Here is a 288358-nt window from a genome sequence, read left to right on the forward strand (position 1 = left end):
TACAAAGCCTTACTCGGGCACATTAAATGAGAGACAGACAATGTAACAAGGTACAAAGCCTTACTCGGGCACATTAAATGAGAGACAGACAATGTAACAAGGTACAAAGCCTTACTTGGGCACATCAAATGAGAGACAGACAATGTCACAAGGTACAAAGCCTTACTTGGGCACATCAAATGAGAGACAGACAATGTAACAAGGTACAAAGCCTTACTCGGGCACATTTAATGAGAGACAGACAACGTAACAAGGTACAAAGCCTTACTTGGGCACATCAAATGAGAGACAGACAATGTAACAAGGTACAAAGCCTTACTTGGGCACATTTAATGAGAGACAGACAACGTAACAAGGTACAAAGCCTTACTTGGGTACATTTTATGAGAGACAGACAATGTAACAAGGTACAAAGCCTTACTCGGGCACATTAAATGAGAGACAGACAATGTCACAAGGTACAAAGCCTTACTTGGGCACATCAAATGAGAGACAGACAATGTTACAAGGTACAAAGCCTTACTCGGGCACATCAAATGAGAGACAGACAATGTTACAAGGTACAAAGCCTTACTCGGGCACATTAAATGAGAGACAGACAATGTCACAAGGTACAAAGCCTTACTTGGGCACATTTAATGAGAGACAGACAATGTAACAAGGTACAAAGCCTTACTTGGGCACATTTAATGAGAGACAGACAATGTCACAAGGTACAAAGCCTTACTCGGGCACATCAAATGAGAGACAGACAATGTAACAAGGTACAAAGCTTTACTGGGGCACATTTAATGAGAGACAGACAATGTAACAAGGTACAAAGCTTTACTGGGGTACATTTAATGAGAGACAGACAATGCCACAGGGAACAAAGCATTACTTGGGCAAATTTAATGAGAGACAGACAATGTCACAAGGTACAAAGCCTTACTTGGGTACATTTAATGAGAGACAGACAATGTAACAAGGTACAAAGCCTTCCTTGGGCACATTTAATGAGAGACAGACAACGTAACAAGGTACAAAGCCTTACTTGGGCACATCAAATGAGAGACAGACAATGTTACAAGGTACAAAGCCTTACTTGGGTACATTTAATGAGAGACAGACAATGTAACAAGGTACAAAGCCTTCCTTGGGCACATTTAATGAGAGACAGACAACGTAACAAGGTACAAAGCCTTACTTGGGCACATTTAATGAGAGACAGACAATGTAACAAGGTACAGAGCCTTACTTGGGCACATTTAATGAGAGACAGACAATGTAACAAGGTACAAAGCCTTACTTGGGCACATTTAATGAGAGACAGACAATGTAACAAGGTACAGAGCCTTACTTGGGCACATTTAATGAGAGACAGACAATGTAACAAGGTACAAAGCCTTACTTGGGCACATTCAATGAGAGACAGACAATGTAACAAGGTACAAAGCCTTACTTGGGCACATTTAATGAGAGACAGACAATGTAACAAGGTACAAAGCCTTACTTGGGCACATTAAATGAGAGACAGACAATGCCACAAGGAACAAAACCTGACATGCACACATCCCACGAGGGACAGAACATGTAATCCATGCAAAAATATAATGGTTTAATAACCAATATATACCTATAAATAATTTTGGTTTTAATATATAGAATGTTCATTTTTTGAATCCTAATGACGGAAGCAGTGTACTACAATAGGGTTAAAGGCTGAAAGGGTTAAATAACCATTTACATTTGAAATTTAAACCATGTATTTAAATCATTTAGTAATGCCCCCATTTTTATTCTTATTTTTTTATTAAATTAAATTAATATTACTAAAAGAAAGAGTAAAATGAGATTATTTCGTTACATGCAAAAACAACGAATAGAAATGAAATATTCATCTCATTATTTCGGTTTATTAACAAGTATTAATGTAGTAACCTGAACTATCGTAATAACGAGATAATTATCTAATACGACAATGCCCGCTTTTAAATTCCAGTTTGTAAACATATATTATGCAATATTCCTATAGGCACGGAACAGCGACGACGTCAGTTATTGCCGCTGTTAAAAACGACTTTTGTACGATAGGAGCAGCTTATGAATCAAAAATTGCAGGTACAGTAATTGATTGAACTTAATACTCGTAATTTGTTTGGATGATTGAAATGTTCTATATATCACAACATTGCATTATGGGCAAGTGTCATACTTCATGGTAAGCGTGTCAGAGTTCAGATGGCACACCAAAGCACCAATAGAAACAACAGGAGACTTCGTTCCTTACACTAACGTACAAGGCTATATCATTTAGACATAAGATATAATCTAATTCTTTTCTCCGGAAGTGGCTGAGTGATATTTTGTTGAGAAGTTCATCCGTAATGCAGACGGAAGTGACGGTACATACGAGCACAGCTTTTCTATGTTTCAGCCATTTGATTCTGTGAGATGATATTTATGGTGTTGTTTACAATGAATGCCCTCGATGTCAAGTAAAGAGATCTAGATCCTCATCTTCAACGAAATAAAGTCCTCTATAATTCAATTAAAAAGAGCTAAACTCTGATTAAACATACCATCAATTAAATTAGAGATGTCTAATAATTTCGAGAGCTCTACAATCAATTAAAGATATCTCTTATTCAACTGAATTGAAAGGCTCTTCAATTAAAGTAGATATTCAAAAACAATCAAAAACCTATTAAAACCATTAGAGATAGTTCCAATTTATTATAATGTTTAGCCATATTTATTATCTCAAGAATTGAATCAATGATGTTACTAATAGAATTACAGATATACATGTAACAAATCATTTATGAAGAAGTGAAGATTTCTTAGAACTGGAGTTATATAAATTTAAATTAAGATTTGGCTACCATCCAGTCAGAATCCTTATATTTTTATGTGCATTTATTTGTATCTTAGCCGTACTTTTTTCAAAACTTATAGCGCTGAAAGTGGTTGGTCCCGATCAAACGGATTTCATCACTGCTAGTGCTCTTCAACATGAAGTGAATAAAGTGGACATTTACAGTAACCAATGGGGATATGTCCGAGATGGCCGAGGGTATTTTCAATTTGGCGAAATAGTGCACGATGCAGTTCGCCAGGGCGCTTCTGTGGTATGTTTCTAAACGAGTATTTAACATGTTATACCAAAGTTAAAGCATCAATGTCATTTAGAATTGAATAATTAGAAAACATTTTAGAAGTGAGTATATAACTTTGATAGATTTTCATACAATCAGATAGTTCCCGAGGTCGACACGATGCTATATTAAAAAGAAATGAATTGTAAATACCAACGAAAATTCAAACTGGCCCACTGAGTTACTATATGCTAATGACGCAGATACATGGGCGGGCAATAACATCAATGGTGTTGAGTGTAAAACTCGCAGATAGGTAATCGTTCATTCTTTTGTGAAATGTATTTAATGTGTTAGCAAGAGGCGTAGCCAGGCTTAAATGAATGTTAAGCACGAAAGGGGAAGGGTGTGGTAGGGGAATATCACTGAAGCCGTGGGGGGTCGGGGGATAGGGGAGGGGGCCACCCCGGGGCAGAAAAAATGAAATGGAACGGACAAGTTGAGCGCTGATGTGTATTTGGCGGGATTAATAGGTGTGAGGCCGCCGTCTATGTAGTTACCAAGTGATTAATTTAGGCTCAATAAGCCGTATCTAGCACAGCGAAACAATGATTACTATAGCTTATATTCCACTTTTTGGTCATATTTATTTTTTTCATTTTTAAAATTGAAAAATACGCACGTACGTCACGCTAGCTACGCCCCTGTTAGCTAAAATAAAATGTGGCAAATCATTAAGAGTGTTCAAACTAAGATACCATAAGCTGTAACTTTTCAGCAATTGTATTTGAAGACCACAATGTAATGCTTTGTAAATGCATGATTGTTTGATCTACATTATCATGTAACGTTATTAATGTATGGTCAAGATGTCAAATACACAAGATGTATCGAAATCCTCCTGGTCTAGTGTTTCAAGTGATAATTATTCTGGGCGGTTTTCTTGATCTTACTAGTATGGTTCGCATCAAACTAAAACCAAAATGTGTTTTGTATCTGCATTTCGATATCATAAAGTAAATTAGTGATAAAATACGTATTTCATTTAAAGATGTATTACCGGAAAAACTATTCAACCAAAACGTCTTGGTTAAAAAATACAAATCAGTTTATATAATGCAACTTTGAATTTTAGGTATTCAGCAAGTCACGTGATATGCTAATTTCGCAATAACGTTAAGAGCGATAAATTTGGTTCGATTATATTTTCGGTTTTGTTGCATTTTGCAATTGCTTCTTTTATCATCAATAACTTGATTAATTCCTTTACTTTTCTAAAATTCAAGGGACGCAACGGCAAAGGTTCAGTATATGTTTTTGCGGTCGGTAATTCGAATGCAGATTTTGAAGATCCAAACACAGAAACCCTTGGACAGTTACCTGAATCTATTCTTGTCGGTGCTATCAGCGAGAGTGGGACTCCCACATCCTACACTCACCCTGGAGCCGGTGTAATGGTCGTTGGTTACAGCGGAGATATACATCCAATTACTATTAGCAATGTTGTGAGTCAATATCTTTAATTTGACAATCTTTTTTAACACTCTCATTCAAAATCAATACATAAACATGTTTAACAAACATAAATTTTGACTGAATTTGTACTTACTGAATAATGCATTTAAGGAAAATATGAACTACTGATAACAAGATTGTAACCGTGTATTTAATAGCAGAAAGTGCAAAAATATTAAATGATTGGTGAATGCTAAAAGATTAACTGTGGTCTATTATAGACTTATAAGGTAAAAATACCGTGTTTTATGTTCATTTCTTTCAAATTTAGCTCAATTTTCTTCATAAAAACCATTGTTTTTGACATGAATTAATCCTTTTTGAAATATTAAAACAAATTATTAATTGTTATAAATCTTGTTTGGGTGTAAGAGTGCATCTTTAAACGAGTTAAATTTTGAATGTACTTAACACTGTTAAGAGTTTACACATGATAGGCGATTGGTAGATCGGTAGCGTCAACAAAATCTTTCTTGATCATTTATTTTCCGATCCCCATAAATATCATTGTTGAAGGTATTTACTGTCTTTTGACCTTATAAACGTTGGACAACATGTCATGAAACATATCAAGGTTAATGGGGAAAATGTCTCAGACGAGGCTAACCGATTACCAAATTTACTTTCTTTTTGCGATTGTTCATTTGTATTTTAATTACCATCTTTGACATAAGGTAAATATTTGACAGGATAATATTGCCTCAGTTGTTTTAGTTGGAATCGTATCTGTTTGTGATTGTTTTTTTTTAAATTAAACATTTATGAATATCTTTACGATGCGAGAATAAGAAATGGATTTCTGTGGTTTGATTGGTGTTATTTTCCAGATTGTTGCATTTCTTAATGATGGTTGTCTGTCTGGATTTTGGGGAACATCCTTCTCCGCCCCTCTTGTAACTAGCGCCGTTGCTTTGACTCTTCAAGCGAAGTAAGTTTATGCAGTTTATTCACTTGTTGTATGAAAGAAACGTATTAAATGGTAAAATACTAAATTTTCTTCCTGAGAATAACGTGGATAAGACTGTTGTGTCAGTCTAAGATGCGCCTCAAAATCGAAATCCAATATTGAACTTATAGCCACCTCTGAGATGGATTTTCCTGTGGTAAAGTACCTTTATGATGCGAAAATTGAGCTAGTATGATTTCTTGTGTCGAATATCAAACTGACAGCTTGATATTCATTGCTAACTCTATAATTGCATTTTTAAAGGCGCCCTACCATTCAACATGACAAATGTCGATCTCAGAGGTATCTCTGACCTCGATATTGAATTTTGATCGTCCATCTTTGATGTTCGAGCTAAGTACACGTTCCTAGTGTGAGTAAAATATAATGACAAATTTAAGCTAATTCAGCATAAAACTTTGGAAAAAAATATTTGAGTAATACACTTGTTAATTCAGAAAGTTTGCATCATCTTGAAGGAGTTTCTAGGTTAGAAGTAAAGTATGCAAGATGCCCTTAACAAATTTTGTTAACTGGTGTAATAATCGTAAAGTCGTCTTTACATTAAAAACAATGTATTTCGGGTATAATTCTTTATTGATATTAATGAAAAACAAATTTTATCAGCTACATTATGGTTGCAGCCACTTTGAAATGGACTAGAAAATAAAATTGGACAGTCGAAACGAGTTAATAAGTTTCAATTAAACCCATCGTCGGCAACCACGTTACTTTATTTCGTTACATTTCATATACAGTGTGTGTAAACCACGTGATTAATTATGCCTTAAATGCTACCTTGGATGGCAATATTCAGCTTCAAATGAAGCCAACAAAGATAACTTATTTATTCACAATTTTAATTGAAACAGCGCAGTATACGCCGCTTTCATAGCGGGGTTCTTTAAGCGGCATGGACTGGCCTTTGTTTGATTAAAAATGGTGAAGTAAATGAAAAGTTATCTTTGTTATCATTTATGACGTATTCTTTCACATGGTATATACACACTAATACATACCGTGGGAAAATTGACCTACAAAATCTTGTTTCGATGAATCTATGAATCGATGGATATGGCAGGCAGTGTGTGTATACCACGTGATAAATGACGTCATACATGCTACGTCGGAAGGCAAAAATTTGCTTAAAATGAAGACTTAAATCAAAGATAACTTGTCATTTTCAACACCATTTTAAATGAAACAAAGGGCAGTCTATGCCGCTAAAGAGCCCCGCATTCTTTTTATAACCAAAATTTGATGAGGTCATTAATTTCATCAAACACTTCGACAAACCTGTTTCCAAAAACATGTTTTGACAGTGCTCCGTCAGACGGTCGTATTGTGAAAAGGTTTGTCGAAGTGTTTTAAGGAACTAAACTCTCGATCAAATTCTGGTAAAAGACAGAAGGTGGGGCTCCGTAAGCAGCGTAGACTGCGCTATGTTTCAATGTTTCATTTAAATTGGTGAAGTAATAGTGAAGTTATCTTTGTTTAAAGACTATTTTCAAATCAAAATATTGCCTTCCGACGTAGCATTTATGACGCAATTTATCACGTGGTATACACACACTGGCAGGGTAGTTAAATAAGTTAAACTTTAAAAACATTATATGGTCAGTTGTCTCAACGTGCGAGTGGTCTACGCTGCTGTTTAAAAATGTTGTAATAAGGCAGACCTAGTTAAAACCAAGGTTTCGCTAGATTACTGTTTTCTACGGGAAAACATGAGCATAGTTTCCTTGCGGAACCAATGAAACTGGCTCATGAATTATTCATGACTACGATTTTCGATCCGACGATGTTAAAGCTGCACTCTCACAGATATACCATTTGTACAACTTTTTTATGTTTTGTCTTAGAAAGAGCAAATTTTTGCGTAAATATCTGCAAAACAAAAAAAATCAGATCGTAAATTTTTATATTTTCGTTCGAAAATTAATGTTTTATGGCTTAAACCGTTACTAACGGTTTAAGAAAAATGCATAAAACATCAATTTTTGAACTTAAATATAAAAATATGCGATCTTATTTTTTGTCAGCATTCTTATATAACTGGTTTCCATAGATTTCCAAAAAAATGGCTCGTTGCAAGACAAAAAATAAAAAAGTTTTCAAAACGTTCAATCTGTGAGAGTGCAGCTTTAATGCTAAAGAAAGGGAATACCAGAAATATATGTTAAAAGTTTGAAAAGGACTTCGTGATACTAACTTCCGTTCGGAAGAACATGAGAGCATAGTTGATAAAGTTACTTTTCTTTTCAGCCCTAATCTGAACTGGAGAGATGTTCAACATATTTTGGTTGAAACAGCAAACATGGACAATATTATGCAATCGAAAGAAGAACCGATTTTTCGAAATGGAGCGGGTCACTTAGGTACATGAATGGTTGTGAAGCCTTTAATTGATCTCTATGTGTAGTTTGGAATTACCACGGTGTTGATCTAATTGAATAAAAAAAAACATTTGTAGTTGGGAACTACCACGAAGCTACCTTAGATGAATTAATTTGTTTGTATTTGTAGTTTGAAACCACCACGGTGTAAACCTATTTGAGTAACACATTTTTATTTTTAGTTTGGAGCTCCCACGGTTTTCCCTAGTTGATTTTAACGTTTTCTATTTTATCATTGGAAACTATCACGGTTTTTGCGTAGTTAACTTTGATTTCGGAAACTACCATGGTTTTAGCCTGGATGACATAAACGTACTTATTTCAATATCGGGAACTAGGACAGTTTATGCCTGGTTGATTTAAACGTTTCTATTTCAATATCGGGAATTAGGACAGTTTATGCCTGGTTGATTTAAACGTGTCTATTTCAATATCGGGAATTAGGACAGTTTATGCCTGGTTGATTTAAACGTTTCTATTTCAATATCGGGAATTAGGACAGTTTATGCCTGGTTGATTTAAACGTTTCTATTTCAATATCGGGAATTAGGACAGTTTATGCCTGGTTGATTTAAACGTGTCTATTTCAATATCGGGAATAAGGACAGTTTTAGCCTAGTTGATTTAAATGGTTCTTTATTGTTATCGTGTTCTACCACATTCTTAAGCTTATCGGTTAATTCACAATGTCAGAACCTACACAGGTTTCGCCCCTGTTTATAAAAGATTTTCTTTTTTAGTTGGAAACTATCTAGGCTTTGGTCTTGTCGATGCAGAAGCAATGGTGACCATAGCACAATCATGGGTACATGTTGGGGACCAGGTCACCTGTGACACAGGATATATAGACGTAAATGGGTTAGAAGCTTTGTTATGTTATTTTTTATCAGAGTTTCGAACAAACATTATAAATGAGCAGCAATGGATTTAGGTAAAACAACAACATAACAACATAACAATATAACAAATAAAAAAATATGTGTGTGTGTGTGTGTGTGTGTGTGTGTGTGTGTGTGTGTGTCTTAAAGCTGCACTCTCACAGGTTGAACGTTTTGACAACTTTTTTTATTTTTTGTCTTGGAACGAGCAGTTTTTTGTGAGAATCCATGGAAACCAGTTATATAAGACTGCTGACAAAAAATTAAATCACAGATTTAAGTTATTTTTTATGTTTTATTCCTTTTTACTTAAACCGTTAGTAACTGTTCAAGCCATAAAACATTAATTTTCGAACGGAAATACGAAATTCTATAATCTGATTTTTTGTTTTTGTCAGCAATCTTATAACATTGGTTTGCAGATATGTATGCGAAAATTTGCTCTTTCCAAGACAAAAATAAAAAAAGTTGTAAGAATGGTATATCTGTGAGAGTGCAGCTTTAATAGGTAGTTTAAAAACCGCTAAAGCTTAATACTGAATATTACTTTTAACATCATTGCACATGATAGCAATACAGTTATGAAACATAGCCTAATAAAAATAGAAGCCTATATACCCTACCACTTTTAGGACACACACTCGTTCTTTTTGCATGTGCAACGCACTGATCGTCTAAAAAGTATAGTTACTCACTAATTTACTAATATTTAGCAGGCAATTTACTTCAGTTATTGCATTTTTTTTCAGTTCTCCGACGACCGGCGATATAACCAGTTTGTTAACTCCGGCCGGATGCAACATAAAGCTTTTGGAACACGTGGTTGCCACAATTCAGTTCGAGGCAGCTGTGGTTGGGAACGTGGCCATATTTCTGGAGTCACCATCTGGGACTTCCAGCAGGTAAATTTACATTCGTTAATGGAACTTTGCTAAGACAAGCAGTGTTATGGCTCTAAATTTCCTTCCTATTCTAAATTTTGTCCATCTTTATTATTCCATGAAAATATAAATGAGGACCCTGCTTAAAGACAGCAAAAATGTCTTAATTCCAGGCAGTATCATGAATTTGTTTATATCAGAACAGAAAAGAAAACTTAGTATGAGTATGTGAACAATATTTGTTAAAATTTTACTAAATATTCGTGGCGACGATCTGTTCAAGGCAGGTAACCTCGACATTTATGTATACACTACATGTTAATATTTATGTAAACTGTGTTTGTTGTTACTATTTCTCTTGTTGGCTGTCTTTGTTGTTTATGTGTCTCTTGTTGGCTGTGTGATGTCTTGTTCATATGTCTCTTGATGGTTGTGTGTTCGGTTTGGGCATTTCGGTCCCTGGGCCTTGAAACGATATCACTAGATGATGGGTTTGTCCTTGAAGTTTCCATTGCATTTAAACTTAACTTTGCTGTCAATGTCCAGGTTGATGAGGTTTCAGCCACTGAACACAGGACCATCGACCATTTGGTTTGAATCTTGGACTTACAAAAGTGTCCAGTTCTGGAACGAAAATCCGTCTGGCACTTGGACTCTTACCATGAAAGATGCAGGACAAACAGGTATATATGTTCTTTGTATAAATTGTGTCGATATTTGGGTAATAACTCAACCAGAGAAAATCAGTGCACCAATCTACTCGTGTTTATGAAGTAATCATTTGAAAGGTGTTAACGTTAAACCAGAAAAGGCTTATCACCAAGACGTCCTTGGTTCGATTCACAGCCCGGGCATATGTGAGTTTGAGTTGTGAACATGAAACCGGACACATATTTTTCCCTGGTTCTCTGGATTAATCCGCAAAACAAGAAAGCGTTTCGAGCAATATTTTGCGAGAATAACTAAACTAAGTTAAAAAAAAACTTCTACAAAATTGTTCTAAAACGAATATAGTTTCAACAAAATTAATTCATAAGTTTATTCAACTATATTGGTTAATAGTTGTACACAATAATTGAATCATTTATCTATTTCGTGAAAAAGCGACCGGTGTGATGTACATTGAAAAGATGAAATGATTACCTTTACACTAGTATTGGATATATTCTAACATAACTAAATTTGGACCAAATATTCTGCTTCAACGTAGTCTGGCCTTAAATTAGACTGCGTTGAATTCTGGCCGAATATCCCGCGGCATTGAATTCTGGCCGATTATCCCGCGGCGTTGAATTATGTCCGAATATCCCGCGGCGTTGAACTCTGGCCGAATATTCTGCTGCGTTAAACTCTTCAAGCCGATCTTCAAGCCGAATATTCTGCTGCGTTGAACTCTTCAAGCCTAATATTCTTCTGCGTTGTACTCTTCAAGCCGAATATTCTGCTACGTTGAACTCTTCAAGCCGAATATTCTGCTGCGTTGTACTCTTCAAGCCGAATATTCTGCTGCGTTGTACTCTTCAAGCCGAATTTTCTGCTACGTTGTACTCTTCAAGCCGAATATAATGCTGCGTTGTACTCTTCAAGCCGAATATTCTGTTGCGTTGTACTCTTCAAGCCGAATATTCTGCTGATATTCCAATAAGCATCGAATAAATCGTTACCACCCTACCATTCTTTCTCTTTTCAGAAAAGAAACTTACAAAATGGAAAATTGTACTTTACGGAGTTGCGGACGTTACTCCAGGTAAGTATTTTCAAACGTAAATTTAGTCTTAAACTTGGATGGCTAGCTGACTATTTATATCGGTAAACATGTGAGACATTGATTATATATGTGTATCGAAAACATTGGTAAAACATCATACCTTGTGTAATAGTTCGTTTCGCGGATTAGTAACACGATTTTATACATTCCATCGATGTTTTAACGAGGTTTTTAGATGCTCTTTGTGTCTTTGTGATTAAAAAAAAACACGTTTATCTCTTCAAACAGGCACGTTTGGTGGTCCTTGTGACGGGACTGGGAACAACGAATGTTCCAAGGATCCACTAGCTACCTGTATGGGCGGCATGTGCATGTGCGGTCAAGGCTCTCACCAGGTCACCAGGGTATGCAGGGCAGGTTGGTTCGATCGTTTAATATTTTTAACTGTAACTGTTAGATGTTTTCTATATCATATAAGTTCAAGTGTAAGGTTATGTGCATGTTAAATAGTTAATTTGTTACACCCAAAGTGAACTCAAGTTCAAAAAGGGTCTTAATCTCAAGCTAGTGTGATGACTGTGAGGTCTTTCATTCAATGTCTTTTGGGCCCTCAGCTTGTGCATATAAACAGTTTTATTATTTTTTTACTACAGACTTTGTCCCTGTAGTTTCCATTGTATTTTCGAATACAAATATGATCATTGATAACAAACACAACACATTTATAAATAAGGTACTAAAAGAAATACTAAACTATAATTAAATATAATTGTTTATTTTTTATTATGCACTTTCGTTTTGCACTTCAATCTCGTAAAAGACCAACAATAAAAACCATTTATACTTATACTACTCCTGTTTCCTACTATATCAATATTTGAATTAAGCGTTTATGTTAGATATTTTCCTCATTCCGAGCCTTCATTTGTAGCACATAATTAAATTGACACGCACAAATATTCATAATAGTATTTTTATAGACCCTGCTTTTGGTAGCTGTTGGCGAGAAAGGATATATATAATGCTTGTTTTAAAGACAATGTGCAGGGTGGCTGGTGTCAGATAGGAACAATGTGATGAAATACTTGTTTTGTAGACACTGCTCTGGGTAGCTGTAGTGAGGAAGAATAAATATATTGAAATGCTTGTTTTGTAGATACTGCAAATAAAATGACACATTTGTTTTGTAGACATTGCACTGGTTGACTGGTGTAAGAAAGAATCAATAAAATAACATCCTTGTTTTGTAGACAAGGCGCCGACTAACTGATGTGATGAAGGGTTAATATATTAAAATGCTTGTTATGTAGATATTGCGTATTGCGCTGGATTGCTAGTGTGAGGAATTTATAATGTTATACATGTGGTGTGGACAGTTTTTTGGGTGGTTCTCAATGACTAAAGAAAGGAAGGGTCGTCATAATGAATTGTTTGTGTTGTGGACAGTGTGCTGGGTGGATCTGAATGTCTGGTTTGAGGAAGGGTAAACATAATGTAATGCTTGTGATTTGGAAATTTTGTTGACTGAATCTGGTTTGCTGGATTTCAGAAGGATCACCATAATAATATGCTTGTATTGTTGATAATGCTTTTGGTGGGGTCAAAATAATGATGCTTGTTTTGCAGACAATAAGCTGGGTGGCTGGTGTGAGCAAGGGACATCTCTGACAGATCCAAGCACCAAATGTCTGCAGGGCATTGTTCACTGTGCAACAGGGTATTCCGAAATGAACGGCGCATGCGTGAAAGGTAATGCATACTGTGAAATATCATATTGGCAATGTCTTTTCATAAATTCCGTAATGTTTACAACCTGCCGTAAAACAAAACGTAAAGGATCATTAGGACACAAAATAATAAATCCTCTTTACGTCTACCTATAATAACAATAAGATAATACTTTTTTTTAAATGTAAGGGAAATAAATAAAGTATATCACTTTGCATGTTACCATAATATTAGTTAACATGTTCATTGTATATATTTGACTAAGTTTCCCTCAATTGTTAACATCCTCAAAACAATATCACCAGACGGGGTTGTTGGAGGGAGGTGCTGTGTCACGGAAGGAACAGCCTGTGAGAAGGACCCGGGTGCGATCTGTGTGTGCGGCGTTTGCCAGTGCCCTACTGGAGTGCCGCAAGTCAATGGGTTCTGTAAAACAGCCTCAAGCTCGAGAGGTTTGAAACATTTTGATGTATGATTATGAAACCCCAGTTAACTTCCTGTTTTGCTGACCTCCGTTTAGCGTTTTCACATACAAAGAATTTGGCTAAAGTGTTTTTGATGATAAGATATGCAGTCAAATTCTTTATTGCTATCAAATTCATGAACAATGGCATATATCATCATTTTACAAACTCTGAGCCTGTATTTGCCTTTTTTTAATAAATAACATACTATTTTCTGTATTTAATTGCTTCATATCAGCCTCAAAGTATGCCATAGCATACATGTATCTTTCTAGCACAAGACAATTATCATTTTTTAAGCTATTAATACATGGCAAAGTTCCAAACTCATATAGATGTTTAAATCTCAAATTTGTATTTTTCATGTTTACAAACAATGTTTGAATGTTTTGTTTACGTATCTTATCTCGGAATTGATACTAATTAAAACCAAAACAAAAACAAATCTCTTTCTTTTGTCAGATGGAGAGATGGGAGGGAAGTGTGTGCAGGGACGTTGTAATGGGACAAAACTCCGATGTGAGGACAATGTCTGCGTGTTGTGCCCTGACAAAACCCAGGCTAGAGGACATACCAGACACCTTTAAATTGAAATATTATGACTAATCGAATAAAGCGAGAACTTGTAAAATCTCTTAACTAAAAAAATAAATTTGAATCAGAACTGTGTTTTGTTCATTATATACCATCGCCACCCACGCAACAATTTCACAAACTGCGGTTTGTTGTTATATATATTTCTCCATTCTGTAATTACATGTGTAAATCATTAAGAAACTAGTGTATGTAATGTTTTATTTTAACTTTGATGCAACATTATTCTTACTAAGTTTAAACGGTAAGTCATCACACAATAGAAGGAATACTTCATCTTCAATAAGTTCTTGATAAAAAAAGTTTAAAGCAAACCGAAGGGCATTTCATGTCAGCTAAATACAGCCATAATATGCATTCATTCGTGCTAAGGTCCTGTACAGAGTAATTTTTGCTGACTTTAAGGGCATATGGTTTTTTTTGGCGTTTGAATGAAGAATATTGAACTTCTTTTATTATTAACCATGCCTCGATCCTCCAGAAACCAAACAAAAAACAACATTTTGTATTGAAACAGATACATATCTGTTAAAATAAGCGGTATTTTGTGTGTTGTATGGTTTAATTAAGTCAACATTGATAAAGCATTACTGAAATGTGTAAAAGGAAAAAAAAAGTAATCTCTTGGTTTATCGAACAAAGATGTAAACAATTTAACATGCTTTTTCCTTACTAGCTATTTAAAAAGATATTTGTTATAATACAAGTATTGACTTGTGATTTATTGAATATGATCAAATAATAACTGGCGGAAAGTCATACTGACTGTTGTCTACTTAAATACTTGACAATTTTTTGAAGATGCCAAATCCACCATCCTTGTGTTTTATTTATTTATTTGTTGTTCGTTAGCTTCATAATCATCTAATAACATAACATTAATCGATAAATTACCTTGAATGACCTATAGAATTAATCTTAATTAATTTTGTTGACCAAAACAATTAGCTAAACAAAATAAAAATAAAACAATCCTTTTGTTTTTAGACTATATTTCACATCCAAAAGATAAACACAAAAATAAAACTTTATATTGAACTTATCAGATATACAAATATATATATTTTAATACAATGGCATTCTATATTAAGATCAGGATTCACAGTTGGTGTCGTCGATGGCTCTTTGGATTAATGAGAGACTGTCTATTTATAGATCATTGAATAATCAAATTTGGTGACGTTCCTAAACTGTTCAGCTCTCACATATATATATGTATATTTCCGTTCATTTTTCCAATGAAAAATGTATTTCCCTATGCCATTCATTCTACACAAGGTACATAAAGCTGACAAGAGCATATGTCTGTTTGGTTGCCATGCTTTCGCACGGTAGAATCCAATAAACTGCACATGAGTATTCATCTCAGCATCAGTCAGAGCAGAATAAGTATCCACGAAAACATTCTTTTGCTACTTGTACAAATCAGCATTTATTTAAACAAACACTATAGCACAGGTTTCGACCTCGGATACAAGAATATTTATACAATCAAATTTCAATAAATATGGCACATACATGCTTTAACAAATGCTTGCCCATTAATTATGTTTATGAATATAAATGCGACCTTTATATCACCTGTAATGGGTTCCATGTCTTCGAAGTTAGATGTTTAGTCTAATTAAAGACGCTTTAGCAAATAAGAGCTCGGACAAAAACGTAAAATCACACGCAAAATCTTGAGCATACTTTTAAACGATATATGTTGTAGTAGAGTATGACTTAGTCTCATTTAAATATGTTACTGACACTGAAATGTAAATGGTCTGTCGATTGCAATGAATATCCTATCATGAAACAACAGCTATTGAATGAATGGAGTGTTTCTAATGCCAACCACTTGATTATTGGAAAATCAATACTTAAATTGCTTCGACTAGTCTCCTTCAATTGTGAGTGGGTATTCATGTGAATCTGTTTTGTTGAATAATTAGGATATCGGAGTTGTTAATACGAATGCTTTAAGGTTGAAAGGGTCAGGAGGTCGGATGGGTAGTATGCTTTTGGAGATAAATATAGTTTGTTCACATACTACCCCTGTATGTACAGGGTGATGAAACAAGATGTACCACCACGAACTTTGAGGAGAAAAGATGTACTTAAGATAGTGTTGTTAAGGTCGCTGATGGTAGTTCACAACGTCCTGTGTATCTGGAGAATCACTGTGGCGACTCAGGAGCCGTTGTTTTGATGTATGTGTTTCACAGTTCCGTTACAGATAGCTGAAATGGTATACGCGCTGATGCGAGATCGAAGAATAAGGAAAAGGCAAGTATATTTAATATTCGAGTACTTTTCTATGTAATTTCTGTTCATTTCTTGCGTATTAATAGATTGTCAATCTTACGCAATGAGCGATTTGGAGCAAACTTCAACGCTCGTCTGGTTGCGTTTAAGTAAACCGGGGTATATTTTAACCTCTATTAAATCCAGAGTAACTAGTCTTGCTATTCACTTGTGTAATGTTTCTTGCAACATTTGTACCAGGTTTCTGTTAAAGTCTTGAACGGGAAATAAGTTAGAGTCAAGGTGAAGTAGACATCTCCGCAGGAAACAAAGCCACAAAGAATAAAATAATATAACTAACTCTATCTTCAAGAAACAGACATGCTGGGAATGCTCTGAATTATATTTATGTTTGTGTTTTATAATTATTCAATGTTCTTTCACATGTTTTTTCTTAGATTGGCTTTAGGATACTGCTGATAGTATGAAATACGATGATTTTGTGTTACAATGCTTTTGAATCATTTCACTGCCATCCCAATTGCAGTCTAATCGTGATTTTAGCTGCTAACTGGCATTGTTGTCTTTCGTATTACAGGTGGCGTCCCTGTTTTATAGTCTACCTTGTATGCGTTGTTCCATCGATTTGGATCTTGCAGTTTGACCAACATTTCAAAGCTCTAAATGCGGAAAATTGCACTTGTAATGAAACAGAAGAGGAGTATTCGAAAGTTTGGGTAATGTATCAGTGCCTTGCTCAAAACAAGCTGATACCATCGTAGTATTAAGAAATTTGGCAGTAAGCAGTGATATTTGTCGAACACGTAGGGCACGGAACACATGGTTATCAAAGGCATTACAATTCTTTGAAAATTGTTAGAAAACACAGTAGGCGGTATCATCGAGCCTGTCAATATCCTGAGAGAGATCCTTCAAAAGCATTAAAATAAAAAGTATGAAAATAACAATCTCGTTTTGATCGAGACTGTTCAATATCAGATGGTATCGCTGTCAACTCCCAAAGTTCCGGCATTAATGACATTCTGTGTTTAGGAATCAATATTTTTCTATTCGCATATTATGAAGTCGATTTATTATTTAACAAAGAAAAAAATATTCGTTGAATTTCGGTTCAAGATCAAAACTTATTCACAAATTCACTCGAATGTGAATGAAACGTTTGATACAGATTGTTTACATACAGTCAAAACGTTATAACAAATATGATAGCATCAATATTGCCAATTAAATATTGTTCACGGGTCATATTGAGAGTTTCACACAAAAAAAATGTAACAATTAATCAAAGTATTCGTCACAATATATGGATCACTAAACACTAAGAAATCGAAAAGCATGTTGTAAACACACAAAAAACTGTTAAAGGCTGAGATGGAAATCCAATAAATTAAACTAGTTCTGGTGCATTTTTATTGTAAACATCTCACGCTCGACAATCGTCATATCCCATCGGAAAAATACATTTTTTTCGGATGTGACTTTTCAATGTCACATGCCTTTTTTATTTACCATTTTTTCACATGACAGTGAATAAAAGCAACATTTTACCATCTCAGACCATTGGCTACTTTCTATCTTTTTAGATTTTAAACCCGAATGGTATGTGTTTTAAAAAACAGGCTGACCGGGGTAAACATGCTGGATCTACTTTTTTGGTTTACATTTTCATCGCATTATTCGTACTCCTACACCAGATGTGGTCTCTTTATTGAATACACGGTGGTTAAGATCAACCAGTTATATTTTCTAATAAAAAAACTTTTTTTCTTACGTTGTTTATTGTTAAGTACATTGTGGAACTTTTTTCCTATGTATGGCGTTGGGGATCATGAATCTCACTGTAATGTATCCGATGTAAAAAAATAAGCTTTTCGTTTAGTCATGCTATTAGCCGCAATGTTAAACTTGATGCCTGGTGGTTCCATATATTCAGGTAGTATTTGAAAATGATTTGCTTACTGAATACTTAAGACCAAAAATACACTACAGATGCAGTTATGGCTGTTTGTAATTTCAACTAAAATCGGACGTGAAATCATACGAGGTCAAAACAAAGTGTTTGGTGTATGTTTATCTGTATAATATTAATGTAATATGTATTTGTCGATGTTATCTTAAGTTACGTAAAACGAGTTTTCTATGTTAATCCATCTGTATTCAAATTCAATTAACTATTGACATCATGAGATAAAAAGGAAGTAAATATATATATATCTCTATATATATGTATACGTCTGAATATAAAGCGTTTGTTACCACTTATTAATACTACCACTCAATATAGTAGTTATATGAATCTTTCCCCTACGACCAATGTTAACACTCTTATCATCTTGTAATCAATGTACATAAACTTTTTGCTTTCATTAAATTATACATATAATATAATTTAATGAAGGTTAAAAGGTTTTTATTCGGTCATGCTATTAATGGCAATGCTACAGTTTGATGCCTGGTGGTCATATATGTTTAGGTAGCATTTAAAAATTTATATATATAAAATATAAATATGTGTGTGTATTTCGACGTTGTACTCTTGTATTAGTCGAATAAACTGTTCTGTTCTATAATATTAAAATATTAACACATTTTGCTTCTATTCATTAAACACTTTCAAATGAAATCTAACTTATACTTTGTCACCAGACATCAAAATGTCACATTGTTCTGAATTTCGATAAAGTAAAAATCGTTGTTAGCAACATATGTGTGTAACTTTTAAACACAACAATTACACACAAAGATTTGAATAAAACAAGAACATCTAAAATACGTATCCCAATATTTGTTTGAAGTACTGCAGGTCATAAGTGTGGCCATACAGCTGCCAAAGAAGAAATGTTAGTCAAGTTATATTGATGCCGTTAACAAGGTTGTTAACGTTAACAAAGTTTGAAACAAACGGCCATTTTTTGTGTACTTAGTACCTGAACATTATCTTTTTCAGGATGCTTTCCGAGCTCTAGAAGACTTAGAAGACACAACCTGGACAATCATTCTTCTAGAAATGCTTCTTTACATTCTTCTCATAGGTCGTCTGCTGCATGATACCATCACACAACATGTATTGACACAGCAAATGATAGGCTTCATTGGAAGCGCTTCAGACACGATGGACCTGTTTTCAATGTTTGAAGAGAGAAAAATAATAACAAACGATGGAATAGTGATGAACATTTTAGTCGCGTGGACATTCTCCTTAATCCAGTTTATTCCTATTTGGGGGAGCCATCTTCAAGAAAAGAGGGAGAAGCAACACAAGCGATTAATAGGCGATAATAAAGATGGAAAGAACTACTTCAGGCGGCAATGGTGCTCCACATTATCTTACACAGTGGATGACTCGATTCTCGAAAGTACGGAGCTATATGAATCGACATCAGCTTTCTTATTCCAGGACACCTATTTTCTGATGTTTAGAGTTTTTGTAATGGCTTATCTGAAAGTCTTTACAAGCAGTATGGTGTTTTTCGCCATCAAGAATGCTGTCATGATCATACTGTTTATGACCAGACTTCCTAAAAGGCAAACATTTCTTGTCCTCTTTTTCTCATTTGGCTTTCCATTTTTTCTGCTTATAAGATTCTCTGCGTAATATTGAGGCTGACGTCCTGTCTCCTTTTCGGACACTTGGTATGCAGTTATCTCGACACAAAGGGCTTTTCGCGGAAAGCAAGAAATAAGCAAGGAGAAAAGGTTCCACCCGCAATGTTTCATTTAAACCAATCAAATATTTAAGGGCTTGGGTATCAAAGTCATTAAGCATTTCATCTGTAACGTGTCCTCAAACTATGTATGCTTTTATTATTTGTATTCCACTCAAATGATAAATATCAGAAAGTGTCATATTTTTCCTAATTATATTGCAATAAAATGTGTAAAGGTGTGCAATTCAATTGATATATTCTCATATACCACACAGTGTTAATATATTATTGCAAAGATGGAAAGTCGAAAGTCTGCATTCCTTAAATTAAACGACATGTGTTTACAGTTTATGAAATTACTAATTGCCCTTTGTATACCCAGCGATTGCATTCTGTACCTTTTTTCTTTTGATGTTTGAATGATTATCTATTCCACAGGTGTAGTGTTTTTTAACGTTTATTAAACTTGTAAACATCGATTTGAGTTGTCTTCCCGGTGAACTAGTTTTTGACACAGAATGGTTCGACTACATTAAATTTAACTGCCACTGAGAGTTTTCGCCACCAGTATCTGAGGGGCAGTCACGAGGGGAACACTTCAAATACTTGGTCACCCTAAAAGAGACAGTTGATAGCGTCGACGGACCACGGAGCTAGGTCGTAACATATACCACAGTGCGTGAATTGATTATTGCCAAGGTGGAAAGCCTCTGAATTATACGACGCATGTTTATAGGATATGGAATTGTTTCAATACTAAATGATTACGTACTTTGACTGTATCATGTGTAATTGTCTTTTGTTTTGTATGATCTGAATTATGTGGAACGATTATTATTAAGAAAACGCATATGTAAAAAAAAAAACAGAAATATGCTATCAATATTTCAATAGCTTTGTTGTATTGTCTTCACATCAAACATGTGTTAAGAGATAGCACGAAACAGGAATTAGTTAATTCTGGAAACAATGGCCGTCCGATTTTTGCTCGCTTCTGTAACTATGTGCATTTTCCTCAATTCGCCGTGATGAATGACATGTGTTATTTATGTGCTTGTGTCGAAATAACGTTCTTGCTTTGAAATGTTACTATAGAGTAAAGCATTACATGATATTCTTTCCGTATTGCTGTAAAATTATAGGTGAGTCAAAATCCATTTTTGTTTTCGTGTTTTAGGCTGCAAGTCTTACGGAACGACTATCGTTGGCACAAAACATCATTAAACCATGTTTAAATATATTCGCCTCTCCAACTTCGTATTGTTTAAGACATTTTTTATGAACGCAGTGGAATTGAAATAATTTTAATTTGTTTGATTTTTTACTGACTTTCAGAGGCAAATTTTGATGAAAATTCAGGGTCCGTCGCGTGTACCGGCTACGACAATAAGGGGTAAAAATCCCAACCTGTTACCTACAGTGAAAAAATACTAGTAATAGTTTACTCGAACTTTGAAAAGATCCATTTTGGTATTCAAATATTCCATCATAAGAATAACCAAATATTCGCATATCAAATTTTCCATTCGTTTACAACCCCATGAAAAATTGAACAACAGTATTATAGTTTGTATTATTCCATGTTTACGTTTTCGTTATTAGTATTCATTTGTGCACTATTTCAAGTTTATAATCTCGTATAACTAAGTTTATACACAACAATGTTTTTTTAAGAATTTGCGAAGCCAAAAATGATCCTTCCTGAACTATCGCTTTTCTTTGGTCTAACACCGTTACAAGTTTATACAGATATTGGTTTGACCAAATTGGTTTTGCAAATTCTCTAAAAGTACCAGCGGGATTTTGATAAGACAAGTTTAAAAATACAATGAAATTTACAGGGACAGCCCCATCAGTCAAAATAGGAAGGCTCAATATAACGATATACTTGTTTTGTAGACACTGCTCAGGGTAGCTGGTGTAAGGAAATACACTTATATGAAATGATTGTTATGTAAACAATACGCTTGGTGACTGGTGTGAAAAAAGGATCAATATTAGGACATGCTTGTTTTGTAGACATTGCGCAGGGTGATCGGTGTGAGGAAGAATCAATACGATGACACGCTTGTTTTGTAGATAATGCGCCGGCAGGCTGATGTGATGAAAGGTCAATATATTAAAATGCTTATTACGTACAAATTGCGTATTGCGCTAGATTGCTGGTGTTATGAAGTGTTAACATTATGTACTGCATATGTTGTGGACATTTTGCTGGGTGCCTCTCAATGGCTAGAGTAAGGAAGGGTCGGCATAATGTAATAAATGTGGTGTGGACAGTTTGCTGGGTGGTTCTCGATGGCAAAAGGAAAGAAGGGTCGACATAATGAGTTGCTTGTGTTTTGGACAGTTTGCTTGGTGGCTCTAAATGTCTGATGTGAGGAAGTGTAAACATAATGTAATGCTTGTGTTTTGGAAATTTGGAGTGAATCTGGTTTGCTGGATTTAAGAAGGGTCACCATAATAATATGCTTGTATTGTTGACAATGCATTTGGTTGGGTCAACATTATGACATGTTGTTTTGCAGACAATAAGCTGGGTGGCTGGTGTGAACAAGGGACGGCGCATGTGTGAAAGGTAATGCATAGTGTGATATATCGTATTGGCAATGTGTTTTCTTAAGTTCCGTAATGTTTACAACCTGTCGTAAAACAAAACGTAAAGGATCAATTAGACACAAAATACTAAATTTTAAAAATTGATAAAGTATATCCCATTGCGTGTTTTCATTATTTTAGTTGACATGTTCATAGTATATGTTTGACCAAGTTTCCCTTAATTGTTAACATCCTCAAAACAATATCACCAGACGGGGTTGTTGGAGGGAGGTGCTGTGCCACGGAAGGAACAGCCTGTGAGAAGGACCGGGGCGGGGGGGGGGGGGGGTGCGATCTATGTGTGCGGCGTTTGCCCGTGCCCTACTGGAGTGCTGCAAGTCAATGGGTTCTGTAAAACAGCCTCAAGCTCGAGAGGTTTGAAACATTTTGATGTATGATAAGAAAACCCCAGTTAACTTCCTGTTTCGCTGACTTACGTTTAGCGTTTCACATACACAGAATGTGGGTTTTTTATGATAAGATATGCAGTCACATTCATTATTTCTATCAAATTCATGAAAATGGTATATATCGTCATCTAAACACTCTAAGCCTGTATTTGCCTTTTTTTAATAAATAACATACTATTTTGTGTATATTGTTGCCTCATATAAGCCTCATATTATGCCGTAACATACATGTATCTTTCTAGCACAGGAAAATTATCATTTTTTCTAAACTAGGCAAAGACACTAGCACATATTAATGATAATATCTTTAATTATTATTTTTCGTGATTTTAGACACTGTTTGAATGTTTCATTTACGTCTCTTATCTCGGAATTAATACTGATTTAAAGCAATACAAATACATCTCTTTCTTTCGATGGAGAGATGGGAGGGAAGTGTGTGCAGGGACCTTGTAATGGGAAAGAACTCCGATGTGAGAACAATGTCTGCGTGTTGTGCCCTGACAAAGTCCAAGCTAGAGGACATGCCAGACACATTTAAATTGAATTATTAAGTATAATCGAATAAGGCGAGAAATTATAAAATGTCTTGAATTAAAAAAAAATGATTTTGAATCAAAACTGTCTTTTGTTCATTATATACTATCGGCACCAATACGACAATTCCACAAACTGCGGCTTGCTGTTATATATTTTTATACATTCTGTTTTTACATATGTAAATCATTAAACAAGTGTATGTACTGTATTCTTTGAACTTTGATGCATCATTATTCTTACTAAGTTTGAACAGTAAGTCACCACTTCAGAACGGATACTTCTTCTTCAATAGGTCCTTCATAAAAGAAGGTTAAAAGAAACCGAAAGGCATTTCCTTTGAGCTAAATACAGCCAGAATATGTAAGCATTCGTACCAAGGTCTTGTACAGAGTATTATTTTGAGACTTTAAGTAGATATGTTTGTTTTCGTTTGAATGAAAAGTATCGAACTTCTTTTACTATTAAATATGCCTCGATACTCCAGAAACCAAAATACACATTTTGTATTGAGACAAATCCGAATCTGGTAAAATGGGCGGCATTTTATGCATTTTATGGTTGAAATTAGTCAACATAGATAAAGCATTACTTAAATGTGTAAAAGAAAAAGAAACAAGTAAACTCTTGGATTTTCCAACGAAAATGTGAACAATTTAGCATGTTTTTCCTTACTAGCTATTTAAAAAGATCTTTATTCGTTATAATAAATACAAGTATTGACTTGTGATTTATTGAATATGATCAAATAATAACTGGCGGAAAGTCATACTGACTGTTGTCTACTTAAATACTTGACAATGTTTTTGAAGATGCCAAATCCACCATCCTTGTGTTTTATCCCGTTTGCCTAAACCTGTTGTTCGTTAGCTTCATAATCATCAAATAACATTACATTAATCGATAAATTACCTTGAATGACCTATAGAATTAATCTTAATTAATTTTGTTGACCAAAACAATAAGCTAAACAAAATAAAAAAACAACATTCCTCTTGTTTTTAGACTATATTTCAAGTCCAAATGATCAACACAAAAAGAAAACTTTATATTGAACTTAGATATAATATATATATATTAATACAATGGCTTTCTATATTAAGATCAGGATTCACAGTTGGTGTCATCGATGGCTCTTTGGATTAATGAGAGACTGTCTATTTATAGATCATTGAATAATCAAATTTGGTGACGTTCCTAAACTGCTCAGCTATCATATATATATATATATATATATATATATATATATATATATATATATATATATATATATATATATATATATATATATATATATATTGATAACTGAAGCATTGTGGTATACATGCTCGTATATAATTCATTTGGTTAATTTCAGAAAGTACCAAAACCTATTATAATTCAATCTTGTTAGGAACCTTTTGGAAATAATCCCTTGAATTATATAAACGCTTTTTAAAACTCAAAAACTTTACTTTAGTATGTGAATAGACTGACTATACTTGATGATACCTTATGTTTTGAAATAGTGCTGTCTGATACTGTTGTTACTATAAAACAGTGTTTTTTTGTGTTTTTGAGATAACACCAAAGAGACCTTTACCAGTCTCTTGTAAAGCTTATTAATTATTTATTAGTTTATTACAGCTTTGTTAATCCGAAAAAGGAATAATAACTCAACAATGCTGACATAAGCATTTACAATGTTGATTAATCTACCAACAATGCTGACATAAGTATCAACAATGTTGATTAATCTACCAACAATGCTAATCAATCTACCAACAATGCTGACATAAATATCAACAATGCTTATTTATTTACCAACAATGCTGACATAAGTATCAACTATAGTGATTAATCTACCAACAATGCTGACATGAATATCTACAATGCTGATTATTCTAACAACAATGCTGACATAAGTATCTACAATGCTTATTAATCTACCAACAATGCTGACATAAATATCAACATTGGTGATTTATCTACCGACAATGCTGAAATTAGAATCTACAATGCTGATTAATCTACCAACAATGCTGACATAAGTATCTACAATACTGATAAATCTACCAAAATTGCTGACATGAATATCTATTATGCTGATTAATCTACCAACAATGCTGACATAAGTATCTACAATGCTGATAAATCTACCAACAATGCTGACATAAGTACCTACAATGCTGGTAAATCTACAAACAATGCTGACATATGTATCTACAATGCTGATTAACCTACCAAGAATGCTGACATTAGTATCGACAATGCTGATTAATCTTCCAACAATGCTGATTAACCTACCAGCGATGCTGATATAAGTATCAATAATTCTGATTAATCTACCAACAATGCTGACATAAGTATCTGCAATGGTAATTAATCTATCAAGAATGCTGATATTATCATCTACAATGCTGATCAATTTTCCAACAATGCTGATTAAGCTACCAACGATGCTGATATAAGTATCAACAATGCTGATTAATCTACCAACAATGCTGACATAAGTATCTGCAATGGTAATTTATCTACCAAGAATGTTGACATGAATATCTACAATGCTGACTAATATACCAACAATGCTAATATAAGTATATAAAATGCTAATTAATCTACCAACAATGCTGACATAAGTATCAACAAAGCTGATTAATCTACCAACTGTGCTGACATAAGTATCTACAATGCTGATTAATTTACCAATTATGCTGACATAAGTATATAAAATGCTAATTTATCTATCAACAATGCTGACATAAATATCTACAATGCTGATTAAACGACCAACAATGCTGACATAAGTATCAACAATGGTGATTTATCTACCAACAATGCTGACATAAGTATCAACAATTCTGATTAATTTACCAATAATGCTGACATAGGTATCAACAATGCTGACATATGTATTAACAATGCTGATTACATTACCAACAATGCTGACATAAGAATCAACAATGCTAATAAATCTACCAACGATGCTGACATAAGTATCTACAATAGTGATTAACCTACCAGCAATGCTGACATAAGTATCAACAATGCTGATTTATCTTCAAAAAATGTTAATAAATCTATCAACAATGCTGACATAAGCATCTACAATGTTGATTAATCTACCAACAGTGCTGACATAAGTATCAACAATGTTGATTAATCTACCAACAATGCAAATCAATCTACCAACAATGCTGACATAAATATCAACAATGCTGATTTATTTACCAACAATGCAGACTTAAGTATCAACTATGGTGATTAATCTATCAACAATGCTGACATGAATATCTACAATGCTGATTATTCTAACAACAATGCTGACATAAAAATCTACAATGCTTATTAATCTACCAACAATGCTGACATAAATATCAACAATGGTGATTAATCTACCGATAATGTTGACATAAGAATCTACACTGCTGATTAATCTACCAACAATGCTGACATAAGTATCTACCATACTGATAAATCTACCAAAATTGCTGACCTGAATATCTATAATGCTGATTAATCTACCAACAATGCTGACATAAGTATCTACAATGCTGATAAATCTACCAACAATGCTGACATAAGTATCTACAATGCTGTTTCTTCTTGCAACAATGCTGATTATTCAACCAACGATGCTGATATAAGTATCAACAATGCTGATTAATCTACCAACAATGCTGACATGAGTATCTGCAATGGTTATTAATCTACCAAGAATGCTGACAGGAATATCTACAATGATGATTAATATACCAACAATGCTGACACAAGTATATAAAATGCTAATTAATCTACCAACAATGCTGACATGAATATATACAGTGCTGATTATTCTACCTACAATGCTGACATAAGTATCTACAATGCTTATTAATCTACAAACAATGCTGACATAAATATCAACAATGGTCATTAATCTGCCGACAATGCTGACATTAGAATCTACACTGCTGATTAATCTACCAACAATGCTAACATAAGTATCTACCATACTGATTAATCTACCAAAATTGCTGACATGAACATCTATAGTACTGATTAATCTACCAACAATGCTGACATTAGTATCAACAATGCTGATTAATCTACGAACAATGCTGACATAAGTATCTACAAAGCTGATTAATCTACCAACAATGCTGACATAAGTATCAACAATGGTGATTAATCTGCCGACAATGCTGACATTAGAATCTACACTGCTGATTAATCTACCAACAATGCTAACATAAGTATCTACCATACTGATTAATCTACCAACATTGCTGACATGAACATCTATAGTACTGATTAATCTACCAACAATACTGACATTAGTATCAACAATGCTGATTAATCTACGAACAATGCTGACATAAGTATCTACAAAGCTGATTAATCTACCAACAATGCTGACATAAGTATCAACAATGGTGATTAATCTGCCGACAATGCTGACATTAGAATCTACACTGCTGATTAATCTAACAACAATGCTGACATAAGTATCTACAATGCTGATTAATCTACCAAAATTGCTGACATGAATATCTATAATGCTGATTAATCTACCAACAATGCTGACATAAGTATCAGCAATGCTGATTTATCTACCAACAATGCTGATTAATCTACCAACGATGCTGATATAAGAAACAACAATGCTAATTAATCTACGAACAATGCTGACATCAGTATCTACAATGCTAATCAATCAACCAACAATGCTGACATAAGAATCAACAATGTTGATAAATTTACCAACGATGCTGACATTAATATCTACAATTCTGATAATTCTAACAAAAATGTTGGCATAAGTATCAACTATGATGATTATTTTACCAACATTCCTGACATAAGTATCGACAATGCTAATTAATCTACCAACAATGCTGACATAAGTATCAACAATGATGAGTTAATCTACCAACAATTCCCTTTTTGTTTAGGTTTTTTAGGATTTAAAAAGTGTTTTTTTCCTAAGCCTTGGACCCTTCTGTGACATTTAACCATTGCTGGTTTTTCGTTGGACCAAAATACCGCTTATCAACTACTACTTTAATACTGACAAATTATGCCAGCATTGAGCACAGTGGATGCTCTTTTTGTATTAAATATGTGCTTAAGATTATTCCTAGTCCGGATAACAATGTGGATGTGACCTGAGACAATAAACATATGTATATGAAAGCATATTTCTCTGGCTTTGTTGTCAGTATTCCACTTTTTCGACTGAAAAAAACAAACGACAACAAACTATTGGTGGGATTCGCTCTGCAGCGCTTTTGTTTTAAATGAACTGCCATTACACTTTTCCGGCGAATTCACAAGGGCTGGTTTTCATAAAGCATCTTAGGTCACTTCGTAACTTAGTCACTTTCCCAATTTAAGTATATCACTTGTCATGTGATATAAAATCTTCATAATTTCCCCAATCAATTATTTTCATTGTCTTTAATGAAAATACATCCTTTTATGTTAAAACACTTCAATTTTTTTCTGTTTTAATTTGACAATGAACGTTTTAAGAAATCCATTTAAGTTAGGAAATGACTGAAGAATACCGGCCCTTAAAAAGATATAAATAATCATCTTTATTAAGGAAACACATAGATAATATTTAAAAATAAACTGAATAATTGCCTAAAGCCCAATATGTAGCAATTGAAGAGAAAAGTCCCACACATTGTATTTCTAGTATCTTCACATATTTATCCTGAAATTACAATTTGTCTGTGATGTCCCAATGAATTGTAAAAGATTGCTTATGAAGGATTTAACACTGCTAACTTTGTTGTTCTGTTTGTAACAATTATACCATAGAATCATATATACTTCACAGTGACTTTTAATAGTTAACTTGTTGTTAAATGTAATGAATGTATTCTGTTTAATGCAAGAATTCATTTTGTACTGTAGCAATTCTTTGAAATATTAAAAGTCTATAATTTTGTAAGTGTTGTTATTGTTTGTTTTCCTGTGTTGACATAGTCACTAGCAGATCCAGGGGGATATGTTTAGAATTTGACCATGCTAATAATTCTTTGCTCACGGGTAAAGATAAAACAAGTACCCGAATGGAACTTCTTTTTTATTGTAATCGCTCAACTACCGGCCTTGTTGAAGACCAGTGTCTGTAGCATAATGGAAACCTTGTCATGTGGTAATATTTAAAATCATTATTAATTATTTCTCGCTTCAAATGGCACCATAAAAAAGTTTTCACTCTCCCTTCAAGAAATAATGCTGCACTCTCCTCTGGACTATTTAAAACACGATTTGACTATTTATATATCTGAATCACTGCGCGCATATCCATGAAAACCACATTTTTCCACATAATTATACGCATTTATTTTCACTACGCACAAAAGAGTTCCAGCGAAAAAACATCATTTTTACTTTACTTCGTTTAACTGAGGTGGTAGAAAAAGCATAGCCACTCGTGTGAAATCCCAACCCTCGCACAGGGTGTTCTGCGGACACAACACTTGGTTCCTAAGCGCGGCTTCTTATTCACTGGCTGCCGCGCTGGACTAACGCGGCTAGGACTCCTAGTAGCGGAATCAATAGGCCGTGATCTGTGTTGGTTAAAACTTTGACGCCACTGCCTTTTGCTGATCTCCGGTGCTTTTCTGGTGCCTCTTTGCAGTTTGCTGCCTGGAACGGGAATGATCCCCGGAGGCTCGATGAGAACTATAACCGGGAGAATTACAACACAAAGAGCCTCTATTATATAGGAACGATGCTTCGTCTCGGGCTCTATAAGCGCTTTTTGCGTAGATTTCTCTTTTGGAGCAACCTCAGTGGTAACCTTCGGGACTTTTTTAGAGGTTCTCTGCGCGGACTACGGAGCGGAGATTGCGGCAACTGCTCCTGAGCTTCCTCTGACGGCTCAGCCGTCAACGCTTCCTCGTCTTCATCCGGCATCTATACTGCTGCACTGTCTGGCTCTAGTGTAGCCTCTGCAAAATTCACAAGGACCTGCTCAAGGGAATGATCCGTCTGAAAGACAAATGTCCCTTGAGGGGCCAGCAGGCATCTGGCTGATGGGATTCTGTTTGTGGGGGATTTTGCAGATATTCTCATCAACCCACTGTTCTGACTGAAACTGCAGATCACACAAGCTTCTGCAGCAACTGTCCTCAGCCACTGCCTCTGGTTTTGGCTCTTTGCAATGGCGACCTGCTGCAGCAACAGGGCCATTTGACGTTCCGCGCATACCCCGGAGAGACCAATTTCTCTTATTTAGGTTCCGACTAGCTACCAAGATCTTCTTCTTGATTGCTTGCACCAAACTTTCTCCGAAGATACCAATTGCTCTTTGACCCAAATTAAAGAATAAAAGGGAGCCATGGTTTAGCTGTTTCTGTTGCTGTTTCTGTTGATGTTATGTTTACAAAAGCACCATGAAACCACTCGTCACACTGGATCATGATTCGGCCTTGCCATGGTTGGCGGCGGATACAATATGGTATCTTCTGCTCTGTCACATGCTTCCACCTAAGGATTGGACTGCCATTGACCGGCCCAATCTGGCACGGATCGGCCACGGCAGGGCTTTATCCGGTCATGATTAACCACGACAAGTGATTATCGCAGTTTGACACGATAAAGGGGTGCTGAGATCTTCTTTATTATAACAGCCGGTCTTTTCCAAGGTGGAGATAGCTTTCGACATTTAACCTTGATGGATACAGTGTTTAAGAGATAAACTACGTCACCAACCTCATATGCCCACTGAAGAACGCAGACATCATAGTCTCGTTTCATACGTTTCAGTGACGTATTCAAAATGTTACGAGCGCCCTCAATATTCTTCATTAAGGTTGCCACATACTTGTCTGCTGGTACCCTAGCGGGTATTATATGTGGGAACATCAAATATGCAGGAGTGTTTACTTCTCGGCCAAGCATGAGCTTGTTTTCAGTGAACCCTGTACTACGGTTGACAGCACTACGTAGTGCACCTGCAACCTGTGGTAGATGGATGCCCCATTGGTCTTGCGAATCACCAATGTAACACCTTATTGCGTCCATCAGGGTACGATTGTACCGCTTTACCTGACCATTTGCAGAGGGGCGATAAGGTGTCGTTCTAGCCTTATGAACATCAAGGACCTCACAAAGTGAAGTAAAAAGCTCGGATTCTAAATTTATTTTCCTGATCAGAGAACACCTATAAAGGATATCCGACCCTAGAAAAGAACTGGTCAACCGCTCCTTTTGCTGTTACTGCTACTGTTTGTGATGGCAATGGAACACATTCTACCCATTTGGTAAATTGATCTACCATCATGAGCACATATTGGTTTCCCTTGGACGGCATTCGTAAAGGACCCATGCAATCCATATCAACTCTTTAAATTGGAGCCGCACGGAGATCACTCAAGGTAAATCCCCATATGACTGCACTCAGAAGGCAAACATTGACACTGACCACATCACCCTTCTTAAATATCTCAATAAAAACATCATGCCCTCCTGGAACCAATGTCCTGCTATCTGCTACACTAGGCACTGCCACAGAAACCATTGGATTAGACTGCACTGTTGTCGGAGAAGCCTTAGTATCAGGCTCAGCTGAAACCCCTACTTCAGAGACCGCTATTTGCGGTGAATCCCCTCGGTTTCACTCTCACTCTGCATTATTGAGCCCTCTGGCCACTACATAATATGAGCCCGTTGTGTACTACCCAATGCGGCTGTAGCCCCCACTCCCTGACAGACGCTCCCGAATGCTGGGTTCTCGGAGGCGCGACCTTCCCAAACCTCAGCCTTCTGTACAGCAATCGAAACAACATCTACCTCCGGGGAAAATGAAACCCATTGGTTGTCAGCCATCACACAATACTAACAACCAAGGAAGATCTTCAACTGCAACTCCTGCTACATATGAATTGTACTGACCAGGGTGTGGCATACAAGATACTAGTAGTGCATGCATCTGCATTCCCGTGCTTTTTCCCTGGTCTTTACTCCCAAGATCATGTTGAACTGAGCGAATTCCTTAATTCAACGTGAAAGCTGACCTTATGGTTCCTTGAAATTTATAAACCAAGTCAAACTTGTTTGGTCGGTCCGGACCTTGAAAGGTCTACCGAATAATGCCTTTACTACCGAGTTAATATTACAACTGCTAACAGCTCTTGTTTAGTGGTGCAGTACATTCGCTGCTCTTTTGTTAGAGCATTACTTCCGTATGTTCGGCACCGTTCTGCATTTGCAAAAGTTCTGCGCCAACAGCGATGTTTTATGCGTCATAATCTAGAGCCAACACTCCATTTTGTTTAGAGATAGCAAGGACTGGAGGTTCAACCAATGCTTGCTTAAGTAGATCAAACGCATTTCGCTGTTCTTCACCCCACTGTTACTCTGTAATGTTTTCCCACAACCGCATAAAGTGGTTCACCTAACATCAAGAAATTCTTGACAAAGCTCCGGTGATAGTAAACTAGACCCATAAAGCGCTCAGCGTCTTTTGAGCACTCTGTAACGGCCCAAATAGAAACTGCTTCAGTATCAGCAAAAGTCATAGCAAAGATACCGCCGCTAACCCTTCTGCCAATAAACTCCACTTCCTGTTGGAAGAACTTACATTTCTTTGGTTTAAGTTTCAGACCATGAAGACTGAAACGCTGCAATGTATCACTAAAATTTACTTAGTTATATCTTTTTAAGTTTTCATCACCACAAGGATGTCTAGGAATGCGAGGACGGTTTTCAAAGGCAACCCACACAAAACCAGGTTTAAAACCCTAGCATATGTGGCTGGAGCATTACAAAGGCCAGAACGCATTTCAACATGCTCAAACAATCCCCACTTTGTAAGAAAAGCGGATTATTTTTTGGTCCTCAGACTGGTTGGCACCTGTCCATAGGCCGATATAGCGTCTAGCTTTGAAAACCAAACATTTCCGGCAAGGGTGTCTAGAAAATCTTCAACAAGTGGGAGGGGAAAGACATCCTTGACTGTCACATTATTAACAGCCCGATAGCCAATGAACCACCTAACGCTGCCATCACGCTTGCGAATGAGCATCGGAGACGATGCCCAATCGGAAGCGGATTCTTCGATGACACCAGCTTGCCACATCTTCTTTAGATGCGCCTCCTCTTCTTCAGCAAATGCAGGTGGCGTTCTACGAAGACGCTGTTTTATAGGCTTGACATTACCAATGTCAATACCATGTTCGATGTCGGTAAATGAATCAAGATCGTATTCGTCTTTAGCAAACACGTTTTTATATGAGGTTAAGAGCTGCGCTAATGCAACTTGTTGTTCAGCTGTAAAGTGTACAATATATGCATCGAACATCTTCTGGAGGTGCTGTGGACTTTTTTTTATCAGATATTGACTGAGCACTCGTGCCTAACCAACCTCTCTTACTTTTCTAAGGGTTTGTACCTCGCTTGCATTGACAATACACAAAACCGGCCTAGTGCCAGCGTTGCGCACTATCCTATGACCAAAAACCTTATCATATTCACAAGGCTCCCGATAGTAGTCTGGCATCTCAGCACATATGACACAATCTACTTTTGCTACCGAGTAAGGAGGGATGACACGGCGCTTTGCAACTGTCACACTAGCAACAATAGGTGCATCATCTATTTTACCAGAGTTTAAAGTAATCTCATAGTTGAGCGTACCCTTAACCATGTTGATTATAGCATTACCTTGCTTCATGAGATCCACCCCAAAGTGCATGTCTTGCTCAATGGGGGCGACATAAATTGGACCGATATGGCGATGGTTGCCTATTAACAGCTTCACATTATCAGCAATAAAACCTTGCATGGACATTTTCCGACCGGCTGTGTCGAGCCTCACGTCACGAAGTTTATATGGGGGCTTTTTAAGATCAGCAAAACCCTGTCTGAAATAATCGTTACCTCAGCAGCGGAGTCGACTATGGCGTCTACCAATACATTACCCACACATATCGCAATCTCGTTGTTGCCTATTACTATACCAACAGCTTGCAGGGAACCTGGAGTCGAGCAAGGAGCAGATGTTTCGCCTTGTTCCTCTGGCTGAATGTCATTTGTGGTCTCATTCAATGAAAAAATGACTGCAGATAAGCCATCTGGTAGTGTATTGGATGGTATAGTCTCATTCGAAACAAGTTTGCTACTTACCTCCTTTCGCCCGGCTGGGCTTGATCCGGAGTCTTGCTGGGTCGAGGTTCGGCTCCCTGTCCCGACCCTGAGATTTGCTATAACATACATAACAACTTAAGGTACCTCGTGGTTTGTTGAACCGTTGGTTATTGCTACACCGCTGAGTGGTGGGCCTTGTTTCGCCAAGCCGCTTCACCCCTTCTCGTAGAATCTGTATTTCTTTCTGGAGAAGGCTCATGTATAACACAGGTCCAGGATGATGAACGGCGTAAACATTTGCTGCATCATCGCAATTATCTATTACTTTATGAACCGATTTACTCTTACCCATAGCACTCTTCCAATGCTGAAACAACTCAATGTTATTCATGTCCTCTTCGATTGTTATATTCTTACGCATGAAGGTGCTATGACCAGATTCACGATCTTGTAGGCCCTGACAGAAGCGGTCTATCGTCTGCTGGTTTGAGAAGTTCTCCGGAAGTGACCGGAACGCTTCAGCAGCTAGTTCCTGTACTCTATCTGCCACATGTTCCATACACTCACCCTTTTCCTATGAAGCGTCACCAAACTTGGCTTGCGCGGAGGCGGGAAACTCTGAATCAAACCGTTTCTTAAGTTTACTCAATAAAGAACAGTAGGGCATTTGTGGATTGCATTGAAGTAATCGAGCACATTTATCGAGTGCTTTTCCTGATAAACAATGTAATAAGCATAGTTTACAATCATCTGTACTCCAGCCAAATGGTAGTGCACATTGCTGAAATTTCATTTTGAATGATTGCCATGTTGATTTACCATCACATTCCAGGGATTTAGGTATAACCTTCAATGCATGTGTAACCCTGCACGGATTGGCCGTGAGGAGACGTCTTCACTTCCTTTTTGTGATATTCCGCATGCTTTTGCGAAATATGGTCCTTATCAGCTAAGGAGGAATGCAACTTGAATGACTTACCCTTTTTCATCTTTGGGGTATATCTAGCGTCGAACTCATCAGATGATTAAACAAGACGGTCTAGGGACAGGAGTTTGGAGTGAGGTAACCGACTGCTACTGTCGAGTACTGTATGAGCGAGGGATACCAGATGCTGACTGGACGTCCTCATCACTGTCGCGCACACGCAGTCTAACCATGTCCAACCTTTGTTGAACGGGGTACTTCAGCTGTTGCGGAGTTGGCATAGAGGTGGGCCAATGAAACAGGGGCATTTGTCTGATTGTAAAAATTGTGGGGCGTGGCGATAAATGTTCATGTTTATAACGCTGTGGGATACTAGGCAGCAATGATGTTAGCTGATCAATGCGGTCATTCAACTGCTTTTGTGCAAAGGCAACAAAGTCAAAGCCTTCCACCTGAGTCTCGATATTTGAAACAAGAGGGGTGTTTTGGGTTGTTTGGACACTTTGAAGAGGGGGACCGGTCTTGCCGGCCAAGTCTTAAATTGGGGTTAACTCCAACTCTTGCAGGACAGAGTCCGGTAGTTTATGCTAAAGCATTGTCTGCAAACTTTTTTCTGTGAGAATGACACGCAAATCTACAACTGTAGATGCTAATCTAGGGCCAATATTTAGAGTTGCCTTCGAGTCTTAACATACAAGAAGTTTACAAGCACTTAAGTACTGGCCATGGTTACAAATCAAATGCTCCTCAGTAGTAGAATAATTTGATTGAACAATCACCAACCTTGTTTGTCTTCTATCCGGCTAGTCTTTCCGTCCGAAAAGTGGCATTGAACACTGAATAGGCCTCAAAAACTAAAAGAATGGGCATAGTTAGCGGCAGTCCATGAAGACTATGACGTAGAATCAAAATATCAATTGGTAAGACCAGAAGAAATTGAACAATGGCCAAAAATTTACGAAAAATGTGGCTTCAAACGCGGAAAAAGTTTCGACGAAAATTTACCAACTAAAGTTGCAGAATTTCAGCAACAATTGTAATGGAACAGATTAATAAAACACCGCTTCAAACAATAAAGTATTCCCTAATATTTATTTGGACCCAACCCAGCTTACCATTTAATTCTAGGGATAAACAAATGAGTTCTTTATAAAGCAGTTATTTAGCACGTCTTGCTTCGCCAACAGCTGATATCGAACTCCCAGAGATCTGCGCGCGCACCAGTGACGTCAGCACTTCATGTGTTTTAATAATTTTAATATTATGCTACGTATCTTGGTTTCAGTATTTGATGATCGACATGTTCGAATTGAAACCATAGCATTATTTAAGTACCTCAATGCATTGTGTTTAAATGGTAAATCGCTAAAAACTCATTCGCATACAAAGAGAGTGTTTAAGTTTTCATGAATTAAAATTAATGAAAAATAAATAAGAGGCAAAACAGCGTTTCTATGACAAGTGCCGAATAGTTCTTAAGTAAGCTTAATGTAAAGTGCGTTTTGATTTGTCGAATATGACAGGAAAATTATCTATTTTTAGTTTTCAGTGAATCAGAGGTTAGATTTATCGTTATCAAACCCCTGATTAATTAGAATGATGGAGATCTAATAATAGAAAACAGTTGGAACTGAATTACTTTGGTAAGGGCTGAAATATCTTTTACTAAACTTTGTATTTAGAAATAGTTAATGGAGATCTTCCATAGAAGAGCGTTGGGCCGCCCGGGCCAAGGTCAAGGTCACTGCTACTAAAGTATGAGAACGGTTTAAACTGAATAACTTTAGTTATAACTTAAGTAGGCAGCGTCAAACGTACCTCTGGTATCAAATATACTTTAGTTATTCAGATATATAGTAACCAAACTCGGTTTATTAAAAGAGTACCTGGAGACTTTCCATGGGATTGCGTTTGAGGGCCTTAGGATCAAGGTCAAGGTCACTGTTCCGATAAAATAGAAAAAAGGTTGGTACTGAATAACTTAAGTTAGGATGGACATATTGTGATCAAACGTGCTATGTAGAAAGAGTTAATGAAGGACTTCCATGGGAATAAACTTGGAGTCCCTAGGGTCAATGTCTTGGTCACTGTTATTAAAAATAGTAAACAAAAACAGTTGAAACTGAACCTCACAACGAAGGCTGAAGTTCATATGTCAATCATTGAAAACTGGTGTCGTCGCAGTGCGGCGATTCTTGTTCTCTCTTTGTATAGCTGGTCACAGTGTATTCAATTCAATTCAACATTTTATTGTTGTAAAATGTATTGTATTTTTTATTGAATACACTGCGCATGCCCAGAACCTTACAGACAATCACTCCACTATAGTAACATTATGGCAGTTGTAATATAGTAAAGCAAAGTACAACACGTGTCGTGTGGACCCTTTCTATATTTATAACTCTTAACAGAACAGTTGGTGACACTCATTCTAACATATTAATATCCTTTCGGAACATACAATAATGATATTATTTGAATGAAACACAAGAACGCATAGGAAACGTATAATAGGTCATTAGAAAAGAGCTCATCTTACTATTCAAATATGGGTTTGATATTGTTTTCCATTTATTTATTTTTTGTAAAATTACCTGCCATTACCTTTTAAAAATGATATAAAATTTACATTCAGGTACTTCTTTCATCATTTTTAATTTCAACCAGTATATACGTAATAATTAAATTGCGCTTAAAATGATAGGCCCATAGACCGTTCGATCTTCAAATTAATTGTTGGGCTTAATATGAAGGTTGTATTTGGTTTCCAAATTACCCATATATGATAAGTTCAATACAGTCCCTATTTAAACCTAGCGATTAAAATGCTATAAAATGATTGGAGCGATCGTTGTTCAACGGAACGATCAAACTAAACATTTCTGGTTGTGATTCGTTTCCCAATCACTTGTCTAGCGACTAACATTAACATTTCTGATTTACCAAAATAACTGTTAGTCAATTCGGAAAATACCTGCCACCTCATTGGACAACATTATTGACGACTACTAAATTGGAATTTACTCTTGTCTATCCCTATGTTTAACATGCTTTTCAAATTGAGACCAAGTTTAAAAACTCAGCAAAATCTTATAAAATTGAAATGAATATTGAAAATTTTACAAAATAAATTTTCTTTCACATTATGCGAAACGCACTTTAATTGCTGCATTTGAATTTATTCATAATAACCTGAGCGTTTATCTATATTAAACCATTAAAATGATCTGGTGTGCAGTGTCGTTTGGAAGTATTATTGAACAAATGATCTGTTTAAACCATTTCAAAAATGTGTTATTAATAGTGATTTAACTATTCATGTGAATATTGTTATGTATAATTTCAACCATTAAAGAATTGTCTCCTGAAATTATGATTTTTCTGTGGCCAAAGTCATATTTCATAAACAATGGTTATTCTCCTAGCACAGCATATGAAAATAGTTTGTATAACATCATGGACACCTTTTCACCACCGATGAGATTAAAATGCTACCAACTTGTTGATACTTGGTTACTATATTTGACCGAAAATCATTTGCGTCATTAACTGAGTGCTAAAGAAAACAACCGCTTTTTAATAAAAAATATCTATCTAGTGATATCAAATACTATTAAAAAAAACATATTGAACGCATTTGTAAGCGAAACATAGCAGGAGACGTTTGCAAATTTGTAATTCAGACGCTTCTATCGAAATAGGTCGGTTAGCTCTCACGCAACCAAATGCAATCAATCCACATATTTGCAATTTCAATACAAAATTATTACCAAAAGTACCTCCTAGCAAACGCAAATACTCCGTTTGTTTGTTCTTTGGATACATACGGGGAGCATACACCAAAGTGTGCTTTGGGTGCTCTTGTCCCACAGAGAATATGAGAAGCACAATGCATCGATTTAGCCTGATCGATCCGCTTTTAGATTTCTCTTTCCAAGTATCAAACAACTACTGCGCTATACTATATTTTACTGCTTTATTCCTCAATAGGCAAATAGGGTGGGCCCTGTACACGTAATTACTGTCTGTGGTTTTAAATGCAAACATAACGACCTTGTATAATAAATATCATCTTTTGTGATATGAAGTGAAAATAGCTTTGTATTTATTAAAAAAGGATTGGACGGATCTCTGGGGCGTTCGCCAATATATGGCCCATACGCTTCTATGGAAATATGAAGGCCAACTACTTACGCAAACAAATGCATTTGTTTGATGAATTTACAATTTCAATAACCATATTCATATTAACAAGTGCATCGTCGAGCAAAGGGAATAGCTTTTTAAGTCAAATTAATGGTATTACTAAGCACTTATTAAAGCAAGTGTTTAGGGCCTTAACACACGTGTGCACAAAGTTTCATGTGATTGTTTTAATTAATAATTAAAGTATGATTTAGTAAAAGTATGCGCTTGATTTTATTTTAAATTATCTAGAGACGTTATTTGACGTTTTCTTAAGCTAGAATTGTGGACCTTGCTACATATGTGCATACGTTTACTCTTAACATGTGTACCAAGTTTAATTTGAATATATTCAGTATTGAATAACTTATGAGTTACTCATGGACAATGTAAAAATTGTCGAATGACGCCACCGAGCACGACGACACCGATGCTATAAACAGAAGAGCTAAACACAAAATCTGCTTTTAGAAATATTTATTGGATGTGAAATGTTTGATATAGTAAGCATACTTCATAAGTTGTATGGCTATCCACTTTTGTCCAATTTAGAAGGCACGTAGGGTAGGGAAGCGTTGGATTTATACTGGTGAATAATAATTGTTAATCTTAACAAATACCTTAGTTTTCTCAAACATACAAGAAATTAAATTACAAGGACAAACATAGGCCCTTATAATTGATCAAGATAATGTTTACAGGCACAGAGATCAAGTCCAAAATCTCACCAAACAAGAGACACGGCGCTACAAGACAAGTTGCATGGAAATCATTATTTGCATTTCTAGAAATGCCAAAGGCTCGCTTACTTATACATTATTAAATTAGTTGAACAGAACTGTGTATTATATGACGACTCGTGACAGATAATTTATTTTTATTTGTGTACATAACATGTTATTTGTGATTCGATTATGCTTCGTGCCCAATAGTGCAAATTGCAATTTCAAAATGGCAAATATATATCGATTTGGCAACCGGTTTATTAATAAAAAAATACGTTACAAGTATAAGTACAACGATGTTTTAATTGAATGTATCCATTGTTTTAACATACTTTTGTATGTATATGTTTTGTAAAGCAGATACCTCAGATAAATAACATACAAGGTACGATCGTCTGGAGACGCGCTGCGCATTATGCATCATATCGTGTGGCACTATTTGTGTATAATAGAGAGCGCCGCACAGGAGCGCTTTTGCATATTTACGCAATTAAAGTAATAGAAAACGCATTTATTTTTAAACCAACAAGCCACAAAACGCTGATGAAAGCGTATTGAATCAAGATAGAAACATACATGTATCGGTTTTAAAATATAATCTTGGATATCGGTTTTGGACAGGTTTATTCCCCTGAAAATTACCCGAAAACCTCAGTAAAACTCGGAAAAGACGCGGGGATGAGTCGTATTAAGGATGCAATTAAATGCTCATTCGGCGTAATATATCGAACCCAAATGTTTTAAATGAAATTATAATGTTTGATTTTATCCTATAATCAGTTCTTTGATGATTATAAATTATTCATTTGTATAGTGTCTATATTTAAAATTGCCTTACTTGACATATTATTTTTTACTAAATGCATGTTATACACTTTTACAAAGAAAAACAAAGCGTTGACAGGCTTTCGGCCTGCAGCGTCTAGTGAGTTTAGTTATGACATGCCGAATAGAGCGGAAAATGTGTGAAGATTTCAGTTCCGCTCAGGCCAGAGTTTTCTTGAGCAAGTTGCAAATACATATACCACTGATTTAAATCTGTTCATTTGGTCCCTAAGTGACAAACGTTGAGGACATTATTAAGATACATCAATACAAGGGGATCAATAATACGTATGCGATTCGATGGAAATGAATTTGGCGCGAGGATCATGTCATTCGAGAACGAGACATAAAAAAGAAACTTTATCAACAAGTCAAACTCATTGTGTTTGATGCATTTGGTTCAGCGGGCATACCCTGGTAGTAAATTCAATACGACTCATGTTTGAAGTGTAGATTAGATTTTACTAAAATGCTTTATCCGTGGCATGACATTGTTTATGAAATCAAAGTTCAGGTAAGGTTTTCTTTGCAATTGTGTATTACTAAATGCGTTTGTAAGTATTTTGGTATTCCACTTAACTAATGAGTGTTTCAAGTGACTGATGCTACATGGTTTTGATTTAGTTGAGTATCTGAATAACAACTCTAAAAGTATTTGCGATGGAGTTCATGAAAGACGGACACATAACAATAGTCAAATTAAGCCAAATTAATTAAAATCATCCGTAAACGCTTATTATTCAGGCTAATTATTTTGGATGCTTAACATGTCGCACTAGACTTTATAGTTGAAGTTTCACAGATAAAGCTGTGAACAGTAGATGCCATCATTACAGCAATTCCGTCCATATCCACGACCAGAGATGGGACCAGATGTCAGTTCTGAGTCTGCCCACGACAGAAAATATACTGAACTGGTTGGCCAGCCGAAAAGAGTTAATAAATTTATTCTTCAAAAATGCGGTAAAAAAGGAGATTGCAATCTTACAGCTTAAGGCTTAGTTTTTGTATACTGGAAATGCCTTTGAATACATTTTAAACAGAATATATATTTTTTTACATAATTATTTTGGGATTCAAAATACCGAATATTAAGCCGTCTTCACTATAGATTTTTGCGTAACAAAAAATAAAATGTTGATACACAAATATTCTTTATTACAAGAAATATTTTTCTGCATGCAATTCATGAACACAATCAGATCAAATAAACAAGAAATGAACAATTGAAAACGGCCTACTTTTTAACAACAGTGTAGAAGTAACTAAATGCTATACCTTTTTAGATTGATATTTATATTTCCCCTTATGGTTTCATTTGAAACAGTTTATTAGCATCATTGAAAGAGATTCGGTTATCTTAACATGGTCAACATTTTAAGCAATATGGTCTTTGGTATGTATAAGAAATAATAAAAACTCAAGGTCAAGAATTACACGATAATTAACATATACAGGGGCGGATCCAGGATGTTTACGTTAGAGGAGGGACGTCACTTAGGGGGCGTAATCTTTTGACTTGGGCCTCCGAACCTAAAGTTCATTGGATAAATGTGTTGCCAGGGAAATTTTGGGGAAATTAAAAACAATGATGCCGTTAACAAGGTTGTTAACGTTAACAAGGTTTGAAACAAAAAAATTGTGTACTTGGTATCTGAACATTATCTTTTTCAGGATGCTTTTCGAGCGCTAGAAGACTTAGAAGACACAACCTGGATAGTCATTGTTCTAGAAATGCTTCTTTACATTCTTCTTATAGGGCGTCTGCTGCATGATACCATTACACAACATGCATTGACATAGCAAATGATAGGCTTCATTGGAAGCGCTTCAGACACAATGGGTCTATTTTCAATGTTTGAAGAGAAAAGAATAATAACAAACGACGGAGTAGTCATGAGCATTTTATTCGCTTGGTCGTTCTCCTTTATCCAGTTTATTCCTATTCGGGGAAGCCACCTTCAAGGAAAGAGAGAGAAGCAACACAAGCGATTAATAGGCGATAATAAAGATGGAAAGAACTACTTCAGGCGGCAATGGTGCTCCACATTATCTTACACAGTGGATGACTCGATTCTCGAAAGTACGGAGCTATTTGAATCGATATCAGCTTTCTCATTCCAGGACACCTATTTTCTGATGTTAAGAGTTTTTGTAATGGCTTATCTGAAAGTCTTTACAAGCAGTAATTGCTTGTGTTGTAGACAATTTGCTGGGTGGCTCTGAATGTCTGGTGTGAGAAAGGGTAAGCATTATTTAAAGTAATGTACAGTGTGATATATGATATTGGCAAAGATTTTTCTTATATTCCATATAGTTAACAACCTGTTGTAAAACAAAACGTAGAGGATCCATTACACATATATCTTGACGTTTACCAATGATAACAATAAGATAACACTTTTTTTAAAAATGTAAGGGGAAATTGATAACGTATATCCCATTGCGTGTTACCATTATTTCAGTTAACATGTTCATAGTTTATGTTTGACTAAGTTTCCCTCAATTGTTAAAATCCTCAAAACAATATCACCAGACTGGGTTGTTGGAGGGAGGTGCTGTGTCACGGAAGGAACAGCCTGTGAGAAGGACCCGGGTGCGATCTGTGTGTGCGGCGTTTGCCAGTGCCCTACTGGAGTGCCGCAAGTCAATGGGTTCTGTAGAACAGCCTCAAGCTCGAGAGGTTTGAAACATTTTGATGTATCTAAAAAAATAGTTAACTTACTGTTTCACTGACCTACGTTTAGCGTTTCACAGAATGTGGTTTAATTTTTTCATGGTCAGATTCATCATTGCTATCAAATTAATGAAACAAAGCATTTATCGTCATTTTACACATTCTGAGCTTGTATTTCCCATTTTTTATAAATAACATACTATTTTGTGTATTTAATTGCCTCATATAAGCCTATTTTGCCATAACATTTGTATCTTTCAAGCACAGGACAATTATCAATTTCTCTTAGCTAATAATACTTATCAAAGTCGAAAGCTCATATAGATGGTTGTAACTTTTATTTGTAATTTTCATGCTTTCAGACAATGCAATTTTTGTTTATGTATCTTCTGTCGAAATTGATACTGATTAAAACCAAAACAAATAAATCTGTTTCTTTTGTCAGATGGACAGAAGGAAGGGAAGTGTGTGCAGTGACGTTGTAATGGGAAAGAACTACGATGTGAGAACAATGTCAACGTGCTCTGCCCTGACAAGATCCTTACTAGATGACATGCCAGGCATTTTAAATTCAAATACATGTGTATTAAGACGATCAATAAAAACTAGAACTTGTAAAATGTCTTAACTTATGAAATAAATTTAAAACACAACTGTCTGTTCATTTAATACCATCGGCACCCTTGCGGCAATTTCACAAACTTTGGCTTACTGCTATGTAAAGTTTCAATTATATTATTTTAACTTTGATGCATCATTATGCTTACTATGTTTTAACCGTAATTCATCACTAAAGAACGAATACTTCAACTTCTATAAGTCTTTGGTAAAAAAGTTTAATGTAAACCGAGAGGCATTTCATGTGAGCTAAATACAGCCATAATATGCATTTATTCGTGCTAAGGTACAGAGTATATTTTGCTGACTTTAAAAGAACTGTACTCCGTATGATGAAATAGCGAAAAAAAAGAGAAAATTGTCGAAAAGTGACATAATCTCGGTACCGATGTGTACAATGCATTGAAACTTACTAACTTAAGTACCACATTATTTTTCCATTGAAAAAGATTACTTGGTATGTCTACCTAGAAGATTTCAATCCTTATGCGTGATTGGCTAGTCGATGTTATCACGTGATATAAAAAATTAGGTGTATACCTTTATTATATCACCCGTTTAAAGTAAGCCTTCGTAGCTCAGTGGATTCGACGCTGGACTGCAATTTTGGAGACACCGGTCCGAACCCGGTCTTCGATAGAATTTCATTTTAATTTTGGTATTCCTTTTTACAATTATGATATCAACGAGCAAAACATTTTATGAAATAATTGTCCTGATATTCGTTACAAAACAAAATCTTGGTGCCAATCTGGTGTACAGTCCCTTAAAGTGCATATGTTTTTTTTTCGTTTGAATGAAGAATATTGAACTTCTTTTATTATTAAACATGCCTCGATCCTCCAGAAACAAAAAAAAAAAACAACAACACATTCTGTGTCGAATCAGATCCAAATATAATAAAATGGGCGGCATTTTGTGCGTTTTATGGTCGAATTTTGTCAACAAAGATAAAGCATTACTAAAATGTGTAAAGGGAAATAAAATAAGTAAACTCTTGGATTTTCCAACAAAAATGAGAACAATTTAGCATGCTTTTTCCTTACTCCCTTTAAAAGATCTTTATTCATTATTATTCAAGTATTGACTTGTGATTTATTGAGCACGATCTAATATTCACTGGCAGAAAGTCATACTGACCGAGGCGCAGATGTTTTGTCTACTTAAATTATGTGACATTTTTGAAGATGCCAAATCCACCATCCTTGTGTTTTATTCAATTTGCTTTAAACATACTGTTTGTAACGGCCCGTTATCGAATGCCTTTAAGAGCGACTGAAGACCACAATGTAGTTTGATCGTTTATTATGTACTACAATAGTCTACGTCGAACTGAAAGAAATAATTATAAAAAATACTTAAAACAACTTTAAATTTGATAACTTACATTATGATTATAAGAAATTACAAAAGTACGCGTAAAATAAGCGCTCTAAGAATTCAGCATTTGAATAAAAATAATTCAAGAATTAATACATAGTAAAATGTACCTCTTTTAGGAATTAAACTCCGTGAATCTAAGTTTCTTCTCACAGAACCAATCGAAATGTTCTGTGAGCGCATGAAACTAGAATTCTCGACAGAACTGAACGCAATGTTCTTCGAGCGCACAAAAATGACTGACTGCGTATTTCCCAAAAACCGCACCAAAGCTGCGAATGCCCAATGAAAGTAAACACAGTTAAGGCAAAACAAAATAATGTTAGCGGCTGCCGTCACACCGTTTGGTAGCTTCATAATCATATAATAGCATTATATTAATCGATGGATTACCTTGATGTATTGGATTTATCTAAATTAATTGTGTTTTTTACAAAAACAATAAGCTTAACACTTTAACTTTAACACTTAAAAAAATATTATTTAGCCTCAACATATTTTGCCTTTATTGATGCATTGTAGCACATCTTTGTACTCGGGAATAAGAATATCTACACTATCAAATTTAAATAAATTAAAACATGACCTTTATGTTAACCGTAATGGGTTCCACACATACGAAGGTAAATGTTTTGTCTACTTAAAGACGCTTCAGTAAATAGGAGATTTAACATAAACGCTGACATGCTTAGCCTGCCTTGAACATGCATTCCAATGATATATACTGCAGTAGAATATTACTTGGTCTCATATTAATATACAAGCCTATAATTACTGACACTGAAATTTCAATGGTCTGTCGATACCAATGAATATCTTGGTCGTATGCACACAAAACTGAACCTTATCTTGTTACAATAGCTATAGAAATAATCTTACCCAAAACCGCTTGATTATTGGCAACCCAATTCTTAAATTGCTTCAAATATTCTGCTTAGATTGTTCGTGGGTATGCATATATATCTGTTTTTCTTAAAATGAGTGGCTGTAAATAAGAACGATTTAAGATTGAAAAAGGACATAAGGTCGGATGTGCAGTTGGCTTTCGGAGATAAAAATAAATTCATTTACATACTACTGCTTTACGTTAGTGTTTAACCAGTGTGATTCAATATAAGGACAATAAAGCATAAAAAAGGAAAAGAAAATGAATAAGTCATCGCTTGTGGCACCACTTCCACCGTTAAATTATCGGCCTAGTCAGAATACCGAATCTGCTAAGCCTGGAGCACAAAGAGAAAACACAGGGTTGTCCCTTCAACATAACCGCCCTAATGAGCACATCACAAACGTTGTAAATACATCAACCCATAATTCAAATAAAGATGCAGAAGAAGAGAACAAGATATGCTACTTTTTGTCCTGCAAGTGCATCACAGAGCCTTGGAACAGGGTGATGAAACAAGATGTACCACCACGAACTTTGAGGAGAAAAGATGTACTTAAGATAGTGTTGTTAAGGTCGCTGATGGTCGTTCACAACGTCCTGTGTATCTGGAGAATCACTGTGGCGACTCAGGAGCCGTTGTTTTGGTGTATGTGTCTCACTATCCCGTTACAGATAGCTGAAATGGTATACGCACTGATGCGAGATCGAAGAATAAGGAAAAGGCAAGTATTTTTCATACTCGAGTACTTTTTATGTTAAAACCATCAGTTCACTTCCTCCGTTACCCTATTAAATCCAGAGATACTGGTCTTGCTAGTCATTTGTGTAAGCTTTCCGGCAACATTTGTATAAAGAATTCTATAACGGGTATTCAGTAAGGGTCATGGTAAAGAAGACATCCCAGCTGGAAACAAAGCCACATAGAATGAAATAATATAACTAACTTCACCTTCGAGAAACAGACGCGTTTGAAATGCTCCGAATTATATTTGTGTTTGTGTTTTATAATTATTCAATGATCTAATACATGTTTTTCATTACATTTAAGGATACTGCTTATAGTATGAAATACGATATTTTTGTGCAACATTGGTCTTGACTTATTTCGCCGCAATTCTGATGCAAACCAATCATGATTTGTAGCTGCTGACTAGTATTGTTTTCTTCGTATTACAGGTGGCGACCCTGTTTCATAGTCTACCTTGTATGCGTTGTCCCATCAATTTGGATTCTGCAGTATGACCAACATTACAAAGCTCTAAATGCGGGAAATTGCACGTGTAATGAAACAGGAGAAGAGTATTCGAAAGTTTGGGTAATGTATCAATGTCTTACCCAAAACAAGCTGCTACAATTATAGTTAAAAGAAAAGCTGCCTATAAACAGTGATATTTATCGCATTCGTTGGGCACGGAAGTGTTGCATGCGTAACAAATCCTTTGAAAATCGTGAGGCCAAGTCTATATCACAGTAGGCGGTATCATCGGGCCTGTCAATATCTCGAGAGAGATCCTTCGAAAGCATTAAAATAAAAAGTATGGAAATAGCAATCTCGTTTTGATCGAGACTGCTCAATATCAGATGGTATCGCTGTCAACTCCCAAAGTTCCGGCTTTAGTGACATTCGGTGTTAAAGATTTTTTTTTCTATCCGTATTAAATGACCTCGCTTTAACAAAGAGAGGATATTCGTTGAATTCCGTTGCAAGATCGAAATTTATTTACAATTTCATTCTTTAAATTTATATTTCCACGAGTGGTGCAAGTAAATTGTATTATTATTCTTTTACCTCGAATGAAATAAAGTGAAATAGATGTACTAACACCGAAATTCATCAAATTTGCTTCATCTTTTATACTTAAAAAATTATGTCAATTTAATAAGCGTTATTTAGAAATCACATAGTACAAAGACCACTGTGACGTTATTTTGGTGACACCTTTTCAAAGTGTTTCAATCCGGTGTACGTTACTTTTGTAAGACAAACAGGAAACAACATTTACTAAAATAAGTGAAAACTTAAAAAAGAAGTCATTTTTACTGCAGTGAGAAATTACAGCAGTTAAAAAGATGCTGACAAGCCATGACATTTTTTTCCACACAACGCAACAGGTCAACGATCACATAATCCAGTCCCAGTTTCTTAAAAGAGCTTTCCGCATAAATAGTAAGCTTAACAGGTCTCAGTTTAAATTTGAAGTATACAAGCTTAAACTTGAATTAATAAAGCAAAGAACATTGATCATGATTATTGAGATACTTCCATTTTATTTTGTGAAACTCATGTAGTTGATCATGGCATGCAATGTGAACTACAAACAATATTTAACTGGCTATATCGGTGCTTCATATTGGTTATAACGTTTGTTGACAAAACGACTGTACGTAAACCATATGTATGTTAACCTCTTTTTCACATTCGAGTGAGTGTACAAAGTATTAAAGTCGCTGATATACAAATAAGTTTTTCGAAAATAAATACATTATAAATACAGTTATGGCAGTTTGTAGTGTTGGTCTTTTTTCAATTAAAATGGACCTGAAAAATGATACCAAACTATAACTAGATCACCAAGTATCAAAATGTCACATTGTTCTGAATTTCAATAAAGTTAATAAGCGTTGTTAGCTGCATGTCTTTTTAACTTTTAAGATGAACATTTGCATGGTTTGCTGAAACATTTGAATGAAACAAGAACATCTAAAATACGTTTCTCAATATTTGTTTGAACTACTGCAGACCACAAGTGAGGCCATAGAGCTGCCAAAGAAGAAAATTTAGTCAAAGAGTTAAGTTAACAATGATGCCGTTAACACAGTTTGAAACAAACGGCCAATTTTTGTGCACTTGGTACCTTTACATTTTCCTTTTCAGGATGCTTTCCGAGCGCTAGAAGACTTAGAAGACAAAACATGGATAGTCATTCTTCTAGAAATGCTTCTTTACATCCTTCTTATAGGTCGTCTGCTGCATGATACCATTACACAACATGTATTGACACAGCAAAAGATAGGCTTCATTGGAAGCGCTTCAGATATAATGGACCTGTTTTCAATGTTTGAAGAGAGAAAAATAATAACAAACGAAGATATAGTGAAGATCATTTTATTAACTTGGTCACTCACCTTTATCCAGTTTATTCCTATTTGGGGGAGCCATCTTCAAGGAAAGAGACAGAAGGAACACAAGCGATTAATAGGCGATGATCAAGATGGAAAGAACTACTTCAGGCGACAATGTTGCTCCAGATTATCTCGCGTATTGGATGATTCGATTCTAGGAAAAACGGAGGAATTCGAATCGATGGCAGCTTTCATATTCCAGGACACCTATTTTCTGATAGTAAGAGTTTATGTAATGGCTTATCTGAAAGTTTTTACAAGGACTGTGGTGTTTTTCACCATCAAGAATGTTGTCATGATTATACTTTTCCTCACAAGACTTCCTAAAAGGCAAAAATTTATTTACCTCTTTTTATCATTGGGCATTCCCTTTTTGCTGTTTATTATATACTCTGCAGAATAAAGAGGCTGACGCCCTCGCCACTCTTCTAGTACGCGGTATGCAGTTGCTTTATAAGGTGTTATCTTAACTCAAAGGGGTGCTACGCGTTCGGCAGGAAATATGTAAAAAGATAAGGTTCGAGCCTCAATATTTCATTAAAATTCAGAAAATATTTAAGGACTTGGATATCAAAATCATTAAACATGTTATTATACTGTAACGTGTCCTCAGAGTATGTATGCTTTTCTTATATGTATTTTATTTAAATGTTGTATATCTTAAGTGTCATATTTTTCCTAATGATCTAACAATAAATTCGTGTAAAGGTGTGCAATTTGATTTATATGTTCACATATACCACAGAGCGTTAATATTGTATTGCCAAGTTGGAAAGTCGAAAGTCTGCATGCCTCTGAATTATACGACGCGTGTTTATAGTATATGAAATTGTTTCAAAACCATATGAAGAAATACTTTGACTGTGTTGTGTGAAATTGACTTTTGTTTCGTATGATCTGATTTATGTGGTATGATCATTAAGATTAAGCAAAATTTATAAGTTACATTGCAATTGCTTGCCTTTAATGGGTAGAGTAAAGTGTAAGTTGAGTTGTTTTCGTCGTTTTGTCTGTCTGCCTGCATGTCAAAAAAAATATCTGCACAAAGCTATTGGAGAGATTTTATGAAACTTCACAAGGATAATTATTACAAAGCTAGTTCTGCATTAAGCATGTTTTTCTCGGGTAATTTTTCAGAGAGTTATGATCTATTTATATTTTACATCTGTTCAACAGTTTTTTTACTGTCTTCACATGCTTGCTTCAGTTACATTACCGACAATCTTTCAGCTCTTTCAGCGTTTTGATTTAATATAGTGAAAGTGAATTCAGTGAGTTTTTACTAATCACCAGCTATTATCTCCACTGCTAAAGTTGACGAAAATTGACAAAATAAATGGCTTTATTAACATTGAGTGATAATTATTTACTAAAACTTAGGATTGCGGCTTTTCAATATTAATGGCGTCGAGCCCTTGTACTGTGTATGGCTCTATATAAAGTATTCCCGAACCACTCGTGATCGTTGAATAGTATATATGAATATTTTGTTACTGTTCTTTGTCTGCCACATGTTTCAACTGAGGATTGAGGTATTTGTCCAGGACATAATCAAAAAGAAATGTCCACTTACAGATGACGCCCTCCTCTTCGAAGTCTTCTATTTGATGATAAATTGTAGTCTTTATGAATTGTATAGATATGATCTCACTTTATAGCGTCAAACAAAGTCAATTGGATATGAAAAAAAATATTGATCAGGGCCATCCAGTAAGTACTTCTAATAGCCTAAATGGCAATTTTGTTCATCCATTTCTATAATAAAACCTCCAAAATTGCACAGCATACAGGATATTCAGATCAGAGGAGGGGGGGGGGGGGTCACTTATAAAAGATTAAACTAGGCCTTTAAGCTCATGCAATTCCTCCCCATAAAGTCACCGACACTCTTGAATCGCCGCATCGACACTATTTCGCCACGCCTCAATGCCCAATTAGCTATCAGAGGTTACAGTCGTACCTGTTCAACAGCAACGCTGTTTTGGGGCTGTTCGGAATTTGGGGTTTTCACTGTTGTTTAGCTTTTTTATATTATTCGTTTTACTTTATACGTTTGCTTTGGAAACTATGGGCGTAACTTCAGGTATCAATTGGCAATTTGGCACGCTGTTGGCGATAACTGTCTGTTCAGCTGGGAAAACCATAAGTCAGTACTTCGTCGTGTATCAAATAGATCCATTCATGCACTTACGTACTGCTTGACTTCATGCAATTCAAAAACTCACAGCGGTTGAAAACATAGACGATTGACATAAATCAAATTTCATTTATTTTCGGTACATTTAAATGACCATGCCATGATTTAAGGAATCGGCCATCACACCAGTGTGTTGTCTTGGCTGCCAATTAAGCTGTGCAATATTTCTCAAATCGCCATGATGAATGACATGTGCTATTTATGTGCTTGTGTCGAGATAACGTTCGTGCTTTAAAATGTAATTGAATAGTATAGCTTTTAAGAACATACTTGCTGTATTGTTGTACAATTATAGATGAGTCAATATCCACGTTTGTTTTCGTGTTATTATGTTTAGTAAAGGTCAATCCCAGAATGAGGCTGAAAGTCCTACGGAACGACTCCGTTGGCGCAAAACATTATTAAACCTGGGGAAATGGGGAAATTCAGAGGCTAATTTTTTTTTTGGAGGGGGGGGGGGCAATCAGGGTCTGTCGCGTGTACCGGCTACGAAAATGGGGTAAAAAGTCCCCGGCTATTAATTTAGTGAATGATACAAGTTAACTACAACTTTCAAAAAATCATTTTGATAATCGAACATTCGATCGAAAGAATTACCACATATCCAATATCACTTTTTGCCATTCGTTTGCATCCCTATGCAAAATCGAACAATAATATTATAGTTTGCATTATTTCAGGTCCCCAATTTCGTTAATGGTATTCATTTTTGCATTATTTCGAGTCATCTCGTATAACTAAGTGTTAACACAACAATATATTTTTGAGAATTTGCGAAGCCAAAAATAAGCCTTTATGAACTACCCCTTTTCCCCTGGTCTAATAACGTTATAACTCAACGTAGATATAAGTTTGACCTTGCAAAATCTCAAAAATACTAGCCTCGCGGGATTTCGATGAGACTAGTTTCGATGATACAATGAAAAGTATACGGACAAGCCCAGGAACCAAAAATATAAAAAAGCACCCCATAAAAGCTATAAGGCAAGGCCCAAGCCAACTATGAGTTAAAGACACAAACATATTAACAACACATAAATGCCTAGTTGTGCCTTAGCATTGGCTTGTTCTGCCTGGTATTTTTTTTAGAGTATTTGGCCTTTTGTTTTATACATGTAGGGCATGTTAAGACTTGTTTGTCCGCGCGAAATCTCCAAAACTGCTGGGGTGTTTTGGAATGATAGGTACACAGCATAGTTGTGCATTGATAACGGCATGTTCTGCATGAATATTTGCAGCGTGACACAGAATCTTCAATATAGCGTGTTTGTTTCACAGATCGAATTTAGTGTGTGTATACCACGTGATGAATTACGTCATACATGCTTGTCGGAAGGCAATATTTTGCTTCGAACGAAGACTTTAAACAAAGATAACTTCACTATTTCTTCAACAATTTAAATGAAACATAGCGCAGTCTACGCCGCTTACAGAGCCCCACCTTCGGTCTTTTACCAAAATTTGATTGAGAGTTTAGTTTCTTAAAACACTTGGACAAACCTTTTCACAATACGGCCGTCTGACGGAGCACTGTCAAAATTATTTTGGAAACAGGTTTGTCGAAGTGTTTGATGAAACGAATGACCTCATCAATTTTCGGTAATACAACAAATGTGGGACTCTTTAAGCGGCATAGACTGCCCTTTGTTTCATTTAAAATGGTGTTGTAAATGAAAAGTTATCGTTGATTTATGTCTTCATTTTAAGCAAAATGTAGCCTTCCGACGTAGTGTATTTGACGAAATTTATCACGTGGTATGCACACACTGATTTAAGTCATTTGTCGAAACTGGCCCTTGCGATGCAGCTTTATCGAGGCTTTAAGGTACTACAGGGGAGAGGACTCAGATATACAGTATTATAAATTCAATGCGATTTTCGCCCTTCTGTACAGCTCTAGCAGTGAAAATAGCTTAATGGTAAGTGAATGTATGAGTGCGTATTGCGGGAGCGCGTGCAAGCGAGTATCCAATAGAAGGAATCGTCGTTCAAGCTTTCAGCACTGCTTTTATTTGTAACTTGTATACGGACCTTTCACAAGCCCAAGGAAGGTGCGGAATGGGTATAAAGGTTAACATCTTATCGTACGGAAAACTCTCAAAAAAGCATATACGACATGCATTGAGACAGGTCTTAAAATAAAATAAAACAAAAACTGAACAATATAAATTCTAAGAAAGTTCCTTCTTAGGGAGAGGCATTAACAGAGTAAGTACGCTGCCATAGCAGCTCCTAACCATCCCAGTTATTTTTATTGATTTGTTTAAGACACATTTGATTGTGGTTTCAAAAGGCTGTCATTGGACAAACTCATGTGATTTTTTTCTATATAGCTTAGTTTTGGGACACAGGTGGTGATAAATTCTTCGATTTTAATCTTTCTTTTTTCATGTATAAGATGCGACGCTTGCTTTGCGTATGGATTTTATTTATGAGAAATTCAAAAAACAACATTCTAACATATTCATACCAAGCATTCCTCGTGAATGAAAGAAATGATACGTGAAAGAATGGCGGAGATTGAGCAGATGTAACCCAAGAAACGTTGAAACGTGATATGAACACATTTCCCTTTCAACTGAAATCTTCCAAGAACTGTCAAACAAATCAATGTCCCTCTATATAAGCTTGAGATAAACCTGTAATATAGAAATTGTTCGATATCTCCGACAGATAATGGTTACCTGATTGTACAGAATATTGCGACGACCGCAGCAAATGCTTCCATTTTAAATAGAGATACGGTTTCATGAAAATTTAATATAAAGGTAAGCTTTTTTAGAAATAATAATAATAATAATAATAATAATAATAATAATAATAATAATAATAATAATAATAATAGTAATAATTATAATAATAATAATAATAATAATAATAATAAAATAATGATAATAAAGATATATTTTCCTATTTTCCTACATTTGTAAGCAGACTCTTAAACAATTTTTTCACAGCTTTAGTTATAAACAATCATTAGTGTTATAAAATCTTAATCTTTGATTATTTTCTTCTATGCCTTATGCTAATCACGTTATAAAATTAATTTTTATTCATACCGTATATAAACATATGCAATGGTAATAGTATACATTGAAGGTTCATGAATATTAGATTTTAAAATTAGAGTTCAATATAAAACTTTCACGTGAAGTCATCTGATTTTTTGTGTGTGTGTTTTTTTGTTGTTGTTGTTGCTGTTGTTGTTGTTGTTGTTGTTGTTGTTTTTGTTTTGTTTTTGTTTTTTGGGGGGAGTGGGGGGGGGGGGGTTAATGAAAACATGAAAGGTGTTTATCAGTGTAATCAACTAGGTTTAGCTTTTGTTCATTAATTCTAACTATAAAGGTTCCACTACATGACGTTACATTAATACTATTAGAACAGTTAACAGGAACCGTGCTATCAACAACCTATTTGACTTTATTGGTTCGATGCTTTTTATCATCCGTTAAATTCTTGACTGACAGTTACTTAATGGTTGATTAATTTTGTGTCATATTTTCAAGTTTTATTCTGTAAGCTCATGGCATCATCATATTCTTCATATCATTGCATTGAAAATTGAACTTTAAGCACCAATTATTGTTGATATTATAATAAAAGAGGAGTACATTATATTGTGAAGTTAACTTTGCCACCAATTTATTTCATGAATTCACATAACTTTAAAACATAGTACATTCTGGGTTAAATGACAATATATTTGGTGTGCTATAATTATCAATGAATGGTCTTCTTTCGATATTTACAAAGATGGCATTGTCTGTCATCTAGGTATATGTTCCGCCAATTACCTTCTTCGACTGCTAAATGGTTGTTCAACCGTTTGGGCGGTGTTTTTACAAGGTAGTTTTCAAATCGTTATTTAAATAATCTTTAGTTTACACATTTTCTTGAAAAGCTAACAGTAGTGTACCATTCGTTCAAAAGCAAATCAAATCACACACATTTTGTAACCAAACATTAACATAGTGTATATACAACGTGATAAATTACGTCATATATGCTACGTCGGGAGGCAACATTTTTCCTAAAAAAATAAAACAAAGATAACTTTTAAATGAAACAAAGGGTAGTCTATGCCGCTTGAAGAGCCCCGCCTTGTTTCTTCACCGGAGTTTGATTAGGTGATAAATTTCCTTAAACACTCCAATAAACCTGTTTCCATACTAATGTTTTGACAGTGCTCCATGAGGCGGTGGTTTTGTGAAGAAAGTAAGTTGAAGTGTTTTCAGAAACTGAACTCTGTAATCTGTAAGCCGCGCAGACTGTGTTATGGTTCATTTAAAATCCTGAAGAAATAGTAAATTTATCCTAGTTTAAAGTCTTCGTTCAAAGCAAAATAATGACCTCCGACGTAGCATTTATGACGCAATATATCACGTGGTATACACACAGTAAGTCCACATTTTTACCCAAAATGTTCTTAACATGTTTAATTTATTTGAAACTCTTACAAGTCCTTCTAAGTTGCTTGAAAAACACGCTTGTGACTCTCGTCTGTTGTACATTTCATAGAGCTCTCGTCCCAAGGTTTCGTTTAATATTTTTAATTGCATTTTGTTCCGATTTAGCCATAGTGATTACTGAATCTTGACTTTACGAAGCACCATTTTCAATATGGTAAATAATATAAACCAAGGAACTTGCCTGATAGCCAAAACTTCAACAACACACGGATATCAGCCACGATTATGATCGAAGTTGAGGTTCCGAGCCTCCTTTGGCACGTTAAAACCATAGTAAGGCCACGAGCATATGTCAAATAATCGCAGGGTACAGATTGTAATCAGCTCCTGTAACAAAGGGCCAATGACAGTGGTGATGACCTAAACCTAGCATTGTTAGAAAACTAGAATACACCAATCAATCACCTGTGCAATTGCTTATGTACATAAAAACTCTGTATACAACAACATTCACATGACTTCTATCTAAAAATGTTAACCCGAAATTGCTTAGGTCAGCCAATCATAGAATTAATGGAAGTAGGAGACAACGACATGGACACAAAAACACATTCAATGCTTCAGGATGATGAAAATTGACTGGTAAAAAGGTTGGGAATTATAGAAACCAAATTAAGTAATTAGCATGCACAGTTACCTCCATTATGTAATTCAAACCCCTGATGGGAGTAGTTAGAGGAAAATTTGTTAAAGAATAATGAGCGACTCACAGAGATTTCTGATTTCATACCCAATGTATTGACCGGATATCAGTAGGTAGCAAGCAGTGCAAACTTATTTCCCTGCAGATATACATCAAAATTCCCTTAACCTTAGACAACTAGAAAAGAACAACCAAGTCAATGATGAATTGAATTGGTTTAATGTAGTGTCTGTTATCAATTATAAATAAAACATTCTAAAAACTCACAATACTTTATATCCTTATTCTCTTGCACAGATGAGTATTAGTCAGGTGATATTGTGAAAAAGTGCATATTGAATTAAAATTTTAAAACTTGGTACACTTGCAGAAAATATGAATAAAATTGAGAATAGCTCAGGATCCACTCTGGATTCATCCAATATGGCCACCAAACCATTGCCATATTTTTTTAAATATATAGTTGTGGTATTTACTTTTACCTTAATATCAAGATGTTGAAAGTAGCCTATTTCAAATTGCATACATTATTTCCTCGAAAACAAGATGTATGTTGCCCTGGCAATCATAATTTCCCTGCAAAATTTTAATATATCGATTTCAACCCTATATTCTCATAAGTTGATGCTAAATACGAAACATTTAATGAATTGGAAAATTGCAGATGTTTCATTATGTATAACCTATGTTTAATGAGGACCAAGAAATCGCAAATCACATTAATGAAAGGCGCCATAAAGATCTAATTATTATCTCTAAATATGTCACACATTTAAATAAATAGAAAAGCGTATTTTAATGTATATTCCCCATTTTCTCAATGTACTATAGTTTAACATGATGCATTGACTACCTCAAAGACAATGACATTTCAAGGTAATAGTACGAAAATGCCACAACATTTGTGATTTCTTGTAAAATTTTCTTTTGTTATGCTTATAAAAAAACTGTCACTAAACCGGGTTTATGTTTAAACTTTTTGCTACTGAGCTTGTTTCTGTAGCTTTTTGCATATATATTGGCTGTAAATGGGGTTAATCATTGCTGCCAACATGTGGTGAATGAAGCATTGATCTTGTTTGGTTTAAAATGCGCAAAATGGTTGCCAAAATGAGCTCAATCTAGCACTTTATAAGCTTCATTAGAGCTACATATGCTTCCTTTAGCTCTGAATGTGTTGTATTGAAGTCATACTACAAATGCAAGAGAACTGGAGACTGTTGTCAGGGAATTGTTAGATCCTGATAGTTTTTGTGTTGAAGCCTTCTTTGGCTAAGAATGCCGATTGTTATACTGCTTTTGTACTTGTATGTAGCTGCATTTGTGATTTTTTTAACTGAGTTGAATGCAGAAAAGCCCAATATGTTTAACACTAGATGAACTTCATTGCAGCACAATTTGGATTGACAGGGCACTGAATCGATTTGATTTCTTTACACTAATTGGTTTCAAGTATAACACAACTATTGTCAATTGGGTACTTTATAGAGCTCATAGAACCCCTTTATTGTTTGGCACGAAAAAAAATTGAACATAGATTGAACAATCCGTCTGTGGTGACTTTATAACAGATATGGGTTAATAGATGTCACAATGAGATTGAATGAGCCCTGACTTTACTTTTGTAAAGCCCGTCTAGGGCTTGACAGGGCTAGACTTAACCACATTAAGGATACAGTTGGTTTCTAAGGACCTATTGCGTTAAAAAGAGACAATTTAAACTGCGCCCTTATGGAATTTGAGGAATTCAGCAACACGTTTTGGCTTTCTGAATACTGTTTCGACCTGGGGAAAGTGTATTGGGTTGTTTGATACTAGGATATAGACATATTAGGTACGAACAACAAATGATACATATTAGTCCATATAAACAGCCGCTTCAGAGTCTTTGTCGATTTTTGATTTGGCGACTCCATACGCGTCCATATCCCACTTGTTGTTTTCCTAGCCAAGAATGACAGATCCCAGCGCTAAGTATATTGCGCGGGTAGATAACGGGCACCTGCTAGATGGTTTTATAATGGCGATGATTTATTGACAGAAGTCGATCTAAATTAAACTAATTATTAGTGTTTCATTAAGCACTTAAGTGTAATAAGTAAACGATATTGGACTAAATAATTAAAGTGTAACTTTTGTGTTTTTATTTAACAATGAAGTGTTTAGTATTGTGGAGTAACAGTTGAAGAATATATTTTACATTGTTATGGATCAGTCGACTTGTGGCGTTTAGAGAACAAAATAAATATCCAAATGTTAAAACAGTTCCCTAAAAGCGCATTATTGTGGCTAGATACATAAATGATATAAATATTTCATTTAAAACATAAATAAAACTGTTTTGTGATATTATAAATGTCATGACTTTTTCAAATTAAACAAAGGAATGGCAAAAATGGTGGAAAATGGCAAAAAGCTTATTATACAGTTAAGGTATTTGATTTTTATAGGGTTTTCTTTTTGCGAGAAGAGTTAACAAAATGTAAATGTATTTACTGAGGTTATATATAAAGGCAAATTTCTTGTTTCAGTGTAAGGTCGTAATTTATTTTACCGAGTAAGCACCAATAGTATATTACACAAGTTACTTAGCCACAAGTGACATATTTACTTATGGTGTTCTTGAAGTGAAATATATTGCGATTGTAACAAAGCAACAATTTTCCTTTTCACAATATACCTTAAAGAATATATTACGACATTTAATTCTTGTTATTCAGAAAAGCGCCATAATTTGTCATAATAAGACTGGACCAATTTCTTGGTAAGGCTCTTTGTTTATATTGCTTAACGTAGCTTATAATGTAACATTGATTAGCGTAGCTTAAAATGAAGTCTACATTCGTACATGTTGATCACTAGAACAAAAAGGAAAAAGGTCGGCCCCTTTATAGCCGGGGCTATATCCTCTTTTTCTTCCATCTCTGTTGTTTAAAAAGATATACAAAAATGAGCTTCAAGGGCAAAATGCATATTTGTCATTCATTTACTTTTTTGATGGCTAACTTATTTGTTTGACTTTAATATTTATGCGAAAAGCTACAGAAATAAGCTCAGTGTCAAAAAAATTAAACATAAACCCGGTTTAATTGCACTGGATAAACGTCAAAGACATAGAACATAAAATCACAAACAAGAAACATGAAAGAACAGCATAAAACGTGCAGACAGACCTTAAGACAAATACATCTCTTTCTCCTCATAACAGACACTCAGTTCAACAAAACGGACACTCAGCTCAACAAAATAACTTCAGTGCAAAAAAAACGGACACCACACTCAGCTCAACAAAACGGACACTCAGCTCAACAAAACGGACACTCAGCTCAACAAAACGGACACTCAGCTCAACAAAATAACTTCAGCGCAAAAAAAACGGACACCACACTCATCTCAACAAAACGGACACTCAGCTCAACAAAACGGACACTCAGCTCAACAAAACGGACACTCAGCTCAACAAAATAACTTCAGCGCAAAAAAAAACGGACACCACACTCAGCTCAACAAAATAAACACTCAGCTCAACAAAGTAGACACCCAGTTCAACAAAACGGACACCCAGCTCAACAAAATAAACACTCAGCTCAACAAAGCAGACACCCAGCTCAACCAAACGGACACTCAGCTCAACAAGACGGACACTCAGCTCAACAAAACGGACACCCAACTCAACAAAACGGAAACTCAGCTCAATAAAACGGAAACTCAGCTCAACAAAACGGACACCCAACTCAACAAAACAGAAATTCAGCTCAACAAAACAGAAACTCAGCTCAACGAAATGAACGCTCAGCTCAACAAAACGGACACTCAGCTCAACAAACCGGACACCCAGCTCAACAAAACAGAAACCCAGCTCAATAAAACGGACACTCAGCTCAACAAAACGGACACTCAGCTCAACAAAACGGACACCCAGCTCAACAAAACGGAAACTCAGCTCAATAAAACGGAAACTCAGCTCAACAAAACGGACACTCAGCTCAACAAAACAGACACGCAACTCGACAAAAAAACTCAGCTCAACAAAACATAATCCCAGCTAAAAAAGACACACATCTCGATAACAGAAACACCTGCCGCGTAAAAACAACATTTGTTTTATAAATAATGTTGTAACGGTTTTGGAATTGTGGAAGCAATTGAATCGGTAATTATGACCATTTTGTTTAAATAAAAAAAATACAAACCGAAGGCTTGAAGCGGCATATCTTGGTCTCAGTCACACAAAATCGTATACTAGTCGCCCGACTTTCACAATTTAGCTACTGCAACACCTTGTTACATTACCATTCGTGAACGACATGTTGTTGTCAAGTCCCGGAATAAAACGTGAAAGAAGCCTGAAGGCCGCATAACTTGACGCGGTTCACGTCATGAACAGACGTATAAAGCACCGACGGTCATCGGCGGTCATTTATTGTCAAAATACTGATTTAACGACCTTGTTAGTCACGACCACTGAAGGTGGCAGATCGAAACCCTTGAGTCTAACATTAACAAAAAAATTGACCCAACTATTTTTGGCCGCAGAACTATTAGATTTATTTCGATTCGTCTCAATACAAGACTTGATATCGTTCCACTAACTGTAACGAGGTGATGATACCAACATTCATTGATAAAGCTACGAGGCACGTCTGCTTTGTTTGTGTTGTTTGTGGTGTGTGTACGTTTATTTCTCTCGCTCAGGTTCCTCTTAAAAGGGTTTTACTTACATTTTTGAATACTGCGTTTGTCCCTGTAGCTGTTTACTGTATCATTGCTATCACTTGCGAATCTCCAGATAATCCTGCCATAGCGAGGGATAGTAACTAGAGCATTATGAACTAAAGGGTCTTTTTTATACTTGTTCAATTTAAGTTATTGAGTTTTATTTTTATTTTTTATTTTAAACAAAAGCCGTGAAAGTGGTCGCATTAAACCCTGATTTTTATTCGTACATACGAACAATCTTTAACCGATAATTATATGATACATAAATTGTGTTTCAGATTTCATTCCATTAAAACGTTGCTACTTATAGATTCATCAGTGCTGCGATATTCGCTTCTTGTAATCAGTCATTAAGTCACAGGAAATTAAGGTCATTATAAGGTCGGAGTATCTTTCAACATTTATATAACTGTAAAAAGACACGACATTGCGAAGACATGTCAGACAATAAATCATATAGAGAAAACTAATGAAAGGGGCTTTTAATTCCAAGATTCTTCGGGAGTGTTTTTGACATAATATAAGTGGTTTATATTTTCATTTTGTCACGGACACCAGAATAAAACGAAGCCATTTTGGGTTTTATCGATATTTCGTTTTGTCGCGGGGGCAAGATGTATGGCGTGAGACCACAGTTATTTTTACTATATGTTTCATATAGACACTAACCTGGCTTTTGACTTTATACACACCCCAATTGAAAAACAAGGACATGGCATCTCTAGAACAATTCAAGACACAAAATATAATCACAAGAAAACACCATGTTAACCATTGACCCGACTGTCAAAATTGAGTTCAAATACATAACCCTTCCGCCAGGGAGTCAATCGGCTACAAACAACTAATTTTCAGACTTCCACAAGCTATGATTTTTCCAATATTTACATTGAAAACTATCAATTTCTGCAATAGAGTGTCAACTTCAGTCAAGTTCTCTGCAAAAAGAACATTTTTTGCTTCTTTTTCATTCAATTTTAATAAAATATTGATACTTGAACACAAGCACTCTTTGTTTCTGTATTCACATCCGGATCTTGGTCAACGGGGGGCAGATAACTGTGGTCTTGAGCCGTATCAAGCACTTATAACGACTTGTTAAATCGTCGTGCTTCATTCAGGTACCCTTTATGTACCGTTTGCGTAGATGAAAACGCGGCCATGTTTGTTAGAGGTAATTACTGAAATCTGAATGTAGCTGCGGTAAATGCAGACGACGGAAAAAAAAACATTTGACATGTTGCTCCTTTTTTTTGGTTTCGGCGTTTTGTCGCTGGCATCAGAACGAGAAGTCGACAATAAGCGATTTTTCGTTCTGTCGTGATATTTTCGTCCGCCAGTACATGGCTCATATTCACTGAGTTATATACTCAAAATAGTTCAAGTATTTTATTGTAAAATGATACTTTTGAAGCTTTGCTTGTGACTTCTGTTTATGTAACAAATCGCCGGTTGTACAATTATTCACACATTTTTAAACGCTTTTGATACCCAATACATGTAAAAAAAAAGTTTTTAAATCTTAAAATAAATCTCCAGACATACCCTTAATAATCTGTGTTTACTAACCTTAGCAGGGCGGTACTAAATGTTTATTTTAGACGGATATGTGCATCCGGAATTACTCAGTGCTTTTTCTAAATGTTTAACCATAACTTAGGATATAACTCCCCCCCCCTTAAACCACAAAACAGTCTATGAAAAGCGTACATCGATGAGATACTTGTATAATCTTCTGATCAGAGTTTCTCTAATATATTAAGTAGTTACTTAGTTATTTTTGAACTCATTGAACATCTTTTCATGTTAGAATCATATTCTTTTATAAATTAAACTGCCAAAGATGTTTGGTAAAAATGTTTGAAAAAATGCTTTGAGTAATTTCTTTATTTTTATGATACTCAATTTTTTCAGCATTAAGTTACCTTATACGAGGATTTTCCACACAAACTGTGGTTTAAATATGACGATTTACACAAGCATCAAATTATAAAAAAGCCTGAACGTATTTGCGTTATATTTACAATATGCATTGCCTTGGGTTTTTTTCTGGTCATGAGATTGAAGTATTTGTTATTATGGAGGTAACAACAATTAATTTACTGGGATATGCCTAGTTATTCCCCTGATTAGGCCGTTTCGCGTGTCCTTAGAAATGTTTAAAAAGTACGAAAAAGGTGCAGAATTACGTCATTAATATCTCATAATAACATGATTAACCTCGAAAAACAATAATTACGATCATTTGATAATGATCAAAAATCATTAGGAAGAAAGCATTTTAAGAGTAAATTATAATGCGTCAAACAGAACTGTTATAAATGACGTCTTTTTATGAATTCATTTTTCTATCGATAATTGTAGGATTTGTTTTGAGAAAACATCAATTACCATTTGAACAACCGTTTAGTATGTGCAGTTCTGTAAAACTATCCTTGAAAAAAAACACCAACTGGTACTCAAGTTAAGAGTCAATGTTCTAGAAACGTACATTAGCATCTACACTAAATTGAAAAGAAAATGATAGGCTTTGCAAGCAACAGAGTTTAATTAGAAAATATTTTGTAATTTCAAGGACTAAAACGCTGAGATTTATCCGAGATATATTCCTATACACAATGTTTTGTAGTCGAAAGACACACATTACTATATTGAGAGAGCAATTCTAACCAGTTATGTTCTTTTTTTACAATCAGATTGCTGTAAATTCACAATGGCTGCTCAAAACGATATGTCCAGTTGTGAAGTTTTCAGAAGATATAACAGCTTTATCTTTTTTAATAATAGTTTATGATAATGGGCTAAACAATGACATGCTAAAGTAAGAGTTTGGCCCAAATCCTTCGCTCCAATTTTGATCATTAAGGACTGCAACTCCGTAGTGACAAAAGTGAGATTGTTGGTTTTCGATCTTGTCCGAGGCATTATGTAAACAATATAACCAAAGTCGATGACAATCAGCTAAAAGTTGCTTGATTAATGAGTAAGATTGATTTAAAATTGTTCATATTTTGACAATTGAAGGGCAATAATTCACTCTGGGTTTACTGGGGGGATCTGTATGACGCCAATCTCGCGCAATTAAGTATACGACGCCCTCCCACACTAACGTTAGGAGTATTGTTTCGCTGCCCGCCCGCCAAGAATGATCCAGTTATTCGTCAAATGATGTGTATTAAAAGTTAATAAATTGGTTTATGTCATGGGCATACTTTTGGAAATGATGGTACCTGCAGTGAATGTTTCCTAAAGCATATGTTTAATTGAAAATAAGAAGAAAATATTAATTGAATTTTAAACACTGCCCTGACTATGAAACGTTGTATTTTGCAGGAACAACCTTATTGGATAAACTTTACACATGGATGACATACCAGAATATCGTCATACGGTCAACATTTGGAAGACCATTCCTCCGATATTGTTGACGTTTGGGACCTTGGGCAACCTTCTGGTAATACTCGTCCTAAGCCGGAAACGAAGTCGCTACTCGTCCACGGCCACATATCTTGTAGCCCTAGCCGTGTCGGACCTGCTGGTGTTGTATTCTGGGCTGTTGCGTCAGTGGATCATTTACAAATTCGACATAGATGTAAGGGAGTTGAGCATTGCTGGTTGCAAGATAAACATTTTTCTCGTTTACTTTAGCACTCAATGCTCGTCTTGGTTATTGGTCGCCGTCACCTGTGAGAGGTTTATAGGTGTCTGGTTGCCACATCGCGTCAAGCAAGGATGTACCCAGAAAACAGCGCTGCTGTTCGTTAGCATAATAGTTGTTTGCTTAATGGCGCTCAACGCTCATTGGTTTTATGGTATGGGGAAATACACGATTGTATATAACAACAGAACATATGTGTTTCTGTGTGATTCAATATTTGACGATTATTACGACTTTCTTGGTTTAACCTGGCCTTGGATAGATTTATCCGTCTTTTGTCTGGTTCCGTTTACAATTCTCCTTATTGGCAACGTGTCTATTATAATTCGAGTTATGATAAGCAAGTATAAAACGCGAGTTCAGATTGCGCCATCTAATTTAACTAGCAAGAGAAAGGCGGATGACAAAACGTCGCAGTTAACGGCAATGTTATTAACGTTAAACGCCGTGTTCTTCGTTTGCGCGACCCCAATATCGATTTACTTACTTGGACAACGTTTCTGGATCAAAAACATTGAAACGTATGAGGACCTAGCTGTAATGAGATTGTGGTGGGCCGTCGTGAATTGCTTCATGTATCTAAACAATACGTTGAATTTTGTCTTATACTTTTTGAGTGGGTCCCGTTTCCGAGATGAAGTGAAGGCATTATTCCGTGGTGGACAAGGCAGGTCAGTTTTTGGGGGATGGACTACCAGAATTGGGCCTGGTTCATCCATGGGCTCAAAGATGGGGCCTGTTAAGACAACCCCAACAGGAGAAACGACCATATCGCACGTCGTGGACCTAGAAGGAAAGGAAGTAAAAGGGCCAAATTGTTCAACCGAGGCTTGATGGTTGTCTCATGTGCATTTGCTGTTATACTTATGGTCAGTCTGCCATTTAAGGATCACAGTACGTTAGGAACTGCAGGGCGGGTCGTTTTAGTTCTCAATGATAACTCTGAGCACATAGATATCATTATCTGCACTAGCATGCATAAATTGATAAATGCATATTCAGGCATTATGAACATTATTTCTGTTAGAAACATGTGCCATTTGTCATTGTTGTAATGTTGTTTTTGTTGATTGAATAAGTTGATTGTATCGCAGTATCTGTTTATCATTACCCATTACTCGTAATCATTTGTTCGCACATTAATATATTAATAAAATTGAATGTATAGAAAACACTGATGTATTCGTATATTGTTGCTTATGAAACGTAGGAACTTTCTTTTCATGTTAAAGTAAGTCAACAGAAGAATGAATTATATTTTTTGCCCAAAACACAGTCTAAGATATTTGGAAAGTAATAACTGTTTACCAACAAAGCTGGATTTTTTATATTTATTTCAATACAGTAAAGGGGGAATGGTTATGCTGTTAATGACTTTAGAGGTACATGAGTAACGCTTAAAATCTATTGAAATAAATTCTAAATTCGTTTCTATATTACTTGAAACTCGATTGCGAAAATGAACTATAATGTAAGCCTATTCAGAGTTTGTCATATGATTTTAGAGGCAAAAGTACTACAGTTGTTTGTATTTTTGTATTGTTATCTACTATAAACAAGTTATACACAACGATAACCTAAGTTGTACAGGGCTTTATTGACTTTGATAAGGCATTCGACATTGTATATAAATATGGTATATGTTACGAATAATAGCAATATATGATGCTTTTACAAAACTTGCATCAATTTTTAAAAATAGATATGAAGAGGAAATGTCATGTGTACATGTTAGATCGTAGTTTAGTGGTTATTTTGAAAATATAATTGGTGTCAAATACAGGCAACCATTTGACTATTGTTATTTCTTTTTATGGATACATATTTTAAGTGATATGTCAGAGTATCTAAAAAAATATTTAATTGATTTGGTAACTTTTGAATAAATTTGATAATTCATATGATACTGTATTATTTTCATACAGATGAAATGGACAATAATTACTTCACATATTTCACGACAATTGTTATTGTTGAAGTGAGTTATATCTGTAAATATAGACAAAAGCTTCGTTATGGTTTGTAAAATAGGAATCATAATTGAATTTTTTTTGCTTTACTTTGGTCAAAATAGAATTTTGTTAAACTAATATACCTATCTACATTTTATGTGTAACTCATAATGGCACCTTTTAACAAACGCAATAAGAATACTCGGAGCTGATAAGCTTCAATTGATTCATTGTTTTAATTATATGTTACGAGTAGTTGTCGTTCGTTCTTTTCTCTTTACCATATATGTTGTAGATATGATTCCGTATATATTTCATATTAATATTTCACTCAATTTATGTTGTCATTAAAGGCCACCTTCCATGTTCCTAGTGGGTATTGGCAATGTTCTAATTGAATATGTTTATTAAACTTTTCCTTGACTTGACTTGGTTAGAAGCATCAGTGATCTTTGTAATGTTGCCGTTTTTGATGAAAGTTGTCTTGATCGATGTGTTTCTATGTAACTAACTGTAGGTTTTGTCTTCTTGCATGACTGTTTCTGTACATCATAGTAAATATATGGTCTGTACGTCTGGGTTTCCTTTATAAGAATTTCGCGTAGTTTGAAGACTGAATGGAGTTGAGTTGATTAGCTTATACTTTTACAGCTGGAGTGCGTTGTCCTTGTTTATATGTATCAACATCGAAGATTGAGATATACACTTCTATCGAGTTTGAATTGGATATCCAATTTTAGACCCATGAAAAACTAAAGTCACTATCGCAAGCGTTAACAGGCCGGGGAATGCCAACGTGATTTCGCTGAAAGGTCTAACAGGGTAGACGACACTACCTAACAATTTATTTGCTAAAAGACAAAATAATGGAAAATGATATACAAATGTTTGAAGAACTGTTGGACATTACCATCCACCAACATAGAAAAACAACAAGTAGGAAACAAATGACCTTGCGACAGTCAACAGTTTCAGTTCCATTGTACAAAACCATTTTAACACTGGTACAATTTGCTGTCATATAAACTACTTAATTATGTTCGTTTATAAGGGGTCTAAATCTTCGAAGATTACATAGTTGGACAGCACTGACTATGTCAGACGACACTTTTTATTTGGAAAACAAGCAACGAAATAAATAAATGGCAAGTTATGTATTACTGCTGTTGGGCTTAAGTCAACCCAAAGAGTCGGATCGATGACGGAAGCGTATTTAGTAGCATGAAATCCCGGAAGGCCGCAAGCTATATTAGTTTAAACTTATTTATTTCTACAACGATTGTGAAACAACTTATTTCAACTTATATTAATCACTCTCGTTGGCACGGTGTTGCGCGAGAGTGTGGTCTTGTGGTGTGGGGGAAACCGGACTACCCGGAGAAAACCAACTTGAAAACCGGCAAGGTGACCACAAACCAAACTCACATGCGTATCGAACCCGGGTCGCCTCGCTGAGAAGGGAGTGCACTAACCACTGCAGTAACCGGACAACATATAGTTAAGCTATATTCGCTATCATTGTACTAAAAGAATCGTTGGAAGTTTTGTCTGAATTGAGTCCATGTGCAACCATGTGTGTATTGACAAAGACAACTAGGTGAACTATTTCCATTTATAACATCTGCAAATTAAATACAAGTTAAATTTCACACGATATTTCCTTGAGAATGGCTTCAGTTACCCTGACAACTGAAATCAACACCATTGCTTTCTCCGCCATTCCTGTTATATTAGTTTTTAAATTGTTATCAAGGTGATCATTACAACGAGTTTATATCTCAAATAAATATTGTAAATGAAGTGGTTGTACTTGAAATCCCGCATAACTATAAGAATGGTTAGTAATATACGAACATGTGCTCTTATTTTGATTTTTTTCCAAAGAATATTAATTCAAATCGTTAGAAGGTGAAAAGTAAATAGAAAATTTAAAGTGACACTCTTATTCAAAATCAATACATACACATGTAAAACAAACATAGATTTTGAGTGATAAACCTTTCACTACTTACTAAATAATGCATTTATGGAAAGTATTATTTTCTGATAACAAGATTGCAATCGTGTGTTTAATAGCTGAAAACGCAAAAATATTTTATGATTAGTGAGTGCTTAACGATTTAATGTGATTACTTTTGTCCTATAAGGTAGAAATACCGTGTTTTATGCACTTTTTTTCAAATTAAACTCGGAATCTTTAATAATAATAATCATTGTTTTTGAAATTAATTCATGCTTTTTGGTATATTCAAACAATTGTATTAATTTTGGTAAATCTTATTTGGGAGTTAGAGTGCATCTTTAAGAATTCATCTTTTTTTAAAAGTAACAGATATTATAAACCATTGTACACATGCTAACTTTTTCATCTCTTCAATGGAGGACCTTTTTATTTAAACGAATTTGCTCATATCCAGAAAATATTTTAGACACGTGTGAGTCGGTATACTCACAATCCATTTTTAACCCAAAGTGACCCCCTCATTCATACGCCAAGCGTTTCTAACGTTTAACCGACACAACACGTATTAATAAAGATGTTTTAAGAGTACTTATGTTATATGTCCTTGTTTTTTGTAAGGTAGCGTGCATCTCGTTGAGTGCCGGTTAGGCCTTGACCAAACAGGCACATCATGAAATGTATGCCTTCTAAGCTTGTTTGTTGTATAATGATCTTTAGATATTTACGCAAAGAACATGCCAATTAATTTCTGATAGAAAAAAAATGCGTCTATTATTATCGCTAAATTAAATAATTTACAAGGAAACTAGAAGCAAGAAATCGCGTACATGCATTCCCTTAAATACGTCTCGGGGGATGTTTTTCTCCGGGTCAGTGATGGCTTGCAAACTCCAGCTACACTCGGTCATGGTGGCAGAAATCTATTTTGCGTGTAAGAGAGATCTCGTAGAAGATTTAGAGGCTTGTGAATATGCAAAAACAATTTTAAAATTCAGCTCATGCCCAATACGATGTCTATAGACTGAACGAAGCTTGAATAAATGTATGTATGTATATATGTATGTAAACGGCAAAAAATGCAGAGAAAATATTACAATTCAAGTTATTAAATCAACGAATATGTCTGATAGATTGACACGTGAGTTGTGATATTTTGTTATTAATTTTTTCATGAAAAAAAGATAAAAAGAAGGTTAAGTGGTTATTTCAAATTCAGCGCGATTGTCAATATTTATGTAAATGATATCAATTCTATTTTTAGCCGACCTAGTTGATCATCCTTCTGTTTTATTTATTGTACTAGGTACGATTCACTTCTAAACGTTTAATAATATTGAACTACGGATTAACACGTTCGAAGGTAAGTTTTTATCTATAATTGATTCATTTTATAAATTAATTATGTTGTTCAGTTACTAGTTATGGTTTTAATTTCAATTAATTAACCTTTATATGACAGGGACATGTATTTTCGCGACATACTTTCACTTTCATGCGTGTTTATAGAAATACACCTTGACATGCTCATGTGCTTTATCTATTTTAACAATCAAATTAACAATCAGATATTCGTCAGTATTTAACCATCTATTTCAACAAACTTTATATAGTATGTTGATGCTTAAATCGGCTTTATGGTATATTAAACTCGTATACAAGTGTCACAATTTGTTATTTATAAAGTTTTAATCATTATGTTTATATTTCGATGTTAAAATACTATTTGAGTGTATCATATTGTATGAGAAGATAAAAACTACTAGTTTATTGTGTACTCTTGGTTGGATGACATTGTATCTTACATATTTAAAAGAAATGTAAAACTTCTGTTACGAGTTAATAGTTTCAAACGAAGTCTTTAATATATTCCTTCGGATACAGTACTGTACTTCTTTTCGGCACAAATTCATCAGATTAATTTCTTTTTCTTATGTCTTTTTCAGGATATGACAAGCTGGTAGATCATTGGACGTTAATTCCATTATATACACTATACTTGAAGATGTCACAAGTACAAGAATGCTGGAACGAATACGGCAGAAACATTGGAGCGTCGGAAGAGGTTCTTTCAAAGTACTGGGACATCATACAATCAAGATATGGTGAACATCAACGGTTTGTTTGTTATAAGTACTCTATTTATTTTCGAAATTGTAACCCCTCCATTATACCGCCCACATTTGGAAGTATATATAAAAAATGATAAAAGGGCGTCATATGGTGGCATATTAATGCCGTAAGATAACCTGATAACGTTCCCGAATTGTTTCATGTTAACCACTTAATTTTTAAGATAATTATCTAGCTATCTAGTAAATATTCGCGAAACCTTTTTAGCAAGATAAATATAAGACTAAAATCAGGCTTGAACGTACCCAAAACTGCTACCTTTTACCCTTTATAGCTATTCAACACTAACAGGTTTACTAGTTATTGTTTGCGAATTCCACTTAATGATTAACATATTAACTGGTTAACTAGAAAAGTATTGCATTGAGACTTTATACAATGGTAGTCAACCATCCAACCTACTTAATTAACCAAGTTAGATAACTCTAGTTTGCATTTAATGCAAAATAATTGCCCTTTATTATTAGACTTAGAAATTCTGGTTAAGGTTTTGCATGTAACCACATTTAAGTCAATATCTCAGCAAATATATAATGTATTGCATTGAAACATTAGATATGTATTCCCAGATAATATTTTTTTAATAAAATGCAAATTATGTGCCTTTATTATTTGACTTAGAAATTCTGGTTAAGGTTTTGCATGTAAGCACACATAGGTTAATATCTCAGCAATTACTGGATGGATTCCATTGAGACTTGATACAATGGTACTCAACCATCCAATCTACTTTAATAACCAAGTAAGATAACTCCAGTTTGCATTAAATTAAAATAATGGCCCCTTTTTTATTTGACATAGAAATTCTGGTTAAGGTTTTGCATGTAACCACTTTTAAGTCAATACCTCAGCAAATACATCATGTATTGCTTTGAAACTTTACACACAGGCTCCCTTCTATTTAACCTTCTTATTTAATCAAGTAAGATAACTCTATCTTTTAAAATATATAATTTTTACCCGTTTATTATGCGACTAAGAAATTCTGGCAAAGGTCTTGCATGTTAGCGCACATGGATAATATCTCAGCAACTATTTGATGTATTGCGTTGAGACTTTATACAATAGTATTCAACCACCCAACTTAATTGAATAACCAAGTAAGATAACTGTATTTTGCAAATAATGGCCCTTTATTATTAGACTTAGAAATTCTCGTTAAAATTTTGCATGGAACAACATTTATGTTACTATCTCAGCACACAATATATTGCATTGAAATCTAACCTAACTGTGATCCATGCATGTTTCGCCAAAACTTTTCAATCCTTACATTGAAAAGCGGCGGAATAGTCGAGCGCGTTGTCTCTGTGACAGCTCTTGTTTCTTCTGGCCAAAATTTTGTCATTGATAAAGGCTTATGAAATTATTTATGTGCAGTTATTTTGTTCGTTCAGATTCTATCACACGCTAAACCACATAGAGGAAATGTTGCAATATTTTGATGAGGTCAAAGAAATACTTCAGCGTCCCGAGTTGGTGGTAATGGCAATTTTTTTTCACGAGTAAGTTTTTGTGTATTAACAAGTAATTTGTCATGTTTAGTTTGTTTAATCTACTAGCCTACCCTTAACGGTATAATGTTGTGTAAAGTAAGTGTACATTGATTTCAATAAATTTGCCGACCTGCAGGAGCAAGTTTACCAGCGATTTAAAATAAATAAATCTTAAGACATTTGCGTAAATATGTTTTGCGTTTCGAAATCAAACAAACGGAGTCGCTGCTTTAATAGGACAAAACATTGCAATGTTTGTAAGACTGGGGATTGTGGTGTATATGACATATCTAGTAAATCGTTTCTGTTACAGTGTGGTTTACGAGCCTACCAGACCAGACAATGAGGAACTGAGTGCTAAACTGTTTGCAGAGTTCTGCTCCGAGGTACATTATTTGTTTTACTGTATATAAAAGTCCAATGCCTGCATTGCGGCTTGAATACTGTGGCAAACTAGTTTGAGCCTCCAGTGAATTTGGTTCTAGTGAACTCGTGTTTCCATGACCGTTCCTAGGCGGTAATCCCATCAGATGTTCATTAAGATGTTCTCATGCATGTGTGTAGTTTCTGATATGTGAAGGTTTAGTTCAGAAGCCCTAGGTGTGTGATTCTTAACAATGTTTATACTTAAAATGTCTACTTGGCTAGTCCCTGTAGTTTCCATTGAATTATTTATCCACCGATTGCCCATGGCGAGCTTAACTGGTATTGCGCCATTTTATACATTTGTCTCAATTTAACCGAGGCTGATTCTTTCATACATAGTTTGAGCTTTGAAGTTTCGACCCCTTTTTCGCAATGTATTTTAGAAGTAAAGCAGCTCCCTGCCTTTGTATGACCATTTTATTATTGAAAAGACATGGTTGCCGTTCTTAAAGAATTTATTTATCTTTAACACGCAAAAAAAAATATTTTGGGTAAGCTAATATTTCGTGACATTTTAAAGTTTGTTTTTGTACGTAAGTAGATCATGAAAGAGAACACTGATAAAGATCGCGTGTGTGACTGGATATTAAAGACCAAAGGACACGTGACAGATGTTACCATGGTTACCGGGCAGTATGGCTGCTTAGATGAGCACTACTTACTTGACATGGATCTCGCTATTCTCGCTACTTCTCCGTCCAGTAAGTCAACGCAAGTAATTAACCTGAATGTAACGGAAGTATATCATAATAAACCAAATCATTAAATTACTAAACAAACACAAGTATATATTTTCGAATGTTATGAAAATGAAAAAACGACAATACATAATTATTTACCATTTATCAATGTGCAAATGATAACTGTTAAGTACATGGAGCCTGTTATATATATTTAAGGGCTGAGAGTGGTTTAGTGGTACAGGTATCCGCCTCTCATCCGAAAGGTTGTGGGTTAAAGCCCAACCAGCGGTCCTTTCTCATGTCTTCATAAAGAGGACACAATACCGGTTTCTGCTCACGAAACAGTCTTGAGAGTGATTAATATTATATTTCAACTGTCTTTACAATGGAGCCAAAATGAATTCGTATCAACTTTCTCATTGAAATGTTGTTGTTTTTCAGGATATAATGGTTACGCGGAGGAAATTAGGAAGGAATATTGTCATTTTTCTGAGCAGGAATTTTCAATTAGACGCTCAAAGGTTTGTATTTCCAAATGGGTTATTTTCATAAGCTTGCAACCACAACACAATAACAATTGTAATAGTAGATCTATTTTTACAACATGATAACCTATGGGACACTTGTAGAAATTATCTGTTATATATATATGGCCAGGGTTTTCACGTGCCAATTCTTTTATTACACTCTACACTTCATCCGAGTTAATAATTTCTAAGTAATAGTTCGATGACATGAAGTGAATTCTTAATGATTAAGAATGGGCGGAGTTAGCGTAGCAAACGAGTCCTTCTTAATCATTAAGAATTTACTTAACGTTATCTAACTGATTTAGAAATTTAGAATACAACCTCATTGGCTGATACATTGTCGACGCAAAGTCTGACGCAGGGAGTATGTATCGGATAATTGGCAGTAGGCGGACCTTTAAACACGCGCGAAAGTTGAAATTCTTAATGATTAAGTCTACAACTATCTGCAATCCCATTGGCTGAAAATGTAGGTTGTAATCTAAGTTGTTAAATGCAATGAATAATTTGTATTATTTGAATTATTTAAATATTCTGCCTGTAATTTTATATTTAGTATGTTGCGGTAGGTTTCTGTGATAAAATTGCAAGTACTAAAAGGCTATATTCTAATGTAAAACATTTGATCTACTTTATTAGGTACATCTGTGTGTATATTAAGTGTCTTCGAACCAGGCCCCAATTTCTCGAAACTTCTTAAGTCCCTTATAACAGGATTAAGCTAATCTCACTATTTTTGTTGTTCTATGAAGTGTTATATTTACTTCTTCAAGATTTTTTAGAAATTATGTAGGAATATTCTGTATGATTATCAGAATAAACCATTTTATGCCCCCGAAGGTGGGCATATAAAATCGCACCGTCCGTCCGTCCGTCCGTCCGTCCGTCCCGTCCCGTCCGTCCGTCCGTCCGGCTCTGTATCTTTCCCTTATATGGACAGATTTTAAAATAACTTGCCACATGTGTTCCACAAACCAAGACGATGTGTGGCGTGCAAGACTCGTGTCCCTACCTCAAAGGTCAAGGTCACACTTAGTGTTTATTCACAATGGAGTGCTGCATATAAGGACATAGAGTATAGGTTGTCGTGTCCGGGCTGTAACTTTCTCTTGTATGGACAGATTTTAAAATAACTTGCCACATGTGTACCACATACTAAGACGACGTGTCGCGTGCAAGACCCGTGTCCCTACCTCAAAGGTCAAGGTCACACTTAGTGTTTATTCACAATGGAGTGCTGCATATAAGGACATAGAGTATAGGTTGTCGTGTCCGGGCTGTAACTTTCCCTTGTATGGACAGATTTTAAAATAACTTGCCACATGTGTTTCACATACCAAGACGACATGTCGCGTGCAAGACCCATGTCCCTACCTCAAAGGTCAAGGTCACACTTAGTGTTTATTCACAATGGAGTGCTGCATATAAGGACATAGAGTATAGGTTGTCGTGTCCGGGCTGTAACTTTGCCTTGTATGGACAGATTTTAAAATAACTTGCCACATGTGTTCCACATACCAAGACGACGTGTCGCGTGCAAGACCCATGTCCCTACCTCAAAGGTCAAGGTCACACTATGTGTTTATTCACAATGGAGTGCTGCATATAAGGACATAGAGTATAGGTTGTCGTGTCCGGGCTGTAATTTTCTCTTGTATGGACAGATTTTAAAATAACTTGCCACATGTGTTCCACATACCAAGACGACGTGTCGCGTGCAAAACCCGTGTCCCTACCTCAAAGGTCAAGGTCACACTTAGTGTTTATTTACAATGTAGTGCTGCATATAAGGACATAGAGTATAGGTTGTCGTGTCCGGGCTGTAACTTTCCCTTGTATGGACAGATTTTAAAATAACTTGCCACATGTGTTCCACATACCAAGACGACGTGTCGCGTGCAAAACCCGTGTCCCTACCTCAAAGGTCAAGGTCACACTTAGTGTTTATTTACAATGTAGTGCTGCATATAAGGACATAGAGTATAGGTTGTCGTGTCCGGGCTGTAACTTTCCCTTGTATGGACAGATTTTAAAATAACTTGCCACATGTATTCCACATACGAAGACGACGTGTCGTGTGCAAGACCCATGTCCCTACCTCTAAGGTGATAGATACACTAAGTGTTCATTCACAAGGGAATTCTGACATAACAATGTAGGTTGTCAAGTATGGGTGGTATTTTTTATGTTCAGAGGCAATTTAAAATAACTTGCCATATGTATTTGACACGTAAAGGCAAGATCAACTTTTCATGTACTGACCTTGTTCGTAGGTCAATGTCACATTCGGGGGCATTCGTCACATACTGTGACAGCTCTTGTTCATTTATCAAAATCCATTTTCAGTATGTATTTTGGCTGATTGAAATAAGCGACTTGAGCCTGTTAAGCTTAAGAAGTTTCGAGAAATTTTGGCCCGGCCATTAAACAGCTTTCAAAATATCATTGAATCAATTAATACTGTGAGCACAACAATGTCGTATGTATATACCACGCTTTGTAATTATTTTTGCAGCTTAATGTATATAACCGATTATATACCGGTTAGTTGGAATATTTGAGTGATTAGAGTGGTTAATAGAAGTTAAAGGATACGTATTGAGCAGTCAATATGTTTTTCAGTAAAAGTGTTTATTGGTCTTCAAAATTCCAATTACACGGTACATGAAAACATAAGCATACAATATAATTATTTTGTGTCCGTTTTAGGTATTGAAGACATTCCTTGAGAGAACAAATATCTTCAACACAGAACATTTTCGAAGTAAGCTCGAGACAAAAGCTCGTCAAAATCTGGCAGACGAGATCAAAACCCTCGATGCAGCATGTGGAGGGACATAAGGATATAAAAACACGTAGTACGAGTCATTTCCATTGTATTTGATATCATATTTGAAAAATGTCATTATTGAAATTGTGTTATTATTGGTATTTTTAGTAAAAGTGTGAAACTGAGTACGCGTGAACCTAGTGAGATTCTATTCAAAGAGAATAACGCGAACTTTGCCATTTAATTGACAGCGATAATTGTATGATCGCGTTTTATTACGAAATAGTATCCGTTACCACATAGATACCGATTAGTTTCCCCACGAAAACGAGTTCCGTTCAAAAATTAAAGAACAAAGTTCGGATTGGTGTTGAGGTACAAAACCAATTGGTAAACGTCCACCAAACATCTTCATTGCTTGATCGTGAGAAGTTTTAACATTATTTTGCTAGTATAGTTTCGAAAAGAAAATATAAACTGGTGAGACGCTTATGAAGAAAACGACGTTGAATATCACTAACGTAACGGTTAACCGTGGTGTTTTATCCTTTGAATATTTTCTCGTTTCTAAGCTGGCTGGGGCGATTTGAGTTCTGTTTTTTTATTTTTTTATGAACAGCTTCATAATTATGAAAACATTTCCAACTATAAGAATTGAGAATGGAGCTAAAAATACGCCACACAAGTATAACCATGGCCATGATAGTCTTGTAGAGATGAAGTAGGAAACAAACGTCGCATTGCATGTCAAATACGTTGTACCGGGACTCTATTCTCTATTCCGTCAAAGAAATGAAAATTCAACAAGACTTAACCACACTATGGTCACGCAACTCACTAACACCCCTGTTTTTCGGATACATCCTTGCTTGACGCGATGTTGCATCCAGACGCCTTTAAGCTTCTCACATGTGACGGCTATCAACAACCAATCGAAGTTTGGGTGCTTAAGTAGACGAGGAAAAAATTAACCTTGCAACCAGCGATTGGCAACTGACTTACGTCTTCACCAAAGGAGCTCCTTAGCCACATTCTTAGAAGGCCAAAATAAAGTACAAGCAAATCAGAAACAGCAAGGGGGGGGGGGAAGGTAGATTGCCGTAGTAGAATGTATTCTGACTGAGAACGAAGATGGTCGGAAAGGTCCCGAACGCGAGCAAAGCAGGTGAAATTATGTTCCCAATATTAACCGCATGACGGTACCCCACGATGTTATCCATGTCCCATTTATTTGCAAATACTCGATTTACAACTATATTTGCAAATGTATTGTGTGCAATCACGTTAATCAATACATTTTTTATCCATGGTAATAACATTGTTGATCATTGATTTTCTGCGTTTCGAAGAACAACTCGATACAATTAATCGTTAAATGGTAACAAAGAAATTGATACCAGCAAAAAAACCACAAACATTATACTAGCAATTACAAACATGTCGTAGTCTGATAAAAAAAAATGCTCAATACATACTGAAAGATTCTGGCAATCATCGTCTTACCACTTTAAATAATCTTATCATAAGTGTTTCATAGGGGACCTGAGATGTGAAAGCGGGAGATAAGTATGCGCTATTAAGTATAAAGGCACCTAAAACACTTTCGCATCCACTCCTCGACTTGCACCAGGACACTTTATTCTTCATTTTGTGCAATAAGAAACTCAACGTGTTTTCATTTGCTAGTGGTTCCAAACTGAACTATGGCTAAAATTCAGACATCTTGGACGTTTCAAAAATGAAATCAGAAGTGTTGCTTATATTCTGTCTGTGGATTTCCTTGAGTATCGGACACGTGTGTGCAAAGGAACACCAAAGATAAATTATTGAATTGACAGTGATCTGTTTGTGGTGGTTGTACGTTTGTCTCTCCTTTTTAATGTTGTTTGCTCTATGCCTTGTGCATCTAAACTAAGTTTATGTGACTATAGTTTGCATGGTATTTATTGATTATTTTAGGGTCTTATTATTCCAGAACAATTTTTAAGGTGGCTCTTCAATTCGACCCCTTACTTCGTCCACATTGCCTTTTTTCAAATGAAATTCTTTGGGATAATTGAGTATGTAAGAATAAATATTCAAAATGGAAAATCGCTAAAGCCGAACGAATGTTTGTCAGTGAATGGTTTCAATCAAATCAAGAATCAATCGAGAATTTCCACATGTCGGCTATGGTCTTCATTAGACTTTGGTATTATAAAAGCGTAACAAGCAACGTGAGGATGTCAACGGCTTTCCCTTGCAATATTTTAGTACTTTATGCGAAAGGATTATCAACCAATTAGTAGCATTGCGTCCTGTTGCACTTTGATATAACAAAAGCTGAATGGGGTTTTAAGTGAAGTGGAATTAGGTAGTTGTACCTGATATATTAATGAGAATATTTTTTTAAATGACACAGAATAATTATAGCACATTAAGCACTATAGGATTGTTAAAATATGGAATATTTGTGATTACCAAGAAGTACTCTGTTATTTGGTTGATAATAATGGTGTCTAATTGGAGAAGGAATGTACAAAATTTAGTAAATTTGAGGGTACTAGTATTTGAATTTGATCTCATGCATCAAGAATCACAGTTTGTTTTATCGTACTCATTACCTCTTTTCTCCACAAACTAAGAGAGACATCTGAGCCAGCAGATTCCGGGTATTATTTTTTACAATACCAAGGACAAGTTGTTTTAATCAGAACAAAATTGTAAGGAGTTTATAATCTGATGAAGGATTAACATGAGTTTCAAACGAATAAAATGATTAAGCTAAGCAGATTATTAATGTCCAGGTATACATATTGTCATGTTCTCCTTTTGGAGAGCTTTGATGAATAGATGGATACATTTTAAGGATGCCCACGTTAAATCGTATTTTGTTTTGTAAAAATGAGTTAACTCAAGTAAGTCGGGTACATACAATATGGTACTTTAAAAAGCGTTTCGCTGAATTTTTATTTAATGGAATTTGACCTCGATTTACATGGATGAGGTTTAGCTTGTTTGTTTGCGTGTAAAGGCAAACGGGGCTATAGGAGTTAACCATTAGAGACAAAGGTAGTTCTAAATGCGCGTGCTGTTCTTCAAAAAAATATTGGTCCTACTTCTCTACTGAATGTGGACTAATTACAAAAAGCCGTCGACTTGTTTTCCAAACCAAATCAGGTCATGGAAGTTTATGATACTGATGATGATTGTGGCGATGGCATTAGTGATTGTAATCATGATAATTAAGGATAATTAAAGGCGATGTGTTTTTTTAATTATTACCAAGTAATATTATTATTTTCGTTATGATAATTATAACTATTTCTCTCCATACTGCTTAATTTTGTTTTTGTTTCTATCATGTATTATCATATTTTCCGCTTTGACAGTAAATGCAAAGTTGACGTACTTTCAACTATCGCATAGTTTCCCTAACGGGCCCACTCTCTCATTATCGCCAACAATTTTACTTAACTGTTCAAAATTGGGCCAAGTAAAGCATATTTTGAGCGTAGAAAGGCAATAAAGGAGCGTGTGAGCAAACAGTTGTTTTTATATCCCAACTTTTTTATCAACACTACCATGTCCTATTTGGTTCGTCGCGTCGAAAAGAAGTAAATTTTAAAAAAATGCGGCCAATTTCTCCTATCATTCCTGCCATATAACTATCGTGTAATGTTTGGAGTTTAACAACCCGAGAGTCGTGGGGTCGTGGATTCAATTCACTGCTGCATCATATTGACGACATGTTTTCAGATTTTGATTCAATACATTTAAAAGGTATGTACATTAAGATTTTAAAGATATTTAAAAAGGTTTTTAAACCCGTTTTATTGGAATGTTGTAAGAAAATGAAATCAGGAAATCGTAGCTGATTCTAATAAAGTTAAAACTTCTTGTAAAAAGGCGTTAAGCTTTTCACAGAAGTAGCAGGTAAACAATATTTGTTCGGTATTATGTTTCCTGAATTGCATGGTTTTGCCATTATTCAAAAATTCAAAATAAAAGTAGAAATAAGTGCCATGTCAAATATGTAGCCCCGTTTAAGTAGCGATACTTGTACATGAAAAGGCAGGATTTACGAACGGGGTCCTTTGTTTTTGCTGAAAGGACAGCATGCTGAAGAGACAGTGGTGGGATACAAGGAAGTCCGGGTGCGAGACCCTAGCTCTTTTTCGAAGATAATGAGATAAAACTGACGCATACTTTAACAACAAAATACATGTTGTTGGTTTCAATTCATTCACAGCCACCATATCGTCATTGTACATTTGGAATTGTCATTTTGAGTAAACAAAGCAGAAACTTTCAAATTGGAATGTCGAAAAATTCCCAGATGCAAATTTTCCCATGCTGAGTTTATTTTAAATTATGTTGGATCTATTTTCGACATAAGAAGCCATAACCTTTTATAAGAGCAAATGAAATGTCACAGAAATTGCAGCTACACAATTTTCTATGCTGACCAGCATTTCTGTGAAGTTCCATGTGTGTAAGTTCACGGTATGTGACGAAACGCGACAGGACATACGCAACCCCTACATAGCCCCCCACCCCGCGACATAATAGGGGTGCATTAAGTCGAATTTCTCAAAAGAATGTTCATAAATTACAATGACAACTACTGCAAGCCCAGCGGTCTACAATAAAACCATGGTCCTCTTTAAATGCACAATAACATACGCCTAACAAACACTAAACAAGAACACAAAACAACAAACACAAATTTCATAAACATTGAAATATCGTCATTAATAATAATGTTTAGTTTGAAAAAATGAAAGAAATAAATCAAGCATTTGTTGAACACCCAGGACTTCTATCTTCCTCCATGGCTTCAACACGAAACGTTACCACGTTTTGATGCACTGTTCTCGGTGTCCCATTACCAGTTCCAGACCCTTGCCTAGTAGCGGGATTTGCTACCACTGGCGTTTCGTCTTGAGAGGACGCGACTTTACGTTCACCACAAAACAACATCTTAGTTTCCTCACGAAAACGTGACCCGCTTAGGAAATAAAGTACAAAGTTGAGAGTATTGTTGAGATACATAAAACAGTTTATAACAGCCCACCAAAGCATAACAATTGCGGTATCGTAGGGCGTCTTTATATATTTAAGCCAATATGGTCGAGAAATGAAGAAAATACAAATAGGTGATACACAAATAAAGAAAACGACATTTAGTGTCATCAACATGGCGGTCAAATGTGATGTTTTATCCTTCTGTGTCTGCCTTGTTGTTAATCCACTAGGTACGATTTGATTCCTTATTTTGTATTTACTCATGCACACCCTTGCAATTATTGAGATATTTCCCATTACAAGCACTGTAAATGGTACCAGGAAAAAGAAGCAGAGGTCTATCCAAGGCCATGTTAGGGTCACAAAGTTGTAATAATGGGTATATTTTGTACTGCACATCACTTCACGCGCTGTACCATTTACCACATATGATATATTCCCAAATCCGTAAAAGAAATGGGCGTTAAGTAGTGTTATACACACAACTATTACGCCAATTACCAACAGAGCTGTTCTTTGAGTACATCCTTGCTTGACGCGATGTGGCAACCAGACGCCTATAAACCTCTCACAGGTGACGGCAACTAAAAGCCAAGACGAACATTGGGTGCTAAAGTAAACGAGGAAAATGTTAACCTTACAACCAGCAACTGTCAACTGCCTGATGTCAACATCGTACATGTATTTCATCCATTGACGCAGTAGCCCAGAATACAACACCAGCAGATCCGACACGGCTAGGGCAGCCAGATATGTTGCCGTTGATGAGAAACGACTACGTTTCCGGCTAAGTACAAGAATTGTCAAAAGGTTTCCAATGGTCCCGAACGTCAACAATATCGGAGGAATGGTCTTCAAAATGTTCAAGGCATGACGGTATTCCGGTATGGTATCCATGTCCTCTCTATATGAAAGCAGTCTGCATACAACGAGTTTTACTAGTCTGGGGAAAATACCCTCGATATGTCAGTTGATATGGCAGTGAGAGATAGGCATTAAACGGGCGTGACATTAATCAATGTATGTTACTATGGTTAATCCAATATAACGGTTATAGAACGATAGTCATGTTATGACATTTGATGGGGAACATTATAACACGCCACCGCTGTTATTTCTGCTTTGATAAAGTCCCTGTAAAATGTGACAATGATACTCATAAAGTACGTAGTTAAACATTGAACCTCTTAAATGGGTGTTAGTCAAAATAGGAAAAATATTTAATAATTCCTAAAATTAATGTAATATTACATATGAATAAAAAATCGTTGTATCGTTGTTGAATGTACTTACAATTAACAATAATTAAAATAACTTGAATTTGATGATAATTTCGTTTTACACTAAAAAATTGAAACTTTTACTAAAAAAGGTGAAGGTTTTTCATTTGTAAATATTTTTTTTCTAAAAAAAGGACAATTTCGTTGCACAAACAAGAGAAACGTGTTTGTAAAGTGGTCTAAAAGGCGGCCTAGTATCTTAAGAAAGGATGACGTACCACAATATAACAATGTCGTGCCCGGTGACCCCTTGTTATGTTGGTACCATTTGAAAGGGTTTAATGTTATTGTGATGAGTGAAAATGTAAATATCTTTACCGATAAAGGCATAACAAACACGCTGTTTTGGCCTTGCAATATTGCTTATCGGTCATTTCATTCGGTAATGTATCTTAGGTCATTTATTTTACATCGTAACATAGTAGTAAACAGTATAGGAATTCCCTTTTAAATGTTACCAAAATTACAATGGTATCACAAAGCATTCACACTTAACATTTTGCCAATGGCTAGATGCTATGACACGCGAATGTAAGATGTCGACTTTGTTGAGCCTTTCCATAACTTTCTTCCCCATACCGAGACTGGTATTTATGAATAATGATGATTACATCTTAAAATTCCTGACTATATTACATAGACAATCATTTGATGGTGCGCTTTGAAGTGTTATGGTAAAATGGTAAAATCAGTCAAGATTTTATCATTGCTTGTTTTGTCACGAACACAATTTAAAAAGAAACGCCATCAAAGCTGCAATTCATTGTGGAATTAAACGATTAAAACATGTTCGTTCGTGAGATACCATATCTTTCATAATTGTTTCCAATGCGAAACAGCTACGCACGCATATACCGTTTCACATAAATATATTATAAGGTCGGTGTTTTGAACCATTTGTGATTTGAAGTCATTTACTTATTTCAGGTACTTTTTTGCTATTAAGCTTTGTATTATTGTCAATTAGATTAAGAATCAAACTAATTTTGGTTTGATGATGACGATGATGATGATGATGATGATGATGATGATGATGATGATGACAATGATGATTACGTTGATGATGATGACGATGATGATGACGATGATGGTGACTGTTGTAATATAATATCGACTACCTGCGAGTGGCCAGGCTTATCAGCAGTCTGTAGTTAGCTAGCGTCGAATAAACATCGTAAACTACATAGTAGTCTTTATCTATCATCCCAAAAGTTAATAAATAATACGACAATGACGATGATGATGATGATGATGATGATGATGATGATGATGATGATGATGATGACGATGATGATGATGATGATGACGATGATGATGACGATGATGATGACGATGACGACGACGATGATGATGATGATGATGATGATGACGATGACGACGACGATGACGACGATAATGATGATGATGATGACGATGACGATGATGATGATGATGATGACAGGCCAATGACAACATGTCCAATATGCGTTACAAAGTGATGATAGTTTACCATTGCTACTGGACGGGCGTCTCATGCATATGTCGGTGCTTCGGTTCAATTATGGTCGTGTGCATAAACGTTTAATCAAAGCACCGGCGGTACCATGGTCGGCAGTCCGCACAAAATGACTCGAACGTTGTATCACTTAACATGGTTGGCTAATGGACTTGTCATGACTGTTAGTTTTTTACATTGTAGTTTTATGGTTAAACCATTTTACAACATTGAGGTTTACTCATTAACTTCTTAACTTATATAGTTTTATAAAATACCAAAGAATGTTATTTTAGACGACCAAATAACCAGATTTGTTTGTATTTTATTTCAGCGGTATTCGATCTATGTAAAGTTTAGTATCACACCATCAAAAGACTTTGGATCTGAAAGTTGGGGGTTTAATTTCCGACGTCATATTTAAAATTAACGTCAGTTTTTACTTGAAAATGGGGATTTTTTCCCCATGTGAGCAAAGGACAGTCCTTGAAATCATCGCTCAACCAGCCTAACTTGTGTACCCTGCAAACTAATGGAGAAGGTTGTTCGTGATAGTGTAGTTCAATATATGAACGACAATATTCTATTTTTTGACCCTCAATATGGATTCAGATCACGTTCATATGCACTGAAGCTTTCAGAAGTTACGGAGACTGGATGTTGGGGGGGGGGAATCCTTTGACTGTATATATATATTACGACTTTAGTAAACCTTTCGATACTGTACCAAATCCAAGACTACAAGTCAAACATGAATCCAATGGTTTAAATGGACATTTACTTATTTGGAGTACAGCCTTCTTTACGGATCGTAAACAATGTGTAGTGGTAAACTCAAGTTAGTCTGACTGATCGGGGGTATCCAGTGGCATTCCTGAAGGCAGTGTTTTAGGGCCGACTTTATTTCTAATATACATACATGACATTAAACAATCTACACAGAGTACTAGAGGTGTCTTCGCTGGTGATACTAAGCTTTCAGGAACAGTCAACTCCGACTCAGGTATTAGGCAAATACAAGCTGACACGAACAATTTATCTCTATGGAGTGAAAAATGGTTCTATAATTTAATATTGAGTGTTGGGCTTTGCATGATGGTCATAATAATCCAGCTCATATCTACTTGTAACATGAATGGCGATAATATTCATAATGATATCAGGAATAGTGAAAAAGAACGAAATCTTGAACTTACTTTTGATACTGAACTTTAGTTCCATCACCATATGAATGACTGTATTAACAAAGTCAACTAGATGACTGGGCTAGTGCGACGCTCATTTGTTCATATTACTACAAACTCCTTTCGTTAGCATTACCAGATAGCTATACTACCACATATAGAATATGAAAGGTTCATAAAAGATATTAAAGCTATAGAAAGAGTTCAAAAAAGGGCAACCAACTGATGCATTATGTAAGAAACAAGTCATACATTGAATTATTAAAATCTTAGAAATTTCCATCGCCTTCATACAGAGGATTTAGAGGAGATATGATCGAAGTGTACTTATGAAACAAAATGAAAACATAAATTATGAAACAAAATCCAAACAAATTAACAAACAACTCGGGGACATGGACAAAAACTAAAACTGAAGTTTCAAAAAGCCCTTACCGGAAAAAGAGCTGCACAGTCTACAAATACTTTCAAACAAGAGGCCCAAAAGGGCCTATGCTCTACTGGTATGGCTTTTGTGGTCATATCAATCTACATCATGTATGTATGGGTAAAAGGCAACAGACATATAGTTTATGTTTTGTGTTTGGGTTACCTGAAAACGTAGCACGTTCAACATCTGAGCCCAGAAAGTATTGTAAGCAGATTAGTTGCATGAACTATTTTAATATGTGCCAAGTAAAAGTTAAAAAAAGTTGGTCAAAAGGTCAAAGTCAAGGGCATCCTAGGACAACATTGATCAATTTGAACAAACATTCACAATCAATTGTGCTGAGATGGATGCACGAACACACAAAAAGATTTTCAAACCTTTCCAGATTTATGTTTACCAAACCTGTGAACCCTGGGTGTGGCCAGTAATGACACCAGGTGCATAACTTAAACATTCACAACCAATTTTGTTAAGATGAATGCGCAAACTACAGAACTTAAAGCTAAAAAATGGCCTTTGGGCTTTCAACAAGAACAAGGCAGAGTAATTCACAAAATCAATTGCAGAAGCAACTAGAAATGTGTCCATAGGACACGGATGCCCCCACTTCGGTTTTTTGTCACAGAAAATAAGCCATAATGATTTTTGAAGTATTTTTGGCAAAAAAGGGCCGTAACTCCTAAATGACTAAAGCGATTTCCATGACTATCGAACTTGATCAAGATATTATGGTCACAAACATGTGTTTAAAGTTTGGTGAGGATTGGACAAACAGTTTTCAAGAATTAGATCGGAAACAATCTTCGGGACGTATTTTTCAAGTCTTTTTTTGCAAATAAAGGGCCGTAACTCCTAAATGACAAAAGCGATTTCCATGGCTATCGAACTTGATCAAGATATTATGGTCACAATCATGTATGTAAAGTTTGGTGAGGATTGGACACATACTTTTCAAGAATTAGATTGGAAACATATATTTTTGAAGTATTTTTGGCAAAAAAGGGCCGTAACTCCTAAATGACTAAAGCGATTTCCATGACTATCGAACTTGATCAAGATATTATGGTCACAAACATGTGTTTAAAGTTTGGTGAGGATTGGACAAACGGTTTTCAAGAATTAGATCGGAAACAATCTTCGGGACGTACGTACGTACGGACAGACGTACGTACGGACAAGGGCAACCTTATATGCCGCCACTTTGTGGGGGCATAAAAAGCAAATTGTCTCTCAAAATCCTAGACTAGCAAATTGTATCCCTTAAGTCTAGACTTGAATTTACATGTACATGTAAACTTGGCTAAAATGGAATTCGCTCATGCAGACCTGGCTAAAATAGAAAGCATTTCTTTAAAACTTTCATGGCCCATAACTGAAGACTGTATCGTGTTCACAACCAATTGTTTACAGACGCACGAACGCACGACCGCACGGACGCACGGATGCACATACTACGTACACATTACCATCGCATAAGCTCTTCTGGCCTTTGGCCAGTAGAGCTAAAAACGGCTAGATTGCTACTTGCAGGATAAAATCTACAGTGTATCCAGATAATACCTAGTTATCAGCTCCTACGGGGGTAACATAAGTTGAACCAACTTGCAACCCTTATAACAGATGTTTGATGATATAAGATATAAAAAACAATGAATATTTGAAGAATTGAAATATTAATTGCCGTCTTATTTCGAAAACACGTTAGAAAAGGTTTGCTTATTTTATTTCCAATTATTCGATATTTTTAATAGCTCATGCCATCCAAAGCCAATTTGTTATCTCTCATTATCACATTGAGAAAATTATTCACTGGCATTTCAATCTGTTAACTTCCGTTTTTAATAAGATAATTGAATGCTGGTATCTAGAATAATGAAGTTTTTGAAAGACATTCATCTCCCTACATAACACATTCCGGTAGATCTCACAGTTTTAATTTGAAGAAGAAACTTCATTTAGTTTTCAGTAGAATCAATCGATGGGTGGCAGTATACTACCTCATATATAATTTTAAAAAATGCACCATTACAGTATGGATACATCACGTTACCCAGTAAATGATGTAAACAGTATAGGTTGACGGTGGTCTACTGGTTAAGGTGGCCACATTCCTCCCAAAAGGTTGTGGGTTCGATCACCATCAGGGTGTGAGTGGTCTAGTGGGATAGGTGTCTGCCTCTCACCAGAGAGTTTGATGGTTGGGTCCCCCATCAGGATGCGAATGGTATAGTGGTTCAAATGTCTGCCTCTTACTACGATGATGTGGGTCCGATCCCCATCAGGGTTGGTGTAGTCAAGTGTTTATGGTGTCCAACTCTAACCCAAGAGGAAGTGGTTCGACTCCCATCAAGGTAAGAGTGAGCAAGTGTTTATGGTGTCCAACTCTCGCCCAAGAGGAAGTGGTTTGGCTCCCATCGGGGTAAGAGTGATTAAGTGTTTATGGGGTCCACTTCTCCCCCAAGAGGTAGTGGTTTGACTTCCATTAGGGTAAGAGTGATTAAGTGTTTATGGGGTCCACCTCTCCCCCAAGAGGTAGTAGTTAGACTCCCATTAGGGTAAGAGTGATTAAGTGTTTATGGGGTCCACCTCTCCCCCAAGAGGTAGTAGTTAGACTCCCATTAGGGTAAGAGTGATTAAGTGTTTATGGGGTCCACCTCTCCCCCAAGAGGTAGTAGTTAGACTCCCATTAGGGTAAGAGTGATTAAGTGTTTATGGGGTCCACCTCTCCCCCAAGAGGTAGTAGTTAGTCTCCCATTAGGGTAAGAGTGATTAAGTGTTTATGGGGTCCACCTCTCCCCAAGAGGAAGTGGTTTGACACCCATCAGGGTAAGAGTGGTCAAGTGGTTATGGAGTCCAATCACTGCCCAAGAGGTAGTGGTTTGACACCCATCAGGGTAAGAGTGGTCAAGTGGTTATGGTGTCCAATCACTGCCCAAGAAGTAGTGGTTTGACACCCATCAGGGTAAGAGTGGTCAAGTGGTTATGGAGTCCAATCACTGCCCAAGAGGTAGTGGTTTGACACCCATCAGGGTAAGAGTGAGTAAGTGTTTATGGAGTCCACTCCTTGCCCAAGAAGTAGTGGTTTGACATCCATCAGGGTAAGAGTGAGTAAGTGTTTATGGAGTCCACTCCTTGCCCAAGAAGTAGTGGTTTGACACCCATCAGGGTAAGAGTGGTCAAGTGTTTATGGAGTCCAATCACTGCCCAAGAGGTAGTGGTTTGACACCCATCAGGGTAAGAGTGAGTAAGTGTTTATGGAGTCCACTCCTTGCCCAAGAAGTAGTGGTTTGACACCCATCAGGGTAAGAGTGAGTAAGTGTTTATGGAGTCCACTCCTTGCCCAAGAAGTAGTGGTTTGACACCCATCAGGGTAAGAGTGAGTAAGTGTTTATGGAGTCCACTCCTTGCCCAAGAAGTAGTGGTTTGACACCCATCAGGGTAAGAGTGAGTAAGTATTTATGGAGTCTACTCCTTGCCCAAGAGGTAGTGGTTTGACACCCATCAGGGTAAGAGTGGTCAAATGTTTATGGAGTCCACTACTTGCCCAAGAAGTAGTGATTTGACTCCCATCAGGGTAAGAGTGATCAAGGTGCAAGTGGTCTAGTGTGATCGCTGTCTGCCAATCACCCATGAGGTTGTGGGTTCTATTTCAACAGGTGTGAGAGTGGTCTTGCAGTATAGGTGTCTGCCTCTCACCCGAAAGGTTTTGGGTTCGATCCCCATCAGGATGTGAGTGGTGTAGTGTGATAGGTATCTGCCACTCACCCAAGAGTTGTGGGTTCTATTTCCACAGGTGTGAGAGTGGTCTTGCAGTATAGGTGTCTGCCTCTCACCCAAGAGGTTGTGACTTCTATCCACAAAATGGTTTAAGTGTTATAGGTGTCTGCCTCTCACCCAAGAGGTTGTGAGTTCTATCCACAATAGGGTTTAAGTGTTATAGGTGACTGCCTCTCATCAAAGAAATTGTGAGTTCTATCCACAATAGGGTTTAAGTGGTCTTGCGGTATAGGTGTCTGCTGCTCACCCAAGAGGTGAGTTCTATCCACAATAGGTGAGAGTGGTCTAGTGGCTTAGATGTCTACTCTCATTCAGGTTTTGGGTCTTTTCATGACCTATCAAAAAGGACACACTACTTGTTCCTGTCCAGAAAACAGACTCGAGCGTGAATTATAAAAGCTTTCAATCACAATCCGCAAAATCAACTTTAACTAAAGAAGTATAAACCAAAATATGTATGCAATTCCAAGACTTTATTCCTTCATTTCTTAAAGTAACATTTTAATATAAAATACAATCAATAACACTTTCTAATCACATAATAATAATCAGTAAAGATTGTTTTCAAGATAATCCTTATTTCTTTTGTATTCTTCTATAAGCTGCATATGGTCAAAAGCCCCTGGGTTGGCATGAAATGTCCTCAATAGCAGGTACCTCTCACCCGCTGATTTCCCATAGAACATTGACATCTGTTTTACTAGATTCAATGCCTCGCTCTTTTTCTGAAATAGATTGACAAAGACCACGTATGACTTTTATTTTTGTTAAGAAGATAACAGTGACAATTTTATGGCCGATTTCGTTAATGGTTTCTTGCTTTTAAAATCAACTTTCCACCAAACTCATGTTGGCCTCATGTTTTTTGTTGCTCATTTATTTTCACCAAAACATATTCAATATTTTGAGACACAACATTATGCTATGTAAAGGAACCAGCCATTGGTTATGCTTATAATTCTGCATGAGATGAGAGAAATAAAAGATATTATAGATATGCAACACCATTGTTTCTGTCTATTCTTATCATATAATCACTATATTGTACTTATCAAATACATTTTTATGAAAGTTTCTTACAGAATAGTTTTTTTCTTTCTCAACACCTGAGTAATGAAGTAATTATGCCAGCACAGGTGTTGGATATGAGAACCAAAGGGGAGGTTTCGATAGCCAGACAAAACCATAAGACTGCACTAAGTCAATCAATTTCCAACAATCAAGTCAAATGACGATCCAGAATGTTAAAGCTACACTCTCACAGATTGATTGTTTTCAGAAGTGTTTTTTTTTGTATGTTTTGTCTAGGAATGAGCCAGATTTTGCGTGAATGTCTGGAAACCATTGAAATAAGACTGCTGAGAAGAGCCGATAACAATTTTCATATTTACATTTCAAAATTGATGTTTTGTGGCTTAAAGCATTACTAAGGCTTTAAGAAAAATGAAACTTTTGGCAGTTTACCAATCAATTGAGTTCCGTACTACAGTGGGTTATCCTATGTGACTGAATTGAAGGCACTGATGCTAAAATGAGCTGATTCTGAGACCCAAAAAATAAAAAAGGTCTCAACTGTCAATTTGTGAGAGTGCACCTTTAAGAGTTCCAATAATAAAATCATTCTATAAAACTTTGGTACTTACAATTATTTTGTCATCGTACTCTCCAGCCATCAGGGCGATGCCTGTATGTAAGATAAAAACAGAGGCTTGATTGTTTGATTGGTGTTAATTCAGGTTAAATTTCACCCAGAGATGGCAAAAAATAGCCCATTACATTAAATCCCTATTTTACCCAGTCCATTACCTTAATTCCCAATTAACCTATACCATGTTGTTTTTTTATGAAATTACCAACACATATTAAATTGCTCAATTTGATAATTAAAATTACAGAATTACAAGTTGCATAGTGAGGCCAGTATCATTCCATTAAATTGATTGAAACAGGGTAACAAATCAAATCTCATAAAGAGATGGATGAAAATATCCCTGGTAGTTTTGTATTGTGAAAAACAACAGCATAAACATAGATTAGTCGGAATAAGTTGTAGAGAAAAATGTGATCAAAAGCTTTAGCAATTTGGTTATTAAAAAGATTTCCGCAAAAATGGTTTGCCTTTATGGGAGGGCTAGTACGTTTGTATTGAAGTTAGGAGCAACTTGACCTAGAATAAGTTGTACAGGAAAAAAGGTTACTTATTAAGAAAACATAATATTTAATAAGCATGTCTTATATTATTAGAAAGTACATTTCATGTTTTACAAATGATCTGTATAATAGCGAATATTATTCGGCTATGTTACAAATGGAAGGCTTAATACATGTAATTTTCTTAATGGGTGTAATTTAATTGATGTATTTTGTTGACGGGTATATTTTGATGGGTGTATTTTGATGATGGGTGTATATTGCAGGGTGTATTTTCTTAATGCAAGTATTTTATTGATGGGTGTTTTTTTTTTCTTTATGGGTGTGTTTTCTTGATGTGTGTAATTTCTTAATGAGTGTATATTGTTTATGGGTGTGTTTTCTTGATGTGTGTATTTTCTTAATGAGTGTATATTGTTTATGGGTGTGTTTTCTTGATGTGTGTATTTTCTTAATGAGAGTGTATATTGTTTATGGGTGTGTTTTCTTGATGTGTGTATTTTCTTAATGAGAGTGCATATTGTTTATGGGTGTGTTTTCTTGATGTGTGTATTTTCTTAAAGAGAGTGCATATTGTTTATGGGTGTGTTTTCTTGATGTGTGTTTTTTCTTCATGAGGGTGCATATTGTTTATGGGTGTGCTTTCTTGATGTGTGTATTTTCTTAATGAGTGTATATTGTTTATGGGTGTGTTTTCTTGATGTGTGTATTTTCTTAATGATTGTTTATGGGTGTGTTTTCTTGATGTGTGTATATTCTTAATGAGAGTGTATATTGTTTATGGGTGTGTTTTCTTGATGTGTGTATTTTCTTAATGAGAGTGCATATTGTTTATGGGTGTGCTTTCTTGATGTGTGTATTTTCTTAATGAGAGTGCATATTGTTTATGGGTGTGCTTTCTTGATGTGTGTATTTTCTTAATGAGAGTGTATATTGTTTATGGGTGTGTTTTCTTGATGTGTGTATTTTCTTAATGAGAGTGCATATTGTTTATGGGTGTGTTTTCTTCATGTGTATATTTTCTTAATGAGAGTGCATATTGTTTATGGGTGTGTTTTCTTGATGTGTATATTTTCTTAATGAGAGTGCATATTGTTTATGGGTGTGTTTTCTTGATGTGTGTATTTTCTTAATGAGAGTGCATATTGTTTATGGGTGTGCTTTCTTGATGTGTGTATTTTCTTAATGAGTGTATATTGTTTATGGGTGTGCTTTCTTGATGTGTGTATTTTCTTAATGAGTGTATATTGTTTATGGGTGTGCTTTCTTGATGTGTGTATTTTCTTAATGAGTGTATATTGTTTATGGGTGTGTTTTCTTGATGTGTGTATTTTCTTAATGAGTGTATATTATTTATGGGTGTGACATTAAATTGGTTTTTTTTTATGTGTGTATTTTCTTGATGGGTCTATAGTGCTTATGGCTGTATTTTCTTGATGGGTGTATTTTGTTGATTGGTGTATTTCCTGAATGTGTGTATTTCGTTGATGGGTGTATTTTGTGGATGGGTGTATTTTTTCTTGATCAGTGTATTTTGATGGATGTATCTTGAAGGGTGTATTTTCTTGATGGGCATTTTCCTTTATAGGTTTTTTTCTTGATGGGACCATCTTTAAAAAAATGTTGGTTTGCGGTGCTCCTACCCACAATTTTTGTAGGTAGGGTTTTTTTTTTTTTTACAGAAGATAAAGGCAAATCTATATGACCCTCAGTCTGATGTAAGGGGCATGCATATTTTAGATAACAGCACTGAGAATTCAACGACAGAACCATTTTATTATTTTTCAGATACATGGATACACGTTAATTCTTTCTAGGAAGTCTTTTAATAATGGGTCGCCCAGAGTCCTTGCAGGGTTTGCAGATTGGCAGTACAACACAGTTGGTCTGTAGAGCATCAAAGGACTAAACACAAAAGAAACGAAATGGGACCAAAAAAAACAACAAAAAACAAAAATAACGGCAGCGGAAGCAATAAAAAAAATTGGGTCTGGGCGAATTTCGGTGAGTCGGTCGGAGCACCGCAATCCAACATTTTTTTAATGATGGCCTGGGTGTATTTTTTCTTGATTGGTATTTTTCCTTGATAACTTATTTTGTTGATGAGTGTATTTTGTTGATGGGTGTATTTTGATGAGTGTATTTCGATAGGTGTATTTTAAGGGTTGTATTTATCTTGGTGGTTGTATTTATCTTGATGAGTATACTTTCTTGGTGGGTATATTTTCTTGTTGGATGTATTTTGCTGAGGGGTGTATTTTCTTGTTGGATGTATTTTTTTTATGGGTATGGTTTCTTTTTGGATGTTTTACCTCGATGGGTGTACTTTGTGTAATTTCCTTATGGGGTTTACTATAATAAATGAGTGGTCATTTAATATCAAATTTATTAAAAAAATGATAAAAACAAGTCATCATGGTGAGTGTTAATCAATTTCGAAAATAAAGTTAAATAAATATAATAATGGTTATCAACAAATGTGATATTCTATTTATTATTGAAACAAATGTTATATTATATTTATGTCATGAGTTCTTATTTGATGAGTTAAAACAGCAAATACAGAAATGTCACGATATAGCATGCACCTGTTTAACACAAATTCAATTTTCAAATCAAGTCAAATGTTATTACAATAGTTATCAAAATGAAATAATGACATCATTTCATGATGGGTATGTTATTTCATGATGGTGACGTCATTTATGGTATAAGATTAGAAACCTCAAATATTAAAAGTAAAATGTGGTTTAAACCTTTGCACATACCCTTTTCTTCTTTCAGTTCAGGGAAATGGGCAACTGACAGGCAGGCCGGGGCATTCTCCTTTATCAACTGTTAATTTTCAATGTAAATACATGCAATTTGTCATCATACGAGTCATTTTAAAGCACAAACAACTAAAAATGGAAGCATACTTAACATTAATGTTATTTATTCATAATTCCCTAACTTAACCATAAAGGTTCTATAGAACACTCCCCTGCAAAGTATCAAATAAGAATTCTCGGGTAAAATCAAGGTTTCTGATGTGATCTTCACCACAATACTTTAACACAAACAAAATGGAGCATTACCTGAAACATAGCCAATGATGTGAAGAAAACATTTTTTCCATTAAACTGACACAGGAAGAATTCATAACCGTCTCCTCTCGGCAGTGGAAATAAAAACTGAAATTAAATAAAGGATAGTTCATGAGTTTTTGTTCAAAACAAAATTATTAAACAAGCTTTCTAAAGCTGAAAAAAAAGCTTTTGTGAGTTTTATTTAATTTAATAGATGCCATATTTCCCCATGTTACCTGGTAATCACTTTTTAACTTAAACAATTGGAACCAAGGCCAAACATTTTGATATAATCAAGATTTTCTTATAATGACTGTCTTTTGCCTTGTGTATGTATTTCATATTGTTCACCTTACAGTCCCTTACAGTGGGGGAGCAAGGAGGGGATTTTGTCCATCTCCCATTTACAGAACCAGGATGGTTGTCCAGTTAGCACACTCCCCTTTTATCTAGGCGACCCAGGTTCGATTCCAAGCCTTGGAGCATGTGAGTTTGGTTTGTGGACACCATGCTGGACAAGTGGGTTTCCTCCGGGTACTCCGGTTTCCTTCACTACACAAGCCCACACTCTCGTATAACATCGTGCCAACGAAAGTGATTAATATAATGTTGTTAAAACTTGTTTCAAAATCGTTGTAAATTAATTATTTTAAACTATAGAACCAGAATAAAAGCACTTACTGCTGGATTGAGCTTAGATTTTGTGATTATCTCATCATATTCTTCTTTCTGAAATTAAAGATTCATTAAACGTTAATTATCTAATTGGATTATCATTTTAACACAGCACTGCCTACTTTATCCATAACAAAAGGCATGTTATAATGGCTTAACAAAATTGTAGGCAGTTTTTAATATAAGTAAGAAAATATATTTATATTTGTATAAGAAATGTATCTGTTTTTGTTGGCAGTTGTTTTACTGGTCTGTCTTAGAACAAGTCTTTTGTTTATAAAAATAATCAACTATGTATTTCGTTTATTCAATTCAATTCAATGAATTAACTGAATTGAATGAACATAGTTGAATATGTTCATAAACAAGAGAGCCGCTCTGAATGCCAACGTCCGTCTCGTTGTTGTTTCCTCATTCGAACAAGGAAAATAATGAAATATGTATGTAAAGCAAGAGTTTTGGACCTGCTGTACATGATCAGATTGTTTCTGGCAACATTTGTACTAAGTTTCATTTTATTATATCACCTGCTTATAAGTTACAGCCAAGCTTAAAGATTTTCAACTACAAAGATATCACAGGCTATCACAATACCCCAAAATTTGGGGTGTTTTTTTCCAAAAATAGATGATTTAAAAATAATGAACATGTAGCTTACTGGCACTACTGAGAATATGCAGTCTTTTTTCAGGTGATGCTCCTGCCAAATCTGAAAAATTTAAAGCATTTTATAACAATTTAATGACAATTTAATTTAATGAAGTTTGATGACATGTATGATTTTAAACTGTTAAACCTGGACATCTGCTAATGATCATTGCAATTTTTTATTATTATTTGACGTATGGTATTTACAAGCACATTGTAATGAAACTTATGAGACAGACTGTGTGTGTCCTTATGTCATTCCTGTTAACTTAAATAATTGAATCAAAAAAGTTTGTTATATATATTTAATTTAATAAGTTTTCAAAATTGAATACTGCAATTACTATACAATACTAAATATTTTGAATATAATTTCAATGGTGAATAATTTCATAAACAACAAAAGCAGGTGCTGTATTCATATATTATCTAGACCATTGTTTTGCTTGTTTTTCTTTTTTTTTGGTGTAAAAACTTTGTAATTTTTTTTCAATCTCAATTCAGAAAAAAGCAATTTTACATTAAGTTAAAATCACCAAGACACTCTATGAATACTGCTACAATTGGTGTTGTTTCTGCCAACTCACAGTTTTAATTGTTTCTACTGGTAAATCTTTAATCATATCGACTTTCATGATTTCATCCAAGCTCTGAAACATATAAGGTTAAAGTTACAAAATCATTGCTGAATGTTTTAATATTAAACCATTTTCAACAGAGAAATAAGAGAGAGAGTCTGTCAATCATACACATACAGATTCAAAATTAATGAAAACAAACATGAAACAGTAAATGGCAGATATTCATTTAGATATAATCATGTAAATGTTCAAATAACAATAGCAGTCATCAAATTAGACTTTTGGATTAACAAGCCCGAATTATTATACTATTGCTTGGCATCAAATTTTTGAACAAGCCCTGCTATATAAAATTCAGAATTTAAGCAAGCCCGAAAGACATTTTACCAGTGCAGGGCTTGCGGGCTTGTGCTAATTTCGACCACTGCAATAGCGTTACTAATGTTAGAACATAAAGCATATTCTGTCATATGTTTTCCCAATAGTTATTGACGAAAGAGCTCCAGTTGGTCTGACCATAAAAAAACTTGAGTCCCTTGAAGAATTATTGGAAAATAAAAGCTCAATATTTAAAAGCCAAAAATGGTAATGTTTATCTTTAATTTTACTGCTCACCTTTGGAGGCCAAGACCGGGGTCCAGTAAACTCAGGAGTCCCTGCTTGGGTTGTGTCCCTTGTTTTAGTTTGTACTTCCTCAGGGGGTGGGGCCATATCTAGAGCTGGGCCTTTTCTCAGGTCATCTAGTCTGGACTCAAACACCTCTGGTTCCTCCCTGAAATAGACATGATGCGAGAGGATTCAAGTTTCGTCTTTACATGCATATACATGTAGTTTTAATTTGTACCCAGGGGGTAGGGAAATACCTGGGGCGGGGCCTTTCTCAGGTCACTCAGACAAGAGTCAAAAATCTCTGGGTTATCCCTGAAATGGACATGATGAGAGAAGATTATAGTAGCCACTATATACATGTAGTTTATGTTTGTGCCCAGGCAGGTGGGGCAACTATGTCATCCCTGAAATAAACATGATGAGAAAGTTTTATAGCTCAGCCCCTTTATACATGAAGTTTCAGTTTGTACCCAGCGAATTGTGCCATATCTGGGTCTGGGCTTTTTCTAAGGTTATTTAATCAGCACTCAAACTCCTCAGTCATTCCTGAAATAGATGTGATGGATGAGGATTATAGCTCCACTTCTACATTATGACTATTAACATGACGTTTTAGTATGTACTAAAGGGGGTTGAGGCCATATCTGGGGACTGGGCCATTTCTCATGATTCTTTCTTTTGCAATAAAGGAATGCTTACTTTCTATTTGAAAAAGGGAATACTCACTTTTGCAAGGTCTTCAGTTTCTTTTTATATTTATCAAAGAAAGGATTTGATGAGATGTCTGGTTTTTCTCCTTGACTTGAAGACATATGTCTTTCACTATTTTGTAGAAGACTGAAAAAGAGAAACACATGGAACACATAGGAACTTTCTCACATAAGACATGAAACATTTTAACTTTGTGTTTAATCATTAAATAATGTGAAGGTAATACAACATGTAGTGACAATAGTAAATCATTACCAGATGCTTTGAGTCCGTATTCAAATTAGTTTTATGCATCACAACAACAACAACAATATCCGTTTATGAAGGCAACCAGGCTATGACAATACCCTGACTTACAACTGATTTTTCATTTAAATACAGACAAGCTGGTAATTCAAAAGCAAACCTTGCCCATCTGTAACCACACTGTCCGCTACATGTGAGAGGTGAGCTATTTGGAAACCGCTGATGGTGTATGTGGCGACTCAGGACTGATGGCACTCGGCGCCAACATGACAGGCACACTCTCAAAGCCTCAACTTGTGGCAACATGGAGGTGTCGTATTTTTCAGACATAGGCCGGTAAAACTGAAAAGGAGAGCAGAGATGTTCAGTTTCTGACCTTACAGACGAAGGCCGGAAAAGCTGAAAAGGATAGCAAAAATTTTCAGTTTCTCACTTTCTGACAATAGCCATTCTAAATTACCGTCCAGCCTGGACTCAACATCATTAAAAAAAGAAGCATGGACGGCATTTTAGAATGACTATTTCTGACAATTACACATGTAATTTGGAAAGGAAAGCAAAGATCGATATCTTCGATAGGAAAAGGTTTTTTGGGATGGAAGTGCACCGAGCTTTTTGGGAATGTGTCTCAGTGTTGAATTGCGCAAAACATAACATGTCGAACATTGTACTCTTCTGTTGATAATAATAATAATAATAGCAGTTTCTCACTTTCTGACAATAGCCATTCTAAATTACCATCCAGGCTTCTTTTTTTAATGATGTTGAGCCTGGACTCAACATCATTAAAAAAAAAGAAGCCTGGACGGCATTTTAGAATGACTATTTCTGACAATTACACATGTAATTTGGAAAGGTAAGCAAAGATCGATATCTTCGATAGGAAAAGGATTTTTGGGATGGAAGTGCACCGAGCTTTTTGGGAATGTGTCTCAGTGTTGAATTCCGCAAAACATTACTTGTCGAACATTGTACTCTTCTGTTGCTAATAATAATAATAATAATAGCTTTCTCCAACGCTCACCTTCCAGATATTTTTTTATCCGAAATACTATAACCTTTAAAAAAAACATGCGCCCTATAGCTCAATAATACGGCTACACCAAACTATTAAAATATCGCCGGTTCAAATCGAAAGTATGGTGAATCTTCAAAGGTACCAATTAATGTAATGTAATGCAAGGATTGTAGACACAGATAGATAAATAAATGTTTACAACTATGTTTCACTTTAATATGCTCGTGTGTTTTATACATTCTTAATAGGATGTTTTCCGGGTGCGGGGTGATACAGGAATCCAGTGGATTTCACGTGAAATCCACTCAAAACGTGAAATCCACTCAGAACTCAGTTATTTTAATTAATAATTTATTTTTTTTGTATACATATTAGAAAGTGCCTCATGAAGGGTTTATATTTCAAATTTTATTGAAATTGGTAAAAAAATAAAGAAGTGAGAGCAATTTTTCATTTTTTTTCCAAAAATAGATCGGAAATCGAGGTGAAATCCAGATTCCGATAAGTGAAATCCACTCATAACTCATTAATTTTAATAAATAATTTTCTGTTTTTGTATATTTATTAGAAAGTGCCTCATAAAAGGTTTAAATTTCAAATTTTATTGAAATTGGTCAAAAAATGAAGAAGTGAGAGCAATTTTTCGAAAATAGATCGGAAATCGAGGTGAAATCCAGTTTTCGAGAAGTGAAATCCACTCTTTATTCACTTCTATTAATTAATAATTTTTATTTTTTGTATACATTTTGGAAAATGCCTCATGAAGGGTATATATTTCAAATTTTATTGAAATATATCAAGAAATGAAGAAGTTAGAGCAATTTTTCGGAAATCGAAGTGAAATCCACTTTTTCAGACGTGAAATCCACTCACAACTCATTTATTTTCAAAAATTAATTTTTCTGTAGAACAAATAATTGAAAGGGCTTCATAATGGGTTTATATTTCAAATTTTATTCAAATTGATCCAAAAATAAGAAAGTTGTAGACCTATTTTGAAAAAAAGATCGGAAATCGAAGTGAAATCCACATTTTGACAAGTGAAATCCACTTTTTGAGACGTGAAATCCACTCATAATTCATTTATTGTTAACAAATTATTTTTTTGTTGAACAAATAATTGAAAAGGCTACATAATGGGTTTATATTTCAAATTTTATTCAAATTGATCCAAAAATAAGAAAGTTGAAGTTATATTGTGAGGGCGTTTTGTTGTGTATGCATAATTGTTTAATTTTTTTCATGATAAACACAATATCCATACACATCCAGGCCATACCACGTGGAGGCGCCCTCAATCATGGCCCTTTTTTACTTTCGAATTTTGAAAATATTAAAAATTTAATAAATAATCCGAAAATTGTTTTGTATTATTTGTTTATGCCAGACATTTATTTATGGTTATTTATACATGTACATTGGTTGATACGTAATCATAAAAAAAAATAAAAAAAGAAACAAACAAATACAACAGAACAAAGTTACACCAAGTGAAATCATATGTTTAACTTGGTTTACAATAATGAGAGATAATGAAAAGGTATGTTCACAACAGTTAAGGAAAATAATTACACAAAATAAACAATAGCAACATATGAAAAAAATATACACAGGTAAACAGAAAGGGGAAACTTCAAAGACAAATTTCTAAGCAAAAGAAGTTTCAACGCACAGAGAAAACGCATCCATAATCTTGTTCGAAAAAGTGTACAATGCATTGAAATGAAGGACATAAGATTTCATAAGGACTATCACAGTGAAATGGTGCACTACAAAAACAAAGGACACATTAAATACTTTCACGCCATCAGGAAACATATTACGTAATTTCACAGATTAATACGAGCTAAAAGCAATTATTGTGATGTTAGTTATAAATATGCTTATTGTTGTAGTAATAGTAGTAGTAGTTCGTAAATGTGCTTATAAAAACACGTAGTTATTAATTTATTGTTGTTATATAGTTTTTATTTATGTTTTCAAATGTGCTTCATTCATTCATTTAAAGATGTAGTAATATCTATTCATGATTGTTAATGTACTTTTAAACTTATTATGAAATATATTTTTGAAATGAATAAATATTGCATTAACTCATATAAAACGTCTCCGTTTTCAATAATAAGCATATTATAAAATATGCTAAGTATATATTACACTTACCGATTCAGTGCTGCTGTGTAGTTGTACTCATCCCCGACATAAGCACACTTTATACACGCAAACTTGAGATGACGTTGGTCCCAAGACTTAAGCTCAAGCTTGCCCATTTGACAACATGTACGATGGCACCACAAATTACAATTATCACAATAAATTGAGTCAAGTGCACATGCCTCAAGGCATACACTACACGGAAAGGTTCCCATTTTATGAACAAATACAGCAGAAATATACAGAAACAATTAATTATCCTTTTAAATATCCAAATATAATAAAACAAAATACACAGAAACAATTAATTATCCGTTTAAATATCAAATAATACGTATATCCAACACTACATGTTCATAGCATAAAAAAATAAAAACATAGCAATGACAATTGCCATTTCTGATACATTTTGTACTTACCATATCTTCTCAAATTCTTTTTCGGCATAAAATAATTACTGCCATTGTACTAAACTTCTTTAATTTTACCGCCGAGTATGTTATGTCAACTTTCTCGGATATGTGATGTATCACCTTAACCGCTAAATGCGAAAGTAACGGCACGTGAGAGTCGTGATCCTCGTCTTTGATAGATATAGATCAAAGACAAGGGTAATTATTAAACGATATTATAGAACTAATATATTGGATAGTGGTTACTTACAGTAAAAAACACACCAATATATTGCATCTCAACTGATTCAGATATTAGATCTAATGTTATATAAGAGATCTCGACTAAAACGGATTAAATGATACTAATGTAAGTAAATAAAACATAAAAACATTAAAATATAATCATCGGACACAAGCAACTACTGTATTAATATTAAGATACTTGATTGAATTTATTTCTTTACACTTTTCTTTCCCAAATACTGGATTTCACTTGTCAAAATGTGGATTTCACGTCGCTTTCAGATCTATTTTCAATATATTAATCTAACTTCTTCATTTTTTGACCAATTCCATTTAAATTTTAAATATAAACCGATGATAATGCCATTTCAATTATTTGTTCAACAAAAAAAAAATTGTTAAAAATAAATGAGTTATGAGTGGATTTCACGTCTGGAAAAGTGGATTTCACTTGTCAAAATGTGGATTTCACTACGCTTTCAGGTCAATTTTAAATATATTTATCAAACTTCTTCATTTTTGGACCAATTCCATTTAAATTTTAAATATAAACCGATGATAATGCCTTTTCAATTATTTGTTCAACAAAAAAAAAAAAAAATGTTAAAAATAAATGAGTTATGAGTGGATTTCACGTCTGAAAAAGTGGATTTCACTTGTCAAAATGTGGATTTCACTTCGATTTCCGATGTTTTTTTTCAAAATAGGTCTACAACTTTCTTATTTTTGGATCAATTTGAATAAAATTTGAAATATAAACCCATTATGAAGCCCTGTCAATTATCTGTTCTACAGAAAAATTATTTTTTTAAAAATAAATGAGTTATGAGTGGATTTCACGTCTGAAAAAGTGGATTTCACTTGTCAAAATGTGGATTTCACTTCGATTTCCGATCTTTTTTCAAAATAGGTCTACAACTTTCTTATTTTTGGATCAATTTGGATAAAATTTGAAATATAAACCCATTATGAAGCCCTTTCAATTATTTGTTTTACAGAAAAATTAATTTGTTAAAAATAAATGAGTTATGAGTGGATTTCACGTCTGAAAACGTGGATTTCACTTGTCAAAATGTGGATTTCTCTTCGATTTCCGAAAAATTGCTCTAACTTCTTCATTTAATGATATATTTCAATAAAATTTGAAATATAAACCCTTCATTAGGCACTTTCCAATATGTATACAAAAAATAAAAATTAATAATTAATAAAACTGAGTTAAGAGTGGATTTCACTTCTCGAAAACTGGATTTCACCTCGATTTCCGATCTATTTTCGAAAAATTGCTCTAACTTCTTCATTTTTTGACAAATTTCAATAAAATTTGAAATATAAACCCTTTATGAGGCACTTTCTAATAAATATACAAAAACAGAAAATTATTTATTAAAATTAATGAGTAATGAGTGGATTTCACTTCTCGAAAACTGGATTTCACCTCGATTTCCGATCTATTTTCGAAAATTGCTCTAACTTCTTCATTTTTTGACCAATTTCAATAAAATTTGAAATATAAACCTTTTATGAGGCACTTTCTAATAAATATACAAAAACAGAAAATTATTTATTAAAATTAATGAGTTATGAGTGGATTTCACTTATCGGAATCTGGATTTCACCTCGATTTCCGATCTATTTTGGAAAAAAAAAAATTGCTCTAACTTCTTTATTTTTTTTACCAATTTCAATAAAATTTGAAATATAAACCCTTCATGAGGCACTTTCTAATATGTATACAAAAATAAATAAATTATTAATTAAAATAACTGAGTTCTGAGTGGATTTCACGTTTTGAGTGGATTTCACGTGAAATCCACTGGATTCCTGTATCACCCGCACCGATGTTTTCCGGTGGGGTAATGCTGCGAGGGTGGGTGGGGGTGGTAGTCTAAAATAATAGACGTGTTATACGGGATTCTTCCAATCCCTAAGGATTTGCCATATCAAAAATCTAAAAAAATCCGTCAACGTACAATTATTTGGACTAGGGTGGGGGGGGGGGGGGTGGGGTGAATCTTCAAGTTGTCTCTGGAAGTAGAGCCCTCAACGCCAGGGTTAAGGTTCTTTTTATATACTATTAATCCCCTCCTTCAGGCAACTCAGTCTTATTGAAGCAAACCGAAACATGTCCATTTATTTTTGTTACTTCGTGATTTTATAACAAATACTGTCTATATATTTGACTGTTGCACACCCACTATTTCTTCTGTAACTGTGCGTTTTTTTTCCTGTACACATTAAGGTACAATTAATAAAGTAATAAACAAAAGCTGTAATCATCACGTCAATTCTCCATGCTCTAGTTATTATAAACTTTTTTTCCCCAAATCTTCCAACTCAAGCTTAAATAAGTATTTCGTATACACATGTATCGGTTGACATCAGTATCAATTGATGATTCCCATACAACCCAAGCATGAAGTTTAACGTACATGGTAATGGTTCGCAACGTTCGCACACATCTAAAATCCAGAAAATGTACGGTTTTATGAACTCAGCCCGGATGCGTTATAGAGATCGATTTCATTATTCTCATTTGAAACTATAAATTATTCGTTCAACGGTACTTCAGCGCCAAGTCAGTTAGGCTGAGTTGATATTATATTGCTGCCACTGCCTTTACAGTGCACTTTTACAAGCAATAAAGGTAACTGGACACCTTGCCAATCGCTGTGAAAGTAAGTGACAATAGGTATTATCACGGACCTAGGTCCATGGTATTATTAAGCGATATGTAATTTTCTATTTACATTCAGGAAGATATTATATTACTATCTGTCGGATCAAATAGTTTTTACCACTGGTTATGTTGAATGTATGTATAGTTAGTAAGTTGATGGGGAGTTTGCGCTTGGTTAACGACCTTTTTCAGAAAGATTTTTAGATTAAGTAGATCAAAAAACTACTATTTCATCAAGCTTATCTAAATGGATGGATGGTACTGTTTTATGTTTTCGTTCGGCGTAACTCTTGTTTAGGTAAGATTACATTGTAGTTTTATTGTAACATACTATTCATACTAATGCTTGCATCCAATATGTTACGTTAGCGTTTGTACCATCTGCATTGAAGATTTAAATGATCTCAAAGTAACTTTGTAGTAAATTGTCAGATAATATATGGACACGTATCGTAAGGGTTCGTGCTTCAGTAAGATAAATCAATACATTGATGACAGGCACATTCTAGTCACCGTGAAACCCTTGTCCATGCCAACAAGCTATATTGGATTAATAAATTGTATCAAGTAAGTCAAGAAATGTGTGTAGTAGCTTAAGGTGTTGTATCTTTACATTTACATATAAAAAACGAGCTAGTTTTCTTTACCGTGAATATGTACGTATTTTGTTACTAATACTAGTATATTATAATAGTGTGTAATACCTTTCAGAATGAAATAGTACGGACTTAAATTAAGCTTCGTTGCTTTGTAAGTATTAATGTAGCCATTGAATAAGCCAAGTGGACATATCAGTAGGTGCATGTTAATTCATATTCATGAGAAATTCAATAGAAATACGAAGGCATGTATAACATGTGAATGCATTGAATGTATTTAAAACGAGCGCGTGTTATGTAAAGTAAAACTAGTATTGTAAAAACTGCAATGTGTGTTTAAATTATTTTTTTGGCGAGGAAGGCTGCCCCTTTGGGGAAAAAAGCATTTAATGTATTTATTGGTTTACGACGTACATTCATGACATATACATGTACTTACTTAAGTTATGATAAATATAATATAACTTTGGCGAGCGAGGCTGCCTCTGGGAAAAAACGAACGTATTTTTTATTATGTGTTTGTTGATTAACGAGGTATATCCATTATACATACTTAAGTTAAGATAACTAGATAATATAAACCATTAACATACATTATACTCATATAACCTCCGGCTAAGAACGAACTTACGCCAAACGAGTTCAATTCAAATCCTGGTTGAAAATTCAGTACATATGAACGTGATTTATTGCGACCATGTCCTGTAATTCTAAACGTCTGCAACCGATCCTCTAAAGAGTAGATCATATATCTTATTTATTGAACAATGCCATAATTTGAGCCAATCGTTAAAGGCAAGTATGAATGCACTGACAAATGGGAAATTTAGTCAGAATTTTATGTCATCAGACATTCGAATCAGGAAGTACTGAACATTGAAGTATTTCATTATCAGAACTTGTAATTTATTACTCTAAAGAAAACCGATCAATAATAAGGAAGGCGTATTTACTAATTGTTCATTTAAGAATTAATTTCTCATTTAAAACCAGACTCATAGAATTCTTTCAAATACTGTTGCAACTCCACAGAAACTTGAAATTGACTCAGGACTAAGGTTTTTTTGTTTTTCTTCTTCATCGTCTGTATTATTTTCTGTCATTAACATTCTGATTAGATTTGTTCTTTCTTTTGTTCATAATCATAATCTCCTCCTCCTCCTCTTCTTTTCTTCTTCTTCTTCTTCTTCTTCTTCTTCTTCTTCTTCTTCTTCTTCTTCTTCTTCTTCTTCTTCTTCTTCGTTTACTTTGTCTTCTTCTTCGTCGTCTTCTTCTTCCTCCTCCTCCTCCTCTTCTTCTCGTTTCTTCTTCGTCGTCGTCGTCGTCTTCCTCTTCCTCCTCCTCTTTTTCTCTTTTCTTCTTCTTCATCTTCTTCGTCGTCGTCGTCTTCTTCTTCCTCCTCCTCATCTTCTTCTCTTTTCTTCTTCTTCGTCTTCTTCTTCTTCTTCTTCTTCTTCTTCTTCTTCTTCTTCAGAAAATAGTGCAGTGCATGTGTATATTCAAGTTTTACCAAGTGTGGCGTTTTATAAAAAACAGAACCCCTATCCAATGTTTATCTCTTTTTCAGAGACTGTGAACATCAACTTTAAAATGGTGAACAAGGTCAGTGACACCGCGATGAAAAAGGAGACACTGCGTGGAGGATGCTTTGAAGAAACAGGTTTGAAACGTTACCGTTATTAAAGCAATATATAATGACACTAGTTTTCTTAAAAATAAGCTTACTATAGGCCACCTGGATCACGTAACAGCTGGTCCAAAGCACGTCTTCTTAATGATCTGACTTTTCTGTAATATTATGGAAACATACTTAGTAATAGGGCTAGTTTGCCTGTTAAAGACGCACTCTTACTCCAAAATAAGATTTACCACAATTAATAAAATTATTTAAATATACCAAAAAAGGATAAATAAATGGGTAAAAAAAAGGTTCTTATGAAGGATACCGAGTTTAGTTTGAAAGAAAACATGGTATTTCTACCTTATAAGACGATAGTAGGCCACAGTAAATCTTTAAGCACTCCCCAATCATTTAATATTTTTGCGTTTTCAGCTATTGAATACACGATCACAATCTTGTTATCAGTAATTAATATTCTCCATAAATACATTATTTAGTAAGTAGTTAAAGATTCAATAAAAAATTATGTTTGTTATACATGTGTTTGTATTGATTATGAATAAGAGAGATTCACTTTATTATTTATTACTTCAGTATATGATTGGTAAAACGTACAGTATTTTTCAGGCTGTTAACACTTTTTTGGTCAACAGAATCCAAGTGTTATTCTATATGTTTATAGACAACTGCCACCTCTGTTCAACTCTATTCACCTTTGGTTTAGAGCTTACAAAACTTGTACATCGAAGCACTGCTGACCCTAAAGGAAGATGACTTCCACCCGCTTCCCCACGACTCGCACATGAGAAATGCTTTTTCATTTACCCTGGTTCGCACTAATGCAAGGTTCAAGGTTCTCTGAAAGAGCTCGGTGCACTTCCATCTCAATTGACCATATACTGTATGTAGATTGAGCAGTTTCCACAACACTGCGATCTCCAAAGCAAATACAAATAATAAACAAATACCGATTAAATATCCCTTAATTATATGTTGTATTTTTAATATTTTTAATCAATATAATACTTGTTTTGTAACTGAACGATATGTATAAGCACGACAAAATTGTGCTCAAACACCATTTTATTTCAATGAAAGAAGGGGAATATATATATACAAATGTATAAGGATGGAAACTATGATAAAGTATCCTTATTGAATAGTTTGGTTTGCTTATTTTACAGGATCTCACGACGAAGTAGGAAACACCAACACATCTGAACCCGTGTCTTCAGTTGAGAAGGACAAGAACGCAAAGAGCGCAAAGAAAAAATATGAAGGACAGATAGTCGTTCAAATTCTCAGGATTATTACCATAACAGTTTTTCTAGGCACTACATGGCATTATACAATTCTACAACATATTGTAAATGACTTTTACAAGTTTCTTATGAGCATGTGCTTGTTCCATTCCGTCTATTTTGAAACATTCTTTGCAACTTTCTGTTACTCTGTGATTATACCGATTTATCCTTGGTCGGTTGACAAATTTAGGATTTTAGACAGTTATAAACTCCACCCTTCTGTGAAATATGAGCATACTACTGTTTTCAAGATAGTTCAAGATGCTGTGACTTACATGGGCCCACTTATGCTACTAGACACGTTTATGGTTAAGAAGTATGGGGGAGTTGGCATCGATCCAAATATGTGGGAGGAAAGGCGGAAGTCCATTTTGCAGACGACACGAGTTTTACCGAATGATCCACCGCACTTGATTTCAATTATATGGCAATTGACAGCAAGTTTTATTGTATATGATGCCTTATTTTTTGCCATTCATCTAGTACTCCATAAGAACTTTCATCTTTACAAATACATTCACAAATATCACCATGATCACGATATGGTGCATAGTCACGTGACAAACCAGCTGACCATACCAGAGAGAATTACGCTGATTTTGTCTGCTAACTTTGCTCTAAAAGTGTTCAATAGTCACCCATTAACAAGAACCATCTTCATTCCAATATTTATCTGGATTTTAGTGGACAACCACTCCGGTTATGATATGCCATTTGGCTTACACAGACTCGTGCCATTCCGGATTGTAGGAGGCTCCGTGAAACATTTTCAACACCATTCTTACGGCAGTCGTTGCTATGAGCCCATATTCACATACTTAGATAAGATTCACGAGATATTTTCTGAGCATTTTAAGACCAAATGCTAATGCTGTTACTGCATTGTACCTTACGCTCTTTTTGGAAAAATATTTCAAATTACCATTAATTATTTTCCAACTTTTTCCAAAACCAGCATGTGGACAAGAAACATGACGAAGCTGATTTGTATTATATTCAACAATCTATACCATGATTTAACTCTCGTAACTCTCTCATTCTTAGAGGGGTTAGGGAACGCGAAGTGTGCGTTCACTTGAATGTTTAGCTTGTAGAGTTGCAGTGGAGTATACCAGATGCTTGTGAAAATTCCATTTTAACGTGTACTGTATGATCTATGATACTCGCTTTAATCCGTTTACTAGTACCTGTTAATATTCCTTTTTTAAACACTTAAAGTTGTAAAGCAGTACACGCGTGCCTGTGCCGTACCAAGAGCGTTTCACAGTCTCCCTATTGATTCCTGGACGTAGGCAGACGCTTTAGAATGTTTCATCTAACACCATAAGCCTAGTTTATGTTGTTGTTGTTTTTTTTATAGAACTTTGAATTTCTTTCTTTCATCGCTTGAAGTTTTACGTACAGCATATTTATATCTGTTTGGTATTCCTTGACAGACTTTGTGTGAGACCATTTTTGTTTCACAGAAATATACGTCTTTAATTGTATGAAATATTTATCTTACATGTTTATTTGTGTGTTTTTTATCAATTCAAACATGTTTTAAATATATTGAAAATAAATTATACAGTTTCAGTATCCAATATAAATGATTGACTTACTATTTTGGTTGAACTTTAATAACAGATAGTTGAATTCACGTGGCGTCACGTTGTATTGACGTCATCTGATCGTAACGTCAAAATTACGTCGTAACGATGACGATGAGGTATAACATTAAAGTAATGGACGTCGAAACATGCACATGAACATGTAACACTTATGATTGTAATTAAATAGAAAATGTAATCGAATGAACGGAGATTCAACAATCGTTCGAATTGGACGATGTGCGTTCCAAGCGTCCAACGCCGGGATCGGATACGCCATACGTCTGGCAGCGTGGACGGGACAGACTGTTACGTCCACCGTAAAACCACTTTTACCAACAGAAGACGACACCAGGCGCATTATCCGCAATGTTATCATTAACACAAATTATTGGAGGCAAAAGCTGAGATACGGTTTAAGACCTGACAACATTGAACGTTTGCTTGAAGAAATTCATCAAAAGGTAATAGAAGAAGAAGAGATCTTTAAGTTGTTAGCGGAAAGCGGGTGCTCTTTCGATAGAAATCGACTCCACAGCGCTTTGCAGACACGGGATATTATTTGTGCCACACAAACAAGAAACGAAAATGTTTCAGTTCTGGTTCCGTTACTTTGGTGTTTGTTGAAATCACCGTCAGATACAACACAAGTTCCGAGAGATATAAGAAGAATCCGAAGTTGGAACCAACGTATAGATGAAACACGTCTCGTTGAAAAGATCGGAGAACCAGAATCCTGGGGTATATTTGATCAAACTTGCTTGAAAGAAGAAAACTCTAATCAAATGCCAAAGGATGATGGCGGTTTTGTAAATCGGTCAGGTTATTTGAGGGATGCTAAGGTCATTAAATCGTGTCAAAAGAATTCTCGCTTAAGCCTTAGTGAAACTGATGGAGAAAATCCGAGTCTTTATGCACGCTTTAACGAAGAACTTGCGAAACGAATAAAAGATATGAAGAAAATGAAAAAGAGCTTCAGGCGTGAGGATAATTGTTTGAAACAAAACAAAAAACATGGACTATTTCATCCATTAAAGTCCCTGATTGGAGGTGGAAAGGAGAGCGAGGATGAACTCATTGAAGAGTTCAACAATATTCTCGACATTGCGGCACGCAGTCAAGATGATGATTCGTCAGATGATGAATTCGTTAAAGGACAACGAGGGTCCGAGAGAAAATCGAGACACAAAGTACTTGAAAACCGTCAAAATGCAAATAATTGCTCCAACGATGATTCTTTCGATGATGCTGGACATATGAATCCTGGGGAACTTTTGATTCACGTACCGTTCAACGTTTCCAGAATTGTTCTGATCAAAGATGGCCGTAAAATAACAATAGAAGTTTAAAGCCAAATAAAAACGCTGTAGAATTTTTTTCTCGATTTTACCAGACAGTGCACTAACTTTAATAGCTTTTTTTTTATTTATTGATGTGCATGTATTTAAAGCTGTATCTTTCTTCAGATGCAAAAGTTCTTGTATATTAATAGAGATCGAGCTGCATAATATTAGTGCACCAATGTGTATGAATTATAATGTATTTTAATAATAATTTGCTCAGTAAGATTTGTATTATTTTATAATATTGTATTGGATTTTATGCAATATTTTATATTTTATAAATCGGTGAAATAGCAAAAGTGCTCATGTTTAACCATTTGTCTTGTTATTATCATAACAGTACATAAACTATATCGGATTAACCCATTACGAACACAGTTACCTATATAAAGTTTGGTCAGATGAGCAACCAGCTTTTCGACATGGCCACTTGATATCTGAATAGAAGAGAATGCTACACTTGAAATTATTTGATTGTTAAATAGAAACTAAATTATAGATAAAAAAAAGTGTACGTTCTAATAAAAAAGTACACACACTCATGGCTATTATTTTGTTTCTTACATAAAATGTATACAAGAGATGCAGCTTTCCTCAACATTATTAATGTCCAACATGAAGAAACATTTTTTTAAATGCATGACCCACAAAATTTAGGTATGTGATCTTTCTTTTTGGGAAATGTTTATGAGCCGAATACTGTTCTAGTTCCAAAAAACTGTGCTTGCCAAGTGGGTGTTCTATTTCTTAGTGATTTGTTTCCAATCAAATGTGTGAGAAGCCGAGCTGCACAACTGCACATCTATGCAAATTCTATAGCATCAGGGTAAAGAAAGAAAAGTTTCTTATTTTCAAAGAACGCTTTTTGAATTATTTTTATTTCTTATAACCTCATCCTCATATTTATTCATTTTTTAGTTTAAGACTACAATTTATCGCAAATGGTGGCTAGGAAATCCACCTGGGACCAGCTCGCTCGACTTTTAAATTAGCTCGTCCTTTAGCCAACGAGGGAATCCATCCATAATATATATATACATGTACAACATCAGTATACGATAAACAATACATGCAATCTAGTTTATGATTGGAGGGAAGTGATGCTATTCCACCAATTTTCTGCAGTGGTGTTTGAGTAGTGTATAAAATATTACAGAGACCAAACTCCGTGGCCTATATAGTGGTTAAGGCGTCCGCCGGTCGTGGGTTTGATCCCTGGCCGCATATCTTACCGAAAGACGTTTGCAGTTGGCCGTGAAGTAGCTCCCTTACCTGACGTTTGGAATTTAAAAAGTAATGCTTGAAAAACTGGTGTACTCAGTACTGGTTTAACCCAGGAAAGTTGTACCCCGTAAATCGGTGCTTTACATCGCGCAGGTAAAAGAACCAACGGGTCTCTCCGAAAAAGAGCTGCTCTCTGCTAGGCTATCGCACTCCGACTTCCTTGTAATCTCACCCAGTTTTTTTCCGCGTGCTTCATTCCTTCAGCAAAAACAGGGATCCCGCTGGAAATAAGTGCTTGCAATTTCATTGGTTATCATTGGCCTTTTAGGTCGAAAGAAATACACAACAACATCACGGACCGTGACAACATAAGCTATATAATTTTTATTTTGGTGTTGTATAACCTTAAAATACAGTAGGGTGGCGTTTAAACTGCGCATGGGCAACGGATGGCGTACATAGTTTCACGATAACATCCTTGTTTTTATTGACATTTGCGAATATATTTTATATTGGTAAGTGGTGCGTATTGAAAGTCTTGCATTTCAAATGTTTGTAATCCATATCTGTCCTTAAAATTATATTTCACTCATAGTTTTTAACAATGAAATCATGTACCGACCTGTCAAGCTTAAAGAAAGTGAAACGTTTTGCAAAAATTCTTAATTAATTATAGGATTCACGTAAAGCAATAAAAAAAATCAATTATCTTTTTCGAAATCAGCCTGTATTTATTTTCCAGTTAATAAAAGTATACCTGGAGGAATTTTCGTGCCTGTTGCTCGGCATCGAAACTTGAGCCACTTCAATGTGCGTTATTTTTTTTATTAATTGGATACTTTCCCTGTAAAATCAAAACACTCTTTATAAATTTGATGCCATGTTGTTGTCACTGTACCTATACCTATAGAGGGAAGTGTGTAATTGGTCCGGTACCTCAGTCCGTAGACCACTCGCCCTGTAAGTGAGGGGTCCCAGGTTCGAGCCCCGGTCTGGCTGCACATTTTTCTCACTATGTGACATTTGGCAACCAACATAAGGCTGTGGCAGCCATGTTAATTATGTGCACTAGTGTTCCTCAATTTCTAGGACAAATTTTCTGTTCGTTGGGAAGTTTGTCATGGTCTCGATACCTTTACAGGTGGTGAGGATGTGTGTAAAGCAGTGCGGTACCTCAGTCCGTAGACCACTCGCCCTGTAAATGAGGGGTCCCGGGTTCGAGCCTTGGTCTGGCTGCACATTTTTCTCACCCTGTGACATAGTTGTTTTTAAGAGAGATCAGGGCTTTTTCTTAAGTACCCACGGGTCCGACTATCGGACCCATTCTCAAAGCAAAATATAAGATATTTTTCCCAATCTTCAGAAAAAAATCCCAATCCAAAAAAAAAAATTAAAAAAAAAATTCACAGGAGACTAGACAGCTTTTTCTTTTAACTATAAAATTTCCCAATTTCCGCATTTTCACGACACAAAATTTCCAAAAATGTCTAGGGTCTTTTTCCCAAAATGGGCAGAAAAATCCCTGGAGATATTTAGCCAAAGTGTCATATTTCTTTGATATCAATTTAAAATTTGAATAGCTTTTGATATCGTAAAATTCAGGACCAAATGGTGACTGTATCTATGATTGAATTAACAGCAATTAGAGTTTGCCAATACCCAAAATTTAAATATGGACAAATCAATATATTTATATATATATATATATAAACTTATATTTTGACTAACTCCAGTGTCTAGTGGTTAAGGCATCTGCCTATGTAGCGGGAGGTTGTGGGTTAGATCCCTGGCCGTATCATATTAAAAGATGTAAAAAATTGGTGCAAGTAGCTCCCTTGCCTTGCACTCAGAATTTTAAGGGTAGTGCTTGGAAAGTGGTGTACTCAGTACTGGTTTAACCTAGGAAAGTTGTAGCCCATGTATTGGTGCTTTTCTCCGAGCATGTAAAAGAACCAAGGGATCTTTTCAAAAAATAGCTAGGGTCTCACACCCGGACCACCTTGTATCCCATCTCTGTCTCTTCCGCTTGCCTTCCCTTCAGCAAAAACAAAGGACCCCGTTGTAGCAAGGCTCTCTACTGATTGAGCTATCTGGGCAGCTGATTGGTTACAATCACACTCTACACTATAATTCCCCATAAACTTTTCAGGCCGATTAAATAGAAGTTGAATGAAACATCTGAAAAATCTAAAAAATGGACTGTTGTCATTGATATTATTTTGTGTTTACTTTTATTTTGTAGTATTAAAGGTGCATTCTTATATGAAACAAGCAGTTGTTGTTATCAACAATGTTTATAGGAAGTTTTTTATGAGCATGTGTAAAATGTGTAAAACCTTCTAAACAGGAACAGTTAGTGCTTAAACTGATTTATCAGACCAGTTGAATGTTTACAGTGATTGTAACATATTTTTTTCAGCACCATAAAAGCACCACCATGTCTAGAAGGTCTAGTCATCAAGGGGAGGGAAGTGAGTTTTTCCTTGAGTGCAAGGCAGCGTTTCTAGCCATCTTTGATGAAATTGAGGACAAGATTGAATCCAAGAAACGCCTGAATGATTGTAAGTAATAAGAAGAATGAATGCTTGTTACTATTGCTTAATTTTTTTCATTCATATGAATGTATACATTTGTACTTTTCTCTTTTTTTCATCTTTGTATGTAAACGAAAAAGAAGATAATAATTTAAGTAACCTTAATGCAATAACACAATATCTGCTTCATCTTATTGAATTATTGCACTAGGGTGACAATATTTGAAAACCATTGCTGCTCGGCTTGAATCTGTAGTTTTACTAAAATAATAATAATAGTAATATAAATAATTCAACAAATACTCTTAAATAAGAAGATTCTGCATCACAATTGCGTAAAAAAGTATAAAAGTAAAAGTACATAACATTTTGGAACTCAACATACTTGCCATTTCTATAATCAAAGTTCCAAAAACAATTAGATTGATTATGTTCAGTTTTTCGTAGTCACCAAATAAAATGACGTTTTAGAAAAAATTAACTTTCCATCATTTAACTATTTTAAATAACAAGACTAAAAATGATTGCCTCACATTGCTCTATGTGTTTTTTATTACAGTATTGCAGCAGTCTGGCAGAAATCCCAACAAGGCACGCCTGGACAAATATTGGCCGAGTGGAACAGGTGGGTGGTTTGTGTTTGAAACAGTTCATAGACATGTCAGTGATTTTTTTTTGGTGCAATTTACTGCCTTCTGCGAAAAAAATGTCCATTTTCCCCCAAAAAAATTTTTTTTCCCAATTTGATAAATTCACATTAAGTTTGTGAATAAAAAAGCAATGAAAATCTTAAAGTAATAATAAAAAATATTGACAAGACTAACTCTTTCACAGCATTAAGTATGCATAAAAAGGTGAAAACATGTATATGTGCTATTTAAATGTGACTTTAAACCACAACATTACAACCAATACAAGAACCATAACTTTTCCACATTGTAACTACTTTTTGTCATATAATTATCAATTTCAGTAAGGCATTTTTATTTTTTTACTTGGATCTGCTATTGCGTTTTTTTTTGTTTTTTTTTGGGGGGGGGGAAATCTGATTGAAACAAAATTGTCACCTGTGAATTGATTTAAGGAATATTTTCAATAATGGTTAAACATTTAGAGAACTAACAATGACTCAAGCAAATCAATTGCTGAGTGATAATTATTTTCCCATTGATGTTTATATATAATAAAATGAACAAATCAAAACATAAAATGGCACTTATTACATCCAGTATGTTGTCTGCTCAATAACTTTAAAAGCCTTTGTCTAATCATCACTAAATTTGGTCAGAATGTGTATTGGCATAATATATGAGACAAGTTTGATAATCAGCTTTATTGCTTTTGTCACTCGGGAATTATTGCCCTTTAATTATAGAAATTACCTAAAATCGGTTTTGTCCAATCAATACCGGTAACTTTAGAAACCTTTGTCCAATCATCACAAAATTTGGTCAGAATATGTATGGGCAAAATATCTTGGACATGTTTGTTAACAAGCTATATCATTTAAGTCCATGAAGAGTAATCGCCCTTTTTATTATAAACATTACCTAAAATCAGTCTTGCTCATTTTTTATAGAAGCCTTTGTCCAATAATCAACTGGGTCAAAATATGTATGAATATCTTAGTCATATTCGATAACCAGCCATGTCACTTCAGTCACTTAGAGTTATGACCCTTAAAGCAGTGTTCGCTCTCTAAATGTGGTACAACCACTTATCAGCAAACTTGGTGTTCTAAAATGAAGGCTTGCATAATTTGTGACATTTTGCACTCTTGTTGTCAAATGTGAATTCGGTTTTCTGAATACCAGTAGTTTTTGTTTATAATTTTCAACAGATGAATTGGGTTTTCAGAAAGAAAAAAATAATTGTTATCCCATGAATCTGAAAACTATTGCTTTTTTGCCAAATTCTATTGGGTAAATACCCCCAAAAGCAGCTAATCTGTTTCTTTGACACACAAACATAAGATATAAACTCTCACTTATTTAATATATTGCAGATAAACTTCAGTTTGACGATTTTGTTGAGATATGTCGAAAAGAGCCAGTGACAAGTGCGGATGATCTCATGAAGGCTTTCCGTAAAATTGACCTCAACGGCGATGGATACATTTCGCTGGATGAGCTGTTCAAGATCATGAATGCTGTAAGAACTGGATATCAAAGCGGAATGATTAAAACTCAAGTTTGACTCTATGATTTTACAGCTTAGTCATTGTCTGCATCACGGTATTAACTTTGTTTAATGTTACGGCCTTTTCACAATAAGACAATTTTCCTGAGCCAGGAGCCAGTAGTTTTCCAACATTTTCATGTAGTGATCGATTAAAATTAAGTATGATTTTTAATATTTTCCTATTATATAGACTAGTACCAAATTACTGGTTTTTTTCCAGATGTTGTTTGATCTAATTTACTCTTTATTTTTTTAATCGTCATAAAAGGGCTGTTTCTCAAGAGGAAATTAAATTTTAACAAATTTATAAGATAACTTTGATTTCCTTTAAAGTATTATAAAGAGAGTGTGTTGTATAGGCCTCTGCCTCTCACCCAAGCGGTTGTTTGTTTGATCGCCACAAGTGGCGCATTTTCTTCAGCTTCAGAAAAGGACAGCATTGCTATAAGTTTTAATCCAAGAAATACGTGTAGATTTAAAAGTGACTTGGTTTTGATAAAAGCTGTGTTTTTATGATCAAACTAAGTTAAGTGAATACAAACTAAAAATTATAAAAATATTGTCATATTACAGCAAGGGGAGTCTATGTCACGCGAAGATGTGAAGAAGATGATTGATGAAGTTGATGATAACAAAGATGGCCGACTGGATTACAAAGAGGTAGAATATTTTTTTACTGATCTTTAGGGTTTTTTGTAAAGAAAGAACAAGGGCATTGTGATAGACTTGCTGTCATAGGCGGCCGGGCTAAGTATAAAACAACTTCAAACTTGACCACAATCCAAAAACCATTCAAGATATTTACAGGAAACTTAGTACACTTGCTGTCAGTTACAATATACGCATGCATAGCAAGGCCCATAACTCTGGCTTTAATAATAGTTTAGCTATGCCCTTTACGAATGAAAAAAGAACAGATGAGCATTGCCATCCATTATAGAGCTCTTGTTCTATATTTAGAGCACTCTGAGTGAGAAGTACCGTACTTTCACTAACAGTCTATAAATAAAGTGGAAGTGTATTCATATACATATACATCATACAGATATTGATGAACAAAAAAAAATGTTGTCTGTTCTTTATTGTTATTAGAGGTGGAAAAAATGTTACACAATTGTTAAATAAAAACTCTTTTGATCATATTGAAGTATTTTTTAAGTGTTATGTATCCAGCACTCGGCTATTGATCACATAAAGTAATTTCTATGTGCTAAACATTCAGCACTTAGCTATTGATCATATAAAAGTACTTTTTATGTGATAAACATCCAGCACTAGGCTATTGATCATATAAAAGTACTTTTTATGTGATAAACATCCAGCACTAGGCTATTGATCATATAAAAGTACTTTGTATGTGATAAACATCCAGCACTAGGCTATTGGTCATATAAAAGTACTTTTTATGTGATAAATATCCAGCACTAGGCTATTGGTCATATAAAAGTACTTTTTATGTGATAAACATCCAGCACTAGGCTATTGGTCATATAAAAGTACTTTTTATGTGATAAACATCCAGCACTTAGCTATTGATCATATAAAAGTAATTTTTATGTGATAAACATCCAGTAGTAGGCTATTGATCATATAAAAGTAATTTTTATGTGATAAGCATCCAGCATTGTGGAAAGACAGAGTGTATTATGAGGAGGTATACTATATCATAGTTATTATTTATTTCTGAAATAAGTGATAACTTTGTTAGTGTTGGCGCAAATGTCTCCAGAAAAGCAAGTGCTCACACGCAGACCACGGTATAACCAACTTAGTGAAAATCAATTAATGAAACAATGGCGGTCATTTTTGTTCAAGGCTTTCTAAATAAATTTATCACAGTCCAACCGGCGTACGCATTTGCGGAGACATGAGCATCAACACTTAGAGCATGCGGGTATATATTGTCTAAAGCAACACCTATGGTTGTAGAATAAAAGCTGCCATTATAGTGGTAATGTGGTTGGCATGCTGTATTTGAATGAAGCATTAAACCAGTCAGCTATTTGGTTTATCATAATAATTTATAAAAGATGCACATGCATGCTCATGTATAAATGATGACTTCTCCGAGATATTCACTTTATCATACACACAGAACAGTGAATGCAAATGATATTTCACATATGTTGGAATCCCAATTAATCAATGAATTACAATACTGTTCATTTTTATGTTGTTGTTTTCATTTTTCAACAACACTTAATTGTTGAGTTTTATTGACTTTTAGCTCTGATTTTCAAAGAAAAAGGCACTGAATTTTAATTGTTGTCTTCGTGCAAAAACATAAACCTTGGCCATAACTCAAAAAATTCAAAACATTCAAATGAAACTTGGAACACATGTTGCTAATGTCAATATGCCTATGTATAGCTAGACCCATAATTCTGACTTACCGTAAGTAATTTTGAATTATGCCCCTTTTTGTTTAAATAAAACTTTGTCAATTTCTCAAAAGCAGTTCAAGATATTCAAATGAAACTTGGTATACATGTTGCCAGTGATAATACACATTACACACTTATAAAGCAAGCTCCATAGTTGCCCAGTTATGATCCTTTTTAAACAAAAGAAAAACACAATTGAACGATAGGCATTCCTTCTGTGACACTCATTTTTTAGGATAAAAGAATCTTGAAACAGGCATGATGTATTAAATTGTTGTTTTAGTTTAATATGTTTCTTTAAAATGCAATATTAAAAGCATGAGATTATCATATTGAAATTCAACCCAATTATGATTGTTGCCTTTTAGCTTTTGAATGACACTTTTAATTTGCATATCCCGCTTTGGTATGATTGACTTTGGTACATTTACATGTATTATGAATCTGTCAATTTCCGCCCTTTTCATTGGTCAAAGGCTGTCATGTGATATCGTTATAATATAGAAAGTGATATTTTTGAAATCAAACCCAGTGATGTAACAGGGTGTGAGGGCATTTCCATTTTGATAAATTAAGTGACAACATGTATAATGAATGAACTAAATGTCATTTTCTAAGCATAGCATTCTTTAAAGGCATAATAAACAAAAATATTTTCAAAAAAAATACAGTAATGAGGTGATTATTACTAAAAAAATAATAAAACACCTCTAGGCTAATGTTATCTCTGTATATCCCATTTATTGGACCACTTAAAGTAAAATTCAACATGTCTCAGTGAATGTCACTGTCTGTGGTCCATAAAATGGGATTTAAACCAAATCATCAGTCAAAAAGTGCATATTATGATGGCATGTTATGTTATAGACCTACCTTAGACTTGCATGAGACAGCTATAATATGGTGAGAGCAGATTGAGGGCAGAATATTTTTTTAACAGTAATCCTGGGGGTTGGGAATTTCTTTGGCAGTTTGGAATCATTGCATACATGCCATATCCCCCGGTGGGGGGAAAAATCCCCCCGGAATTTTGATCCATCCCCTGGTCTCCCGGAGGAAGGTAAAAATCCCCCGGATTTTTTTTAAGAGATTTTACATCAGGCAATAATGACAAAGTGAAACCACAGTATGTCAGTGAAGCTGAATGTAAAGAAACAACTCCTCAAGGGTGAAATTACTTCTTAAAAAAGGTTTGATAAATGCCAAAGGGAAACCTTAACAATAAGTGATCAATTAATTTGAAGTAATGATCAAAGGCAAAGAAATATTACTATTTTGGAAAAGGAAGAAATTAATAATATTCATTCCATTCTCTTAGTGTCTGAACGTCATCATAGCTGATAGTATTAAGCAGAATTTTTTAAAAGACTTTGGAGAAAGGTAAATTTAATTTACAGTATTTCAGTTTGACATGACAGTGTAGAATATGATAATCATGACATAAAATAATTCTGTATAATGAAAAAGTTAGAGGTTTTTATAGCAAAATATGTGTGAATAGATTTTTTCGTACTTGCGTCTAAAATACTTTAAAAGTTCGCCAACATAAACCTGCTAAAAAAATCCCCCTGAATACTACCAAAATCCCCCTAAATTTCAGCATTTCTGAACAAATCCCCCTGAATGGTCTCCAGAAAATATGGCATGTATGTCATTGATATAATAAATGTTTAATATGTCATTGTATTTGTATATAACATTATATCTTTTTTAATTTCAATATATGCCTTGACCCGAGAATTCAGGTCTAATAAAAAAGGGAAATTAACTTTAACAGTTGGCTATAAAATTTTGTGATAATCTTATATGATTGTTCAGGTTCGTGAAATTGGGCGAGTGTTTTATTGCGAGTGCAATTGTCGTATTAATTGTTCTTCAGTTTACAAACATGATCATGAAGACGACCGAAGACTCCAAGAAATTTTCACAGAAAATGATGGAAAAGAAAGAAAAGAGGCGACAAAGGGGCGATCGGTACAAAGGTAATTGATCTTTATTGTCATTTTGCATATGAACCTGGGTTGAGTTGCATAGGCGGAGAAATTGATCACATCATTTTTTCGCGCTTTACACTTTAAACACTGCTTGGTGTGAATTGCCCTAGTAAGTCTGCTGGGGTCCTCTTAAACACTGCATAGGGATAGGGTGGGTCAGGCCATTTTGCAGTAAATTGGGGCATGGAGACCGAATGTAAGAGCACTCAAAGCTTTGGCTTCAAAATACAAGACTACTGTTATAAAGTTCTGATTGTTCAATCTGGGACTATTCCACAAGTGCATTCAATAATGTAGGCATTCATACTCCTGAAGCTCTGTTAAACATTTTATTAAGTTTAAAGGCCAAAAGAAAAAAATGTGCATTTCGGGCAATTTGACTCTATCTATCTCACCCTGGCCTCTCCTCCCCGACTCTAGAGTTCTTAAAAAAATCAAGTGCTTTCCGCCAGTCAGCTCAAATATAACCTCAGCTGTAGAGCTCTTTACAAAACACATAGTTGTTTCCTACATAGCTCCAAAGAGGAAACCGCCTATGCAACTCGCCCAAGATAGTATTTTAAATTCTCTTTTTTAATTTTAATGCGTAGATGCATGTGGCATTAGTCTGTGTCAGCTAGGTCCCATCAAATTTGTTGTAAAATCTGTTATGTATCATGGATTTTATTCTTACATCACAAATTTACTGTAAACATGTATTCAATTTAGTCACATTATAACACAATATGTATATACATATATTGTCAGCGTCAATTAAATATTGTTAAATTTCATTTATTATTTTAATAATTGAATGCGTTTTTATTATTGAAAATTTTATTTCAACATTTTTATTATTGTAATTTTTACAGCTTCCGAGGCTAATACCTCCAAAACCCTTGACACTTCTGAACAAAAACCTGTGAATAATCAAAATGAAACTGTAAAAGAGCCTGACAGTAAACATGATGAGCATACTGAAATTGAACATGATCATTCTGATAAGGCTGAAAGTGAAAGTCATGTTGACAAAGAAAAAACTACAGGTATTCAGTTCAAAAATCATACCTGCGAGACACACACATCCAGCACTCCCTGTGCTTCAGTAAAAATGAAGTGTGCTTTTTCCAGTGTTGGAGTTGTGTGTCTAGCATGGGTGTAAATGGAAGTAATAAGAGTTTAAAATATCCAAAGATGGTCATTCTTTCACAGACCAAAAACTATGATGGGTTATTTAGGAATTTAGTTTTGAGAAACTGATATTGTAAATACACTAAATTTTACTTTTATTTGCTACCAAATATATGTTTATTCAAAACATGTATATGGAATCAAATTAGTTTTAAATGTAAGCGTTAAAGACTGCAGTAATAAATAGATAAAAGCCATATTTATAAGTAAAGTAAGTGAATGTAAGAAATATCTGTTTTAGACAAAAGAAATAAGCGTTTTTGACAAAAAAAGGGGTTTTTAGAAAAACGAATTAGGAATTCAAGAGAAAGGAATAAGGGTTTCAGATAAAAGAAATAAGGGTATGAGACAAAAGAAATAAGGGTTTGAGATAAAAAAAAATAAGGGTATGAGACAAAAGAAATAAGGGTTTGAGATAAAAGAAATAAGGGTTTGAGACAAAAGAAATAAGGATATGAGACAAAAGAAATAAGGGTTTGAGATAAAAGAAATAAGGGTTTGAGACAAAAGAAATAAGGGTTTGAGACAAAAGAAATAAGGGTTTGAGATAAAAGAAATAAGGGTTTGAGACAAAAGAAATAAGGGTTTGAGACAAAAGAAATAAGGGTTTGAGATAAAAGAGATAAGGGTTTGAGATAAAAGAAATAAGGGTATGAGACAAAAGAAATAAGGGTTTGAGACAAAAGAAATAAGGGTATGAGACAAAAGAAATAAGGGTTTGAGACAAAAGAAATAAGGGTTTGAGACAAAAGAAATAAGGGTTTGAGACAAAAGAAATAAGGGTTTATAGACGTACACATGTAGATGCCAGAATGACAGGTAAAAAAGCTTCATTTGTATTCAAGGCTGCACCGTGAATCTTTCCTTCCATGTGTTGACGCAATGTTTATATGCATGCTATATTCTTTGAAGTTCTTTTTTGTGTTGGTGTTTGATAAATTTATGATGAAAATTATATCTTGGACGGACTATGAAATATGTGTGGTTTACTTTTTGAAGGGAAATCAAATGTTTACGTCTTTCAAACCAGCTAACCTTGCAGATTTTTCAAAAAAGGATTCATTGTAAATGGAAGCTTTTAAGACTGCAGTAATAAATAGATAAAAGCCATATTTATAAGTAAAGTAAGTGAATGTAAGAAATATCTGTTTTAGACAAAAGAAATAAGCGTTTTTGACAATAAAAGGGTTTTTAGAAAAACGAATTAGGAAATCAAGAGAAAGGAAATAAGGGTTTAAGATAAAAGAAATAATGGTTTGAGACAAAAGAAATAAGGGTTTGAAATAAGGGTTTGAGATAAGAGAAATAAGGGTATGAGACAAAAGAAATAAGGGTTTGAGACAAAAGAAATAGGGTTTGAGACAAAAGAAATAAGGATATGAGACAAAAGAAATAAGGGTTTGAGACAAAAGAAATACGGGTTTGAGACAAAAGAAATAAGGGTTTATAGACGTACACATGTAGATGCCAGAATGACAGGTAAAAAAGCTTCATTTGTATTCAAGGCTGCACCGTGAATCTTTCCTTCCGTGTGTTGACGCAATGTTTATATGCATGCTTTATTCTTTGAAGTTCTTTTTTGTGCTGGTGTTTGATAAATTTATGATGAAAATTATATCTTGGACGAACCATGAAATATGTGTGGTTTACTTTTTGAAGGGTATTCAAATGTTTACGTTTTTCAAACCAGCAAACCTTGCAGATTTTTCAAAAAAGGATTCATTTTTGCTAATGGTCAGAACTTCACAGCTGATAAAAAAATAATCCTCTGCAATAAAAAGACAGTTTAGTACTTCCAAATCAAGAGAGATTTTGTTCTTGTCTTTCATGCAGCATAAAATTATTTCCTGTTACATTTTGGTGTCACCTACAAAACATGGATTGCTTCGTCTGTGTTGAAGGCACGCTTTTATTTCTGATCAGTAAAAGTTAAAGTTTGGTCACCATTTTTGGTCATGGCGACCTTAACGAAAAACTAAGGTAAATAATTTATAGTGCTTCCAAGAGGTGACATGATTCTGATTCGTGGAATTCAAGTTTATGTACAAAATTCAATGCAACAGATGTCACATTAATGAGATGTCTAATGAATATCTCTTATCAAGTACAAAAAGTGTATAACTTAACCCAACTCATTCAAATAAAGTTCAAAATAACCAGAACATCGAGATAACATGGTTAAACATAGCAAGTTTCAACTAGTAAAATATTCTAAAAAAATCATTTATGTAAGTAATGCTGCTTTCTCTATGCGATGCTTTGTTTTGAAAAAAAAACGTCGTATAATATCGTATATTTAAAAAAAAATTGTTCTGTTTAGGGTGGCACATATTTTCTAGATTAAATGACATATTTGTATGTGCGTGTAAAGGCTTTGCAAATCAACTCTTTGGCTCTGCATATTAATAGCAATATATTCGATGCTCCTGTTTTTATTTTATGATGGCTTGTTCTTCTTGTTGACTGAAATAGCATCTTAACTAAGCTTTAAGATCTTATGTATTGCTTTGCAAGCTTGTGGCACCACTTAAAGCAGCTCTAGCAGTATTATGGCATAATTTGGTTTTAAGCCCCACCAGGGTGAGAGTGGTGTAGTGGTAAATATGTCAGATTCTCACCAAAAAGGTTGTGGGTTCAATCCTAACCAGTGGTATGTTATCTTAGCCTCTCAAAATTCAAAATGGCCACCAGTACTGTTTTCTACCCAGGAAATAGACTCTAGAGTAATTCAACAAGCTTTCTTCACAACCATGCTTAAAGAAATTAGTATGAATTTAAACTTTAATTTTAATGTTTCTTCAAAGGAAAAAAAATACTCCAGTTGTGAATATATCAGTAGCAACTTTGCATGCAAAAGGCTTTCAATATTAGCTTGTGGTGGGTTGTTAATTTTGTCCATAAATTACAGTTCCCAGTGCCTGAATCAAATGGATCCCCTTAAAACGTTGACAAATAATGGCCTGTATGAGGCTCAGAGGGACATTCATAAAATTCATATTTGTACAAGGATATAAAAATATTTCTCAACAATTTTTAATTATAGAAATCTGGCTTAATTTGTTTTCATCTTGGCTGTTGTCATCACTGATAGAAAAGAACAATACCCCAGTGCAAGAAGTGCATTTATTAGTATTCTCTTACATTGACTTTTATCAATCTGAACTTCCATTTGAAACTTTATAATGTCTCGTTTCATTGTATAGGCGACATATCCAAGAGACGTGATTCCATGGGTTCCAAGACATCACTTCGAAATGAGGGCGGCCAAAGTAAGCCAGAGTGCTGTGTGTGTGTAGATTATAACACTTTGTCATGTTTTCTTCAGGTTTTCAAAATGGTGGCTGGGAAATGTGTGTCTTTCTTGTAGATTAAGTAGAATTTTGTTATCTTTGCTTTTCTTGATAAAACCATGTTGAGGACTGCCTTTGAATATGAATATAGCATTTGGTAACCAATGCTATTTTAAAAAAACTTTTGACTTTTATGGATTTACATGTTTTGTTCAACTGTTTTAAATATAACCAGGTCATGTAGACAAAGGTTCTTACTCAGAGGCCGAAAAGGATTCAGAAACGTCAGAAAAACCAAAGACAATCTCTCGTAGGGATTCAGTAAGCAGTAAGGAGTCTGTAGATATTGGAAGAAAAGAAAAAGGTTCAAAAGGAACCCCAAGAAAAGAATTGGACCCAAAGAATGATAAACCCCCAATACCAGATAACCCCAAAACACCCAGATCTGGGGCAATAAGCCACAGATCCAAGGGTGAGACTCCAAGAGAGAGTGGCAGAAGATTGAGCAAGGGAGATAAATCAGAAATGGCGGGAACAAGTAAAGGTGTGGTTGCTTTCACAAGGGCATGAGTTGTTGTGGCAGTTTAACTCAACCTTGTATGGTGAAATAAACTTCTAACCCATGTGTTATTGATGGTGTAATGAATAACAAGGTGTTGTTTCTGTTTGCTTATTGAAGCTAACCTTTAATGTTGTTAACTAAAAAAATGAAAAGTTGTTGGAGAATATTTTTCATAACTCTTACAAAAGTAATGTAAAATATAATGCAGGATCTTTCTATTAATCAAATCACTTTCTGTAAAAATTCTTTATAAAATGTTGTTCTGTCCATAATGGGAATTTAGCAAAAACAATTCTACTTAGGTATATTTTAAGTGGAAATTTGTTATCAAATAAATGTATATATTACCGTAAATGACTGGGTATAAGACGATAGGGGGTATTAGACGCAGACAAAAAAATCTGAGAAAAAAACGTTAAATCTATGTTGGGGGTTAAAGGAGGCATAGACAATATGTCAAAAACGTCTGTCAATTTTGGCCACCATGTTTGTTGACAGTGACGAAAAATATTTTTTTCATGAAAATGATTATCATTAAAACCATACAATTATAATGCAAAATGTGTTTCATTTTAATTAGTTTTATGTTAGGAAAGGCACTTAAAAGAACTGATTGTGACCATTTGTTTCTGAATAGCACTGAAAGGTGCCTTTTATGAAAATTTGTAAGATTTCTATTTGACAGTATATCGAAACGATAACCTGTTGAGAATGAAGTTAAGTTATGCATAAACCTTATATTGTATGGGTTTGTTCTCAAAATGTCAACACCTACAGAAAAGAATAAAGTTCGCATAAATGTGTGAAAAGAAACATGACCATTATTGCATCAATTTGCAGTATTGGTATGTTAAACAGAACAAAAGGTAATGCGAGTTTTTCACTCCTTATCATTAACAACTGACAAAAAATATTTTGACAGTGCGAAGCTTTTTTATGCATGTTTAATAATTGTTCAATTCATTATTCAAAATAATATTGAATAACTTTAATTGAAAAATATTTTTGTTTAAATTATTAACGTCTTACGATGTACTGTATCCCGATCTTCAACTGCCGTTTTAACCCGTATATACTCGATCAATATGACGCGAGTAACATCCCTTTCTACATAAAACTAAACAAACTCTCGGCTTGAAATCGACCTCAGAAAAAAAGTTCAAAAAATTGTTACTGGGTATTAAATTATACGCAAGCATTTTCTTACATCAAATTCTGAGGGAAAAAAGTGTGTCTAATACCCAGTCATTTACGGTAATCTAAGACATGAAATAGATTTTATGTGGTTATATTATCAGTACACGTGAATTGTGTTAAAACTACTGACTTTCAGGCTCGTTATATCCACAAAAATACTTAAGTCAATTCTCAATCTCAACACAGTTTTGTATTTTTATGTTGGCCAACCCTGAGTCTGAGTTATTAATGTTCTGAAATTGTTAGAGCACTGATCATAAAATTTGCTGAGCGTATTCCAAAGAACAGGTTTTACCATTAATGACAAATCGCTTTTCATGAGTCTAAGTCTTACAATCAAATTCAAGACATTTGTGAATATTGGCCATTTGCTTTTAACTAAGAAACAGGAACATTATATTTGTATAAAACATAAATATGTACATATAAAGCAGATTATATATTATTTCCAATATTTCTAGAGACAGAAGAGAGTATGCATGTGTCATTCAAGCTAAATTTGCCGAAAGGTAGTAATAAAGCAAACAAGACCTATGCACTGGAACTTGTTATGATGCATGTGTGTTTATTTTTGTGTACTGGGGATAGCAACTAATAATTTAAGAGTCAGCGTATTGTCATGGCCTTGGTGTTGTTGTCGTTAGCGGGCTAAAATCCAATCTTGGCGGCCATAACTCAAAAGTTTTTTCAAGATGTTAAAAACTTCATACACATGTTGCCTGAGACACATGTACAGCAAGACTGATAACTCTGGGTATTATACTTGTTGAGTTATCCCCCTTTTTCGAATACAATGTATAAGACAAAGAGCATTAGTGTTCGCTCCATTTGCACCTTTGCTTGCTTCATTGTACCTCAGTTGGGAAAAAATAGTTGTTACACTCACAGTCATTTGAAATTTCATCATATGTCTGAAATAGTGTTCTTTTTCTGACTATGTATTACTTGGTAAATCCATGGTGCTAATTTATTTCTGGTCCTGGTATCTTATGTATTTGTTTGTCCGTCTGTGACAGTGATGAAGTGTTGTCATGTTTTTTGTTTGTTTTTTGTTGTTTACTACCAAATAACATTGCTATTAAGGTGTTATATAGAAAGAACAATCTTAAGATATGTCTTTAAATATTTTTACTATTTATGATAATATTTTTACTATTTATGATAAAAATGTCCAATCAATGATATGTTAAGTCATTAGGAAAAATGTGTCCTATGAAGGAAAAGGTGACATTTTCATTTTTGCGAGTTTTTTTGTACCTCATAAGCAGGCAATCATAGCTATTTTTACATGTTTTTGAAAGGTTCTTTAATTTAATTTAGCATATTGATATAGGTTTGTTTTGTAATCCTATTCATTGGTCTGAATTTGTTTTTGTTGTTAATGTGAATACTTCAACAGGACTGATTTTCGCAGAATACGTCACATATACATTTGTCATCATTTTTATTCAATTTTCAGGGAAAGTTCACCTAATTTTAATTTTGATCTTGACTGTACGTATTAGTCATTGTTGTTCTATAAATCTAGAAATCTTCAAATTGAAAGACCCTTTAGTGTTTGTTGTGTCTATATATTTGGACACAAAATTGCAGTGTGCATGTACCAGTACTAACAAAACTTAATTATTTGAAGTTTGTTAGTTTTTGTTTGTTGCATTCAATTAACAATTTGATGACAATATTTTTTGCCTAACTTTAATCACTTGAAGTATTTTTCATTTCCACTTGAATTTATTTTGAATAAATTATGTTATAAAAAAGTAAAGAAAACATTCTGATATTCCTTAAAAGTTATTTTATTTGATGATAACAATGCTGTGCAGCTAACATTATTTTTAGAGAACTTTTCCTTGAAGAAATAGCAAATACTGGTTCATAAAATTGAATGATGAATAATTTACAGGTTTAAGATTTGAATTTTAAACTAAAGTTTGTTTGGTGTTAGATTCTGCACGATCTGTTGCTGAGGAAATTGAACACGATGAGGATGATGACATTATAACACCAGCGCCGACCCCTAGATTTGATCTCGCATCCCCTAAATCAGAGGACAAAAGACCACGAAAAGATTCTCCAAGAGAAAAAAGAGGTAACACAGGTGACACTAATGCCCACACTCACACAGCACTAGCAGATAACAGTGATAAGCACACTAGTTCTGAAGTACATAAGGCGAAAGACCACAAAGAAAAAGGTGGAGAGAAGTCCCAACATGCCAATGATGTGAAACAAACAGAAAAAAAGAACACACAAGAAGAAAAGCCATCGAAAGAAAATGACACAAAAAGAAGAAAAGGTAGTACGGCTTCCATAAAATCTAGTTCAAGTGTGAAACATACAACTGACAAGTCTGAAACTGATCATGATGGAAAACAACCGAGTGAAGATTTTCTTTCCACCACCAGAAGTGCTAAACTTGATGAGATTTTTAAAACTTCCACAAGATCTGATGTCTCAGTTAAGTCTGCAACAACGGAAAGGATCAACAAAAGATTGGAGAAGGAACAGTTGAAAGCAGAGCGGAAGCATTTACACCCTAAACATGAAGAAAAAGATGATCATGTCCCAAAGCCAGTGCCTAGAAAGCACCTTGAAGACTCACTGAAAGGGGGACTGAAGGCAGATGATGAAAAGACAAACACTCAGAAATCTTTGAGTAAGGAACAGAGGGTTGCAGTGCTTGGAATGCCATATAGGGCTTGCATTGCTGGCTTGTTGTATGTTTCTAGCATTTTGGGGCAAGTTGCTGCTTTGGCAATGGCCAGGATTGCGCTAGATTAAGAGCTGCAAAATATCTAGCCTTGGATTGTTTGGTGATCTTTTACCAGATATAATGTGAAATAATGCAGTTTTCTTTCTCTTTAGCACAACATAACAGTAACAGTTTTCCCTATGTTATTAACAAACAAGACACCATTTCTGTTTTTATTTAGATTTTATGAATGAAGTTCTAACGAACACAAAAAATATCTGGTGAAATCACAGCCTTTTTAACCTCTTTTTTCTTGCAGATATTGCTTTGAAATATATTTCATACATGTACATGTGTTATGCAATACTGAACATACACTGATTATGCTAGTGGAGTCAACTTGTAACAAAATAGACAAGGATTATCAGAACAAACACATTCTACCCAAAATTTGCTAAGGATCACAAACAGCTACTTCTAACATGCCATTGAAGAAATAATGGACTGGCATAACTGAATTAGGTTAGTTAGTCCATTAGGAAAGAAATTGTTCAGAATAACAGGAGTTTTACCAAAATTTCCTCAATGAGGTTTTTCTCTTGACAATGGCAGGGCTATAATTTATATACAAGTTACATAAAAGTTATGAAACTTCAATGAAAAGTTACACTAATATTTATGTATTACTAATGCTTAAAAAAATTGAATTGATTCTTTTTGATTTGTTGAATTATAAAAAATTATATTTATCTTGACGTCATTTTTGATGCCAGTTCACTTGATCTAAACAGTTCTTGAAGTATAAACTAGCAATTTGTATTTCCCTAAACAGTAACTAAAATAATAACAGTTGAGCCTTAGCAAAGTTTGAGTAGTATATTTATGCATGAGCAAGGTTCACTAAATTGGTACATTGTGTACAATATTTTAGATCAGTAGAATTATACAATGAATGCTTCTTTGATTTTTGCTTTTGTTCTGTTCTCTCAGAAATTGAATAAAAAGACATAGCTAGCAATTGCTAGTTAAAGCTGTTAAAAATTTAGTTTGACCTGGTAGCATAGGATCAGATATCTTTAACCACTTAGCTTTGCAGTAATTCATTAACCAATTGATATTGAATGTATGGCATGTATATTTGTATAACATTGCATGAACTATTTGGTTTGCAGATGATCTAGAACTAGGCTCACGAGCATCACTAAGATCAGGTATCTCTAGGTTGCTATGAAACCTGCTATGTTATTTAGAAGCAGCACTCTTTCTAAAGCTGGCATTATTTCCAATCCCCATCATTCCCTACCACAGTAATATTCCCTAACAATAAAAAGTAAACAGTTCATAATAACGATAAAGAGGATAAGTACTTGTTTCAGTGTAAGATCGCAATATATTTCACAGAGTAAGAACCAAAAGCTTGATTTCATGAATGTAGTAGCCATGGTATTTTTTTTTTAACTTTTGGTGCTCATGAGGTGAAATTTATTGCCATTGTACCATGAAACAGCAATTTATCTTTTTACCATATGCCTAAAAATAATATAAAATGACAGTTAATAGTAGTTCTTTGGAAGAGCACACCAATTTTGTGCAGACAAAATGTCATTTTTGGAATTATGATGTTGAAATTGTGTTCAAAACATTAAAAATATCAAATTGATATTTTCTTTTTGAAAAGGTGAACTAGCATTTTTATTTCACTAATAAATTTGTTTAAACCACCAGAAAGCATATAATAAAAAATATTAAATATATAAAATTGTTGAGATATTGTCACAACAATGGTGTTGTGGCAGAAATGTATTGCAAAATCTTTGACCTTTAGTCATAACTGAATAAACTGTCCCAGAAATATTCACTTGAAACTTAGTACACTCTCTCACAATGGCAATATGATTATGTGTAGCATTAAGCTCATAACATTGGCCTGCGTAATAGTTGTGTTATACCCTTGTCCAACTGAGAAAAACAAACCAGCATTTGCATATTTTTTACAAAAAAAAAGTATTATATTTTTTTCATATTTTGTAAAATAGACCTTGGAACTGAGAGTTACTGGATTCTTGACAAACACTATGGTAGGGGCCTCTAAAGCAAGCATCTGCCAAAATATCTAGTTGGGAATATAATGCCAGTTATGTTACATATATGCTGAAACTCCTGCCACAGTTTGAGTTTTTGCACCAGCACATTTCACAATACATTAAACATACATTGCAGCATTTTAAAACATGGATATGACTGTTATGTTACCTTTTTCTATCTTTTTCATTCCGTCTTTGGTGTAAGGCATTTTTGATAAGTTCACTATGAATTTTTATTTAAAAAAATGAAATTTTATTTTTTTTAAAATCCATCCAGTTAAATTTTTTAGACATTTTTTAAAAAACAAACAAATATTACTGCTGAATATTTAAAGTTCTTGAAATTAAAAGGAAAGAAATTACCTTTCAACCTTACAAGCACTTTACACTTTAAACATGATGGCTAGTAACATTTAAATAACAAAGCCCTTACTAAAATTAATATTTGACTAAAAATATTGTAAATGATAGGCATTGTTCTTTAACAGGTGATAAAGATATAAATGCACCGGTCCCGCCCCCGAGAAAATCTATTTCCCGCTTGTCTGAAGGTAATCACCTGCACACAGCTTGCTCTGATTGGCTCCCATATAGAAATGTAAACAAATACAAATCTAAGAATATTTTGTATCAATTGTTCTGATTGGCCAGAATGCAACAGTATGTGTGCTTTGCTCTAATACTTGCCCTGATTGGCTAATTTCTGGCTTTAATATAAATAAGTATGCATGCTTGCTCTAATTGACTAATTCTGGATAATGCAGTTGTCGGATTGCCTTGCATTTATGATGCTTTCTCTGGTTATCTTATTTCTCATTATTGCAACAGAAAACAGGTATGTTTTGACTGGTTCCTCAGATGATTAAGTTTGGATCCTGCTTTTACCAAGGCTGTGAACAATAGAATTGAAAGATTTTAGATTCATATTAATTTAACACATTCGAGCAAAAAATTAATACTATCAAAATTGTTTTACTAGGTAACATTTCCAAATGTTTAATATATATAATAAAATGTTTTTCAACCTACGCTAGTCAATTATAACTCCACATTAATTTGTCATACTAATGCGTGCTAAAATAACATCACCATTCATATTTCCATAACATCAGCATTTACTTAATCAAATTATTTTGCTAAAATTAAACATTTAATGACTATTTAATTATGGTTAAAAATGCTAAGCTGATTTAAATGCATAGAACATAATTTGAGTATTTTAAATAGTTTTAAACAGTTGAATTCTTATTTCAGAAAACAACATTTTTATTTCACCTTGATCCAGTAAACGTGGCATTGTTATTCAGGGATGGTGTAAACAATTTTGAGGATATAATTATGTATATTATACGAAGCTGTCCAACACTGTTTTCACTTCTTGTAGGCTCAGATATTATTCAGTAATAAAACTAAATTAATGGTCACAAGGATATATTTGCCTTGAAGAGGTTGGCGCAGAAATTATTTAGTATTAAAATTAAATTAATGGTCACAAATCTGTATTTGCTTTGAAGGGCTTGGACACACAAAAACTTTCTCGAATTTTCAATAAATCCAGCTAATCATCCTATTTTAATGTTAATTATTACAAGCAGTTTGGTTTTCCAAATCAGTCATGGATTCCTTTTTTTAATATAAATACTGGTAATTATCCCAAAACAATCATCATCTTTGACAGATAATGCCACATATATGGATATTGTTTAATGTTTCTATTTCAGCATTCTGGTCTATGACTTTTGTATCTACATTTTTAAATGGATACTAAAAAATATCTGCTCTATTTTTTATGTTAAAAAGTAATTTAAAGTGTGGATGATCCTTACTGTAATTTTATTAGATGTTCCATTCCTTTTAGTTTGATCAGTACTGATCCGAATTTCCTGCAATGTGATTACTAAGGATGCAAACGAAGGGCAGAATTGATATTCGAATATACGGTAATTCTTTCGATCGAATATTCGATTACCAAAATACATGTTTTGGAAGATGTAGTTAACTACTACAAAATGTATCATAATTCGCTTAAGTAATAGCTGGGGCAATTTTACTCTACTTTGTCGTAGCGAGTACGCGCGGTGGGCCCTCATTTCCCCCAAATGAGACTTTGAATTCGATATTTAAGAAAGAAAAAAAACAATACATTATAAACAGACAAACAACAAAATCAAATAATTTCAACTCCGCTGCCTATATATTTGTAAACAATGTGAAAATAGATGGGTTCCTAGTCAAATATTGTTTTAGGCCCACGGAAGGTCCTTCCGTAGGACAAGCAGCCTCCTTCTGAGATTGACCGCTAAATTGACTTAATATAACTATGGAAAACCCAAACCAACTCGGAAACTAGTAAAATAATTAAACGAAAACATATCTGGATTTGACTCATCTATTGTACAACAATAGAGGAAATATATCCTAAAACGCTATACTGCACATTTACATTTCAAAGCATGAACATTGTATCGAACCATTAAAATCAGTTTAAAGCACATCAATGTAACAACATTATTGTAGCGCATGGCATTCATATCATCACGGCCATTTGAGCTATGTTGCACAGCTTAATTTGCAGCCAAGACAAAACATTGGTGTTAAAGCCAATTCCTAGTCAGTTATTGTAAAAGTAGCGGGACTTTTTACAGTACCTGACGATATGTCCCTAAATGACATGTGACATGTGTTTAGTGTATTGTCATCACATTCACACCTCTGGCAATAGGGGCCAGTCGTTGTAAAACAAAGGAAACAAACTTTATAAACAACAACAATGTTGTAGGCAAAAGTTTTTTATTCTCTTTATTGAGAATTAGTATTATTACTCTTTTTTTTCGAATATTCGAATACCGATTTTGGCATTCGAATACCAAACGTTTGATCAAATATTCGAATATTCATTTGCATCCCTAGTAATTACATAATATTAAATTAATGAACTTGGTTTATACTCTCTTACAAACTGAGAAAATAATTTTGCATAAGACAACTGAAATAGGACAGACATTTTTTTTACATGACAATTCCTTTTTTCAGAGGATGGGCCTAAGCCGTCACCACGAGTAATCAAGCGTGACCAAGCTGCAAAGGGCAAGTCCTCATCAAAGGCAGGAAAGATGCTTGATTCTAGAACACTAAAGGTGCGTAAGCATGTTGAAGGTTATTATGTGCTTGTTCTGTTGTATTTGACTTTAAGCCGTAAAAGCAAAAAAGGTTTATCCTCTTTAGTTGTTAATGTCACTTAAACATGTTTAGCTTAATCCAAAATATTTAGTGGGTTTTTTTTTTAAAGCATTTAACCCAATGAATGTTTTATGTCCTATTTTATTTAACTTGTTTGTTGTTGTTTTTGACAATTTGTCAAAGATTTGCCGGATTGTTGGTGACATTGTCATTGTGGCCAACTCTTATAATTTGATAACTCAAAGCTTTCAAAGATATTCACAATCTTGGAAACTTCTCCTGTCACTCTCTTTGGCACGATGCTGTGTAGAATGGTCTGATTTTGTTTAATAGGAAAAGGCAGACAAACACACATATCAGTCAACTGTTTATGAACAAATGTTTTAATGTGTGGTATATTGTGCAGGGGGGTACACGTATTCTGAATCTGCAAGGGTTTAAGTGAGGTTTTGGAGCTTAATATGCAAGATGGCGGCGAAACCATGACGAAATAGGATTTCTGGAACCTGTTTTTGCCTGGTAAGTGGTATAAAGTATATATTCCAAAAATATCATGATGCGCATTTGGCTCTACAATTACCATGCCTCACTCAGCTTTTTATTTCATGCGTTTAGGCTACTGAATAAAAAAGTTATTGAAGGAAAACCTTCGGCCAGTCTGTTGTTTACAAATGTGGGTAGCGAGATTTTGATACTTTTTAGGACGTTTAAGTTTCAAAAACACATATTTTTGCAATGGTTTCTGCTTTAACATTATGTAAATGTGGTATTTTACCTGACAATTCCTTTGCTGTACAAGAACCTTCATGGTAATTTTATTTTGGTTTAACCACTTAAATGTGTGCTGAAAATAGTTCAACCATCTTTTGGCATCTGCACTGAAAGACACTTTTATAAATGAAAACAAACTGTGTGACAAACTAAACTTGTGACAAACGTCCTAAAAAGTATCAAAATCTCGCTTCCCACATTTTGCCGAATGCGTGTCATGATATTTTTTAAATATATACTTTATACCACTTACCAGGCGAAAACAGGTTCCAAAAATCCTATTTCGTCATGGTTTCGCCGCCATCTTGCTCCAAAACCTCACTTAAACCCTTGCAGATTCAGGATACGTGTACCCCCTTGTTGTGTGTGAAAAGGAGTTTAGGTATTCATGTAAATCAAAACAACAAAATTTAAACCAGAGATTTGATTACTAAACAATCTTATATCAATATGTAAGATTTAATAAGAGAACCTTTCTGAACACATGTAAAAAAGCTATGATTGTCTGAATATGAGGCACCAAACCTTGCAAAAAATGATAAACATTTTCACTGTCAATGTCACATATATACAAATACTTTTACCTGGACTGGACTCATTTTCACTGTCAATGTCACATATATACAAATACTTTTACCTGGACTGGACTCATTTTCACTGTCAATGTCACATATATACAAATACTTTTACCTGGACTGGACTCATTTTCACTGTCAATGTCACATATATACAAATACTTTTACCTGGGCTCGACTCATTTTCACTGTCAATGTCACATATATACAAATACTTTTACCTGGGCTCGACTCATTTTCACTGTTAAAATCACATATATACAAATACTTGTACCTATGCTGGACTGATTTTCACTGTCAATGTCACATATATACAAATACTTTTACCTGGACTGGACTCATTTTCACTGTCAATGTCACATATATACAAATACTTTTACCTGGGCTGGACTCATTTTCACTGTCAATGTCACATATATACAAATACTTTTACCTGGGCTTGACTCATTTTCACTGTCAATGTCACATATATACAAATACTTTTACCTGGACTGGACTCATTTTCACTGTCAATGTCACATATACTTTTACCTGGACTCGACTCATTTTCACTGTCAATGTCACATATATACAAATACTTTTACCTGGGCTGGACTCATTTTCACTGTCAATGTCACATATATACAAATACTTTTACCTGGACTGGACTCATTTTCACTGTCAATGTCACATATATACAAATACTTTTACCTGGACTGGACTCATTTTCACTGTCAATGTCACATATATACAAATACTTTTACCTGGACTGGACTCATTTTCACTGTCAATGTCACATATATACAAATACTTTTACCTGGACTGGACTCATTTTCACTGTCAATGTCACATATATACAAATACTTTTACCTGGGCTGGACTCATTTTCACTGTCAATGTCACATATATACAAATACTTTTACCTATGCTGGACTGATTTTCACTGTCAATGTCACATATATACAAATACTTTTACCTGGACTGGACTCATTTTCACTGTCAATGTCACATATATACAAATACTTTTACCTGGACTGGACTCATTTTCACTGTCAATGTCACATATATACAAATACTTTTACCTGGGCTCGACTCATTTTCACTGTCAATGTCACATATATACAAATACTTTTACCTGGACTGGACTCATTTTCACTGTCAATGTCACATATATACAAATACTTTTACCTGGGCTGGACTCATTTTCACTGTCAATGTCACATATATACAAATACTTTTACCTGGACTGGACTCATTTTCACTGTCAATGTCACATATATACAAATACTTTTACCTGGACTGGACTCATTTTCACTGTCAATGTCACATATATATATACAAATACTTTTACCTGGACTGGACTCATTTTCACTGTCAATGTCACATATATACAAATACTTTTACCTGGGCTGGACTCATTTTCACTGTCAATGTCACATATATACAAATACTTTTACCTGGGCTGTACTTATTGTTACTGTCAATGTCACATATATACAAGTACTTTTACCTGGGCTGTACTCATTTTCACTGTCAATGTCACATATATACAAATACTTTTACCTGGACTGGACTCATTTTCACTGTCAATGTCACATATATACAAATACTTTTACCTGGGCTGGACTCATTTTCACTGTCAATGTCACATATAAACAAATACTTTTACCTGGACTGGACTCATTTTCACTGTCAATGTCACATATATACAAATACTTTTACCTGGACTGGACTCATTTTCACTGTCAATGTCACATATATACAAATACTTTAACCTGAGCTCGACTCATTTTCACTGTCAATGTCACATATATACAAATGCTTTTACCTGGGCTCGACTCATTTTCACTGTCAATGTCACATATATACAAATACTTTTACCTGGACTGGGCTCATTTTCACTGTCAATGTCACATATATACAAATACTTTTACCTGGACTGGACTTATTTTCACTGTCAATGTCACATATATACAAATACTTTTACCTGGACTGGACTTATTTTCACTGTCAATGTCACATACTGTGAAATCATTAATGTTCGTGGGGCATTAATGTTCGTGGTTTTCGTGGGTTGGTTGATCCACGAATTCAAGATCCCACGAAATATAAACCCTTTATTCACTTTTTCAATTGCCTTGTTACGTACATACTCTAGTATATTATTTACAGAGGTCGCAGTATACAGTGTTAAAACCTGTCTCACTGTATAACTTACGATCATTATTCTGTTAATATATTATAACTGCCTTTAACAAATAATGAACCAAATCAATTAAATGTGTTTTATGCAGCAAATGACTGTTATAAGCATGTGTTTAAACATGTGCTGTTAATGAAAATCTCCAAGTTTACAAGATGTGCGTGATGAGTGTCTGTACTCGATTTTTTTATTTAATGAAATAATTAATCGATTACTAGTACATTGAAGGTTACTAAGCACCGAATGTGACAATATACGCACCTTTTCGGTGTTTTCACAGTTTGCAAAATTCTTAATTGGCATTCAGTGGCTTCCCCTATCTGTATTTATGACCAGGGTACATCTTCTTTTATTACCTTTATTCCCAATTTAATCGATAAATGACATGGGTATATGCATATACTAATTGGCATGTCGTACCACATTAGCGAATGTCATAAACCGAGTGACGTAGAAGACGGAAATCACGGGCCAGCACGTGGATATTATGCAGACGATCTAAGACGATCGCATCTTCTTTTTTTTTTATTTTCAAAAATGAAAATCCACGAATTCAAGTACCCACGAAATTGTTTTTTTTTTGGCAAACCACGAAATTTCATGCCCACGAACATTAATGATTTCACAGTATATACAAATACTTTTACCTGGACTGGACTCATTTTCACTGTCAATGTCACATATATACAAATACTTTTACCTGGGCTTGACTCATTTTCACTGTCAATGTCACATATATATATACAAATACTTTTACCTGGACTGGACTCATTTTCACTGTCAATGTCACATATATACAAATACTTTTACCTGGGCTCGACTGATTTTCACTGTCAATGTCACATATATACAAATACTTTTACCTGGGCTGTACTTATTGTTACTGTCAATGTCACATATATACAAGTACTTTTACCTGGGCTTGACTCATTTTCACTGTCAATGTCACATATATACAAATACTTTTACCTGGACTGGACTCATTTTCACTGTCAATGTCACATATATACAAATACTTTTACCTGGGCTGGACTTATTTTCACTGTCAATGTCACATATATACAAATACTTTTACCTGGACTGGACTCATTTTCACTGTCAATGTCACATATATACAAATACTTTTACCTGGACTGGACTCATTTTCACTGTCAATGTCACATATATACAAATGCTTTTACCTGGGCTCGACTCATTTTCACTGTCAATGTCACATATATACAAATACTTTTACCTGGACTTGACTCATTTTCACTGTCAATGTCACATATATACAAATACTTTTACCTGGGCTTGACTCATTTTCACTGTCAATGTCACATTTATACAAATACTTTTACCTGGGCTGGACTCATTTTCACTGTCAATGTCACATAAACTATATTATGCACTCTCCCTTTTCCAGGACTGGGTTCACCATACGAGCAAGGGATGCTTCTTCTACGAGGATGATGAGATCGTATCCCATGTGTTTACGATGAAGCTGACCCAGGATACATCTGTTTACCTGACAGCCCACCCCATACAGGAACCAGAGTGCTGTGGGTTTACAAATACTTTGTACTATGAGTTTCGTTTAGTTTCCCATGTGTACTCAAAGACTTTAGTTACATTAATACTCAGGTTACACACTACTAATTAATTTCCCTACACATTTTAATGTAAAGAATGGAATTTTAAATTCACCAGTTTATTAAGTATTAAAGATTACAAAAATCTTTAGTTTCAATTGTTTGTCTTATCTTTAATTTAGTGGAGGTAACAAGCTCTGAGCCAGTTGACACGGCCATTCTTGTGTTTGACGAGTCCGGGAAGCTGCTACATTGGTCTGAGGACAGAGACTCGAAGGGGGTAGGTGTATAGCTTGAAATCAACATGTCTTCCTTAACTATTTCAGCGAAAACGGCAATACAAATTATTTAATGGTCATTTGACATTTCTTCTTGAAATATAATTAAGTGCATTTTAATAATAGGGTTATTATTATGTATTTAAAATTCTATCAGCTACGAAAAAATCACAATCTGGCCTGACCTATTCACTGCTTGAAGTATGACCAGGCCCTAATTTCTTGAAACTCCTCAAGTTTATTATAACAGGATTAAGCCTAACTCACTATTTTTGTTTTCAATAATTTGCATTGTATTTACTTCTTTTAGAGTAAAGATACTTTAAATAGGAATTATCTGTATGATTATCAAAATAAACCATTATTCATTGATGAAAATTCATTTTAAGTATTTATTTTGGCAAATTGAAATGAGCTTCTTAAGCCTGTTAAGCTTAAGAAATTCGAGAAATGAGGACCATGTGCTTAACTGTCACTTTTGTTATGTGTTTTGGATGTACTAGTGACTATTCACTTGAGAAAACAGTTTTACAAAATCTGACATGAAACTTTCAGACTTACTACCTCAAGTGTGAGCTGAGCTCAGGAGAGTACCAGGTGGTTCCGTACACGACAGGCTGCCGATTCAAACAGCGGGCTTCGGATAAACAGAACACCATGAAGGAGGCAAAACTCGTTAAAATGGCTGATGAAAAAGTACAGATTACTGTAAATTTCAGGTATGCTATTTTTTTGCCCTCAGCCTTAATCTTTCATAGCCCTAAGAAATATTATCATTCATTTGAAAAAAAAAATCTTTTAAAAGTTAAAACCAAATTGATTTGGCTTTTAACAGTACAAATGAAGCTAACATTAATTGTAAAGAAGTTCTTTAGCATATGATTTATAGTTTTTGGTAACGGAAAATCTCAAGAAACAATTTGCCCAATAAAATTTTTTAATTAACCTGCCTTTTACACCTAAGAAAATCACACAAAACCATATGTGTATTGCACTTTTTAATTGGAGGTTTGTAATGCTTTTTCTTATTACCATACTATTACGGTAGTTATATAATATTCACAAAATGAAAATGCTAGTCGAGAGTGTGAGTTTCTTCTGACATTAACTGGAATTTTTTTTTCTCATCTTATCATACATGTATGACTGTTTTACTTACATGAAAGCACTTAAGGATATATTTGACCTTTGTGACCTTGACAACAACAGAACAATGTACCGAAATGAGTTTAAATGTATCTAGGTGCGCATGAATTTTTAGCAAATTACATAATTCATTCCATCATACATTAATTTTTGTTTTAATGACAGGAAAGCGCTAGAGGATATATTTGACCTTTGTGACCTTGACAACAACGGAACAATGAGTCGAGATGAGTTTAACTGGTTCAATCTGCGCACGAGCGGCGAGGAACTGGGAGAGGACGAGTGGGAGGTTGTTGAAGGTTGGTTTAATGCTTAAAAGTTTTGTTAAAAGAATCAGGTGACTTGGATTCTTGTTTTCCTATATTGTTTAAACTGCATGACATTTTGTAACCAAGATTTGAAAGATATAGAATTAGTTTGTTTAAGTTCTAATCAGTTGGATAAAAAAGCAGTTATATGTTGATTTGCATTATTTTTGCCAACAAATACAGAAAGCTACACAATAGAAACGTCATAAGAATCTAAAAAGCAAAACAGTGTTTCAAAGTCCAATTTCAATATCCGTTTTAAAATTTCAGAGCGTACAGAGCTTAGTAATGGAGAGATTACGAAGGAGGGTTTCATTGCATTGAATGAAATGGAGGCTGAGGATGCACAGGGAGATGTTGAAGATTTGTGGATCACCCTGTCCAGTATGGGGCTGAACAAGGGGCTCATAATGGATGAGGTATGTTCAAGATTGATGGATTGCCCTGTCTCTTGTGGGGTTGAACAAGGGGCTTATGGATGAAGAATGTTCATCCTGTCCTGAATGGGGCTGAACAAGAGGTTCATTATGGATAAGGTATGTTCATCCTGTCGTGAATGGGGCTAAACAAGGGGCTCATGGATGAGGTATGTTCATCCTGTCGTGAATGGGGCTAAACAAGGGGCTCATGGATGAGGAGTGTTCATCCTGTCCTGAATGGGGCTGAACAAGGGGCTCATTATGGATAAGATACATGGAAAAAGAAGTCGTCTTTCTTGTTTAACTTGCAATTTATATGGTAACAAAGGAAAACTTACCTGTCCTTTAGGTATAAAAATAGACATATTTCAATTGTTTGCTTTCCATGGACATTGACTTTCCTTTTTTTGGAGGGAAAAAACAATCATGTATTTATTCACTAAACATGTAATTATTAACTAGGCATGCCCCTACCGGTTGGATGTGTACGTGGAAAGTCCAGGACGCAAGAGGACAACATTGAAGGTTTCCGGCATCGAATCTCTACAGAGGCCAGAATATGTCACTGAGATCTGCAAATATACCATTGACCTGGCGGTAGGTCACATTTATACCCATAAAACTTACTGATGATGATTTTTAGCTCGTCTGATAATCGAATAATATTGTCACAGCCCTGTCAGTTTGTCATCGTCTTCATCATTGTTCAAAACTTAAATCTTAGCCATGATTAAATTTAAACTTTAATAGTGCACATGCTACCAGTGTATATTTTATATGTGCAGCTGGGCTGAATATAACTAAGTACTTGCATTCTGTTTATACAAACAAAAAATGTTTCCTATACTAACTGTTATTAAATGCCATTCCTGGAAATGTGTTCAAATATTCAGCAATGAGTTTTATGTGGTTAAACTCATACGTCTTGTAAAACTCAAACTCAAACCTTGTACATATGGTAAAACTCAAACCTTGTACATATGGTTAAACTCAAACCTTGTACATCTGGTTAAACTCAAACCTTGTATATATGGTTAAACTCAAACCTTGTACATATGGTTAAACTCAAACCTTGTACATATGGTAAAACTCAAACCTTGTACATCTGGTTAAACTCAAACCTTGTACATATGGTAAAACTCAAACCTTGCACATCTGGTAAAACTCAAACCTTGTACATCTGGTTAAACTCAAACCTTGTACATATGGTTAAACTCAAACCTTGCACATCTGGTAAAACTCAAACCTTGTACATATGGTAAAACTCAAACCTTGTACATATGGTAAAACTCAAACCTTGTACATATGGTAAAACTCAAACCTTGTACATATGGTAAAACTCAAACCTTGTACATATGGTAAAACTCAAACCTTGTACATATGGTAAAACTCAAACCTTGTACATATGGTAAAACTCAAACCTTGCACATCTGGTAAAACTCAAACCTTGTACATATGGTAAAACTCAAACCTTGTACATATGGTAAAACTCAAACCTTGTACATCTGGTAAAACTCAAACCTTGTACATATGGTAAAACTCAAACCTTGTACATATGGTAAAACTCAAACCTTGTACATATGGTTAAACTCAAACCTTGTACATATGGTAAAACTCAAACCTTGTACATATGGTTAAACTCAAACCTTGTACATATGGTAAAACTCAAACCTTGTACATATGGTTAAACTCAAACCTTGTACATATGGTAAAACTCAAACCTTGTACATATGGTAAAACTCAAACCTTGTACATATGGTTAAACTCAAACCTTGTACATATGGTAAAACTCAAACCTTGTACATATGGTTAAACTCAAACCTTGCACATATGGTAAAACTCAAACCTTGTACATATGGTTAAATTTAAATCTTGCACATATGGTAAAACTCGAACCTTGTACATATGGTAAAACTCAAACCTTGTATATATGGTAAAACTCAAACATTGTACATATGGTTAAACTCAAACCTTGTACATATGGTATAACTCAAACCTTGTACATATGGTAAAACTCAAACCTTGTATATATGGTAAAACTCAAACCTTGTACATATGGTTAAATTTAAATCTTGCACATATGGTAAAACTCGAACCTTGTACATATGGTTAAACTCAAACCTTGTACATATGGTAAAACTCGAATCTTGCACATCTGGTAAAACTCAAACCTTGTACATATGGTTAAACTCAAACCTTGTACATATGGTAAAACTCAAACATTGTACATATGGTAAAACTCAAACATTGTATACATGGTAAAACTCAAACCTTGTACATATGGTTAAACTCAAACCTTGTACATATGGTAAAACTCAAACATTGTACATATGGTAAAACTCAAACCTTGTACATATGGTAAAACTCAAACCTTGTACATATGGTAAAACTCGAACCTTGCACATATGGTAAAACTCAAACCTTGTACATATGGTAAAACTCAAACCTTGTACATATGGTAAAACTCAAACCTTGTACATATGGTAAAACTCAAACCTTGTACATATGGTAAAACTCTAACCTTGTATATATGGTAAAACTCAAACCTTGTATATATGGTAAAACTCAAACCTTGTACATATGGTAAAACTCTAACCTTGTACATATGGTAAAACTCAAACCTTGTACATATGGTAAAACTCAAACCTTGTACATATGGTAAAACTCTAACCTTGTATATATGGTAAAACTCAAACCTTGTATATATGGTAAAACTCAAACCTTGTATATATGGTAAAACTCAAACCTTGTATATATGGTAAAACTCAAACCTTGTACATCTGGTAAAACTCAAACCTTGTATATATGGTAAAACTCAAACCTTGCACATCTGGTAAAACTCAAACCTTGTACATATGGTAAAACTCGAACCTTGTATATATGGTAAAACTCAAACCTTGTACATCTGGTAAAACTCAAACCTTGTATATATGGTAAAACTCAAACATTGTACATCTGGTAAAACTCAAACATTGTACATCTGGTAAAACTCAAACCTTGTATATATGGTAAAACTCTAACCTTGTACATATGGTTAAATTTAAATCTTGCACATATGGTAAAACTCGAACCTTGTACATATGGTTAAATTTAAATCTTGCACATATGGTAAAACTCGAACCTTGTACATATGGTTAAATTTAAATCTTGCACATATGGTAAAACTCGAACCTTGTACATATGGTTAAACTCAAACCTTGTACATATGGTAAAACTCAAACCTTGTACATATGGTAAAACTCAAACCTTGCACATATGGTAAAACTCGAACCTTGTACATATGGTAAAACTCAAACATTGCACATATGGTAAAACTCAAACCTTGTACATATGGTAAAACTCAAACCTTGTACATATGGTTAAACTCAAACCTTGTACATCTGGTAAAACTCAAACCTTGTACATATGGTAAAACTCAAACCTTGCACATCTGGTAAAACTCAAACCTTGTACATATGGTAAAACTCAAACCTTGTACATATGGTAAAACTCAAACCTTGTACATATGGTTAAACTCAAACCTTGTACATCTGGTAAAACTCAAACCTTGTACATATGGTAAAACTCAAACCTTGTACATATGGTAAAACTCAAACCTTGTACATCTGGTAAAACTCAAACCTTGTATATATGGTAAAACTCTAACCTTGTATATATGGTAAAACTCTAACCTTGTATATATGGTAAAACTCAAACCTTGTACATATGGTAAAACTCAAACCTTGCACATCTGGTAAAACTCAAACCTTGTACATATGGTAAAACTCGAACCTTGTATATATGGTAAAACTCAAACATTGCACATCTGGTAAAACTCAAACCTTGTATATATGGTAAAACTCTAACCTTGTATATATGGTAAAACTCAAACCTTGTACATCTGGTAAAACTCGAACCTTGTACATATGGTAAAACTCAAACATTGCACATCTGGTAAAACTCAAACCTTGTATATATGGTAAAACTCAAACCTTGTATATATGGTTAAACTCAAACCTTGTACATCTGGTAAAACTCGAACCTTGTATATATGGTAAAACTCAAACATTGCACATCTGGTAAAACTCAAACCTTGTATATATGGTAAAACTCTAACCTTGTATATATGGTAAAACTCAAACCTTGTACATCTGGTAAAACTCAAACCTTGTATATATGGTAAAACTCTAACCTTGTATATATGGTAAAACTCTAACCTTGTATATATGGTAAAACTCAAACCTTGTACATATGGTAAAACTCAAACCTTGCACATCTGGTAAAACTCAAACCTTGTACATATGGTAAAACTCGAACCTTGTATATATGGTAAAACTCAAACCTTGTACATCTGGTAAAACTCAAACCTTGTATATATGGTAAAACTCAAACCTTGTACATATGGTTAAACTCAAACCTTGCACATATGGTAAAACTCAAACCTTGTACATATGGTAAAACTCAAACCTTGTACATATGGTAAAACTCAAACATTGTACATCTGGTAAAACTCAAACCTTGTACATATGGTAAAACTCAAACCTTGTACATATGGTAAAACTCAAACCTTGCACATCTGGTAAAACTCAAACATTGCACATCTGGTAAAACTCTAACCTTGCACATATGGTAAAACTCAAACATTGCACATCTGGTAAAACTAAAACCTTGCACATCTGGTAAAACTCTAACCTTGCACATATGGTAAAACTCAAACATTGCACATCTGGTAAAACTAAAACCTTGCACATCTGGTAAAACTCAAACCTTGCACATCTGGTAAATCTTAAACCTTGTACATCAATTCAAACTCAAACATTGTAATCTGGTGAAACCTTAAATTCAACTTTGTCATCTGGTAAAACTCAAACCTTGTACATTGTACTGAATCCTAGGAATAATGCTCAAACTCAAATTGTGTACATCTGGTAAAACTCAAACCTTGTGTGTTTTATAAACATAAACATTGTACATCTACCGTTCTTTAATAAAAATCAATAGTCAATATCTTTATCAGGGAATTGTGAAGCAAAGAAGATTTTATAATTGACTTGTAGATTTTCATTTTGGAATTATGTACATGCATGCGAAGAATGAAACTGGCAGCGTGAATTAAACATATATATATATATATATATATATATATATATATATATATATATATATATATATATGACACCATGCTATTGTTTTTGCAGGGTGACCCCCACAGAATACGCAACATGAAGGATCTGTACCTGTATACTTACAAGAACGAACTGAGAGCGACCATAGTCGTTGACAACAGGGTACGAATGTAGTCTATTCTTCACCTGCATTGTCACAGCAGCTTAAACATGATATAGAGGATAATTGTCTGTTTCAGTGAGATATCAATTATATTATTGAGTGAGCACTAAATGGCATATTTTCATGAGTGGGGCAGCTACAGGTGAAAATACCAACTTTTGGTGACTGTGAGATGAATATAATTGATATATATCATTCAAACTAACTGTTTTTTATTTTATTATATGCTTTAATCCATTTATATTGGCAACAAATAGTATTTCATATGACAAGTATGCCAAACCTATAATCATGATAACAAGGGGCATGATGACTTAAAACAAAGATAACTTTCCTTTTTCTTCACCATTTTAAATGAAACAAAGGGCAGTCTATGGGGCTTAAAAAGCCCCGCCTTTGTCTTATTACCGGAGTTTGATAAGATTCATCAAACAATTTGACAAACCTATTTTCAAAATGTTTTGACAGTGCTCCATCAGGAGGTGGTTTTGTGATACTAGGTTTGTCAAAGTGTTTTAAGAAACTAAACTCTCAATCGAACTCCAGTAAAAGACAAAGTGCGGGACTATATAAGTAGCTCTTTTATTTTATATGGTGAAGGAATAATAACTTTATCTTTGTTTAAAGTCTTCAATATTGAAGCAAAATTTTGCCTTCCGACGTAGCATTTCTGTTGTAATTCATAATGTAGTATAAACATTCTGTATCTATAAATTGATGAAAATCTGTAATGCTTTTTATCCCCCGCCTATGAAATAGGGAGGGGGATATTGAAATGGCGTTGTCCGTCCGTCCTTCCGTCCGTCCTTCCTTCCTTCCGTCCGTCCGTCCGTCCGTCACCTGCGTTTTCTCAGTAACTAGCCGGTATAATTTCATGAAACTTAAAATAAATATGAACCACTATACTGGAATGATGCCCGTCCCAAAAAAAATTTGATTGGTCAATTGTCCTTGGAGTTATTGCCCTTGATTTTTTTTAAAAATGCACATTCACAGCCATTTCTCAGTCACTAGCTGGCAGAATTTCATGAAACTTAAAATAAATATGAATTACTATACTGGGATGATGCCTGTTCATTTTTTTTTGGATTGGTCAATTGTACTTGGAGTTATTGCCCTTGATTTTTTGAAAAACTCTCATTTACAGCCATTTCTCAGTAACTAGTTGGTAGAAATTCTTGAAACTTGAAATAAATATGAACCAACATACTGCGATGATGCCTGTTTATTTATATTTTGGATTGTGTAATTTCTATATGAGTTATTTGCCCTTGATTTATTAAAAGATTCATGTTTGCAGCCTTTTCTATGCAACTAGCTGGTAGAATGTCATGACACTTGGAATAAATAAGAACCAACATACTGTGATGATGCCTGTCTATTTTTCTTTTGGATTGGTCAATTTTCCTTACGAGTTATTGCCCTTGATTTATTAAAAAATCATTGTTTGCAGCCATATCTCAGTAAAACCAATGTGCTTATCTTATTCTTTCTGAGATTTTTTTTAACCTTCAAGCACAAACAAGCCATCAAGCACAAACAAGTCATCGTTGGCGGGGGATATCTTTTCACTGAAAATGCTTGTTTCACATGGTATATCATGGTAATACTATATCATTTTCAGTCTCGAAGCAACGTCAACTTGGGTGTTGATTGTTCCAATAGTAAGAATGTGGTCAGCAACCATCCAGATCTTGACCACACACTAGATATTGACCCACAGTCCACAATGGTGAGCTACAAACAGTCTTATACATAAAACTTGATTGACAACAAGCAGACTCAAGTTTAACTGTATACTCGTTGAATTTCAAGAGTTAATTCTTTTATTTGGCTTATTTCACAAGGTTTAAAATTCGCTGTGTTATTATTCATTCATCTGAAAATTAACCTTTTGCGATTGGAGGTGAGCTAAAATTAGTAAAAAATCAACTCTTGCTTCTTAAATTGGGCTATAATTAGCGAAAAGTAAACACCAGAGATATTAATTGGGTCAAATTAGTGAAAATTAAACTCTTGAGAGATTTATTTTGATCCTATTGCCAATATGCAAAGTTACTTAAAATTTAGAAATATAAAAATGTAGAAATATGTCAGCTTTTTCTGTACTGTGAATTAAAATGTTACATTTCTTTTTTCTGTGTTAAATTCAGATTGCCCACCATCTTGTGCCAAAGAGCGAACTCAGTGACTGGTCAGTCTCCTGTTCAGAAACCATCAACAAATAATGCTAAAAAGGGGGAACCAGTCTAGAAGAAAATAGAAACCAGTTTGGAAAAAGTAGAAACCCTTCTGAAAACAGGAAGAAACCAGTCTGGATTATGTTGGAATGTAGACTGTCATTATTCCATCCATTTAAGTAAATCCTGCAGCAAACGCTAAAATTGTGCGATTTTATTTTTCATTTGTGAGAAATTACTAAAAATTGTTTATAATTTTACATCAATAATTGTTATATTTATACTACATTAATCTTCATCCCAGAAGCCTACGCTATTTTATTCCGATTTAAATATTTATACTGTCGGAAAAAGGCTAGCGAAACCAAAATTATGCATGAATATTCATATACAACCATTACTTCTTGGGGATTTCCGTATTGTCTGAGGGTGTGACTCAGGCGTTCAATTGAACATCCAAATTTTATCTCAATAATTACTCTAAGGTAATGGTTTTCTACAGTCAATATCTCAGGTGTGTTCAATGGAGTTATACATGATGAATAGACTGGGTAAGGAGGATACGAGATACAAGATACAAGAATCTTTATTTAAAGTCGGGTATGTGTTAACAAGAAACATTAGCTCAATCAGCCATTTTCTTACATAATTACGTAGCTTAGGTTAAATAAATTTAAATAAATCATTTATAAGAAAGATAGGGGCCATATAACAGAAGCATCTTAGTTTTTTTTAATATTTTAACTTCCGTGTTAAATTCAAAATTGTTATAAATTGTTATATTGCTTAAAAAAAGCTATAAAATGGTGTTTTCAGTTTTAACTTTATTCTATATTTTCACTGTAGAATATACATTGAGCTGAACACTTTCTACCAGTGGAATTTAACAATTAAGAAAATGGTTGAATTAATTAAAATGAACATTTTTTTTTAATAAGCTTCAGCAGTACTGCCCCAGATAAAAGAAAATATATTGTTATAAAAAATCAAAGTAAAAACCAGGTGTAGGTAAAGAAAAATGATCTTTTTATTTGCATTTTCTTTTTTTGACTGACCATTGATTGGTTATTCAAGAAATGGTTAAAGGTTGCCCCTTAACCAACTACTGTTTGACTTTTTTTGATGATTACTGACCCAGCCACTATTTAAATCTACTAATTCACCTGAATAAAATCCATAACTGCTGACTGCAAATTTAGCAAATAAATGTACAGTAGAATTTAAAGATTCCACAGTCCCATTGGACAAAATATAATTATGAACACTAATTTGAGTTATTGAACATGCTTTGAGTCTATTCGAGTTTGACTTGTTAATCATGAGTACGGAATTTTAATTATTGAAGGTTGTGATGTAATTGTTAGTGAACTTATATTTCATGTTGTCAGTGTTGTTATAAATATTAAGAGTAATTTTACATAGTTTTAGGACTTTTTATTTTCAATATTAGAGAATCCATATCCATTTGGCATACAAATGATTATACTACAAATCTTCTTGAACATTTAAGGATTGAAAGTTTAAGTGAAATCCTCCTATTAATATGTACCTCCAGTGGTCTGATTTTGCTTTCATGGATGAAAGGAACTCGCTTATTTTTTTGGTTGGCAATTCGTTTCTGCTCAATTTTGTTCATATTGAAATATTTTACTTAAACCACCAAACAGCAATGGACAGATACTTATTTGATCAGAATTTTGTAAATCAAAGCAAAATAATTATGATTCTAATGCATTTTGGCCAAACAATTGAATCTCACAGATAAACTGTTTTGACACCTTTTTTGTGTCTTGGAATGAGCCAAACCTGCAATCTGACTTTTTGTCAGCAGTCTTATATCACTCGTTTCCATGAATTTTCGCAAAAAAATGGCTGGTTCCAAGACAAAATGTTGTCAAAACATTCAATGTGTGCGAGTGCAGCTTTAAAGTAAAGCATGACGCTAATTAAACCATTATACATAATTCAAAATCAAAGATTTTTTTTGTAATTAGATGTTTCTCCTTTATATTATTATTTTATTATAGGACTTTTTCGTTTAAACATACAACCCAGCCAGGAAAGGCAAAATAATGTAATTTTATTGGTGAAAAGGGTGTGGGGGGTAGGGTATGGCCCTCTTGGGGTTTTTTACCGGTTCATTTTAAATAAACTCTTCAGTAAACTTCTAAAAGGGGACAGTGTCATTTAAAAAAGCCTTCCTGGGGTGGAATGTATATTTAAATGGAACACAGCCCTAAGAATAGGATAATTTGTAGCTAAATAAGCAAAAATACATGTAGTTGTAGATAGACATAGTTGTTAATCAATCTTTAATAAAACAAGTGCATAGCAGTAACTGTTATGTTAAGTACCAAACAGTTAAACATGTACATGGTGTAATATTGTGAAACACAAACATGTTCATACAATCATGAAGCAAGGATTGACATTGTCATGTATTTTGGTCTGTGATATTTATGGATTTTTTCTATTGTTATGTTCAGTAATTATGTGAACGTGATTAAATAGCATAATGTAGTACATGAAGTTTGTTGTTTTTATTTGTTTAATAAATAAATATTGGGTGAGCTGAGGATATGGAAACCGAAGTAACTGAGCTGGCCTTTACCTGCCCCCGCCTTGTTACGCGGTATACAGGGGCGTTTGAAGGAGTACTGACTACTCCTGGCTTAACGGGGTGTACGCACAACGCAGGAATCAAAATTTGGCATTATTGGGTGCGCATACTCCCAAATTTGTAATACATAGTTCTGGTCATTTTCATTCATCAAAGGTTTGATAAGGATACATCTAACACATAGATACGCATAGCATCATCACTCTGGTGTACAAGAATGGGTTCTGGTGGAAAACGGGACAGCTCTCATATGAAAATAGGTACGTTATTTGAACTACTGAATTGCGAAGGATCAAACTTGTTAACTTAGTGACGCTCCTATTCAAAATCAATACATACACATGCATAACAAACTTAAATTTTGAGTGTTTAACCATTTACTACTCAATAAATAATGCATTTATGGAAAATTTTAATTACTGAGAACAAGTTTGTAATAATGTATTTAATAGCTGAAAACGCAAACATATTAAATGAGTGGGTGCTGAAAGACTTAGTGATCAACAATCAACTCCAATAAGGTGGAAATACCCCGTTGCACCTCTCTTTCAAATTTATCACGGTATCCTTCATTAGAACCATTGTTTTCGATATATATTAATTATTTTCAGTAAATTAAAATAATTGTATTAATTGTGGTACATCTTTTTTTGGGAGTAAGTGTGCATCTTTAATTAATGATCTTGTCACGTGATTCGAAATACGATGCCCACATAGAGGAGTGCCCATATTGACCATTTCATACGAAAATGTAACTATTTTTGTGATACTCCATACATTCTTAAAAATTCCAGCTGTCTAAAATTCGGTGATGACAACGGCCATTTGTTCCATTGTTTTTGCTTCCTATCATTTCGCCCAAAATTAATATACCAAAGTCTTTGATTCTCCGATGGATTCTTATCTGTGCGAACTTAGACCCTCTCCTATAATGTAAAATTATTTATCTTTCACCTTTTGATTAATTCAAAATGTGTTTACATTCGTTAATACAATTCGTCTGCTGACATATTGATTGGCGGTTCAATCGTCGCGTGCTCTCGTGCGCGCGTGCGTATATCACTAGGAGCAGACGAACTGTGAATATCAGATCATGTTCTGCTAGATTTTTTGCGAATTTTTGGCGTCGGGGCCAGCGAAATTTCTACACGCAGTATCATTTTACGGCAATAGAATCTTTGTAGATAAAGGACCAATTTGTCAAATGATACAATTGAGATGATAAGTACCTCAGCATCAAGCATTAGTGAATGCTTTGCTAAGATTTCTGATATTTTCAGATATCATCAAAATACCATCGATGTTTTTGGAAACAATGTTTTCGCTTCGTGAGTTATGGACAGACGGAAACAGTCTTTGAGTTGTCAGTTTATGTCTCTATATCATTATAAAGGCCCTCAACATTTTCATTTAGTCTCTCCTAGTAAATATCACTTCAAAGACACCCGGCTGTTTGATGAAATAGATTTGTATGTTCATGTAGGTGCGGTGATTTATCTAGATTTTCAATTAATTTTTAATAATGCAAATGGACATCCTGCAAAATCGGAAATAAATTAATAAATATGGATAGTCAGAAACTAAAAGAAGAACAAGTTACGAAATTGTCGCAGAAGAGTTCTTCGGGCAGACGACTTTTGCGGACCCCAAAGTGCGCGCGCTGCCGTAACCATGGTGTCGTGTCTTGTCTCAAAGGTCACAAAAGGTCGTGTAGGTGGCGTGAGTGCGTGTGTCCGAACTGTCTTCTGGTGGTCGAGAGGCAGAGGGTGATGGCGGCACAGGTTGCACTCAGGAGGTAAGATGTACTCGTAGATAGTATCTTTTTTTAAATCTAATAAGAAGCAGGGGCAAATACAATAACGGGTGTTATTCGTAACTATCTGTATGCAGGGGCGGATCCAGGATTTGGCGTAAGATGGAGTGTAATTTAGGGGCGTAACCGCACCACTCACTCAGAGCTAAAATATATCTTGTTCAAAGTGTTGGCGGGTGTGTGTGCGGGTACTAACTAAAGAAAAAAATAACAATATCTTGTCGGAAATGGTGCATTGTTGGCCTGTTTTAAATAAAAAGTAAACTTGGACCCTTTTAAGAGGGTAAGCGCCCCCTTGGTTTGCTTGTGGCTTAAACGCCACAAATAGCAATGCATTGATTTTAATGTTTTTGTTCATTTTTAAGACTGGCGAAAGTCCCATTCAAACAAGTATGTAGCGAAATAGCGAAAATATGATATGAATATACGACTTAAATCGACTAAGATCTTAACTGAAACGACCCCAATTCAAAGTGACCGTAAATACATGCAACTGGTCTTAGACTACAACCATGTAAAGAATCAATTAAAGTTTAGTTCTGAATTCCGTTTTATACTAAGGTGGAAAATGGAGATGAAATATTACTATTTGAAATTATCAAGAAACATTGGTTAGAATAACGCGGACCTATGAACAAGCTTAATTGTCCGTTATGAAACTGTTTGGTTTACATGTTAATGCTAAACTAAGGTAGCATACATACTTACTAAATAGTTAATTATATATTTTACTTTTGCGTGTAATAACAGTGAATTGATGGCGTTTTTTGTTTGATAAAAAGTTTATTTATCTAGCGTAGCCACGAGTGAAATATTCACTTTCGGTGTATACACGGTGAAATATATTCCGATCTTACAATGAAACATTTTTTTTTTTTTATCTTTTGCCTTAAATTGGAAATGAAGTCATTTAATCACACTTTTTTAGAAATCGTGTCAATTTGCATGCGCATGTAACGTCATTTCTGTCGTTGAAACTGTGTCCCAGCCCTGTGTACGCCGATGTTTGATTTGGAACCGAGAACAGGCTTTAATTTCCAAACAGTGAAAATATTAAATTGATATTTTCACTGTTTGAAACAGTGAAGTATCAAATTTATTTTGCTGATAAATCTCTATTAACCACCGGAAAGCATATAATACAATTAATATATGTCCTACGTTATATGACAAAACATGTAAAAGACATGTTTGGTTTTCAAACTGTTTCAATAAGATACCACTGAAGTATTTGAAATCACGTTGTATTAATGTCTAATTGAGCCTCGTTTTCACTTTTACAATGTTATACTTCGTTGGCATTCATTTAAATGTCAAAACATTTGAACGAGTGATATCTTATGTAAAATAAATGTCAAAGTTATTTTTAGTTATTGCAGAACGTGTCTTTGGTTGCTTTACTGAATTCGGCCGTGAAATGACAAACTATGCTAATATGTTGTTGTTTTTTAAATTTTAGTTTCTGTAAATGTTTTTATATATTCTTTCTTTGCATATAAACCAATTTAAAATCATAAAAAAATACTATGAAATGCAAAATTCACTCATTTGCGTTTATCATGATTTTTACGCTGTTGTACAAAAACAAATTAAAAATATTTTTTTTCGTAGAAATAAAAGTTCAGTCACAAAATAATATCAGTCAGCGATGTTTATACATATCAAACGTCTTTTTTTCTCAATATTTTTTTTTACTAATTGTTAACGCCGAATTGAAATGCCTCCCAACAAACTACATGCGCTAATACGTTATTTTTTGGCGAAAAAACACACCAAAACGATCATGTTGGAACTGTTCCATGTTCCCGGGTATAATATGATATAATATGGCGTATGACCTTCGATTTGGATCATACGATGCTTAAATGCTAACAGTAAAGCCAAAATAGTGGTGGACCTATCTTATTACGTCTATATGTGGACCTGTATCTCTATTTTAAGGTGTACCTCTTCATTTAAAGGTGCACCCTTATAGCGCATATAATAAAACTACTATAGTAGATGGCGTCTAATACTCCTAATAGCGACAAATGCTGAAATATTGGGGTGTTAAAAAGTATATTCAGAAACCCCTTTTCACATGCTGTCAAGAAATAGACTGTTTAATTATTTCTATATCTAATTTTCTCTTTCTAATTATTTAGACACCAGGCAGCAGAAAGCTCCGGTCGACGGAAGGAAGTGACGTCATCGCTTCTGTATCAACGGAAGTCCCTGCATCAGAACGTTCGACAGCTTCAGCGGCGAGCAGCAGGTACTACAACTACATGTTATAATAAAACATACTTTTGCTCTTAATCAATGGTCATTGCAACATTTACAAGATGATTTTTAGGCGCAAAAAATAAAATTGTAATAACAATAACAACATATGCGATCAACATACTGCAACTAATGGTTGCGCGATTTTTTTTACGTATTTAACGAATGTTGTTTTATTTTTATAATTTTAGGATTATTGTCAAGGAATATTCGTATGTACGATTTATACGCGTATGCCCTTTGAAATTGTCTATCGGCAAACAAATATGACTTGAACTATGATTGTTTTCTGCCCGAGTTAAAATTACATATAACTTTAATGCATTTCAAATCTTATTTTTCAGAGGTAGAATTACTCAGACACCCTAATACATCTGTTTCGAAGGGAGTATTCAGTGAGCGACTCCGAAAACGCCGCTGTTTCGCCGACAAAGATCTGGACCAAGCTCTTCCATCTACGTCCGGCCAGTGTGCGCATGCGCAGATTTACCCGCCCTTTCAGCAGCAGACGACAAAATGTTGGCCCATATTTTCGACGACTAATATGCGTGTGCCAATTGAAGAAATGTTAAAATTGAAATGTGCCGCGGATTTGACTCAATTTCCTCGTCATACTTTTTCACCATTTACAAACTGTCGTTATTTTGACAAGGAAGTTCATGAACGTAATGCGAAGCCCTTCTGTAATGTCTCAGACGTGTTTCGTGTAAATAAACTTCATAAGAGGACAGAAATGTCTGATGCAAATTTAAGGCAGCTTGAACAGAAAAATAAAGAATGTGCAAAATTAAACGTTGTAAATGAGAACGATAATACACCATCAAGAACTCAGGGAGCAGCGAATTTCAAAGATACAAATAACACTTCGGATTTAAAATTTTCTATTTCTAGAATTTTGAATTTGTGAAATTATTACTTAATAAGTAATGTATCCCAAGAATGACGATTTTATCACCCATACCTAATGGCAAATAAAAGTACATACGTGGACTTATTAAATGAAATTAAATGACTTTAAGCAACTCTGTTTAAATGTATGTGCATGTTCAAATTTCAGTGCAATAGTGTACATGTACTAAAATAATACAATATCACAGAATAAAATAGATAACAAAATTCCGCATGTAATCTTTCTTTTTTATTTTCTTGATTTCTTTCCAATATAATACGAACGCCAATACTTACACACCGCTTAGATAATATTCCTTAGTGAAGTTTGAGATACAATAATCAAGCATTAAATAAAATAGAAATGAAAATGTAGCAATTGGCAAGAAATAGAACAGCCGTGTATGAATAAAGCCGTGGTACCTGGGATTCTTACAGAAAGGGGTCTGTTTGAGTATGAGGGATTCATGTCCAAAGACTGGTAAAGGGGCTTAGACCACTTTTGACATAGTTTCCAAAGTCATTTATAGTCATTTCACTGTACCTTCTGCTGGTTTTGATGCATATGTCCGAGAAAAAAATCTGTAAAACTGTACAATAGTCTGATGATTAAAGCTCTCGATCCTGATTTCAGGATAAGCTTAAAACCCTAGAATCCCTGATAAAAGTTTTTAAAAAAATGCGATATTAGTAAATATTAGCCAAAATACAATAAAGGTAAAATACCATCATCCCATTTGTTCCCATGCCATTTGGAGTATTTATTACGACCAAAGATAGAGTACAGATAGATGTAATTTTTGTTAGAAAATAAAGGGAAAAACACAATTGTTATGTTATCATGTATCATTGTGACCATATTTAATATTTTCTAATGCATATCATGTTTTGCCAAGAAACAGTTGTTAACATCTTTATGACAATCAACAATTATGTCTGGCTGTTTGTCTGTCTGTTAACCAAACATCCAGACTTATTCCAAAATGGGCCGAATGTTCAGAACTTTGTTCAAGTTAACAACGTAATTAACGACATCAATAACTTTCAAATGTGAACTATTTGATGATATACTAATTATTGTTAACTTGAACAAAGATCTGAAATCAGCAAACAGTTAAAACAAAACCTTAACAAACCCTTCAGACTTTCAAGACTGTCACTTAATTATAGAAAATAATAAAAAAAATAAACATGCAAAAAACTAACCATAATATCTATACCAAATTGAACCATAATTAAGAGGTATTAAAGAATAATGCCACATTTGAACCACATAGTTATTATATTACAATTTACTCCCAAACATTCAGGTTTTAAGTCAGGCTTAAAAGATAAAAACACTGTAATATAACATAAATCAACATATTTTACAACAGCTTAGCATGAAACTTAAAGAATATGCAACATATATAACAAAGCATCATTCATGTGGCATTTTCAACGAACCATATATACATGCATTTCAATATTATTTTTGTTCAGCATATTTTGATGACATTTAAATGTAAGAAGAATATCACCAAAAATCTTAGTTTTACAGCACCCAATAGTATTTCAAATTCATAGCAATTCGACTTCAGCACCAATTGTATAAACCATTGATAAATTGCCCAAAAGTTATCTTTAAAATAGATTGAATGTTTAAATGGCTAAATAGGTTTCTTATAATAACTGGGCATATTTGGCCAATCAATAAACATTTTGGCTAACTTGAACCAGACCAATGAACCAGTTTTAAACCAGTGGCCGCATAAACATTACTGGTAACAACAACATTAAAATGCACCAAGATAAAGCTAAAAATTGTGTAATCATTGTCTTTGGTTTCTGACAGAGTATATAAAGCACAATGTTTTCACGTGATCACAGTTGGCTCTTGTCGGCCTGTTAGTTCGCGTAGCTGGGAAATCTGTAACGCTATGTCAATCAGGGGCTTCAAAACGACCTGCAAGAAAAACAAAATAAAATACAGCATCCAATCTCCACATGTGAATAGTAACGCTTATCTGTTGTCATAGTGAGTCATGGGGAATATAACTCAACAATTATTGAAGCCAGAGTTATGTGCCTTGCTGCACATAAGCTTATTGTCACCGGTAACATGTGAACAAAGCCATAATTGAAAATCGTTTTTGAAACTGAGTTATGACCAAGGTTAAAAAAATTGCATGTGACGACAGCATCGCCAACAACGACACCATTTAAGACAAAATGTCTGAAATGTGAGAATTGATGTAGGAAATAATCTTCTGTAAAAAAGAAGATTGCAGTTTCATGACTTAGTATATTTGTTATATTTGCTCAACCAAAATGGCAGGAATAACACAAATTTTTCACCAACACACCGAAACAGGACCATACGACACCTGTTGCACTTCTGTTCACCTAAATGTGCTTTATACCATACCTGCGGGTCCAGACTGAACTTGACTGGATCTGACTCGTAACCCTCGATGTACATGCGAATGGTTGCACCACTGCTACCTGTACCGCTCAGTCGGAATATGATCCTCGAGTCATCACTGAACAGGATACGAATGCCCTATGCGGGTAGAAACAGTTTCAAGTTAGTAAGCAAAATTACTTCATAATACCTACCAGCTGCAATTGCAAACTGAATTAGCATCTGTCGATACAAATGACTCCGGAGATGGGTAGAGAACAAAAAGAGATATGAAACTTAAGTCTGCCTACCTGAACATTAACATTCTGCTGAAGTTCTAAAACAAAAGACTGTAAATCAATTCCAACACTTATTTGTTTTTCTTTGTTGATAAATGGGAATAATTCAACAAATATTTAAGTCATTATTTCATATTGTCAATTTGACTGGTAATGACTTTCATGATTATATTAATGGTTTTTAATGACATTATTCACAAAAATGCAATTTGTCTAGTAAGGCAATTCCTAGGGCTGTATTCATAAAGAATTTTAGTAAAAAAAATCAACTTAATGCAGATTTCATCAGTTTTAACGTTTATTTAAAAAAAAACTCCATTTTCATCAAGTGTATTCATATCCACATCTTATTTAGACCAAAGTCTTGCTAATTTTTGTAATTTTAGTGTATAAACATTGTTAGCTATCTTTAAATTCAACTAAGAAAAACGGCAGTTTTTTACTTAGTTGGAAATTCTTACTAAGATGTTTGATGAATACAGCCCCTAAACTTGTTTTCTTAAATAAATCGACAAGCTGACAATCTACCAAAACATATACAATTGAAACCTGTTGGCTCAATTTCCCAGGGACCGGATATAATACTTTGAGCCTCGCAAATATTGAGCCAAGCAGGAATGTTTACAAAGAATAAAATGAAATCGGACCTTAAAATACAGTTCGAGCGAACAAGAAAAATTGAGCCAAGCTATATCAAGCCAACATGTTTTGACTGTACCACTATTAGGAATTACCTGATTTTTGCTGACACTCTTGTCAACAGGATCAGTGTACTCAAAGTTGTCAATATTGGCAATGGAGTATGTCTTATCCCCAGACGTGTAATTTTTGCCGACATTGGACTTGTCAGACACAAATGCATTCAAGTTTGTCATCATTTGGTTTGCAGGACCAGTTTCACAGTTTTCATAATCATACCTACAAAAGGTTGAAGGCAATTAGCAACAAACTGACAACATTATCGATATTCAATTAATTAATTTCATTTAGCCTAAAGGTAATTTGTTCTGATTACAGTATTGAAATTTTGGAAGCATAACAATAACAATTTGACCAATTAAATATTTTGCATTTATAAATTACATATTTAGATTCCAGCTAAAGATCACTGTTAAATGAAAACTTTTTTTTGAGAAATAGCACTCTCTTGAGCAATCAATAAATCATTACTTGACAAGAATTCAAATGTCTAATTCTTCCATAAGTGCTACCTTATGTTCAAACATTAACTTTTGTTAACACATTAAGGTGTAAGCCTCGCACCAAAGAGGTTGTATGTTCGATCCCCACCAGAGCCACTTTCTCATTGCCTCTAAAAATTGACACTAGTATTGGTTACTTGCAAGGAAACAAACTAGAGCATGATTCCATAAGCTGTCAGCTTTTGTCACAATCAAGAGCTAAAGGAAAATAGTATGAACTTAACCAACACATTTAAAAATTATCTTTTATTGTAGTCACTCACAGAAGATTATTACCTTGTGTAGAAGTTTCTGCCATATTTCTGCCAGTGTTGGGTCATGACAGTTTCAACAGGCAACTTCTTGTTAGCTAGCACCGACAACCAGGCTAACACAGCCCAGAGACCATCTTTCTCTCTGGAAATATATACATCAACAACATTATTATATAGATATAATTCATAACTTATTCATTTAAAGATTTCTGCCAGTGACAAAACAAGACTTACACAACCCAGTGACCATCTTTCTTTCTGGAATAATACACTGTACAAAGGGCTGACACACGATATATAAAACTTTTTTTACAAATTCCAAAAAAATCTGCCAGAGTGGAATAATGGTACTTGTGTCAAATACATGTATACATGTTACCAGGTATTTGATATCTTTATATCGACACTTAACAGTCTTGCTATAAAGCCAGCTTTTATAGTGACGCCGTAGAGTGAAAGGTGTGGGTTCTAACCCCAACATATGCTTATAGCAATTTGTGCAGTCTGCTTCACATACAATACATTGAAATGAAATTCTTACTTCTATTGGTTAAAGTCAAAATAAAACTAAATGATAGAATAGAACATGCATGACCATGTAATATAATAGATAAGGTACAATGAGACCATATTACCAACCAGCGTGTCATCCGATCAAATTTTGAATTCTTACCATAATTCTTGGTTGTTATATTTTGAAAGAAAAAGTTTTGATGAAAGTATAAATCTATGCTTATATAGATTTTTATTTTGAATTATATTCCCTCACATGCTTAGTATCAATCTGAAAATCATGATCGTACAATATTTTGTTGCATGTTTGTTGTTAAGATGGCCTGAGATTCTTCAATTTTTCCTTAATTCAGAGTTTAATTGAATTGTCAGAGCTGCCAGAGTCAATTAATTAAAAGAACTTCAATACCTAATGTGGTCAGATCCAGTTCCAAAACTCTCTTCGCCGCAAAGTGATAGTCGGTTAGCATCCATCAAGTTTCCAAAGAATTTCCACCCAGTAGGCACCTCAAAACACTCCAGATTCTTGGCTTTGGCTATCCTAGACAAAATGTTTGGTAAGATTGATACAAAACATACATATATAAAATCTAAAAAAACATACATGTACAAGATCTAAAAAAAAGTAAGTTTCATATTTAAGCTTAACATTGAAGAAATGCTCTAATCAACTAACCTGCATTGTTTAAAACACATTTTTATATGCAGATTATAGAAAATTAATTTGTCTTTCAATGAAATGTATCCAATCAATTTTTTCAAGAGTGCCACCGAGTACAGCAATTATGTAAATGCAGTGTAATAGCCTTGCTTGTATATACTTGCATTTTGTCTCCAGCAACATGTGTACCAAGTTTTATTTGATTTCCTTGAACTATTTTGAGTAAGAGCCCAGGTTCTAGTTTTTGCACATCGCAGCTGCTTACACCAAGGCTATGGCATTACCTCCATTATTTCATCTATCAAAAAAAGTCAAGCTAAAAGATTCAAATTGCTTCAGACCAGATAGTCAAGCTCATAAATTCAAATTGCTTTCAGACCTATCAACAGCTCCACTTGTAGGCATGCTGCGTGCAAAGCCCTTTACACCGGACTTCTGGAAGTAAGGAATACACTCTAGATTGTCCGCGAGCACTGCCAGAGAGTCAGATGGTGTCACAAAGAACGCATTCTGGCCTAGCAACATGTTCCTATCCTGCAAGGAAATACAAATAATTTTATAACACGATGATGAGGGATTAAAATATTTCATTCTTAATAACTGGAATATAAGTCTTTTGCTTCTTAATTGAGTGTAATTGCAATGTATTGTGGTCTTTAGACTGATGTTTGGGATTGTCATGCTTTTATTAGTGGTTTTTGCTAGAATAATGTCAAAGACTAACATTATTTAAAATAAATGTCAAAGACGGTCAAAACCAGAAACCTTTCTTTAAGTGGAGAACCTTGATCCAATTACAAAGAATCTGTTTAGTGTCTCAAGAAAGAAGTTTTTGGACCTGCTACGTTTTTAAGAAAATAATAATGCTGTTTGGATTTCAATATGTTATAACAAATCATATTGGAATCTTTACAGCATATCATTTTTAACAAAATAATGTACCCTAGGAGTTTTATCCTTGTGGGATACATTACACTTAACATTATGTGAAAAAATTTGAGCTCAATACAATAAAAGAATCGCAGTGCAAATGTCTACACTCGTCTGTTGTTGGTCTTCTTTTCAGTAAAAAAAAGCATTATACAGGCTAAACATAATATTATGCCAGAGTTATGGGACTTGCTGCATTTATGCGTATTGTCTGTGGTAACATTTACAATAAGTTTCATTGGAGTATCTTTTTTTGTGTTTTGGCCAAGGTGAAAGGTTTTTTACACTGTTGATGACAACAATGACACCAAGGCTAATGAAAATACCAAGACAGAATTTGATGTACTAAATATAAGTAAATGTCATTAATGAAAAGAATCATTAGAAGGTATTAATGTTGAATATGTAACAGATAATGATCTCCAACATATTGACATGTACACATGTATCATCATCAAAAGGGCTTGTTTTTGTTGACAATTTATTTCTTGTTCAGGATACTTGATAGATTAATTTTCAGATCCTTGTTTGACGCTAAAGAAAAAAACATGATACAGTAAGGGCTTGAGGCTTACCCCATCGCCATCAAATGCTGCCCCAAATCCATGGTTACCCTTCTTCAATTCCTGTACAAGATCCGCAGCGTAGGTGAGGTTTGGGTCCGGATGCAAACCTCCAAAGTCTTCCATAGGTTCACAGTTGATTAGGTTAGAAAGAGGGACGCCCAGGTCAGAGTTGAAAATCTGCTTCGCATATGGGCCCATCACTGTAAAGCATCATTACTTTCCAAAATTCATTTTAAGTGCTAAATATATGCATTAATAATGTTCTTACTATGTTTCCTTGTCATACATCATTTCATGCACTTTTCACTTTGACTTGCATGTATAATGATATAAACTTTACTTATCATTCTCTATGTTTATTTATACCATTTAAAACTACACAACATGTGCATGTATATCAAAAGAAACTACAATTCTTTCTAGAACATAAATTTTGTACAACGCTTTCCCTTAAATGTCATTCACATTCAACATAAGGCCACACCAAATTGAAATTTCGTTCCGCGGATTTACCGCTATTTTTATGAAAATGTAAAAAAAATATTTTTATTTTTTTTGTGCGCCCGCACCTCCATTTTGATTGCCAAGTAGATTTTTTTCAGGTAATAATTTATTTAAAGGCTAAAAATAATCAAGTATAATTTTTCTACGCTAGGTTTCGTGTTTTTGTAAAGGGAAGTTACCAATGCGTAGTGTTTTTATACTGTATATCGATCGGTTTAGCATGGGTTTCAATAAATTCAATCAAAATGGCGGCTTCCGGTATAAACAATGTGGCTCGAAGTTTGGAAATTAAATCTTATTTTTGACAATAAATATGTTTTAAGCATGCTTAAAGTCATTGTTGATCGTCTCATGAACTAAAGGATCATCATTTAAAGCAATCATTATGCAATAAAGCATGTGTATCTAAGACTGGTAGCGATTATATTGCGTAATTAGTGACTCGTTTTGAATGGAAATCGAACAGGTCAACTTAACTGGAACATGAGTCATTGTTTGGTCCAAATTGATGTATCAAGCTCATTTTTGATCAATTTCTGACAAAACAACAGTTATGAACAAATATCTTTACACAAATAGCGATATAAACACTGGTCTGGATATACCTCAACATAAGTAAGCGGCTAAGTTTATCACCTTATATTTTGTTTTTATTTGCAGCATAATCCGGGATTGTAATATACTTGTCAATTGTAACCACTGCCCCGCATATACAATTGGCTGGTGCATAAAAACATCTCATTAACCCAAAAAAGTACTCTGAAAAATACCCTTGTTCTTTTTGTTTTAATAAGCACATGTCATTGCATTTCCTGTGATAATAAAAACAAAATTTAGTCTATGTTATATGGAGTCTGATGTTTGATGATGCCTGTGTAAGTGATCATTTTTTACAAATCCCAAATCAATCCTAAGTTATGTCTAAATACAGTTGCATATGATGTTAAACTGATTCAGGTAGATTTATATAAGTCGTTTCAAACTTTTTACTAAAAGCAGGGTTATTTATTATTATGAATGATCGTCATATTAAAGTACGTTTTAATTATATAAGACATTAGATTTATCGATATAATGTTTGTACTAAACACGGATGAATAAATAGTATGTATTCCGACATTTTCCCAATGCCCATTAGAGGTTCAGTTCAAGATGGCATTAAAATGGGTTTAAGGGCAATTATTTTGAACAATCTTTCTTATTTATATTGAATATAAGGAAAAATATATTTTTCGCTCTTCGCTCGCTTCGGTTTTTATGAAAACTGACAAACTTTTATTTATTTATTTTTTTGCTCGCTCGCTCCAATTTATTTTGGCAAAAATCCGAGGAACTAAACATTAATTTGGTGTGGCCTAACAACTATTATTGGAATGCACTTTAATCCAAGGCAATTCATTTCATGTATATTTAACCAATATGTTAATTAATAAGAATTGATAAATGTAACAGAAAAATCATACCTCCATTCATTGAATTAATAAGCACATTCAATCCCGAGTCAAGAAGAGCTTTGATAGCACTGAAGTCAAATATTTCCTTCATAAACTCCACATAGTCCTTTACAGAGTCTACAACATTAACTATAAACGGTTTGCCATTGACAATGAATGACTGTGTTCCAAGGACTGAAATGTCTGGTTTCAGATCTGGACAGGTTTTGTATGAAGAGATTGTTGTTGTTAGTTCAAATATGGCATTGGTCACTCCCTCTGGCGCTGGACCTAAAAGCAGGAGAATGAATATGATAAAACTAATGAGAACTCACGTACATGTAAAATAGAATCTGTGGTCCAAAATAAGCCCAAGAAGCACAATTCAAGAATAATTGTCTATTTAATGCTCTGACAGCTAGATTTCAAAGTCAATACTTGTACAACACTTCCTATGACAGAAAGCCAAAACTAAATCAAATTTTATCTTTACTAGGGCATAAACAGGTAACTGCAGGCCTGGTACCCATACAGCAATTAGTCATACAAAACAACAATAAAATGTACATAAGCTTTGTTTTATTTTGATATGATTTTTTTTCAAATAATTTATGTCCATTACCAAAAGTCAAGTTGGGCTGCATGTGGGTCTTTCTTGATAGGAGTTAAATGTGTGTCTGAGCTGCCAGACGGTGTATTCATTATTCTGTTCAATGTTTATTCTGCGCCATTTAAATTATGCCCACAGTAAAATATCGCTACCCATTCATGATACTGCATTAAATATTATTTTAAAGTACCTGTATAAGTATATGAAGCAATCTCATTTTTCAGTGCGCAGTTTGTCATTTTGGTGTTACCTTACCTCCATTTGCAATGTTGTACTTGACACCAAAGTCAGCATCAGGTCCGCCAGGGTTGTGACTCGCTGTCAGCACGATTCCACCATCCAGTTTGTACTTTCTTATCACAGTTGAAACTGCAGGTGTTGACATCAAACCATTGTGAGCCACAAACAGTTCTGATACCTGAGAAAAAGTGTATGGTTTTAAAAATGAACTTGAACTATCACAAGATGACATTTATACAAATGTTAAAGATTAATAGGGCATATATTGCAATTGGGCTGCAGACAAAACATTTTGCCTTGCAGTCTAGTCTGTGTCTGAAATACACATTTATATAGTCCAACATTCGTGTATTGAACTGCTATTGCTGGTTACTTAGTTTTGATTCTGCCTATCGCAACACGTAACATTTAGGTTTCTGGACTGCCGAAGCTCTAATAGATGAATATTAGCCAAAGCTTATATAGTCACTGACTGGTAAAAACAACAAATTACGGAGACTTTGTACCACTTCAATATCGTACCATGAGACTTCGTACCATTCGGCTGGAGAGATCGTACCAGATACATATATTGTATAGTTATATAAGTTTTTGATAATATTTGTGTTTAGAAATGTATTGACAATTAAGAGAATATATATATATATATATATATATATATATATATATATATATATATATATATACGAAATATAGTATGCTGGTTCAAGTTCTGAACAATGTTTGTATTTTGGTAATTGTTTTAATGGTTCATTTAGTAAAAACAAACTTTAAATGTAAATTTCTTGTTTGAAATAAATTTAAAGAAAACATATAAAACCAACGTTTGCATTTAAAAGTAAAACCAAATATGAAATTATCTTCACACTATTAGCAAATTAAATAATTGCCGACGGTTATTCACATATTTGTTAATCAATTTTAATTGTTCAATTAAGGGACGTAATTACTGTGATTAATTATTTATAATGTGGCATGAGCTGCTCACAGGTTCGCGGAATGTAGTAAACACAAGCCGTGCTGCATATATATTTTCACTGACTTGACTTGATCATTCAGTCAAACATGGACAACAATAAATGTATTAAGTGTAATAAAGAAGTGCGTCAACGTCAGCATGCTCTTGAATGCAAGTCTTATTTGGGTTGGCAGCACAGAGTTTGTGGAACTGGCATTAGCCAAGACACATACAGGAGGGTGACAAAAGGCCTAGAACAGCTCTCGTGGTCGTGTGACCCATGCACTAATATAAATGTGCAAGCCAACTCCACGACCATGGATATGTCGACGAGACTGGCGTCACTAGATATGTCTAGCACTGACAACAATCTCATAGAGGAGATGGCTGAAGATGAGACACAGACTGGAGAAGAAACAGACATGGCAAACGCTACGTACATCATAGAGGCAGCCACGTCCTTCTCCATTGACGACTCAACAGTCACCATCGACGCCCCGGTCAATCAGCTCCTGCCAGAGAGAACATTCAACATCCCAAACGGACTTTGAACACCCACCTCAAATCAGGGACCAATCGCTCTCTGAGACGCACATCTACATGGATGACACACATGTAAATGATGATGAACCAAAGTACGAGGTAATCGAAGGTGGAACATCAAAAAGCTAGCGAATGCTTATCAGCAGCCGTGGCTACAATTTCACAGTGAGACGCTCCAAGGGTACCTTCACATACTGGGTGTGTGGTGTCCGAAACAAAAAGATACAGTGTCCGGCGTGGGTCAAGCAGTACGGCTTTCGTTGAAGGGGGTCAAGGTCATCTGCATGCTGCAGATCCGGGAGTGGGAAGAGGACAACATGACGACAAACCAACTCCTAAGAACAGCCAGCCACATCATCGGACTAGGACCCATAGCAACATCAGCGGAGAATTACAGCGAGGACGAATAACGTGTGAATGAAACCATAAGTGACTGTGCTACTGAGTATCGTGTTTTAATGTGCTAAATCAATGTAGTGATATTAATTGTTTAATGATTTAAAATCCATTAGTTTATGTTCTTATTTCTATTTGTTATTGTTTTTTTAGTAATGTGCTGTATGTGATATCTGTTTGTATTCATGATCATTTGCAGTTTTAACTTCTTGTGTGCTTATGTAAATAAGATAATAAATCTTCCATCTATCTATGTATCTAAGTTTTGTATTTGCATTTCATTATTGTATATGTAATGTGCTGTTTTAATGTTTGGTTTGTATGATTATTTGTGCTATAATTTGAAAAAAACTCCATGAACTTGAATAAATCTACATAATCGTATAACACTTGTTATACCTGTTTTTCACACCATTTTTATCCCAATTGTCTCCTTTAACGACCATGTTAGCACCTAATTAGCACCTACTAATCGCCTTAGAAAACCCTTATATAGTGCATAATGTGGTACATAGTCATTCTAAAATGTCGTCCAGGCTTTTTTTTTAATGATGGTTAGCCTGGACGACATTTTAGAATGACTAATGTGGTACGATGTCTCCAAGAGTGGTACGATATAGTAGTGATACGATATTGAAGTGGTACGAGGTCTCCGACGTCCAAAACAACAAATTAAGCATACCCCATTGGCTGCACATATCTGGACAATCCTGTACGTAGCTTCTTTTTCAAAGTATCTTCCGTCCCCTCCAACGATCAGTCGACTGCCAGAGAGTTTGTCGCCGAGGGCAGCTGTCAACGTACACTGCACGAAGTTCTCCAAGTAATTTTCTTGCTGGTAGACTTTGACAGCTTTTCGAAGCCCGCTTGTGCCAGGCTTTTGGCCTTCTATAGGCTTTGTCGCAACTTCTTTTACCGAAAGAGACATTTTCTCCAATTTAACGTGCTGTTTATAAAATGTATTGCAAAAAGATGAAGCGTCTGCAGCGTCCTTCACCTTCGTAAGGACACCGGAAGTATAGAGAAAGGTTATCGTCAACTAATAAAATTATTCCGAAACTTGTATTCACTAGTTAGCTCCCCTGGTTCGGGTGCAGGGTTTTACAGGAACCAAATGGATTTCACGTGAAATACACATATAACTCGTAAAATTATTTTCAACAGATACCTTTTATCGGACACATATTGGAATATGCTTTATAAAGGGTTTATGTCAAATTTTATTGAAAAATGAAAAAGTTATAAATTAAAAAAGTATCACTGGAACAACTAATAAAAACACTGGAAGAATGTGGATGATTTTATTCAGTTTATATACACAATGTGACATGACCAACTAAACAAATAGGCATTATGATGTGCGACATGTGCAAAACATAGTTAACTTACATGTAACTTATATCATTTTTATTCTCTTTAGAAGCCTCTTATAAAAGACCAAAACCATGATGCCAGAAGGTACCAAAACCTTCTATTTTGTCGCCTTGACCTTCCGGTACTAACCCAATTACTGTTTTATGATCACTTTTTCGAGCTTGCATCCCCTACCCCCTTCAAGAAGTATTGATATAAAATATAAATTCAAATTATGAGAACAAATATGTTAGACGAAGGTCATTTAAATTTGCAAGAAGCTTTGCATAAAAATTGTGATACCATATACCATAATATGAAATCGGAATAAAATATTTCCACGATATTTTGTTTCAACTTTTATTGAAAATATGCTGATGGCCTCTGTTACAATATCCAGGCATGTCAGACAAATACCTGAATTTATTGCATTATTGACTTGCAGCCAAATCCTGCATGTCTTTTACATTGTTTTTTTTTAAGATGGTTTAGCAAATGCATTAATGTCAATAACATTTTATCTTCAAGTCTCAGTTTCAAATTCTTAACATATCTCTCATGTTCTTACATTAAACATTTTCAACACTTTTAACTTTCATCATACAGTACACACAATGTTACATCCAGCACTATTTAGATCAGCAACGCTCTTTTGTAGATCAACGATTCTCACTTCAGGTCTTCTTTTTGGGTGGTTCAGATAACTTCCCAGCCTGCAAGAATACATAAAATATTGGTTGATAGGGAAGGATCGTGATTAACATTCGGTAAATGAACAGGAATAGATATGGTAAAGCATGGTTGATAGGAAAGAATTAAAATTAACATAATGACTATTGAACAAAATATGCTCATTTAATAACAATTCTACAACCACACCTCAATCTCGACAGAGATTGAATAGACCTCTAATCATTTGCATGCATGTACTTAGAATTCTAACAGCAATCAACTAACTTGTAATCATACAAATCAGTACAGTAAAACCTGTTTCTACTGTTGTTTTTAAAAACTGTAAACTCTAATCAAATTATTCAACAGTCGAAAATTGGTCACTTGAATTAATGCTTACGTGTAACAAATCATTACACAAAATGAGACTACTGCAAATAAACCTGATTAAACAATAAACAACCTACCGATGGCAGATTGCGTATCCGCATAAGAGTGTCGACCTTCTGGTTGTAAAGGTCAAACACAAATTGCGCCATATGTGGCATGTCCTGTATCACCATTGGTGGTCTTTGACATGGCTCATCTGCCTGCAATAGACAGGAAAATGACATATTATCATCAATCTAAATCATTTGATAAAATTTAATGCATGCACAATTGAATCCTGTTGGTGCAGAGTTCTGTAACTGTCCCTATTCCCTTTTGTAAAAAATCTTCTATTGGAGCGGGTCACAGGTTCAAGACCCAGCAGTGTCATACCAAAAATTTACAAATTCAGGATCTCCAGCAGTGTCCCATAGAAAAGTAGGGGGAAAATAGGAGCTAAAAATCATGTAAATAATTTACAGGACAATGAAACTACAGTGTAAGGTTGTCATTGACCAGTGGATAAACACTACTGTATTAGGTCACTCGGTCAAAGGTCATAGTCAATTGCCTAAGGAAAACTATGTCCATACAAAAACTCAAGAATGATTTTACCCAGGACCATGAAACTTGAGTATATTAGGTTGCCCTTGTTCATTAATAATCACTGCATTCGTTCTTAAATCACCTCATTCAATCTGCTATGTACAAGATTCCATGTATGTATGATACATGAATTATTACAAATATACATACCTTTCTTGCGGTAGGGAAGTTTTCATTCGGGTCGATATGAAGCTCAGTAGGCCGTGAACACAACTGTAAAGAAGAAAAATCATGCAATACAAAACAGACAAAATGTAGACAAAAACTCCTTTTGAATATTATAAGTACTCAGAAAAACATATCCTATTTTCAGAAAAGAAGTTTAATATTCAAATACTTAGAAAAATATAACAACCTATTTTCAGAAAACAAAAGTCTTATATTTCAGTACTCTGAAAAATATAACCTATTTTCAGAAAAGAACTGTTTTTAGCGTGACAAAAATATATTTTCAAATACTGAGAATTATATGTAAAAAAAATAATCTCATTCAGATGCTGCCTATGAAACACAATTTATGAATTTCCTCAGAAGGAATGACAACTTACCCTGTTGAAGGCTGGCGTAAGCTCGAAACAGTTGCTGAACAATGAGACTCGGGCAAACACATAGAGACCAAGACGAGCACGAGACATGGCGACCACCAGACGTCGAACATCCCTGCAAGAAAAAGGTATGTATTAGCAACTGAGGAATGAACTTCATACCACATCCATTTTTATACCTAAGCCTAATACAATGTCATGACAAGTGTTTTTGTGTTCTTAACTAACGCAACATGTCTGATATGCCCCGCCTATTTGATATTCTCTGCCAGCTCCCAATGGGTCTTTGTAAGTTTGTTGTTTTATATTGAAAAATAGTCATTAGAAAAAAGCATTTCTTTTGCACTGCATCAAACACAACAAGAGTCACTGATCAAGTGTTTATACACATTAGCCTATTAATTTTCAAAATTCATACAGGGCATTTTTCTGTAAGCTGCTAAATAGTTTATCTATGTATGTTTACACAAAATATCTGAATCATACTAACCATTGGGTTGATTTTTGGATTAAACAAGGGTCGTTACTCAACACTTTATTTAAGCCACAGTTTCAGGCTTTGCTCTGGCAACATGTGTACCAAGTTTCATATGAACATATTTTAATAATGGCCATAATTTATTGCCAACACGCCAAAAACCATGGCAGTCAAATAAACTCAACTTTGTTTTTAGAAAAAATAAGACAAAATGATGTTGAAATGTCTATAAATAGAAACATACCTGAGATGGCCTACTGTGCGTGTTCTCACGAGGGAAAGCAGGATGTAATCGTTCTGTTGACCTTGGTACCTGTCTACCGTTGTGACCTGAAAACATTTTAAATTTATATTATACAAACTTATTCCAATGTGATTATTAAGACAGAATTAAGCTGATATGAATCATGCTTGAGGGAAGAAACAGGTCTTTGTGTCCATTTTACAAAGCAAAAGATAATGAGACCTAGACAGTCTCATACCAACAACCACTTTAGTGAGGGACTGACATCTATATACCACTTGACTAGATAAACTCATTAGCTATTGTAACAGGGTTAAATACTGTCGAAAACCAGTGACTTTGGATTTCCCATATGAAACAATCCAACTATTAATCTAGTGATGTTTTCATCACATTGAAACTTTGGACTTACCACTAGTATGATGAAATACAAACATATTTCTGATGATAAAAGAAACTGTGCAATGAAGATTTCACCTACCGGGTAACCTTCATCAGGCTATTTCGTTGTTTATTTTATGACTTTATACATAATGTTTCATCTTGGTTGTGATGACCGCTATATCCAGATATGAACCTCCCTATTTTTAGAGCTTACTTTATCGGCCTCCCTATATTAAGCTCTTACTATATGGGGCCTCCCTATTTTTAGAGCTTACTATATGGGGCCTCCCTATTTTTAGAGCTTACTATATGGGGCCTCCCTATTTTTAGAGCTTACTATATGGGGCCTCCCTATTTTTAGAGCTTACTATATGGGGCCTCCCTATTTTTAGAGCTTACTATATGGGGCCTTGCTATTTTTAGAGCTTACAAGATGGGGCCTCCCTATTTTAAGAGCTTACTGTACAGGGCCTACCTATTTTTAGAGCTTACTGTACAGGGCCTATCTATTTTAAGAGCTTACTGTACAGGGCCTCCCTATTTTTAGAGCTTACTGTACAGGGCCTCCCAATTCTTAGAGCTTACAATATGGGACTTCCTATTTTTAGACGTTACTGTACAGGGCCCTCCTATTTTTAGAGCTATATATGTGACCTCCATATTTTTATAGCTTACTGTATAAGGCCTTCCAATGAATGGATTCTTCGAACAGCGTTGCTGAATAACGTCACGGATGAGATGTTTCTGTCCGTTGTATGTGGTTAGGATGGAGATCTTCTCGGCCGGATATCCCATCAGACGCATAAACATGAACATTGCAACCACATACTCCGCTTCTCCAAGATTCTACAAGGGATACACAACACCGATGAAATATAATTTGCGAGCAAATGTCATGAGGTCTGAATATCACAATCACATACTCTGCCTCACTCAGGTTTTACAAATAAAATATGCCATCAGCAGAAATAACACACAAATTTAAATCCTGGAAAATTTGGTAATTTGCCCCTTGCAAACAGCTGAGAGAGTCCGTGGATTCTAGGTGTTAAGTGGCCATGCACCCATGACCTATAGACATCAAAAAATCTATTGGGTACCTCTTTCAATATGAATATCTAAAAACATTTACTTTGATCAGTTAAGACTTTAAGTAACTGAAGGAGATGTTAATTGCAGTCTGAACCATTCAAAACAAGATTTTCAAATTTATTATAAGTCTAAATAGCAAATCTCATGACTACGAATCATTGGGTTGATTGTTCAGAACTTTGTTTAAGTTAACAATATTGTTAATGTGTCATCATTGTTAACATCACCATTTTTTGGTGGTACTTATACGACAATAAACGTTTTGTTCTCAAAAAAAACCCAGCAAATAAATAAAATTGAGACAATGGTTTCAGCTGTACCTGTGTTAATAAAATATATGAACACATAATAAACTATTTCAGCTTTAAAAATTAACAACAATGCTGTCATCACACTGTAGCCTTTAACAAATGTCTGAAAAATCACCCCATCAAGAACGATTTAAATCACTCAAATAGTGTTCACTAGTCTTAGTCCACAATGAACAATGAAAATAAAAACAAGAGCTGTCATAAGACAGCTTGTCGACTATGCCGCTTTGACTTAGAATACAATAACGATGTAATAATACCAAGTTTGGTCTCTTTATGTCAAACCTAACTAAAATTATTCGATACATAAGGTGACTTTGAAGCTACCCTCCCACCAGCCCGCCCAAACAATGACCAAAGTCATTCAAATAACTTGATTTCCCATGTGAAAATGTGGTTTAGAATATACAAATATGCCTTTCAAAGGAAATTAAAAATAAATAAAAAAATAAATAACTAAATATTCAAGGGCCATAATTTGTATTTAGGCTTAAAACAGAGTTATGTTTCTTGTTGTAAGATGATCGTAAATAACTTTGAATTTTATTATGTGCATTTACCGTAATGAACAGTATAGAAGTTTTTTTATTAAAATCCCAAGTTGCCCTTAACTTTTACTTGCCTAAAACATTAACCTAAGTCAATCAGGGGCCATAACTTGTATTAAGGATATGGAGTTATGTAACCTCATTGGGTGATGGTCCTGAACAATTGTGTGAAGTATTAAGTCAATTGAATGAAGGGTATAAAAGTTGTTAAACAATATCCCAACCTGCTCTAAAACTTTAACCTAAGTTCCATAGTCAATCAGGGGCCATACTTTGTATAAAAGATAATATGGAGTTATCTAACCTCATTGTGTGATGGCTCTGAACATCTGTGTGAAGTATTAAGTCAATTGAATGAATGGTATTGGAGTTTTAAGTGAAAATCCCAACTTCGAATAGTCGAGCTAATAAACCATTTAGTAGCAGCTACAATATTTTTTTTCTTACCTGGTAAAAGTAAGGGTTGGGTTCTGACTCGCCTTGACCATTGAAGTCTTCCACATTGATGAGCTGGTAGTCGAAGGCAAAGGCTGCATTCGCCAGCTTGTATTCTGAGTATGTGAATACATGAGGGAGGCTGCCCAGTTTCTTGTATCTCCACGTGTACAGTGATGCAATACTGAAATGAACAACATACATGTAAGAAATTGAATGGTAAAGGCCGCGTTTGTACAGTCATGTAATGGTCCTTTTTATATGCCTGTCTGATCATTGATACAAGGGGACAGCTGGCAAGTTTTTGTATCATCCTTTATACAACAGAGCAATGTTGAAATACACCAAAAAAAATACGTAAGTAGTCAAATGTATATCCCACATTAGCCAGCTCTTACTTATTCTTGGTTCGAGAACACTTGGGCAAGGCTGCTTATCAGGGCAATGCTGAAAAGCATCACATGTCAGAAATAAAATGGATATCAAGCATTTGGGAACCTTTGTTCTGAATTTCAAAAACAGGCTACCTGAAATCATGCTATGCTAAACCTGAAGAAGGTTCTTCTGTATAATAAAAAAACATGGAAATATTTTTTCTCAGTTTAAACTCCATTTAATGACATTTCGTCAGTTTCTAGAAGAAGTCGGAAGAGTACAGTCAGAGGAGTTATCAGACAAGGAGTACGGGTAGAATTCAAAGTTTTAGCTTTTCAAACAGTCTTTAGTTTTAACTCCAGGTCAGAGAGATTTCTGTCACTAATCATATCAGAATTTCATGCTTAAGTTAAGGTTATGTCTAAAAATTGAGCTATTAGCCATTGGAAAAGAATAGATAGTTTTAATATCAGGAGGTCATTTCATTCAAAATCTTTTTAGGTTTTGCCATGTTCATGAGGTCAATTTCTAGATGCCATCATCTAAACATTGACAAACATGCATCAATTAATACTTCTCCAAGCTTTTAAATCGGGACAAGATCAATTTCTAATTTAAACCATTGTGAAAGTTAAGCAATCCACAGTGGTCCGAATCAGCTGGTAGCTACTTATGCAACTAGTTTAAAACCCTTTCAGAATACAGTGATATCTTACCTTGCCCTTGCTCGTCCTTGAGCATCCAGATCGACAGTCGGCACTCCCAGCCGTACAAGGCGTGTAAACAGAGACTGTTCCATGTTGGAGAACTTCTGAAAAGCCATGTTCTTTATCACTGGCGGCAACTGGTGGTGATCACCAATCATAATCCAGCGCTTCAGTCGATTGCTCTTGAACTCAGGGTTCTGTAATGGAAACATATAGAGGATGAAGGTTTCACAGTAAGATCGCAATTTATTTCACTCTTAGAGCACCAAAAGTTATTATTCCCAAGTGGCGTAGATATAATGTTATTTCGATCTCCCAATGTGTGATTAGAAAAAAAATGTAGACTAGGGGTGGTAATATACAGCTAAAGTTATTCTTAAGGTCATACATCAATGAATTCATTTACTCAATTGGTTAATAAGAAGTAATTTGATTAGCTCCATCAATCTTAGGTCAAGTTAAGACCAATATTGATTATCAGCCCAGATTGCTTTGTACAAGACATTTTTTTTAAAACATATAAAAAAAAAATATACTCAATACAGCGCTTTTCAGTTTAATGATGATAACCAAATAGTAGTGGGCAAAAAGCCCAGGTTTTCTAAACAAAATCCTCTGGGAAGCCTTCAGAAAAATGGCATTTATGAGATTATTCAGTGTGTTTTTTCAGATGCTATTTTTTCGATGGTAAACATCCTTTTCTATGGATAAGGACACTCAAGAAGCACCTGTGAGATGAAAAATAGGGGACATGTTACAGTATGTGTTAACAAATAAAGAAAAATGTGAACACATTTAACCAAATGCTGCGCAACTTTATAAGTTGTTAATTTAATAAATGAACATCTCTCACCTGCAGGAGAAGTGGGATGAATGTTTCAATCTCGAGAATCTGAGCAGCTTCTTCCATCATGATGTTGTCAAACTGTTAACAAAACAAGGCGGATGTGAAAACTGTTTATGTACAAAGATGCAAAATTGTGTGAATTTTGGATACTGATGACACCCAGTATAAGTATTATTTGAAAATGTATTATGAGTAAAGAACAAGCGTGTTCAAGTTATACAGACAAAAGCATTTCAAATCAGCTTTTTCGGCCTTTAAATGTCACACAATAGTTCATTTAATGCCCATTTAAAAAACACACACACAAACACTGCAAAATCTTTACCTACAATGTTTTTTTTGTTCATTTATTTTTCATATTAGTTATCAGCAAGTAATTCTCTTTAAAATGATACAAGGGCAGGGCTCTAGCGAGCGGGTGACCTGGTCGAAGAAGTCGCATAATTCAAGACTTTGCCCCTTTGTAACATCAAAGTGATATTGACTTTGTCGACAATGGTTCTTAATGTCAACGGTTTGATGAAATGACGAGCTTATTCATACATAAGGTACCTTACAATCATAAAATTATGGAAGTGGGTTGAAGGTTTTATTCTCCAAGGTCTGGGCAGCCTCTTTCATCATAATAATTCCTAACAGAACATGGAGGAACACAGTGAACTGCACAAAAATGTTGACATTTTTTAAACATTTTTAATCCAAACTTAAGTTGTTCTAAAAATTACCTCAAGCATAATTGTTGCAACAGTTTGCATCTTCGAGAGCATAAACAAAAGCAATGGAAGGGAATGTCATGTCATGTGACGAGTTGTTCAGGGGACATAAGTCATGAAATATTTCAGCCAGAGTTCTGATAATTGTGGCAACTGCCAAAGAGAACTTGTATACCAAGTTTCATGTTATATATATTATTCATAGTTTCAAAATTTAATTGTGACCAGCATTTAAAGAAATTGAACGACAATGGTGCTAACAGTATCAGCACCAAAGCAGTGACAGTATCTCAACTCTATGTCTCTAAACAGACAAATTACAGTGTGTTAGTTTATTTAAATTCATATGGGCTTGATTGTAAAGACGGCTAAAGTGAATCCCTTCCAAGTAACTATCCTGGGTAGAACCCATTACTGGTGTCCTTCTGGAGAGGCCATAAGAACATGCCTCTAGTGAATTTCAAACCCATTATCTTGTAAGCTAGAGCGGACAATTAAACCACTAGATCACTCTCACCATGGTGAGGTTCGAACCCAATACCTTTGTCAGCTAGAGGCAGACACCTATACCACTAGACAATGTGCTGACATTACTCACTTGGTCATAAGCTGGTATTTATAACACACTTTTCTAACACATGTTTACATTTTTAGGTTAATTCAGATACAAACCTTGAATCCCACATTGACAAGATCTCGTCGTTTCAGGGCCGCGTGTGTACACGTCATGGCAATTATCTTTGCCTCCTTGATCAATAGATAGTCGGCTCGATCAGAACCGCTACGCAACAACTCAAAAGCCCTGTATTCCTGCACATAGAAAATAATTATTCATATTTGAACATATTTGTGGTAAGAGACTATTTTTTTCTCTTTAAAAAAGGCAGAGGAATACTAGAGATTGCTTTTTTGAAAAAGCGCTTGTCTCCCCTATTGTGTGGTCGTAGCTGAGAAAAAATAAATGATGGACATGAAATTTGTAACTTTGGACTGGAGACAAACCAACAGTGAAGTTTGGTTTATTCGATTATATTAAATAGTGAAGAGAAGAAAGTGTTGTTGATTAATCATGGAAAATGTAAACGAAGTTTGCATTGTATGAAGTTCCTGGGCGCAAGCGTTATTCAATTATTGATCGGAAACCATTTTTCAGCTCACAGTCATCGTGACCATGATCTTTTACCTACTGATCACAACATCAATAGGGATCATCTACATAACCAACTTGCATACCAAGTATTAAGTTCTTGGGTGCAAGTGTTCTTTAGTTACTGAGCGGTAACCATTTCTTCAACTCAAGGTCATGGCAACCTTGACCTTTGACCTACTGATCTCAAAATCAATAGGGGTCATCTACTAGTCATGACCGACTAGCGTACCAAGAATGAAGTTCCTGGGTACAAGCGTTCTTAAGTTATTGAGCAGAAACCATTTTTAAGCTTAAGGTCACCGCCAACGTATTATTTTTTACCTGAAGGTAACCTTGACCTTTGACCTTTTGATCTGAAAATCAATAGGGGTCATCTTCTAGTCATGAACAACTAGCTTACCAAGTATGAAGTTCCTGAAACCAAAGGATCTTTAGTTATTGAGCGGAAACTTTTTCTTCACTTCAAGGTCATGGCAACCTTGACCTTTGACCTAGTGATCTCAAAATCAATATGGGTCATCTTTTAGTCATGACCAACTAGCATACCAAGTATGAAATTCCTGGTTGCAAGCGTTCTCTAGTTATTGAGCGGAAACAGTTTCTTCACCTCAAGGTCACGGTGACCTTGACCATTGACCTACTGATCTCAAAATCAATAGGAGTCATCTACTAGTCATGAACAACTATGAAGTTCCTGGGTACAAGCTTTCTTTAGTTATTGAGCAGAAACCATTTTTAAGCTTAAGGTCACTGCCAACATAACATTTTTTACCTGAAGGTAACCTTGACCTTTGACCTTTTGATCTCAAAATCAATAGGAGTCATCTAATAGTCATGAACAACTAGCATACCAAGTATGAAGTTCCTGGACCCAAAGGATCTTTAGTTATTGAGTGGAAACCGTTTCTTCACCTCAAGGTCACGTTGACCCTGATCTTTGACCTAGTGACCCCAAATTCAATAGGGGTCATCTACTAGTCATGACCAACTAGCATACCAAGTATGAAGTTCCTGGGTCTAAGAGTTCTATAGTTATTGGGCGGAAACGAAGTGTGACGTACTGACTGACTGACTGACAGACTGATGGACTGACTGACGGACATGGCAAAAACAATATGTCTCCCCATGAATGGGGGAGACATAAAGATATTACACGCAAATGATTTTTACATGGAAGGTCACCACGACCTTGACTATTGACCTTGTTACCCCCAAAACAATTGGGATCATCTAGACATCATGACCAACCTCACTTCAAAGTTTGGTGAACCTAGATCAAAGCATTCTCCTGATATTGCACGGAAATATTTTTTTTACATTAGAGGTCACAGCGACGTTGACCTTTGACCTTGTGACCCCCCAAAATATAGGAGTTTTCTAAACCTCATGATCAACCTCCCTACCAAGTTTGGTGAACCTAGGTCAAACCATTCTCAAGATATTGAGCGGAAATGTTTTTTACATTGGGGGTCGCCGCGACCTTGACCTTTGACCTAGTGACCCCAAAAACAATAGGGATCTTCTACACCTCATGACCAACCTCCCTACCAAGTTTGGTGAACCTAGGTCAAACCGTTCTCAAGATTTTGAGCAGAAATGTTTTTTATATTGGGGTCGCCGCGACCTTGACCTTTGACCTAGTGACCCCAAAAACAATAGGGATCCTCTACACCTCACGACCAACCTCCCTACCAAGTTTGGTGATCCTAGGTCATGCGGTTTTCCAGTTATCGATCGGAAACGAAGTGTGACGTACGGACGGACTGACGGACTGACGGACTACCGGACTGACGGACAGGGCAAAAACAATATGTCTCCCCCAGAGAGGGGGAGACATAATAAGATATCTTCAATCAACAGTTCCTTCAGAACAGTTTTGGTTGATATAATTTAAATGCACCTCCAGTTGCGTGAAGATTTTCTTGATGTGACGGAAGCATCCCTCGGCAATGTCCATATCCTCAGCATAACTCCGCCCCTTAAACACAGGGGGAGGGGCGTTCTTGAAAAATTCTGAGAAGGGAAACAACTCCTTGACCTTTTCAGCTGTCCTGTCCTGTAAAACAAACATTCACATATTGTTTTAAGGTTAAAATATTGCATTTTGTACCAAAACTGCATTTAATTTGCACTAATTTATATAAGGTACATCATTACAATCACAAAAGGCCGATATGGAAGTTAATTTTAACAGATAATCCATTCTTCATAGGGAATAACTGAACAAATAGTTTTGTCAGAGTGATGGAACTTGTTACATACATTACACATTGACAACATGCATACAAACTTTCACATAAATATCTTAAGAACAGCCAGCAGGATTTACAAAAAACTACTAACATTGGTACCAAGGCCTGTGACACAATCCTTCTCCGAGAATCACCATTAAATATTTTCTTTTCTGTACATGATTCAATGATGATTGTGTTCAAAAAACAACGTAAGAAGTATCACTGGGAGTGATGTATGCTCTTTGGATGCCCTATGTTGATGAGAAGGCATAAATTAGGGTCCTTGTGTTCCTTTTGCACAGTTGAAGTCAATAACTCAAAAACATATAAAGTTTTCGAATGGAGTAAAAAAAAAATAAGTATACAAATGATCAAAGGGTAATAATTCTGAAAATTCCATACAAAAAAATATTTCTTAGGCACATCACTTCTCCTCAACACAGTCAATATGTCTGTGAGGTTTGAAGTCAATAACTCAAAAACATATTGAGTTATGACAAAAAGTAGACTTGTACTGATGTCCCAGGACGGACGGACGGACCAACAGACAGGACAAGGTGATTCTTTATAGATAACTAAATGGCATTGTAAGTATCCTGATGCTGCCGAGAAATATCATGCCATCAGGCATCTGGTACATGCATGATGATGCACTTCAGAAGTTTTAACCCATCTATAGCTTACCTTCAGTTTTCTGATATTAGCCAGAAATTCCTCCCATCTGGCAAGGACCTGATATATGAAGAAATAGCCAGCTGTCTCACATGTGTATGATACATCGCCAGCAACCTTCAAACTCTCTTGTAAGCGCTGTACCTCCTGGATGGGTAGATTGAAATGATAAAACAAGATTATGCCAACCGTCCATGTTTTTGAATTGACTATTTTCATGCGCAATGTGTAAATTAAAGTGAATCTCGTGTTTAAAATCAATACATACACGTGTATAACAAACACCAATTTTGAGTGATAAAACCTTTAACTACTACTAAATAATGCATTTATGGAAAATATTAATTACTGATAACAAGATTGTAAGTGTGTACTTAATAGCTGAAAACGCATAAATATTAAATGACTGGTTGGTCCTTAAAGGTTTACAGTGATCAACTATTGTCTCATAATGTGTTTTCTGTATTCTTCCAAATTAAACACGGTATCATTCATAAGAACCATGATTTTCGATATTTATTCATCCTTTTCGGTAAATTAAAATAATTGTATTAATTGTGGTTCATCTAATTTGGAAGTAAGAGGGCATCCTTAATAGAACTGCAACGATTCACTTAAAGCTCGATTCAATTCGATTCCGATATCAAACATGTTGATTCGATTATTTTCGATTCGATTCATGTTTTACTTATTGCTGTATTTATTATTAATTTATATATCGTATATTTAAAGTATATTTAAGCATTGCAATGATGAAAAACTAGGACAGTGTTTCATTAAGAACAAATTTTAATTAACGAAACTATCTGTTTACAAAGTTAAATAACAAACAAAAAACAGCATACACTTATAACAGAAACAATCTGTTGATACATTTTTAATGAAAATAAACATGACAATGATTTGTTATTCATTTAAATTTGATAAACAGATAGTCCCTGTTATTAACGTGTGGTGTTTTTCTGTACATGTCGAATTTGACGATTTGACATACTTTTTTTAAGTTTGAACACATCGCTGGAGTGATTCCTTTTCAAATGCTGCATTAGCTTAGTTGAGCTGCCGGACTTTGGATAACATTTCACATGTTGCTTTTCGTATCAATCTCTCGCGGGGCCAGAAATGTGCCCACTCTTTTGCTTTTAGTATTTTAGGTGCATCTTTCAATGAGGGAGACGCCACGTGACTATGCTAGTAAGAATAAAACTCTATTATTGATTGGATGCCAGATTAACTATAAATTATTCCCACGCCAGGTAACAAAGGGTTGATTAGAATGCAGTTACAATGGGTCATTTTGTACATTCATGTTTAATATGCAGATCAAATCGAATTTTGGGGTTTCCGTATCGAATCACATCGGCGTGTTTAAAACCGGTTTTTCGATGCATCAAAGCGAATCGTTGCACCTCTAATCCTTAACAAGATTAACAAAGCGCATACCAAACACTTGTCTGTTGTTATTTTTCCAGTCAGAAAGCTGCATTATTATTGAAGCCAGAGTTCCCTTTACATGTGCATATCATCATGGGCAACATGTGTATAAAGTTTTATTTAAATATCTTCAATGGTTATGTCAACAGAAATTGCACGTCAAATACTCCAACAATGACGCATACGTGGACAATGACTCCAAGGCTATTACAATACTTCAGATAAAACAAACAAGCCAAAAATCATATTAAATTAAATGGTGCTCAGTTTTTGTCTAAGAGAGGACTAAGAATTTTGTACTTCATTTCCTAGTCTGATTTTTGCACATAAGGTAGTTATGTTTTTCTTGGTGTTTTTTATTTACTCCCAAACCCCAAAATTCCGCAATGTAAAAACAATCAAACAACAAAATGACCACAGGAAAGTCTAAACAAACTTTAAGGATGCTGGGATTTTTGTGAGTCAATTGATGAGGCCAAACAAACGTTCTGTTTAGTGTGACCTTAAACTAGCTAGAGGGTTATGGAAGGGTGCTGCACCCTGTCCTTTTTGGAATCACCCTTCTGCCCTCATGGAGACCAACATGGGTACCCTCCTGCCTTCATAGAATTAATTGCATAAGAAAATAAATTATTTATTTTTATTTTTATTATAAGGCCACTCCTTTTTTATTTTTTGGTTTACAAGATTTTTTGGAAAAAATGTCCACTGGGTGGTCGAAAAAAAAAAAAAAAAAAAAAGGGAAAAATTCACAAAACATACTCTTAAAGGGTGAAAATCAGAAAACAACATAAAAACAGTGAAAAATTATTTTATATCAATTTACTTGTCATTTTAAATTCTTAAACTGCTATTAATGCATGCTTTAATACACTCAAAGTTTCAAAGTTCTTATTAAACACACAGTTTAAATCTTACATACTGTGCATATAAAACATCAATGATATTGACTATAAAACATGTATACATGTATAAACTACACTTTTAATCAAAGATACATTGAATATCACTCAGCAAGACATTTGTTTAGCTTTAAGGGTATGCTAAAGCAAAAGTGAATGCAGAACACTTAAAAACTTACCAATATTAAATTGAAACAAGAGCTGTCACAGTATGTGACGAATGCCCCCGAATGTGACATTGACCTACGAACAAGGTCAGTACATGAAAAGTTGATCTAGCCTTTACGTGTCAAATACATATGGCAAGTTATTTTAAATTGCCTCTGAACATAAAAAATACCACCCATACTTGACAACCTACACTGTTATTTCCTTGTATTCAGAATTCCCTTGTGAATAAACACTTAGTGTATCTTTCACCTTAAAGGTAGGGACATGGGTCTTGCACACGACACGTCATCTTCGTATGTGGAACACATGTAGCCAGTTATTTTAAAATCTGTCCATACAAGAAGAAGTTACAGCCCGGACACGACAACCTATACCCTATGTCCTTATATGCAGCACTCCATTGTGAATAAACACTAAGTGTGACCTTGACCTTTGAGGTAGGGACACGGGTCTTGCACGCGACACGTCGTCTTGGTATGTGGAACACATGTGGCAAGTTATTTTAAAATCTGTCCATACAAGGGAAAGTTACAGCCCGGACACGACAACCTATACTCTATGTCCTTATATGCAGCACTCCATTGTGAATAAACACTAAGTGTGACCTTGACCTTTGAGGTAGGGACACGGGTCTTGCGCGCGACACGTCGTCTTGGTATGTGGAACACATGTAGCAAGTTATTTTAAAATCTGTCCATACAAGGGAAAGTTACAGCCCGGACACGACCACCTATACTCTATGTCCTTATATGCAGCACTCCATTGTGAATAAACACTAAGTGTGACCTTGACCTTTGAGGTAGGGACACGGGTCGTGCACGCGACACGTCGTCTTGGTATGTGGAACACATGTGGCAAGTTATTTTAAAATCTGTCCATACAAGGGAAAGTTACAGCCCGGACACGACAACCTATACTCTATGTCCTTATATGCAGCACTCCATTGTGAATAAACACTAAGTGTGACCTTGACCTTTGAGGTAGGGACACGGGTCTTGCACGCGACACGTCGTCTTGGTATGTGGAACACATGTGGCAAGTTATTTTAAAATCTGTCCATACAAGGGAAAGTTACAGCCCGGACACGACAACCTATACTTTATGTCCTTATATGCAGCACTCCATTGTGAATAAACACTAAGTGTGACCTTGACCTTTGAGGTAGGGACACGGGTCTTGCACGCGACACGTCGTCTTGGTATGTGGAACACATGTAGCAAGTTATTTTAAAATCTGTCCATACAAGGGAAAGTTACAGCCCGGACACGACCACCTATACTCTATGTCCTTATATGCAGCACTCCATTGTGAATAAACACTAAGTGTGACCTTGACCTTTGAGGTAGGGACACAGTCTTGCACGCCGCACGTCATCTTGGTATGTGGAACACATGTGGCAAGTTATTTTAAAATCTGTCCATACAAGGGAAAGTTACAGAGCCGGACGGACGGACGGACGGAAGGACGGACGGTGCGATTTTAATATGCCAACCTTCGGGGGCATAAAAAGAGGAGGCAAATTTTACGCATTAAAATACACAAAAATTGCACTGTATTAAAACAATACATTACATTTTCTAAACATTGTTTAAGTTATTTTAATATTGGAAAATGTCAATAAAGTGAAATAATTACCAATTTTGTAAATAAGGAATTAACATTTATGAAGACATTTGACCTTTAATATTGTGAAAACAATTCCTGAAAAACTAAAAGCCTAACAAGACCTAGATTTGAGTTTTAATAACTCTTACCATGCGGGGTCCTAGTTGTGTGTAACCCGATTCATGCTTAGTCTGGATATTTTCGGACTGGGATACTTACCATGGGCTGTTCACCAAATCCATTTCAAATTCAAATCTTGCAGCAAATTACCACATCAGTACATAAAAATCACATAGCAAAATAATAAATCTAGCATGTGGCTTAACTTTATGTACCAATGATAGCAAACTGACAGAGAAATCCATAATTATGTATCGGATATTTTCATCTTCTCCCAACTCCGCCATTTTGTGTATATATGCGTTCACAGGGCATCTATACTTTATGCTTGTTTATTGTTTTCATTTTAAAGAGTATTCCTTGGTGACTACAACAAATCTCATTTATAGAGTATCAAGTTCATTACAAATTGAAATGGACTTATCCAAAATAGTTTTCGGTGTTGTTTTATCTAAATGTTTTGCACACCACTCCCGGCATGAGTAAATGTCATTGACACATGTGTTCAACTCTTTGTTTGTTTTTTAACCCAAACATGAATAAACATGTAATCTAGAATAAACACAAGCTTTACATTGACCCAATGACAAGTATTTCAAAACCATTATGTGATTTAAAATCCATAAACACCACCGACCGAACTTGTGAAACTAGGTCACCGATGTCAACTTAGAAATTTTACTTTCAATTTCACCACTCACGTTTTGTGCACTGTTATTTGATATATAACCATAAAATATTATAAAATGTTTTTCTCACACATAATTTACAGATATTTGTGTCTACTTATTCGATGGCAGCCGCTGACACTTTTATTTTTTATCTATAAACAACAATATTTTCATGACCTAAATTAGCGGGAAAAAAACAACAATCATGTGACAGTTATTGTTTGTGTCGGCTGTTAAATTTGCCAATGTTTATTGCTATTGTTATTTTAACAACTCCTTCATATTTTAATTAATTATTTCATACAAAGAATGACTGCTATCGTCAATTCCGCCATTGCCAACGGCGCTGCCATAACAGTTGACTTGCTCATATGCTATCACTATAAATTGGCGAATATGGCTACGGAACAACAAACCAGTCGAGATCCACTGCATTCGTACTCTTATCGATTCGTTTTTCTTTCGTTTCGCACCAAAACCAATACGGTCGGGAAAATAATTTTGAAAATAAAAGTGAAATTCATTTTTTTTTTTTTTTGTACTTTTCGGAAAATTAGACCCGCCGGTTTTGTAAACCAATTTATATAAAAGTAGTGGCCTAACTTGAAATTTGATTATAAATTCAAACAAACTTTACATATTTAGTAGTTGAAACCTAATATTACTTCAAATAAGCACAATTTCTTACATTTCATATGAAATATAAAATGCTTCAATAATTCACTGCTGGATACAATGTGCCATTCTGTCCCTCAGCACCCTGTCCCTTCTACAACCTGGCTAAAACCTTACCTTAGACTACAATTATATATATCATAGATCCTTGAAAGCCAAGTACCTGAAGTAATTCCAGCCTCTGTGCCAGGACATAGTTTACGCGCCCGTATCGACTGTAATCCTTCTCTGTCTCGAGAGATTCCTCCCCGTGTCCCAGACGTAACAGATGTCGCTCAGCAATGTCCAGCGCCATGATCTTCTCAAACAGCTGATTCAAGGCCTGTAAGAAACATAAGTCACCAAATTTAAATACTATTATGCTTGTCTGCTTTCCATGAATCTTATTGGGGTTAAATGGAGTGATGAATGTAACAAATGTTCCATATTCGACCATTCCCTCAACATACACACAACAGCAAACAAAAATGATGTCAAAAATAATGATGTGGATGGAAAACATGACATAAGGTGTAAAAGCACAATCATGGAAGATATAAGGTGGACATTATCATTATCATCATTTTTCAAAATGAGGCAATTCATTCGCATGAGAACATAGCAGAAGAGTTCTGTTTCAATAACGATAAAGTTCATTTTAGTCATAAATTGAAATTTTCTTAGTGCCTTAGTTTCATTTTTTTGCTACATATTAGTGTTATCTGAACATGATCCAGTATTAAGCCTTAACACAGTCATATATCATTGCCTTCATTCACTTGATTGATCAATAATTTATGGCAAGTAATCCGATTAGCTACATTGTTCTTAGATCCAATTAAGACCAATATGACCAATATTGAATACCAGCCCAAATTTCAATGAAAATCTTAGTGTACCTGGTTAGAGTGAGTGACAATGAGAGTTCTCTGGTCCGGAAAGTTGTGATAAATGTTGGAGATTATCTGTACTGCCACATCGGTTTTACCCGTTCCCGGCGGCCCCACAACCATTGTCAAGCCCGGCTGCATTCCTGCCCGAATTGCTTCAATCTGGGTTGGCGTAAACGGTATGCTGTTTCTAAAAGCATCAAAAGGAGTATGTGAATTAAAACCCATTGCAGAGAAAGAAGAACACCTGAGTCTATACCGGGTTTCATGTTTACAAACAGTCTCAAGTCTGACAAAGTGAAATTTAAAAAAAAAAATATTAATTTGAAACAATTTGAGAACATAATATTCTTTTTAAAAATATTCAGTAATGTTGTCTAGTAATATATACAGCATTTTTCACCAACAACCCTTTTCAACAAGGTAAATTATATTAAAAAAATTTAACTTGCAGTTATGAGACTTGAGTCTGAACTCAGACTTGAGACAGTTCTAGTGGTAATAACGTCTGCCTCTAATTAAATAGGTTGTGGGCCCAAGCCAGCCCCACTAGGGGTATGTTCCTTTGGCCCTGCTAAAAGGACATCATGCAGTACTTTTTTTACCCTGGAAATGGATTCGAGAGTGATTCCTATTGAGCAGCTTAAAGGAAACTTATCTCACTAAAACATTCACTGTCCTTATAATATGAAATATGAATTTAAAATGTGTCAAATTTTCAATATATGTATTTTAGATAAAATTTTATCTTAAAATCTATATGCCCATGTTTCCTGAAATATCTTAGATGTAATACTTTTCAGCATCAAATTTCATATAGCTAAACGACTCGTTTAAACCTGATTTTATAAACCAAAACATATTTTATTTTTAAAGAAGCCCCAAAAGTCTTTAATAGGAAACAATTACATAATTTTTTCCAGAACAAATATAGTGAGCTTAGCTTGATCCTGTTATAAGGGATTTAAAATATTTTGGGAAATTGGAGCCAGTTATATCATGTCACTAGTAGCCTTAAACTGCGCAGTACAAAACACTCACTTTTTTGGCATGCTGTATGGGTAAGGTCCCCTATTTGGAATCACATGGGGCTCAACGTAAATCTTCTTGACAGGGGCTGGCCCCTCCTCTCCCTCCTTCCGTTTCCCACTGCCCTCCTCCTGCGAGAACGTCAGACGGAAAGGGGCCACCTGTTTGCTCGTGTCGGTCGTTGAGACATCAATGTTGTAGCCCGGGAAACTCTGGTACAAGTGTTCCATGGACAGAAAAGTGTCATTCCAGTCCAGGGTTCGGTAGTTGTTCTCCAGTCTGAAATTACAATGTATTCTTATCAAATGTTGATTATACACAACATGTGAATGTACAGCTATAAAGCTTCATGAAGGCGGTAAAAGATTAATTGTTACTACATTTGCTAGTCCTAAAAATGAAAAGAAGCTAACCTGAACAAAATAGTGCATATGTTCCTAGCTTACCAGTTTGTTAGTTTGAATAAATGAAATTAATTGAGGCATTTATCAATTTTCAAAGTAATGTTTTTTAGTCTATTGAAATACATGAGATTGTTCAATTTTTTCAAACACATTTCTGAAGCAAGTATCAAGTTTTCAAATGTTCTTATTCCTTTACATTGCTATTCAATCAATAATGTTATCAATCAATGAATTTGCTTTCATTTCAACTATCATGTCAGTTTTCAACTGAAAATATCTTAACTGTAAGTTTTTTTTGCAGAATCTAGACTTCTATATCCAAGGGGAAGATTGTGTAACCAGTCGTGCACAACAGCCTGTGTTCATAAGTTGCGAATTGTCTCTTCTTAAAACTAGTATTCCGCAAATCAAATCTGTCGCCCGTCTGGAGCGCACATATTTTTTTCTAGTAATGGTCACCATGACCTCTTACCTATTGCCCTCAAAATCAATATGATCATCTATTGACAATTACTAATGTGCATACCAAGTCTATGCCTAGTCCAAGTTTTTTTTTAATTGGACAAGGAAGTGTGACGCTGGCTATATAGACAGACAATGACCCAAGAGAAAGTAATCCCAATGTATCTACTATGCTTCGCATGTGACACAAAACCAGACAATCTGGAAGTATATTCTTACTGTGAGTAGTGTGCGGAGTCTGGACTTCCATATCCGAGAATAAGATCATGTAACCAGTCTGGCACAACACAGTCTGTGTTCATGAGATCGCGTATCGTTTCCAGCACGGCCTTGAAGTTGTTCTCCTTCGGCTTACGACGCATCAGAACGTTAAACGTCTCATATACATCCTGAAAGATTATTTTGGAAATAACTTGTTTCCTAATTTTGGAATCATAAATGTAACTATTACTCATCATGTAAGCCTAACATGTATAAGTGAATCAATTCAGATGTGTTATCTTCTGCAAAGAAATATCACTTTTATCAGTTCCATATCTCTTCAGGCATCAAAACATGCACAAGTATTACAATAGAGTCATATGTTATGTTTTCTTGGCTTTTTTTTGTTTTCTGCAAAATGCTGATCAAATTTTCTTTTGTTTATTTTTTTCTTCTAATTCTCACTAACAATAACATAAACTGTGAAGATGATTTGTACCTGCTGACCATCCTCAGTGGCAGCCATGTCATGTTGGTACTGGTTTGGGTCGAGCCAAACACGGAACGTTCTCATCTCTCCTGATAACTCAGGCTTTGGTTCGGGACCTAGGGATTGAAATCAAAGCAACTTTTTAATGTACACAATGTTAGTTTGGTAAGGTTTTTCTTCTTTTTTACCCATTATTTTCTTTCGTTATCGTTTCATGGACAAGCTGATGCCAAAACTTGTTCAAGTTTTACCAAGGGTAAAAACTTTGGGGACATGGTTACACTAATTTTTTTAAACATTAACAATGATCAAAGTAAACAGAAGCCTAAAGATAAAAAGCTAATATATTATAACAGTTTTCAGGCTTGCAGAAAAGTAAAGAATTACTGTGATTCAAATAGAATTCAGCTTGCATGTGTATGCTATTGTTTTTTGCTGTTTCTTTCATAAAAGAACAATTGAAAAAAGTTTAGACTATTGCTTGAAAACTGTGAGCCATTTCAATAAAATAAATTCTCAGGCACAGTCATCATGACTAAGGGAGATTTCAACACAGTACAATACTGTTAAAAATATCTCCTATATAGTCAAAAGCTGTTGGCTCGATATTGCTTGGCTCGATTTCTGCGTTGACTTGAACTGAATGTAACAGACTGATTCTGTTTTACTCTCTGTCAATATTTGCAAGCTTGAAGTATTTTGACCAGTCCCTGTGATATCAAGCCGACAGGTTTTGACTGTATATGAAAACTGCTCCTAGGACTGTAAATTAAACGTATACCTAAATTTCAACCACTACACTATCATACCTTCTTCAATGACCTTCCCCTCTGCGTCCAGCATACCCTCAATCTCACACCCGCGGACGTACATGAGTCCAACCTGCGGTATGAATGGGGACCGATAGTCATACTTTGTCCCGATTTTACTTGTCGGGCGCACTGTGATCAAAAAAGCTACATCATGTTTCCGCAGACCTGAAAAAATGGAATAACTGTCTAAAAAAATTGCATAACATTCAAAATGTAGAGTAAATATTATGACTGTAATTTTAAACATCATGTTATATTCTACATTACAAACAAAATTTTCCAATACTTATCATGGTCAAGAACGATAAACATTCATTTTGTATTTGCTTAGAAAATACATGTACGCAATGACCAAGTCTGAAACATGTTTCCATAAAAATAATGAGAATTATTTCTGAATCATGGCCATCATTAATTTCTTAAATACAAACACTAGAAAGTAAATAATTGGTTCCCAATCCTACCTTCCCACTCAGCCTTAATGCTGGGAACCACACTGAGAGTGAGGGTGACGTCTGCTCGCACTTGGGCCGGGTGGTTTTCTCCAACATGAGGCTTCGCTACCTAGAATTAAGAAAAGACAAACTATCATATACTGGTTCCTATTTTAATCTGGTACTCGGCTATAATGCTGGGAAACAAAATGAGGCTTCAATTATCCAAAATGGATAAATTCACACTTTTTTTCAAAGACTTCCTAGATGGAAATGTTTTTTTCCCTGGTGCAATTTTAAGGAAAGGGTCCCCTTTAATCCGACTTTATGTGCATCTCTGGTACCCTTAACACTATTTATCTAATAATAATTAATAACAAATGCATACATCCATATACAAGGACCCCCAAAACCTGCTAAGGACCAATCAAAAATTCACAATAATGTTCCTGGGACCCAAAGATTAAAATTCCAAGACAGTAACTCTGTATTTTGATAAGAACCGTTGCTAACTGGCATAATATACAGAAAATACCTTCCTCCCGCAATTTAATGTTCAACCAACTGCCTACCCATTACCACTTTATGCACCAGTCAATTGTAAACTCGCCCCCCCCCCCCCCCCCCCCAGGTCTGGGGAATAACGGGGACTTTGACTTCGGTCCAGCCAACCCCGGCCTAAATCCCCGCCCTCTTGGGATGAACATTTGGTAAAATCCCCTACAAATGCCCCTGCACCCCAGGGACCCAAGGTAAGGCCCATTCCCTGCTATAATTAAAGCAAAGACAAAACCACCACATTCACCCGTTACTGCAGGGCCACCTGAAAGGTAAAACAACAGCCCATTTCCCCAGCTAACCCCGGTATACCCCCAGACCGGAAGGGGGGGGGGGGGTACAATTGACTGGTGCATTACTTCTACAACAGGGAATACAGCAATTAATTGAGCCAATAGTGCCCAACCTTCAAAATATTTCATGCCCCACCCAAAACCTTACCTCTACAACATAGTGTTAGCCCTACATTTTCAGCAAATCATGTCCCTTCATGATTAGGTAAATTGCTATAACTGCGCATGCACATAGCCTACTGATGCAAAGGCGCCATTTCAGTGTTAACGCTAAATAAAATTTCATAATATCTTGCAGTGATTGAAATGTCTATTTGACAGTTGCACAGCTTAATTTTAAAGCTGATGCAATTTTGGAGGGGCAAACACTAAGTTTGTTAGAATTTATTAAGTACTGGTATTCATGAATAAGAAACCACAGTTGCTTTTGCTGGGCTCCGTTTCATTAGGTTACTTATTCATGAAGAAATTACTTACATGCCCTACCCATCCCTTACATTTACAAGAGGAAGAGACATTTAAGGCCATCCCTTACCGCTACAACAGAGAAGCCAGCAATTGGTTGAGTGAGGGACGCCCAGCCCCAGAAATATATCTCATGCCCTACCCATCCCTGACATTATCAACAGAAAGAACCATGCAGGGCAATCCCTTACCTCTACAACAGAGAAGCAAGCGATTTGTTGAGCCATGGGCGCCCAACCCCAGAAACATATCTCAAGCCCTACCCATCCTTGACATAAACAACAGAAAGAGCCATACAGGGCAATCCCTTACCTCTACAACAGAGAAGCCAGCGATTGGTTGCGCCATGCGAGCCCATCCCCCGAAATATGCTGAACCATCCTCTGCTTGCCATGGTTTCATATGTGATACTGCATCCTCAATGTCTTGTCGAATCTCGTCTGATAAATAAAGAATTTTCTCAACAAATGTGTTTTGCCCCAAGAATCTTACCTAGTCAAAAATTGAAAAATAATTCATAGATTTGAAATTAAATACTCAAGCTTTGGCCATGGGATCTTAAATTTTAAAATTCCCTTTTCAATATTTAGCAGAATAAGACAGAAACTTAAAAACATACACGTGGATTCCAATCTGAACAGGTTGAAGTTCCTCAGCAGGTAATCGTGTAGCGTTAGAAACTGGAGGTTGATTTTCGGTAGGGCAAGTGTACCTAAACAAAAAGTAAAATGTTGTGTGCAATCATGTGACTGTTCATCAACTGTTCAAACAATGACTTGCTGTTTACCAAATGTGAAACAAAATCCAAAATAGAGCTAGGCATACGTCAGAAAATCAGAAAACTATATAAAGAAGGTGTGTTATAGCAGTATTCTTAGTAAATTATCATCTGGGAAGAAGAAATCCCCAAATAGTCTATAATAGACTTAAAATGTTTCAATAATTCAGACCTGTGAATAAGGAAACCTATATTTATATTGTGATATTGCAATTTACAATGGTGGTAATGAAAACCATCTCAGGTGTGTGTCTTGCATGCCACACATGGCCTTTCTGTACCAAACACATGTGCCAGGTAATTCTACAATTCTTGTAAGTATGAAGTTACAGCCAGGACACAACCAACTACACTCTATGTGCATATATGCAGCATTCCATAATGATTAAACTCCATGTGTGACTTTGAACTTTGAGGTAGGGTCATGGGTCTTACACCTTACACTTCTTCTATATGTACCAAAGACATGTGCCTGGAAAATTTTACGATTCCTCTAAGTATGAAGTTACAGCTAGGACACAACCAACTATACTCTATGTGCTGCATATATGCAGCATTCCATAATGATATAACTCCAAGTGTGACCTTGTCAAACTTTGAAGTAGGGTTGAAGGTCTTGCACCCGACATCCTCTGTATGTACCAAAAACATGTGCCAGGTAATTTGACAATACCTTCCTGTATGACAAAGTTACAGCTCGGACAGTTTGTAGTATTGGTATGTTAAACAGCTTTAAAGGCAGTGCGAGTTTTTCACACCTCATTGTACAACTGACAAATAATAATTTGACAGTGCACAGCTTTACTTATTTAAATGCATGATTAGTTATTTTTATATTCAAAATAATATTGAATAATTATAATAATTTTAATCGTAATATTTTTTCTTAATTATAAACATTTTACGATATACCGTATCCCCATCTTCAAAGTTTTGCCGTTTTAACCCGTATATACGCGATCGATATGACACGAGTAACATCCCTTTCTACATAAATCTAAACAAATGCTCAGCCTGAAATCGACCTAAGAAAAAAGGTTCAAAAGCTTGTTACTGGTTATAATACGCAGTCATTTTTTAACATCGAAATCTGAGGGGAAAAAAGTGCGTCCTAATACCAAGTCATTAACGGTACCGATTCTGATTCTATTTTTTTTTCTGAATTTCTTATTTCTAAAGAGCCAATTTCGGCCTGAAATCGACCTCAGAAAAAAATGTCAAAAGCTTGTTACCGGTTGTAAGACGCAGGCATTTCTTTACATCGAAATCTGAGGGAAAAAAGTGCGTCTTATAACCAGTCATTTATGGTAATCATGCTCTGCCCAAAAATACAAGCACTCATCAAGGCTTGTGCTTACTATTTATTAGGCTTAACATGATAAACTTGATCTATATTCAACTAACCTAGTATTCTTTATGTACATTGTCCACCAGTAACAGTGGTCGATATTAACACAAGCCCTGCACTGGTAAAATGTCTTCTGGGCTTGCTCAGATTCGGAATTTTATATAGCAGGGCTTTTTAAAAAATTTGATACCAAGCAATAGTATATTATAAAAATTGTTCATCTTAAAGTCTTATTTCCATGACTGCAATAGTTCCCTATTGGCATGATATTCAAGTCCAAATCACACCTTCCAATGAACTGAGTGGCATCTGCTTAACTGAATAACCATATTTAACATCCTCAATAAATAATACCACTCCTACCTTCCCCACTATAATACTCTGTCGGCACAATATTCTCATCCCAAATGACGTCTTCCGTTGGATACAACGGCATCTCATTGATCTGTTCGAGCTGTGACTTCTTGCGCTCATGTTCACGGATCTGTGGAATAATACGGGGCACTGTATCAATCCGTATCAAACAATTATTGCTTTAGAATACACAAAATTTGCAGACATCTTCGAAATATTGAGCAGCTAAAAAAAGTTCATAGTCTACAACCAAGGTACTTTCCTCTGTTACACTTTATACATACCGTGGGAGAATTTACAGACAGAATCTTGTTTAATTGAATATGCATGAGGCAGGGGAGAAAACTGACCTTCCAATGAAATCGCATGTTACAATTAAATACTCTTCAATAACCCTGTATTGTCAGTTGTCTCCAAAGGCGGCTGGTCTAAGCAGCGGGTTTTTTAAAATTTGTGTGGCCTGGCGGACTGAGTTAAATTCGAGCTTTCACCAGAATACTTATTCTACAGGAAATCATTACTTTGGGTATCTGTGCATATTTCCAAATCTTGAAACCAATAAACCTGCCTTATTAAAGTGACACTCTTATTAAAAAATCAATACAAACACATATATAACAAACAAATTTTGAGTGATAAACCTTGAACTACCTACTATACAATGCACTTTTTGAAATTATTAATTACTAATAACAAGATTATGACCGTGTATTTACTAGCTGAAAACGCAAAAATATTAAATGATTGGTGAATGCTAAAAGATTTACTCTGATCTACTATCATTTCATATGTTAGAAATACCGAGGTTTCTCCACCTTTCTTTCAAATTAAACTCAGTCTCCCTCATAAGAACCATTGTTTTTGACGTTTATTCATCCTTTCTGGTATATTAAAACAATTATATTAATTGTGGTAATTCTAGTAAGAGTGCATCTTTAATTATTCAAGATTACGAAATTTTCCAAGCCAAGTCATCCATTGTACACAACAAAACATAGTGCAGTAGGGTATCAGGGGTTTCGATGCAAGGAGTTTAGTACACTTACCAGCAGTTCAAGCATAAAGTTCTTGTCAAATGGTGATTCTTGGCCGTCGTCCAAGGCAGGTAACATGTTGATGCGATAGAGAACCTCGTGCAGAGCATTCGCACTGTAAGAAAAAGTCATAATAAGATAGTGGTCAAAGAAAGATTTAATTGCAAGCCTGCTTTCAAATCGCATATAATTATGCCCCCTGATTGCATCTTCGTCAGACACATTTTGGTGACAAGCTTTGGTCTATCACCGGATGGACGGACAAAGTATGATTTTTAATTTGCTTTATTGAGCTATTAACAACAAGAGCACCCCAAACAGGTGCTATTGTTTTTTTCAGTCAAAAAGAAGCATAATTTACCACTTATGGAAGCCATAGTTATGGACCTTCCTTAACATGTGTGTTAGAGGCAACATGTGTACTAAGTTTCATTGTATTATCTTGAAAAAATTGTGTGTTACAGCTAAGATTAAAGATTGTGAAAGCCAACAACACAGAGGACCAGGCTACCATCACCTTTTTACATCATAAAAACAAACAAAAATCAATATTGGTATAAAATAAACTTAAGCGAAAGCATCTATACCTGAGAGGGCTGAAGTATTTCTCGAGGGCCTGTCTTGTATCAACACTGGCAACATTTGTGATTGCAAACTGGTGAAGGTCCGGGAAGTGCTTGAACGCAACTTTCTGTCAATGCAAGAAATTCTTGTATCAGTTTAACTATTCTTATTGCATAGGATGCAAATTAAAAGCTGGTTCATGCAATGCACCATATTAAAGAGGTTCCAAACAAGCTTCTAGTACAGGAATGGGTATGTTGGTCTTCTTCTTGTGTACATCCAGGTACATGTACATTGAACACATTTACGGTTAGTTTAAACTTTTAATTATTTAATAACAATTGTGAAGAAAGTTATATTAACTTAAACTAATTCACTCTGTTGTGCAAGAGTGTGGTCTTGTGTTGTGGGGGATACTGGATGTCCCGGAAAACACCCACTTGTCTAGCTTGGCGACTACCTACAAAACTCACATGCTCCTAGGCCAAGATTTGAAACTGGGTTGCCTAGGTGAGAAGGGAATGGGCTTACCACTGCGCTAACTAGACAACCGGGTTAACTGTTTAGAATGATATGTCTGATAGTACAAGGAAAGAGTTTAATATTAAACTGTAGTATCAGCGAGCTTAGCACTACAACTTTTAAAATGTATGTGTGGCTACACATACCTCTATTGCAAACAAAAACAATATGTGTCAGTCAGTCTTATTTCCAGTAGTAAATGTAATAGTATTAAAGGCAGACAGTCAGAAAAATGGCCATTTCACTTGACTTCAGACTTGACTTGCTATACAGAGTTACAGACTGCCAGTACATTTTTTTCAAATTAGCAAATAATTAACAAACATAAATTGCTTAAATTTGTCACATGGTTTATTAAATGTATTATAAACATATTTTGTGAATTTCAAGTGTTTCAAACAGTTATAAATACTAATTTCAAATATATTTTTTAAAACTATCAAACAAATTTAAATTTCCCAGCTATGTTGACTGACAGATCTTGAATGTTTATGACCCTCTAACAGCCAATTGAATTTCACTACCGATTTCTGTTTACTACAAGTTTACTATCATAGTAGGAGTTTCTGATGGACATAAGCCGGGAAATATCCATTACCTAGGTGGATATATACTTTCAAATGGCTTATTATAACACAATTATTCGTGGAAGTATTTGTCATCGTATATGAAATTTATTTATCTATTCTCAAATGAGAAACCAATGGACAAATTCTTCTGTCCCACTATCAGAATCATATAACACCAAAAGCCACAATTCAAAACTGCTGGCCTGAGCAGACCTCATAAAGTTAAAACCCAATTAACCACACCTCCTCTGCCAAATAGGCTTAATGACTGTCCGGTAGGATATTAGGGGTCATGCACCCTGACCTTTCAGGCTTAAATGTGACCTTTGACAACATGTATGATAAAGCAAAAACCGTACCGCCATACCCGATGAGCAAGGACTCTTTGAGAAAACCTTACAACTTACAGTGATTAATAATCAATACCATAGTCATGTGTTTATCAAACACAGATTTTTGTGTGAATTGACAGTATTTTTTTAACAGTATGACTCTTATACTACATATTGGAATGCTACTTCATTTTTTCATGTCCAAAAACCATTAACTTACGTGGACTTGGTAAATCTCAAGTATTTTTTTCTGGACTGCAGAAATAAACAAAAAAAATTTGTGTTTTCCTGATGATTTCTGAATGTTTTTTGACATGCAGGCTATACATAGTATTTAGGGTTTCTCTCCTACATTTGTGTGTATTTTCTGGATGCGACAGGGTGTTGATTTCGTACTTTATTGAAATTAATGCTCCCAAAGTAACATAATGTACCTGTAGCGCTAGGACCCTATCATAGTGCTTATCGATGCGATCATGGACGGTAAGGGCCTCCCCTGTCCCCTCATCAATTTCAAACTCAGCATACACCTTTAACATCTCCAACAGCTGAAAATGAAACACTCAATATTTAAACATGTTGTAAACAAAAATGAGGAGAAAGTGATATTTTAATTTTTGCAAGGTATTGTGTCTCACAAGCAAGCAATTTTAGATATTTAAAAAAGAATATGAAAAGATAGTCGAACCCCGATGGCTCAAACTCTCTAGACTCGAACTCACTTGGCTCGAACTCACTTGGCTCGAACTCTCTTGGCTCGAACTCTCTTGGCTCAAACTCACTTGGCTCGAACTCACTTGGCTCGAACTCACTTGGCTCGAACTCTCTTGGCTCAAACTCACTTGGCTCGAACTCTCTTGGCTCGAACTCTCTTGGCTCGAACTCTCTTGGCTCGAACTCTCTAGACTCGAACTCTCTTGGCTCGAACTCACTTGGCTCGAACTCACTTGGCTCGAACTCTCTAGACTCGAACTCACTTGGCTCGATTTCTTCGTTGGCTCAAACTTGATGTAAAGGACCAATTTCTTTCTACTGAATGTAAGCATTCCCACTTAACTCGAATTTCCTGAGGCTCAAGGTATTTTCGCCATCACTGGGAGTTCAAGCTAAAGGGGTTTGACTGTATCTCTAATTCAAATGTACACATTTTGCAAGTAATTTTCTTATCCAACAAAAAATCACCAGAATAAATCTAAAACATCATGATTCCTCATTCAACATTGCTAAGTTCTTCGAATTATTTTTCACTTTATTGCTAAGGCAACCATCAAAAAAATTAGCGGGAATGAGTGTGGAATCAAAAACAGTGGAGTGTTTTGACAGTTATTAAACTTGAAATGTTATATGAACATTTTGAGATTATCACTACCATTGCAAGCTGTGAGGCTTCCATAATATTATATAGGATGTTTTTCATCAAATACATTTAGCACTTCCTACATGTTTACTATGTTTTCTTCTTCATTGGCCTTCAGTGATACTAAAGTCCTGGTTATCATTGACCTTCAGTGGCACTTGACACAATGTCAAGGTTGTCATTGACCTTCAGTGACACTTGAGTCAATGTCAAGGTTATCATTGACCTCTGTGACACTTAAGTCAATGTCAAGGTTATCATTGACCTTCAGTGACACTTTAGTCAATGTCAAGGTTGTCATTGACCTTCAGTGACACTTTAGTCAATGTCAAGGTTGTCGTTGACCGTAAGAGACGCTTTAGTCAATGTCATGGTTATCATTGACCTTAAGTGAACCTTGACTCATTGTCAACTGGTGCAGAATCCTAAGCAGGTGTACCTTACACGTTACAAAATTTAATAAGGTCGTATATTACCTTTTAAGTAAATAGTGATCTTTAGCTCAAATACTGCACAAATTAAACATGTAATCAAGGGAGCTAAGACAAACCTCTGTGAACAGTGTACCGTCCTCACGACGTGCCAGATTTGACAACAAAGAGATCGTCAAAACATGGGTGTCAGCCATGAGGTCATTGAAGAACCGGCGCGTAGGTAACTGAGCCTCGATGTCGATCAAGAACTCAACAAATCGCTCGCAGTACATCACCTTCTCCGTGGGGACATCACCTGAATCAAATTTTGCAATTTTAACAAGACAATATCTATTGCCAGTAGAGTATATTATTACATTCCATCATTATACATTATACATATTTTACTTGTCATGTGGAGATTTTGTTTGTTTTCCAAAAAATGTGATTTTTTTTTTTATTTTTCTTTGAATTTTTTGTCAAGTTTTTGGGAAAACAATAATTTGCTCAGGAAAACTACCTCTTAAAGGCTGTACATTGCATAAAAATTTTTTAGACATGGGTGTGAATTATTTTGACATTGAAATTGTAACGGGCAGATATTCTAACTCTCAGAAGGTAAACTTGTAGTCAAAAATAAAATATTTTATTTCATTTGTATACTAATATCTTCAAGCTCTATTGTTAATCACTCTCGAGTCCATTTCCTGGGTAGAAACGAGAACTGGTGTTCATATAGAGACGCCAAAAGAACATATCCCTGGTGGGGCTCGATTCCAACACCTATCCAGTAGGAGGCGGACAACAATACCACAGCACACAATAAAATTGTTCAAATATAATTTCTTAGGAAAATTTACTGAAGTTCAATTATTAAACCTCCATATGGAGGTATTAGAACCCACTTTCTATTAAGTATACTCATACTTAGTGATACACTTCAAAGTTGCAGTGTTATTTTGTTACCTTCCAGGTAAATTGATTTACAATCCTTGAGTGAATGATATGCGTAAAGCCAATTCTAACAAGCCTTCTTATACATGTAAGACTCGCAACATTGTTTTCTTTACATATAACCATGCTTTTGGGTAAGCAGTTTCAATATGTTAACTAGTTTTTAAACTAGTATATGTAGCATGTAAAAAGTGCTTACACATTTAAACACTTACAAGAAGTTTTTAGTAAACTCCTTGTTTTTAAACTACAACATAGGACTAAATTATGTGGACAAAACCAAGTAAAAGTTGTTAACATGACTTATATGAATGACGTTCGGCTTGTCAAGAGAGAAGACCTTGAGAATAGTTCTTTGAAAGATTGTACTATGACAATTTATTCATAACTGGTTTTTCGAAGACTCCTTTGAAAGTAACATGATTTTATTTCTCTTTAAAATCGGGTTTTTTCAAATAATATAGTCCCTGGAAAAGATCGTATCATGACCATTGTTTCTTAATCAGTTTGTCCAGATAATATAGTCCTAAGGTGTAACAAATATGGGAAACAACCAAATTATGAAATTAACCTTTCTCCGGTATTGAGTTGAGAATATCGATGTATTTCTTGATGACATTATGAAGATACGTTCTCTCAAATTCCACCTTCTGTCGCTGTTCAGGGTCAAGTTTTGCGTCGCTCTTCTTGATAAAGTTGAAGAACTTCTTGTACTTTGGGTTGGACTTGAAAAGCTCATCTCGTTTACCCTAAGATATAAAACAGGAGAAAACTCTTGATAACTAGTTTATGCTCATTTATTTTTGCTTGATTTTCGTGAAAGTTGATAGCTTATAAAATCATGTTTGATTTTTTGGTAGAAAACAGTACTGGAGAAAAATTTGAGAGGCCATGAGATACTTCACCTTAGGGAGACAGAACCCAGAACCTCTTGTTTGTGAGATACATATATATATATATATACCACTACACCATTCTTTGAAATTTCAACCTTTTCAGGAATTGATACCAGGATCAAGGTTCATAAATAAAATACATGTATACAGGATTCATTGTTAAATTTTAAGAGTCTTCTTTAAAAAGACTTCATTTGTGAAATAAACATGTTCACTATTAATGTTCCTTGAAAAATGACATCAATAATTATGTTGACAGTACCAAGACTGTGACAATACTTAAATATGTTTTTGGAAAAAAATTATAGACCAGCTAAAGTCCGAGCACATCCTTACCTGAAGGAGACATGTCCATATAGGCAGGGACACGAGCCTCTGTACTTGTTCCCGAAGCAGGTCCAGCTCCTAGAGTGTACAAAAGTAAATAATATGAAAAGTAATCTTCAGTCAAACATTGATTTCTTAATCAGGCTTTCCCCCCCCCCCCCCCCCCATTTTGGAAATGGGGATGCTTAAAAAAATGGTTTGGGGGTCCAATACTTTATAAAAATATAAAATAAAATTTGAAATTTTATTTTCACATAATACATTTATAAGTATGATTGAGAATAAGGAAGGTGGCTGTATTTCAGAGAAAAAAAACACGTTGTTTTCGGAACTGAGATATGCATGCAAAAGTAGAATTCAGTAATTCGGTATGAACTTGACCTTTGATCTACTGACCCTAAAAGCAATAGGAGTCATCTACTGACTACTACTAAGTTTGAAGACTCTACAACAAGTTATTTAAAAGCTCATAAACGAAAGTTTGATGTGGATGCCGCCACTTGAGGCCGCCAGACAAAGTAATCTTCATGTGTCAGCTGTGCTTAGCAGGCACCATGTAAAAAGTTAATAGATTTTGTTGTTAAATGACATTCATGATCACCATTTAAGCATTAGTTACTGATATAAATCATTTCAATTATCATTCAATCTCAAACTGAATAAGAGCAAATGTTATATTACCTCATGTGGCAGTTTCAATAAGAGATGGTGATATTTTTATCTATATACTTAAATATACATCATTTTCTTGCTTGAAACTTTTGCGTTCAACAGGCAAGGGTCACTGATGGTGTTGGGAACCTTCTTATAATAAGTTTAACCAAATTAATTGTATGTTAAACTTCTGCTGACAGATCTTTTTTCAAGATGGAAACAAGAGCTGTCACAGTATGTGACGAATGCCCCCGAATGTGACATTGACCTACGAACAAGGTCAGTACATGAAAAGTTGATCTTGCCTTTACGTGTCAATACATATGGCAAGTTATTTTAAATTGCCTCTGAACATAAAAAAATACCACCCATACTTGACAACCTACACTGTAATGTCCTTATATTCAGAATTCCCTTATGAATAAACACTTAGTGTATCTTTCACCTTAGAGGTAGGGACATGGGTCTTGCATACGACATGTCATCTTCGTATGTGGACCACATGTAGCAAGTTATTTTAAAATCTGTCCATACAAGAGAAAGTTACAGCCCGGACACGACAACCTATACCCTATGTCCTTGTATGCAGCACTCCATTGTGAATAAACACTAAGTGTGACCTTGACCTTTGAGGTAGGGACACGGGTCTTGCACGCGACACGTCATCTTTGTATGTGGAACACATGTGGTAAGTTATTTTAAAATTTGTCCATACAAGAGAAAGTTACAGCCCGGACACGACAACCTATACTCTATGTCCTTATATGCAGCACTCCATTGTGAATAAACACGAAGTGTGACCTTGACCTTTGAGGTAGGGACACAGGTCTTGCACACGACACGTCGTCTTGGTATGTGGAACACATGTGGCAAGTTATTTTAAGATCTGTCCATACAAGGGAAAGTTACAGCCTGGACACGACAACCTATACTCTATGTCCTTATATGCAGCACTCCATTGTGAATAAACACTAAGTGTGACCTTGACCTTTGAGGTAGGGACATGGGTCTTGCACGCGACACGTCGTCTTGGTATGTGGAACACATGTGGCAAGTTATTTTAAAATCTGTCCATACAAGGGAAAGTTACAGTCCGGACACGACAACCTATACTCTATGTCCTTATATGCAGCACTCCATTGTGAATAAACACTAAGTGTGACCTTGACCTTTGAGGTAGGGACACGGGTCTTGCACGCGACACGTCGTCTTGGTATGTGGTACACATGTGGCAAGTTATTTTAAAATCTGTCCATACAAGAGAAAGTTACAGCCCGGACACGATAACCTATACTCTATGTCCTTATATGCAGCACTCCATTGTGAATAAACACTAAGTGTGACCTTGACCTTTGAGGTAGGGACACGAGTCTTGCACGCCACACGTCGTCTTGGTATGTGGAACATGTGGCAAGTTATTTTAAAATCTGTCCATACAAGGGAAAGTTACAGAGCCGGACGGACGGACGGTGCGATTTTAATATGCCCACCTTCGGGGGCATAAAAAGCAACACTTGATATGATCTACAATCTGGCCGAATATTTTTAATTTTCTTATACTATTATTCCGACTTGAGAACACAAGTGTAAACAACATGCATCATACTTTGTACTAGTATTTTTGGCATTTGATATCAGAAAATGATGCATTCTGTGTGATTCCTATGATCAACACACTGAAATACAAGTGTTTTTTTTAACTCATTATGTAGTGGAATATGCTTTACAATTGAAAGGACTCTGGTGTCTATATTCAACATAGGATGTCACTCATTTAGTCTCTTTTTTGCGGGGGTGGGGGAGGGAGGTGTGGTTGTTGTTTTTTCCGGATAGATAGTTTTTCCTACTAAGGGTTGATGCTATACATAGAAACTATTTAGTATGGCCTAATGCGAAAACAATTATTTTCATCATCCTTGTCTGATTATGCCACATACGTCATACTCGGAACAACTTACGATGCTTCTGAAGCAGTGTATCAGGAACACGATGAGGAACTTTTGTTCTCGTAGAGACCGAGAGCTTCCCAGCGTCATCTGTAGAACTCGGTAAAACATTCCGCCAAAATGTTCCGGTTTCTTCTTAAAACACTGAAAACAACCATAAAATATGTGTAAGGAAGCCAGTGACAATTTTACATCTTTTTTAAACAATGATAACTTAACAATATCTTAAATCACTGTCTAAGACCAATATGGTTATAAACACATTTATGTAGAACAGGAAGTTTATTTTTTGTATTTAAATGCATACAAGAACAGAAAAACTGTCATTGTGAATGTACATGTGTAGTTTCAACAAAGTTTTGTGACCCAGATGCACTTTTTCATGGCCTTTTTAATGGACACCAACACTGGTTTCTAACAAGGAAACAGATATGAGTTTGATATGTATTAATATTTCAAGTACCATTAGTTTTAGAGTGTTTCAGTTGTTTTCGTCTATATATAATCTCCTAGAATAGAACAGTTAACTGAATAACATGAAGGCGGAGCTTAGGAGTTCAGTAACTAGCTTGTTGATAAATTACAATGCTATGCAATTACCAGTATACTGCACGTTAGTTATTGAACATTTTCCTTGACAAATTGGTACCAAACAGTAACATCATCTACTACCCTCATGATTAAAAATATAGATGAACCCTAAAGCTGTCTTGTATAATTTCAATATCTCTGGTAGTAGTATAGTACTTATTACAATACCATACTGTCTGACACATGTTTTTTTACACATTTTTGACACAAGCTCTTGTTCATGCTTACAACCAATAGATATACATTATATAAATACATCATGTCATATCTATACTCCCATCATGTTCTACAAATAATTATAACCCTCTTTTTTGTGTGTTCATGCAGTGTTAACACTTGGGCCTGATATTGTGATTTTTTTAATTATGCCAGTGCTTCTTGGGAAATTTTCAGATTGCAACCAATCATTCATACTGCATAAACACAAGAAACACAGGATTTATTCTTATAGTTATATCACATTTTTTTTTGGTTTAAAAATTTTAAATTTAAGTAATAAAGTACTTCTTGTAAAATTAAGAAAAGAAGTATGTTTCCAGCATTTTCAATTTATGTCAAAGAATATCATGTAATTAATCATCAAGTAAGCCACTTAGTTCTCGTCCAATCAGAGGGGCCTGAATATAATAAACAATGATGTCATAATGCTACACTGTTCATGCGAAATAGATGTCAGTTTTTCTCTATAGAAAAGACTAAGGCAGTGCTTATTGGCTCAATAAAAGGTATTATTTAAAGATACAAGAAATCATTCTCGTTACAAGTAACAAATCAACTCACTGCCCATGGGGGTACTCTTTCTCTGAACTTCTCATTCACAATCAAAATTGTCGACATTATGTGGCTGTCAGTTGACTGAAATTGAACACAGAAACAACTTACAGTTGAACACCATTAATCCGAAATCGTAGGGACCAAACAATTTATTTCGAAATAATGATATTTCGGATAAACAATTTTCATAAAATAAGTTCGCGAATGATAGATGACGTGAAATAATAAGTCGTGAAGGTTGCAATGTCGGTCACACGTTACCAATACGATACATTCAGTTTGACTGATCGTTCCTATACATGTTTGTTGAATTATTGTTTAATAAATGACAAATTATTCGTTATTATTCTTCTTTATTAAAACTGCATTAAAAATTTAAACAAAATAAAAGCACCACCCTCAGGCAGATGCCCACGTGCATTCGCAGTATGGTGTGAAAAACTATGAGATGATCAAGTCTGAAATAAGGATTGATAAATAGATGTGAAATACCTGAGTGGAACCGTAATTTCTAATTCGGAATAGAGATTATTTCGGACTAGTGATTTCGGATTATAGATTAAAAAAATAGTAAAACAAAGAACGAATAAAATTGGGATCAAAAAATAACTTAGAAATAGCGATTTTTTCGGATAACCGGTGTTCGGAGTAGCGGTGTTCAACTGTATTGGAAAATAACCAAAAGCACCATGAAGCCAACACAAATGCACGTCTGATTTTTAAGTAAAGAAGAATGAGATCTTAACAAATATTAAAGCCAGAGTTATGCTTTACAAATCTCTGACAACATTGTAACAAGTTTCATTTGAATATCATGAATGGTTTTTGAGGTTTGTGCAAGGGTGCAGTTTTTGCATGACATGAATGCCAACGCCACCCAGAAAATCAGACAAGCTAAAAAAAAACACTTTTATCTACATTCAGACATAAATAAACATACAAGAAACTGTGAAATTATTAAGCTCTCAGAATATAAAACATAACTGAGATTCAGCTATATTAGGTTGAAGTGCAAGGGATATTTCCCACTAAAATACTCTAAGAGTTTACCTTTTCTGGAACGTAGTTCGGCCATAGGTAGTTCTCTAAATATTGACTGGAAAAAAAATAATGTGAAGTGGAGTAATAAAATCAAGAACCCAAAATCAAACATGTATACAACAATGATATCGAAAGACAGTAAACTTCAGATGAGGTTTTTTAAGTCTGACATTTAGGCTACAATTTTGACAAATACTTATATAAAAATATACTCCAGTATTTTTCTATTCAATGTGCTGTCAGATGTACATTTTTTTCATTTTTACATAAATAACAGAGTTAATTTACTACTAAGTTTTTAGCCACATTAGACAGGGTGCTTCTGTAGAGGGACAGTGCGCTAAGGGTGAAAAACGTATATTATATTGGACTGTGGAGAACTTCAACATTGTGAACGCGACAGAAAATGCTAGGAATTGTGTTTATTGCAAACAATATCAGGTTTCAACTGCCAAATATGTAAAGTTTGTCTGTCTCATATTATAAATTATAATCAAAGCGAAATAAATATTTGATCATCTTAAGCATTTAATTTTTTGAAGGCAGACTGGTAGTTTTAGGGGTCTCCATAAAGGCAGACTTAGGGGTCTCCATGAGGGTAGAAAGGTGCTACCAAAAATGCAAGGGTGCAGCACCCTTCAATAACTCTTATACCCTCATTCTACTTATGAAGCAAAACAGTTACATTTGTCTGACATCTCATTCAAGTTTACCCAGTTAGAACATTTCACCACTATTCCTTTACTATCCTATACATATGCAGCCAAGTATTTACCTGAATTCCAGCATCATGATTCTTTTTGTTGAGAAGTTTGAAGAGACCAGCTCTTTCTCATAGACCTCCTCAACTATCTGTAGAATAGAAATACAAATATGTTAATGTCTGTTAAAGCAAAAAAGGAAACTGAATTGATTTTTATTATTCTGTGGTGAGTTTTCTCAAACTTTTCAGCACTTATTAAATGATAATGAGACTACAATGAATTTTTTATAGATATTGTATTTAAGAGGAATGCTGGCACTCATCTGTTATTTATTTTGGTAAAAGAGGCATAACTGAATGATTTCAAGGCAAGGGTTATGGGCCTTGTTGTACATTAGTGTGTTGTCACAAGTAACATGTGTACCAATTTTCATTTGAATACCTTTAACAGTTTTTGAGTAATTGCCAAGGTTAATGTTTAGCCTACTGATGAAAATTATACATGCTTTAAAATGAGTTAAATTCAAAAAAGAACAAATCCCTTATTGCGACTCCATGAATAAACCTTGCGAAATTGAAAAGGCTTGATGGTATTCATGCTAATTTACCTCTGGTCTGAATGTTGGTCCAGATTTCATTGCCTCTTGTGACCATAGCTCAGCTGCCAACTGCAAATTATAGATAACATTCTGTATGCACTATAACAATCAAATCAAAATTTATAATTTATTCTCTAGATAACTTGCCATTTTAAACTGTTGCTTTCATCCAAAGATATCTGTATTTTTTACCTAAAAAGCAGAATGAAAAAGAATAATTGTTCAAGATGGCGTTGAAAAATAGTTCTATATTATATATATAGTGTTCAAACCAAAGAAAACAGCTTTATTTCTGACCTGTGTAATTCTGTCTTCCTGAATCTGTTCCACAGTCAACGTGCCGACCCCTTTAGGTCCACTTTGTACCTTCGCACCTGGGACTGGTGCTTTGGCTACTGCTTCACTCATGTTGAGTCGATTTGAAGCAACCCGTGTAAATATATCTGCTTAAAATGCTTTCATTACCTGTAAAATGTAGACTGTAAGTAAAAGTCAAATGGTATAAAAGCTAACCGAAACAACTTTTCAAAACAATGTTAAAACATCATATGTCATCATTCAATAAAATGTGTATCAAACTTTAGGTCATTGCAACAGAGAAGTGCAATTTGCACTTAAACTAAACAATGTTCTAGTCAAACTATGTTGATAAGTCTGTAAATTGGTGTAAAGGTAGGCTTTTTCATATTTTGCAGAATAGCCCTATCACAATAAATAATGAAATTCTTATTGTGGATATTGCTAAGTGGTAAGTGCATCTGTCAGACGTTTGATCAGAGATTTTATCCCCCCCTTAGAGCTTTGGGGAGTTTGATACCCTTTAGTAACTCTTTCTGCTGAATGAAACTGGAATGGTAATAGCGTTTCTCATTAGAAGAGATTAAAAAATAATAAATACTGTAACATATAAACAATAACTAATTATGTAAACATCAGCTATCCATTTAAGTGCCTATCACTAAATTAACAAGTATGAAGTGTATAAGTACATAGAGCATTAGTACCATGCGATGGCAACGGTGAATTGATTCGTCAAAAGTACAAAGAGATCACAGTCGACAACAAGCCAAAAATTCGACAAAACAACAATTTCATGTACTCCTAATCAACACAATAACAGGCCTTGAACTCACTGTATAAACTAAAAACTGACTTAATAATTGATTTTTAACTATTCTGACAATTGATTTGCCCAAACTTTTACAGCAGAACCACAAAATATGATGAGAAATATTAAATTGTCAACAAATTTCGGACAGCATATATTTCGGATAACAGGTTTTGAAATTTTACAAAATAAAAACAGTCAAGGATTCAGTGAAATGATCTCCGTGAATTGATTTTATCAATTGAATATTTCACCTGTAAAATAACAACAATCCCGAGTCTTAATAAAGAGTGAAATTTAAAATTCAGAAAAGAAAACGTTTCTTCAAAGTTTAAATCCGCTGGACGCTTAAAATTGAAAAGCGTCTGTGACGGTGTGAACGTAATTTGTTCTTCTTGCAATTTGACCAACCAGGGTAAACAGAATTGTTTTAATTAGAATTTTTACTGTTTTGTTCATTAAGTATAAAAAACAATGTCCCCTTATAAATGCATAGAATTTCCTGAAAGTTTGGTAAGCGCGGTAAACCAATACAACATTTAATACTTGAAATATCTTTAGTATATATGCAAGATTATCTGTGTAAATTTGGCAATCAACCTTTGATCTTTGTGAATCTTCACTATCACTTGGACACGTTGTATTGACAAGTAAACTTGTATTGAACATTCATAGCATGTTTCACATCACACGAATAAAATTTATTTATAACCGTAAGTATCCGAGATAGTTATAGTAGCCGCAGGTTCACAGTCACGGTAAAGTTATTATAATATAATTTTATTAATGCGATTAAAAACACAGTATTCAGACGATTTTTAAGAGTAATTTGGGACTTTAACAATTCTGTGGGGTATGCAGGAACTTAAAATTTGGCATTATCATGTACATAGACTCGCCAACTTGCTAAACATTATTAGTTACACAGGATTCAGGTAGAAAATAAAGGACTATTTGGTTTGAATTTGGGTCATTGGTTAAACCCTCACTGATTTTGTAATGTCAAAGTCATGGACATTTTAATTCACCAGTCAATTGTAACCACACATCCCAGGTCCGCGGAATAGCGGGGACTTTTGGTCCAGCCAAACCCGGATGAAATCTCTGGCGTGCGGGGACAAACTGATGGTAAAATCCCCGCCCCCGCACCCCAGGGATCCTAGGTAGGGCCCATTTTGTATGAAGACAAACCACTGCATTCACCTAGCACTGGGGGTCACCGAGAAGGTAAAAATACAGCCCATTTCCCCGGCTATCCCCGATATATCCCCCCCCCCCCCCCCGACCTTGGGGGAGGGGGGGGGCGTGTATACAATTGACTGGTGAATATCTGGCAAAAAGGCAATTTGATATGTAACTTGTCAAGGCTTAAGTTGACACACTAGAAACATAAAAAGCCTAACTCTTCAAATACCATCTTACACATTTTTTTCATTAAAAAAACTGCTTATCATCTAAAAAAAATAAGACATTAAATCACCCAACGTTGAGCTAAACATGTAACTAGAATAAATAAGTAGATGGGGGGGGTTGGGGGGATTCTTTACTTCCTTAGAGGTAAATTTATCATAATGAAAAAGAAATTGTGACGACCGATATGCTGAAAGAAATCCATTCTCAAATTGTTTGGGATGTGCCACACAAACAATTCAAATATTGTTGACTCAGGTCTTAATTTTTGGTTAATGCTCATTAATTAATTGGAAAAAAATGTGAAGAAATATTTAACTGTCCCCAACATAAAATTTTGTGGCCATCATTATCAACACGCATAAAACAAAATGCCATATCCCCCAGCAGGTTGAAAATATTGATCTAAATGACCTATATTTGTGTAATAATACAGATATGGCTTAATGCAGTCATAGGCTCTTCGAATGCTTAAATCCCAGGAGCTTCCCCCTGATGTAAAGTTCCCCCTGATGTAAAGTGGTGAAATACCCAAAGGGAACCCTGGAAATATTTTGTTCTACAATGGCATCATTTATATATACATAATATGATATATATACGCATGACTGTGTCTCATAAAAAATATAAGTGATTTATTAAGAAGTACAAACCATAAGATACTTTTGGATGTACTAAAAGTTAAAATGATGCTCGCCAAGAAGTTATAAAAATCTCCTGGAATTTTAAACAAAATTGTCGAATCTGTAGTAAGGCAAATTTAAGGTGAAATTATTTATGTATTTTTTTAATGCATAATTCTTCATTTTGCTAAAATTGCTAATTGTTTAATATTGCAGTTGTTGTTGTTGTTGTTTTTATGTATCAAAAGACATCTTGAAACTATTTCAAAAGTATTCTGCAGTTTCAGTTTTAATCTCTTGTGTTTGGTTAAAGAAATTAGGTTCTTTTGGGGTGTGATAATATGGATTGAGTCTGGACTATTGTTGTTTTTGCAATTGTTTAATCTTGTTTTGGCTTACTGTTTATTCAGTAATTTTAGCACATTTCTTTGTATGGTGCAGTGAGCCACCTGACACCTAGACATCAAAGTTTTTAGAGTAATTAACAAGTCTTACTCTCTTTTCTTATTTGCATAATTATATTATAAGTTTTAATTGGCCATAGGGCCCTTTCCTTTTTTGTTAAAGGTATTTTAATTGGTTGAATTTAATATGTTCCCTCCTACCATTTTATCATTGGGTGAGGACATTTTTGTAAATAGGTACTTATAGAGAATTTTAGAAGAAAAGAAAAAAGGACTTTTCTGGATTTTTGACTTTCAATTAGGAAACACCTGAATTCTTCTAAGTGGCATAACCGTAGCCACAGTGGCATAACCAGAGACTTCTAAATAGTCCAGCCACATATGAAGATTTCATATATAACTGTACATGAAACAAACCTTTACACTGAATTTACAATTGGATTAATGTTACTTCTTATTTGTTATCTCTGAGTTGAAAGGAACTTTATACACAAATAAACAAACAGAAAACTTGAACAAGTCTCTGTGTTGAAACTACAGCAGCCAAACAGAATCACTCTAAGGCTGACCAACGGTGTCTGTTAGCAGGGACTAAGAGCGAGGAGGCACAGGGGCTCTACCGAGTTAATTCCCCAATTATTCGGAGTACCCCCTGTGACCGCGTTAGCGGGCTTGCGCCCAAGTCTTAGCGAAAGACTGCGCATCAGGAATGCAACCCCCCCCCCAAGGAACCTGACGCCAGTTCCAGCCCTGTGACAGGAGATGGTGGAGAATAGACGGGTACCATTCATACTGAATGTTAAACAGTGACTTGTTTAAGCAGATCTGAGGTGATTAAATTCATGTCCAAAAGAACCCATTATGATGTCAGCTTTTCGACGGGCCAAACCATAGGACCTAATGAACCACAGGACCAGGCCGAGAGAGCGAGTCTATGCCTGAACCATTGACGCAAGGGACCTCTGACCAGTAAGGACAACAGGAACAACTACAGCAACAACCAGTGACTATCTCATAACAAACCATTGACATTTCATGGTGAGTACAAACTGTATATACTTGCTTTCCTGCTTACTAGTTATGTGTGATTCCGATACTCATAGGTTCTGAGCCAATTTACGTCAATCCTACTAAATTTTGTAACAACTCTTAAGGTGGTTTTAATATTCTTAACTATTGTCATTTTAAAGGTTTAATTAATTAAGTTACCTTTGTTGTAAATTTTTGAAACAACACCAAATAGGCAAAATGGCCCCTAGGAAACGCAAAACATGGTGTTGTAGCCAAAAGGTCTGCTCAACTTTTTCATCAAATGTTAAAGATGAACCTAAAATCAAGTTTACTACGAGTCTTGATAGAAACTTCATCAATGTTAAGTTCGGTGAAAATACTGTGTCTTGTCTGGTTGATAGTGGAGCAAGCATTTCTTGTATATCTAATCATTTGTTAAGACAAGTAGCTCCAAAGGCAAACATTATTCAATCAAGTATTGGTGCTATAATTGGAGTGTGTGGTGAAAGACATGCGGTGTTAGGTGAAGTTATTCTTGATGTGAATATTGAAGGACTGGTTATGAAACAAAAGTTTAGGATTTTTGAGACTCTACATGCCAAAGCTATTCTTGGAATGGACTTTTTAAGAGCGAATAAGGTGAAAGCTGACTTTGCAAATATGAAAGTGACAATACCAGCTCCGAGAGCATGCAAATCAGAGGCTACAAGGGACAGTGCGTATGTTGGGAACATTACTGTAAGTGCCTTCCAAGACAAAAACACTCCTGCGGCATTTGCTGCCACAAATTCAGAAGTCATCATACCTCCACATAGTGAAACAATTATTCCTGTTAGCATTGCAAAATTCCCAGAAGGATCTATACCGCTACTTGAACCAATGTTGAACCTGATGAGGGCCCATTCTTTAGTCGGTGGAAAAACAATATGTGTAGTATATAAAGCCAGAGGTACATGCAAGCTCATGAATCCAACAAGTTTACCGGTATTTCTCAATCCAAGAACTGTCATAGCCAAGGCGCAACAAATTTCCAAATCCAATATCCATGAAATATCAGAAGAAAACATTAACCATATATTTGCCGATAACAAATCCCCTCCATCAACCGAGCATTACAAGAAAATAGTTCAAGACTTAGGCATCAACCTCGGGAAAACTGATCTTACTGAGAACCAAATACAACAGTTGTATGAATTGCTAGGAAAGAATAGGGATATTTTTGCAAAGGACATGTCAGAACTTGATGAAACACACATGCATTACCATACAATCCACACAAATGATGACAAGCCTGTGAGTTGTGCTCCTTACCGACAATCACCGGAAATGCGTCGGAAAACTGATGAGATTCTTGACGATATGCTGAAGGCCAAAATCATCGAGGAGTCAACATCACCATATCATGCGCCAATTGTGATGGTAAAGAAGGGCAACACCAATGAGTACCGCTTCTGTGTGGACTTTAGGAAACTGAATAAACAAACCGTTCCAATATCCTTTCCAATTCCAAACATAACAGACGTCTTTGACACAATTGCTGATGCAGAACCAGAAATTTTCTCCAGTGTTGATTTGCGTAGCGGATTTTTCCAGGTCCCACTAGACCCACAGACCAAGCACAAAGCAGCATTTATAACTCACCAAGGAATATACAATTTCCGACGCCTACCAATGGGTTTGTCCAATTCAAGTCTGTCATTTCAAGCACTTATGTGCAAAGTACTGAAAAGTATGAACTTCAAGCAAGCTTTAGTTTATATTGACGATGTACTGATATTCTCCAAGAACTTCACAGACCATATGAAACATTTAGAACAATTATTTTCCCATCTGAGGAGTGCCAATTTGAAACTTCATCCAGCAAAGTGTGCTTTCGCAACAAAAACTATCAAATATTTAGGACACATCATCTCAAAAGACGGAGTTAAAGTCAGCCCTGAAAATGTTGAAAAATTGCATAAGTTTGCTCGTCCAACAAATGCTAAGCAGGTCAAGAGCTTCTTGGGAATGGCTAATTTCTACAGAAGATTCATTGAGGGATATGCCAAGATAGCAGCACCTTTGAACAAACTTCTAAAGAAAGACCAGCGATTCAAGTGGACTCCAGATTGCCAGAGAGCCTTTGAAATTCTAAAGAGAAAATTGACTGAGGCCCCAATTTTGGCCTACCCTTGTTTTGACTTGCCATTTAACCTCACAGTTGATGCCAGTGACTATTCCTTAGGATACATATTGTCTCAAGTACAGAATGGTAAAGAACATGCTATTGCATACAATGGAAGAGCTCTACGTGGAAATGAACTTAAATGGCATATCACGGAAAAGGAGGCCCTAGCATTAGTTGAAGGTATACAGCATTTCCGAGAATATTTAGCAAACCAGGGATTTACAGTATATACAGACAACATATCAGTAAAATACTTACAGAGCCTTAAAGATTGTCAAGGAAGACTAGGAAGATGGAGTTTAGTACTACAAAGCTACAATTTTGAAATAATTCACAGACCAGGAAAACTAAACCCCGCAGATTACTTATCGCGACAAGAATATGCTAAAGAACAGCCAGAGTCAACAGAAGAGACACAGGTCTACGCAACTGAAACAGATGAACAGCGTACAGAGACCACCTTCATATATGATGGAGAAGACGAAGAAGTGGTAATAGCAAGCCTACAGGAAGAAAAAGATGTTCCACTTCCAGATTTAGTAAATCTTCAGAGATCCTGTCCTGAATTATCAGACATGTACCAGTACAAGCTTCTCAACATAGTTCCAGATGACCCGGAAAAGGCCAAGACATTGGTGGCCGAGGCATACAACTTTGAGATAGATAAAGGGGTACTGGTACATTTTTACGTCAAACGTGGGAAGAACACTCCGCGAGATATTCGCCTTGTGAAACAAGTAGCCATTCCAAGGGTTCTGCGTGACGATGTTCTTCGCTCGTATCATGACTGTGTACTAGGGGGACATCAAGGATTCGACCGCACATATGCTGCACTACGGAGCAAATACTTCTGGTCATCAATGTACCAGGACATCCAGCAGTATGTTCGATCCTGTGTGACATGTCAACAATCAAAGCGTGACTTCCATGCTCGACGACCACCTCTGCATCCCCAACCAGTACATGATGTGCTTGATCGATGGCATATGGACATTTTAAGTGGCCTACCAACCACCAAAAACAAGTATATGCACATACATTTAGTTGTGGACAGCTGCTCAAAATGGTGTGAAGCCTTTCCTCTACGGACCCAGGAAGCAACGGAGGTAGCAGAAATCTTCTTTCAACAAATCATCACAAGATTTGGTGCGCCTAGAGTCCTGATCACAGACCGGGGAAGAAACTTCACTTCCAACTTGGTAAAAGCACAAGTGGCATAACCGTAGCCACAGTGGCATAACCAGAGACTTCTAAATAGTCCAGCCACATATGAAGATTTCATATATAACTGTACATGAAACAAACCTTTACACTGAATTTACAATTGGATTAATGTTACTTCTTATTTGTTATCTCTGAGTTGAAAGGAACTTTATACACAAATAAACAAACAGAAAACTTACATGCAACACAACACAAACTTCAGGCAGTAAGAATCGTGGAACTGCACCCGTATTATTATGTGCAAGCTGGATCAACAAACCCTAGATGGCACACATTATCTGCAGCACGAGATTCAGCTATAAAGTTCTATTTGAAACAATGCGAAATTGCCAATGAAGCAAAACTTAAAGCTAAAAAATTAACAATGCAACGCACACTGGATGAAATGAGCGGCACAAAGCGTACGATTCATCCAGATGTTTATATATTAACCCAGCACATCATTGAAGTTGACTGCAAAAACGATGGCACTTTCATGTATCTAGTCAGCTACGAAAACCAACAATATGCACCGGAATGGACAAAAACGGAAGATGTTCCTCCGGCTCTACTTGAAAATTTCTGCAATATCTTAAAAGATGACTTTGAAGTAGATGCTGTAGTATTTTTCGTTCAATGACTTACGATACATTGCACTATTGTTAAGTTGCAATTAGTTTTTTTTAAATTACATTCTTACGTTTTGTTCAAAAATGTGAGGTATTTATTGTTATGAGCAGATCTGATTTTTCCATAAAGTGAAAAGTATAGGTCTATGTTCTTTTTCATTTGTACCACTTACATTGTTCCACATCATATGGTGGGCCACAGTTTTTGATATGGTAAGGGCAAGCCCTTCAGTTTGATCACCGTTGGCCACAAGTCTTAACTATAAATTTGGGCGAGCTTCTATTGCATCTGACATTGGTATCTAAATTTTTCAAAGAGCTATCTAAGCACTCTATAGTGTTTTTTTTTTCTATTTTTTACCGGCTTATGTTATATTGCTTAGTTTAGGTAATAAACCACTAAAGTTGTGTACATGATCTAATTCTCTCCGTCTCAGAATCCCATTTAAAAGTGAGGAATCGCACATGATTTTCAGGGGGAAAACTGTATATCCAGGTTGGTACTCTCAGGGCAGAAGCTTAGCGACATTGTTTATTTTTTGCTTTTACATATATATCAGATGGAATATATGATGAAATTATATGATGTAAATAGCCAGGGTACCCAACTTGTAAATATTGTAAATACTGAAAAGATTAGAAGACAAGTGTGTCTGCATACCTACAATGCATACAGGCTAATTAATTATTATGTTTGGGACAAACATATTCCAAGCAGGGGTGAATATGTAGTAAGGCAAATTTAAGGTGAAATTATTTATGTATTTTTTTAATGCATAATTCTTCATTTTGCTAAAATTGCTAATTGTTTAATATTGCAGTTGTTGTTGTTGTTGTTTTTATGTATCAAAAGACATCTTGAAACTATTTCAAAAGTATTCTGCAGTTTCAGTTTTAATCTCTTGTGTTTGGTTAAAGAAATTAGGTTCTTTTGGAGTGTGATAATATGGATTGAGTCTGGACTATTGTTGTTTTTGCAATTGTTTAATCTTGTTTTGGCTTACTGTTTATTCAGTAATTTTAGCACATTTCTTTGTATGGTGCAGTGAGCCACCTGACACCTAGACATCAAAGTTTTTAGAGTAATTAACAAGTCTTACTCTCTTTTCTTATTTGCATAATTATATTATAAGTTTTAATTGGCCATAGGGCCCTTTCCTTTTTTGTTAAAGGTATTTTAATTGGTTGAATTTAATATGTTCCCTCCTACCATTTTATCATTGGGTGAGGACATTTTTGTAAATAGGTACTTATAGAGAATTTTAGAAGAAAAGAAAAAAGGACTTTTCTGGATTTTTGACTTTCAATTAGGAAACACCTGAATTCTTCTAAGTGGCATAACCGTAGCCACAGTGGCATAACCAGAGACTTCTAAATAGTCCAGCCACATATGAAGATTTCATATATAACTGTACATGAAACAAACCTTTACACTGAATTTACAATTGGATTAATGTTACTTCTTATTTGTTATCTCTGAGTTGAAAGGAACTTTATACACAAATAAACAAACAGAAAACTTGAACAAGTCTCTGTGTTGAAACTACAGCAGCCAAACAGAATCACTCTAAGGCTGACCAACGGTGTCTGTTAGCAGGGACTAAGAGCGAGGAGGCACAGGGGCTCTACCGAGTTAATTCCCCAATTATTCGGAGTACCCCCTGTGACCGCGTTAGCGGGCTTGCGCCCAAGTCTTAGCGAAAGACTGCGCATCAGGATTGCAACCCCCCCCCCCCCAAGGAACCTGACGCCAGTTCAGCCCTGTGACAAATCCCCTGGAATGGTCTCAAGAATTATGGCATTATTTAATTTAATTAGATCAAGATTTTCAGTTATTTATTATGTCAGTATTACAAATTAAATTGAATGTTTTGCTTGCAAAATAAAATAATTATTAAATATGTTTTAACTGACAAATACAATTAGATAATATTACTTCACAATTCATTTTTTTTTCAATGCCATGGAAAAGTAATATTAATTATGCATTTATTTGCTATAAATGACCAGAAATAAATACCAGAAAAATTGATTGATTAATCAATCAAAGAATAAAATCATTGCAGGAAATGATGGGGCCAATTAACTTAATATTCAGTTTTTGATTTTTATGGATAGAAAAAGCAATAAATGACTATCATGAAAGGTTAAATTATAATTTTACTGGTTTAATGAATAAACAGAATTGGTAAGAAAAACATATATATATATACAGTTTAATACACATCATGAATACAGGCTGGGATTATATTGACAACAAATATTCCTAGATTATGATCAAATGTTTATTTATAAAGCCTTTAATGGACATTGATCATAGGTAGAAACAGTCAAACACATAAAACGCAAAATGGTGCATAAATGGAAGTTTTATTGTACAATTAGCTTCAGAGATTATCCTCTTGAGCGATTTTAAGTCCAAGACGTGCTTGGTTTCCATTGGATCAAGCTAACATTAAGCCCAATTTCTGCAACATCTTGCAGCTGGCAAAGAAAAAACAATTTTATGTTTAACAGCCCTTATCCTAATCACTCTTCTTGCAGAAATATTGTTTAAACCCTATTGATTTGATTAGTAATTTTTGGAAATGTACAGACTAAAATGTCTTATTTATTTTGATGATATCAAAGAAAGAAAAACTTTTGACCTCTTTTTTTGGTTTAACTTCTTTTCCTGGAAACGATCAATTCATGTTTTTGGCCTTAATGTCACATGACGATTTAAGAATGATGTGTAACAATTCTGGTTTGGCCACGACTTTGTTTTTTGACATGAAAACTTGACTTAAATTGAGAGCCCAAGGCTTGAATTTAATAGTTTTTATTCAGTTGTGTGTTAATTTTATTAAAATTATGAGAATTACATCTCCAATTGGTATGTTGATATTTTTTGCATTATTAACCATTCCATGAATTATGCATAATGTTATAGTATAAACAATTAGACATTCAACATTATCCTGAAATTTTGCCACATGAACAAAAATGTAAACAAAACCTTTCAAAATACACTGATTTGGACATGATTTATACAATGATCAATGTTGTTGTTTTTGTTGGTATTGCTGTTGTTGTTGTTGTTGTTGTTGTTGTTGTTGTTGTTACTGTTTTTGTTGTTGTTGTTGTAGCTTCTGTTCCATTCATTCTGTTATATCTTTTGTGACAATTGGTCAGCTGTTGGTCTGGAAATCTGACCCTTGGGTTTGTTAAATTTCATCGAGGTTTCCTTTAATATACCGTATTATATCATGCATAGGACGCACTTTTTTACCCCCAATTCTCGTCTTAAAAATTGCCTGCGTCCTTTCTATGCTATTAGAATTTCATCTGGGTTTTTTTTTTCGAAGTCCGTTTCAGGTCGAAAATATCGGACTGGGGAAGAACACGGTAATAGTAAGTATCTGTACTGCGTCACCGAAGAGAACAACTGACATAGGTTAAATCACGCAAGTTAACACACGCAGAAATATATTAAATGTTTACTTTAAAATGATTTATTGAGAAATAAATTGAAAACAAACATGAGTGTTTACTTTTTTACAAAAGGGACGCTACTCACAAAAACTCGATGTGAGTCAGCACTTTAACTGGATTGAGTAATAACGGCAACGGAAAATCGGGAAAGGAGGTAAATATCAATTAATCGTTGTTCATGATTTTGATGTTTCGATATTTTACAAAACATTTTGTTGTATGTTTTAAAAAATTGATAAAGGAATGGGCATAACGCAAGGTAGCATTATTGTCACTATCAAATCTTTTCAAATGTGCGAAGATGTGTAAAACACCCGCTGTCTGTCATTAGAAAAACATCAATAGAACAAACTATTGCGATGGTGATACCGTATGGTTGTTTGTTCGCACATTACCCAACGTGCCTTCCGCTGGCAAGGCTAATTACCGACACGCATTAATTATGCCGACATGCTTTAATCCGCGCAGCGACAAGCCTTATCAAAACAATCATCAGTTTTGACAATACACAGTTTAGCTGCGATTGCCACGGTTGACTGTCATTCAGAAGGCATGTCGGGACTATTGCAACAGTTGACTGTCATTCAGAAGGCGTGTCGGGACTATTGCAACGGTTGACTGTCATTCAGAAGGCGTGTCGGGACTATTGCAACGGTTGACTGTCATTCAGAAGGCGTGTCGGGACTATTGCAACGGTTGACTGTCAGTCCGAAGGCGTGTCGGGACTATTGCAACGGTTGACTGTCAGTCCGAAGGCGTGTCGGGACTATTACAGCATTTGTATAAGTCTTATAATATGCGTGAATGTTCTCAAAATGTCAAGACTTATATCAATGTTGTGTACGCTAAATTACCGAAATACGACGATTATTATCGAAATACACAAGACAGTTATCGAAATATGCCTTATATACAATTTTTGTTTTGTTTTTTACTTCAATATATGTTATAAATACTTTACCGACCTCAATTTTTCGGCTCCGAATTTGACATTTTTCCGCTGCGTCCTATCTTATATATTAAGGGTTTTTACCCGTTTTTTGCCTGCGTCCTATCTATGCTAGCGTCCTATACATGATATAATACAGTACCTTTTTTTAGTTTTGTCTGAAAACTTGAAGGTTTTGCTGAACCTCTGGGGGGATGCTAAAAGACCCAAAAGTTATGGGTTTTGCTGAACCTCTGGGGGGATGCTAAAAGACCCAAAAGTTATGTTTTTTAAGAATCAATGTAAAATATTTCTGAAAATTTTCATAAACATTTATGATATTTATGATGGATAGAAATGAAATGATTTCTATAAATATGAAGATAAAAAGGGGGCGAGTGGTTGAGAAAGAAAGGTTTTGACCGTAGCACCGGACTTAAACTCTGTATCTCTTGGTCTAAAGTCAAGGACCTTATTTACTGCAACATATGGGACATAATTTTATGCAGTTCGGGTTTAATATAAGCATATAACGTATTTCATCATTGTGGCAGAATATGTCAACATTTCAATGTGTTCAGGTTTGTTTTTTTGCTGAATTGAATAAGCAATCACTTCTATCTTCTGTTTTCGTTATCAGTTATGTAGCCTTATTCAACCTGTAATTAATTTTTTCATTCCTAATAAAAATAAACACATGCTCTGCAAAAGCCCAGAATACCCTCTTAGACTTCCTATTGGTTCTTTGGTATTATTAAGAAGGAGTGCACCAAGCAACTCCATCGAAGGCAAACAATTAGCAGTATTCATTTAACCTTGTCACTGTCAACCAACAGATCAATCCTTTATACATATATTACATGTATATCAGTTCATTTAAATGTCAGAACTCACAGATGATATGAGATTATTTTCGCAGCTTTTCCTATTATTAGTACTCACCCATGTTCTTAGAACACCGGCTCGGTTTTAAGGGTAAGTTTTACCTCTATTGATGACTCATGTCAAGCCTTGATCGGTTCTTTGAATCTTGTCCGTTTTTCAAAGAAAAATGTTCATTAGTTGGCGCCCAGAAGGGCGCTGACTATATTTGATATTACTTTAGAAATATTCCAACTAAGGGACTAGTTCATAAATTGCAGAACAATGCTTTCAATAGTTTCCACGTTGCATGATATAATATGAAGTTTAGTATATTTTATAAAATTTTACACTTCAATTGATAATGAATACTTAAATCATAATAGCTCAGCTTATCATTTTGAAAATTTTGATTTTTAATACCAACTCAATCATAACAAGTCGGCCATCTACGAGATAGATACAGGCGGAGGTGTTCCGATTGATATCAACTTCCGCTCAAATAGATGAAGGTAACACGGTAATATTATATAAATATTGACTGCCTTGAGGGTGACAGTGCATATTGTCAACCTGAGGTAAATACTGTCGACCGAGGCGAAGGTGATACAGACTTTAAGTAAAATACTATCAGTAAATCCCGTATTCGTACCGTATTGCCAATTTCATATGTTCTATAGAAGTGAGGTTTTATAATTAGTGCATTTTAAGGTTGCAATGCCAGTTTTATATTAATCATAATTTTTCACATACAAATCCAACATGGCAGCGTATTTGTAGCGTATTTTCAATTTCATGACGTCAGAGGGTGACAGTGCGGCAGAGGGTGATAGTGCGGGGTGATAGTCGAAAAATATTGCCCTGGCGTTTTTACTATATGTTCTATAGAAGTGAGGTATAATAATACAATATCCTTTATGTTTGTAAACCTCCTACGCAGTAATCTCCCTTGGTGACAGCAAAAATGCCGAGTTTTGAAAAATTAACATTGAGCTAAATGGTTTGTTTAAAACAAAATCCATTCGAAAGAATGAACTCCAGATAATTCCCTCTTGATGTATAGTTTTTTTATCCCCGTTCTATATACTCATATGAGTGAAATGTGTTACAAAAACTTATACAAAATATAAAGCAAGGAATTCACATAACATGCCAGTACAAATAAAAGGTGAATTCATGTTATTGAAATCTATGTATTAGACTATTGACTCTAATTATTCCGAAGAAACGTATGTATATTTTTGGTATAATTTAGTTTTAACCGGAGGATTAGCTTGGAAAAAAAACCCCAGACTCTCTATAATTCCGGGCTTAAACTGTTGTAACAATAATATTAACCATAATTTCATTCAAGCATATGTACACCCAACATAAAAAAGATATTATCATTGAAATAATTACAATTTTTAGTTATCTGCATACACGTTTTTCTTCTAATTTCATCGCGCCAACTTGATGCTATGCATCAACTTTTTTTTGTGTTTTATCTGATGGTGTCATCGATGGAAGGCAGCGGAGGTGTGCAAACCCTAAGCCATAGTTAAAAATTGTTATGTAAAATATAAGTACACGTTTGATCTAATTTACCTTGATAATGCTTTCTTAGTTGAGCATTAAGTTCTTATCAAAATTAATATTTATCAAAATTGGTAGCAATGTTAAAAGGTGTAATATCTTAATGATGTTTGATAGCAATTGCCATGTAATGCACCACCCACTTTGGAGTGATACTCTGCCCTTGAATTTTCAAAAATTGTATGTCTTTGTTTTTAAACCTTGTTCTTTTTTGTCTTTAAAAGAGAGTGCTTGTAGCAGGCGGCATATTCAATTCACGGAATTGTTGTGTTGATTTTGTTTTAAAAAAACATTTATTTTTTTGTTCTATTATCATGTTGGATTTGCTTAAGGTGACGCTTGTATTCAAAATCAATACAAAAACATGTATAACAAACATAATTTTTGAGTGATAAACCTTTAATTACTTACTTAATAATGTATTTATGGATAATATTAATTAGGTACTGATAACAAGATTGTAACCGTGTATTTAATAGCTTGAAACTCACAAATATTAAATGAGTTGTGGGTCCTAAAATATTTACAATGATCAAATATCAGGGCATAAGGTAGAAATACTGTTTTCGGCACCTTTCTTTTAATTTAAACACAGAATCCTTCAGAAGAACCACTATTTTCAATATTTATTCATCCTTTTTCGGTAAATTAAAACAATTGTTTTAATTGTGGTATATCTCAGTTGGGAGTTTAAGAGTAATCTTTAAACACCCTATGAGTTTAATTGCAATTCATGTAATCTATAACCAACTCCATTTATGGCAAATTTCTACCAACAGGTCAATCCTTTATATATATATATATTCCACGTATACTAGTTCATTCAAATGTTAGTACTAGCACATACATACTGATAATATGAAATTATTTCCACAGTATAGAAACTGCTGCTGTTCGCCCACGTCTTTTACAGAAGTATGAGGCCACAAGCTGGGTTTTAATATATATTTAATAGTACATTCAAATGTGAGTACTAGCACATACATACTGATTATGAAATTATTTTCACAGTATAGACTTGCTGCTGTTCGCCCACGTCTTTTACAGAAGTATGAGGCCACAAGCTGGGTTTTAATATATATTTAATAGTACATTCAAATGTCAGTACTAGCACATACATACTGATTATGAAATTATTTTCACAGTATAGAAATTGCTGCTGTTCGCCCACGTCTTTTACAGAAGTATTAGACAACATGCTGGGTTTTAAGGATGAATTTTACCTCCACTAATGCCTGAACTCCGCTGGTGTCAATAATGGCCATGGAGACTTGCAAAACTCCCAGTGTTTGACCATAAAGTAAAAATATTCACATGAGACCCGCTACTAAAATGTTACAAAACGGCAATTCATATTAAGGCTGTCTAAATATCAAATAGCATACGACAAAATATCAAAAGATCTAGAATTTTTGTTAAGAGTGCATTTTAGATTTTTAGATCACAAATTAAAAACTGAAAATGTTCCTTGCAAATTCTAATAACACGTAGCTACATGTTTTAAATTAACGAAAAACCTGTTTCAAGATAAAAAAAAAAACATTACTGCTTGGGACTTCCAATTTGAAAAAAGTGATCACACATTACAATCATTCAATTTGAAAAATTAGGGCCTCACTATGTTTCACAAGACCCATAACTTTTAAATAACTTACACATTTTTAAGTTACGCCCCTTGAACAACTGCGAAAAACAGAAGACCATTGAGAATCTGCTGACAGTGGTTTTGTTACAGATTTGGGATTTTTGTTATTAAAAAATCTTAAAACAGTACATAATACTCCTTCTACCATGACTTTTATTTTGGTCGAGCATACATACACATCATATGTGTACATGTCAAGTTTGTATATTCAATATTGAGTCATGATTTTAAGGCCTGGGGTAGTATTCAATATTCAATTTAAGTTAATCGTTTGGACATACATCACTGACTTCATTCAATATATTGGTCAGTTTTTGATATCAAGTAATCTAATTAGCTACATCATTCTTAGATCCAATATTTAGTACCAGCCCTTTTACCTGTTTCAATCAGATATAACGATAATCGATTCTGAGATTATGCAATTGATTATTGACGACCTCAATCATAAACAAAATCTTTTTCAACAAAACTTGATCATCTTTCCTACTCACAAAAGTTATTTTAGTCCTTGCAGTGTTACATGAAAAAACTCATTTATGACCAAAAGCTTCACTATGAAAATATCAATGAAATCTCCATTTTGTTTTAACATTACTTGAAGCATTCATTCTAGCATGTCAGTTCTTTGGAAAAAAAGTTTAAGTTTTGACATGGCCTTTGCATCATTGTTGGCGTCCCAAAACTTTCAATGTACGGTAGCCATAACTTAACCTTTCAAGATATTCAAATGAAACTTGGTACACATGTTGTCAGAGATATAAAAAAAAACATGTATTAAACGAAGTCCCACAACTCTGGCTTCAAATTATTATCCTTGATAGTTTGAAAAATTAAGGGAAATCTAAAACTAAGCCATAACTTAATAACATTTTTGTTTTAGTGTTCAAGATAATTACATGAAATTTTGTATGCATATTACTGGTGAGAATGTGCACATGTGTAACAAGCCAAGGCACATGACTCTTGCTTTTATAATTGCGAGTTATATTGTCCCTAATTCAACATTTTAAAACTGACCAGTGATGTGTTTGCTCAGAGGTGCTCTTTTTTATGTTAAAAAACAATTAAATGCTTGAACCCTTTTTCAGATAGAAGGATGAAACTGCAGCTTCTTTGTCTGTTAGTGGTGGTAGCAAGCGTGTGGGCTGCCCCAGAGGATATCAACCACGGCACTCCAGTCAAGCATGGAAAACAGGACCATGAAAAGGATGGGCACCATAACATCCACTTTGATCATGAGGCGATATTGGGTAAGTTGTTTACATTCAATTTGTGATATTTTTGAATCCTATTATTGTGTTTCCATGAAAGATGAAAAAAGTTCAGGTATTGTGAAAGCCTTTCATGGCGTTATTAGCACGCAAAAGCTCTTAACTTTGCCATATCTCAAAAACTGTTCCAAGATATAAAAAAAGGTAACAAAAGTTCAAACTTTCCAGACAGGAAACGCATATTCATTCCTTGCACAATATATATTACGTTATATACGTCCTCCCCAAAGAAAACTATTTTTAGTCTGAAATGTTGCATTCTGATGTTATTTGTTCATACTAAATCTCTGATATTGATGTGAAAATGTTCACTTTGACAATTACTTTGGGTGTGGTTGGGTGCTTCTTGCAATCTGCTGTTGATGGGAGTAGGTGAGTGTGTTGCAGTAAAGTCTTATCGCTATATAATAATAAATCCCCCTGTGTTTCAGGTTCCTATAAACTTGAACAGGAGTTTGATGAACTAGAACCAGAAGAGGCCAAACGAAGGCTCGGACTTCTTTTCCAGAAAATGGACAAAGACCATGATATGTTTGTGAACAAGGATGAACTTGTAGACTGGATCATGATGTCTTTTAAGTAGGTCATCCATCTCAATAAAGGTTTTTATTCCTCATAAATCATGAAAAACAGGATGAGCTAAGCACACTATTTTAACATTAGTATGCTTTGTGTAATATTCTCATTTTGAAGAGCTCTAAGACCTTTAGAGAAAGTTATCTTTATCATGTAATCACTATTTTTGATTTTGTAATATTAAGTTCAAGTTAATATTTGGTTAAATGTAATCAGATATTTACCCTTGTTTCACTGAGTATTTGCCATGGAAATGACCTGCTGTAAACTAAATTATTTTCTTAAGATTTCAATGTAGCATTTCTTCTACTTTATACCTTATGAGATTTTTATGCCCCCGAAGGTCCGTCTGTCCGTCCGTCCGGCTCTCTAACTTTCCCTTGTATGGACAGATTTTAAAATAACTTGCCACATGTGTTCCACATACCAAGACGACGTGTCGCGTGCAAGACCCATGTCCCTACCTCAAAGGTCAAGGTCACACTTAGTGTTTATTCACAATGGAGTGCTGCATATAAGGACATAGAGCATAGGTTGTCGTTTCCGGGCTGTTACTTTCCCTTGTATGGACAGATTTTAAAATCACTTGCTACATGTGTTCCACATACCAAGACAACGTGTTGTGTGCAAGACCCATGTCCCTACCTCTAAGGTGAAAGATACACTAAGTGTTTATTCACAAGCAAATTCTGAATATAAGGACATAAAAGTGTAGGTTGTCAAGTATGGGTGGCATTTTTTTATGTTCAGAGGCAATTTAAAATAACTTGCCATATGTATTTGACACGTAAAGGCAAGATCAACTTTTCATGTACTGACCGTGTTTATAGATCAATGTCACATTCGGGGGCATTCGTCACATACTGTGACAGCTCTTGTTAAAAGAAAAATATTGATAATTGTCTTTACAAAAGCATATATATTTGACAATAAACATTCTAATTTTTGTGTGTAGTATGGCTGCAATAGATTCACACGCAGTGTCCAGTGTCCCTATTGTGTGTTTATTAATCATGCAATATTGGATATAGACATTCAACAAGTTTGAAATAAATCATCTTTTGTCAGGTTACTTGACGAGGAGGAGGCTGTTGAGGATCTGGAAGAAAACGACCAGGACGGGGACGGTCAGCTCACCTGGGTTGAGTACCTAAAGGGCCACTTTGCGTACACTCCCGAGGATATTAAGGAAATGAGGAAAAACGGTCGGGATGACATTCAAACGTTCCTGCTGGTTAGTTAGAGTCTAGTATATCTGATACTGAAAATATTCCCTGCTTTTTGACCTCAAGTTCAGTTGACATGGATTGTATATTCAATTGGTCACAGATACGTTACACATTCGATGATATTCAGGAGATTCGAGAAAGTGGCAAAGATGATATTTAGACATTACTTTTGTAAGGTAGAGACTTTCAAATATACGTTCAAATAATTGACCCTGTAACTGAAGCTCATTCCTATCATTAAGATCGAAATTAAGCTATTGGAGGAACGTTCTTTTTAGCACGTCTGCAAACAAGTTTATATAAAAACACCATTGTCTTAGCCTTGGAATCATCTCGATCACTGTATAGAAACTGTTTCGTACCATATTTTCAAGGTTACCCTTCAGTTAATAGCGTGTGTATATTGAAGTATCCTTGTTATTTATCCACACTCTACTGCATGTATATTGCATGGTAAGAGCTCTGTCTACTGGTTACCGTTCCTATATGACAATTAATGAATGAACAAAAACAAAGGGCTGCTTTCCAATATGGTACAAGTGAACTTGCATAAAGCAAGTGAAGTATTCAAAGCTTAAGTCAGATCATAGTTTAAAAGTGCCTTAAGTCCCTGTGACTGGTTCACCCTGTGACTTGTTCACCCTGTGACTGATTCACCCTGTGACTGGTTCACCCTGTGATTGGTTCACCCTGTGACTGGTTCACCCTGTGATTGGTTCACCCTGTGTCTGGTTCACCCTGTGATTGGTTCACCCTGTGACTGGTTCACCCTGTGATTGGTTCACCCTGTCATTGGTTCACCCATGTGACTGGTTCACCCTGTTACTGGTTCACCCTGTGACTGGTTCACCCTGTGATTGGTTCACCCTGTGACTGGTTCACCCTGTGATTGGTTTACCCTGTCATTGGTTCACCATGTGATTGGTTCACCCTGTGACTTTTCATCCTGCGACTGGTTTACCCTGTGACTTTTCATCCTGTGATTGGTTTTTGGTTTGGATTGGTTTTTCGTAATTGGTTTTCCCTGTGACTGGTTCTGTGCTTGGATAACCCTGTGACTGGTTTTGTGCTTGGATAACCCTGTGACTGGTTCTCCTTATGACTGGTTAAATCTGTGATAAGTTGACTGTGTGATTGGTTAACCTTGTAATTGGTTAAACCTGTGACTGGTTCACCCTGTTATTTGTTCACCATGTGACTGCTTCTCCCCGTGACTGGTTCACCTGTGGACTGGTGACTGGTTCACGCTGAGCTTGGTTAACTCTGTGACTGGTTTTCCCTGTGATTTTTGCACCTAGTGACTGGTTCTCCCTGCGACTGGTTCATCTGGTATGTGGTTCTTACAATGCCTTTGAGCCAAAAGCAGTGATAAGTAGGAAAGAAATGCATTATTATTCTACTTGGGTTCATTTTTATTGAACATTGCAGTTATTGTCAAATATGTGCATGCATTAATATGTATAAAATGATAAATGGTAAAACTTTTGTGAATTTTACTTTTAATAATAAAAAGATATAAAGAAAGATTTAATTACCATAATTTTAGTTGATTAATCAAGATAAAAGTTCTGCGAACAAATACTTTTAAAAAATTATTTAATTCCATAAATTTCTCACAGACAGTTGATGAGGAAGAAAGAAAATTCAAGGCTGCTGACATGAATAAGGATGGAATTTTGACCCGTGAGGAGTTTGTGGCCTTCTATCATCCATACAACTACGAACACATGCACATTATCGAGCTGCAGCGAGTAATGCGGGAACATGACAAGAACAAAGATGGCTTCCTCTCACTTGAGGAGTATCTTGGGAGTAGTAAGTATCTTGCAAAAAAAGTTGTATTCACCTGTTTTACACTTGTCCCAACATTTTCAGCTGGATTTTCATTGAAAATTCCAGGTTTTAAAATGGCGAAAATCAGGCTGGCAGAGGCCGGGGTTATGGTGTTATAATTTTGTGTTATTTTCCATCACATATATTCAACAGTTTTGATCATATCTTCATGAAACTTGGTCAGAATATTTATTGGAATGATAATTTAGACCACTTGGATTATGGGTCATCTTGGGTCAAAAACTAAGTCACTTGGTCAAATATGAAGACAGAATTTGTGTCAAAGTTTCTTATTCCTTTAACAAGGTCATCATTATTCATCCAATCTTTATTAGGTTGCCCCGGTGTGAATATCGGGTCAACAACTAGGTTGCCCCAGTGATAATATCGGGTCAACAACTAGGTTGCCCCAGTGTGAATATCGGGTCAATAACTAGGTTGCCCCGGTGATAATATCGGGTCAATAACTAGGTTGCCCCGGTGTGAATATCGGGTCAACAACTAGGTTGCCCCAGTGATAATATCGGGTCAACAACTAGGTTGCCCCAGTGATAATATCGGGTCAACAACTAGGTTGCCCCAGTGATAATATCGGGTCAACAACTAGGTTGCCCTAGTGATAATATCGAGTCAGCAACTAGGTTGCCCCAATGTGAAAATTTGGTGAGCAACTAGGTTGCCCCAATGATAATATCGGGTCAGCAACTAGGTTGCCCTAGTGATAATATAAGGTCAGCAACTGGGTTGGCCCAGTGATAATACTAAGTCAGCAACTGGGTTGCCCCAGTGTGATTATCGGGTCAACAGATGGGCTGCCCTAGTGATAATTTTGGGTCAGCAACTGGGCTGCCCCAGTGATAATACTGGGTCAGCAACTAGGTTGCACCAGTGTGAATATCGGGTCAGCAACTACATGAATGTTGCCCCAGTGTGAATATCGGGTCAGCAACTCTAGGTTGCCCCAGTGTGAATATCAGGTCAGCAACTGGGTTGCCCCAGTGTGAATTATGGGTCAGCAAATCTAGGTTGCCCCAGTGTGAATATCGGGTCAACAACTAGGTCGCCCCATTGTGAATATCGGGTCAGCAAAACTATGTTGCCCCAGTGTGAATATAAGGTCAACAACTAGGTTGCCCCAGTGTGAATATCGGGTCAACAACTAGGTTGCCCCAGTGTGAATATCGGGTCAACAACTAGGTTGCCCCAGGTGAATATCAGGTCAGCAACTAGGTTGCCCCAGTCTGAATATCAGGTCAGAAACTTGGTTGCCCCAGGGTGAATATCGGGTCAACAACTAGGTTACCCCAGTGTGAATATCGGGTCAGCATTATTTACTTTTTTCCCATAAACCTACATCCTGCTGCAAAATCCCATTTGTCAAAATAAAATCTGGCTTTAATGTGGTTTGTGCAGTAACGCCTTGTCATGCAAAACTTTCAAGAACAAATAATTGCAAATTGAAGACACCTCAAACAAGAGCCACATAAAACAGAAACATAATTAAGACTACTGTAAGTCTCATCATCTAAACATGCCTATAAAAAATATTATACAATGTAATTGACTGATGACGAGGCGTATAGAATGTCAAGATGACTTCGAGGTGAATTTAAATTTTTGTAGTCCATTAAACGGGATAAACACAGATATCACCTGTCTATTGGTGATATCTAAGTGTTTTATTATGTGCATATAGTTATAATCTTGCTAAACACTCTATTTCCATTGAGTGCGCCCCATAACACTATGCTTAGAAAATTACAAAACAGATGGTAATTTTACATCGGGTCGCTTATTTTATCATCATGTACAATTTTAATGATGTCACATCCAGAAATGTAATGGGTTTCTTGATAAAATGCTACTTTTTGCCAATGCATATCATTTCCTATGCTACAACATGTATGTCATGTGACAGCCTCTATGCCAATGAAAAGGGTGAAAATATACTAAACATATAATATTAAAGTATATTTGTACATTATTCTGGGATATTAGCGGCATCACTCTAATTTTTCGAGCACCTGAGCCCTTTCATCAGCAATAATAATGAGGGGACCTTTCATGCACACAGAAACCCCCTCAGGGACTAGACTACTTGGGTAATACTGAATTCAGGATTAAGAGCTCCCAATTTACAGTTTGCTTAAAAGTTGTAAGGTTTTTGTTTTGCTGAACATTAGTTAGAAGTACCTGGAAAAGGATATTCTGTAAATGTATTATTAGACATGCATGCCCTAATAGACACCCAGGGGTTCTTTCAGTGGGTCAGTTTTCTGATTCATGACATGAACAATGAATACTTAAACGTTAAACTCAAAAAAATGTGATAAATTCCGATAAAATTGTTAAAAGTTGTGAATAGATGTATTTTAGTCTAACCATTTAGTGGACCATTTTATTCATTTACTATGCAGGGTATGTTTACAGCTATGATTGAGCTGACAGATACTGGTCATTTTTTTATGTATAAATGCCTAAAATTCAGCTGATTTCAAAAAGTTGCTGAATGGGTAGAAATGGCTCTTTTGTGGGCAGGATTCTCAAAAATACACGGGCCCTGTGCATTTAATAGGTCATATATACGGAACATGGCTTTCAAAACACTATCAAATTGATTCTAGGCCTATTCACCCGGCTTGAGGTATAAATCCCTCTTACTCAAACACAATTTTCAAGGTCGGAACTTCCAAATGTTACTCTTATGATTCAAAGAAATACGTTTTGGCTATATTTTTCTTGATCATCCTCATTTATTTTGTTTGTGTCGTATAAACAAAGCCATGACCTATTTTGTAACAATATGCACACTTCCTTAGCGTGAATAATGTTATTAGGTAGACACGAAACAGGAAGCATAAATTCAGTTTGATTCAGGTTTAACTGGTTTGTAAATTAAAAGCAAATTAACGTCTTCACATAATAATGATATATTCCAATTGAAAAGCAATAAAGTAATTTCCCAATTTCCTGAATAAGCGTCAGCTTTGTTCCCCTAGTCAGTTTTTGTGCATTTCTCGTGAAGGTAATTATGTTGAGCACAATGTATTACTACTCTAGAAATTATTACTTTTATCATAAATCACACGAGTATTCTTTATATAATGATTCACGTGCATTTCTCGAAATAAATCCTTTAACAGTTTTAATTTTTCATTAAAAAATAGTTCAACAATATAGTCTGCTTAACAGATTAATTTTATTCAAGCTAAGCTTGTCTGCGAAAGTCATGAAATGCTAATTTTTCAGATTTTTTCGAAGCTGGATTGTCATCATGCTTGTCTGCGTCTAATGAGATTTCATTACATTGACATTCATTGTTTTTAAATATTTATAAAGTCATTAAGTTCGAGCATCAGTAACAGGGTTTGCAGGTAATTTACGTAAGCACTTTTGAAATTAGAACCATAACCGCCCTCGCTAATCAGCATCTTTGTTTAATAAAAGAATGTCATGAAATTTTATGCAATCCATTGCTATCCAATGCAATGTGCTTACATTTTTTTGTCCATGGTTATCATCTTACTAGCAAATGACTCCAATTGTCTAACAGGTATGAATGTTTATAACAGTTTAGTTTGGCATTGTGTTGGTTATAACGTACATACAATGACCTTAGATAATGTCTAGACAAATGGTACATCAATTATTCAAGTATTTAACCTGGTTAATAACTATGGAAAGGTTATGGTCAGGGGAGCTTCAGAAAAGATACTTTTACTGATACTATAAGGAGTGTTGTATACTATTCACTGCTTCTGTGATCAGGACTGTTCACTGCTAACATTTTCAGAACAATTCACTGCAACTGTTTTCAGAACTGTTCACTGCAACCATTATCAAAACTATTTATTGCTAAAGTGGTCAGAACTATTTACTACTACCATTTTTAGAACTATTCACTGCTACCAATATTAGAACTATTCAGAATTGTTTATTTCCATTTCAAGCCAAATAAGTTTGTCTGTTTTCTAGGTATATCATAGCTTGGTTTTGTCATTTTCATCAGCGTTGTGCATAACAATAAGACTTGGCGGTAACAGTTCAATATATTCAAGTAAAACTTGGTTATCATGTTGCCATAGACATAGGAAGGCCCATAACTCCGGTTTTAATAATTGTTGAGTTGTCCATTGAAAGACTAAAAACAACATATGAACATAAGAGCATTAAATTCCCCCCTCGGCACTCTTGTATGAGCCTTACACATATATTTAGGATTTTTTATGAAACCTTATATGAACACATTCACATTTGTGTTGTGATTTCACTTTGCATGTAAAAATCGCCTATATTTTATACTTCAGAAAGTTCAATTATTGCTTCATTTGTTCACATTGTTATTTACAGATTCACAAGACAAAGATTGGGAAATCGTGGAAAAAGAGCGATTTGCTGAGTTTGATCGTAACAAGGATGAGTTGCTGAATTTCGATGAGATAAAACCATGGGTGTTGACCGATAATCGGGATGAGGCGGTCGAGGAAGCAGAGCATCTCTTTCAGACGGCAGACCTTAACGGGGATAATCGTCTCACGGAGCGCGAGATGGTGGATGCTCACGAGGAATTTGTCGGCAGCCAGGCAACTGATTATGGACATCATCTACATTTCGTTAAGCATGTGGATGAGTTGTAGTTCTTTCAAAGGGTGCAAAGCAAATCTTTTGTATTTGCTAGTTTGTGGATATATAAAATGGTGTATTTTGAAAGGATGAAAATATGAGTATATTTGTGTAACTTATGATTATTTGTTGGGTAAATTGTACCAGTTTTGTGTAATTTTTTAATTGTCTGTTCAAGTATTAAGCATGTATACGTTTGTTTGAATTTGACTGTTTGTTTTTATCCAGTCATACGTACGATTGTTATTCCAGTTATATATGCACAGATATAAATGTGCTGTAAACATTGAACAGATATTTTCACAGGTATTGATTTATGCATTTGATCCACAGACCAGAAATATTGGATCGTATGAACAAAATTTAGAATTTTGCGGTTCATAAAACAACTTTTTAACGATTTTTTTAAAACATTTTATGGACATCATTTCAGATGTCTACAAGAACTAGAGTTGCCTGACATGACTTGCATGTTTTTTAATCTTGTTTTATAATGAATGTTGGTGAAAATTTGTACATTGTGATTGTTTATGAGTTGTTTGCTAATAACAGATATATATTTTGTATTGAATAATGCATTATACATGTAGCTCTGATGATGGACCAATATATTCCTGTTACTGTTTCCGTGACAATTGAGAAATGGCCAACATATCATTGTTTCTGGTTTGGTTATGAATGCAATAAAGTTGAAACCTGTTGGGGCGAACTGACAGGGACCTGGAAAAACATCTTGAGCCTTGGGAAATTCGAGCCAAGCGTGAATCAATAGTTAAGTAAAATGAAATTGATCCTTTACATTCTGATTCAGTTTGAGAGATCGAGGAAATTGAGGCAAGCAAGTTCGAGGCAACAGGATTCGACTGTATTTGAGAGTTACACATGTACTATAAACTAAGCAATACCAACAGTTGGACAAATTTCATATTGGCACCAAAGTCGCTTTAAATACATAAAATTGTGCAAGTTAATGTCTATAATTGATTGTTGACTTTTTATAAAGCAAATTTAGTCTGTGTATTGTTAAGTAAAACAAACCAACAAAAAACGATGTTACATTTTCTTAGTATTTGTGCATTTGCCTTGACTTCTATCAGTGCATAGGAAGATCTCAAAATAATCCACTTCATAAAAGAAATAGTTGACTAAATGGTTGTTTCCGTTTTAGGCTTTCTAAATCAGAATTAATCCTGCAATTCCATTGGGGAGTAGATCTTGGACAGTCATGATTTTTGCCATGTTTATGCAGACAGATGCATAAAAAAAACATTATTCTGACAAAATCATAAATAGAGCATAATTATTTTCTGCTGAATAGTAGTTCATTTAAATGCCAAATAAGAGCTTTAATTTGAATAATTATTGTTTAAAATTTTTATTAAAACATTCAGCAGAATAATTGATCACAAATTAGCTCATTTGAAGCGAACGTCCAAGAACTAGAGTTTGACCATAATTGTTTACCTTATTTCTAACTACAGAAAATAGAGATATAATATTCCATTTCAGCTTATTTTAACAAAAGGAGCTGAAATTCATCTCAAGAAATCAGACTGGTATCTTGAGAAAAATTCAAAATGTGTCCATGATCTTCTCCCCTCCCGATATAACTTCTATTTCATTTATTAGTCTTGATCAATTTGATGGACGTTTTTCCATTTGGTAATTTTCTCTGGAATTTTCTGGTTATCTACCTGTAAACAGCGAAACTTTTGTCATATTTTTCCCCTTAAAAATATAAAAAGTATTTGTATCATGATATAACAATTGGTTTGATATATTAGGAGCTGATTGTTCAGAACTTCGTTAAAAATAACAACATTGTTAATGTTATTATTGTTAACTTTCGTTAATTTATACTTCTGAAAGTTACATAGACACACTAAAAATATGCAGTACTGTACTACTAACAAGATTCAAGTCAACTGTTTCAGCTGTACCTAGGAGCATATCATAGAAAAAATCACATTTGAAATTTGACAACAGTTTTGTTAACATTGTTGTTAACAATGATGTTAACTTTATGGAAGTTGTTAACTTTATGAAAGTTCTAAACAATCAGCACTAGGTCTTAGTTAACTTCATGATTTTACTGATGCCAGTATTTGTACCGCATTATAAGATGCTATTTGAAATCCTAACTTCATACTTAATAAATACCACATCTCATTCACAAAATTGGATGTACATGTCTGTTATACATGTATTGATTTGTAATTCATGACACTGAATAATACTTTTTACAAATATATGTGCAATAATATGTTGTGTTGATATGTTGTGGCAACATATATGTGTGAAAATTTAAGATGGTGCTGCTGGCAATTTCAGTATTGTAACATGACAATGTTTAACAACGTTTAACATAATGATGAATTGCAGAGTGTATCTGTATCTTCATGGTTGTATTTCTTTATTTTGAAAGCAATAATTGCTTTACAGAAATGGTAAAATAATACACTCTTGGGCCATTGTATCAAAGCTATTAAACTATGATTGCATCCTTGAATCGATATTTCTGAGTAGTTATAATATCTATTAAAAAGCTTACCTCTTTGTGTGTTATTTTACAAGAAATTTGTCTGATGTTTTCAAGTTTTTTTAACCATTTTTGAAAATGTTTCATTTGTTTTCTTCCATACATTAATTTTGCATCAGAACACTAAGTATGCAGAGCTAAAACATTCAATAACTAGCTATTCACTTATACCGCATGCTCGTTATTGAACGTTGTCTTTGACAACATGGTTCTAAACATTTAAATCTCCTGATTGCAAACATACACTGGCACTGAAGCCCTCATGTATAATAGAAATAACTCGGGTTGTTGGTGCTGTAACAACTGGAAATTTCTGACATTCACTCAATGTTTAACTAAAAGTATTGATCTAAGACTACATTTATTTTATTGTATGCTCGTTGATGAAATGGCCTAAGAAAGTGTAGTTACTTGCTGTTTTGAAATCTTTTATTAATATTATTTTTTGACAGATATATTGGATATGTGTTTATGTTCTTGGCAAAGTGTAAAATAACTGAAACAACCAACAATAGTAGGTAAGGATATCTTTTACATATGAAATCACCATGGTTATTTCCTTTGATCAAATTTACATGTTTTATTTTTCTGGATATATTATAGCTAATAAACTATAGATCATTCTTCCGATTTTCCTTTTTTTAGCTCATCTTTTTAGATCACCTTATCCGTAGGCCGAGGGTGAGCTATTAGGATCGATGAATGTTGGTCTTCTGTCGTCCGTCCACACTTAGTTTGTTAACACTCCAGTGGTCACATTTTTGCCTCAATGCTCACAGAACTTGGTCAGGATGTTTGTCCCAGTAATTACTCGGACAAGTTCGATTATGGGTCATCTGGGATGAAAAACTAAGTCACATGACCCAAAAATAGAAAAAAATTGTTAACACTCTAAGAGGCTTCTTTTTCCGTCTAAATGTCCTGGAAATTTGTCAGAAAGTTTTTTTCGATGATTTCTAGCTCAAATTCGAATATGGGTCATCTGGGATGAAAAACTAGGTCACAGAGCCTAATTATGGATAAACTTTGTTAACACTCTAGAGGTAACATTTTCAGCCGGAATATTCTGTAAATTTGTCAGAAAGGTTGTTTCGATGATTTCTAGCTCTAATTTGAATATGGGTCATCTGGGGTCAAAAACTTGGTCACAGAGCCCAAATATGGAAAAACCTTGTTAACACTCTAGAGGTAACATTTTCAGCCCAAATATCCTGGAAATTTGTCAGAAAGGTTGTTTAGATGATTTCTAGCTCAAGTTCGAATATTGGTTATCTAGGGTCAAAAACTAGGTCACAGAGCCCAAATATGGAAAAACCTTGCTAACGCTCTGGAGGTAACATTTTTAGACCAAATATCTTGGAAATTTGTCAGAAAGGTTGTTTAGATGATTTCTAGCTCTAATTTGAATATGGGTCATCTGGTGTCAAACACTAGGTCACAGAGCCCAAATATGGAAAAACCTTGTTAACACTCTAGAGGTAACATTTGCAGCCCAAATATCCTGGAAATTTGTCAGAACGGTTGTTTCAATGATTTCTAGGTCAAGTTCGAATATGAGTCATCTGGGTCAAAACTAGGTCACAGAGCCCAAATAAAGAAAAACCTTGTTTACACTCTAGAGGTAACATTTTCAGCCCAATATCCTGGGAATTTGTCAGAAAGGTTGTTTTGATAATTTTTAAGTAAGTTCAAATATGGGTCATCTGTTTTTTATTGTTATTTTATTGTTTTAAAATCATTGAAGGTACCAACTTCATACTTCATGAACTTATTCCCAGTAAATTGTGATTTTTTGTGACGAGTTATATAAATACAACTTAAATATTGTTAGAGTTAATGCCCTTTGTATCTTTTTAAACAAGTGCATTTTGTCATGTTTTTTACATGCCTGTTTAAAAAAATGGACATATAATACCTATAGTGTATGGAAGGGCAGACAGGCACCATCCCGTATGTAGTCCGATCAATTACTTATATTAACACCTCAACTTCCATTCCTTAAATGAACTGCCTTTCGGCAATATGAACGTTATTGGGCTGGTCAAAGTACGCGTGGAGTCCTTCGGACTCCACAAACTTTGACCAGCCCAATTGCGTTCATACCCCGATAATGACATCAAGCCCGCAATTCATCCCTTGAATAATAATCCCTTTGTCCAATCATGACCAAATTTGATAATAAGCAAAATTGCTGTAGTTACCCGAGAATTATTGCGCTTTAATTATATAAATTACCTAAAATTGCTTTTGTCCTATCAATAACTTTTTAAGCATTTGTCCAATCATCACAAAATTTGGTGAGAATGTGAATGGGCATTATACATCAGAGAAGCCAAATCCTTGTTGTTGCCCTTTACATTTGTATTTATCAACAAGTCTATAGCACAAAGTTTTCCTCAGGTGAGCGATATAGGGCCATCTTGACCCTCTTGTTTTGTAAGTAAAATAGCCATGGTTTTATCATAGCCTTTGTGACCATGTCAGCATGAGAATTTGCTAACACAATCTTAAAATCTTGGCCATTCGATAACTTCTTTGCCATTCCTTGATAACCATTCAATATAGAAAAATGAAAGGTTATACACGTGTTTCCAGAATATATATGTATACATGTATAGCAAGGCCCATCACCCTGGGTTTAATATTTTTTAGTTATTCCCATAGTTCGACTTAAAACAAACGTCGAGAGTAAGCGTTCGCTCCAAAGCGCTCTTTTTCAGTTTCAATCTTTGATGCTTTTTAACTCCCGTTTGAAAAACACACAGTCTGGACTGTATAATGGCAGCCCTTTATAAAATAAAACAAAAACAGACAGACTGGGTGCATTTTGATCCATCTCCTAAAATTTCACACAAGGATTGTCTCTTTATAAAATGCAGATCAATGTGTGTCTGTACAAGACATAGGGCAACATCGATTGTGGGTCAAAATATTGGTCACAAGGTCAAATGTTCGAAAAACCTTGTTTTGATTATGTCTGGTCACAAAGTAGGTTACACTGACCAAAAAAACATGTAAACATCACTAGATACCATATTTTCTACCCGATCGTCATAAACTTTGTGAGAATGTTTGTCTGCTTTTAAGCAATGGCATGGCCCCCATTATTCAAAACGTCTTAAGTCCCTAATAACAAGATTAAGCTAAGTTCAATATATTTGCTTTGATTTAAACAATTTTGCAATTATTTTACGAAATGTACGGGCATACATCCGAGGTTGTTTTCGGTAGAAAATGGTCGAGGAGTTCCGAATGCTGAATTTTATTCATCAATTTGTTCAATAAGTTATAAAAAATACCATCTCTAAATACAATTTTACACACAAGGTGTTAAAGTGTGGAGATGCCGACAGAGCACATTGGACTCTTTCTGTTACAAGTTTGTTTTTTTTTAAATTATACGGCATTGTCCACATTTTAGTGGACATAGTTGTAGCTTTACAATTTCCTCAGTGGCACGTGTGAGATTGATGTAAGGGGCCCCATGCATAGGTACATATATGTTTTGATTTCAATTAATTCTTATTTCCGGGAATGTTGTCACGGGAACGAAGTTTCTCCAAGAAATTTAAGAAAGAAAGTGAGAAATACATGTGTAACATCTGTTGGCCATGTCTCAATGCAAAATTATGTTGCTGTTTTTGTACCGGATTTGGAACTGGAAAAATGTCGTCTGTCCTTGCAGCACAGATGCTTGACACAGTTCTTTAGGAATGTCATGGAAGTTTATACTATTTGCATATGTAGTGCAACCGTTGGTTTACAAACCTTACATGACAGAAGATCGTCTGCTATTTTTTACTTTCAAAAGACAATACAGGTTACTCTTTATTGTATTGTGCAAGTTATACGGAAATTCATGGTTAGTTTAAATTAAATTTATTTGTGATACTAGTTTTTTGAATCTATTAATCACTCTCGTTGGCACGATGTTACGAGTGTGGTCTTGTAGTGTGTGGAAAACGCCGCAATACTTGGACCACAAACCAAGTAGGTCTCATTTTTAATGAATGTAAGTCACAGAAAAGTACGCTGCCGCCTAAGCCTTTCATGGCCTTACTTGGGAAATCAACCATTTAGTAACAGCAGCTCTTTATCATAAGAATTGCATGTCACAGAAAAGAATACTGTCCAAACGTCACTTGGGCAGTCCACTATCAAGTGTCAGTAGCTCTTATTTCTAAGAATGGTATGTCACAGAAAAAAACACTGTCCGGGTGTCACTTGGGCAGTCCACTATCAAGTGTCAGTAGCTCTTATGTCTAAGAATGGTATGTCACAGAAAAAAACACTGTCCGGGTGTCACTTGGGCAGTCCACTATCAAGTGTCAGTAGCTCTTATTTCTAAGAATGGTATGTCACAGAAAAAAACACTGTCCGGTTGTCACTTGGGCAGTCCACTATCAAGTGTCAGTAGCTCTTATGTCTAAGAATTGCATGTCACAGAAAAAACACTGTCCGGTTGTCACTTGGGCAGTCCACTATCAAGTGTCAGTAGCTCTTATGTCTAAGAATGGTATGTCACAGAAAAAAACACTGTCCGGGTGTCACTTGGGCAGTCCACTATCAAGTGTCAGTAGCTCTTATTTCTAAGAATGGTATGTCACAGAAAAAAACACTGTCCGGTTGTCACTTGGGCAGTCCACTATCAAGTGTCAGTAGCTCTTATTTCTAAGAATGGTATGTCACAGAAAAAAACACTGTCCGGTTGTCACTTGGGCAGTCCACTATCAAGTGTCAGTAGCTCTTATGTCTAAGAATTGCATGTCACAGAAAAAACACTGTCCGGTTGTCACTTGGGCAGTCCACTATCAAGTGTCAGTAGCTCTTATGCCTAAGAATGGTATGTCACAGAAAAAAACACTGTCCGGGTGTCACTTGGGCAGTCCACTATCAAGTGTCAGTAGCTCTTATGTCTAAGAATGGTATGTCACAGAAAAAAAAAAACACTGCCCGGGTGTCACTTGGGCAGTCCACTATCAAGTGTCAATAGCTCTTATGTCTAAGGATGGTATGTCACAGAAAAAAACACTGTCCGGGTGTCACTTGGGCAGTCCACTATCAAGTGTCAGTAGCTCTTATGTCTAAGAATGGTATGTCACAGAAAAAAACACTGTCCGGGTGTCACTTGGGCAGTCCACTATCAAGTGTCAGTAGCTCTTATTTCTAAGAATGGTATGTCACAGAAAAAAACACTGTCCGGTTGTCACTTGGGCAGTCCACTATCAAGTGTCAGTAGCTCTTATTTCTAAGAATGGTATGTCACAGAAAAAAACACTGTCCGGTTGTCACTTGGGCAGTCCACTATCAAGTGTCAGTAGCTCTTATGCCTAAGAATTGCATGTCACAGAAAAAACACTGTCCGGTTGTCACTTGGGCAGTCCACTATCAAGTGTCAGTAGCTCTTATGCCTAAGAATGGTATGTCACAGAAAAAAACACTGTCCGGTTGTCACTTGGGCAGTCCACTATCAAGTGTCAGTAGCTCTTATGTCTAAGAATGGTATGTCACAGAAAAAAAAAAACACTGCCCGGGTGTCACTTGGGCAGTCCACTATCAAGTGTCAATAGCTCTTATGTCTAAGAATGGTATGTCACAGAAAAAAACACTGTCCGGGTGTCACTTGGGCAGTCCACTATCAAGTGTCAGTAGCTCTTATTTCTAAGAATGGTATGTCACAGAAAAAACACTGTCCGGGCGTCACTTGGGCAGTCCACTATCAAGTGCCAGTAGCTCTTATTTCTAAGAATGGTATGTCACAGAAAAAAAACATCGTCCGGGCGTCACTGGGGCAGTCCACTATCAAAAGCAATTAACTCTTATGTCTAATAACGGTATGTCACAGAAAAAAACACTGCCCGGGCGTCACTGGGGCAGTCCACTATCAAAAGCAGTAGCTCTTATATCTAAGAATAGTATATCACAGAAAAGAACACTGTCCGGGTGTCACTTCGGCAGTTCACTATCTAGTGACTGGGATGGAATTGTTCGTCTGTTGTGGTTGTTGATGATTTTTTTTCCGGTGATTTTTGGGGTCGTTTCAAAGCCTTTGAGTCTTTGACAGACTGTCATGACTTTATGCCTCGTCTACTTTACTGTGTCACTGTAGAAATACCTCAAAGTTATCATGTTTTGGTTAGTACGTGCAGTGCACTATATGAAAACAAAAATCGTCAAAGGGCCATAACTTTGTGACAAATTACCCGAGTAGAACATGCCGATGTTATTTCGCGATGTTCTGGAACCCTTCCGTGTCCCTCTTTAACATTTCTGGAAATCATCGGCACCTTGGGGCCAAATCGGGATCGAAAACGAATCGACATCCAAATTTTGATGGCTTCGGACTCTACGACCATTCATCGGCAACCATAAGGGACGTTCGAGAACCCATCGTTATTAACTCGGCATCTTCGGAAAGCCTTCTGCGAGGCTTCGTTATCTTTTAGCCATCCCAAGGCCGAAAGCTACCCGAAGGCGACGAGTGGAAGTGTTCTTTTTCGCGTAAACACGCGGAAGCTATGCCGATCATGTAATAAAAAGATGCCAAATCGTCACTGAAGACGCCGACTGTCAGCTGATGGGATGCCGATCAGGGGCCAAATGTCCACGAAAAGCCACAGCAGAAGCGATGCCGTCAGTCTGCCGACAATTTTCGAATGGACAACATCGACATTTTTTGTTGTGAATTGAACACTATAAGTCATGGTGCGAGGCGAATGCAAGTTATTTAAAAAGAGATTGGGTGTAAAATATACCAGTCAGCCGGCCCCAGAACATTCAAGTTTGGATAAAGGCGTTAACCTGTATCTGCCATCCCAAACAAACTAGCTTTAGGGTAGAGGAAGGGCGTTAAGAAACCTGGTGTCCTGTCGTATGTGAGCCTGGGGCGGACCCACCATCGATGACGTCTTCTTCCTCTTTGTAATACAACGCCAATGTAAGCATGGCATCCATTTCAGCTTCGATTTTATCGACCACCCTGCCACAAAGCATCGGGGCTGTGGTGGACGGCTGCCTTTCAGTGTAATCAAATTCCATTCTACTGTTTTAGAGATCATTCGTCCATCAAGACAGACAGACAGATGGCCACGACAGCATCAACATATATCCCACCCGTTCGAGGGTAGATGGGTAAGTGGTAGGGGAGACATAAAGTACGCTTAATACATTGACATGAAACTTACACATATTCATTGTGGCACTTGGCGCATGTCTAGTAAGGTCAATTAATTATTCTTTAATAGTAGTGTGTTTTGCCCTTGAACGACTGAGACACTCGGACAAGCATTGCGTTCTACTTGCTGTGCACTTGTTTAAGGTACGTGCTCATGGTTTCGGACCAAAAATTAGTTTTCTCGGCAATGCATCTGAGAACACTTATTTTATCACTATTTTACGATATCGAAATAGCAAAAATAGTACAGTACAGTTATATAATAAAAGGGTATTTGGGTTTTAGTAGGGTGCGAACCCACGTAAAGTCAAGAAAAAAATAGAAAACCGACGCCTAAAACACAAAGCCAACAGGACTTTAACAACATAGGTGGATATTTGACCTTATAATTATAAGTTCTAATTAAGCGAACAATTTCGTTGTTACCGCTAATGAAAATTGAGGTCTCCAAAGACGATACTTGAACAAATATCAACATTTGCTAAAGGGTTCCAGCATTTGGTATCTTAGTTTTACACTCCTAATGATTCCCCGCAATTTATTTCGTCATACAAAAAAGGCGCATTTTACAAAAAATACCTTTAAGCACCTGCTAATCAGCCTCTTTAAAATTATAATGATTATAAATAATGAAATCATTTTAATATACTTGAACATATCTGCATAGCATTGCCTCTAGGTGGGTTTGAGTTGTCTGTGTGTTTTTTAACATTAGACAAATAGTTTGTATCCATCTATGTAATAACATGCTCGTTAACTTTCTTAATAAATAATAAAACATCACACAAACGCGTTATGTTTTAACACGTTTCGCCTTCATCAGTACATAAATAAGTTTGTTTTGTATTCGTTAATATTCTTGACATTTTTCTACTAATTTGTTATTTCAAAACTTAAGAAGAAATTGTTTGATGTTGCAAGTAATTTGTGCTGACAAAACAGTTTCAAGAAACCTACGTACATAGTATAGAAAACGTGTGCGGTCGCAGGACAACTAAAGTTGTGTATGACCTTAAACCATTTCTAATGTTTTTATGGTATGATCTATTCTTTGTGTTATAATGTATTCTTAGTATGAAACAAATAAATCTTAAAAATGCAGACAAACTTCACTTTAAATGTGCACTTTGAATATATTTTGTTGCAAAAAGATCAAGTAGATTAGTTCATCACATTGCGAAACACAAATTGCGATAAATTATAGTGTAATACAGTCTACACAGTAGAGCAGTATTGTGAGGGGTAATGCAGTGCAGAGTTGTAAAGTGAACTACAAAGTCAATAAGTGTATAGCGATTAATAGGTCTTGATCAATTGATGGAAATATTTTGGTTTGGTAGTTTACTTTGGAATTTTGTGGTATCTCCCTATAAACAGCGAAATATTTGTCATATTTTTCCCAAGTTTCAAGTTTTTATTTACATCTTTGGCATATAATATTCATGAGATGATGACATAAAAACAAGTTTGAAACGGTTTAAACAAACCAGAGAAACAAATATCAGTAACTACATTTTATAAAACACAGTGAACAGTATGTATGCAGCACTAAAGTTGAAATCAAATTGAAAATAATGTTTACAACAAAATACAATAATATCAGATTATGACTGTGAATGTGAATATTAGCGAAAATAATGTTTTAAATAAAACTTGTAAGGTCAGCTTAAGAGTCCTTGTAGTAATGGAGAAAGAGTCAACACAATTATTGAGATTAATGGAAGTTAGACATAATTATCTTATAAAATAAAGCAAGTTTAACTAATTGGTTTCTATCTTTACTGTTCATAAGTAATTCAAGTTTTAACTTATTTGGATGAGCATAATAATGCTGCGGTACAAAGTTAGATCTTATATCGTGAACCCTTAAAATTATAGACAAAATTTTATCATGATATAGCAAATGGTTTGATATATTAGAAGCCGATTGCTCAGAATGTTGTGCAAGTGGACTTCTTGGTTAGCATCATTGTCCCCAACAATTAAATCTACATGTATGCTACTCTGAAAGTAACACTATTATGCAGGATTACTTACAATATTTGAGTAAACCCTTTCAGCTGTACTTGTTGGGGGGTTTTCATTAAAATATAGGAACATATCATAAAATATTTCACTTTTAAAAGTTAAGAACGATGATATCAACAGCGTTGTTAACTTTAAGGAAGTTCTGAACGATCGGCCTAAGGTCTAAGGTTGCAGTATGATTTTACTGATGCCAGTATTTGTATTATCTAAGTATAAGATGCTATTTGAAATCCTTATTTCATACTAAATACCACATCTCAGTCACAAATTTGGATGAACATAACTGTTCAACATGTAATGATTTGTTATTCATTAAACTGAATAATACTTAAAAATATGTGTTCAATAAAGTGTTATGTTAATATGTTGTGGTAGCATATATATGTGAACAATTATGGTGGTGCTGCTGCCATGTATTGTAATTTGACAACGTTTAAAAAACGTTTAACAATATGATGAATTGCAGAATGTATCTTCATGGTTGTATTTCTTTATTTTGAAAGCAATAATTGCTTTACAGAAATGGTAAAATAATACACTCTTGGGCCATTGTATCAACGCTCTTAAACTATGATTGCGTCCTTGAATCGATATTTCTGAGTTGTCATAATATCTATTTAAAGGCTAACATATTTGTACAAAGTTTGTTTGATTTTTTCAAGTTTTTTTTTTGTATTATAATTGTGAATATTTCATTCATTTTCGTCCATGCAAAAATTTCCACATTGGAACGGTTACATGCTTATTACCCTTCTGATTGTTATTTTACACTGGCACTGTAGTGCTCATGTATAATTTAAATAACTCGGCTTGTGGATGCTGTAACAATTGGTAATTTCTGACATTCACTCAATGTTTAACTGAAAGTATTGAGTTTACACTATTATATCGTATGCTCGCTGACAAAATGGCCCGAGAACGTGTTTTTACTTATTGTATTGATATCTTTTATTGATATGTTTTTTGACAAATTTATTTGATATGTTTTTTGTTCTTAGCAAAGTGTTAAAGGACTAAAACAACCAACAATAGTAGTAAGGATGTCTTATACATATGAACCTACCATGGTTATTTCCTTGGAACAAATTAACATGTTTTACTTGTCTGGATATATAATAAACTATAAATAATTCTTCAGATTTTCCTTTTTCATATCGTATTTTTTAAGTAAAATAGCCATGGTTTTGTCATAGTCTTCGTTATCTTGTCAGCATGAGCATTTGCCAGCAAATACTTCAAATCTTGACCATTCCTCAGTAATTTCTTGGCCATTTCTCGATAAACATTCAATATAGTAAAATGAACGGTAGTACAAATGGTAAACATAGTTAATATGTACTTGTATTGCAAGTCCCATAACCCTGACTTTAATATTTTTAAGTTATTCCTCTTGTTTGACTTAAAAACAAACGACAAGAGTTGTTCGATTTACATCGCTCTTATTTAGTTGAAAAATTTGAGGATTTTTTAAATCCTGTTTGAAAATTTCATCGGCTAGACTGTTTAATCTTTATATAATCAAATACAGACTAGCTGAGTGCATTTTGATCGATCTCCTAACATTTCACCCAAGGACATGGTTTCTGGGTAATGTAGTCACAAATATTACGCTAGGTCTTATTTTTATAAACCTTTGTGTTATCACTTTTTATCAGAGTTTCTACTCTATTCTCATGACTCTTTGTTTAAACATAATTATATCTTTAAGAAGTGTAAAGTTCGATGTTGATCATATTCTTTTTTTAAAATGTAGGTCATCTCTTAACAAAAATCTTGTTAATAGTTCTTTAACAGGCCTCTTCCATCTTATCTTTATGAAAGTTGAGCAAAATGTGTGTCTTAACATGAAAGAGGTCAACATCGATTGTGGGTCCGTTCAAAATATAGGTCACGAGGTCAAATATTCGAAATCCCTTGTTTTGTCATGTCTGGTCACAAAGTAGGTTACACAGATCAAACTTTGAAACACCTTGTCAACAACACCAGATACGATATTTTCTACCCAATCGTTATATAACTTTGTTAAAATGTTTGTCTGATTAAAAAAAAGTCCCAGCGCCAATTTCTCAAAACTTCTCTTATAACAGAATTAAGCTAAGCCCACTTTATTTGCTTTGGTTTATTTTTTGGTGTAATAGTTACATTCTTAAGAGTTTTTGGATTTCAAAAGAATATTATATTTATGCTTTTCACTATCAACCAATTCTTAAAAATGCACACATACTCCCAAATAGGATTTACCACAATACCGTTGTTTTAATATACCAACAATGATAAAAAAATATCGAAAACAATGGTTCTTATAAAGGATTTCCAGTTTCATTCAAAAGAACAGTGCAGAAAACACGGTATTTCTGCCTTATGAGACGAGGGAAGATCACAGTAAATCTTTTAGCACTCACCAATCATTTTATATGTGCGTGTTTTCAGCTAATAAATCCACAATTACAATCTTGTTATCAGAAATTAATATTTTCCTTAAATGCATTACTTAGTAAGTAGTTAAAGGTTTATGACATAAAATTGATGTTTGTTTTATATGTGTATGTATTGATTTTGAATAAAAGTGTCACTTTAAGTTATATAAAGATTAAGTAAGAAATTTGGCTTAATGAAATAAGCTACTTTAGATCTTTCGAGAAATTTGGACTGGTAATAATATGGATCATGTTGAGACAAAGATAGATTGGGTTGTCTGGTTAGCGCACTCGCTTCTCACTAAGGTGTTCCTAGATTCCCGGCATGGATGTGAGTTTGGTTGGTGGTCACCAATGCTGGGCAAGATTTTCTGGGCAATAATGTTTTCCATCACAACACAAGACCATAATCTAGTGCAACATCGTGCCAACAAAAGTGACTTAGCATATAAGTTAATATAACTTTCTTTACAATCGTTTAAAAATAAAAAATATATTATATAAAGAAGTATATACTAAAAATTTGGTCCCCATATTAATTGTTTACTCTTTTTACCCCTAAACCACATTTTCTACACAATGAATCAGAAGGACCTTGGTCGATACCCGGTCTAGTTCAAGTCATTTTGAAAGCTTGTTTTGACATTAAAAAACATTGTATTGGAGATGCAGGGCCTGCTTCCCGTGTCTGTATGCTTAAATGCTTTGCTATTAGTTCCCTTGTCCTCGCACTATAATAATTGATTCAAACAGTCATTCGTTCCTGCCTGCAGTCAGTTATGAACAGATATAGTTTTATGTTGTTTCCATCAGTTTATGCATTCATGTGGCTGTTGAGTTAGATGGTCATTCATCTTGCCATTCTGTGTCCCACTGAGCCTCTGACTTCTGAGTTTTATTAATAAATTCGTTTCAAAAAGTAAATAACATTTGCAAAATCGTCTCTGAACATCATTTTACACCCGGTATTGCACATTGGACTCTTTCCATTATCAGTATTGAATTAAAATTTTGCGGCATTGTCTGCTGTTTAGTGGTCATAGTTAAAAGCTTACAATTAGCATTCGGAACACCCTGGCCTTTTCCGAAAACAGCATAGGATGTATATGGATGGTTTACAATGTCCGAAATATTTACATTTAACTACACTGCACGTAGATCGCGTAGTAATTTCAATTTAGCACTTTTAAAAACTTCATGACTTAAGTCTTGGGAATCTTAATTATGTATGCCATAAAGCAGTTCACTGGTAATCAATTTAAACATAGATATACAACATACACTTAAACACTACAATTAATTAATACTATTATTTAACATTTTACGAACTACTTCTATTGATGTACCGACATACATTCGAGATTGTTTTTGATGGGGAAATGGCCGAGGAGTTCCGAATGTACCATTTGCTGCAGCTGCACGTGTGGGAATGATGTAAGGGGCCCCATGCATAGACCTGTACCAATTATTTGTTTTATTTCAATTAATTCCTACTTCCGATCATGTTGTCACGAGATCGAAATTTCCCATAGCCTTGAAAAACTTGTAAGTGAGAAATTAATGTGTACTCTCTGTTGGCCATGTCTCAATGCAAATTTATTCATTTTTTTGTACCTGGTTGGGAAGAAGAAAATTGTCGTCTGTCCTTGCAGCACAGATGCTTGACACAGTTCTTTAGGATTGTCATAGAAGTTTGTACTATTTACATGTATTTGAACGGTCAAACACGTCAAATGATCGTCTGCTATTTTTACGTTCAAAAGGCAATTCAGGTTACTCTTAATAGAATTGTGCAAGTAATACGGAAATTAGAGCTTAGCTTAGATTAAATATATTTGTGATACATGTTGTGATTAATCACTATAGTTTGCACGATGTTACGAGTGTGGTATTGTGGTGTAGGAAAAACCACAATACACGGACCACAAACCAAGTATCTCTTACTTCTAATAAATATATGTCACAGAAAAGTACGCTGCTACCTAACCCTGTCATGGCCGAAACTTAGGAAATCCACATTAAGTGCCAGCAGCTCTTATTTCTAATAAATTTATGTCTGAGAAAAATACGCTGTCGCCTGAGCCTGTCATGGCCGTAACTTGAGAAATCCACCATTAAGTGACAGCAGATTTTAGTTCTGATAAATGTATGTCACAGAAAAGACCGCTGCAACCTAAGTCTGTCATGGCCATAACTTGGGAAATTCACCATTAAGTATCAGCAGCTCTTATTTCTAATATATGTATGTCAAAGAAAAGTACGCTGCCACTTAATCCTGTCATGGCCGTAACTTGGGAAGTCCACCATTACGTGTCAGCAGCTCTTGCTTCTAATAAATGTATGTAAAAAAAGTACGCTGCCACCTAAGTCTGTCGTGCCCGTAACTTGGGAAATCCACCATTAAGTGCCAGCAACTCTTACTTCTAATAAATGTATGTCACATAAAAGTAAGCTGCCGCCTAAGCCTGTCGTGGCCGTAACTTGGTATCCCCCTCATAAAGTGCCAGCCGCTCCTATGTCTAAGAGTTGTATGTCACAGAAGAATAGTACACTGTCCGGGCATTACTTGGGTAGTCCATTATCAAGTGCCAGCAGCTCTTATGTCTAAGAATTATATGTCACAGAAAAGTACACTATCCACGCGTCACTGAGGCAGTCCACTATCGTGTGCCAACCGCTCTTATGTCTAACATGTGTATGCCACAGAATAGTAGACTGTCCAGACGTCACTGGGGCAGCCCACTACCGAGTGCCAGCAGCTCGTATGTCTAAGAGTTGTATGTCACAGAATAATGCACTACCCGGGCGTCACTCGGGTAGTCCACTATCGAGTGCCAGGAGCGTGTATTTTGAAGAATGTATGTTATACAAATTAACCCCTACACGGCGTCAACTTGGAAGACCCCACTAAGTACCGGCAATTATTGCCCCAATTTCTCCAAACATCTCAAGTCCCTTATAACAGGATCAAGTTCAGCACACTATTTTTGATTAGGTATAAAGTATGTAATATTCTCTTTCAAAAGAGGTTTGAGGCGTTTAAAGGAAATATTATTTGAGATCAATAAGATAAACTACTGTTTGTTTTATAAAATCATATTTAAGGCAGTTAATTTGCTCAATGAAATTAAGATCCTTTGTGAGTTACGCTTAAAAATTTAAGAACCCGAAGTTGATAAAACATCATTACATTTCGGAACTAAATATCGTGGGCGTATCTTGTGAAATCTCCCATCACATGGCAATCATGGTTCTAAGAAATGTAAGTAACACAAAAGTACAGTGCCAACTGAGCCTGTCAAGCTTGTGAAATCTTCCCTTGCGCGTCAGTAGCCCTTATTTGCATGAAAAAAAATTATATATGTAACACATACATACACTTGAGCCTCTCGTGGGCGTAGCTTGGGAAAACTCCCAAATCACGTACCAGTAGCTCTTAATTCTAAGAAATAATTTAAAACAAAAGTACACTGCCACGTGTGGCTGAAATATTAAGTATTAATCTTTTTTTCTATTTCCGCTGACTGTAATTGCTATCATACCTTTTTTACTTTTTATATTTCGGAACTTACTTTGAAATGATTTATAACTTTGTCATATTTATGCCTTTGGCCTAACCTTAACCCTAACTTGCCCAAACAATAAACTTAACCCGACCCTAACATCCAACGAAAATATTCTTTGCCGAGAGAAAAATAAAAAAGAGTAAGTAAAGAAACTAGCAGTTTAGGTTGCGCACTAACTGTAAACTCAGCAAATAAATTGTTCGTCTGTTGTGGTTGTTAATCTTTTTTTTATTTTCGCTCACCAGACTGTAATTGCTATCATACCTTTTTTACTTTTTATATTTCGGAACTTACTTTGAAATGATTTATAACTTTGTCATATTTATGCCTTTGGCCTAACCTTAACCCTAACTTGCCCAAACAATAAACTTAACCCGACCCTAAAATCCAAAGAAAATATACTTTGCCGAGAGAAAAATTAAAAAAATAAAATGTAAAGAAACTAGCAATTTAGGTTGCGCACTAACTGTAAACTCAGCAAATAAATTGTTCGTCTGTTGTGGTTGTTGATGTTTTTGCCCGGTGATTTTAGGGGTATTTCAAAGCCTTTATGTCGTAGGCAGAAGTTGGTCAAGACTTTATGCCTCACTTACTCATGATCTCATGATGTTAAGTCACTGTGTCATTGTTGAAATACATTCATGTAATCATGTTCTCAATAGTACGTGCAATGCACTATATGTAAACACAAAAACATGAAAGGGCCATAACTTTGTGGAAAAGATACCCGAGTAAAACACTCCGATGATAATTCATATGGTTTGGTGTCAATCATTTTTGAAAGACCTGCCGTCCATCAGGGAACTTCATTAAATTTCGGAACTAAATATCGTGGGCATAGCTTCGGAAATCTCCTATCACGTGCCAATTATGGTTCTAAGAAATGTATGTAACACAAAAGAACAGTGGCAACTGAGCCTGTTATAGGCGTAGCTTGTGAAATCTTCCCTTGCGCGTCAAAAGCTCTGATTTCCATGAAAACAGTTTATGGTGTAACGCCAAAATACACTTGAGCCAACCGTGAAAGTAGCTTAGGAAAGCTCCCATCACGTGCCAGTAGCTCTTATTTCCAAGAAATAAGTTAAAGACCCAGATCTGTAGTCCTGAAGAACTGGTCTGAGATTGACAGGAGGAATTAACACACGCTGGGTAATGGGTCATTGAAAAGTAGTTTGCTGGTCATAATCATTATTAGCAACACGGGTCAGTCTGGATTTTTTTGCGCGTGGGTAAAGAGAAGAAATATATGGACACAGATAGTTTAGAGTATGTTAATAGCTTTATATATTATAATGCAAGGCCATGTAGATTAGTGCCTCTGTACCGCACATCACTTCACCATGTACTGCATTTAACGTCCATTCCTCGAATCGCCAACTACTCTGTAGTCTGTATAACACTATAATATTTCACAATTTGTATTTCGCAATGTGATGAACTAACCTACTTGTTCTTTTTGCAACTAAATGTTTGGAAAGTGCACATTCAAAGTGACGTATGTCTGCATATTTAAGATTAATATGTTCATACTAAGAATACATTATGACACAAGCATAGATCATACCATGAAAACATAAGGAGTGGTTTAAGATCATACACAAATTTGGTTGTCATGCGACTGCACACGTTTTTTTTCCATGTACACAAGTTTTTTTTAAATTGTTTTGTCAGCACAAATAACTTGCAACATCAAACACTTTCTTCTAAACTGAGTTTTGAAATAACAAATTAGTGGAAAAATATAAAGAATATTAACGAGTACAAAACATACTTATTTATGTACTGATGAAGGCATAACGTGTTTGTGTGATGTTTTATATTATTTGTTGAGAAAATTAACGGGCATTTTTATAACAAAGGGGCGTACAAACTATTTGTCCAATACTCAAAAATCAGAAAACTCAACTGCCACCAAGAGGCATTTCTGTACAGATATGTTCAATTATAATCAAAAAACTAATTTCATTATTTATAGTCATTATAATGTGAAGGTGCCCTTAATCCACACGGAGACAAACAGATTGTCACAGGTGATTTAAGGTACTCCATCATGATTTTGTAAAATACACTTTTTTATTGTATGACGAAATAAACTGTTGCAAATCATTAAAAGTGTTTAAATCTAAAATACCAAAGGCTTGAACCTTTCTGCAAATGTTGATATTTGCTCAAATATGTCTTTGAAGACCATAACTTTCATTAGCGTTAACAACGCAATTGGTGTTTCAATAACAGTTTTGTTGTTGCGTGATTGGTTGATTGACATTATCACGTGATGTTATCAATGTATTGTTAAAGAGTCAGGATATCTATCACTGTTGTTGAAGTCCTGGTGGCCTTGTGATTTAGGCGTCGGGTAACTAGTATTCTTGACTTTACCGGCGTTTGCACCCCACTAAAACCAAAAAACATTTTTTTTTTATAATATAACTTTCCCTTTTTTTCTGCAAGATAGATATCATAGAGTAAACTAACGATTACTAGTAAATAAGTGTTTTAAGATGCATTACCGGGAAAACTAATTTTTGGTCCGAAACCATGATCGAGTAACTTTAACAAGATTACAACAAGTAGATAACAGTGTTTGTCTGAGTGTCTCATTCGTTCAAGGGGTATATCTGTCTGTCTGTCTGTCTGTCTGTCTGTTTTAAGGGATGGATGATCTCTATAACAGTAGGAGGGAATATAATTACACTTTAAGGCAGCCGTCCACCACAGCCCCGATGCTTTGCGGAACGGTGGCCGATAAAATCCAATTTGAAATGGATGCCATTCTTACATTGGCGTTGTATTGGATACATAGAAGAAGAAGACGTCATCGATGGTTGGTCCACCCCTGGCTCACAGACGACAGGGCACCAGGTTTCTTAACGCCCTTCCTGCTACCCTTAACCTAGTTTGTCACGGATGACAGGTAGAGATTAACCCCTTTTCCAAACTTGAGTGTTCTGGGGCCAGCTGACTGGTATATTTCACACATCTCTTTTTCAATAACATTCATTTGCCTTGCAGCATGACTATATAATGTTCAATTCACAACAAAAAAAAATGTCGATGTTTCGCTTTTTCCTAGTTTGGGAAATACGGCTGCTGTTTGGCCTCCCTTATGCTGACAATCGGCGTCTTCAGCGACCATTTGGCATCTTTTCATTACATGATCAGCATAGCTTCCGCGTGTTTAGGCGACAAAGAACTCGTCCACTCGTCGCCTTCGGATAGCTCTCGGCCTCGGGATGGATTAAAGATAACTAAGCCTCGCAGAAGGCTTTCCAAAGAATGGTTGCCGATGGTTTGCAAAAGATTCCGAAGCCATTCCGAATAAAACATTCTGCGTAAAAATTTGAAAACATCTTTCTGTAATGAAACTGTGACTCAGTATCATAAGATCATGAGTAGATGAGGCATAACGTCATGACCAAGTTTGCCTACGACACAAAGGCTTTGAAACACCCCCAAAACACCGGGGAAAAAACACATCAACAACCACAACAGACGCACATTTTTCTGCTTGGTTTACAATTAATGCGCCACATAAATTTCTAATTTCTTTACATTTCATATTTCACTATGGACATAGGCAAAGTTTAAGTATTTTATGCGGATGTAAGGGTCGGGTTGAGGTTATTGTTTGGGCAAGTTAGGGTTAGGGTAAGGGTCAGTGTTAGGCGAAGAGTTAGGCCAAAGGCATACGTATGACCAATTTATAAATCATTTCAAAGTTAGTTCCGAAATATTATAAAGTTAAAAAGTATGATAGCAGTTTCAGTCTGGTGAGCGGAATTAAAAAAGTTTGATTGATTTTTGACATTACAGTCTCACGTGGCAGTGTACTAAGTAAGAGCTACTGAGATGTGATTGGAGATTTCCCAAGCTACGCGCACGAGAGGCTTATGTGTATTTTTGCGTTACATACATAAATTGTTTTCTTGGAAAAAAGAGCTGTTGACGCGCAAGGGAATATTTCGCAAGCTTCGCCCAATACAAGCTCATTTGGCAGGCAGATTACTTTTGTGTACTCAAAATCTCAATAAAATAAGAACAACTGGTACCTGGTGGGGTCATCCAAGTTGCACCGTGACAGGGTTCTTTTGTACATAATTGTGTTCATAATTTAAACAGTTCTTCAAAATACTCGCTTCTGGCACTTGATAGTGGACTGCCCCAGTGACGCCTGCACGGTGTATTTTTCTGTGACATTCAATTCTTAGACATGAGAGCCGCTGGCACACGATAGTGAACTGCTCAAGTGACGCCCGGACAGTGTTCTTTTGCGTGAGATACAATTCTTAGACATTAGGGCTGCCGGCACTTGATAGTGGGCTGCCCCAGTGACGCTTGGACAGTGTTCTTTTCTGTAACGTACAATTTTTAGACATGAGAGCTGCTGGCACTTGATAGTGGGCTGCCAACGTGACGATTGGACAGTGTTCTTTTCTGTGACATACAATTCTTAGACATAAGAGCTGCTGGCACCTGATAGTGGGCTGCCCCAGTGACGCCCGGACAGTGTTCTTTTCTGTGACACACAATTCTTAGACATAAGAGCTGCTGGCACCTGATAGTGGGATGCCCCAGTGATTCATTGACGGTGTTCTTTTGTGTAACATACAATTCTTAGACATGCGAACTGCTTGAACTTGATAGTGCTGCCCCAGTGACGCCCGGACAATGTTCTTTTGTGGCACACAATTCTTATATTCAGGAGCTGCTGTTACTTAATGGTGAATTTCCCAAGTAAGGTCATGATAGGCTTGAGCGCAGCGTACTTTTCTGTGACATACATCTATTAAAAATAAGTCTAACTTGGCTTGTGCTCCCAGTATTGCGGCTTTTTTCCCACACCACGAGACCGCACTTGTAACATCGTGCCAACGAGAGTGATTAATAGAATCTAATAACTTGTATCAAAAATAAATTAAATCTAATCGTTTCGACCAAAACTAAGCTCTAATTTCCATATAACATGCACAATACAACTAAGAGTACCCTGAATTCTTTTGAAAGTAAAAATAGCAGACGATCTTCTGACATGTAATATTTGTAAACCAACGGTTCCAATACATATGTAAATAGTATAAACTTCCATGACATTCTTAAAGAACTGTGTCACACATCTGTCCTGCAAGGACAGACGACATTTTTCCAGTTCCAAATCCGGTACAAAAACAGCAACATAATTTTGCATTGAGACATGGCCAACAGATGTTACACATTTATTTCTCACTTTCTTTCTTAAATTTCTAGTGGAAACTTCGTTCCCGTGACAACAAACCCGGAAGTAAGAATAAATTTAAATTAAATCGAATACTAGTAATTGGTACAAATGCATGGGGCCCCTTACATCAATCACACACGTGTTACTGCAGCAAATTGTAAAGCTACAACTATTGCCATTATAGAGAAGTTAAGTGAAGTGCAGAGTTGTGTATATTGAAAGGCAGTACATGTACTAGGTTATATAGTACAGTGTAGTAGATGTGTAGTGCAGTACAGAGAGGTATATAAATGTAAAAAGCACTGTGATGTGTAGTAAAATGTATTGTTGTCTAGTACAATGAACTGAACTGACGTGCAGTACAGATTAGTGTTGTAAAATTAAGAATAGTGTAATGCAGCGTAGTGTAATGTAGTGTAATTCAGTGTAGTGTTGTGTTATGTTATGTTGTGTAGCGTAATGAAGTTTCGTGTTGATTGTTGTTGATAAGCGTTATATTGTAGTACATTGTAGTGTTTTATTGTGAAATGATGTACAATGCAGTGTAGTGCAGTATTTTATTACGAGTACCCTTGCAGTGTTGTGTGTTATAATGTTATGCTATATCATGCAGTTTATTATAGTGTAGTGTAGTGTTGTGCAGTTTAAAAAAGTGTAGTGAAGTGTATTCCAATGTATCATAGTGAAATGATGTGTAGGTCAGTAAAGTATAATGTAGTGCAGTGTTTTATATTGCAGTGTATTAAACATGTAGTTCGGTGCAGTGTATTAGAGCGTTGTGATTTGTAGGGCAGTGAATGGTAGTGTAGCAATTCGTTGTGCGGTGTTTAGTAGTGTTGTTAAGCGTAGTACAGTGTATTACAGTGTAGTGACGGACAGCGTAGCGCGGTGTAGTATAATGCAGCTTCCCGTGGTGTAGTATAACATTGAAACGTAAAGTGAAGTGAACCGTGTAGTGAACTACAAGGCTTTTGTCTTATATATCTGCAAATAAAGTGTCGGCCAGTGTATTTTCATAGATATATAAATCGAATTGAGTCGGATTGTTTTGTTTTTTCATGTTTCTATGTTAATAAATAACAGCCACGTATTTGATTGTATATGTTCTCTTTTGCATTATATTATTCAATATTATTATAATATCCTTAACGACGCTTGATTTTATACGTATAAAAATTAAAGACATTAAATTGTTCTTTCTTGCTACAAATGTCAAATACATATTTCAAGTTTGGCTTACATTTGCGGGAACATCATTAATTTTACTAAAACTTGGAAAAGTAGATTCTGCTTCTACTGTATACCGCGATTACAAAAAGACATGCTCTTTCTTTAACAGTACATACTGACATTTAAGGTACAATATGCTACACGACACGATAGGACAACGTTACCCCTTATATATGAATGTAACAAGATGCACTACAAATTACTTGTCGACCTTTCTGTACGCTGTACCTCAGTCCACTACATTTGCGTAACAAAAGTTTGTACTATAGTTCATTGCATTGCAGTGCACTGTGCTGTAATATACTACATGGTATTGCATAACAATTGAAAGAACGACAATTCACTACACTATATTACACTATATTACACTACAATTCATTGTACTACAATTCACTTCACTGTATTGCATTATAATAAACAGTACTACATTTCGCTACACTGTATTGCATTACAATTAATTGTACTACACTTTACTTCACTGTATTGCATTACAATTCACTGTACTCCAATTCACTTCACTGTACTGCATTACAATTCACTGTACTACAATTTACTTCACTGTACTGCATTACAATTCACTGTACTCCAATTCACTTCACTGTACTGCATTACAATTCACTGTACTACAATTCGCTGCACTGCATTGCATGACAGTACGATGTACCTCAGTTAACCACACTGCTTGGATTATAGTTCGATGTACTGCAGTTCACTACACTGTCCACGCGTCACTGGGGCAGTCCACTATCGTGTGCCCGCCCCTCTTAAGTCTAACAATTGTATGTCACAGAATAGTACACTGTCCAGACGTCACTGGGACAGTCCACTATCGAGTACCAGCAGCTCTTATGTCTAAGAATTGTATGTCACAGAATAGTACACTGCCCGGGCGTCACTGGGGCAGTCCACGATCGTGTGCCAGCCCCTCTTATGTCTAACAATTGTATGTCACAGAATAGTACACTGTCCGGGCGTCACTGGGACAGTCCACTATCAGGTGCCAGCAGCTCTTATGTCTAAGAATTGTATGTTACAGAATAGTACCCTGCCCGGGCGTCACTGGGGCAGTCCACTGTAAAGTGCCAGCAGTTATTATGTGTAAGAGTTGTATGTAACAAAAAAGTACACCGTCCGGGTGTCACTGGGACAGTCCACTATCAAGTGCTAGCAGCTCTTACATCTAAGAATTGTATGTTACAGAAAACCACACCGTCCAGTGGTCACTGGAACTGTCCACTGTCAAGTTCAAGCAGCTCGTATATCTATGAGTTGTATGTCACAGAATAGTACACTGCCCGGGCGTCACTTGGTAGTCCACTGTCGAGTGCCAGGAGCGTGTATATTAAAGTGAAGAAATGTATGTTATACAAAAGTTCCCTTAAACGGCGTCAATTTGGAAGACCTCACTAAGTACCAGCAATTATTGCCCCAATTTCTCGAAACATCGCAAGTCCCTTATAACAGGATCGACTTCAACACACTATTTTTGATTAGGTATAAATTGTGCAATATTCTCTTTCTAAAGAGGTTTGAGGCGTGTAAAGGAAATATTATTTGAGATCAATAAGATAAACTACTGTTTGTTTTATAAAATCATATTTAAGGCAGTAAATTTGCTCAATGAAATTAAGATACTTTTGTGAGTTACGCTTAAAAATTTAAGATCCCGAAGTTGACAGAACATCATTAAATTTCGGAACTAAATATCGTGGGCGTACCTTGTGAAATCTCCCATCACATGGCAATCATGGTTCTAAGAAATGTAAGTAACACAAAAGTACAGTGCCAACTGAGCCTGTCAAGCTTGTGAAATCTTCCCTTGCGCGTCAGTAGCTCTTATTTCCAGGAAAGGAATTTATGTATGTAACACAAAATTACACTTGAGCCTCTCGTAGGCGTAGCTTGGGAAACTCCCATCACGTGCCAGTAGCTCTTAATTCTAAGAAATAATTTAAAACAAAAGTACACTGCCACGTGTGGCTGTAATGTTAAGTATTAATCTTTTTTTATTTTCGCTCACCAGACTGTAATTGCTATCATACCTTTTTTACTTTTTATATTTCGGAACTTACTTTGAAATGATTTATAACTATTATATTCATGCCTTTGGCCTAACCTTAACCCTAACTTGCCCAAACAATAAACTAAACCCGACCCTAAAATCCAAAGAAAATATACTTTGCCGAGAGAAAAATTAAAAAAATAAAATGTAAAGAAACTAGCAATTTAGGTTGCGCACCAACTGTTAACTCAGCAAATAAATTGTTCGTCTGTTGTGGTTGTTGATGTTTTCCGGTGGTTTTTGTGGGTGTTTCAAAGCATTTGCGTTTCAGGCAGAAGTTGGTCATGGCTTTATGCCTCACCTACTCATGATCGCATGATGTTAAATCACTGTGTCATTGTTGAAATACATTCATTTAATCATGTTCTCAATAGACCGTGCAATGCACTATATGTAAACACAAAAACATCAAAGGGCCATAACTTTGTGGAAAAAATACCCGAGTAAAACAATCCGATGTTTATTCATATTGTTTAGTGTTTATCATTTTTGTAAGACCTGCCGTCCATCAGGGCCCCGAATGGTTCCCAAAAGCGGAATTCGTAAAATCGGTATGTTTTGTCATGTCTTCGCGATGTTCTGGAAACATTCCGTGTCCCTGCTGAACCTTTTCGGAATTTCGGGGCCAAAGCGGGATCGAAAGCACTTCGGCATTCAAATTTTAAAGAAATAGTTTGTAAGTGAGAAATAAATGTTTAGCATCTGTTGGTCTTGTCAAATGCAAAAAAAAAATAAAGTACCGGATTGGAAACAAGAAAAATGTCGTCTGTCCTTGCAGCACAGCATCGTCGGATACCACCGATACACACTTCTGTTTCGTTGTTAGAAGTGTAACGGAAAAAGTGTACCGTGGTAGCCGACGATGGGAGCACAGATGCTTGACACAGTTGTTTAGGAATGTCATGGAAGTTTACACTATTTACATATGTATTGCAACCGTTGGTTTACAAACCTTGCATGTCAGATGAGCGCCTGCTATTTTTACTTTCAAAAGACAATTCAGGTTACTCTTAATTGTATTGTGCATGTTATACTGAAATAAGTGGTTAGATAAGATTGAATTTATTTGTGATACAAGTTATTTAAATCTATTAATTACTACTGTATTGTTGGCACGATGTTACGAGTGTGGTCTTGTGGTGTAGGAAAAACCGCAATACACGGACCACAAACAAGTAACTCTTATTCTATAAAATGTATGTCACAGAAAAGTAAGCTGCCGCACCTAACCCTGTCATGGTCATGGTCATAAGTACCAGCAGTTCTTATTTCTAAGAATTGTATGTCACAAAAAGTACACTGTCCGGGCGTCACTTTGGTAGTCTACTATCGGTTGCCAGGAACGTGTCTTTTGATAAAAAGTATGTAATAAAAAAGTACCCTGGCACGGCGTCAATTTGGAAGACCGCACCAAGAACCAGCAGTTCTTGGTCTAATTTTTCGAAACATTGTCAGTCTCTTATGACAAGATCAAGCTCAGAACACTATTTTCGATTGGGTATAAATTGTGCAATATTCTCTTTTTTAAAGAGATTTGAGGCTTGTTAAGGAAATTATATTTGAGATCAATATGATTAACTATTTTTTTTTGTTTTATAAACTCATATTAAAGTAATTTTGCTTAATAAAATAAGATACTTAAATGAATACGGCTTAAGAATGCATGCACACGAAGTTGATAGAACTTCATTAAATTTCGGAACTAAATATCGTGGGCATAGCTTTGGAAATCTCCAATCATGTGCCAATTATTGTTCTTAGAAATGTATGTAACACAAAAGAACAGTGGCAACTGAGCCTGTTATAGGCGTAGCTTGTGAAATCTTCCCTTGCTCGTCAATAGCTCTGATTTCCATGAAAACAGTTTATGGTATAACGCCAAAATACACTTGAGCCTATCGTTGGCATAGCTTGGGAAAGCTCCCATCACGTGCTAGTATCTCTTATTTCCAAGAAATAAGTTGAAGACCCAGATCTGTAGTCCTGGAGAACTGGTCTGAGATTGACAGGAGGAATTAACACACGCTGGGTAATGGGTCATTGAAAAGTAGTTTGCTGGTCATAATCATGATTAGCAACACGGGTCAGTCTGGATTTTTTTGCGCGTGGGTAAAGAGAAGAAATATATGGACACAGAAAGTTAAGAGTATATTAATAGCTTTATATATTATAATGCCAGGCCATGTAGATTAGTGCCTCTGTACCGCACTTCACCAGTCTACTATATAATGCATTTAACGTCAATTCCTCACACCGCCTTAAACTCTTTAGTCTGTATTACACTACAATATTTCACAATTTGTATTTCGCAATATGATGAACTAACCTACTTGATCTTTTTGCTTCTAAATGAATGCAAAGTGCACATTCGAAGTGACGTATGTCTGCATGCTTAAGATTAATATGTTCATACTAAGAAATACTTTATGACACAAGCATAGATCGTACCACGAAAACATTAGGAGTGGTTTAAGATCATACACAAATTTGGTTGTCATGCGACCACACACGTTTTCTTTTCCATGTACGTCAGTTTCTTGAAATTGTTTTGTCAGCACAACGGGCATTTTTTTAACAAAGATGCATACAATTTATTTGTCAAATGCTCAAAAGTCAGAAAACTCAACTGCCACCAAGAGGCATTGATTGCTATACAGATATGTTCAAGTATGATAAAAAAAACTTATTTCATTATTTATAGTCATTACAATTTGAAGATGTCATTAATCCACACGGAGACAAACAGATTGTCACAGGTGATTTAAGGTACTCCATCATGTCTTTGTAAAATGCACTTTTTATTGTATGACGAAATAAAGTGTTGCAAATCATTAAAAGTGTTTAAATCTAAAATACCAAAGGCTTGAACCTTTCTGCAAATGTTGATATTTGTTCAAATATCGTCTTTGAAGACCACAATTTTCATTAGCGTTAACAACGCAATTGGTCGCTCAATAACAGTTTTGTTGTTGCGTGATTGGTTGATTGACATTATCACGTGATGTTATCAATGTATTGTTAAAGAGTCAGGATATTTATCACTGTTGTTGAAGTCCTGGTGGCCTTGTGATTTAGGCGTCGGGTAACTAGTATTCTTTACTTTACCGGCGAGGGTTTGTATCCCACTAAAACAAAAATACATTTTTTATGCTATGACTTTTCTTTTTTCTGCAATCATAATCGATATCATGGAGTAAATTAACGATTACTAGAAAATAAGAGTTTTAAGATGCATTACCGGGAAAACTAATTTTTGGTCCAAAAACATGAGCGAGTACCTATCACAAGAGTACAACAAGTAGGTAACAGTGTTTGTCCGAGTATCTCAGTCGTTCAATGTGCAAAACACACAATTATTTAAGACAAATGCATTGACCTTGCTACACATGTGTTGTACTTATGAGTTTCATGCTAATATCTTTAGCGTATTGTATGTCTCCCAACCGCCCTACCCCCTAACGGGTAGGATATAGTCTGATGCTACGGTAGCCATCTGTATGGCTGTCTGCCTGTCTGTTTTAATGGATGGATGATCTCTATAACAGTAGGAGGGAATATAATTACACTTTAAGGCAGCCGTCCACCTCAGCCCCGATGCTTTGCGGAACGGTGGCCGATAAAACCCAAGCTGAAATGGATCCATTCTTACATTGGCGTTGTATTGGATACATAGAAGAAGAAGACGTCATCGATGGTGGGTCCACCCCTGGCTCACAGACGACAGGGCACCAGGTTTCTTAACGCCCTTCCTGCTACCCTTAACCTAGTTTGTCACGGATGACAGATAGAGATTAACCCCTTTTCCAAACTTGAGTGTTCTGGGGCCAGCTGACTGGTATATTTCACACATCTCTTTTTCAATAACATTCATTTGCCTTGCAGCATGACTATATAATGTTCAATTCACAACAAAAAATGTCGATGTTTCGCTTTTTCCTAGTTTGGGAAATACGGCTGCTGTTCGGCCTCCCTTATGCTGACAATCGGCGTCTTCAGCGACCATTTGGCATCTTTTCATTACATGATCAGCATAGCTTCCGCGTGTTTAGGCGACAAAGAACTCGTCCACTCGTCGCCTTCGGATAGCTCTCGGCCTCGGGATGGATTAAAGATAACTAAGCCTCGCAGAAGGCTTTCCAAAGAATGGTTGCCGATGGTTTGAAAAAGATTCCGAAGCCATTCCGAATAAAACATTCTGCGTAAAAATTTGAAAACATCTTTCTGTAATGAAACTGTGACTCAGTATCATAAGATCATGAGTAGATGAGGCATAACGTCATGACCAAGTTTGCCTACGACACAAAGGCTTTGAAACACCCCCAAAACACCGGGGGAAAAAAATCAACAACCACAACAGACGCACATTTTTCTGCTTGGTTTACAATTAATGCGCCACATAAATTTCTATGTTTTTTACATTTCATATTTCACTATGGACATAGGCAAAGTTTAAGTATTTTATGCGGATGTAAGGGTCGGTTGAGGTTATTGTTTGGGCAAGTTAGGGTTAGGGTAAGGGTCAGTGTTAGGCGAAGAGTTAGGCCAAAGGCATACGTATGACCAATTTATAAATCATTTCAAAGTTAGTTCCGAAATATTATGAGTAGATGAGACATAACGTCATGACCAAGTTTGCCTACGACACAAAGGCTTTGAAACACCCCCAAAACACCGGGGGAAAAAATCAACAACCACAACAGACGCACATTTTTCTGCTTGGTTTACAATTAATGCGCCACATAAATTTCTAATTTTTTTTCATTTCATATTTCACTATGGACATAGGCATAGTTTAAGTATTTTATGCGGATGTAAGGGTCGGGTTGAGGTTATTGTTTGGGCAAGTTAGGGTTAGGGTAAGGGTCAGTGTTAGGCGAAGAGTTAGGCCAAAGGCATACGTATGACCAATTTATAAATCATTTCAAAGTTAGTTCCGAAATATTATAAAGTTAAAAAGTATGATAGCAGTTTCAGTCTGGTGAGCGGAATTAAAAATGTTTGATTGATTTTTAACATTACAGTCTCACGTGGCAGTGTACTAAGTAAAAGCTACTGAGATGTGATTGGAGATTTCCCAAGCTACGTGCACGAGAGGCTTATGTGTATTTTTGCGATACATACATAAATTGTTTTCTTGGAAAAAAGAGCTGTTGACGCGCAAGGGAATATTTCGCAAGCTTCGCCTAATACAAGCTCATTTGGCAGATTACTTTTGTGTACTCAAAATCTCAATAAAATAAGAACAACTGGTACCTGGTGGGGTCATCCAAGTTGCACCGTGACAGGGTTCTTTTGTACATAATTGTTTTCATAATTTAAACAGTTCTTCAAAATACTCGCTTCTGGCTGCCCCAGTGACGCTTGGACAGTGTTCTTTTCTGTAACGTACAATTTTTAGACATGAGAGCTGCTGGCACTTGATAGTGAGCTGCCAACGTGACGATTGGACAGTGTTCTTTTCTGTGACATACAATTCTTAGACATAAGAGCTGCTGGCACCTGATAGTGGGCTGCCCCAGTGACGCCCGGACAGTGTTCTTTTCTGTGACACACAATTCTTAGACATAAGAGCTGCTGGCACCTGATAGTGGGCTGCCCCAGTGACGCATTGACGGTGTTCTTTTGTGTAACATACAATTCTTAGACATGCGAACTGCTTGAACTTGATAGTGGGCTGCCCCAGTGACGCCCGGACAATGTTCTTTTTGTGACACACAATTCTTATGTTCAGGAGCTGCTGTTACTTAATGGTGAATTTCCCAAGTAAGGTCATGATAGGCTTGAGCGCAGCGTCCTTTTCTGTGACATACATTTATTAAAAATAAGACTAACTTGGCTTGTGCTCCCAGTATTGCGGCTTTTTTCCCACACCACGAGACCGCACTTGTAACATCGTGCCAACGAGAGTGATTAATAGAATCTAATAACTTGTATCATAAATAAATTAAATCTAATCGTTTCGACCAAAACTAAGCACTAATTTCCGTATAACATGCACAATACAACTAAGAGTACCCTGAATTCTTTTGAAAGTAAAAATAGCAGACGATCTTCTGACATGTAATATTTGTAAACCAACGGTTCCAATACATATGTAAATAGTATAAACTTCCATGACATTCTTAAAGAACTGTGTCACACATCTGTGCTGCAAGGACAGACGACATTTTTCCAGTTCCAAATCCGGTACAAAAACAGCAACATAATTTTGCATTGAGACATGGCCAACAGATGTTACACATTTATTTCTCACTTTCTTTCTTAAATTTCTAGTGGAAACTTCGTTCCCGTGACAACAAACCCGGAAGTAAGAATTAATTTAAATTAAATCGAATACTAGTAATTGGTACAAATGCATGGGGCCCCTTACATCAATCACACACGTGTTACTGCAGCAAATTGTAAAGCTACAACTATTGCCATTAAAGAGAAGTTAAGTGAAGTGCAGAATTGTGTATATTGAAAGGCAGTACATGTACTAGGTTATATAGTACAGTGTAGTTCAGTGGGAAGAAAAGTCCATAGATGTGTAGTGCAGTACAGAGAGGTATATAAATGTAAAAAGCACTGTGATGTGTAGTAAAATGTATTGTATCGTTGTCTAGTACAATGAACTGAACTGACGTGCATTACAGATTAGTGTTGTAAAATTAAGAATAGTGTAATGCAGCGTAGTGTAATGTAGTGTAATTCAGTGTAGTGTTGTGTTATGTTATGTTGTGTAGCGTAATGAAGTTTCGTGTTGATTGTTGTTAATAAGCGTTATATTGTAGTACATTGTAGTGTTTTATTGTGAAATGATGTACAATGCAGTGTAGTGCAGTATTTTATTACGATTCTGAGTACCCTTGCAGTGTTGTGTGTTATAATGTTATGCTATATCATGCAGTTTATTATAGTGTAGTGTAGTGTTGTGCAGTTTAAAAAAGTGTAGTGAAGTGTATTCCAATGTATCATAGTGAAATGATGTGTAGTTCAGTAAAGTATAGTGCAGTGCAGTGTTTTATATTGCAGTATATTAAACATGTAGTTCGGTGCAGTGTATTAGAGCGTTGTGATTTGTAGGGCAGTGAATGGTAGTGTAGCAATTCGTTGTGCGGTGTTTAGTAGTGTTGTTAAGCGTAGTACAGTGTATTACAGTGTAGTGACGGACAGCGTAGCGCGGTGTAGTATAATGCAGCTTCCCGTAGTGTAGTATAATATTGAAACGTAAAGTGAAGTGAACCGTGTAGTGAACTACAAGGCTTTTGTCTTATATATCTGCAAATAAAGTGTCGGCCAGTGTATTTTCATAGATATATGAATCGAATTGAGTCGGATTGTTTTGTTTTTTTCATGTTTCTATGTTAATAAATAACAGCCACGTATTTGATTGTATATGCTCTCTTTTGCATTATATTATTCAATATTATTATTATATCCTTAACGACGATTGATTTTATACGTATAAAAACTCATAAATTAAAGACATTAAATTGTTTATTTCTTTCTTACTACAAATGTCAAATACATATTTCAAGTTTGGCTTACATTTGCGGGAACATCATTAATTTTACTAAAACTTGGAAAAGTAGATTCTGCTTCTACCGTATACCGCGATTACAAAAAGACATGCTCTTTCTTTAACAGTACATACTGACATTTAAGGTACAATATGCTACACGACACGATAGGACAACGTTACCCATATGAATGTAACAAGATGCACTACAAATTACTTGTCGACCTTTCTGTACGCTGTACCTCAGTCCACTACATTTGCGTAACAAAAGTTTGTACTATAGTTCATTGCATTGCAGTGCACTGTGCTGTTATATACTACATGGTATTGCATAACAATTCAAAGAACGACAATTAACTACACTATATTACACTAAAATTCATTGTACTACAATTCACTTCACTGTATTGCATTATAATAAACAGTACTACATTTCGCTACACTGTATTGCATTACAATTAATTGTACTACACTTTACTTCACTGTATTGCATTACAATTCACTGTACTCCAATTCACTTCACTGTACTGCATTACAATTCACTGTACTACAATTTACTTCACTGTACTGCATTACAATTCACTGTACTCCAATTCACTTCACTGTACTGCATTACAATTCACTGTACTACAATTTACTACACTGTACTGCATTATATATCACTGTACTACAATTTACTACACTGAGTTACATTACAATTCACTGTACTCCAATTCACTTCACTGTACTGCATTACAATTCACTGTACTACAATTTACTACACTGAGTTACATTACAATTCACTGTACTACAATTTACTACACTGAGTTACATTACAATTCACTGTACTACAATTCGCTACACTGCATTGCATGACAGTACGATGTACCTCAGTTAACCACACTGCTTGAATTATAGTTCGATGTACTGCAATTCACTACACTCCAGTGCATTACAGTACAGAGTACAACAATTCACTACATTGTATTGCATTACAGTAAACTGTACTACAGTTCACCACACTCCGTTGCATAACACTACGATGTATTTCAATCCAATACACTTCGTTGCATTACACTACCCTGTATTACAATTCAATACACTGCATTGCATTACACTACGCTGTATTACAATTCACTACACTGCATTCCATACCACTACAGTGTACTAAAATTCACTACACTGCATTGCATTACACTACGATGTATTACATTTCACTTCACTACATTGTATTACACTACGCTGTATAACAATGTATTACAATTCACTACACTGCATTCCATAACACTACACTGTACAACAATTCACTACACTGCATTCCATAACATTACACTGTACTTCAATTCACTATATTGCATTCCATTACACTACACTGTACTACAATTCACTACATTCCATTCCATAACACTACACTGTAATACAATTCACTACAATGCACTGCATAACAGTACGCTGTACCCCAGTTAACCACACTGCATTACATTATAGTACGCTGTACTACAGTGTATCACACTGCATTGCATTATGGTTCAATGTACTACATTCCACTACACTTCATTTGCGTAACAATATGTTGTACTACAGTTCATTACAATGCATGGCATAACAAAAGTCTGCACTACAGTCCACTTCACTGCATTGCATTATAAAAGGCTGTACTACAGTTAACTACAATGCATTGCATTGCATTACATTACGCTGCACTACAATTCACTACACAGCATTGCATAACTGTACGCTATACTAGTTATGTCTCCCCCATTCATGGGGAGACGTATTGTTTGTGCCCTGTCCGTCAGTCTGTTCGTTTCCTCTCAATAACTCAAAAACGCTTGCACCCAGGAACTTCGTTCTTGGTATGCTAGTTGATCATGACTAGTAGATGACCCCTATTGATTTTGAGATCACTAGGTCAAAGGTCAAGGTCGCCGTGACCTTGAGATGAAGAAACAGTTTCTTCTCAATAGCTAAAGATCCTTTGGGTCCAGGAACTTCATACTAGTTGTTTATGGCTAGTAGATGACCCTATTGGTTTTGAGATAAAAGGTCAAAGGTCAAGGTTACCTTCAGGTAAAAAACGATATGTTGCCGATGACCTTAAGCTTTAACTGGTTTCTGCTCAATAATTCAAGAACGCTTGTATCAAGGAACTTAATACTTATTACGCTAGTTGGTCATGTATAGTAGATGACTAGTATTGATTTTGAGATCAGTAGGTTAAAGGTCAAGGTCGCCGTGGCCTTAAGGTGAAGAAACGGTTTCCCCTCAATCACTAAAGTTCCTTTGGGACCAGGAATTTCATACTTGGTATGCTAGTTGTTAATGACAAGAAGATGACCCGTATTGATTTTGAGATCAAAAGGTTAAAGGTCAAGTTTACCTTCAGGTAAAAAAACGATATGCTGGTGTTGACCTTAAGCTTAAAAATGGTTACTGCTCAATAACTAAAGAACGCGTGTACCCAGGAGCTTCATACTTGGTATACTAGTTGATCATGACTAGCATATGACCCCTTCTAATTTTAAGATCAATAGGTCAAAGGTCAAGGTCACCGTCACCTTGAGGTGAAGAAACGGTTTCCGCTCAATAATTAAAGAACACTTGCACCCAGGAACTTCATACTTGGTATGCTAATTGGTCATGACTAGTAGATGACCCCTTCTAATTTTGAGATCAGTAGGTCAAATGTCAAGGTCAACGTCACCTTGAGGCGAAGAAACGGTCTCCACTCAATAATTAAAGAACACTTGCACCCAGGAACTTCATACTTGGTATGCTTGTTGATCATGACTAGTAGATGAACCCTATTAATTTTGAAATCAGTAAGTAAATGGTCATGGTCGTCGTGACCTTGAGGTGAAGAAACGGTTACTGCTTAGTAACTAAAGAACGCTTGCACCCAGGAACTTCATGCTTGGTATGCAAGTTGGTCATGACTAGTAAATGACCCCTATTGACATTGTGATCAGTCAGTCAGTCATTCTGTCAGACTGTACGGCACACTTCGTTTTCGCTCAATAAATAAAGAACGCTTGCACCCAGTATCTTCAAACTTGGTATGCTAGTTGGTCATGACTAGTAGATGACCCCTATTGATTTGAGATCAGTAGGTCAAAGGTCAAGGTCGCAGTGGATATTCACTATTTAATACGGGTGAATAAACCAAAATTCACAGTTGGTTCGTCTCCAGTCCAAAATTACAAATTTCATGTCCATCATTTATTTTTTCTCAGATACGACCACACAAAAGGGGGAAACAAGTTGTACTTTTCATTTCGTAACAGTACGTTGCATGACTGTTCTAACTGTAAAATGCACCATTATTGAATCACAATGGATTTTCCTATGCAACATCAGTACATGATGCCCAACTATTCGGATTATTGCAACCTTGTGTATGCTACATGTTGTAACAATGTGTTGTACTACATAACAGCATTACATGATGACCATCTGTTCGGATCATTGCAACCTATTTTATGCTACATTTACCACAATGTGTTATACTACATAACAGCATCACCTGATGACCATCTGTTCGGATCATTGCAACCTATGGTATGCTACATTTACCACAATGTGTTATACTACATAACAGCATCACCTGATGACCATCTGTTCGGATCATTGCAACCTATGGTATGCTACATTTACGACAATGTGTTATACTACATAACAGCATCACATGATGACCATCTGTTCGGATCATTGCAACCTATTGTATGCTACATTTTATCACAATGTGTTATACTACATAATAGCATCACCTGATGCCCATCTGTTCGGATTATTTCAACCTATTTTATGCTACATTTACCACAATGTGTTATACTTCACAACAACATCACATGACAGGGGCGTAGCTTCCTATGGGCCGTGTAGGCCGCGGTCTACACATTTTTCAGAAAAAAACCGAAAAAATAAAAATGGCAAATCTGCAATAAAAACTGAAGGCATAGGAGGTGAGGGGCTAAATATGAAATTCCGACAAATGCGCTTTAATAAATAGGAAAACTGGTATTTCAAATATATCGTTTTCCTTCGATCTAAAGTATATTTTCACGCGACGTTAATGTTTCGTATATAATTAATTGGAAGTTGCATATCAGTAGGCGTTTACGCCGTACATTTCCAATTGGCTTGGTAAAAGTTTACGGACGCTTTATTATTTGAAATTGTAAACGGTCTGGCGCCAATATTGCCGAACATACTCCTACGTATCCTCTTTTCGATAGTCTCACCTTGACTTCAATAGATGAAGATACCAAACAACAATGCTAGAAGGAACTTGGCAATCCTGCCTCCAGTACCAGTTTCCATCCGAGTGTCCGAACTATGATGGACACAGTTCAGGACATTGGATTCTTGTTCAAGTTTTCAGCAAATCGTCTAGCAGCGTCCCAGGACGAGGTCTCTAGAGAAGTCGCAACGAAAGAGGAAATGAATCGGCGCACTAAACTTCGTTCGTTATGTGTGACACGATGGTTCAGACATGCGGGCGCACTCGAAACGTTCCAAAATGCGTTCCCCGTAGTGGTCCACACACTTGAAACCTGATGTGTAGAATGGAATGTACATGAAAGCAACGGATATAAGCTCAGGCTTTCGACATTCAACCATCAATGCCAAGAAGAGTTGGTCGACAGCAAAACAGAGCCAATCCTGAGAATAACCTTGTTCAATGTCTTCAAAGACAGATACAGTGCACAACATGTATTGCCTTCAAAACTGGAAAGGATGACATGCTGCCATCAATTTATGCTGCTAAGGCCCCTGTTCGCCACGAAACATTTGACACATTTAAAACAGAACGGAATGTGAGATGGAGCATCGCAGCCGCAAGTTTATCTTGACTACAAGATACCACGAAGCAGACCAACATGGACCTGTACCCTAGCATATTTACAATATTCGAGGTTCTTCTTACTATGCCACCTACATCAGCCTCTTTGTGAAAGGTCGTTAAGTGGAATGAAACGAATAAAAAAACTTCCTGCGAACGACAATGAAAAGCGACCGGTTGTCATCCTTGGCCCAAATTCACAGCCACAAGAGCATAGTCATAGATGTTGACCGCGTCATCAATGTGTTTGAGTCGCGAAAATGCCGGAAGCTAGAGGGTTTTTTAATGATCCCGGAAAGTCAACTGTGCTGTAGAAAGCGACATTATATTTACATATACGCCCCTGCATGATGCCCATCTGTTCGTATTATTGCAACGCGTTGTATGCTACATTTTAACACAATTCGTTATACTACACAACAGTATCACATGATGCCCATCTGTTCGGATTATTTAAGCGTTATATGCTACATGTTATCACAATGTGTTGTACTACACAACAGCTGAACGCTATGCCCGACTATTCGTATATTATTACAGCGCGTTGTACGCTATATTTTATCAGAATGTGTTGTACTACACAACAGTAGAACATTTATTTATGTCCAATTATTTGTATCATAATAACGCGATGTATGCTTCATTTTATCACAATGCGCTGTGCAACATTACATTAATTATTTCAATAACGTAATGTACCACATGATTGCTTCTAAACGACATTGATCATCATTTCCCGTTCAACCATTTCATTTATAAAAAAGATCCATATCGTACGGTTCAATGTTTTGGTCACACGTTTTAATGAGATCTGCCGTGGTACTGACAGTGATTATCATGAGTCCAAATACCATGTTTCACAGCAGAGAGGGCTTGTAACTCTATGGCACGCTGTACAGTCGCGAATCCCGCTCTTGGTGCAGTACATCGGCTTCTAGGTATGACGTCACCATTGCGTCATATGTACTTCCGTTGTGTGGAAAATTCTCAATAAAAAAATAATGTTTTTTTATGACTGATACTGATAGACATGTTTTTACATGCTCAATACACTGTAAATCAAAAATATCATTATTCCTGAAACTTTTATACATTGAGTATCTATTATTGCTTGATTTGTCATTTAGAATAAAGATTTAAGCATAAACTGTTGCCCTATAGTCGAAAGGTCATTTTGGAAGAACTGTCATGGCGGACTGTGCAATTTTTAGAGTTTGTTTTTCAAGTGGAGAGATTTTTCTTAAGAATAACTTAACCCCCCTTTTTATTGGCTTGAAAGGTCATTTTAAGCTTGTACTTTACGAATATATATGTTTATCATAGTCTGCATTCGCTCGAAATGCCTTTAAATGTTGTCTAAAAATAATCATTTCACATTGAATTAGAGAGAAAATGACAATGGTGGTGTGTAACCTTCTACCATTGCCGGTGTAACATTAAATTTTGACCCCGTTAAAAAAGTGACCCCAAGGGTCATTTTTCAACGGATTAGTGATCAATTTTCAACGTTGAAAAAAGACCCCGAGTCAATTCTCAACGTTGAAAAATGATCCATGGGGCCACTTTTCAACGAGGTCAAAATTTAATGATACACCGGCAACCATTACAGAAGTCCAATAAAACGTACCGTTTTATGTTTTAAACACGTGTTACGTGATATATTAAAGTACTGATAAATAGGTTCATGATTGAAATTCATTTAAATAGGAGACGAACCCAACAGTACGTCATCTGAAAGAAACATTTAGATTGATTTACTATGCTCGTGTTTTGCAGTTTATTGCGACCACACACAGTTAACGTTTCTTTCTGAAGTTAAGAACGTGCATTATGTACAGTTTGCAACAAAGGTGATCTATAAATTCAACATACATGAAAGTTATACTTCATCTGTAAATTCAGTAGGGCAATCTTACGGAAGTAAGATGTCAGGCAGCATGTTTATGACTGAGTCTACGTCTGTGAATTAAAATTGAGAATGTGTCTTTTGTTCGCGTCTATAGAAAATAAATTCCCATTACGGTTGCAAGTTGGTGTAGTTGAACTGTTGGGTAATTATAGAATGCGGATAAATTCCAACGCTATTCACTGCACTTTTACTTTTAGAATTTACACTGAGAAAACGTATAAATAACTTAAAATGGCGATTAACCATAAACATTTGACCTTGTAAGATTTTTGAACTCTTTTTGTAGCATTGTAGTTTCAATGTCAATATCAAGGTCAATGTCAAACTCGCTTATCGGTTTCACAGATATTAGGCAATTACAAGAGCTTAATCGAAATCGATTTTCAAAAATGCCCTCTACACTAAAGCGCGTATACTCGTTTGTTTCATGTCAAATGTACACTTGACGATAAAATTTATGGTGGCCGTTTCAAAAAAGATATTCTTTAAAGTCGAAGTTAGTCGTAAATTGGAAGTATCCTAGAACTTGGCATGGTTTCATCATTTCGCTACATATTTGATTAAATGTAAATTAGTCGATTTTATAAGTGAACATTAAGTTTAGAAAATAAAAAAATGTGTTCTAATTTGAAGCGTTTGTACACATTAAAGATTAACGATGTTACGATAAAAAACACAACCTGAGCCCCTTTGCGTGCATGACCATTAAGAATTGTCAAACAATTAAGTGAGCATCAGATCTCAAGAAGTGCTTAAATTAGCATCAGATTAACAAAAAGGCGGTTAAACCATATTTTTTGGTCAAGAAGGATTCGGAATAGCAAAGCATTATCAGGATATTAGAAAAAAAAACTGTTTTTCCAACACTGGTTAATAATAATTTTAGAAAACGGCACGAAAACGTTGGTTTTTCCTTTTATACATATGCAGCTAAGGAACGTATTGAGGGGTTAACACAGAACAGCTAAAAATTGCATTTCATTTAATGAAAATATTCTATTGATGCCACGTACCGGGTGAAAATAATTACAGAAACACGTAACGATGGTCATTATGTCAGCCATCTTTGGTTGCAGGCTCACAAAATCACTTAATCCAACGGAGAATCACTTAACGTGTATCTTAGTGTGAAACGGTTTGCCATTTCATTCCCACCTGTGCAACAAATAATTCAGCAGTCAGGGTTATACTTGTTACAAAAAGGATAGACCATAGCAACTGATATGACACCAAAGTCTACTATATTGACCGAGTTTCTCATTTTTTTCCAAGGCAAATAAAGTGGTTATGTGGATATATTGCTCTTAAAATATCGAACGTTTAATCCACTTCATCAAATTAACAGCTCTAAATGTTCCATTTTCCATCGGAAACCGAGGTTCTTAAAGTACAGACACTATATATATCATACCATTCCGACACTTTATCTAATGTACAAGAACCATTTTATACGTTTTCGGCTTTTAGCGTCCATTACGGAACTACTTAAGGAACGGGTCAAATATCTTCATTTTATAAACATAGCAAGAAAAAGTTGGTTAATTAAGACGTGCTCATTGCAAGAAAATACCAGATAATATTCTCAACGCTGTACAGGCGAACACTGCTGGCTGGAACTTGCTTGGCTCGATTTCCTCGTTGGCTCGAACTGGATGTTAAGGACCGATTTCATTCTGCTGAATGTAAGCATTCCCGCTTGCCTCAAATTTCCCGATGCTCGAGGTATATTCGCCGGTCCATGAGAGTTCGAGCCAACGGGGTTCGACTGTCACTAAAATAACTAATTTGTGGTAGAATTGGGTAGAATTCAAGACTGTAAAAAAAAACTGGCAAATGGACTGAATAGAATCAGTGAGGCATATCTATAATAATAAAATTGTTTATGATGCCAAAGAAATGTCTTATTCACTAACTGAACCAAGGGGTGGGGGCGGGCGCCCTCCCCCTCCTCCCCCTAAAATCGTTCTAGTACACTTTTTATTTCAATATAAGGGAAAAAGAGTAATAAACTGCGCTCAACAAGCAGCATTTCGGACTAAAATTTGTTTAAACTTTTAGAAACCCCCATGACAACACTTTATACCAAATAAATCTTGGTTCTGGGGTAGGGGCGCAAGTCAATAGGTTACGCTTCTTAAGTTACGTCCCCTCTAACGTCAAATACTGGCGCCGCGCCTGTTATTCAATTACAGTGGAAGGTAATATTATTCCGAAATAATATTAACTAAGGCGCTGCCTCTAAGGGCTTGAAGTGTTATTGCCGGACACTTAAAAGTTAAAGTTTACTTAATGACTGAGGTAAACATACTAGGAGTAAAAGGGAAACGTTTTTCGTATGTGTTAATGAAACTTGGAATATAGTTTACGTATCGGGCAGTATATAAGAAGGCCATTTTAAAACATTACTTATTTGAACTTATATGTTACCCCTCATATAAGCCAACTAATATACTACTGTATCTATCAATGCTTTACTATAAATTGGTGGGGGTGGGGCACACCCATGGAATTAAGACAAAGATCAAATTGTGTTGTCTTAGTCCCACCACTTGATTCGGAAAATTGTCAAAATTCCCCGGGTCGCAGGTATTCCGAGCATCTGAAATCCATTAGAATACAACCTATATTTTTAGCATTTTAATCATTAAGAATTTCACCTTTCACGGGTGTTTAAAGTTCCACCTACAGCAATTCATCCGATATACCTTTCCTGTGTTATTAACAATGTGTCAGCCAATAAGGTTGTATTCTAAGTCAATAAGACGACCTGAAGTAACATCTTAATGATAAAGAAGGGCTCGTTCGCTACGTTCATTCTGCCAATTCTAAATCATTAATATATTACTTCGTGTTATCTAACTATTACTTGGAACAAAATTGTCCGACAAAGCATATTTTCCGGATGGGGGTCTCAGCGAGCCTGTCAAAATCCCGTCTTGGTATCAAAACATTAACATTGATACATTCTGAATATTTTTGTACAGTCAGATGTGCCTATTGAAAATATAATGGGCATAGTTCTGACTCAGACTGTTTGACAAACACAGTACATTTCGAGTTGGACCCCAACCCGCAAAACTGCGAAAGATACAGGTGTCGTTAGCGATGTGACGGATCAGTAAGATACAGGTGTCGTTAGCGATGTGACGGATCAGTAAGATACAGGTGTCGTTAGCGATGTGACGGATCAGTAAGATACAGGTGTCGTTAGCGATGTGACGGATCAGTAAGATACAGGTGTCGTTAGCGATGTGACGGATCAGTAAGTAAGATTTAAGATTCAATGAGTTGTATACAGCGACATCAATTTGATGTACGTTTTCTTTTTTTATTGCAATTCATCTGGTGTCTAGTCCCTTTAAATGCCAAATAAGCTGTATGTTTTTGTAGATATTTAGTGCATGGCACTTTGGACTAAACGGGAAAACAATTATAGATAAGAGACTTAAAAGTAAATTAAATTATATTAATACATAGATAACAAAGAAAAATAGAGCATAAACAGGTTTTCCGTAAACAGCCGGATTTGAACTCGAATGCTCTGCGTGTGCAATTTGTGGTCCGCGTCAATGGGTTCATGTTATCAGATTCTATATTGCATTTAAACACAATTAATACTTCCGATGTAATTTGTCAACACCATCAGTGCAACAACATCAGTAAAATATTTACGTCTTTGCTTACGGTGACTTTAACATACGTCACCACTTATTCTTACCATGTATCGTAATAAAAAAGCGCTCATGGGGCCTATTTAAACTGTTATTTTGCATTTATGAACTCACGCCAAGTCCGATTATGACTCTTTAAAGCTGCACTCTCACAGAATGAACCTTTTGACAACTTTTTTTATTTTTTTTTTGCTTGAGACGAGCCAATTTTGCGAAAATGCATGGAAACCAATGATATATAACTGCTGACAAATAAAAAAGATCGCAGATTTTCAGATTTAAGCTAAAAATTAATGTATTATGCATTCTTCTTAAACCGTTAGTAACGCTTTTAGCCATAAAACATTAATTTTCTAATGGAAATATGAAATTCTGCGATCTGATCTTTTGTCAGCAATCTTATATCATCTGTGAGAATGCAGCTTTACACTAGCCCGTCAGCATATTGCGTGACCATCCATGCAACAGAGCAACAGTCGTGTCAATGTTAATTAATTTCACTACTACCAAGACATAACGCAACATTTTTCAGATTCAGCGTAAACCGTCGCCCACGTTAGCTAACGTTAAAAACTGTTTTTGTATTTTTAATCCCTGCTGCTTCGCGTACTCTGTATCGCAAAACGCTAGCCGGAACGCAAGGTAGGTTTAGATTCGGTGTAATCAACTAATGCCTTATGTCAAGGATGGTTTTTCAATCAGGTGTTGCGTAATATTGGCCAAGACATAACTATCTGGCTCTAGTGACCTTAATATAGTAACACATATCTGTTTCTGACATAAGAGATTTCTGAGAAAAAAGCGGAATCAGAAACATTTATACCCCGATTTTCAAAATGTAGCAGATTTAACACAATTTACCAAAATTTATTTCTAGCACTGGACGTCTTGGTAAAAATGAAGACCAATGCGACATAAAGGTCACCAGATTCAATATAATTAATACTTAAATATTAAACTAGATTATGGAGACACGGCTGTTTGAAGGCTTATCCACCGAAAGGAACGTGCCCTGTTGGATATGAATATGCATGAGGCAAGCAATACAACTCTTCTTCCAATGAAATCGCTTGTTACAATTAAAAACTCTTCAATAACCCTGTATTGTCAGTTCTCTCCACAAGCGAGTGGTCTAAGTGCTGTTTTAACATTTATAATCATAAGGCAGAAATTTTTCAATTGGAGTTTTCGCTAGAAAACTGTTTATACGGGAAAACAGTAGTACGAGTGTCTGCGCATATTTCCGCATTGGTACGTTGCGGAACCAATGAAACTACCCCACTTATAGTACGTGGTTACGATATGTGTCTAGCCAAATCGTCCACGGTACACAACGAAGTAAGCGAGGGTAACCGACGATAAGGTCACAGAAGCCGACTCATCTAGTCGCGACCACTAGGCCACTTTTTACAAGTGCGTGTATTAATATCTCACCTTGTATATACTTGACACGTGCATATTTAATATATCACAATTATGTTTGCATTTAATCCATTTATGACGAATCAACATATTTCTCAGTCGATGTTTTAACACAGAGGACCATCATCGTACAGAATTAGAACACGTCGAGTCCAACAATGGTGGCTGTGGTATATTTAAAGCTCACATTCCGAGACGTGGCCTTCATTAATATTGAGCAGACAACAAAAAATACTAACGAATGCGACAATTTTACTATAGTCGACACAGACAGCAAATTAATTGTGCAAAACGCAAACCAATTTTCTTGAAATGCGTCTGAGAGGAGAATCCTTTTAACTGAAAATTATCCGCAATTTGCAACATCTTTATGTATATAAAATTCCGAGTTTATTTCGGTGAAATCTTTATAAATGCTATTTTTCGGCTTAATTGGACATCGCTCGGGGATCATGATATATCCGAGGGCTTTGTCACTGAGCTGTAAGAAGTTCTAATGTCCGTGATGACACTACATGTTTACTATTTTGTCCAGAAAGCGCCCACGCAATATTTGTGAAAAGGTTATGATTTCCTGTTGTATAACCATATTTATTACATTTTTATATGGAAAAAGGCGGAATCAGAAATATTTATCCCCCGATATTCAAAGTCTATGCTATTTAGTTCCCTCATATACCAAAATGAATTTCTATCCTGGGCGGTTTGGCTAAAATCAAACTTTATTCGACATAAAGGTCACCAAGTTCGATGTAATTGATACTTAAATAGTTAGCTTGATTGTGGAGACACAGTTGTTTTGTATGCTGATCCGCCGAAAGGAACATGTCCTGCTGGAACAGGAACTCACGACATCTTAGGTCACATTATCGTCTGCAACAATGGCACGTTCTTCCGTTGTGAATATGTATGAAGTAGGGGATACAAATCTTCTTCCAATGAAATCGCATGTTACAACTAAATACTCTTCAATAATCATGTATTGCCAGTTGTCTCCACAGGCGAGTGGTCTAAGCGAATGTTTAAACATTTATACTTTTATAGTCATACGGTGGAAAGAGTTCAGTTGGAGCTTTCGCCAGAAAATCGTATATACGGAAAACATTAGTATGTTAGTATGATTGTCTGTGGATATTGCCGCATTGGTACGTTGCGGAACCAATGAAACTGCCCCACTAATATTTTGTGGCTACGATAGGTGTCTAGCCAAATCGTCCACGGAACACAACGAAGCATAGCGGGGGTATCCGACGATAAGGTCACAGAAGCCGACTCATGTAGTCGCGACTACCTAGACCACTGCATGTATTTACAAGGGCGTGTATTTGACATCTCACCTTGTGTATGTTTGACACGTGCATATTTAATATATCACAATTATGTTTGCATTTAATTAATTAATTAATCCATATATGACTAATCAACATATTTCTCAGCAGAATAGTTTTGACATAGAGGACCATCTCCGCACAGATATAGAACACGTCAAGTCCAACAATAGTGGCTATGGTATATGTAAAGGTCACATTCCGAGACGTGGCGTCCATAAATATAGAGTAGACTACAAAAATACTACAAGAATATGACAATTTTACTAAACTCGACACAGAGGGCAAATTACTTGTGCAAGATGCAAACCAATTTTCTAGAAATGCGTTTGTACATTTTTATGTACAGTCGAACCCTGTTGTTCCAGGGTTTGGCGAAATACCTCGAGACTCGGAAAATTCGAGCCAAGCGGGAATGCTTACCTTCAGGTTAACGAAGTCGGTCCTTTACATTCAGTTCGAGCCAACGAGGAACTCGAGCCAAGCGAGTTTGAGCCAACGGGGTTCGACTGTATATTAAAACCCTAGTTAATTTCGGTGTATTCTTTACAAATGCTATTTTTCGGCTTAATTGGACATCGCTTGGGGATCATGATAAAGCCGAGAACTCTGTTACTGAGATGTAAGAAGTTCTAGAATGACTTACTTTGAACGCCATTTCCTGTCCATGACAAAGGACTACCAGTACAATATATCATTTAGTACAGCAAGCGCCCACGCAGTCAGTATTCATGTAAAGGTTATGATTTCCTTTTCTATAACCACAATTTATATAAACTCGTTCGTATTCACTCTTTTTCACACATGAGAATGACGATGACCGTAGAAAGCAATAAATGTGGGCAAAGCTTACCACTATTTTCTATAAAACTTGGAGAAAAAACCCTCATTTATAGTATTGTTATTATTATTATAATGAATGTGCCCACACCATTATTAGGTACAAAAGTCGGTCAAGCATAATTCATTATCAAGAATACCGAATATATAAGTCATCGTCAATGCAAATTTGACGAGACATTTCCCAAGCCACCGACCACATTTCCTCGTATTGTCGCCTGCGGCCTATGTTATATTCGCCTTTGTTTTAAAGGGACTGGACACCAGATGGATTCAAAATCGACAAATACAGTATTTCATCAAAACAAGACTAGAATTGTCTATATTAGCTAGTATGTGGCCGGCAATACATCTTTTTACATGAATTTAATAATATTTTGTCGCTGTCTCAGCTGAGTTTACCCGTTTAGAAACAGCACATAACGGTTTCCCCGTTTAAAGTATGTATATTTAGCATGTGAAAGTCACGTGATTAGTATAGATACTTATGACGACGCTATTCTTAAATTAACTGTGTTTTACGTGGTAGACAAACCCAGTAAATTTTCGAATTGGAAATATACGCAAAAACTGTCGAACGCGATATGTACATGAGTAATTAAGATTCAATGTACACAACGATATATGTAAGTTTTTGACAATTTCCTTTTTTTGCAGTTGTATCCTCTACTGTCTAGTCCCTTTAAGCTAGTTTGTCCCGATTATTATCTACAATTGTTTGAGTTCGGGTCACTGAGGGCTGATGAAAAGAATTTACAACAATTTTCACACCTGTATATAAAATACCCGAAGGACGAATGAATGACAAACATTTTTTTTCTAAGCAAGTGTACAAAGACATGTGCACTCGGCCCAAAGTCATTGAATACTTGAAAATAGCAAACCTCTCAAGCCGATGTTTCAACGTTCTATTTAGGGCTCCCAAAGGAAATCTCGTCGAGTGTTTTGATCTGGAATCTGTTAATGACTTACCAAGTTCATTGTTACTAAATTGACCTTTAAATCTTGACTGTCTTGGCTTTGAAGGTGTTACAGTGTTATTTACTTGGTATGTATTTTAGCGACTTTGTGTAAATTTTGTTACTGACCTAGTTTCGGAATTATAACTGACTTGGCCTGGCAATTATTACTGTCTTCGCCTGGTAATTATTACTGACTTGGCTTGGATATTGTAACTGTCTCGGCTTAGATATTGTAACTTACTCGGCCTGGTAATTAAAACAGTCTTGGCAAGGAAAATATTACTGACTCGGCTTAGATATTGTTACTGTCTTGACTTGGATATTGTAACTTACTCGGCCTGGCAATTCTAACAGTCTTGGCTAATATTACTGACCAGGCTGGGCAATTATTGCTGACATAGCTTTATAGAATAGATATTGTTACTGACTTGGCTTTGACAGTGTTACTGACTTGGTCTTGATATTGTTACTGGCTTTGCTATGCAATAATTACTGACCTGGCTTGGATTTTTTTTACTGACTTGGCTTGGATATTATTACTGACTCGGCTTGGATATTATTACTGACTCGGCTTGGATATTATTACTGACTTGGCTTGGATATTATTACTGACTTGGCTTGGATATTATTACTGACTTGGCTTGATTATTATTACTGACTTGGCTTGATTATTATTACTGACTTGGCTTGGATATTATTACTGACTTGGCTTGGATATTATTACTGACTCGGCTTGGATATTATTACTGACTTGGCTTGGATATTATTACTGACTCGGCTTGGATATTATTACTGACTTGGCTTGATTATTATTACTGACTTGGCTTGATTATTATTACTGACTCGGCTTGGATATTATTACTGACTTGGCTTGGATATTATTACTGACTTGGCTTGGATATTATTACTGACTTGGCTTGATTATTATTACTGACTCGGCTTGGATATTATTACTGACTTGGCTTGGATATTATTACTGACTCGGCTTGGATATTATTACTGACTTGGCTTGGATATTATTACTGACTTGGCTTGGATATTATTACTGACTTGGCTTGGATATTATTACTGACTCGGCTTGGATATTATTACTGACTCGGCTTGGATATTATTACTGACTCGGCTTGGATATTATTACTGACTCGGCTTGGATATTATTACTGACTCGGCTTGGATATTATTACTGACTCGGCTTGGATATTATTACTGACTCGGCTTGGATATTATTACTGACTTGGCTTGGATATTATTACTGACTCGGCTTGATTATTATTACTGACTC

General features: G+C 35.3%; 11 protein-coding genes across 32 annotated transcripts in view; 8 read left to right on the forward strand and 3 right to left on the reverse strand.

Moving 5' to 3' along the window:
• LOC128215456 (furin-like protease kpc-1) overlaps nt 1–12671 on the forward strand; it is a 16994-nt gene extending 4323 nt beyond the window's left edge. Inside the window, exons 4-14 of the mRNA XM_052922139.1 lie at nt 2015–2100; nt 2938–3110; nt 4364–4582; nt 5420–5520; nt 7804–7916; nt 8675–8792; nt 9562–9714; nt 10240–10376; nt 11384–11440; nt 11690–11818; nt 12652–12671. Of these exons, the coding sequence (XP_052778099.1) occupies nt 2015–2100; nt 2938–3110; nt 4364–4582; nt 5420–5520; nt 7804–7916; nt 8675–8792; nt 9562–9714; nt 10240–10376; nt 11384–11440; nt 11690–11818; nt 12652–12671 (1306 nt within the window). The remainder of the gene's footprint in view (nt 1–2014; nt 2101–2937; nt 3111–4363; nt 4583–5419; nt 5521–7803; nt 7917–8674; nt 8793–9561; nt 9715–10239; nt 10377–11383; nt 11441–11689; nt 11819–12651) is intronic.
• Nucleotides 12672–13034: 363 nt separating this feature from the next.
• On the forward strand, nt 13035–14213 carry LOC128212783 (prion-like-(Q/N-rich) domain-bearing protein 25). Its single transcript, XM_052918092.1, has 3 exons — nt 13035–13150; nt 13435–13581; nt 14056–14213. Exons 1-3 carry the CDS (start codon nt 13129–13131, stop codon nt 14178–14180), a joined length of 294 nt encoding a protein of 97 aa, XP_052774052.1. The 5' UTR covers nt 13035–13128; the 3' UTR covers nt 14181–14213.
• A 32775-nt stretch (nt 14214–46988) lies between these two features.
• On the forward strand, nt 46989–50652 carry LOC128214646 (transmembrane protein 26-like). The gene is made up of 3 exons (XM_052921212.1): nt 46989–47642; nt 48097–48235; nt 49796–50652. Exons 1-3 carry the CDS (start codon nt 47179–47181, stop codon nt 50444–50446), a joined length of 1254 nt encoding a protein of 417 aa, XP_052777172.1. The 5' UTR covers nt 46989–47178; the 3' UTR covers nt 50447–50652.
• Nucleotides 50653–65432: 14780 nt separating this feature from the next.
• Nucleotides 65433–66563, forward strand: LOC128215457 (probable G-protein coupled receptor 139). The gene has a single exon (XM_052922140.1). The coding sequence runs from the start codon at nt 65433–65435 to the stop codon at nt 66561–66563; it is 1131 nt and encodes a 376-aa protein (XP_052778100.1).
• Nucleotides 66564–70913: 4350 nt separating this feature from the next.
• LOC128214712 (uncharacterized) lies at nt 70914–77823 on the forward strand. 2 transcript variants are annotated; one of them, XM_052921333.1, is made up of 7 exons: nt 70914–71004; nt 71588–71759; nt 73172–73279; nt 73584–73656; nt 74238–74397; nt 74821–74900; nt 77619–77823. In XM_052921333.1, the coding sequence occupies exons 2-7, from the start codon at nt 71647–71649 to the stop codon at nt 77748–77750; spliced, it is 666 nt and encodes a 221-aa protein (XP_052777293.1). In that variant the 5' UTR covers nt 70914–71004; nt 71588–71646; the 3' UTR covers nt 77751–77823. The 2 variants fall into 2 exon arrangements, with proteins under 2 accessions (XP_052777293.1, XP_052777294.1); XM_052921334.1 differs by lacking the exon at nt 73172–73279.
• A 13466-nt stretch (nt 77824–91289) lies between these two features.
• Nucleotides 91290–107420, reverse strand: LOC128214403 (ATP synthase mitochondrial F1 complex assembly factor 1-like). Of its 4 annotated transcripts, none has more exons than XM_052920853.1 (11): nt 107203–107420; nt 99681–99862; nt 99290–99400; nt 98570–98726; nt 97961–98023; nt 97384–97434; nt 96732–96779; nt 96060–96155; nt 95751–95817; nt 92475–92515; nt 91290–91556 (listed from the first exon to the last, which is right to left on the reverse strand). In XM_052920853.1, exons 2-11 carry the CDS (start codon nt 99848–99850, stop codon nt 91380–91382), a joined length of 981 nt encoding a protein of 326 aa, XP_052776813.1. In that variant the 5' UTR covers nt 99851–99862; nt 107203–107420; the 3' UTR covers nt 91290–91379. The 4 variants fall into 4 exon arrangements, with proteins under 4 accessions (XP_052776813.1, XP_052776812.1, XP_052776814.1 ...); XM_052920852.1 differs by lacking the exon at nt 107203–107420 and adding an exon at nt 105763–105922; XM_052920854.1 differs by lacking the exon at nt 107203–107420 and adding an exon at nt 100545–100596.
• LOC128214401 (cholesterol 25-hydroxylase-like protein) lies at nt 105877–111110 on the forward strand. 7 transcript variants are annotated; one of them, XM_052920846.1, is made up of 3 exons: nt 105877–106008; nt 108177–108269; nt 109415–111110. In XM_052920846.1, the coding sequence occupies exons 2-3, from the start codon at nt 108200–108202 to the stop codon at nt 110401–110403; spliced, it is 1059 nt and encodes a 352-aa protein (XP_052776806.1). In that variant the 5' UTR covers nt 105877–106008; nt 108177–108199; the 3' UTR covers nt 110404–111110. The 7 variants fall into 7 exon arrangements, with proteins under 7 accessions (XP_052776806.1, XP_052776808.1, XP_052776805.1 ...); XM_052920848.1 differs by lacking the exon at nt 105877–106008 and adding an exon at nt 106125–106145; XM_052920845.1 differs by lacking the exon at nt 105877–106008 and adding an exon at nt 106158–106308.
• A 3037-nt stretch (nt 111111–114147) lies between these two features.
• On the forward strand, nt 114148–154181 carry LOC128213498 (EF-hand calcium-binding domain-containing protein 7-like). Of its 10 annotated transcripts, none has more exons than XM_052919240.1 (25): nt 114148–114205; nt 114433–114500; nt 116110–116251; nt 116784–116849; nt 118230–118375; nt 118979–119065; nt 120021–120059; nt 122669–122771; nt 123635–123808; nt 127157–127222; nt 127479–127787; nt 129464–129511; nt 130948–131658; nt 132867–132905; nt 134267–134329; nt 136812–136915; nt 141892–142027; nt 142240–142337; nt 142891–143054; nt 143647–143780; nt 144060–144208; nt 144671–144805; nt 149386–149475; nt 151101–151208; nt 151630–154181. In XM_052919240.1, exons 3-25 carry the CDS (start codon nt 116128–116130, stop codon nt 151702–151704), a joined length of 3168 nt encoding a protein of 1055 aa, XP_052775200.1. In that variant the 5' UTR covers nt 114148–114205; nt 114433–114500; nt 116110–116127; the 3' UTR covers nt 151705–154181. The 10 variants fall into 10 exon arrangements, with proteins under 10 accessions (XP_052775200.1, XP_052775206.1, XP_052775203.1 ...); XM_052919246.1 differs by having other exon boundaries at nt 130948–131091; XM_052919243.1 differs by lacking the exon at nt 132867–132905.
• Nucleotides 154182–159476: 5295 nt separating this feature from the next.
• Nucleotides 159477–171727, reverse strand: LOC128214757 (phosphoglucomutase-1-like). The gene is made up of 10 exons (XM_052921392.1): nt 171414–171727; nt 168850–169012; nt 168015–168275; nt 166057–166247; nt 164931–165085; nt 164300–164431; nt 163400–163519; nt 162656–162839; nt 161647–161781; nt 159477–161184 (listed from the first exon to the last, which is right to left on the reverse strand). The coding sequence occupies exons 1-10, from the start codon at nt 171657–171659 to the stop codon at nt 161095–161097; spliced, it is 1677 nt and encodes a 558-aa protein (XP_052777352.1). The 5' UTR covers nt 171660–171727; the 3' UTR covers nt 159477–161094.
• A 291-nt stretch (nt 171728–172018) lies between these two features.
• LOC128213510 (RNA helicase aquarius-like) lies at nt 172019–213289 on the reverse strand. Its single transcript, XM_052919276.1, has 35 exons — nt 213180–213289; nt 212115–212282; nt 211827–211886; nt 211291–211367; nt 210525–210570; nt 209481–209555; nt 208122–208253; nt 205519–205587; nt 204858–205035; nt 203470–203648; nt 201997–202110; nt 200163–200266; nt 199588–199690; nt 198551–198671; nt 196681–196773; nt 196374–196501; nt 194776–194875; nt 194309–194476; nt 193509–193615; nt 193028–193197; nt 191955–192221; nt 190923–191103; nt 190208–190366; nt 184479–184613; nt 183461–183616; nt 181083–181220; nt 179704–179775; nt 178860–179047; nt 177781–177952; nt 176058–176228; nt 174999–175084; nt 174280–174391; nt 173882–173944; nt 173224–173346; nt 172019–172797 (listed from the first exon to the last, which is right to left on the reverse strand). Exons 2-35 carry the CDS (start codon nt 212223–212225, stop codon nt 172759–172761), a joined length of 4197 nt encoding a protein of 1398 aa, XP_052775236.1. The 5' UTR covers nt 212226–212282; nt 213180–213289; the 3' UTR covers nt 172019–172758.
• A 130-nt stretch (nt 213290–213419) lies between these two features.
• On the forward strand, nt 213420–241552 carry LOC128213511 (calumenin-like). Of its 3 annotated transcripts, none has more exons than XM_052919279.1 (6): nt 213420–213438; nt 229947–230108; nt 230561–230708; nt 231774–231939; nt 233554–233749; nt 238118–241552. In XM_052919279.1, the coding sequence occupies exons 2-6, from the start codon at nt 229955–229957 to the stop codon at nt 238402–238404; spliced, it is 951 nt and encodes a 316-aa protein (XP_052775239.1). In that variant the 5' UTR covers nt 213420–213438; nt 229947–229954; the 3' UTR covers nt 238405–241552. The 3 variants fall into 3 exon arrangements, with proteins under 3 accessions (XP_052775239.1, XP_052775237.1, XP_052775238.1); XM_052919277.1 differs by lacking the exon at nt 213420–213438 and adding an exon at nt 213514–213638; XM_052919278.1 differs by lacking the exon at nt 213420–213438 and adding an exon at nt 223211–223247.
• The last annotated feature ends 46806 nt before the right edge of the window (nt 241553–288358 follow it).

This window comes from Mya arenaria, chromosome 13 (assembly GCF_026914265.1).
Source record: "Mya arenaria isolate MELC-2E11 chromosome 13, ASM2691426v1".
NCBI lineage: Eukaryota > Metazoa > Mollusca > Bivalvia > Myida > Myidae > Mya > Mya arenaria.

Coding starts and splice junctions, on each gene's coding strand:
- LOC128214403 (XM_052920852.1), bottom strand. CDS start 105,792: ATGTGTGCGAACGTTGCGAACCATTACCAT. Junction 98,727..99,289: donor AAACTGAAGACCTTGCAAAA/GTGAGTATTCCC, acceptor TGTCTATTTCAG/GGAGGAACCAGAGGTGTTTG. Junction 97,435..97,960: donor CAGTAGAAACAATTAAAACT/GTGAGTTGGCAG, acceptor TAAATTTTTCAG/ATTTGGCAGGAGCATCACCT.
- LOC128214712 (XM_052921333.1), top strand. CDS start 71,647: ATGTCACAAGTACAAGAATGCTGGAACGAATACGGCAGAAACATTGGA. Junction 73,280..73,583: donor ATGGCAATTTTTTTTCACGA/GTAAGTTTTTGT, acceptor TTTCTGTTACAG/TGTGGTTTACGAGCCTACCA. Junction 73,657..74,237: donor TTGCAGAGTTCTGCTCCGAG/GTACATTATTTG, acceptor GTACGTAAGTAG/ATCATGAAAGAGAACACTGA.
- LOC128215457 (XM_052922140.1), top strand. CDS start 65,433: ATGGATGACATACCAGAATATCGTCATACGGTCAACATTTGGAAGACC.
- LOC128212783 (XM_052918092.1), top strand. CDS start 13,129: ATGAACGGCGCATGCGTGAAAG. Junction 13,151..13,434: donor GAACGGCGCATGCGTGAAAG/GTAATGCATACT, acceptor CAATATCACCAG/ACGGGGTTGTTGGAGGGAGG. Junction 13,582..14,055: donor AACAGCCTCAAGCTCGAGAG/GTTTGAAACATT, acceptor TTCTTTTGTCAG/ATGGAGAGATGGGAGGGAAG.
- LOC128213511 (XM_052919277.1), top strand. CDS start 213,602: ATGTTTCACATCACACGAATAAAATTTATTTATAACC. Junction 231,940..233,553: donor ACATTCAAACGTTCCTGCTG/GTTAGTTAGAGT, acceptor AATTTCTCACAG/ACAGTTGATGAGGAAGAAAG. Junction 233,750..238,117: donor TGAGGAGTATCTTGGGAGTA/GTAAGTATCTTG, acceptor TGTTATTTACAG/ATTCACAAGACAAAGATTGG.
- LOC128214401 (XM_052920845.1), top strand. CDS start 106,266: ATGGTACTGTTTTATGTTTTCGTTCGGCGTAACTCTTGTTTAG. Junction 106,309..108,176: donor TCGGCGTAACTCTTGTTTAG/GTAAGATTACAT, acceptor TCTCTTTTTCAG/AGACTGTGAACATCAACTTT. Junction 108,270..109,414: donor AGGATGCTTTGAAGAAACAG/GTTTGAAACGTT, acceptor CTTATTTTACAG/GATCTCACGACGAAGTAGGA.
- LOC128214757 (XM_052921392.1), bottom strand. CDS start 171,659: ATGTCTCTTTCGGTAAAAGAAGTTGCGACAAAGCCTATAGAAGGCCAA. Junction 169,013..171,413: donor AGATATGTGCAGCCAATGGG/GTATGCTTAATT, acceptor ACTTTTTCTCAG/GTATCAGAACTGTTTGTGGC. Junction 162,840..163,399: donor GGCAGAAACTTCTACACAAG/GTAATAATCTTC, acceptor AACCTTTTGTAG/GTATGATTATGAAAACTGTG.
- LOC128213498 (XM_052919240.1), top strand. CDS start 116,128: ATGTCTAGAAGGTCTAGTCATCAAGGGGAGGGAAGTGAGTTTTTCCTT. Junction 116,850..118,229: donor ATATTGGCCGAGTGGAACAG/GTGGGTGGTTTG, acceptor AATATATTGCAG/ATAAACTTCAGTTTGACGAT. Junction 123,809..127,156: donor TGACAAAGAAAAAACTACAG/GTATTCAGTTCA, acceptor TTCATTGTATAG/GCGACATATCCAAGAGACGT.
- LOC128214646 (XM_052921212.1), top strand. CDS start 47,179: ATGAATAAGTCATCGCTTGTGGCACCACTTCCACCGTTAAATTATCGG. Junction 47,643..48,096: donor GATCGAAGAATAAGGAAAAG/GCAAGTATTTTT, acceptor TTCGTATTACAG/GTGGCGACCCTGTTTCATAG. Junction 48,236..49,795: donor AAGAGTATTCGAAAGTTTGG/GTAATGTATCAA, acceptor TTTCCTTTTCAG/GATGCTTTCCGAGCGCTAGA.
- LOC128213510 (XM_052919276.1), bottom strand. CDS start 212,225: ATGAGTGAAGCAGTAGCCAAAGCACCAGTCCCAGGTGCGAAGGTACAA. Junction 211,368..211,826: donor GACCAACATTCAGACCAGAG/GTAAATTAGCAT, acceptor TCTATTCTACAG/ATAGTTGAGGAGGTCTATGA. Junction 198,672..199,587: donor ACTTTATGCTTGAACTGCTG/GTAAGTGTACTA, acceptor ATTATTCCACAG/ATCCGTGAACATGAGCGCAA.